The 288,358-nt window shown below is 42.9% G+C and overlaps 1 protein-coding gene and 1 pseudogene across 2 annotated transcripts; one reads left to right on the top strand and one right to left on the bottom strand.

The window, feature by feature from the left end:
* Nucleotides 1–56,182: 56,182 nt before the first annotated feature.
* Nucleotides 56,183–198,632, bottom strand: LOC308512315 (centriole and centriolar satellite protein OFD1-like; annotated as a pseudogene). Its single transcript has 17 exons — nt 198,590–198,632; nt 108,960–109,067; nt 107,582–107,718; nt 106,794–106,956; nt 92,010–92,108; nt 88,419–88,514; nt 86,343–86,416; nt 84,670–84,763; nt 83,577–83,766; nt 82,021–82,151; nt 81,398–81,493; nt 76,358–76,482; nt 74,778–74,890; nt 73,668–73,781; nt 65,984–66,135; nt 65,176–65,328; nt 56,183–56,248 (listed from the first exon to the last, which is right to left on the bottom strand). The product of its transcript is annotated as a centriole and centriolar satellite protein OFD1-like (transcript).
* Nucleotides 198,633–206,604: 7,972 nt separating this feature from the next.
* On the top strand, nt 206,605–286,311 carry LOC308512314 (melanoma antigen preferentially expressed in tumors-like; the record flags this gene model as incomplete). Its single annotated transcript, XM_081082097.1, has 4 exons — nt 206,605–206,690; nt 208,810–209,330; nt 209,720–209,892; nt 286,171–286,311. 4 exons carry the CDS (start codon nt 206,605–206,607, stop codon nt 286,309–286,311), a joined length of 921 nt encoding a protein of 306 aa, XP_080938223.1.
* Nucleotides 286,312–288,358: the final 2,047 nt, after the last annotated feature.

Raw genomic sequence — 288,358 nt, 5'->3', positions numbered from 1 at the left:
TGCTCTCATCCCCCTGTTGTCCGTGTCCATTGGTCTGGCTTATATGCATGCATACAAGTCTTGCCCCCTCCCTTGCCTACTTTCCCTCTGGGGATTAATAGCCTGATCGCTGTTTCTCAGTCTTTGGATCTGTCCCTGTTCATCAGTCTCTGTTGTTCTCTATATTCCACAAATGAGTGAAATCATGAGGTATTTATCTTTCTCTGACTGGCTTATTTCACTTAGCACACGCTCTCCAGTTCCATCCATTCTGTTACAAAAGGCAAGAGTTCCTTCTTTTTTGCCGCAGCATAGTATTCCATTCTGTAAATCGACCACAGTTTTTTGATCCACTCATCTGTTGATGGGCACTTACACTGTTTCCAAATCTTAGCTATAGTAAAATGTGCTGCTATGAAGATAGGAGTGCATATATCCTTTCTGATTGGTGTTTCTGGCTTCTTGGGATATATTCCTAGAAGTGGGATCACGGGGTCAAATGGGAGTTCCATTTTTAGTTTTTTGTGGAAGCTCCATACTGCTCTCCACAGTGGCTCACCAGTCTGCATTCCCACCAGCAGTGCACGAGAGTTCCTTTTTCTCCACATCCTCTCCAGCACTTGTTGTTTGTTGATTTGTTGATGATAGCCATTCTGACAGGTGTGAGATGGTACCACATTGTCGTTTTGATTTGCATCTCTCATATAATTAGCGACTTTGAGCATGTTTTCAAATGTCTTTGGCCTTTTGTATGTCCTCTTTCGAAAAGTGTCTCTTTAGGTCTGTTGTCCATTTTTTGATTGGATTGTTTATCTTCCTATTGTTAAGTTTCATGAGTTCTCTGTAAATGTTGGAGATTAAACACTTATCCGTGATATCATTACCAAATATCTTCTCCCATGCAGTGGGTCTTCTTGTTGTTTCTTTTATTTCTCTGCTTTTCTTTTTTTATTTTTTTAAGTTGTTTTATCGCTTAAAGTATTACAAAGAGTATTACATATGTCTCCTTTTTTCCTGCCCTTAACAATCCCCTGGCCTCCTGTACCCCCCACTGTCTTATGTCCATTGGTTATACTTATATTCAAGTCCTTCGGTTGATCTCTTACTCCAACCCCTTCTGCCCCACAACCCTCCCCGGTCTTCCCACTGTAGTTTGACAATCTGTTCGAGGCTGCTCTGCCTCCATATCTATTTTTGTTCATAAGTTTATAATGGTCTTAATTATCCATAAATGAGTGAGATCATGTGGTATTTTTCCTTCATTGACCGGCTTATTTCACTTAGCATAATATTCTCCAGTTCCATCCATGCTGTTGCAAATGGTAAGAGTTCCTTCTTTTTTACACCAGCATAGTATTCCATCGTGTAGATGTACCACAGTTTTCTAATCCATTTTTCTACTTATGGGCACTTAGGCTGTTTCCAGATCTTAGCTATGGTGAATTGCACTGCTAAGAACATATGGGTGCATATATCCTTTCTGATTGTTGTTTCTGTTTTCTTGGGATATATGCCTAGAAGTGGCATCATGGGGTCAAATGGGAGTTCCACTTTTAGTTTTTTGAGGAAACTCCATACTGTCTTCCATAGTGGCTGCACCAGTCTGCATTCTCACCAGTAGTGCACGAGAGTTCCTTCTTCTCCACATCCTCTACAGCACTTGTCATTTTTTGATTTGTTGATGATAGCCATTCTGACAGGTGTGAGATGGTACATCATTACTGTTTTGATTTGCATTTTTCTAATGATTAGTGACTTAAATAACTTCACAGCTACCTCTTTATCCGCGAATAAAGGCCAATATGTATATAATGGTCTATAAAATATTTGACCCACTTACTTTTAAAATCTCATCTTCTATAAGTATTCCTGTGCTTTTTGTCCACACTAATTCAGTGTGATTCTTGGAACACCCAGTTATCTTCCTCTCACAGGGACCATGCTTTGTATGTTCTTACTAGAGGCCTAGTTCATGGATTGATACACCACTGGGGTCCCTCAGCCTGTCTCTCAGGTATCAGTGGACTTCCATGCTTCTACTGCTTGGTCTTATCTGCCAGCTCATCAGGCCCTAGCCTGCTGTCTGCATCAATCCTGCAAAACATGAAGTAGTGTGTGAAGCAGCAGGTGGCTGGGGAGGAGCCCAAGCCCAGGCTGGGTGCCATGCTATTTCTGCTCATCCCAGCCCCACTTCACCAGCCACCGCCAATTGGGCGCACATGGGGAGTGTCAGCAGGAGAGGCTTGCACTGCTGCAGATGTGCTCATCAGCTGTGAGCTTGGCATCTGGCTGAGCAGTGCTACCCATCTGGAGTGCACTGACGACCAAGGGGAAGCTCCTGTGTTTAGCATCTGCCCCTGGTGGTCAGTGCATGTCATAGTGACCAGATGACCAATCATTCAGTCGTTTGGTCACTTAGGCTTCTACACTAAGAATAGACAAATATGTAAATTGACCATACCTTCATGATGTCCCACAATCAAGCAGGTGTTAGTCTGTAAACCCAACAAAGATGGTGGGCATGTGAGCAGCACTCACATGTGTAGGCACCAATTGGCCAGGGGGTGGGGCAGGACACTTGCGTCATCACCATGGCATTCTGCACCATCTCAGCTGCTCCGGGCCTCTGGGCAGTGTGGGAAGGTAGAAAGGTGGCTCTGGGCTGGAGCAAAGATGGAAAGGTGGTTCCAGGCTGAAGCGAAGGCAGAAAGGTGGTTCGGCTGGAGCGAAGATGGTGCCGGCATCCAGGGGAAGGAAGTCCCATTCTTGTACGAATGTTCATGCATTGGGCTTCTAGTTTATATGCATACTAGAGACCCAGTGCACAGAAGTCTGTGCTCTTTGGGGGGTCCCTCAGCCCTGCCTGTGCCCTTTCACAGTCTGGGAATCCTTGGGGGATGACTACCTGCTGGCTTAGGCCCACTGCCTGGGGGATTGGGCCTAAACTGGCAGTCAGACATCCCTCTGGCAGCCTGGGCGCCCTCAGGGGATGTCCACTTGCCAGCAGGGAGCAGGCCTAAGCTGCAATCAGACATCCTTAGTGCCACTGAGGAGGCAAGAGAGGCTCCCTCCACCACCGCTGTACTGGTAGCCATCAGACTGGCTCGTGGCTGAGCAGAGCTCCTCCTGTGGGAGTGCACTGACCACCCGGGGGCAGCTCCTGCATTGAGCATCTGCCTCCTGGTGGTCAGTGTGTGTCATAGTGACCAGTCATTTCCAGTCATTCTGCAGCTAGGGTCAATTTGCATATTACCCTTTTATTATATAGGAGTGCCTGGCCAGCCTGTGTGAGGGGCTGATGGCTGTTTTCAAACTGGCCACAGCCCATTCAGTGTGGGGGTCCCCACTGGGGTGCCTGGCCAGCCTGAGTAAGGGGCTGAGGTCCATTTTCAAGTTGGTCACACCTCCTTCAGGGTGGGGGGCTCCTGCTGGGTTGCCTGGCCAGTCTGGGTGAGGGGCTGATGGCTGTTTGCAGGCAGGCCAAGACCCACAGCGGGGGCCCTCACCCCATGAGGGTGTGGCCATCCTGGGTGAGGGGCTTATGGCTGTTTGCAGGATGGCCACTACCCCCAGCTACCCAAACTACCAGTGGAGGCTGGCTGGAAGCAGGTGTCTGGGATTTATTTGTCTTCTATAATTGAAGCTTTGTTGCCATGAGCGGAGGCCGCAGCCAGCTCAGGGCCTGTGGGAAGCTTGACTTCCTCCATCACCCGGGCAACCAAGCCTCCTGCTTGCTACAGCTCCATGGCTTCCAGCGACCATCTTGGTTGGGTTAATTTGCATATAGTTGCTCTGATTGGCTGGTGGCCATAGCTTAGGGCATAGTGAAGGTACAGTTAATTAGCATCTTTGTCTTTTATTAGTGTAGATAGATTTTTTTAAGTCAATATTGAGGCAATAGCAATGGTCTCCTAATTAGTGTCTCACTCTTACAATTCTGTTACAGATCTCTTGATTCACCTATGCCAGTGTTATGGTAGATAGTTCTGAGAGTGCACATGAAGTTGTACAGGAAGAATACAATTTTACACATATTCAAGGAGCTTCTTACTTTTTCACAGTGTTCTTATAAAAAGATAGCTCATAAGGTGAAAGTTTACAATTGCAAGAACAAGTTTCAACCAATAGGGACAAAGGCCTGTGAAAAAAGCTTTAGCTATCCTTTCTAAGGGCCAATTCTAAAATGCATTATTTCACTGTGCAAGAACCTGAGTAATTTGAACCCGCATTGACTTTGACAATGACTATGATAATGTACTCTTTTTAAAATTTATTTTCATTGTTTACACTATGTCCTCATTTCCTCCCCTTCACCCCCTTTACACAGCCCCACCTCCCTTTCCTTTGGCTTTCACCATACTGTTTGTTGTATGTGTCTATGGGTATGCATGTATGTTCTTTGTCTAATCCCTTCTTCTTTCATGTGGTATCTTCTCCCCAAAATCCTTCCTCTTTGACAGCTGTCAGTTGTTCTATGTTTTTATGCCTCTGTGTTGTGAGAGTGAACCAGTGATCTTTTCTGTCAAAGAAAGGAGCTTACTGCCATATTAGATCCCACTATTTTGACCTGACCTTCAGGCTATCAGAGTGCCACCATCTTAGCTCCGCCTTACCCCTCCTCTTCCTCTGAATTAGCCAATCATGAAATAATGTGAACCTGAGCTCTGAGCCCTGACCAATCAGGTCAGAGTTCAGAGTGAGGCACAGGGCAGACCCACATCAAGAAACAAAAGCCAAATAGACTTCACATTCATTGTTTTCTGCCCCTGATTTCCAGCTGGCAAAATCACCCTTTGGCACAGGAGGGTGCAATGAAGTTTTGAGTGTCTGTCTCATTCCAGTGACATTGTTGAGAGCATTTCTAACAGTGTCCATTTTATTAATCAGTTCATTTTGATCATTAGATTAACACATACAACTGAGATTATATGGCATTGACTCGGCATAATAACCTCCTCTGATATTGGCTTTTCCCCTTCCCTGTCTTATTTTCTAAGCTCTCTCACTTCTGTTTCCTTAAATTATGTCACAAATAAACTTTCCAGTTTTTTTTTCTTTAATTAGTTCCATGTAAACTAATGGCACTCAAATTCTTATTTTCATATTTTATCTAGAGAACGAGAGGCCTGGTGCATGAATTCATGCATATGTGAGGTCCAGCTGGCTCAGGGGGAGGGGCTGGGACAGCAGGGGCAGAGGTACCAAGAGAGTTAGAAGTGAGTGCTGATCGGGCCCCAATCAGGCTGGTTGGCTGTTGCAGTGTACATCATAGGGACTAGTCATAGTGGTTGTTCCGTCATTCCAGTCACTTGGCTATATATGTGTAGATAATCCATGGCAACAGAAGCTAAAATACATATTTATAGATATTCACATTGAAGTCAAGGATATATTTCTAAAATAGGTATCTCCAGTCATTCCCTAACCAAATAATTTTTTAATTCTCTCTCACCTAGCCTAAAATCTACCATATTAAGGACGTCTATAAGACTCGAATAAGAGGCTTGTGTAGCCTGCACCCATCCAAGGAAGAGCGGCCTCGTGATCAGCACACCCTAAGTCTGAGAAACAGCAGCTGTGTGTGAAGCCTCCCCCCACCAGCCAGAGGAGCCACCACAACTGTGAACAGCACCCACCAGAGGAGCTGCTGCCAACTGAGGAGCAGCTGCTACCACAACTGCCAGAGGAGCAACCTCAGTCTGAGGAGCCACTGCCACCCAAGGAGCAGCCACTGAATGACTCAACATCTAGATATGTTGGTGAGATCAAACATGGGTAGACAAAGAAACCCCCAAAGGAAAGAGAAGGAGGACTCGCCAGAAAAGCAGCTAAGTGAAAAAGGCATTCAGCATGACAGAAAAAGAATTCAGATTAAGGGTCCTAGAATGCATAAACCAGATGGAGGAAAAACTCAACAACTTATGCAAGAAGCAAGAGGAAATGGATGAAAGAATAAACAAATTATGTAAGAACCAAGAAGAAATGAAGACTGATATAGCTGCAATAAAAAACACCATTGAAAGTTTCAACAGTAGACTAGGAGAAGCGGAAGACCGAACTAGCGAATTAGAAGACAGGGAAGCAAAACACACCCAAATTGAACTGAAATTGGAGAAAAAAATTAAGACAGGAGGAGAGACTAAGGGAGCTATGGGATAACATGAAACAATACAACATATGAACAATAGGGGTGCCAGAACAACAGAAAGAGGCACAAGGGTTAGAAAACCTATTTGAAGAAATAATATAAAACTTCGCTGAGGTGGGGAAGAAAAAAATCACACAAGCACAGAGAGTTCCAAACAAGGTGAATCGGAGAAGATTCACACCAAATCACATCATAATTACCATGGCAAATGCTCAGGACAAAGAGAGAATCTTAATGGCCACAAGAGAGAGACAGAAAGTTATATTCAAGGGATCTCCCATAAGATTTTCAAATGATTTCTCATCAGAAACACATCAGGCCAGAAAAGAATGAACAGAAATTTACAAAGTGATGCAAAGCAAAGGACTGAATCCAAGAATACTCTATCCAGTAAGCCTATCAATCAAAATTGAAGGAGAAATAAGAAGCTTCACACACAAAAATAGGCTAAGGGAGTTTATCACCACCAGGCCAGCAATGCAAGAAATGCTAAAGGGACCAGTGTAAAATGAAGAAATAAAAAGCTCAGAAAGAAAACAGACCCCCCCAAAAAGAAATGGCTACAAACAAGTACCTTTCAAGAATAACTTTAAAGGTAAACGGACTAAATGCTCCAATCAAAAGACATCGAGTGGCTGAATGGATAAGAAAACATCATCCATACGGTTGCTGTCTACAAGAAACCCATCTCAGAAGAAGGGACTCACACAGACTGAAAGTGAAGGGATGGAAAAATATCTTTCAGGCATATGGAAATGAAAAGAAACACAAAAAAAACAAAACAAAACAAAAACAAACAAACAACAACAAAAAAACTATGGGTAGCAATACTTATATGGGAAAAAATAGACCTCAAAGTGAAGGCCATAACAAGAGATAAGGAAGGCCACTTCATAATACTAAAGGGATCAATACAACAAGAGGAAATAACCCTGATAAACATATATGCACCCAATACAGGAGCACCCAAGTACATAAAAAAACTCCTAGAAGACATCAAAGGGGAGATTGACAACAATACAATCATAGTAGGGGACTTTAATACACCACTGTCATCACTGGATAAATCCTCTAGACAAACAATCAGCTAAGAAACAGCAATCCAAGATGACTAACTAGATCAGATGGACTTCATTGACATCTTTAGAACACTTCACCCCAAAGCCACGGAATATACATTCTTCTCAAGGGCTCATGGGACATATTCAAAAATAGACCACATATAGGGTCACAAACAAAATCTCCCCAATTTCAAGAAGATTGATATCATACCAAGACTCTTCTCAAAACAGGATGGCATAATGTTAGAAAAAACTACCAAATACTAAAACATTTGGAGGCTGAATAGCATGTTATAAAATATTGATTGGGTTACCAATGAGATCAAAGAAGAAATAAAAACATCCTAGAAACTAATGACAATGAAAACACAACAATCCATAACCTATGGGACGCAATGAAAGCAGTCCTGAGAGGGAAGTTTATAACACTACAGGCCTATTTCAAAAAACAAGAAAAAATGATAGTAAATCATCTAACTCTACAACTCAAATAATTAGAAAGAGAGCAACAAGAAAAGCCCAGAGAGAGCATAAGGAAGGAGATAATAAAGATTAGAGCAGAAATAAATGACATAGAGAGCAAAAAAACAATACAGAAAATCAATGAAACCAAGAGCTGGTTCTTTGAAAGGATAAACAAGATTGATACACCTCCTGCCAGGCTCACCAGGAAGCAAAGAGAGAGGACCCAAATAAACAAAAGCAGAAATGATAGAGGCAAAATAACAAGAGACCCCACAGAAATACAAATGATTGTTAAAAAATACTATACTATCCTCCTCAGATTATTCCAAAAAAATTCAAGAGGAAGGAACACTTCCAAGCTCATTCTATGAAGCCAGCATCACCCTAATACCAAAACCAGATAAAGACAACACAATGAAAGATAATCATAAGCCAATATCCCTCATGAACATTGATGCCACAATACTCAACAAAATTCTAGCAAATTGAATCCAGCAATACATCAGAAAGACCGTACACCATGACCAAGTAGGATTTATCCTGACGATGTAAGGGTGGTACAATATTTGCAAATCAATAAATGTGATACATCACATAAAGAAATTAAGAGATAAAAATCATAAAGTCATATCAATTAACTCAGAAAAAGCATTTGACAAAATCCTACACGCTTTCTTGATAAAAGCTCTAAGCAAGTTAGGAATAAAAGTATCATAACTCAAGATAATAAAAGCCATATATGAGAAACCCACAGCTAACATCATACTCAATGGTCAAAAACTAAAACCATTTCCCCTAAGAACAGGCACAAGACAGGGATGCCCACTCTCACCACTCCTGTTCGACATAGTACTGTGAGTACTAGCCATTGCAATCAGACAAGAAGAAGATACAAAAGACATCCAGATTGGAAAAGAAGAAGTAAAAGTGTCCTTATTTGCAGATGACATGATACTGTACATGAAAAGCCCTAAAGACTCCATCAATAAAATTATTAGACGTAATAAATGAATTCGGTAATGTAGCAGGATACAAAATTAATGCCAAGAAATCTTTGGCATTCCTTTACACCAATAGTGAACTTACAGAAAGAGAAACTAAAAAAGCAATACCATTTACCATCATGCCAAAAATATTAAAATACCTAGGAATAAACTTAACTAAGGAAGTAAAAGGTCCATATGCTAAAAACTACAGAACACTGAAAAAAGAGAAAGAGGAAGACATAAAGAGATGGAAGAACATATCGTGTTCATGGATTTGTAGAATCAACATCATTAAAATGTCCATACTACTCAAAGCAATCTGTAGATTCAATGCAATCCCCATTAAAATACCAATGGCATATTTCACATATCTAGAACGAATGTTCCAAAAATTCATCTGGAATAAAAAATCCTTGAATAGCTACAGCAATCCTGAGAAAGAACAAAGTAGGTGGGATCTCAATACCAGATATCAACCTGTATTACAAAGCCACTGTTCTTAAAATATCTTGGTACTGGCACAAGAACAGACATATAGATCAATGGAATAGGATAGAAAACCCAGAAATCGACCCAAATCAATATGCCCAATATTTGAAAAAGGAGGCAAGAGCATAAAATGGAGTCAAGACAGTCTCTTCAATAAATGGTGTTGGGATAATTGGATTGATACATGCAAAAAGATGAAATTAGACCACCAACTTACACCATACACAGAAAAAGAACTCAAGAAAAACCAAGATGGTGGCATAGGTAAACACCAGAAATTGATGCCTTGCACAACCACTTCAAAAATACAACTAAAAGACAAAACGGACATCATCCAGAACCACAGGAAGGCTGGCTGAGTGGAAATTCTACAACTAGATGGAAAGAGAAAAGCACACTGAGACTCAGAGGAGGTGCAGAAGTAAAGTGCAGAGGTACAGAGGCACCCACTGAAAGGGCTGGCAACTGAGGACGCGGCACTGGTGGAAAGGGCTCGCAGCTGAGGATGCAGCACATGTGGAAAGGGCGCAGCTGAGGACGCAGTTGTCTTTTTCAATTGGGAGGGAGTCTCAAGCTCCCGACTGCTCTGAACTCCAGTTCCAGGTGAGTCTTTGGGGACCCAGACTCATAGGGGGAGATACTGAACTGCCTGGCATCAGGCAGAATTCGAGGGCGACTTTTTTTCAGAGGAGCTTTCAGTGATTGCCACGAAACACTGAGACCTAGGGCCTCTTGGGGTATGACTGGGGACCAGCCATAGCTGCTTGCTCTTCCCTGTTGATCCTTTGAGACCCCGCCCCACCCAAGCTGTGCTCAGAGGCTTTTGCATATGAAAGGCCTAGCCCTTTGCAATTTAAAAATTACCTAACAAATTGCAGCTGGGTCAGAGAGACCCAGAACTTCCAAAAGGCCCAAGGCCCCACTGCAGCTTGCATTGATTCACAGCTGGGCCTCATTTGAACACCTCCAAACCCCAAACAAAGAAGAGGAATCTCTCCATAGCTCCTTCTGTGTAGTCTCAGGCAGAGGCTAAATTCGCACCTCCTTAGAGATCCAAGAGCCAGTGTACCCAGTGGTCAGAGTGGGACCATCCAGATTACAACTCCTCAGATCCATAAGGGACACACTCAGGGGGTAGACTCAGTTGCCAGAAGCCGGTCCATCCTTGCTGCTTGACACAGTCACTGCAGGAAAGAAACATCTGCACAGCATATGTTTCAAGGGATCTGGCGTATATAGCATACTGTTCTTAATATTTTTGCTCCCTTTAGCGCTATGTGTTTTTCCCAAGGTCACCTCTCCGAGAAAGGTTGTTTCCCCAGCTAGGGATTTTTCCCTGAAGTTAGGGAGGGGATAAGACCCCTTAACTACGTGCCAAGTGGGTAGTTAATCACTTTAACTACAAATAATCACACTTAAGCTACATAATCTTTACTCCCTGGAATGGAGATAAGAAACGCCCTAACCTTTGCAATAGAAATTGATAGGATTAAAATCAACTGGTATAAATACAGATGTAACAAGACAATAAACACCAGAACTTGATTGGAGATCCTAACCAGAACTTGGCTAGAGATTCTGGTTAGGCTCCTGATCAACTGAATGCTGTCTCCATGTCATTCCTTCTTTGCCGACTCTTTTCACACTTTCGGGGACCCCTGGACCTGCTGGGGTTGTACCCCAGAACTCAGTGAGCACCAAAGCCCCACTGAAGCAAGTCTTGCACCATAAGGGTGTCTCCGGCACAGTAGTTCTCCTACTGCAGACACAGCTGATTCTCACAACCAATTGGTCTGGAGATCAATTCCTCCCAGTGATACCTACAACAATCAAGGCTTAACTACAAAACTGTGCACAAAGCCCACAGAGGGGTGCACCACGAGTGTCCACCTCAGGTAATTGGGGAAGCTGAGCCACTGGGCCCTGTTGGACACCTAGCACAGAAAGCCACTCTATCAACACAGGGAAGCATAAAAAATGTGGAGACAAAGAAACAGGTCACAAACAACAGAAATGGAGAAAAGCAAACTACTGGATATAGAGTTCAAAACCACACTTTTAAGGTTTTTCAAGAATTTTCTAGAAACTGCCAATAAATTTAGTGAGACCCTCAAGAAATCTAGTGAGTCCCTCAAGGTTATGAAAATGGACCAACTAGAAATTAAACATACACTGACTGAAATAAAGGATATTATACTGAGTTCCAACAGCAGACTAGAGGATCCCAAGAATCAAGACAAAGATTTGAAATACAAAGAAGCAAAAAACAACCAACTGGAAAAACAAAAAGAAAAAAGAATCCAAAAATACAAAGATAGTGTAAGGAGCCTCTGGGACAGCTTCAAACGTACCAACATCCAAATTATGGGGGTGCCAGAAGAAGAGAGAGAGCAAGATTTTGGAAAACTATTTGAAAAATGACAGAAAACTTCCCCTACCTGGTGAAAGAAATAGACTTACAAGTCCAGGAAGCGCAGAGAACCCCAAACAAAAGGAATCCAAAGAGGACCACACCAAGACACATCATAATTAAAATGCCAAGAGCAAAAGACAAAGAGAGAATCTTAAAAGCAGCAAGAGAAAAACAGTCAGTTACTTACAAGGGAGTACCCATAAGATTGTCAGCTGATTTCTCAACAGAAACTATGCAGGCGAGAAGGGAGTGGCAAGAAATATTCAAAATGATGAATAGCAAGAACGTACAATCAAGATTACTTTACCCAGCAAAGCTATCATTCAGAATTGAAGGTCAGATAAAGAGCTTCACAGATAAGAAAAAGCTAAAGGAGTTCATTACCAACAAACCAGTATTATCTGAGAGGCTGAAAGGTATCCTTTGAGTAGAGGAAGAAGAAGAAAAAGGTAAAGATACAATTATGAACAACAAATACACATCTATCAACAGTGAATCTAAAAATCAAGTGAATTAATAACCTGATGAACAGAATAAACTGGTGAATATAATAGAATCAAGGGCATACAAAGGTAGTGGACTGACTATTCTTGGGGAGAAAGGAGTATGGGAGCTGCGGGAAGAGACTGGACAAATTGTACACCTATGGATGAGGACATTGGGGGTGGAAGGGCAGAGGGTGGGGTTGCGAACCAAGTGGAGGGGAGCTATGGGGGGAAAAAAGAGGAACAACTATAATAATCTGAACAATAAAGATTTAATTTTTAAAAAAAGAACTCAAAATTGATAAAGGACTTAAACATAAGATGGGAAACCATAAAAATACTAGGCGAATCCACAGCCAACGAAATTGCAGACATATGCTGAAGTAATTTCTTCACTGATACTGCTCCTAGGGCAATGAAAACTAAAGAGAAAATAAACAAATGGGACTACATCAAAATAAAAAACTTCTGCACAGCAAAGGGAAACCATCAACAAAACAACAAAGAAAGCCCACTGTATGGGAGAACATATTGGCTAATATTATCACTGATAAGGGTTTAATCTCCAGCATTTACAGGGAACTCATATAACTTAACAAAAGGAAGATAAACAATCCAATCAAAAAATGGGCAATGGACCTAAATAGACACTTCTCGAAAGAGGACATACAGAAGGCCAAACGACATATGAAAAAATACTCAAAGTCACTAATTATATGAGAGATGCAAATCAAAACGACAATACAGTATCATTTCACACCTGTCAGAATGGCTATCATCAACAAATCAACAGACAAGTGTTGGAGAGGATGTGGAGAAAAATGAACCCTTTTGCACTGCTGGTGGAAATAAAAACTGGTACAGCCACTGTGGAGGACAGTATGGGGTTTCCTCAAAAAACTAAAAATGGAACTCCCATTTGACCCAGTGATATCACTTCTAGATATATACCAAGAAGCTAGAAACACCAATCAGAAAGGATTTATGCATCCCTATGATCATAGCAGCACAATTCACCATAGCTAAGATTTGGAAACAGCCTAAGTGCCCATCATCAGATGAGTGGATTAAAAAATTGTGGTACATATATACCAATGGAATATTACACTTCAGTAAAAAAGAAGGAGCCCTTACCATTTGCAACAGCATGGATGGAATTGGAGAGCATTATGCTAAGTGAAATAAGCCAATCAGAGAAAGATAAATATCACATGATCTCACTTAGTTGTGGAATATAGTGAACAACATAGGCTGATGAACAGGGTCAGATCCAGAGACAGAGAAGCAGCGATCAGACTGTCAAACCTCAGAGGGAAAGTATGGGAGAGTGGGGGTGAGGGGGGAGATCAACCAAAGGACTTGTATGCATGCATGTAAGCCCATCTAATGGATACAGACAACAGGGGGGTGAGGGCATGAGTGTGTGTGTGTGTGTGGGGGGGTGTTATGGGGCAATGAAGTTACATATGTAATACCTTAATCAATGAAGAAATTAAAGATTGAAAAAAATTAGAATAAAAAAATATATTGAAAATGTTTAAAAAGTCATATAATCATATCAATTAGGCAGAAATGGCATTTGACAAAATCCAGTACCATTTTGTGATGAAAGCTCTCAGGAAAGTGAAAGTAGAGGGATGATACCTCAACATAATAAAAGCCTTGTGTGACAAACCTGCAGTACATCATACTTAATGGTAAAAACTAAAACCATTCCCCCTAAGAACAGGAGGAAGACAGGGATGCCCACTTTCACCACTTCTGTTTTACATAGTACTGGAAGTGCTCGCCATTTCAATCAGACAAGAAAAAGAAATAAGGGCATCCCAATTGTAAAAGAAGAAGTAAAATTGTCATTATTTGCAGACGACATGATATTGTACATAGAAAACACTAAAGACTCCATCAAAAATAACTACTAGAACTAATGAATTTGGCAGTGTAGTAGTATACAAAATTAACACCCAGAAATCTATTGCTTTTTTATATACCAACAATGAACTCACAGAAAGAGAAACTAATAAAAACAATTCCATTTACCATTGCAAACAACACATTATGATACCTAGGAATTTAACCACAGAGATAAAACACCTGTACTCAGAAAATTACAGGACGCTGAAAAAAAAAAGAGAGAGAGAGAGATACAGGGAGACATAAACAAATGGAAGAATACACCATGTTCATAGGTTGGTAGAATCAACATCATTAAAATGTCCATACTACCCAGAGTAATCTATAGATTCAATGCAATCCCCTCTAAAATGCCAACGACATACTTCAAATACCTAGAACAAACTCTCCAAAATTTCATCTGGAATAAAAAAAAAAAAAGACCCCAAATAGCTGCAGCAATTATGAGAACAAACAATGTTGGAGGGATCACAATACCAAAAATACTACAAAGCACGAGAACAGACATATAGACCAATGAACATAACAGAGAACTCAGAGATTGATCCAAGACATTATGCTCAATTAATATTTGACAAAGGAGGCAAGAGCATACAATGGAGTGAAAAACGTCTCTTCAATAAATGGTGTTGAGAAAATTATACAGATTAGAAGCAAAAAAATGAAACTAGACCACTAACTTAGACTATACACAAAAATAAACTCAAAATGGGTAAAGGACTTAAAAGTACAACCAGAAACCATAAAAATACTAGAGGACTCTAAAGGCAACAAAATCTCAGACATAACTCATAGCAATATGTTTACTGATAAAACTCCTAGGACAAGGAAAACTAAGGAGAAAATAAACAAATGAGACTACATCAAAATGAAAAGTTTCTGCAGAGCAAAAGAAACCATCAACAAAACAACGAGAAAGACCACTGCATGGGAGAACCTACGTATTTGCCAATGTTACCTCTGATAAGGGTTTAATCTCCAACATTTACAGGGAATTTATACAATTTATCATAGGAAAGATAAATAATCCAATTTAAAAAATGGGCAAAGAGCCGAAACCGGTTTGGCTCAGTGGATGGAGCGTCGGCCTGCGGACTGAAAGGTCCCAGGTTCGATTCCGGTCAAGGGCATGTACCTGGGTTGCGGGCACGTCCCCAGTGGGGGATGTGCAGGAGGCAGCTGGTCGATGTTTCTCTCTCATCGATATTTCTAACTATCTCTCTCCCTTCCTCTCTGTGGAAAATCAATAAAATATATTTAAAAAAAAATGGGCAAAGGACCAAAATAGACACTTTTCAAAAGAAGACGTACAGAAGGCCAAGAGACATATGAAAACATGCTCAAAGTTACTAATCATCTGAGAGATACAAATCAAAACAATAATGAGGTACAACCTCACACAAGTCAGAATGGCTATCATCAACAAATCAATAAGTGACAAGTGCTGGAGAGGATACGGAGAAAAAGGAACCCACTTGCACTGCTGCTGGGAATGCAGATTGATGCAACCAGTCGAAACCAGTATGGCATTTTCTCAAAAAATTAAAAATGGAACTCCCATTTGACCCAGTAATCCCACTTCTAGGAACATATCCCAATAAATCTGAAACACCAATTAGAAAGGATATATACACCCCTGTGTTCATAGCCACACAATTTACAATAGCTAAGTTTTGGAAACAGACTAAGTGCCCAGATGAGTGTATTAGAAAACTGTAGTACATCTACACAATGGAATACTACACTGCTGTAAAAAAAAAAAAAAAAAAAAAAAAAAAAAAAAAAAAAAAAGAAGGAATTCTTACCATTTGCAGCAGCATGAATGGAACTAGAGAGCATTATGCTAAATGAAATAAGCCAGTCAGAGAAAGATAAATATCACATGACCTCACTCATTTGTGGAATATAATGAACAACATATACTAATGAACAAAAATAGAGCCAGAGTCATAGAAGCATCGAACAGACTGTCCAACCTATAAGGGAATGCAGAAGGTGAGGAGGTAAGAGATCAACCAAAGGACTTGTATACATGTATATGAACATAACCAATGGACACAGATGGGGTGGCGTTGAGGGCAGCTAAGGAGAGGTCAATGGGGGAAAAGGGAGACTTATGTAATAGTTTAAACAATAAAGAATTTAAATGAAAAAAAGAAGAGTTATTGCTGGACATGGACTGGCCCAGAGCAGGTTTGCATCATACCAGCCATGCAGGAAAGATTTCACAAAATAAGTTCAGGTGATTTTGAGATTACATTTATTAAAGCTGTAAATATTGAAATGAAGGAAGGACTCTGGGTAAAAGAAGCAACAGGAGAGAGCCCAGGCAATTCTTTTCTTAGCTCTCTAGAAATGTTATAGGAAAGAAGTGAGCCAAGGCGGGGCTGCTTTTATCCCACTGAGAAGTCAGAAAAGAAGGGGCCTTGGAGACACGATCAGTGGGTAAGCCAAGGATGAGCTGCCACTGCCCACTGATCTCTCCATTGCAGGTCTCATGAGGACACTTAGAGTTTAGGAGGAAGGAAAAAGTTTTTGGCAGACAACAGCATGGGCTTTCTCTAGTCTAGAGCGAACCCACACATATCATTGGATTGATTGTTTAATTTTCCTTTGGGGGTGAGAATCTTAGGGGGGATTTCATCAAAATATTCATTAGCTTTTCAGGTGCTTTACAAATATGCTAGTGCATTAAAATGACCCTATATGGATTATTCTTTCGTCTGCTTTACTATTTTACTTTTATCTTGGGTCTACCTGGATCTAATTGGGATTTTGTTATTGTCCCCATGACTTTATTTGTCCTTAAGTTTAGATAGAACAAAGTCATTAATTGACTTTCTATTCTCTATTTTCCTGACCAGAGTGATTTAAGCTATGTATTACCTATTTGTGGAGGAGAGGTATAAACCATTGGTTCTCAAGTGTCCTTGGTTGGGGAAAATATGGTCTTAGGATTTACTAGCTGGCTTTAAGTTGTTCAAAGTGTTTGGCCCATTTAATCTTCTTATCTCAGTTTTTCTATTCCACCTGCCTGGGGATTTTCCTGCCTCTGTATGAGCAAATATGCGCTGACAAACTGGGTAACTTAGGTAAAATGGACAAATTCCTATAATCAGAAAAATTACCAAGACTATACCACAAAGAAATAGAAGATCTGAATAGACCTATAAATAGTAAGACTTTTCAATCAGTAATAAGAATATATCTCCCAATAAATCAAAGCTCTGAATCTGATGGCTTCACCAGAGAATTCTACAAAGTCTAACACCAATTTCAAAAACTAACACCAGTCCTTCTTAAATGTTTTTAAAACTTGATTAGGAAAATCACTTCCTAACACTTCCTAATTCATTCTATGAATCTTACATCACCCTGACACCAAAGGCAGACAAAACCACAACAAGTAAAATCACAGACCAATAGCCAATATTTACAATGATACAAAATTCTTAACAAAATTCTAGCAAACTGAATTCAGCAACATATTTTAATGTTTTTCACCATGATCAAGTGGGATTGATTCCTTGAATAAAAATAAGGTTCAATGTAAGAAAATCTACCAATGTAGTCTACCACATTGACATAATAAAGAGGAAATAAATATAATCATTAAAAGGACATGATACAAGGAAAGGATTTTTAAAAAGTCAACACTGATGACATAAGAATTATAAAAGTAGGAATAGAAGAGAACTATTTCAACATCATAAAGGCTACGTATGACAAACCTTTATGTAATATCATACTCCATGGTGAAAGTTGAAGTGTAAGACAAGGATTCCCTCTCTCACCACTTATATTCAACATAGTATTTGAGCAATTAGGCAATAAGGGGAAATAAAAGGCATCCAAATTGGAAAGTATGAAGGAAAGTAATCTCTCTTCATATATTATGCAAATAGACCAAATGGCGAAGGACTGGCAGAATGACTGGTTGCTATGACATGTATTGACCACCAGGGTGCAGATACTCAATACAGGAGCTGACACCAGCCCATAGGCCTCAGGCCAGCCAAGGTGGGTGCCATCAGGCCCCGCGACCCCCGATTGCCCTGCTGGTCGCTCCATTGATAGGCCTGATCACCAGTTAGGCATGGATTTCATGCACCAGGCCTCTAGTAAAAATATAAATGACAACAAAAAAGTACCTATCAATAATAACCTTAAATGTAAGTGCTCCAACCAAAAGACATAGGGTAGATTAATGGATAAGAAAACATGACCCATATATATGCTCTCTATAAGGACCCACCTCAGAACAAGGACTCACACAGGATGAAAGTGAAGAGATAGAAAAAATATTTTCCAAACAAATCAAATTGGGGGAAAAAAAGATGGGGAGCAATATCCATATCTGACAAAATAGACTTCAAAATAAAGGCCATAAAAAGAGACAATGAAGGCCACTTCCTAATACTAAAAGGAATGATTCAACAAGAGGATATAACCCTGGAAAACATATAAGCACCCATTATAGTAGCAGCCAATTTATGAAAAAAAAAAAAGAAAAGAAAACTTGTGAAGGATTTAAAAGGAGAGTGTCAACAGCAATACAATCATAGTAGGGGACTTTAATTCTCCACTGACAACACTAGATAGATCTTCTAGACCAGTGGTTCTCAACCTTTGGGTCACGACCACTTTGGGGGTCAAATGACCCTTTTACAGGGGTCGCCTAAGACCATCAGAAAACACATAACATAATTACATATTGTTTTTGTGATTAATCACTATGCTTTAATTATGTTCAATTTGTAACAATGAAAATACATCCTGCATATCAGATATTTACATTAAGATTCATAACAGTAGCAAAATTACAGTTATGAAGTAGCAAAGAAAATAATTTTATGGGGAGAAGAAAATGGCAGAGGTATAGATGGACATGTCCTGTGCCTTGTCCCGGAGCAGATAAGGGTGAGCCGCTGAAACGGGTAACATACAGCCCTAATAAGCAGAAGATATTCAGCTGAGAGACAGTTTGCGGCTGGGAAAGGCGGAGGACTCCCGGAGAAAGGGGAAAGTTGGAGACTGCGGCTGAAATCTCTCCCGGAGCACTGGCTCAGCTGCTGGAGACCATGCCATCTTGAGTGGCTGTTATTGGAAGCATATCCATCAAAAGACCAGGCATCCACAGCATCCAGATATCGGCTACTAACCCAGAAACAACGGATCCCAAGCATCGAGACTACATGAACTTAGAGGATCCCTGCTTCTCTCTATGGAAAGGTCAAATTTCCCCTAAAGGTGTGGTTTGCAATTCAGGTTGGAGAGAGGAACATGCATACGCGCAGGGGAAATCTGAGCCCCACAAAGTCCACGGCCGTTGGGGCTAGCGTGATCTGTGAGTGTGGGAGGGCTCCCGCAGGGCTGCTGGCAGAAGGGAAAGCTAAAAATAAGTCCATAGCTGGACTGGATGCAAAAAAGCAGCCTTGGATTTTGCCAGTGTGCCGGCTACTTTGCACTGGGGAAGAGAGGGTGCACGGAAGGGACTGCGCACAGAGCTGAAAGGTGGGGGGTTGTGAATTCGCGCAACTTCTCAGGCTCTTGTTCTCTCTCTTCCCCTTAAATCTTTGCGTTTGATTATTAAACCCAGTACATGGGATTGCCCAGTCAGGGTCACTCACACAGACTGCAGGGGAAAGTTGTTTTTGTGGAACCTGGGAAACAGAGTGGGAGTAACAATTAAAGAACAGGATCTAGGACAGTCGAGGCTCCCAAACCAGTTTTAAGTGTGATCGGGAAAATAAACCCTAACTGCTGGACAGAGAGGACTTATAGCCTCGGAGGTCTATCCAGAAACACTGCCACCCAGGTGCTGATCCAGAACTGACTCTTCTGTAAATACAAATAAAGGCAATCTGGGAAACAAATACAGCCTGCCTTAAAATCAGGACTGTGGTTTACAACACAGAGGAACAGTGTATCGCAGGGAAATTCAGCACCCTCCTGAAAACCTGGCAGGACTAAAGCATGCCAGAAAGAAGAGTAGAGGACCTGAAGCACCTTCACTACTGTACATTTTTATTTTTAGTTCTTTTTTCACCTTTTAATTAAGAAACTATTTTTTTTCTTTTTTCATCACCTGATTTTACCTCTTTAATTACTACATTTTTATTTTAAACCAGTATTATTACTACTACCACTTTACCATTTTTTAAAGTGTCATTTTATTTTCTCTTTATTTTATTTTCATCGTTCTTTTAGCATCATTTTTCTCTACCTCAACTTTACTGTTATGCCAAAACTCTTTTCCTCACTTTTCCCCTTTGTTGTCCTGTTACTCTTACCCTATTCCTGATTTAGATTTTCCCTATTCCTTTTTCACCCCCTGTCTAAATTTCACCCTACTTATATATCTAATTTCCAATCCCCTGCTCTAAATCCATATATACCTCTCTCTTATCTTTCTTCACTATCCAAATTTTTTTCTTCTCTCTGTTGTTTAGTTTTGTTTGCTTGATTGTTGAGTATATTGGGTTTTTTTTATGCTTGTTTGTGAGATTGTTTTGCTTTTGCTTTTTCTTTTCCTGTTGGTATTTTTTTCTCCGGTTATTTTTTTGCTTATGTTTTTCCTTGCCTCCCTTGATATTAGTGGTTGTTTTTAGTTTGCATTCATCTCCAGGGATCTGTTGCTGGAATTGGTTGGGATGAGTGGTGGTTCTATTGGAGTTTTATCTCTATATAAATACTCTCTTCCCCTCTTCTATTTCATTCTCTGTCTTTTCTCTCTTACTTTTTTTTCTCCCGTTTCCCAATTCCATTTTTGCACTCCTTTTTTTCCCTTTTCTCTTTTATCTTTTCCTCTTCTTTCTTCCTTATCCCTTAATTCTCTTTGCTCAGTGACCACCTTTATTAGGGGTTATTAATATTGTAAATACATTTGTGTTCAGTTCCTTGTATGTTGTGCCTTGTTGTGTTGTATTTTGTGTCTTTAATTCAACACAACAGAGAGAGAACTACATAACCAAACATCTGGAGAAGAGGGATCATGGTGAAACAAAGAAGCAGCCCACATGTGAAAGAAAAACAGGCATCACCAGAAAAGGAAGTAAACGAAATGGAGGCAATGGAGGCAAGCAACCTGCCAGAGAAAGAATTCAGAGAAATGGCCATACGGTGGATGAAAGAATGGAAGACAAATTCAACAATATGTGTAATAATCAAGAGGAAATGAATGAAAACCAAGAAGAATTGAAAAATGACATCACTGCTATAAGGAACTCAATAGAAAGCATCAAAAGTAGACTAGAAGAAGCAGAGTACCGCATTAGTGAGCTAGAAGACAAGGTAGAAAAAAATACCCAAGCAGAGTAGCTTCTAGAAAAAAAAATAAAAAAAAGGAAGAGAGCCTAAGAGAACCCTGGGACAACACAAAACGAAAGAACATCCGAATAATAAGGGTGCCAGAGGGAGGGGAAACTGAGCAAGGAGTAGAAAACCTGTTTGAAAAAATAATGACAGAAAACTTCCCTGACATAGGGAAGAAAAAACTCACAAATCCATGAAGCTCACAGAGTCTGAAACAAAATGAACCCCAAAAGACCGACTCCTAGGCACATTATAATTAAATTGGCAAACACCAATGACAAAGCAAGAATCTTAAAAGCAGCCAGAGACAGAAAGTTAACTACAAAGGACCCTCCATCAGACTAGTGACTGATTTCTCACCAGAAACACATCAGGCAAGAAGGGAATGGAATGAAATATACAAAGTCATGCAAAGGAAGGGTCTGAATCCAAGAATACTGTACCCAGCAAGGCTATCAATAAAAATTGAGAGTCAAATCAGGAGCTTCACAGACATAAAAGGTCTACGGGAGCTTATCACCACCAAACCAGCAATGCAAGAAATGCTAAAGGGTCTGCTGTAAAAAGAAAAAATAGGAAACAAAGAAGGAACACAGGGGTAAAGAACAAAAAGGTGACAAACAAGTGTCTATCAATAATAACTTTAAATGTAAATGGATTAAATGCCCCGATCAAAAGACATAGGGTAACTGAGTGGATAAGAAAACATGACCCATATATCTGCTGTCTACAGGAAACCCACCTCAGAAAAAAAAGATGAACACAGACTGAGGGTAAAGGGATGGAAAAGGTTTCTCAGGTGAATGGAAATGAAAATAAAACCAAAAGCTGGGGTAGCAATACGTATATCTGACAAATTAGATCTCAAAGTGAAGGACATAAAAAGAGATAAGGAAGGCCACTTCATAATACTAAAGGGAGCAATCCAACAAGAAGAAATAGCTCTGGTAAACACATACGCACCCAATATAGGAGCACCCAAAAATGTAAGAAAACTTCTGGAGGAGATCAAGGGAGAGATTGATCATAGTAGGGGACTTTAACACCCCACTATCACCATTGGACAAATCCTCTAAACAAAAAATCAGCAAAGAAATATCAATCCTAAATGACTCACTAGATCAGATGGAATTAATTGACATCTTCAAAACATTTCACCCAAAGCCACAGAATATACATTCTTCTCAAGTGCTCATTAGTCATTTGCAAAGATAGACCATATATTGGGTAACAGGCAAAGTCTCCTCAAATTCAAGAAGATTGAAATAATATCAAGCATCTTCTCAGACCACACTGGCATAAAACTAGAAATCAACTACAACAAAAACAATCCAAAAAAAATCAACACATGGAGAATAAATAGCACGCTATTAAACAAGGACTGGGTTACCTGAGAGATCAAAGAAGAAATAGAAAACATCATGGCAACAAATGACAATGAAAACACAACAATCCAAAATGTATGGGACACAGCGAAAGCAGTCTTCAGAGGGAAGTTCGTAGCTCTACAAGCCTACTGCAAGAAACAAGAAACAATGAGAATAAATTACTTAACCCCACAACTAAAAGATTTAGAAAGAGAGCAAGAAGAATATCCCAGTGTAAGCAGAAGGAAGAAAATAATAAAGATCAGAGCGGAGATAAAAGACAAAAAAAAAAAAAACAATACAAAAGATCAACAAAACCAAGAGCTGGTTCTTTGAAAGAATAAACAAGATTGATACACTTCTATCCAGGCTACCAAGAAACAAAGAGAGAGAACCCAAATAAACAAAATCATAACTGAAAGAGGAGAAATAACTACAGACCTCACAGAAATACAAAGGATTGTTAGAAAATACTATGAACAACTCTACTCCAACAAACTAGACAACCTGGAGAAAATGGACATATTCCTAGAAAAATACAACATTCCAAAACTCAATCAGGAAGAATCTAAAAATCTCAACAGGCCAATTACTATGGAAGAAATTGAAGCAGTCATCAAAAAGCTCCCAGCAAGCAAAAGCCCAGGGCCAGACGGCTTCACAGAGGAGTTTTACCAAATATTCAAGAAAGAAATAAAAGCTATCCTCCTCACACTATTCAAAAAAATTCAAGAGGAAGAAACACTTCCATGCTCGTTCTATGAAGCCAGCATCACCCTAATACCAAAACCAGATAAAGACAACACAATGAAAGAGAATTACAGGCCAATATCCCTCATGAACATAGATGCCAAAATCCTCAACAAAAATCTTAGCAAATCGTGTCCAGCAATACATAAGAAAGATTATACACCATGACCAAGTAGGTTTTATCCCAGGGATGCAAGGAAGGTATAATCTCCGCAAATCAATAAACGTAATACATCACATAAACAAATTGAGAGAAAAAAACCACAGTCATATCAATTGATGCAGAAAAAGCATTTGACAAAATTCAACACCCTTTCTTGATAAAAACTCTCAGCAAGGTAAGAATAGAAAAATCACACCCCAACATAATAAAAGCCATATACGACAAACCGAAAGCCAACATCATAATCAATGGACAAAAACTAAAACCATTCCACCTAAGAACAGGAACGAGACAGGGATGCCCCTCTCACCACTTCTGTTCAACATAGTAATGGAAGTACTAGCATTTGCGATCAGACAAGAAGAAGAAATAAACGGTATCCAAATTGGAAAAGAAGTAAGACTGTCATTTTAGCAGATGACATGATACTGTACATAGAGAACTCTAAAGACTCCATCAAAAATTTATTAGACTTAATAAATGAATTGGCAATGTAGCAGGATACAAAATTAATACCAAGAAATCTATGGCATTTCTATACACCAATAGTGAACTTATAGAAAGTGAGATTAAAAAAGCAATACCATTTACCATCGCACCAAAAAAATTAAGATACCAAGGAATAAACTTAACTAAGGAGGTAAAAAACCTATGTGCGAAAATACGGGGCACTGAAAATAGAGATAGAGAAAAACATAAACAGAAGGAAGAACATACCATCTTCATGGATTGGTAGAATCAAAATCATCAGAATGTCCATACTACCCAAGGCAATCTATACATTCAATGCAATCCCCATTAAATTACCAATGGCATATTTCACAAACTAGAGCAAATGTTCCAAAAATTCATCTGGAATAAAAAAAGACCTCGAATAGCTGCAGCAATCCTGAGAAAGAAGAACAAAGTAGGTGGGATCTCAATACCAGATAATAACTTGTATTACAAAGTCACCATTCTTAAACAGCTTGGTACTGGCACAAGAACAGACATCTAGATCAATGGAATAGATTAGAGAACCCAGAAATCGACCCAAACTACTATGCCCAATTAATATTGGACAAAGGAGGCAAGAGAATACAATGGAGTCAAGACGGTGTTGGGGAAATTGGACAGATACATGCAAAAAGATGAAACTAGACCACCAACTCACATCATAGACAAAATAAACTTAAAATGGATAAAAGACTTAAACGTAAGATGGGAAACCATAAAAATACTAGAGGAATCCACAGGCAGCAAAATCGCAAACATATGCTGAAGGAATTTCATCTCTAATAATGCTCCTAGGGCAATGGAAACTAAAGAGAAAATAAACAAATGGAACTACATCAAAATAAAAAGCTTTTGCATGGCACAGGAAACCATCAACAAAACAACAAGAAGAATCAATGGAATAGAATATAGAGCCCAGAAATTGACCCGAACCAATATGCACAATTAATATTTGATAAAGGAGGCAAGAACATACAATGAAGTCAAGATAGTCTCCTCAATAAATGGTGTTGGGAAAATTGGACAGATACAGGCAAAAAAATGAAACTAGACGACCAACTTACACCATGCACAAAAATAAACTCAAAATAGATAAAGGACTTAAATGTACGAAGGGAAACCATAAAAATACTAGAAGAATCCAAAGGCAACAAAATCTCAGACATATGCTGCAACAATTTCTTCACTGATACAGCTCCTAGGGCATTGGAAACTAAAGAGAAAATAAACTAATGGGACTACATCAAAATAAAAAGCTTTTGCACAGCAAAGAAAACCATCAATAAAACTACAAGAAAGCCCACCATATTGGAGAACATATTTGTCAATGTTATCTCCGATAAGGGTTTAATCTCCAACATTTACAGGGAACTCCTACAAATTAACAAAAGGAAGATAAACAATTCAATCAAAAATGGACAAATGATCAAAATAGACACCTTCCAAAAGAGTACATTCAGAAAGCCAAGAGACATATGAAAACATGCTCAAAGTCACTAATCATCAGAGAAATGCAAATCAAAACAGTAATGATGTACCATCTCACACCTGTCAGAATGGCTATCATCAACAAATCAAAAAATGACAAGTGCTGTAGAGGATGTGGAGAAGAAGGAACTCTCGTGCACTACTGGTGAGAATGCAGACTGGTGCAGCCACTATGGAAGACAGTATGGAGTTTCCTCAAAAAACTAAAAGTGGAACTCCCATTTGACCCCATGATGCCACTTCTAGGCATATATCCCAAGAAAACAGAAACAACAATCAGAAAGGATATATGCACCCATATGTTCTTAGCAGTGCAATTCACCATAGCTAAGATCTGGAAACAGCCTAAGTGCCCATAAGTAGAAAAATGGATTAGAAAACTGTGGTACATCTACACGATGGAATACTATGCTGGTGTAAAAAAGAAGGAACTCTTACCATTTGCAACAGCATGGATGGAACTGGAGAATATTATGCTAAGTGAAATAAGCCGGTCAATGAAGGAAAAATACCACATGATCTCACTCATTTATGGATAATTAAGACCATTATAAACTTATGAACAAAAATAGATATGGAGGCAGAGCAGCCTCGAACAGATTGTCAAACTACAGTGGGAAGACCGGGGAGGGTTGTGGGGCAGAAGGGGTTGGAGTAAGAGATCAACCGAAGGACTTGAATATAAGTATAACCAATGGACATAAGACAGTGGGGGGTACAGGAGGCCAGGGGATTGTTAAGGGCAGGAAAAAAGGAGACATATGTAATACTCTTTGTAATACTTTAAGCGATAAAACAACTTAAAAAAATAAAAAAAGAAAAGCAGAGAAATAAAAGAAACAACAAGAAGACCCACTGCATGGGAGAAGATATTTGGTAATGATATCACGGATAAGTGTTTAATCTCCAACATTTACAGAGAACTCATGAAACTTAACAATAGGAAGATAAACAATCCAATCAAAAAATGGACAACAGACCTAAAGAGACACTTTTCGAAAGAGGACATACAAAAGGCCAAAGACATTTGAAAACATGCTCAAAGTCGCTAATTATATGAGAGATGCAAATCAAAACGACAATGTGGTACCATCTCACACCTGTCAGAATGGCTATCATCAACAAATCAACAAACAACAAGTGCTGGAGAGGATGTGGAGAAAAAGGAACTCTCGTGCACTGCTGGTGGGAATGCAGACTGGTGAGCCACTGTGGAGAGCAGTATGGAGCTTCCACAAAAAACTAAAAATGGAACTCCCATTTGACCCCGTGATCCCACTTCTAGGAATATATCCCAAGAAGCCAGAAACACCAATCAGAAAGGATATATGCACTCCTATCTTCATAGCAGCACATTTTACTATAGCTAAGATTTGGAAACAGTGTAAGTGCCCATCAACAGATGAGTGGATCAAAAAACTGTGGTCGATTTACAGAATGGAATACTATGCTGCGGCAAAAAAGAAGGAACTCTTGCCTTTTGTAACAGAATGGATGGAACTGGAGAGCGTGTGCTAAGTGAAATAAGCCAGTCAGAGAAAGATAAATACCTCATGATTTCACTCATTTGTGGAATATAGAGAACAACAGAGACTGATGAACAGGGACAGATCCAAAGACTGAGAAACAGCGATCAGGCTATTAATCCCCAGAGGGAAAGTAGGCAAGGGAGGGGGCAAGACTTGTATGCATGCATATAAGCCAGACCAATGGACACGGACAACAGGGGGATGAGAGCATGAGTGGGGGGAGGGGGAGGAGAAAAGGGGTTTAATGGGGGGGACGAAGACACATTTGTAATACCTTAAGTAATAAAGAATTTTTTTAAAAATGAAATCAACTACAATAAAAACAATCAAAAAAATTCAAACACTTGGAAGCTGAATAGCATGCTATTAAATAATGATTGGGTTGCCAAAGAGATCAAAGAGAAGTTAAAAACATCCTCGAAACAAATGACAATCCATTGTTGTGAAAACACAACAATCCAAAATCTATGGGACACAGTGAAAGCAGTTCTGAGAGGGAAGTTTATAGCTCTACAGGCCTACCTCAAAATAAACAAGGAAAAATGTTAATAAATTATCCAACTCTACAACATAAAGAATTAGAGAGTAGCAAGGAAAGCCCAGAGTGAACAGAAGGAAAGAGATAATAGAGACCAAAACAAAAATAAATGACTTAGAGACCAAATATATATGGCCAATGAAACCAAGAGCTGGTTCTTTGAAAGAATAAACAAAATTGATGAAAATCTAGGCGGCTCACCAAGGAACAAAGAGATAGGACCTAGATAAACAAAATCAGAAATGAAAGAGGCAAAATAACAACAGACCCCACAGAAATACAAAGGATTGTTAAAAAAAATACTATGAAAAACTAGACAACCTAGAGGAAATGGACACATTTCTAGAAAAATAAGACCTTCCAAAACTCAACCAAGAAGAATCAAAAAATCTCAACAGGCTGATAACTAAGGAGGAAATTGACCTGTACTCAGAAAACTATAGAACATTGAAAAAATAGATAAAGACATAAATAGATAGAAGAACACACTTTGTTCATGGATTGGTAGAATCAACACCATTAAAATGTCCATACTACTCAAAGCAATCTATAGATTCAATGCAATCCCCATTAAAATACCAACAGCATATTTTGCAACCTAGAGAAAACAACAATTCATATAGAATTAAGAAAACTCCAAATAGCCACAGCAATCCTGAGAAAGAAGAGCAAAGTGGGTGGGATCTCAATACCAGATATCAAGCTACATTACAAAGCCACTGTTCTCAGAGCTGCCCAGTACTGGCACAAGAACAGACATATAGAACAATGGAATAGAATAGAGAACCCAGAATTCTACCCAAGCCAGTATGCTCAATTAATATTTGACAAAAGATGCAAGAGCATACAATGGAATCAATACAGTCTCTTCAATAAATGGTGTTGGGAAAATTGAACTGATACATGTAAAAAAATGAAACTAGACCACCAACGTACACCGTACCCAAAAATAAACTGAAAATGGATAAAGGACTGAAATGTAAGATGGGAAACCATAAAAATCTTAGAGGAATCTACAGGCAGCAAGATCTCAGACATATGCCGTGATTTTTGATAAAAACCATCAGCAAAGTGGGAATAGAGGAATCATAGCTCAACATAATAAAAGCAGTGTCTTCACCAATACAGATCCTAGGGCAATGGAAACTAATAAGGGAATAAACAAATGGGACTACATCAATATAAAAACCTTCTGCACATCAAATGAAACCATCAACAAAACAATAAAAATGCCCACTGCATGGGAGAATATAGTTGCCAATGTTATTTCAGATAAGGGTTTAATCTCCAAAGTTTACAGGAAGTCATACAACTTAACAAAAGGAAGATAAACAATCCAATCAAAAAATGGGGAACGGACCTAAATACAGTCAATCCTTGGGTTATGTAGGTCTCGACTTACCGTTTTGTGGTTAGTCTTCATCTCCCATTTATTTATAAAAAAATGTTTCGTCATTTCGATGTATGTACATATGTGCTTTATGTTTTTTATTATTTATTTACCACAAGTAAAGGTCAGGATTTGCCGGGCTGAGGTAACCCTCCCACCCAAATACATGAATTTTTGTGCACTAGGCCTCTAGTCCTATATAATATAAGCCTAATATACAAATTGTTTCCTCGACTAGAGTTTGGCTGGGAGTTTGACAGCTTAACCAGTCTCTATGACATGCACTGACCACCAATGGGCAGACGCTCGGACCAGTAACTTAGCTTGCTGCAGGCGCTGGTGGGTTGGACTGGAAAGTGAGGTGTGAGGAGAGAGCTGTCAGGAAGCTCCCAGGGTTTGGCCGCTGGATGGATGAGGATGGCAGTGGGAGCCAGGAGGGATGGAGTGGGAGGGGAGGCTGCTACACTTGATTCAAGAGCCCTCTGCAGCCTGTGGCATTCTCAGTGCACGATTTATAATATTCAGAGATGCTTATTTTTATTTGTTAAGTTTCACTAACTACTCCAGGAGAGTGGGTAGCACCATTACAGGGGGCAGGCCAGGCATACCTGCCCAAAGCCAAGGTGCAGCTTCGGGCCCCTGGAATGCAACAGAGAGAGGGGTGGGGCTGTCAGAGAAACTGAGTCCAAAACTTGAAGTGGAGGCATCAAGGGGTGGAGGGTGATAGTTGTGCAGGGGTCTAGAAAAGCTCATGGGTGGGGGCAGCTGAGGAGCTCAATGCCTCTCTCATGGGACAAGCACCACATCTCTCCCTCCTCCTCCCGGTAACTTGTCACCCCAGCTCTTCTCCAAAGCTTGGGCTTGCCCCACACAGCTCTCCACCACTGCACACCCCACACTGCTTTGCCTGCCCCACCCCACTCTACACAACCCCCCTCAATTCCCACACAGCCTTTGGAGAGCTCCACTCCCAGAGGAGAAAGTGGGAGGCTGTAGACAGGAGGTCACATGAGGAGGGGTCAGAGCAGGGCCCACCAAGTTAGATGGAGGGGAAGGAGAGAAACCCCACAGGACTGGGGGCAGAGACAGGCGGGGAAGGAGGGCCATGTGGAAGCTTTGCCCTTGGTTGAAGTAGAAATCCTGACCCCATTTTACAGACCCTAGCAGAGTGTGTGTGTGGGGAGGGTCAAAGACAAAAGAGGGTTTGAGGGGACTGGATGGAGAGCAGCAACATTTGATTAATGGCCTATTTATTATTTTTGTTAATATATTTTTTTTTATTTCAGAGAGGAAGGCAGAGAGAGAGAGAGAGAGAGAGAGAGAGAGAGAGAGAGAGAGAGAGAGAGAGAGAGAGAGAAACATCAATGATGAGAGAGAATCGATCTGCCTCCCACACACCACCTCCTGGGGATTAAGCCTGCAACCCAGGAATGTGCTCTTGACTGGAATCAAACCCAGGACCCTTCAGTCCACAGGATGTGGTTCTATTCACTGAGGCAAACCATCTAGGGAAACTCATGGCCTATTTAAAACCACTGAAGTAGGCTGAGGAGGAGTCTTACCATGATGGTGTTACCTGATAATGAGGGTGTCTCTCCTTATGTTGGAGTAATTGGAACTGCAGCTAAGTTAAGACACATTCATGGAGCCTGCAAAGGGTTTACACACACACAATTCAATTTACTTCATGTGGCAGCTGATGATGGTGAGCAGAGCCTTGGAAAGACATGCGGTCTCCAAGACCAGGGGCAGGAGAAAGTGCATGCGGGGCATTCCGCACCTTGAGTTACTATCTATTCCTATATAATAAAGATGTAATATGCAAATTAACCCTCACACCCTCACAAGACCAGGCCAGCAGGGGGGATAGTGAGGGACAACCAAACAACTGAACAAGCAGTCGCATGGTGTGACCAGGTCGGCAGGGGGGTTAGTGAGGGATGACCAAATAAATAAACAGCAGGCTGCGTTGGGCGACAAGGCCAGTGGGGGAGGAGGCATCAGTGGTGACCAGGCTGGCAGGGGGCACAGTTGGGGGCAACCAGGCCAGCATGGGGGCAGTTGGGGGTGGCCAGGCCGGCAGTAGGAGGCATTTAGGGGCAACCAGGCAGGCAGGCATATGAGCGATTAGGAGCCAGAGGTCCAAGATTGTGAAAGGGATCCCAGATTGGAGAGGGTGCAGGCTGGGCTGAGGGGACCCCCCCTCCCTTGCATGAATTTTGTGCACTGGGATTCCAGTCTTATCTAATAATAGAGAAACATGGTAATTAACAGTAACTTCGCTACCCTTCCCATTGGCTAATCAGCAAGATATGCAAATTAACTGCCAACCAATATGGCAGCCGGCAGCCTGACAGCTGAAGCAAACAGGAGGCTTGCTTCAGTGAAGGAGGAAGCCAACGTTCCCCGCCTGCTGCTGCCAGCCTCTGAGCTTGCACTCTAAGAAACAATGTTGCAATTATAGAAGCTAAAAAATCCCCAGAAACCTGATTTCAGGTGTCAGAGCTGGAGCGAGCAGGACCGCAAAAGTGTTACAATTATAGAACCCAAACAAACCCAGATAAATGCTTTCAGCAGCCAAGGTCTCAGAGCTGGAGCCAAGCCTCCGAGCTAAAGCCGGCTCTCAGCTCCAGTGACAGCCATAGCAGGTAAATAAATCCCAGAATTAAAAAGAAAAAGAAAAAAAGGAGAGGTTTGGAGCTTCAGTCACCTGCCAGTCTGAAAATGGCCCTCAGCCCCTCACCCAGACTGGCCAGGCACCCCATTGGGGACCCCCACCCTGAACGGGGTGTGACCAGCTGAAAACAGCCATCATCTGCTCATCCAGGCTGACCAGGCACCCAAGCAGGACCCTCACCCTGATCCAGGACACCCTTCAGGACAAACCAGCTGGCCCCCACCCATGTACCAGGCCTCTATCCTATATAGTAAAAGGGTAATATGCCTCCCAGCACCAGGATCAGCGGAGCCGCGAGGCCTCCTGGCACCGGGATCAGCGTGACAGGGGGCAGCGCCCAAACCCCCTGATTGCTGTGTGGCTCTGTGTGTGACAGGAGGCGGGACCACAACCTCCCTATCCGCCCTGCTCTGTTTGTGACAGGGGAAGGCGCCCCAACCTCCTGATCAACCCTGCTCTGTGCCTGATTGGGGGAGCTCCCCAAACCCCTGATCGCCCTGCAGCTCTGTGTGTGACAGGGTGCGGCACCCCAACCCTCTGATCGGCCCTGCTCTGTGTGTGACAGGGTGTGGCGCCCCAACCTCCTGATCGGTCCTGCCCTGAGTGTAACAGAGTGTGGCGCCCCAACTCCCCTATCAGCCCTACTCTGTGTGTGACAGAAGAGAGCTCTCCAAACCCCTGATCGACCCTGCTCTGTGCGTGACAGGTTACGGAGCCCCAACCCCCTGATGGGCCTGCTCTGTGCGTGACAGGGGGGAGCTCCCCAACCCCCTGACTGGCCCTGCTCTGTGCATGACAGGGGGTGGCGCCGCAACCTCCCCATTGACCCTGCCTTGAGTGTGACAGGGGGCGGTGCCCCAACCCCCCAATCATACCTACCCTGAGCGTGACTGAGGGTGGCATTGCAACCTCCTGATTCGCCCTGCTCTGTGCATGACAGGGGACAGCAACCCAACTCCCTAATCAGCCCTGCTCTGAGCCTGACCAGGGGCTGCACCTAGGGTTTGGGCCTGCCCTCTGCCACCTGGGAGCAGGCCTAAGCCAGCAGGTTGTTATCTCCCGAGGGGTCCCAGATTGCGAGAGGGCACAGGCCGGGCTGAGGGACCCCCCTCCCCCCCAAGTGCACAAATTTTTGTGCTCAGGGCCTCTAGTATATATATAAAGCCTAATATGCTAAGTGTCGGACTGTGCAGTTGGCTGACTAGTCACTATGACATGTGCTGACCACCAGGGGGCAGATGCTTGGACCACTAGGTTAATTTGCAGCTTGAGTCCCGCCAATTAGGACTGGGTGAGATTAGGCCAGACAGGCCCTGGAGCCCTCCCTTGGTCTCTCTCCAGCTACTGGCCCCAATCAGAAGTGGGTGAGAGAGCCCTGATCAGCCCCAATCATTGGACAGGCAGAGGGACCCCAACCATGCATGGATTCATGCAGTGTTGAGTAAGCGTGGTGAAAGTGGACATCCTTTTCTTATTCCTCTTGTTAAGGGAAACACTTTTAGTTTTTGTCCATTCAGTATTATGTTGTGTGTAGTTTTGTTATATATGGCCTATATTATGTTGAGATATGATCTCTCTATTTCCACTCTTTTGAGAGTTTTTATCAAAAAAGAGTGCTTGATTTTATCAAATCCTTTTTCTGCATCTATTGATATGATCATGTGGTATTTATTTTTCAATTTATTTATGTGATGTATCACACTTATTGATTTGCAAATATTGTGCCAGCCTTATAACCTTGGAATAAATCCCACTTTATCATGGTATATGATCTCTAATAATAAAAGCATAATGTGCTAATTGGACTGGACAGCTGAACAACCTTCCTCGCATCCTTCTAGATGGCCTTCTGGACGAAGCCAGGACTGTGAGGCCTAGGCAAGCCAAGGCAGCTGCAAGGGCCAAGCCCCTTGCACAAATTTTGTGCTTGGGTCTCTAGCCTTTTCAAAATATTGTTGGATCTGATATGCTAATATTTTGCTGAGGATTTATTTTTTATTTATTTCATTTATTAATACTTATTGTTGAGATTATTACAGATGCCCATCTTTTTTCCCCCCATAGTTTACCTCCACCCAGTTCCCACCCTACTCCAGGCCCTCGCCATCCTATTGTCTGTGTCCATAGGTAATGCATATAAGATCTTTGTCTAATCTCTTCCCACCATCCCTCCAAATCCCCTTGCCTATAAGAATTGTCAGTCTGTCCCATTTCCATGCCTCTAATTCTATGCCATTCACCAGTTTAATTTGTTCAGTAGATTTTTTATTCATTTGATTTTTAGATTCAATTGTTGATAGATATATCTTTGTTGTCACTTTGATGCTCATATTTTTTATCTTTACCCTTTCCTTCTTCTTCCTCTTCTTTTTTTTTTAAATACATTTTATTGATTTTTTACAGAGAGGAAGGGAGAGAGATAGAGAGTTAGAAACATCGATGAGAGAGAAACATCGATCAGCTGCCTCCTGCCCACAACCCAGGCAATGCCCTTGACCGGAATCGAACCTGGGACCCTCCAGTCCGCAGGCCGACGCTATCCACTGAGCCAAACCGGTTTTGGCTTCTTCCTCTTCTTAAAGAATACCCTTCAGCATTTCATATAATACTAGTTTGGTGGTGATAAACTCTTTTAGCTTATTCTTGACTGAAGCCCTTTATCTGACCTTCAATTCGAAATGATAACTTTGCTGGGTAAACTTGGTCATAGGTTCTTGCTATTCATCACTTTAAATATTTCTTGCTTCTCCCTCTGGCCTGCATAGTTTCTGTTGAGAAATAAGCTGAGTCATATGGGCACCCCTTGTAGGTAATTAACTTGCTGCTTTTAAGATTATCTCTTTATCTATAGCCTTGGCATTTTAATTATCATGTATCTTGATGTGGTCTTCTTTGGATTCCTCTTCTTTTGGGTTCTCTGAGCTTCCTGGACTTGAAAGTCTGCTTCTTTCACCAGGTAGGGGAAGTTTTCTGCCATTATTTCTTCAAATAAGTTTTCAATATCTTGCTCTCCCTTTCATCTTCTGGCACCCCCATAATTTGGATATTGGTGCACTTAAAGTTGTCCCAGAGGCTCCTTACTCTATCTTCATATTTTTTAATTCTTTTTTCTACAGCCACTTGGCCTGGAGGTCAAACCCTCCCTGGTATTAGCTACAACAATCAAGGCTTAACTACAAGACTGCGCACAAAGACCACTAGGGGGTGCACCAAGAAAGCATAACAAAATGCGGAGACAAAGAAACAGGACAAAATTGTCAATGGAAGCTATAGAGTTCAGAACCACACTTTTAAGGTCTCTCAAGAACTGTTTAGAAGCCGCCGATAAACTTAATGAGATCTACAAGAAAACTAATGAGACCCTCGTTGTTATGATGGGGAACCAACTAGAAATTAAGCATACATGGACTGAAATAACGAATATTATACAGACTCCCGACAGCAGACCAGAGGAGCGCAAGAATCAAGTCAATGATTTGAAATGCGAGGAAGCAAAATACACCCAACCGGAGGGGCGGAATGAAAAAAGAATCCAAAAATGCGAGGATAGTGTAAGGAGCCTCTGGGACAGCTTCAAGCGTACCAACATCAGAATTATAGGGGTGCCAGAAGATGAGAGAGACCAAGATATTGAAAACCTATTTGAAGAAATAATGACAGAAAACTACGCCCACCTGGTGAAAGAAATGGACTTACAGGTCCAAGAAGCGTGGAGAACCCCAAACAAAAGGAATCCAAAGAGGACCAAGACACATCATAATTAAAATGCCAAGAGCAAAAGACAAAGAGAGAATCTTAAAAGCAGCAAGAGAAAGAAACTCAGTTACCTACAAGGGAATACCCATACGACTGTCAGCTCATTTCTCAACAGAAACTTTGCAGGCCAGAAGGGAGTGGCAAGAAATACTCAAAGTGATGAATACCAAGAACCTACAACCAAGATTACTTTATCCAGCAAAGCTATCATTCAGAACTGAAGGTCAGATAAAGAGCTTCACAGATAAGGAAAAGCTAAAGGAGTTCATCACCACCAAACCAGGATTATATGAAATGCTGAAAGGTATCCTTTAAGAAGAGGAAGAGGAAGAAAAAGGTAAAGATACAAATTATGAACAACAAATATGCATCTATCAACAAGTGAATCTAAGAATCAAGTGAATAAATATTCTGATGAACAGAATGAACTGGTGATTATAATAGAATCAGGGACATAGAAAGGGAATGGACTGACCATTCTTGGGAGGGAAAGGGGTGTGGGAGATGCGGGAAGAGACTGGACAGAAATCGTGCACCTATGAATGAGGACAGTGGGTGGGGAGTGAGGGAGGAGGGTGGGGCGGGAACTGGGAGGAGGGGAGTTATGGGGGAAAAAAGAGGAACAAATGTAATAATCTGAACAATAAAGATTTAATTAAAATATAAATAAATAATTTTTTTTTTCTCTTCTGGTTGGGTGTTTTTTGTTTCCTCATGTTTCAAATCATTGATTTGATTCTTCGGATTCACTAGTCTACTGTTGAATCCCTGTATATTATTTTTTATTTCAGTGTATGGTCCTTTTCAATTTTCTTGGCATTCTCCCTAAGATCCCTGTAAGTATCACTAAGTTCTGCTGGGATCCAACCCCAGCAGGTCCAGGGGTTCTCAAAGGCGTAGACGAAGTCGGCGAAGAAGGAAGGACACAGAGACAGTGTTCAGTTGATCAGCAGCCTACCCAGGATCTCCAGCCAGGATCTACAGCCAACTTCTGGTCTGGATCTCCAGAGAGGTTCTGCTGTTTATTGTCTTGTTACATCCGTGTTTATACCAGTTGATTTTAATCCTGTCAATTTCTATTACAAAGGTTAGGGTGTTTCTTATCTCCATTCCAGGGAGTAAAGATTATGTAGCTTAAGCATGATTGTTTGTAGTTAAAGTGATTAACTACCCGCCCGGCACTTAGTTAAGGAGTTTCATCCCCTCCCTAACTTCAGGGAAAAATCCCTACCTGGGGAAACAACCTGTCTTGGAGAGGTGACCTTGGTTAAAACACACAGCGCTAAGGGGAGCAAACATATTAAGAACAGTATGCTATATACGCCAGGTCCCTTGAAACATATGCTGTGCAGATGTTTCTATCCTGTAGCGACTGTGTCAAGCAGCAAGGATGGACCGGCTTCCGGCAAATTCCCCCTTTCTTGTTTTTCAAATGATAGCACATGCAAATCACTGGCCACCTCTCAGATTGGGCCATTTAAAACTCGGAAGAAGACTGGCAAGCAATGACAGTGAGCATAACTATAAACATAGTGGATGGAGTGCACAAGGAGCCCCATTCCTGTAGAAGGTTGCCGGCCTCTTCAGTCAAGGGATTACAGCTGTCTTCAAGTTGTTGTTTTGATTGTCTTTGTTGGTCTGGCTAGCGGGCGGCGTCACTGGCGACGGGCTTCCCGAAGCATCAGCGAGTTGAAGGGCTGCATCAAAGCGTCCATCAGGGCCGTGGTTGATGGTGGTGTCGGTGTCCGAGGAGGAGTAAGCTGTGCCCTCTGGGTCAGCTGATATGGAAGATGGAGGGCAATAGAGAGAAAAAGAAGAGAAAGCAAAAGAACTACAAGGCATGGAAGTGTTTAGAAAAAAGAGGGAGAAGACAGGGAAGAAGGCAGCATCCTGACACAGCCCTTTCCTTCAGCTGACCCTTTCCCCATGGTCCAAGGTAGAAATGGGAAACAAGTCCTGTTGCAGTGAGAGGGCAGCTGCTGTCAGCCAGTCTCTGTCTTTACCTGGGTCCCGATCTGAGCTGGGTGTGGGAAGCAGGAAGCAGCCATGGCGACAGGAGACCTTCCTCAGAAGGGGCGAGTGTTCAAGCCCCTGAACCATTGGGGGGGTGAGGATCTGTGCCCCACCTCTGTTGAACCCCAAGTTCTCTCCTACTGGCCCTCCGAACTGTGCCTGTCTTAGGTTGCCCCACCCCTTGGGGTCTTACCCGTCTTTGACTACCAGCCATCTCTGGGCCAAGTAAGGTGATGTGAGGTTCAGTTCTGTCTCCTTGGTAGCCTATGTCCCTCTGGCCTCCATGCCCAGCAACTGCCTTGGGATCCCCTTGCCTGCTGGCGGGGCCCCGACATTGATCACATATCTTGGGGAACCCGGGTTTCTTCTCCAGGGAGGGCCCAGCTCACGCTATTGGGTGAGAGACAGATCCACGGTACCAGCCACCATGAGGCTTCAACCTCAGCATGAACAGAGAGCTCAGGCAATAGCTATGGGCAATTGGATTATAAGAAGAGGGTCCCTCTTGGCACAAGGGTAAGAGAGGCCAATACAGGACAAAGGAGAGTCCAGGAACAGGGCTTTCTCAGCCCAGGATGTCAGGCTCTTGGCACAAGGCAACTCCATGTATGGGACATATACCAAACACCCCTAGTCACGGCGTAAAAGAGAGGTGCCCTTCCTGGAACAGTAGGGTAGGGCGATTCTAGAAAAGGCTGTGTTCAGGAAAGAAGGAGAAAGGCCAAAGAACCATCAAACAAGTAGTTAGATTTTAAAAGAAGGAAAAAAGGAAAGGAGATGTGGGGCAAAGCTGGGACATGTGGAAAGACAAAAAGGAGGCACATGTGATCCTCCCAACAGACAGATTGTTCCAGCTCAGGGCTGCACATCTGCTGCAGACGGGCACTGGTCAGGTGTGCTATGGTGAGGCAGAGATGGAGGGCGGTGAGACATAAGGTTGGACTAGACGGTCTGGAATCCACACAGGTGAGTCTGCGTCCTGTGGAAATATATAAGCATATCCTCTCCCCCAGGTTAAAAGTACATCAGGTCCCTTCCAGGTTCCTGTAAGCAAGTCTCTCCATTTGACTAGGGCTTTAGGTTTAGTTAAATCAGGGTTCCAATGCCTGTACATCGGGGAATTTCCCTCAGAATCTACATTTAGTATATTAATTACAAATAGAGTATGTTGTAGAACATGATGAGGAGAGGAATATTTAAACTCGTTTTCTTGTAATATTTTGTAACAGGAGTAAATCAAACACCGCTGGGGCTATATAATAGAACTCCCATTTGAGATAAGATATCTCTTCCCCACAATGTAAACGGGATAGTCGTAATTACATAGGGACAGAATGTTCCTGAATGTTGATCTTCATCAGCCCAAGTTAAAATCTGAGAACTCTTTTTTACATTAGATGCCTTGCCTAGGCCTACTAGGGAAGTGGAGGTGGTGTGCGTGGGCCATGAAGAGGGCCAATCCTTCCCTGCTATACAGGAAACATCTGCTCCTGTATCCAATAGACCTTCAATTGGTTTTCCCTGAATTTGTAAAATTTTTGTAGATCTAGTAGCATGGATTTCTTGTATCCAAAATGCTGCATCACTAGATCCAAAGCCTCTGGCCCCTCTAGCTTTCTGGGTAACAGCTGTCCCTATTTTATGTATTGGTAACAGGAGTAATTGGGCAATTCTCTGGTTGGGCTGAATCTGTATAGCTGTGGTGGGTGGGGAAAGTAAAATCTGTATTTCTCCTGTGTAGTCTGCATCAACAACTCCTGGGATGACTAAGATCCCCTGTAACGAGGTGGAGTTCCGTCCTAATAATAAACCTACAGTTCCCTCAGGCAGCGGCCCAGACACTCCTGTAGGAATGGCTGCTACTGGTGAGTCTGGGGTTAGTATTGCATGGGTGGTTGAGTGCAGGTCCAATCCTGCACTGCCTGGGGTTGCCCTGAAGAGGTCACTGACTGATCGAAATTTGCAGAGGGGTTGAAGGTTGATGCCCCTTTTATTGCAGGGGCCTGGGGCTGGCCCCTTCTCAAGTTTCCCAATTGAGGTGATGGGATATAACCTCCTTGGGAGCTATTTGTAGAGTTTAAAGGCCGACCATTTTTTTTTTTTTAAATATATTTTATTGATTTTTTTACAGAGAGGAAGGGAGAGAGATAGAGAGTTAGAAACATCGATGAGAGAGAAACATCGATCAGCTGCCTCCTGCACATCTCCCACTGGGGATGTGCTCGCAACCCAGGTATATGCCCTTGACCGGAATCGAACTTGGGACCTTTCAGTCCGCAGGCCGACGCTCTATCCACTGAGCCAAACCGGTTTTGGCTGGCCAACCATTTTTATGGTATTTTGATCTACATTCCTTTGCCCAATGGAATCCTTTCTGACATCGGGGACAAACGGTTTTTGGAGGATTAATATTATTCCCTAATGTATTTCCAGGCTGTCGAGGAGCTTGCCATCTGGCCTGAGTATTATTATTTTTATTTGGGCATTCTCTGCTAAAGTGCCCAGATAAGCCACAAGAGTAGCAGTTCATATTTCTTTTATTACCTGTAGTATTGCTGGCTTGTCCTATACCCTGTACATATTGAGGGTATGTCTCCCCTTTGAGAGCTGCAGCTATAGCTACACCCTGTATAAATGCTGGACTTACATCAGCACACTGTTTTATAAAATCATTTATAGTTCCTGTTCTGCGAATCGGCCTTAATAAAGCCTGACAGGTATTATTAGCATTTTCAAAAGCCAGTTGTTTGATTAGGATATCGGCTGCCTCTTTGTTATTGATTACTCTCTTGACTGCCTGTATGAGGTGAGAAAGGAAATCCTGATATGGTTCCTCGACCTTCTGTTTAACCTCTGTAAGGGTGGTTGTTTTTCCTGCTGTATAAGGTAGGGATTTCCAGGCATTTCCTGCACAACTGGTTACTTTGGTAAGTGCCCCTGTGGGCATATTCATTCGCTCCTGAGCCATGTTAAAATCACCTTCTCCTAATATCATGTCTAGGGTTATTCTTTTTCTTTTTGCTAGTGGCTACAGCTTTCTTAGAAAGATCATCATATTCAGTTTTCCATAATAAGTAATCGCCTCCTGAGAGACAGGCTTTACAAACCTGTGACCAATCATAAGGAGTCATGCATTTACTGGCTAGGGTTTCTACCAAGGTTTGTGTGTAAGGAGCTAGAGGTCCATATTCAGAGCAGGCCAATTTTAATTCTTTAAGTACTATGTAAGGTATAGGCTCCCAGGTGGGGTTTCCGTCCCCACCAGACTCATTCTCATATGCAACTGGGAAGCAGAGTGAGAATTCAAGATCCCCATTAGCTTCAGCTTCTCTTATCGCCCTTTGAAATTTAGACATGGAGCTCCTAGGAGCCACAGGCTTCCTTTCTAATTTGGGGAGCCTGTTTTGAATGGGAGGGCCTCTCTCCTCTCTACTGACTGGAAAGGACCAATGGTCATGTTTATGATATTTATTCTCCTCCCGATCAGTAGGCATAGCTAAATTGCTTTTAGATTGAGCTGAAGACAATGATGATGTGTCCTCTCTGGGTGGAGCCGAGGGACTATTTAAAATTTGAGAAAGTTCAACCGTTTTTGCCTCTGGTGCCAAGGTGTCACAGATTGAATTCCAGAGGGAAAAGACATTTGGCAGGACTTTCTCAGATCCATGGTAGCTGTAATAGTTCTTTCATTGCTTTCCTGCTTTAGTCCAAGTTTCTAAATTAACAGTTCCATCCTCAGGAAGCCATTGACATACGTCTTCTATAAAACTTTCTGTCTGACTGGGAGTAACCTTAACTCCTCTGCTAGCAAGCATATGCGTTAAAAGATTAATACAGAGTCTTTTTTCTTTAGACTCAGTATGACCCATCCTGTCAATCTAAGTTCTGTACTAACTACCCACTTACCCTACTTATCCTCTGGGGGGTGGGGGGTCTGCAGCACCCTAAGGTGCAGTCCTATCCGTCCCAAGTATAGGGGGAATTACCTAAGGGTTCCTGTTCGGGCGCCAGATGCCGGGGTCCAACCCCAGCAGGTCCAGGGGTTCCCAAAGGCATAGACGGAGTCGGCGAAGACGGAGTCGGCGAAGACGGAAGGACACAGCGACGGTGTTCAGTTGATCAGCAGCCTAGCCATGATCTCCAGCCAGGATCTCCAGCCAGGATCTCCAGCCAACTTCTGGTCTGGATCTCCAGAGAGGTTCTGCTGTTTATTGTCTTGTTACATCCGTATTTATACCAGTTGATTTTAATCCTGTCAATTTCTATTACAAAGGTTAGGGTGTTTCTTATCTCCATTCCAGGGAGTAAAGATTATGTAGCTTAAGCATGATTGTTTGTAGTTAAAGTGATTAACTACCCGCCTGGCACTTAGTTAAGGAGTTTCATCCCCTCCCTAACTTCAGGGAAAAATCCCTACCTGGGGAAACAACCTGTCTTGGAGAGGTGACCTTGGTTAAAACACACAGCGCTAAGGGGAGCAAACATATTAAGAACAGTATGCTATGTACGCCAGGTCCCTTGAAACATATGCTGTGCAGATGTTTCTATCCTGTAGCGACTGTGTCAAGCAGCCAGGATGGACCAGCTTCTGGCAAAGTTCCTCAGAGGTTTCTAGAAGATTCTTGAGTCATCTTATAACTGTGGTTTTGAACTCTATATCTAGTAGTTTGTTTTCTTCCATTTCTTTCATGTGTGACATGTTTCCTTGTCTCCACATTTTGGCTGCTTTCCTGTGTTTGTTTCTATGTATTAGGTTGCTGCTAAGTCTCCTTGAGTTAGTAGAGTGGCCTTGTGTAGTAGGTGTCCTATAGGGCCCAGTGGCTCAGCCTACCCAATCACCTGATATGGACATCCTTTGTAGGCTGTGCGCACAGTTTTGTTGCAGTTAAGCCTTAATTGCTGTTGGTGTTATTTAGAGGAATTGACCTCCAGGCCAATTGGCTGTAGGGACCAGCTGTGACTAGAGTGGGAGAGCTGGTGTGCAGGAGACACCCTTATGGAGCAGGACTTGCTTTAGTGGGACTTTGGTGCTCACTGAGTCTGCCCCTTGAGTGTATCTCTTATGGATGTGAAACGTTGTAATCTGGTATGGTCTCACAGTGACTACTGGGTACACTGGTTCTTGGGTCTCCAGGGCGGTGCAAAGACAGCCTCTGCCTGGAGCCATCCAGCAGGAGCTACAGAGACATATGCAGATTCCTCCTCTTTGAATCAGGTTTGGAAGTGTCCAGAGGAGGCCCAGCTGTGAAGCAAGGCAGGCTGGTTCTGATGCCAGTTTTGATGCCTTTTATTTATAAGTTTGGGACTCCCTGACCCAGCTGCAGCTTGTTTGACAGGTTTTAGCCTGAGAAAGAACAGGCCATTCATATGCAAAAGCTGCTGCACAGAGCTTGGGTGGTGTTATAAATTGGGTGGGGTGGGGTCTTAGGTATTCACCTTGGTGGAGCAAAGAGAAATGGCTGCCAGTCAGCTCTGCACCAGGGAGGTCTCAGCTTGGGAACAATGACCACTGAGAGCTCCTCCATCTGGAAGAAAGCCACCTCTGAGTTCCTGCCCTGCTGCTAAACAGTCCCATTTCTCTCCGTATATGTCTGGGACCACGACAGCCTCATCCAGCAGAGGAGCTCAGAGCTTATAAATTCAGTTTGTGGTGTCAGCCTTTTAAGAGGAGCAGCTAGGTCTCCAGCAACCTGTATGTTACTCAGCCCCAATCCACACTGGTTTTTACAGCCCATATTTCTTACTTCCTGTAGGGACCTCTTTCCCCAGCTCTGGAACCCTGAGCTGGGTGTCTGATATGGGGCTGGGACCTCTTGCTCCTTCAGGTGGCCTCTGCAGAGGCAATCTCCCTCCTGATTAACAAAGTGGCACACCTAGGTGCCAGACCAGCCCGTTCCATGCCTCTGAACCTCCTATCAGTCTCAATGCACTTTCTTCTTTACCTCTCTAGTTGTAGTATTTCCACTCAGCCAGTTTTCTCATGGTCTGGAGGATGGTTGTTCTGTATTTTAGCTGTAATTTTGATTTGGTTGTGGGAGGCAGCAAGTACAGGCATTTACCTAACCTGCCATCTTGATTCTCCTCTTGCTGAGGATATTAGCATCCGTGTTCATTAGGGTTATTGTCCTATAATTCTCTTTTTTTGTAGTTTCTGGTTTTGGAATTGATATAATGCTGGCTTTGTAAAAAGAGCTTAGAAGTGTTCCTTCTTCTTGAATTTTTTTGAATAGTTTGAGGAGGATATGTGTTTGTTCTTTGCACATTTGGGAAAATTCTTCTGTAAATCCATCTGGCCTAGGACTTTTGTTTGCTGGAAGTGTTTTTATTATTATTACTGCTTCTATTTCATCAATAGTTATTGGCCTACTCAGCTTTTCTGGCTCTTCTTGATTGAATTTTATAAGACTGTATGTTTCTAGGGATTTGTCCATTTTGTTGGCATATAATTGTTCGTAGTATTTGTTTACCATTCATTGTATATCTGTGGTGTCTGTTATTATACCACCACTTTCATTTCTGATTTTATTTATTTGGATCCTCTCTCTTTGATTCTTGATGAGTTTGACTAAGGATTTTCATCAACTTTGTTTATCTTGTAAAAAAAAAAAAAAACACCAACCACCCAGCTCTTATATTCATTAATCTTTTGTACTGTTTTTTTTTTATTCTCTACATAATTTAGTTCCATTCTGGTCTTTATTATTTCCTTCCTTCTACTTCCACTGGGCTTTTCTTTTTCAAATATATTTTATTGATATTTTACAGAGAGGAAGAGAGAGGGATAGAGAGTTAGAAACATTGTTGAGAGAGAAACATCAGTCAGCTGCCTCCTGCACACCTCAAACTGGGGATGTGCCTGCAACCAAAGTACATGCCCTTGACAGGATTCAAACCTGGAACCCTTCAGTCTGCAGGCCGACACTCTATCCACTGAGCCAAACCGGTCAGGGCACTGGGTTTTCTTGCTGTTCTCTTTCTAATTATGTATTGCGGGTTAAAGAGTTTATTAGTGTTTTTTCTTGTTTCTTGAGGTAGGCCTATAGCATCTATCTTTTTGTGTTTTTTAGTTTTCATGTTGTGATTAATGTCAAGTTTCATAGCATTACGGTCAGAGAAGATGCTTGATATGCTTCAATCTTCTTAAATTTATTGAGGCTTATTTTGTGTCCTAACATGTGTCTGACCTATAAAATATTTCAAGTGCACTTGAAAATAATGTATATTGTACTGCTTTGGGTGAAATTTTCTGAAGATATCAATTAAATCCATCTGATCTGGTGTGTCATTTAAAGCCACCATATCCTTACTGATTTTCTGATTTGAATATCTATCCATTGATATCTATGAGGTGTTTAAATCCCCTACTATGACTGTATTGCTGGTAACCTCCTGCCTTATGTCCATCAAGATTTGCTTTACATATTTTAGTGCTCCTATGTTTGGTACATAAATATTTACAAGGATTATATCCTCTTGTTGGATTGTTATTGTTATCATTTTATAGTGTTTTAGTTGTATTAACTATAACTTTTGCTTTAAAATATATTTTATCAGATATAAGTTTTGCCACCCAGCAATTTTTTCTATTTGTGTGAAATATCTTAATTTTTTTTTTTTTTTTGCTTTTAGTGTATGTATCTTTTGTAGACAACATATGTATACTTTTTCTGTTCTTATCTATTCAGCTGTCTTATGTCTTATGTTTGAAACTTTTAAGCTATTTACATTTAAAGTAAATACTATGTTTCATATATATTGCCATTTTAGTCTTTTAACTATGTTCCTTTGTTTTTCTTCTTTACCTCTTCCTCTTCCCTTTCTCCCCTCCTTCTTAATGCAGCCCCTTTAACATTTCTTGTAATACTTAGTGGTAACAAACTCCTTTTGATTTTCCTTGCCTGGGAAGCTCTTTTTCCTTTAATCCTATCTAATAAAAGAGAAACATGCAAATTAACCATCACTCCATTCCACCCACAAGCCACGCCTAGCAGCCAATCAAGAGCAAGTATGCAAATTAACCCAACCAAGATGGTGGCAGCCATGGAGCTGGAATGAGCAGGAGGCTTAGGTTACCCCTGGTGATGGAGGAAGCCAAACTTCTGGCCTGCCCTGACAGTCCCTGGCCTCCCTCAAGGCTACAAAGTTTCAATTATAGAAGATAAATAAATCCCAGATACCTGCTTCCAGCCTGCAAGAAGGGGCTAGGAGCTTGGGTCACTGGGGCCATGGCCATCCTGCAAACAGCCATCAGGCCCTCACCCAGGCTGGCCAGGCACCCCAGTGAGGACGCCCACCCTGAAGGGGATGTGGCCAGCTTTAAAAAAGCCTTCAGCCCCTCACCCAGGCTGGCCACACTCCCCCAGCAGGGATCCTCACTCCATGAGGGCATGACCGGCCTGCAAACCACCACAGGCCACTTACCTAGGCTGCCCCGTGCACGAAGAAAACCCCTACCCTGATCCAGGGCACCCTTCAGGGCAAACCAGAAGGCCCCCACCCATGCACCAGGGCTCTAGCTAATCTAATAAAAGAGAAACATGCAAATTGACTGTACCTCTGCTACACCCACAAGCCACGCCCATCAGCCAATCAGGAGCAAATATGCAAATTAACCCGACTCAGATGGCAGCGGCCATGGAGCTGGGGCAAGCAGGTGACTTGGGTTGGCCCCGGCAATGGAGGAAGCCAAGCTTCCAGCCTGCCCTGCCGGCCCTGAGCTCTGCTCAAGCCTACAAAGTTTCCATTCTAGAAGATAAATAAATCCCAGATACCTGCTTCCAGCCATGGCCGTGGCCAGCCTGGAAACAGCCATCAGTCCCTCACCCAGGCTGGCCAAACCCCCATGGGGTGAAGGTCCCCACTGGGGGGCTTGACTAGCCTGCAAACAGCCATCAGCCCCTCACCCAGGCTGCCCAGGCATCCCAGTGGGGACCCCCACCCTGAAGGGGGTGTGGCTAGCCTAAAAACGGCTCTCAGCCCCTGACCCAGGCTGGCAGGCATCCCATAGGGACCCCCACCCTGACCTAGGACACCCTTTAGAGCAAACCAGACAACCCCTACCCATGCACCAGGCCTCTATCCTATATAATAAAGGGGTAATATGCAAATTGACCCTAACAGCAGAATGACTGGGAATGACTGGTCACTATGACACACACTGACCACCAGGAGGCAGATGCTCAATGCAGGAGCTGTCCCCTGGTGGTCAGTGCACTCCCACAGGGGGAGCTCTGTTCAGCCACAAGCCAGGCTGATGGCTGCCAGTACAGCGGTGGTGGTGGGAGCCTCTCCCACCTCTTCAACAGCGCTAAGGATGTCCAACTGCAGTTTAGGCCTGCTCCCCACTGGCAAATGGACATCCGCTTAGGGCTCCTGGGTTGCCAGCGGGATGTCTGACTGCCAGCTTAGGCCTGATCCTCTGGGGATTGGGCCTAAGCCAGCAGGTGGACATCCCCCAAGGGGTTCCAGACTACAAGAGGGCACAGGCCAGGCTGAGGGACCTCCTCCCACAAGGTCACAAATTTTTGTCACCGGGCCTCTAGTCTATACTAATAAAAGGGTACTATGCTAATTAGACTGGGAGACCTTCCAGGAGACCTCTGGACATTCTCCCGGACAAAGCCATGGTGGCAAGGCTGAGGTAGAGGTGGTTAGAGGCCAAGAGGGGAGGGCATTTGTGGGTGATCAGGCTGGTGGGGGGCAGGGCTATTGGGAGTAACAGACCAGCAGGGGGACCAGTTGTGGCAAGCAGGCCATCAGTGGGGGTCAGTTGGAGGTGATCAGGACAGTGCGGGGGGAGGGGGAATGCAGTTTGGAGTGAGCAGACCAGCAGGGGCACAGTTGGGGGCAAGCATGCTAGTGGGGAGGGAAGTTGGGGACAAGCAGGCCCGCAGAGGGGGAATTTGAGAGTGAGCAGGCTGGCAGGGCAGGAAGTTGGGGGCAAGCACACTGGCACAGAGGGTAGTTGGGGGTGACTAGGCTGGCAGAGGGGGCAGTTGGGGGCAATCAGGCAGGCAGGCAGGTGAGCAGTTAGGGGTCAGCAGTCCTGGATTGTGAGAAGGATGTCCGACTGCCATTTTAGGCCCAATCCCTTCGAGCGGTCCCAGATTGGAGAGGGTGCAGCCTGGGATGAGGAACACCCCCTACTCATTGCACGAATTTCGTGCACCAGGCCACTAGTTTTAAATAATTGCATTTCTTGATAATGTAGCCTTGTTTGTAGGTCCTTTATCTTCATCTCTTTGACTATTTCATGCCAATCCCATCTGACCTGGTGTTTCAGCTGATAGTCCTACGGGACCCTCCTTTTAGGTAACTATCTTTATCTTGGAGCTTTTAAGATATTCTATTTGTCCTTAACCTTTGCAGTTTTAATTACTATATGTCTTGGTGTGGGCTTCTTTAGTTCCTCTTGTTTGGGACTGTGCTTCATGACTGTGCTGTTTTTCTTCACCAGGCTAGTATAGTTTTTGTTCATTATTTCTGAAAATAGGTTCTCATTCCCTTACTCAATCCCTTCTCTTTCTGGTTCCCCTGTGATGCAGATGTTGGTACATTCTATATTGTCCCTAAGTTCCCTTGAATTATCCTCTTCCTCCTTCTCTCTCTCTCTCTCTCTCTCTCTCTCTCTCTCTCTCTCTCCTTCCCTCCCTCCCTCCCTCCCTCCCTCCCTCCCTCCCTCCCTCCCTCCCTTCCTCTCTGTGTTAATCCTCACCTAATAGTATTCTTCCCATTGCTTTTCAGAGCATGGAAAAGAGAGAGATCAATGTCAGACATATCAACTGATTGCTCCTGCATGCATTCTAAACAGGGGCAGGGACAAACCCTCAACCGAGGCCCATGTCCTCAACCAGGAACATGGTGTGCAGGTTGATGCTCTAACCAATGAGATAACCAGCCAGGGCTAATTATCATTTTTTCTGTTCATCTGATTGTGTTTTTTTATACCCCATCTTCCAAATTGGTGAATCACACCTATGCTTCATTTAACCTACCATTTATTCCTTTCAGTGTATTCCTCATTTCAAATATCATACTAGTATTCTTTTTTTTTAATGAGCAGTTAAAAGTGAGGTATTTTTAAATGTATTTTCAGGAGAGAGAAATGTCAGTGTGAAAGAAAAATAATTGATTTCCTTCAAATGTACCGACTGGAGATTGAACCCACTTTTAGTTTATGAGACAATATTCCAACTAATTTAGCCACTGGCCAGGTTCAGATATTGTATCCTTTATTTCTGACTGGTTATTTCTTATGGTTTCTATATTCTCTTTCATGTGATTGTAGTTTTCATTAAGTACCTTGTAGTTCTAAGTTCTTTGAGCATCCTTATAACCTTTTCCTGATCTGTCAGATAAGTTGTTTGCCTCAATATTACTTAGCTCTTTGATTACATGGATCACTACCAAATAAATGCCCCTTGAATAAATCAGATAAAGATTTGAAGTAAAATTAAAACCACCCATTTATTTTCTGTGATAAAGGACTTTTATGGGCGGGCCTGTTTTTCCCCCAACACAGTCTTTCCTTGCAGAGCCCACAAAATTGGTAACTGTAAATTCTTTTTGAGTAGTAGCTGATTTATCAAAGCCAGTTCTCAAATTACATGTAAGATTTTTATGGGAAGAAAAACTGTTCCTGGATCTGAAAGTGTTAAATATGTTGAAATATAAGGAACTTGAAATGTAGATTTTGTAGGAAAGATGAGGGAAATAAATGTGAAAAAGTGTTGCCACATCAACTGTAAAAATTCCCAATCAGAATTTTTACTTTTTTGGAATGAAATAGTTATAAAATGAAAAATGTATTTTTACTACTAGAAATTAGTTAACACAGACTGCATGCTTTGCTTGTAATTTTTAAGTTTGATTTTGAAATTCACTTAATTATTTCATGTTAATTATGTAGTTATTATTTACCCAAAATAAACATTGTTTACATTTTTTAGGTCTTTCGTGTAATTGATTTTTATTGTGTAAAAGACCTTTCATAGGAAAGATATTTGCTCTACAGTTACTTGAAAATAACCACAATGTTTCTTAATTTCTGCATTAGTTTATGAAATTACTCTATGGTAAAAGCACCCTCTTGTTTTATATTTGCCTTTTAATAACTTTGGCCATTTTTCCAAGTGCATTATATCTGTATAACTTTTCTTCTGCCTTTTAATATTGACTCTACTAGAACATGCTTTCAGTATCTGATGCCTCTGATTGCAGAATGAGTATTGAACTTGGGTGGAGCAGCAGAGCCTAATCCCAGGTCCCCGCCACAGCCCACTTGGGCGGAGCCAAGACTGACAGTCAGAGCTGCTGGGACTCTGGGGCCCATCACAGGAGGAGATATATAGGTCAGAGCCTCCCCACTAGTTCAGTTCCGGCTTTGAATCTGGAATTCCTTGGACTAGCAGATCTGTGAAATAAAGGTTAAACTTTCCTCCCTCAGAGTGTTAACTGATTGTTCTCCCATGATTTCTGCCACATTTTTGCTGTACAGAAGCTTTTTGCTCTTAGGTAGTCTCATTTGTCTCTTTTTCCTTTGTTTCTCTTTCCTTGGAGACAAATAAGAAAATATATTGCTTCAAGAGATGTCTGAAATTTTACTACTTGTAATCTTTTAAGATTTTTATTATTTTACAACTTATATTTGTCTTTAATCCATTTTGAGTTTATTCTTGTGATTGGCTTAAGATGGTGGTCTAGTTTCATTTTTTTTTTTTTGCATGTATCTGTCCAGTTTTCCCAATATTTACTGAAGAGACTGTCTTTACTCCCTTCTATGCTCTTGCCCCCTTTGTCAAATATTTATTGGCTATAAAGGCGTGGATTGAATTCTGGGCTCTCTATTCTATTCCACTGATCTATGCCTGTTTTTGTGCCAATACCAGTTTGTTGAGACACAACAATGGCTATATATGACAAATCCACAACTAACATCATACTCAACAGTGAAAAGCCGGAAGCTTTTCCTCTAAAATCAGAAGGATGTGTACTCTTGTAACTTTTATGCAACACAGGATGAAAGACCCAGCCAAAACAATTAGGAAATAAATAACCCACCTATCCAAATCAGAAAGAAGTAAAAGTGTCTCTATTTGCAAATGACATGGTATCATATATAGAAATCCCTAAGTACCCTACTACTGTTGGAACCAATAAGAAAAATCTGTAAACAATGAAAAACCAATATATAAAATTCAATGCACTAACAATGAAAACTCAGAAAGAAAAATTAAGAAAACTATCATTTACAACAGTATCTACACCAATAAAAGAGAAACATGCAAATTGGTGTCACTAAGCTACACCTACCAGCCAATCAAGGAGAGTATGCAAATTAACCCAACAAAGATGCCAGCAGCCATGGAGCAGGAGGCTTGAGTTGCCCCCGGTGATGGAGGAAGCCAAGCTTCCCCCCTACCCTGGCCACGCTCAAGGGAGGAAACAACACGCAGCCGCGGCCAGGAGCCTGAGAGATCAACACAGAGGGGTGCCTGCTCCAATCCTCAGCAGTGTGGCTGGGGGCAGGCCCCCAGTGTACACGGACACACACACACACACACACACACACACACACACACACAGAGGGCCTGCTCCGAGCCTCTGCTGCCAGACTGTGGCTTAGGCCCACTCCCTGTCAGTAGGACATCCACTAGGGCTCCCGGACTATAAGAAGGGGCAGGCTGGGCTGTGGGACCCCCGACCCTCAGTGCAAGAATTTCGTGCACTGGGCCTCTAGTAAAAATAAGAAAATACTTAGGAGTATATTTAACAAAGATAAAACATCTATACATTGAAAACTGTAAGACACTGATAAAAGAAACTATAGACACAAATACATGGAAAATATTCCATGCTCAACTGGAAGAATGCTGGTAAGATGTTCATATTACCCAAAGAGATCTAAAAAGTCAATGTAACACTTATCAAAATTACAAAGTCATTTTTTTTCATAGCAATAGAAAAAAAATCCTAAAATTTGTATAAAATCACAAAACAACAAAAATCTGAATAGCTAAAATGATGTTAAGAACATAATTGGAAGCATCACACTTCTGATTTCAAAATATGTTACAAAGATATAGTAATCAATAGTATGGTATTGGCATAAAAATATACATAGATCAATGAAACAAAATGGAGATCCTAGAAATAAATCCACGCTTATATGGTCAATTAAGTTATGACAAAGCAGCCAACAATGTACAATAAGGAAAGAAGTCTCTTCAACAAATTTTATCGGGAAAGTTGGGTAGGCACATGCAAAAGAATAAAAATTGGACCGCTATCTTACACCCTATACAGAAATCAACTCCAAATGGAATACAGACTTGAATGTAAGACCTGAAACAGTAAAATTCCTAGAACAAAACATAAGCAAGCTCCTTAACAGATTTGGCAATTATTATTTTTTTTTTGGGGGGGGGGGGGGGTTAAGACCAAAAGCAAAGCTAACAAAGCCAAAACAGATAAGTGGGACTACATCAAAGTAAGCTTCTGCACAGCAAAGAAAATCATCAACAAAATAAAAAGGCAAACTAGATAGGATGGGAGGAAGTATTCACAATTCATCTACTATTATATGATAAGAGGTTAATATCCAAAGTATATATTCTGTCCCTTTCATACAACTCAACAGCAAAACACATTAAAAACAATTAATCCAGGCACTAGGAGCTACAGCTGGCATGGACCCTGCAGGGCTGGATGGCGGTGGCGGTGGCGGCAGCCATGGTGAGGAGGACAGACCCCACTCCCAGTGGCCATTCAGGACCTTTACCTGACGGGCCCATCACTCGGGATCCAGCTGCCATTTTGCTCAAGACAGGAAGGCGTCCCAGGACTGCAGGTACTTCAGCGAGGATTCTGCTTCCATGGAGACTGGTGCAGCTATCAGCACCCGCAGCCCCCGGGCCACGTGCAGTGGGGGCCGCCGCCATTCCTAGCCGCTTGTCACCCAGCCAGGACTCCCGCTGGGGCTGACCCGCAGGGGCTCCGAGCCCACCTACTTGCCCACAGTGGCTGTGGGTTAGGGAGGGGCTGAGGCCGAGGCTGAGGCCATCTGGGACACGGAGCCTGGCCTCGAGGGGCTGGCCAGCCGGAATGAGGAGCTTGGTGGCTGACATCACCTGATGGAGATCACGGCTACTCCCAGAAGTCTCGGCCTAAGTCAGACCCTGCCCAGGGGCTCTGGGCCCCACTTCAGAGCACGGACCTTGCGAGGGAGCAAGACAGCCGCGATGTCGTGTGTGGCATCTGCATGGACAAGGTGTGGGACAAGCCGGAGGGCAAGCGGATCTTCGGCATCCTGCCCAACTGCACACAAGCCCACTGCCTGGGCTGCCTGAGCACCTGGCGGATGAGCCGCCAGCACTTCCCGCTGAATGTCATCAAGGCCTGTCCCCAGTGCCGTGTCTATTCCAGCTACATCATCCCCCACAAATTCTGGGTGAGTGAGGGGGGCAGAGAAGGTGCAAATCATCAGGAACTTCAAGGCTCGGACCAGCCAGATCCGATGCTGGTACTTTGCGCGGGGGAATGACCGCTGCCCCTTCAAGTCTGACTGCATTTACCTGCACCAGCTCCCGGACACGGCCCCATCCTCGGCTTCTCCCTGCCCATCCTCGGCTTCTCCCTGGCCCAGATTGAACATAGCCGGCCTCCGGGAGTGAGATGGTGCTGGGCTCCGCAGTGCTGCTGGAGGACGGATGTTCCTGGATTATAACCTGGCCGCGGCCTTCTTGGGGTTAGAACTCCTGCTGGATGGCACCAGTTCTTAACGACAGGCTCCTGCAGCCAGGACCAACGTGTGAGGGGTGGGGTTGAGGGGCAGGGTGAGTTAGGGGGAAGGTCTTTCCCCTTTTGGGGTTTCTAACACGTCTGTGACAAATGTAAAACTTGTATGTTACCTATGACGTTAACGGAGCCCACTAAGTGGGATGGAATTAGCCCCCTCTCCACCTCCATGAACATGAGAAGGGTGGAGGGCTCTGGGTAAAGGGGAGGGTTCTCACTGCCTTATTAGGGACTTGGATTTTAACTTTGCCCTTTTGTAGAAGGATTCTGACAGAAAACCAATAAAATGCACCTAAGCCAAAACAAACAAAAAACAATTAATCCAAAAAATAGGCAGAATTGAAGACGTTTTTCCAATGAAAACATACAAATCGCTAACAGGTACATGAAAATGTGTTCAAAATCACTAATCAGGGAAATGCAAAATCAAAACCACAATGAGCTATAACCTCACACATTTAGGTTGGCTATCATAAAGAAGACAAATGTTGGTGATAATATGGAGAAAAGGGGAACCCTTGTGCACTCTTGGTAAGAATGTAAATTGGTCCAACCACTATGAAAAACAATATGGAGGTCCCTCAAAATATTTAAAATAGAACTACCATATGATCAGCAATTCCACCTCTGGGTATTATCAAAAGAAAATGAGAACAGAATACTGAAGACTGCACTCCAATGTTAGCAGATATAATGCAGCATTAATCACAATAGCCAAGATATAGAAACAACCTAAGTGCTTAGTGTCTATAAGGGATGAATGGAGAAAAATATGTGTGGGTGTGTGTAAGAGACTACTATGAACAATTATAGGCCAACAATTGAACATCCTGGATAAATTCCTAGAAACACAGCCATGAGAAGACATGGAAATCCTCGCATATGCAACAACATGGATGATTCGTATGCTAAGTGAATAAATTACAGAGACAAATGCTAAATCTCTATATGTGGAATCTTAAAAAGAACTCATATAAACAGAGACTAAAGTAAGGGTTTACCAGAGGCTGAGTAGTGGGCAAAAAGAGATGTTGGCCAAAAAGCATATACTCCCTGTTAGGGAATGAGTAAGATTGGGAAATCTATTATGTGTTATAGTAACTATAGTTATAATGCTATGTTGTATAATTGAATATTGATGAGAGTAGGTCTTAAATGTTCTCACCACAAATATTTGATAATTATATGACATGATGCAGGTGTCACTGAATGCCATGGTGGCAAACATTCTGCAGTAGTGTGCCAAATGAACACATTATATACCTTACCTTAAACTCACAATCTTCTGTCAATTTTATCTCAATAAAGCTGGAAGAAAAATAATGTTATCTAAGAGCTGTTGCAAGAGATGTCAAATTCTTGGTGGCAACATGAGTAAATGTTTTGCTTATGCTAATTGTGACAAAAAAAAATAGTGCTTAAATTCTTTCAATTACTTTCCAAAATATTCTTCAATAGCCCTGGCTGGTGTGGCTCACTTGGTTGGAGTGCACCAAAAGGTCACAGGTTTGATTTCTTGTCAGGGCACATACCCAGGTTGCAGATTTGATCCCTGGTCAGGCACGTAGGGGAGGCAACCAAACTGATGTCTCTCTCTGTCCCCGTCTCTAAAATTAAAAAAACTAAGAAATGAAAAACATATTGTCAAGGATTAAAAATACTTCAAAGATACATTTCTTAAAGCCTAAAGAATAACACTAAAAAGCCTTATCATTTTGTTGTAGAACTCAAGGGCTAGACAAGTATTAATGGCAAAAACAATTCAGCTTAGCTTGTATTTGTAAAGGAAGATGATCCACTCCAGGATTTTCATGGAAGGACTGACCAGATAAATCCTTCCTGTGTTAGGCTGGATTTGGGTGAAGTGCTTTTTCTAAAGGCCATTCTGGAAGAGCTTCTAGGGGCTGAGCCATTCCCAGTCCTGGGATGTATTCCATAGAAGCAGCTCCAGCACAGCCCAGGCTAGAGGCAGCGATGCTGGTCTAGACACCTGGGTCCTGGCTGCACAACTGGATGGTCACAAGACCTTGGTCAAGTCTCTAACCTCTGTGTCCCACGTTCCCTAATCTATAAAATGCAGGCAGTCACACTTCATATGGCTGATATGAGCATTAAGTGAGTTAATACAGGTACAAGTTTAAAGAATACCTGACACACAGTCAGTAAGTGCTCAGTAACTGTTACCTTTTCTTCTCAGGGTTTGGGTTCATTCTCAAGACAAAGATGTCAGAAATAAAGCCCAGTGTACTATGCTGTTTCTGGCACCTAGAATGAAAAACCTTTGTCTTTATTTTGAGGGACAAATCAGAAGGATGGTGCTGGGGAAGATGGCCTCTGGTTTGACAGGCAATAGCCCAACTCTGGAGAGCAAGGAACACAGAAGAAACGACCAAAATGCAGTCCGGAAATTTGACCAATAACATGATTTTCAAAGAAATATCTAACACAAAAATGAGGAAAAAAACACGTAACAGCTCATTCTAGTGTAATGAAAGGTCTAAGTATGAGGAATTCTGATTATTTTTAATTTTATACACTAGAGTACCAAATTAAATGATGAAAAAGAAACCACCCTGTATTAAACAAACATTTTTTATTGAGAATTGTATTTATTACATTGTGTTACATGAGAAAAAAGCTGGGCAACACAGGTGGTTACCAGAAGTCATCTGGTTCTTCATGAGACAGCCCTGTGAAACTAAATTAGAGAAAGACAAAAATTTTAAAAATTTGTTAAATTCTTGTCAGTTCATTAGGGGACCTTTCTAATGTTCTCATTCCTTTCCTAATCAGTAGCCATATCATAACTTCAAAATGTAAAAGATTCTTTTGGCAGTCAGTAATTTTGATTAATTCAATAGTTTCTTAGAGGCAGACCTCAACATATGAACAATGCTCTTGGGCTAACAAAGTCAGCAATGTGATGAATGATTTGCATAAGAACACAATGTCGGGGAAAGCATACCTTTAATCTTTATCACTAGGGAGCAGCTTGTCCACTTGTGAGTCTTCTCTGACACTCTTTATTGAGCTCTGAAAAGAGGAGAAAGAATAATTTTGAAATTAGAGGTGTATTAATGTATTAATTTTATTAAACAACTAGGGGCCCGGTGCACGAAATTCGTGCACCGGGTGTGTGTGTGGGGGTAGTGTCCCTCAGCCCAGCCTGCCCCCTCTCACATACTGGGAGCCCTCAGGCGTTGACCCCCATCACCCTCCAATCGCAGGATCGGCCCCTTGCCCAGGCCTGACGCCTCTGACAGAGGCGTCAGGCCTGGGCAGGGGACCCACATTTCCCCCCATCACTGGTTCTGCCCCCAGCCCAGGCCTGATGCCTCTGGCCCAGGCGTCAGGCCTGGGCAGGGGACCCCCAGACCCCTCCGATTGCTGGCTCTGCCCCTTGCCCAGGCCTGATGCCTCGGCCAGAGATGTAGACTCCCATCACCCTCCGATCGTCTGATCAGCCCCTTGCCCAGGCCTGAAGCCTCCGCCAGAGATGTCAGACTTGGACAAGGGACCCCCATCTCCCCCCGATCACTGGCTCTGACGCCCGCCCAGGCCTGAGGCCTCTGACCCAGGAATCATGGCTGGGCAGGGGACCCCCATCTCACTCTGATCGCTTGCTCCACCCCCCGCCCAAGCCTGACGCCTCTGACCCAGGCTTCAGGCCTGGGCAAGGGGACCATCATATCCCCCCAATCCCCGGCTCCGCCCCCCACCCAGGCCTGATGCCTCTGGCCGAGGCATCCAGCCTGGGCAGCGGGGACCCGCAGTGGCAGCAGCGCCGTGATCCCCCGCTCTGCCCCTGCCCAGGCCTAACACCTCTGGCCGAAGCATTAGGCCTGGGCAGGGGACCCCCAGCTCCCAGTGGTTGCAGGCTCCGCCCCTGCCCAGGCCTAACGCCCCTGGCCTAGCCGTCCGGCCCGGGCAGCGGGGACCCGCAGTGGCAGCGGGGGGCGCCGCCATCGCGCGGGCTCCGCCCCTGCCCCTGCAGGACGCCTCTGGCTGAGGCATCCGGCTCGGGTAGCAGGGACCCGCAGCTGCAGCGGCCCCGCGATCATGGGCTCCGCTTTAGGCACAGGCAAGGGACCCCTAGCTCTCGGGACTGCCAGTTTCGACCGTGCCCAGCTCCCATCGCTGGCTCCACCCCTACTTCCTGCTATCACTGGCCAGGGTGGCAAAGGCGCCTGATTTTCAGATCATGGCTGGGGGGAAGGGCAAAGGTGGCCCCAGGGCCGCCTTTGAACTGCCCCCCACCTCTTAGCTCCCCCCTGGGTTTCCCATCACTGTCAGTGGCAGGGAGCTTCTTCCTGCTTTCCCTTTCGCCTCCCTGCATGTGCCTACATATGCAAATTAGCCGCCATCTTGTTGGCAGTTAACTGCCATCTCAGTTGGCAGTTAATTTGCATATAGCCCTGATTACCCAATGAAAAGGGTAGTGCCGTACGCCAATTACCATTTTTCTCTTTTATTAGTGTAGATTTTGATTTCTCTGAAACTCTTAAAAAAATGATTTTGAAAATATCAGAAGATCACAGACATTCCAGAAAACTGGGATCTTAACCCAGCCAAAGGAATGACATTTCAATTTTTCAATTTTATTTATTATTTTGTTAGCTTTTGTTTTTCTTTTTTGTTCCCCCCCCCCTTTTTTTTGTTTGTTGCTTTTATTCTTTCTTCTTTCTTTGTTCTCCTTTTTTTGTTGTTTGTTCCTTTATTTCCTACTTCTGTACACATTATTTTTTCAACCACGTGAGCAAAAGACATGTGAGCGGTGCACTCTTGTCCAGGGAGCATTAGCCCCGTGAGCAGCCTGCGTCGAGCCAAAGAGAGGCAGCCTCATGTGGCCTGCCCCTATCCAAGGAGCAGCAGCTGTGTGAGCAGCCCGCTTCCCCATCCGAAGAGCAGCAACCACATGAGCAGTCTGACCTGTCCGAGGAGCAGCAGCTGAACAAGCATCTTGCCCTTGTCCAAGCAGCAGCAGCCGCACAAGCAGCCTGCCCAATCCAAGGAACAGCAGCTGTGTGCCCATCCGAGGAGCAGCAGTTCTGCAAGTGGCCTGGCCCCATTCGAGGAGCAGCGGCAGCCGAACCCGGTCCAAGAAACAGCAACCACATGAGCAGACCGGCCACATCTGGTGAGTGGCAGCTCTACACAGCATGCACCGGAGGAGCAGAGCCACAACAGCCTGCACCTGTCTGATGAGCAGCAGCCGATACTAGGAGCAGTAGCCCCACAAGCAGCCCACCACAGAGGAACAACAGCAGCATGCAGCCAGCCCCCAATCAAGGTTCAGCAGCCACGTGAGCAGTCCGCCCCAGGTCAAGGAGTAGCAGCTGCGTGCGTAGCCAGCCCCAACCAAGGAACAGCAGCTTCGTGATCAGCACATCCTCTGTCTCAGGAAGAGATTCTGTGTGAAAAGCCTCCCCCCACCAGCCAGAGGAGCCACCACAACTGTGAACAGCACCCACCAGAGGAGCTGCTGCCAACTGAGGAGCAGCTGCTACAATAACCGCCAGAGGAGCAACCACAGCCCGAGGAGCCACTGCCACCCAAGGAGCAGTCGCTGAATGACTCAACATCTAGATATGTCGGTGAGATCAAACATGGGTACACAAAGAAACCCCCGAAAGAAAGAGAAGGAGGACTCGCCAGAAAAGCAGCTAAGTGAAACCGAGGCATGCATGACAGAAAAAGAATTCAGATTAAGGGTCTTAGAGTGCATAAACCGGATGAAGGAAAAACTCAACAACTTATGCAAGAAGCAAGAAGAAACAGAAAAAAAAATCAATAAATTATGTAAGAACCAAGAAGAAATGAAGAGTGATATAGCTGCAATAAAAAACACCATTGAAAGTTTCAACAGTAGACTAGAAGAAGCGGAGGACCAAATTAGCGAATTAGAAGACAGGGAAGCAAAACTCCCAAACTGAATTGCAATTGGTGAAAAAAAATTAAAAGGCAGGAGGAGAGCCTAAGGGAGCTATGGAACAACATGAAACGAAACAACATGCGAATAATAGGGGTGCCAGAACAACAGAAAGAGGAACAAGACTTAGAAAACCTATTTGAAGAACTAATATCAGAAAACTTCCCTGAGGTGGGGAAGAAAAAAGAGTCACACAAGCACAGAGAGTCCCAAACAAGGTGACCTTAAAAGACCCACATCAACACACATCATAATTACCATGGCAAATGTTCAGGACAAAGAGAGAATCTTAAAGGCTGCAAGAGAGAGACGGAAAATTACATACAAGGGATCTCCCATTAGATTATCATATGATTTCTCAACTAAACACATCAGGCCAGAAAAGAATGGACGGAAATTTACACAGTGATGCAAAGCAAAGCAATGAATCCAAGAATACACTATCCAGCAAGACTATCATTCAAAATTGAAGGGGAAATAAGAAGCTTCACAGACAAAATAAGGCTAAGGGAGTTTATCAATACCAAGCCAGCAATGCAAGAAATGCTAAAGGGATCAGTGTAAAAAGAAGAAATAAAAAGCTCAGAAAGAAAACACACAGAAAAAATAGAAATGGCTACAAACAAGTACCTTTCAATAATAACTTCAAAGGTAAATGGACTAAATGCTCCAACCAAAAGACATCGAGTGGCTGAATGGATAAAAAAAAAACAAAACAAAAACAAAAACAAAACAACAACAACAAAAAAAACCATGACCCATACATTTGCTGTCCACAAGAGACTGACCTCAGAATCAGGGACTCACACAGACTGAAAGTGAAGGGATGGAAAAATATCTTTCAGGCAACTGGAAATGAAAATATAGCTGGGGTAGCAATACTTATATCTGACAAAATAGACCTCAAAGTGAAGGCCATAATAAGAGATAAGGGAGGCCACTTCATAATACTAAAGGATTGAATATACAGAGGATTTAACCCTGATAAACATATATGCACTCAATACAGAAGCACCCAAATACATAAAAAAAAAAAAAACTCCTGGAAGATATCAAGGGAGAGACTGACAACAATACAATCATAGTAGGGGACTTTAATACACCACTGACATCACTGGATAAATCCTCTAGACAATAAATAAATAAATAAATAAATAAATAAATAAATAAAATAAATAAATAAATAAAATGGTAAAGAAACAGCAATCCTAAATGACTCACTAGATCAGATGGACTTAAATGACATCTTCAGAACATTTCACCCCAAAGCCACAGAATATACGTTCTTCTCAAGTGCTCATCGGACATATTCAAAAACAGACCACATACTGGGTCACAAACAAAGTCTCCCCAAATTCAAGAAGATTGAAATCATACCAAGCATTTCCTCAGACCACAAGGGCATAATACTAGAAATAAACTAGAATAAAAACAACTCAACATTTTCAAACACTTAGAAATAAAAACACTTAGGAGATGAATAGCATGTTATTAAATATTGATTGGGTTACCAATGAGATCAAAGAAGAAATTAAAAACATCCTGGAAACTACTGACAATGAAAACACAACAATCCAAAACCTATGGCACACAATGAAAGCAGTCCTGAGAGGGAACTTTATAGCTCTACAGGTCTATCTCAACAAACAAGAAAAAATGGTAGTAAATCATCTAAAACTACCTCTCAAAGAATAAGAAAGAGAGCAACAAGGAAAGCCCAGAAGGAGCAAAAGGAAGGAGATAATAAAGATTAGAGCAGAAATACATGACATAGAGACAAAAAAAAAAAAAACAATACAGAAAATCAATGAAACCAAGAGCTTGTTCTTTGAAAGGATAAACAAGATTGTTGAACCTCTAGTCAGGCTCACCAAGAAATAAAGAGAGAGGACCCAAATAAACAAAATCAGAAATGATAATGGCGAAATAACAACAGACCCCAGAGAAATACAAATGATTGTTAAAAAATACTATGGACAACTCCACTCCAACAAACTAGACAACCTGGAGGAAAAGGACATATTCCTAGAAACATACAACATTCCAAAACTCAATCAGGAAGAATCTAAAAATCTCAACAGGCCAATAACTATGGAAGCAATTGAAGAGTCATCAAAAAGCTTCCAGCAAACAAAAGCCCAGGACCACACGGCTTCACAGGGGAGTTTTACCAAACATTCAAGGAAGAACTAAAACCTATCCTCCTCAGACTACTACAAAAAATTAAAGAGGAAGGAACACTTCCAAGCTCATTTTATGAAGCCAGCATCACCCTAATTCCAAAACCAGGTAAAGACAACACAATGAAAGAGAATTACAGGCCAATATCCCTCATGAACATAGATGCCAAAATCCTCAACAAAATCTTGGCAAATCAGATCCAGCAGTACACAAGAGAGATCATACACCATGAACAAGTAGGATTTATCCCAGGGATGCAAGGATGGTACAATATCCGCAAATCAATAAACATGATATACCACATAAACAAATTGAAAGAAAAAAAACACACAGTCATATCAACTGATACAGAAAAAGCATTTGACAAAATTCAACACCCATTTTTGATAAAACCTCTCAGCAAGGTAGGAATAGAAGGATCATACCTCAACATAATAGAAGCCATATATGACAAACCCACAGCCAACAGCATACTCAATGGGCAAAAACTAAAACCATTTCCCCTAAGAACAGGAACAAGACCGGGATGCCCACTCTCACCACTCCTGTTTGACAGTGTACTGGAAGTATTAGCCACTGCAATTAGACAAGAAGAAGAAGAAATAAAAGGCATCCAAATTGGAAAAGAAGAAGTAAAACTGTCTTTATTTGCAGATGATATGATATTATACATAAAAAAACCTAAATACTCCATCAAAAAACTATTAGACTTAATAAATGAATCTGGCAATGTAGCAGGATACAAAATTACTGCCAAGAAGTCTATGGCATTTCTATGCACCAATAGTGAACTTATCGAAAGAGAGACTTAAAAAGCAGTCCCATTTACCATCGCACCAAAAAATACTAAGCTACCTAGAAATAAACTTAACTAAAGAGGTAAAAGACCTCTATTCAGAAAATATTCATGTTCTTGGATTGGTAGAATCAACATCATTAAAATGTCCATAATACCCAAAGAAATGTATAAATTCAAGGCACTTTCCATTAAAATACCAATGGCATATTTCACAGACCTAGAACGAACTCTCAAAAAATTCATCTGGAATAAAAAAAGACCCCAAATAGCTGCAGCGATCCTGAGAAAGAACAATGTAGGTGGGATCTCAATACCAGGTATCAAGTTGTATTACAAAGCCACTGTTCTCAAAACTGCCTGGTACTGGCACAAGAACAGACATATAGATCAATGGAATAGGCCAGACAGCCCAGAAACGGGCCCGAACCAATATTCTCAATTAATATTTGACAAAGGAGGCAAGAACATACAATGGAGTCCAGATAGTCCCTTCAATAAATGGTGTTGGGACAATTGGGCAGATACATGCAAGAAAATGAAACTAGACCGCCAACTTACACCACACACAAAAATAAACTCAACATGGATAAAGGACTTAAATATACGACCAGAAACCATTAGAATATTAGAAGAATCCAAAGCCAACAAAATCTCAGACATATGCCAAAGCAATTTCTTCACCGATACAGTTCCTATGGCATTGGAAACTAAACAGAAAATAAACAAATGGGACTACATCAAAATAAAAAGCTTCTGCACAGCAAAGAAACTATCAACAAAACAACAAGAAAACCCACTGCATGGGAGAACATATTTGCCAATGTTATCACCGATAAGTTTTTAATCTCCAACTAGGGAACTCATACAACTTAATAAAAGGGAGATAATCCAATCAAAAAATTGGCAAAGGACCTAAATAGACACCTTTCAAAAGAGGATATTCAGAAAGCCAAGAGACATATGAAAACATGCTCAAAGTCACTGAAATCATCCGAGTGATGCCAATCAAAATAACAATGAGGTACCACCTCACACCTGTCAGAATGGCTATCATCAACAAATCCACAAAACACAAGTGCTGGAGTGGATGTGGAGAAAAAGGAACACTCGTGCACTGCTGGTGAGAATGCAGACTGGGGCAGCCACTATGGAAGACAGTATGGAGTTTCTCAAAAAACTACAAATGGAACTCCCATTTGACCCTGTGATCCCACTTCTAGGAATATATCCCAAGAAACCAGAAACACCAATCAGAAAGGATATATGCACTCCTATGTTCATAGCAGCACAATTCACCATAGGTAAGATCTGGAAACAGCCTAAGTGCCCATCAGTAGATGAATGGGTTAAAAAACTGTGGTACATCTACACGATGGAATACTATGCTGCTGTAAAAAAGAAGGAACTCTTACCATTTGCAACAGAATGGATGGAACTGGAGAGCATTATGCTAAGTGAAATAAGCCGGTCAATGAAGGAAAAATACCACATGATCTCACTCATTTATGGATAATAAAGACCATTATAAACGTATGATCAAAAATAGATACAGAGGCAGAGCTGCCTCAAACAAACTGCCAAACTACAGCGGGAAAGCCGGGGAGGGCTGGGTGGCTGGAGAGGGGTGACAAGAGATCAACTGAAGGATTTGTATGCATGCATATAAGCATAACCAATGGACATAAGACACTGGGGGTAAGCGAGGCCAGGGGATTGTCAAGGGCGGGAAAAAAAGGAGACATATGTAATACTCTTTATAATACTTTAAGCAATAAAACAATAAAAAATACTAAAATAAAAAATAAAATAAAATAAAATATCAGAGAGGAATGGAGAGGGAGAGATAGAAACATCAACAATGAGAATCATTGATTGGCTGCCTCCTGTACATCCCTCACTGGGGATCGAGCCAGCAACCTGGGTTATGTGTCCAGACCAGGAATCAAACTGTGACCTTCTGACTCATAGGTCAACACTCAATCACTGAGCCATGCTGGTTGGGCTGAAAACTTTTTGAAATATACAGTAGGTCCTCGGGTTATATCGCGACATAACGCGATTTTCCCCGTTAAGTCGGAACCCACCTATAGAATCACCTACATCACTCACATGGAGCACATACACAGCAGTAATGAAGTGAAAGAGTAAAAAAAAAAAAAAAAAATTAAAGCAAGATAACAATTCCTGACCTTTACTTGTGGCAGATAATAAAAAACAAAGCACATATGTACATATGTCGAAATGACGGAACTTTTTTTTATTAACACTGTAAATGGGAGATAGTGATGTAACCGCAAAACAACATACATCGAGTTCAACGTAACCCGAGGACTGCCTAAATATAATTTGAGTCCAAAACGTTGACTTTTAGATGTGAAATTTAGCAAGCACTCTAACTGTCCTGTGCGCATTCTCAATAGCCATAGTATTCTAGACTTATGTAATATATTAGAGGCCCAGTGCATGAAATTCGTGCACTCAGGGGGTCCCTCAGCCCGGCCAGAACCCTCTCACATTCTGGGAGCCCTCGGGGGATGTCCCACTGATCGCTTCGCGATGCTACAGAGGTGGGAGAGGCTCCCACCACCACCGCTGCGCTCGCCAGCCATGAGCCTTATGGGAGCGCACTGATCACCAGGATGCAGCTTCTGTATTGAGCATCTGTCCCTGGTGGTCAGTGCCCATCATAATGACTGGTCATTCTGCGGTTCAACCATTTGCATATTAGGATTTTATTATATAGAATTCATGTCTCAGATAGTACCAATCCATTTGTTTTTCATTGATAGCACTTTCATTCTTGTTCTGAAAATAATGAGATAGCTCCAATTTTACAAACCTTACCAATCAAGATCTGTTCACTCTTTGGCCCAAGCAAAGGAGATAACATTTTGTCAGAAGTGTAATATACATACGACTTGAGGCTCCATTTGAATTTTGGATTTCCTCTGCTGTTACCTTTTGTCTCCAACTCCTGTCCCAAGGTTTTCTAACAAACCACAGAAGCCCTCACATCCTCACATACAGACCACTGGTCCATAGCATCAGTACCTTATCCACCTTCTTCAGGTCTTGGTCCTTTTGGGTGATATGCATGTATTTCTTTAAAGCATATTCACCACAAACAGATTTGTCTTTCATTTCCTGAGCACTCACTTCTAATTCTTTCTCCATTTCCGTCTTGAAAGACTCTTCAATAATCTGCTGTAAATAGATGACCAGCAAAATAGGAGATACACATATACATTTTAAAAACACATAGTACTATAACTCTGTTTCTTTATGTGACATGTGCATGACAGAAAACTGTTTCATTCGTTGCTACTATCAAAGTGGCACAAATATATCATGTAATGAAGAATAGGAATTACTGTGCCTAAAGTGTCTGTGTTCCAGATCAAATGAGCCAGGAATTCAAGGAACATGATACAGAAGATTAATCTACGTAAGGTCCAGCAGGCATGAGAAGTAGCAGGGTAATCCATCTGCCTGGGACCAGAATCAGGACATAGAAAGTCAAAGACAATGAGGAGGGAGGAGGGCAGGGCAGCCTGAGGAAGCCACCAGATTGGCAGCCACCTCCCCCAGTTTCTTCTGGTCCTAGCCAGCTGACCTTGAAACCCCTTACACAGGGAAGTTCTACAGCAAAGCAGAGTCCATCTCCTTTCCGAGTGTGTTTTCAGGAACATGAGAATGCATGCTCACAGACTTGCAAAGCTCCCTTTTCCTATGAGACTCCTATTATGCCCATGTACAGCCCTTTTCAGTGGGCTTAAGCACAGGAGAGGATTGGGATGCCTGCAGCAAGCTTTTTAAAAGTTACCTACTAGCATGGAGAACTGAGCTATGCTTATTATACCTTTTCTCGATCCAGTTTTTCTAGTTTTCTCCGTTCTCTTTCCAAAGCTTTCTGTTCATTCTGCCTTCTTTCTTCTCTCAGCTTCTGTTCTTTCAGCAGGTTCCATATTCTTGCTTCTTCACTCTCTTCTCTAACTTCTTTCTCATCTGCACCTATAGAGACAGAAAATAAAGAGCAGAGGCCCAGGGAGACAGCTCAACTCTCAGTTGATTGTGTTGGCCTGCTGATCCATCTTCATGGTCTCGCAGCCTCCAGCCCCACACCTGGCACAGCATCTGCCTTTTACTTTACTTAGATGAAAACAAGTCACCCTTGCCATGAACAACTTCAACTGTCCTCCTGCCACAACACATTTCCTTATCTTCCTCACCCCTTCTTCTGTACTCTGCCCTTCGCAAGCCTTGCATTTCTGCCTCTATCCTCAGTTGTAACTCTCTATTTAGGATTCTAACTTAAACATTAGTCTGTATTTATACAGCAGTTGTATAACTCTTCCCCTAATTCCCACAAAAGCAATCGAGCCTCTCCCGCCCAGAACAGTACAAAATTAGTACAAAACCAGCACCCCGCCCCTGAACCCCCCTAGTCATCTTACCAACATTTCCCACTTGCCCTGGGCCGATCCCTTCCTGGAGTTTTAGCTATTACCTCTGCCCTGATCATTCTCACATCTTTTTCTCTAGCACAGATCCCTCCCCGAGTCTCATCCGCATTTCTGGCCAGTTCCCTACCATCAACACTTGGAAATCCCACAGCATCAGCTTCAGACCTGAAGTTATCATTCCTGTCCCTTTTTATCATGCCTTTCTACACTACATTCACTCATCCACCAGGGCTTACAGGCTCTAACTCCCCCAGATACTGCAATAAGACTACCTCTCACCTTTTACCTGGACAGCTGAGCTGAAATAACCTAATCAATGTGCTCACCCTGACATCAGTCTCTCTGCCTTCAAGCAACCACCATCAGCAGCACCCTTCATTTCCTGAAAAGAAGACCTGGATTTCTGTTGCTGTCTCTGCTCTGGTGGTGTCCACACCTTCTTTCCGGACTGACCTGAAATAGTACACTACTTCTGCACTGGGAACACTGCACCTCCAGCAGCAGACTCATGCTACCTGGGTATATTTGTGCCTCCCTTGCTCTGTGCTTTGCTTTCAATCTCTCCCTAACCTAATACTCACTTCCTCCCACCTCTCCCACACAACCCCACCACTGAGCAAGCGCCCAGGACCCTGAAAAAAGAGATAAACGAACAGAAGAATATACCATGTTCATGGACTGGTAGAATTAATATCATTAAAATGTGCCTACTATCCAAAGCAATCCTTAGATTCAATGCAATCACTATTAAAATGCCAAGTGCATATTTCACAGATGTAGAAATATGCAAAAAATTTATATTTGCATATAAATTTGAATGTTCTGAACATTCAAATGAGATACAGAACACTGAAAAAGACCCCAAAATAGCCACAACATTCGTTTTTGTTTTTGTGTTTTTTTTTCTTCGGTATAGCAAAGGCGGAGATTTGTTAAAGAACAAGTACAGACTCCAAAGTAGGGAGGGGGAAAGAGTACCACAGAACAGACTCCCACATAGGGAGGGGGGTAGGGTCCCCTAGCCTCAACATTCTTGAGAAACAGGAACAAATGAGACTACATTGAACTAAAAAAACTTCTGCAAAGCAAAAAAAAATCAGCATCAAAATGAAAAGGGAATCCACTGTATTGGAGCACATATTTGCCAATAATACATATGGTAAGGGGTTAATTTCCAAAACACATGAAGTACTCCGATAACCCACCAAAAGAAAAACAACCCCATTAAATGTGGACAGAAAATCTAAATAGATACTTCTCCAAAGACAACATACAAATGGCAAGAGACATGAAGATAGGCTCAATGTCACTAATTATTAGAGAGATGCAAATTAAAATGACAATGAGGTGCCACTGCAAACCAGCCAGAATAGCAACCATTAATAAGTCATACAATAAGTGCTGGTGAGGTTGTGGATAAGAAGGAACCTTAGCACACTTCTGGCTAAGGAATACAAGATACAGCCACTAAGAAAAACAGTATTCCTAAAGTGACACCTCTCCACCACCACATTTAAACAGTATTTTGTACCTGCCTTCTCACAACCACATGAATCTGTTTGTTCTACATCTATTGTTCCAGGCTTTATTTGTCTATTCCCTGTAGCTCAAAGCAAAAGTCCTCACCTGTCACAGGTTTAACTCAATGTCAATCCCACAGATGGCTATGCTTGCCTTTCTCCTCTGGCTCTGGAAGAGCCTAAACTTTTGTAGGCTACACTTTCCCCCCAGCAATGCTAAGAGACAAATTCATAGGTTCACCAAAGGATTTTGAAGGTTTTTGCTAACAGGACAGAAACAACACAGTCATTTCGGACTCATACTCCTGGTCATGAAATTCAAATACCAGAGGAGGCAGTTGATCATTTTCACAGGCAGAAATGCAATCTTCTTCTTGCTTGCAGACCTAAATGCCATCACTTTATCACATGGAATAGCAATCTCAAAATAGAAATGCTGTTTGGTTGCTGACTTTAAACAATAAAGAAGAAAAAAGGACTATATCTTTGCTGTGCATTGCATAACAACATTTCGTTCAACAGACCACATATATGACAGTGGTCCCATCTTCTCTCTATATAAAAGTCCAAGCAACGGTTAAGACTGGCCGGTAGCTATGATGTGCACTGACCACCAGAGGGCAGATGCTCAAGGCAGAATCTGCTCCCTGGTGGTCAGTGTGCTCCCACAGCCAAGCTCCCATGACCAGACAACTTCCCATGGTTGCTCCCGCGACCCCACCCCTGCCAGTAGGCCCCGATCAGGAGTGGACAAGATGGCCCTGTTCACCAGCCAGGCCAAGGGACCCCCCAAAATCATGCACCAGGCCTCTGGTAAGATTATAATGGAGCTGAAAAATCACTACTGTCTAAGTGGTGTGGCTATCACCACATGGTAATGTAATACAATGCATTACTCCCGTGTCTATGGAGATGCTAATGTAAACCAACCCACTGTGCTGCCAGTCATATAAAAGTACAGCACATACAACTACGTCTAGTACCTAATACTTAATAAATATAATAAAGGACCATGTCACTGGTTTATGTATTTACTACACTACCCTTTTAATCACTGTTTTATAGTGGTTTGTTTTTTTTCTAATGATAAAGAAAAGTGTGCTGTGAAACAGCATCCCATGTTATATGGGCAGCAACTTCATATACCTCATGTTTATTACATCTCTCGATGGCGTCATTTTCTCCTGTGCTTGATTTAATCTTGTTTTGTACAGTAACATGCTGTATGTGCTTGCACCGGAGGGGCAATAGGCTACCTGGATGTACAGGAGGCTGTACCACCTAGATTTACAAAAGTGCACTCTGATGTTCACACAACAATGAATTCCCGAAGGACACATTTCTTAGAATATATACCTGCTATTAAATGGTGCATGACTGTACTTTGTAGCTACCTAATTAGTATTTCCACTGGACATCTCAAAGATATCAAGTTTTGGATTTTTTCACTTCCCTTTGTATCCAAACGAAGAGGGGAAATGATGATTATAAGAGAATTTTTCAATGATCAATGTAAACATTACTTAAGAATAATTTTAAAAGCCATTGTTATAATTTTCATTCTATCTCTGAGATAGAACACCTATGAACTCAGTTGGTTTCCTTTATTGTATTATTTTTATTTCCTACTCACCCAGGTCTCTGCGAAACAACCTATCACAGCCACTCTTGGGTGGCCACTGCCCCTACTCAGTATCTATCCCATCAGAGGTCTTGGTGATGGCTAGCTGACTGCTGACTTTCCCACTAGAAGCTCCATGAAGAAAGGGCTTGGGTTGTCCCACTGCAGTATGCCCAGCACCCAGCACACAGGAGGTGTTTGTTTTTCTTTTTTCACAATTAAATCAATGAGGTGATATTGGGTGATAGAGTTTTCATATATGAAGTGAAGGTTCTCAATGAAGTCTCGCTGAATGAGTGCTTTACAGGATGGTGTACCCTGGAATCAGTGAGAACAATCCTTTCAAAGTCTTGTTTCCTTTGGCAATTCCTCATCTCCCTGAGTATGCTGACTTGAACCAAGAAACTACTTACAAGAGGCGTTGAACATGATAGTCCCATCCAAACACTGGAAAAACAAGAGGTGGTTTTACTTAAGAAATCTCCTTTCAAGCTTGAGGCTTAAACTCTTTAGTTCAAGGAGAAAAAGATCTGGCTGGAGTATGAGACAAAGCTCTAATCTCCCCCTAGAGCTTTCCTCCCTGATTCCACACAGGGGAGGGAAGTGTGTAAATTAGAGACAGTAAGAAGAAAGAGAAAGTGGGCCAGACAAGTTTGATGACGAGTTTTCCTCCAATGTCATCAGCTCTTCTGAAAACTGAAATATAAAGGTTCTTCTGTCCTTATTTTTTTTTTTAAAGACATGAAGGAAACAAAGAATTATTAACATACTACAATCACATTGAAGATGTATATGGGTATTAACCGCCATTTCAATTTTATACTATGATTTCCCAAAATGGAATGGTTTCTGAAGAACTGTCTTAAGCAAAAAGGTAACTGCTTTGTCAGACTATGGACAAATAAGAAAAATACAATCTTCCAAAACTCAATCAGGAAAAATCAGAAAACCTGAATAAGCCAGTAAGTACTGATGGAATTGAAGCAGTAATTAGATAACTTCCAGCAAACAGAAGTCCTGGTCCAGATGGCTTCATAGGGAAGTTTTATCAAACATTCAAAGAAAAACTAATACCTAATCTCCTCAACTATTCCAAATATCCAAGGGAAAGGAACACTTTCTATGAGGACAGCATTACCCTAATCCCAAATCCAGATAAAGCCACTACAAAGAAAGAGAATTATCCCCGATGAATACAGACCCTAAAATCTTCAACATAATTTTAGCAAATGAGATCCAGCAATACATTAAAAAGACCATACATCATGACCAAATGGCATTTATTCTAGGAATGCAAGGCTGGTACAATATCCACAAATCAATAAATGTGATATATCACATTAACAGACTGCAACACTCAAAAATCACATGATCATTTCAATCAATGCAGAAAAAGCATGACAAAATCCAACACCCTTTTTTGATAAAAACTTTCAGTAAAGTAGAAATAGATCATATCTCAACATATTAAAAAGCCATATATTACAAACCTACAGCCAATATCATACTCAATGGCTAAAAACTAAAACCATTTTCCCTAAGAATAGGAAGACAGGGATGCAACATAACAGGATATAAAATTAACACCCAGTAAACTATGGCATTTTTATATACCAATATTGAACGCTCAGAAAGAGAAATAAAAGAACAATCCCAATTAGCACTGCAACAACAACAAAAAATTGAGACTTATGAATCAACTTAACCAAAGTGGTAAAATACCTATACTCAGAAAACCATAGCACATTGAAAAAAGAGGTAGAAGAAGATATAAACTAGAGGAAGAATATACCATGTTCATAGATTGGCAGAAATAAATACCATCAAAATGTCCATACTACCCAAAGCAATCTTTAGGTTCAATGCATACCTATTAAAATACCAATGGCATATTTCACAGACTTAGAAAAATACTCTAAAAATTATACCAATAAAGACCTCAAAAGCTGCAGCAAGCTTGAGAAAGAGAAAAGTTGGAGGAATAACAATACTAGATATCAAGTTATACTAGAAAGCCACTGTAATCAAAATAGCCTGGTACTGGTACAAGTATCGCATACAGAGCAATGGAACAGAACTAAGAACCCAGAAATTGACCCACACCACTATACTAAACTAGTATTTGACAAAGGAGGCAAGAGCATACAATGGAGCAGAGGCAGTCTCTTCAAGAAATGGTGTTGGGATAATTAGACAGATATATGCAAAAACATGAAATAAGACCAACTTATACCATACACAAAATAAACTCAAAATGGATAAAAGACTTAAATTTAAGTTGGGAAACCATAAAAATCCTAGAAGAAATCACGGGCACCAAAATCTCAGCCATCTTACACAGCAACATGTTTATGGATACAATGCCTAGGGCAAAGGAAACTAAGAAGGAAATAGACAAATGGGGCTACATCAAAATAAAAAGCAGTTGCACAGCAAAAGAAACCATCAAGAAAATAACAAGAGCCCTGACTGGTTTGGCTCAGTGGATAGAGCGTTGACATGTGGACTGAAGGGTCCTAGGTTCGATTCTGGTCAAGGGCATGTACCTTGGTTACAGGCACATCCCCAGTGGGGGGTGTGCAGGAGGCAGCTGATTGGTGTTTCTCTCTCATCGATGTTTCTAACTCTCTATCCCTCTCCCTTCCTCTCTGTAAAAAATCAATAAAAGTATTTTTTTTAAAAGAAAATAACAAGAGAGTCTACTGCATGGGAGAACATATTTGCCAATGATACATCCAATAAGGAGTCAGTTTCCAAAATATATAGAGAACTCATACAATTTAACAAAAACAAGGTAAACAGTCCAATTAAAAAATGGGCAAAGGACATAAATAGACACTTCTCCAAAGAGGACATACAGAAAGCCAAGAGACATATGAAAAAATTCTCAAAGTAACTAATCATCTGGGAAATGCAAATCAAAACAACAATAAGGTACCAGCTCACACCTGTCAGAGTGGCTATCATCAAGAAATCAAATGACAGCTGTTGGCGAGGATGTGGAGAAAAGTACACTGCTGGTGGGAATGCAGACTGGTGTAGCTACTGTGGAAAACAGTATAGTTTCCTCAAAAAATTCAAAATGGAACTCCCATTTGACCCAGTGATCCCACTTCTAGAAATATATTCTAAGAAACCCAATGCACTCATTAGAAAGAATAAATGCACCCCTATGTTCATAGCAGCACAATTTACAGTAGCTGAGATTTGGAATGAGCCTTAAGTGCTCATCAGCAGATGAGTAGATAAAAAAAAAACTATAGTACACTTACACAATGGAATACTGTGTGGCAGTAAAAAAGAAAGAACCCTTACCATTTGCAACAGCATGGATGGACCTGGAGAACATTATGCTAAGTGAAGTAAGCCAGTCAAAGAAAGATAAGTATCACATGATCTCCCTCATGTGTAGAATCTAATGAACAAAATAAACTGATGAACAAAAATAGACCCAGAGACATAAAAGCATGGAACAGACTGTGAAACCTCAGAGGGAAGTCAGGGGAGGGGAGGTGGGTAGGAAGAGCTCAATCATTGAACTTGTATGCATATATGCATAATGAGTGAACACAAATAATGGGATGGTGAGGGCCTGTGTGTGTGTGTGGGGGGGGGGGGGGCAGGCGTGTGCCAGGAGCAGGCTGGAAGAGGTCAATGGGGGAAAGAAGGGGACTTCTGTAATAGTTTCAACAATAAAGATTTTTTTTTAAAAAGCCACTGTTGGGGAAGATTAATGAGAAGCAACTCCTTTAATTTTCTCCTCTTTACATGTTCAAATTTATTTCAGAAATGTATTAACAATGGCAATACTCAACTCTAAGACTTTGAATAATTTATGCTTATAAAGGTCCTCCCTCAATAAATGAAATAACTCACTAGGAACAGGCTGGCATTTAGTAGCTATCATACTATCTGTAGTTACAACCAAGGAAAACTTACTTGGGTAATGAGAGGAGATAGGTCTGGCAGGAGGAGCACCCAAGGCAGTTCCCAAGAGAGGCATGTCACCAGCAGGATGGAGGCCATTCACTTCAAACTGTATCGGCATGTCTGCTGCATCTATAATAGGTACAAATGAGTGTCCCAGGAGTCCTTAACAACAGCAAAAGAAGGCAGGGCAGTATGGGGGTAACTTTGGCTGCGCTCAAGTCTCAGCCAAAGCAACCAAGCCAGATCTTTTCCTACAGAATTAATCCTAAGACTTTCAGCATACCACTTGACAATCTATTTGCTTCTCAAAGTGTTATTACACTTAAAAGAATTAGATTTGTTTCCAAAACTAGATTTATAACCCAACAGGAAAGTGACAGAATTCACCTGACTTGCTGATAATTATATGAACTCCATTTAGATAGTAAAGCCTTAACAAAATTGTTAAAAAGTTAGTTGCAAAGAATTTACCAATTTTACTAAGCTCTTTCATTTAACTGTTCAAAGTAGAGTACTTTCAGATTTGACAATGAAGCTCACAATGCAAAACTACAGATTATATACAAATATAAAGATTTCCTAGGCTAGAGAGAACCTTAGAGCTGACTGACTTCTATATCCTAATTTTATACTTAAGCAGTATGCTCCCAGAGAACAATCTAAGGCAGAGCCAGAGCCAGGCCTCCAGTTTTCAGATAAGGAAGCTAATATACTTCCACCTCCATTCATTCACTAAGAATGAGGTTTCTACATCTGATGCAGTCATCAGAATCTGTATAACTTAAATAACTTAGCATCTTCATATTCCATAAAAAGAAAAAAAAATTAAGAATCAGGTATTTTAATCTGAGGCAATCCCAAACTTGGTAAATTAAGTTAAGGGTTCACTTGTGAGCTTAGCTCCAACTTTGAAATTATTGGTTATCTTGAAAATTAAAAAAAAGTAACACTCAAATAGACCCATCAAAATCTGTGATATAAAAAAGGTAATACATCTGTATCCATGTTTTTATCACAAAATACAAATGTTGTAATTTTTAAGGCCTTTGATTTAACAATGGATATATTTCACCAAGACTTCGCTTTCTACATTTTCAACTGTTAAAAACTGGTACTTACATTTAAACTTACGTTCAAAAGATGATCCAAATTCCTCATTATCCTCAAAAGATAGTTCATCCACATTTGAAAATTTATGTCTGTCTTGAACTTCAGTTTGTCTTTGATAAAGACTGGGTTGAAAGAATAAAATTCATGAGTGTGAAGTTGTAATAAGGTAAAACCAAGAGCACAGGGCTATGAAAAGCCTTTGTGACTCTGGAAAAGGCTCTAGAGCAGTGGTTCTCAACCTTCCTAATGCCGCGACCCTTTAATCCAGTTCCTCATGTTGTGGTGACCCCCAACCATAAAATTATTTTCGTTGCTACTTCATAACTGTAATTTTGCTACTGTTGAGAATCGTCATGTAAATATCTGATATGCAGGATGTATTTTCATTGTTACAAATTGAACATAATTAAAGCATAGTGATTAATCACAAAAACAATATGTAATTATATATATGTTTTCCGATGGTCTTAGGCGACCCCTGTGAAAGGGTCATTTGACCCCCAAGGGGTCTCGACCCACAGGTTGAGAACCGCTGCTCTAGAGAATGAACTGTGCTCTGTGAAAATGAAAGCTGTCCTGCACTGGGCACGCTCCATGCAACTGGCATCATTCCAAGTAATCAAGACATTAGCTTGGGCACTCTGCAGAACCACCTTACACTGTGAGGCAGGTATTAATTATATTGCTGACAAGAAATAATGTGGCACTCTCAATGCTTTTATATTTTCAAGAACCACAAAACGTTTTTGAAAAGAACAAATTCTGCACAGCATCAGTATGAGTCAGCTGAAGATGCAAAACTACAAGCCCCATGTGCATCCAAGTGCCCTAACTCCCACATGGGTGTGCTGTTTCTCCTCTTGGCTTTATCATGAGAAAGCAATATAAATAAATGCACATTACACGCATTAGGACCATGATGGACACATGTGGCAGTTTTCAACTCTGTACACTGGGAGTGAATCAAAATATGCAGACAGATGTCCAGCCTGGAGCCCAGAACTAAGGAGTCAGGGTGCCGTCCATATGGATCAAGCACAGACAGGAGTCTCCTATGCGCCTCAATCCCAGCCTGGGTGACCCGCCACCCAACTTCTACATACGCCATTCTACTTCAGCAATCAGACCCTACAACCCACTACCAATTCAGTATTTATCTCAATAGACAAATTAGACTTTTGTTTGGACTAAATGCCCAAATATTTTTTAACTGACTTATTTTTTTTGAAGGACTTTAAAATTAAAATGTGTGAAACTACTTCAAGTTTAAAAATAAACTGAATTTGCTTTTGTAGATTTTGTATGTTGCTTTTTTATTTCTATAAACCAAGTCTATTCATAGAACTATGAAAATGCTTACTGCTACCATAGTGCACTGTGTACACATCAGGTTTAGCAAACAAGGAAAAATTAATTATTTGCTAAAAGGAATTTTCCCCAAATAATTCAGATGATTCTTGAAGATTACACATCATCTTACAATCTGATTCTACACTCCACATGGTCTTGAGCGTCACTTTAAAACAACGCAAAGTCAGGGCCATTCAGCTAACCAGACTTGGCTGGGCCAATCAGAATGTGGAACTTACTTGGCTTTCTGCTCCAGAAGGCTTGAGAGTGAATGGATGGAAAGGCTGTGCCTAGATTCAGTTGCTGAAGGCGGGAGCATTCTTTCAGGACAAGGACTGGGAAAAGCAAAGGACTGGGATTGGTCCAGACCTAAAGGGCAAAAGGTATCAGGACAAGAGTATTACAAATTACACAGTGAAAACAGCAACATGGTTCCCAAGGAGTTTAATTTGAAAAGAAATTCTATTATCCTTGCAAATAGTTGAGTATGATGTATAACTGACCCACATTATTAAGGATTCAGCATTAATAATAAAACTAATCAGCAGTAAGGGAAAAGCCATTGATTACCATTCTCTGAACACGTCTGCATGTCAAGCAAAGTGCTGAACTTGCTCTAACCCGTTGCCTCCCACAATGTTATGTCACAGGGGAGAAGTCTCTGGTAAGCAGGCAACCATAGGTGCAGTGAGGATGAAGTTACTCAGGCTAAAGATTTCCCAGGTACAGCAAGCATAGACTTCTCCTCCTTCTTGCTCTCTACAGCTCACTCACTCGTACTCAGATAAAAGGACCATGAAAGTCCTGAAACCCTTTCTGCAGAAGCTTACCTAAATGAGTGGAGGCAGACTCTTAGATGCTAGTGGGCTTCTAGCAACAGAATACCGAAGAAAGCTTTTTCTAAGCAATCAATCTCTTGCTCTAGCTCTTTCATTCTTGCCTTGGTGTGATTACAAACTAAAGATCAGAAATGTGGGAGCAAACAACTGTGCTTGTATTTGGATGATTTATGATCCTTGGTGTAACTGTCTCTCCCATCAGCTTTTCCTGTTTGAGATGATTTTTTTTTCAAGAAATCCCTGCTTGTTTCACCAGTAGGAGACACCATAAATCTGCTGGCAGAATGATGAAACAGAGATGGCTTTGGCTGGGGGCTAAATGAAAATAATGTGACCAATGAGCAGGAAAAAAAATTCAAATATGCTTGATATTTTTTTTTAAATGAAGAGAGAGGTATTAATAAGAACAAATATGCACACTAAACAATTTCTGAAGCCAATTCTTATTTATTAGCATTTTTTTGAGAGCTTTATGTACCAGTTATAACTTCACAGACCTTGTTTTTAGGCCTTTTTTTTAGTCCTCATTTAAAGATGTATTTTCCATTGAAGAGTGAAAGGGAAGAGTAGAGGAATAGGGAGAGAGAAGAGAAACACTGATGTGAGAGACACCTCAACTTGGCCTCCCACATGCACCCCCAACCAAAGATGGTGAGAAAACCCACAACTGAGGTATATGTGGTTGACAGGAATGGAACCCACCATCTTTTGGTCTGCAAGCCATCGCTCTAACCACTGAACAAAATTAGCCAGAGCTAGGCCTTCCTTCTTAATGCATGATATTATTTCACAACCCAGGATCCACAATCATATTCATAAATTTGGTAACAAAGCCTAAGCAGACCTGAATTCACTGTTGATAAACTTTACCTGAACTGATGCAAATCCATTCATTACCTTTATTTATTCTACCCAGCATGGATAGTCACATATTTGACTGCAAACATGGTTCACTAAAGGATGCTGCCCCAGAACTCCCAGGGCTGTGGCAAAACCACTATAGGGCCCAATCTATCTATGCTAATATAAGTTTATGTGGTTGTTAAGCCCTCACGCCGCAATGCCCTCATGCCCATCACATCCATCATCAGGAGGCTGCGTGCACAGGTGGGCGCAGACTTGATGCTGTGTGCACGGAGGTGGGGCCTGGCAGCTAGCTCCACATGGCGTGGCCTGGGGTGCCGCAGTCTTTTTGCATCAAGGGTTCAGGAATTTGGAGAAGGGGCTGACACATAAATGGATACACTGGACAAGAAGTATAAATTTGGAAGGCATGGGGGAAAGCCAGGCGGAAACCAGCTCTCTAGTGGAGTGGCTTGCCGAATTTCTGGACCCATGGCTTTTTATTTACACATTTTGCCCTTTAGCAAAATAAACACACATATCAAAGGTCAGGTTTGATAAACAGGAAAAAATTATCAGGTTAGAGGAACTGCTTTTGGCCTTTCCTCTAGCAGCAGGTAATAATTTGCAGATTTTCAGCCCTGCTGAATATCGAAGCCCATCAGCCTTCTGGTGAACTTCTCGCATTTATTATGACCTGCTGGTCTTAGCTTCTAGCACTAGGGGTCCCGAGGCTTTACATGCCTGCAGGCAGGGACCCTACTCCAGCCTACCTCTTTGGGGCAATTCATCCAGGAGCCTACATCTTTGGGGCGATCTATCGTGGGGCTCCAGAACTGAGAGGGCACAGGCCAGGCTGGGGGGCCCCTTCCGCCTGACTGCAGGAATTTTGTGCACCAGGCCTCTAGTCGATAATACAAACATAATGTGCTAATTAGACCGGACAGCCGAATGACCTTCCAGACATCCTTCTGGACAACCTTCCAGACAAAGCCACAGCTGCGAGGTCTGAGGCGAGCCACCGAAGGTGAGTGCACAAATTTCATGCATCAGGCCTCTAGTTTTCAGATAAGGGTATGAGGACCTGCAGCCACAACAAGACTAACAACTCTGCTCCTCCCACATTACACCTGGGGAGCTAAGGCTAGGTCATACAGGTAGGGAGGTGTACAGATGCTGGGACTCCCTAAGCAAAACCTGAACATGCATAGCCAGTCTTGTGGCCGCTACTCTCCAGCAATGCCTCCAGGGCAATGCATGTGTTTGAAAAGGTTCCATCCTCAAACTATTCATCTTTCGAGATCACTGTGATTTCAGCTGTGGGCAGTTTAGCAAATAGGCTTGAGAGAAAATAAGGAACAGGGAAGGAGTCAAGAGATAAAAATGAAACTAGTGTGGAAGATGGGAAAAGGAACTGAGGAGGAGTGAGTACAAATAGGAACTGAGGAAGGCTCCAGGCCAGGAAATGTGGAAACCAGTTCAACTGCTAACACACAGAAACTTTCTTTTTGAGCTTTGTATCTCAGCTTCAGTACACCTGTTATGAAGAAGAGGCAGGCAGTATGCATCCTCAGGGCAAACATGCAGTAACATGATAGCAGTAATCCTTCTGAGTATCTGATGTGTTGCAGGCACTCAACTGAGAGCCATCTCATTTTGCCTTCTTCACCATGGCAAAGTAGATATTCATATCCCCATTGCAAATGAGGAAACTGAGGTCCAACTGTAGCTGGAGAAATCACTGGGTCAAATTTTTCCGACTTTAGTGGTAGTGGGTGGCTCTTGCAGTATCTTTAGAAAAAGACTTTTCTAAGACTCCCATGGGAGAATGAATGTATTTTATTGGTGTGTAATTATATTTTCTGGTCTGCAGGGTTCAATGTCCCTTAGCCTAGTCCTGAAAAGAGTGCAGACGGGGCTCCAGCAGAATCAAAGAGTAGGGCCAGTATCCAGAGTGTCCATTCCATGGTGGAGCAGGGCATGATTTAGTGTCAGGCTACATTTAGTACATCAGTACACTGTGTGAAGTCTACATGGCTGTGGGTCACAGGGTGAGTAGAGGGAGGTAAGAACACCATAAGCTGGGAATCTGAGGTGAGCAGCGAGAGAGAGGGGCTTCTTTGTTCAGGAGCTTAAAAATTAAATATTCCTGTACTTGCGGTGGCATGCCTATTTCTGGCTACTGACTTATTCCCTGGTGTGACTGACTAACAGATAAGCAACATCCCACGTCATGCAGACCTCACTGGGCATGGGTCCATTGTCTAGTGCCTTCCCACAGTGATCTTTAGGTAATAAACTTGGAGACTATTAACTGCAATTCCCTGGCAAAGCTGTATAAATGGCATGTCTCTATTACCTAATCTTCCTTTTACTCCTTCCCTGTTAATAACCAGGTTATTATAATGGTTATCACAAAGAAGTTAAATGTGTCCAACCAAGGTTAATCAGTAACTTCAAAACTGAGGTGCAAAAACATAAACATTGTATATAATCAATGTGATATATACTAACCTCTATCTAAAGCAACTGCAAGACAGGTCCACCAGTCACTCTGACATGTACTGATACCAGGGGGCAGACACTCAACGCAGGAGCTGCCCCCTGGTGGTGAGTGCGCTCCCACAGGGGGAGTGCTGCTCTGCTGACTGACCTGTTCCTGGAGGCCCACCAGCCAGCAGCAGTAGCCACTCACTCCCTCAGTAGTCCTGCAGGTCCAATCTCTAGAGAACAGGCCAGGCACCAACAGACCAGTACCACTAGCACAGGGCCACTAGCCTCCTGAAAGTTGGCCTCAGGCACCGCAGCTGCTTCCCCTCCCTAGATACTCTGCAAGGAAGAAATCTTGACAATCCCTGCGAACATCAGGGACAGATCTGGATCCTGGGCAGGCAAGGGCATCCCACCACCTGCCCAAAGGGCAGATTGCGTTCTCCCCCCACCGACCCCTCCATCCCATACCCTTTGGGACAGGCGCCAGATGCAGGCAAGTGCCACTGCAGCAGACGAGCTTCTCCTGATCAGGACTGACTGGGCGTGAGCCTGTGGCAGGTGCAGCAGGATCAGGATGAGCGAGAGTGGTAGGCAGTAGCAGCAGGTGGCGCTGGACTGCCAGTTTCAGCACAATCCCCACAGGCCACACTGAGGGACCCCACCCATGTACAAATTCATGCACCAGGCCTCTAGTGTGACATAAGTCACCCTGCTTCTCACATATTTTACTCATCTCTCAAGGAACACGTAAAAACCCTGAAGGGTCAGATTGATCTTATTATCAAGGTAACAAATATAAAAGAAAAACCAAGGTCCATGAATTTGGGAACCTCTGTGCCATTACACCTTTCTTATTTGGGGTACAAGGCTCTTCCAAGCCAAAGGAACCTATAAAAGCAAGTCACGTTAGCTGATGACTGACTGGTTGGTATTCCTGAAATGGACAGAGTTTTTACTTCTAAGATGACATATTTCTATGGCTTTTCCCCTACTATGAGAATTACTGAAACTTCAGTAGTGATCATTACATTTCCATATATACTGGAAGTTTTACACATACACATTTGTAAGTTAAAAATCTCTCTAACCTGTCTCAATCTGCTTCAGTTGCAATTTTAAATCAGCCACCTGCATAGTTAACCTCCTTACAGAAGCATCATAATTTAATATCCGGGCCTTCAGCTTTGCAGAATGCTCAGTCTGAAAAGATTTAAAGAAGGGAAGAAATCAATGTAAAAGAAATCCCAGTTCACTTCAAAAGGAACAAGTCTTTTATAGGGCTTATTCTCTTTTCCACTTTGCCCATTCTGAGCAGCTTCATGCCTGTGGTCCACAGGTCCCTAGAAAACAATAGAGCACACAAACAAGTTTGCCACCTCCATTTGCACTCATCTCTAAGAACAGTTCTATAAGGTATGAGGCAGACACCAGAGTGTCAACAATTCTAAGTCACAGGGCAAGAATCAAGAGACATTACTAGAGGGCACAACCGAGACTGGGACAATTTCTGTTTATGAGTGCGCTTTCCTTGGGATTTTATTACTGTTATAAATATAGTTATATCATCACCCAAGAATTTCTCAGGTGAGAAGGTTACCTTAGAATAGTGGGGGGATAATTTTTGATGTTAAAACCAATCTGATTTACACTGGTGTGACACACACCAAGCTTACATGTGTACACAGTGGATCAGACTAACACCCGACCAAATAAAGATCAGTACTCACTTCACTTTGCAGCTGTCTCTGCAGAGCCTCCTTGTGAGTTTCAAACTTCTTATGCCCTAACACAAAAGCAGCTCCTGCTTCCTTCAACTGTTTCTGCAAATTTACCAGTTCAGGAGGTGGTTGAGCTATAACTAAGAAGGTAAAAAAGCCTGGTGATTATCAACAGTAAGTTTTCCCATCTCACTTAGCAAAAGCAGCTAAAGATATTTTAAATTGTTCTTTCTTTTCTTTGTACACATGTAGTTAATACCATATTAATTCTATGGAATGGACTAAGAGCACAAATTTCAGAAGAGTTTAATGCATGCAGAGGCAAACTTCACTACTCTTTTCTAATGCAAATGAAAGAAATTCTTTCAAATCCTTTAACTAACCTGAAAGCCCACCTCTTTCCTCTATCACACACAGGAGGCATAAAAGGAGTTCTCCATCAAAACCTGTTAAGTACCCCTAGGTCTAATCTGATCTGTGCACCAGTCAGCAACACTCAGGGTTCAAGCAGACATCAGATGGAGTTCCACCATTTCAGTCACTGAAGAACCACTAAAGGGTGATTCATGTAGGTTAGCCACTAAGGGTGGTATAGTTCTCTGGGCTAGTAATGGGGCCATGCTGTTAACTCCGTGGGCCCAAAGTAGGAGTGGGGAAACTTTCTTCTGCCAAGGGCCATTGGGATATTTATTTTTAGTTAGTTATTTATTTTTAAATATATTTTATTGATTTTTTACAGAGGGGAAGGGAGAGAGATAGAGAGCCAGAAACATCGATGAGAGAGAAACATCGATCAGCTGCCTCCTGCACATCCCCCATTGGGGATGTGCCCGCAACCCAGGCACATGCCCTTGACCGGAATCGAACCTGGGACCCTTCAGTCTGCAGGCCGACGCTCCATCCACTGAGCCAAACCGGTTTTGACATGGATATTTATAACATCATTTGCAGGTCATACAAAATTATCAACTTAATTAGCCTCCTATATTTGGTCAAACATTTAATTAACTCACCCCTAATGCCTTGGCAGGGCCAGATCAAAAGATTTTATGGGTCTTCTATAGCCTGTGGGCAGGACAGTCTCCACACTTGGCCTAAACCATCAGGGAGGGAAGAATTCCCAGAATTGGGAGAGAAAGATCTGGCACAGGCACAGAGCAATGGTGAGAGGTCATCCTGTAAGCACTGGATCTTGCCTTGCTGAGAGGCACAGGGCCAGCCCACAGCCAATATATACAGTGGGGGTGAGGATGCAATGGTGGAGAGGGAATAATAACCTCAACCTCACTCTCATTCCTCCTTCTCAATGGCCAAATCTGAGCAGCAGAAAGTGAGGGGAGATTTGTACAACCCAGAAGGCACATTTGTAGTTTAAAGATACTTCTTAGTGACACTAATAATATACTATAGTAATAGCAAGCAAAAAAGGAAGTAACTTCAAATTGAGAATCTTAATTTTATAAAAATTTTCCTGATTGAAGCCTTCCTTACAGATACAAAGCATAGTGTCATAATATTAAGCTAATATGAATTACAAAGACATGCAAATCAGGAAAAAGACATACGGTTAAAAAGATGCAAGTTTTCATTTCTGCTCTCTTCCAGTTGTTGTTTAAGTAATTTATTTTGAGCCTGAAGCTCTAATTTCTCTTCTTTTAGAAGCAAATAGCCACTCATCTCTTTCATCTCTTCATTCAGCAGGTGGTTTTGCTTGGTTATTGCCAAGAACTGGGCCTTGAGAGATTCGAGTTCAAGCTGGAATTGAAAAAAAAACTTGCATTTGAACAGTTACTGCAGTACTTCTTATGCAAAAACTGGCAGGCTGCTATAAACTGGGTGTCATAGTAAGTAAGGTCACTGGACAGAGGACTCATTCTCTGCAGTAAGAAGAACCTGATTCCAACATGGAAGCTCATCTTTGCCCTAGAAGGGGCGGGGGAAGTTCATCCAACCTTATACTTATGCAGAAGAACCCTGGCCTACAAAGCAAGTGCTTCAGATTAAGTTTGTTGCCCATTTTCCAGATACAACTAAGGTCCCAATAGCAATCACAGACTGCAGCAATGTTTATAAAAATGAAAAGCTGAGCTATCACAAACATGCTGTGGTGCTTTCCTTTTTTTATACATTTCATGTTTACATACAAAAGTCTACAATGTTCTCAAATAAATAGATCATTACAGCTGCAAAAATACATTTTATGTGCAGGATATATCCAGGTACATCAAGTTCCAGCTCTGTCCTTCAGAGAGCACACGTGATGAACAGCAAGAAAATAAATGGCATGTGAAAAACACATCTCATTCTGTTTTATCCTGTAAGATCCCAATGTAATGACAGGAATGTTCACCTTCTGCTGATGGGAAGGAAGGAGAGGCTAAGGCAGAAACTAAAAGCACTGGCCACCTGCTATGGGCTAGGCACATAGGTCAGCTCACCACGGAACCTCAACCACCCCAATGATTAAGGAACTTGTTCCAGGCAACAAGCAGGAAGGACTAAAAGGAAGAACTACTAAATTAACTTAAGTTGGGCCTTCTTAGTCATAAAATAAACAGTCTAAACACATCAAGCTAAATAATGTATGGCTGAAGCTAAAATTTCATCTACTGCCTTGAAGTTTTATCGACTTCAAAAAACAATAGGCTTAGCAATTACCTCAAGTTCTTTCACACGAGTTGCAGAATGATTGCATTCTTCTTCCTGTTTGAATTGGTAGCCATGGACTGCTCTTGCAAAAGAATAGGTTTTACTGAAAGAGAAAGCCAACCAATTAAAGATGTTTTTCTAGTGAATAAAAACTCATTTAAGAATTTATGTACAATGTCAGACCTAATGACGATTATTTCATCATCTAAAATAGCAGGTGTCATAGTCAAAAATCAGTAGGGAAAGTAAGAAATAAGTCCTATTACCCAACAGGTGATGGGAAGTCTTAATGGTCACATATATTGTGAACTTTCTTCCACTACACATACCAACCAGTTGCACCAGCTGCTCAGAGCCCTCATACCCAAAGATCTGAATTTCCTTAAATACAAAGATTTGTCTTATGATTTTAGTGTCTATTTCATCATTTTCACTTCATTCAATATGAGTCTTTGCAGATATATCATTAAAAAAAAATTAGCTGACTACATGATGGTACTAATTCCTAAGAAGTATTAGTCTAGTTTTCACAAGATAGTCACAGAGGAGCAGCCACACACTGGGTGACCTTATGGGTCCTTATCAAGTACCCAGCTCTGGTTCCTTTGAAATTTCTACTTAAGTTCACTTCTTTTCATAGACAAGTTTCTACAAATATACTGAGACATAAAATATCAAGAGATTGAAAAATTATTCAACTTTCCTACTCCTGGGTTAGTTATAAAACAGTTTAGGAAGTTATATGTCAGGTAAAAATATCATGAGGCATAAACATATGTTACAAGTAAAAGAAATAAGGAAACAGGTCACAGGGAATGGAGAAGTTAAAATTTTCCATAAGTAAAAAATGAAGTCTCTCATGCTTAAAACCACAATGAGATATCACCTCCCACCTGTTAGAACAGCTATCATCAATAAATGGATAAATAACAAGTGCTGGCCAAGATGTGGAAAAAAGAGAACCCTCATACACTGTTGGTGGGAATGCAGATTGGTGCAGCCACTATGGAAAAACAGTGTGAAGTCACTCTCCCCACCCCCACCCCCCCAAAAAAAATAATAATAAGAGCGGCCATATGTTCTAATAATTCTACTTCTCAGTATATGTAAAAAACAACAACATGCCAATTTGAAAAGACATACATGTGCACCCACATGTTCACTGCAGCATTACTAGTAACAGACAAGATTTGGAAGCAACCTAGACTACCATCAATAAATGAATGTGTGGATACAGAAGATGTGATATATTACTCAGCCACTGAAATGAATAAAATCTTGCCACCTGTGACAACATGGATGAATCTAAAGGATATTATGATGAAATAAGTTACAGAGAAAAACAAATACCTTATGATTTAACTTACATGTGGAATCTTAAGAAATAAAAATAAACAAAACAAAACAGACAGGCCCATAAATATTGATAACAAGCAAGTGGTGGTCAAAGGGGAGGGAGGAAAGTAGATGGGGGAAGAAAAACCTCCTGAATACCCTACCTCTCTCAGGTTAAGGTCATTTTTGATACGTAAAATTAAAAGAACAAAATAATGATTAATTTTGTAGTAAAAGTAAAATGTAAGCTACACACACACATATAAATTTAGAACAGGCCCAATTTAGGAAGCTAATAACCTATACCAGAAATTTACAAATGCAGCTTTCTTCTCCACAAGAATCACCTTTATTCTTCCTGTCCTCTTCACCCAGTCTGTTAGATCTATCGATGTAGTCATCCTTTAGCTCAAGTTGATACCTGAGAATTAGAATGACCAAAATGATTTTCTTGTCACTTTCCTGAACAGATTCCTATCAATGTATGGGTTTCTGTGGCACCCAGGCACCTAAGGGCATGAACATGGCCATGCATAACTTCAAGGACTATCAGTACCAAAGCCCAGAGATCCAAATTCTGAATATAAAACCTGCTACAATCCTTTAACTTGGTCCCCAAAACTCGTTATTGTGAGGTTATTGAGAACAATTATTCCATGGTGGTCTGGATTGGCACACAAAAGTAAATTAAGTTCAATTTACACTGGTACAACTGACTCTAAATCCCAAGAACAAGAAGTCAGTCACATCCACCTGCCTTGCCTTGCACCCCATCCCCACCCCAAAGAACTTTTGCCCTCAAGGGCTGGGCATAGGGTTCGGGGCCAACTTCGACCACCCTCATATCTGGGTTAGCAATACCAAAAGCACACTTTCAAGTTTTACTTATCTCCACCAACTGCCACTAGCAGACGTTTCAGTTGAGAGAGATGGTGAGTATCCTGTGAATTCCCACCCTTGCTCAAGTCATAGAGGATACCCAAACCAGACAACATCAAACAGTACATGATCTGCGAAGCAGTGGGAAAATTAACATACACATTTACTCATTCATTTAGTCCTAAGGGTTTAACAACTACAGACATGTCAGCATTTGCTATTATACTCGAGAAGCTGACATACTATATGTATGTCATCATTTCAAAATCTATACATGGAAAGGTACTATATTTTAATTAGAATTCTTTTAAAGAATAAGCTCAGTACTATGTAATGTAAGTACTATGTAATGTAATCTCATGACAAATTACGGGCAAGGCAGTAAAAAGAGACCACTTATTAAGACATACCAAAAGTTAGTTGAGTCATCACTTCACCACAAATTCATTTACTCAATGAATATTATATGAACACCTGTGTGCTAGACACTACACTGAGCACTGTAGAGAAAAGTTACCATATGGGCTTGATGTCTGCACTGAGCAGTTAATCACTGCAACACATTAAAACTCAGATTATAGGGAAGTCATAGTAACCATAGTTATCATATTTTCCTTTTCCTGTATAATTTTTTTGCTCCATTGTTAATTTCCATTTATTTCTTTTGATTCTGGCTTTGCAGAATCTTGAAGGAATACAGGGCACATGTTACCTGATAAGCACTAAAACCACTAGGCAGAATAATTTATAAATTGATAGATACCTCCATCGTAGTGGCAAGTATGAGGCGGGAGAGGAAAAGAGAACTAAAAGGGATTATAATTCCAGCCCTGGTCAGCCTGATTCAGATGGTTGAAGCACTGTCCAGTGCATTGGAAGGTCATGGGATCAATTCCTGATCAGGGCACATACAGGAGGCAACAGATCAATATTTCTCTCTCATGCTGATTTTTATCTGTCTCTCTCCTTTCCTCCCTAAAATTATTATTATTTTTTTAAAAAGTGATTTTTTAAAAAGTTGATCAACCTGTGGGTCGCGACCCCTTTGGTGGTTGAACGACCCTTTCACAGGGGTCGCCTAAGACCATCCTGCATAACAGCTATTTACATTACGATTCATAACAGTAGCAACATTACAGTTATGCAGTAGCAACGAACATAATTTTATGGTTGGGTCACAACATGAGAAACCGTATTTAAAAGGTCAGAAGGTTGAGAATAACTGCCTTAGATCAACCACTTTTATAGTTTATCTACCATGTGAGCTGAGCAACTCACAATGTGCCATAAAATGAAAGCAAATCACAGACCCTCAATACATGTTAGAAAAGCTATGAGTAAGAAAGAGCAGAGGATGCTATTCCCTATACTGTAACTCTGTAAAATTATCTTAAATATTCATGGGAAAGGCTTGACTGTCAATAAAAAACACGTATTTTTTTAAACACTATCACCATAAAATGTTAAGTCTTATCTACTTCACTAGTATTGCTGTGTTTCCATCAACTTATTCCAAATCTATTACTTGTTTAAGAACACCAAACAATTTCTTTAGAATTTCATTCTTGAGCTTTTGGTCACAGGTCTCCTCCATGCTCTTTATATTCAGGATCCTGTCTCCTAAGTGCATCAGCCACACTTTTATGATTTTCTTCTGTAGCCTCTGATATTAGCAAAAATATAAAAAGCAAAAAAATAAAACTGTAATTGCTGAAGTAAAGACTTTAGGAGAAAAAAATAACAATTTTAGCTCCACAAGCTAAAACTGTTATGTGACTGTCACTGCTGGGAAGTAACTGGAAAGAGCTGGAGTTCTCCATCTATTTTATGAACTGACCAAGTTATGTGGGATCTGAAGTAGCAGATGGAGCAGCATGGTGCACCAGGCTGCAGGGAGTGTGCAAGTTTCAAGACCAAAGTGCTTTTCATAGAAGATGATGAACACTTAAAAAATGATTGCAGGTAATAAATGGCCATAATAAATTCAGAGAAAAGCTACATACCAAACTTAAGTTAGTGTACTTTTGCTTTAGTACTTATTTCTTCAGTAAGATTATTTCTGTGAGGTTTAACTGATCAGCCCATAGGTATGAAAGACAAAAGATTTGTTTCTGATATTTAATAATCTAGTGATTGAATACTGAAGAGTGCTGAACAATAGAAAAAGATAGATAGGTCAATCAGAACTTCCAAATACTGAAGAATGGAATGGTCTTCCCTTTGATCGAGCCAGGTAAGTGCTAGGGAATGCTGACCATTCCAAGCAAAGGATAAAAGCTCTATGTGTTAGCACCCTCTGCTGACTAACATGTAAAGCAAAGGAGCAGTAAACTATACTTATTAGCTTACTAGATGCCTGGTGCACAAATTCATGAATGGCAGGGGTCCCTCCACCTGGCTGATCACGGTGGTCTCACACAGTCCTGATCTTCTCACCCAGTCCCAATTGGGGCTGGGGTGGGATCACAGGAGGGCTCCAGGGCAAGTCTGGTCCTGTCTTGCCTGGTCCTGATGGGCCCCACCCCAGCAGCAAGCAACTTACTGGTTGGAACATCTGCCCCCGGGTGGTCAGTGCAAGTCGTAGCGACCAGTCAGTTGACCACTCGGTCAGACACTTAGCATATCATGCCTTTATATATATAGGTTGTAACTCACAGCACAGAATGTTCAGCATGAACTTTCCCCTGCCCCTGGTCTTGGAGACCGCATGTTCTTCTAAGGCTCTGCTCACCAAATTCAGCTGCCACATGAAGTAAATTGCATTGTGTGCGTGGAAACCCTTTGTAGGCTCCATTGCTGTGTCTTTACTTCATTGCAGTTCCAATTACTCCAACATAAAGACAGACACCCTCATTATCAGGTAACACCATCATGGTAAGACCCCTGCTCAGCCTACTGCAGTGGTTTTTAAATAGGCCATGGGTCGCCCTAGATGGTTTGGTAGAGTAGGTACAGCCGCAGCCTGCGAACTAAAGGGTCCTAGGTTTGATTCCGGTCAAAGACACATTCCTGGATTGCGGGCTTAATCCCCAGTATGGAGCACATGCAGGAGGCGATGGATTCTCTCTCATCATTGATGTTTCTCTCTCTCTCTCTCTCACTCTGCCTTCCTCTCTGAAATCAATAAAAATAGTAAGTAGGCCATTAATCAAACGTTGCTGCTCTCCATCCAGTCCCCTCAAACCCTCTTTTGCTTTGATCCTCCCCACACACACACTCTGCTGCGGTCTGTAAAATGGGGTCAGGATTTCTACTTCAACCAAGGGCAAAGCTTCCACATGGCCCTCCTTCCCCGACTGTCTTTGCCCCCAGTCCTGTGGGGTTTCTCCCTCCTTCCCCTCCATCTAACTTGGTGGGCCCTGCTCTGCCCCCTCCTCATGTGACCTCCTGTCTGCAGCCTCCCACTTTCTCCTCTGGGGGCAGAGCTCTCCAAAGGCTGTGTGGGAATGGAGCGGGCTGTGCAGAGTGGGGTGGGGCAGACAAGGCAGTACAGGGTGTGCAGTGGTGGAGAGCTCTGTGGGCCAAGTCCAACCTTTGGAGAAGAGCTGGGGTGACAGGTCACCGGGAGGAGGAGGGAGGGATGTAGACCTTGTTCCGTGGGAGAGGCACTGGGTTCCTTGGCTGTCCCCACACAACAGCTTTTCTAGGCCCCTGCACAGCTATCATCCTCCACCTCTTGCTGCCTCCGCCTCAAGTTTTGGACTCAGTTTCTTTGACTCAGCCCCACCCCCCTCTCAGCTGCGTTCCAGGAGCCTGAGGCTGCACCTTGGCTTTGGGCAGCTATGCCTGGCCTGCCCCCTATAATGGTGTTACCCACTCTCCTGGAGTAGTTAGTGAAACTTAAATAAATATAAGCAGCTCTGAAGATTATAAATTGAGCACTGAGAAGGCCACAGGCTGCGGAGGGCTGCATAGTCCAGGCTCTCAGCATAGAAGCCTCCCCAGCCACCCGGTCCCTGCTGGCTCCCGCCCCCACCTGCCTCTGCCCAGGGCTCAAGACAAACCCCAGGAACTTCCTGACAGCTCTCACCTCACATCTCACTTTCCAGTCCAGCCCACCAGTGCCCACAGCAAGCTAACCTACTGGTCCGAGCGTCTGCCCCCTGGTGGTCAGTGCACGTCATAGTGACTGATCGACTGATCCAGTGGTCAAACTCACAGTGGAACTCCAGTAGAGGGAATAATTTGCATATTAGGCTTTTATTACGTAAGATATCAGCGATTTTCAACCTTATTTATCTCTGACACACATAAACTACTAAAATTCTGCAGCATGCCAAAAATATATTTGCCCATTTAAAAAAAACACAACAGGTATATTTTTGAATCGTTCACAATGAACCGCTATTTTGTGTTGACTGTTGTCTTTTTTTTTTATTTGAAAATCTAAGGAAAAAGAGGTTAACGCCCTTGACTACAGTCAGGTATGTCATCTTTTATATATTCTTGCAGCACACCAGTTGAAAATCGATGGCTTATTTGTCACTTTCCTTTTCTGTCATGATCAATTTACCACTTCAGTACTGCTTAGAACAGAGTAATGTAGCAGAGATGAAAAATAAAATGAATTAAAGCCTATATAAATGATCTAACCACATTAATGAAGACCAGGGCAAATCCACTAAGGAAGTAAGAGTCAACTAACAGTAGAACCTAATGGAAATGAAACCTGTTTCATAAACTAGACTGGTGAGCTTGCCATTAATGGCAGGTACAATGTGAAGAATGAAATAGTGGTGAGCACTTAGTACACACACATCCATCACCCAGTACAAATCAAGTCAGAGCCACTGCATTGAGTTACTACATGCACATGGAACCGTTAGATCTCAATGACTAAACATAAGTGTGTGACTGAACATAATTTGTTAACAGTTGTTAGCTTCTTCAAAGTACTGGTCTGGTTTTACTGTAGCCTGATGATGGTGTCTCACTGCTTTTCATCCCAATAACTAATATTTCAAAAGCAAAATCCTAGTCTTTGTTTCTCTCAACTTATGCCTTTTAAAACTAGCCGAATGCACCTTTACAACCAAGAACTCTACTTGGCAATTAGCATTAGAATAATTAGTAGTATTTGTTTTAAACTCACAGACTCTGAATAGTCAAAATGAAAACATTACTTACAAATCAAAAGCTTCAATTCTTTGCTTCAGTTCTGCTTCTCTGCCTTTTAGGAAATCGATATCTTTCAGTAGAAGCTGTATTTGAGCATAACTTTCTTTTGTTTCCATCTGTAGAGGAAAGCATTAATTGTAGCAAGCAAGCTGAGGAAAATAAGACAGATTTGAACTAATGGACTGCTTCCTACATTCCAGAGAACAAAGTACAGACAATTAGAGGAACAATTTCACTTTTAAAACATTCCATCTCAAGGTATGCATTTTGCCTATTCTAGTTACACAAGAATTTACCTCCGAGTCCAGGGGTGGGCAAACTTTTGGACACGAGGGCCACAATGGGTTCTTAAACTGGTCCGGAGGGCCGGAACAAAAGCATGGATGGAGTGTGTGTGTGAACTAATATAAATTCAAAGTAAACATCATTACATAAAAGGGTACGGTCTTTTTTTCTTTTAGTTTTATTCATTTCAAACGGGCCGGATCCGGCCCACGGGCCGTAGTTTGCCCATGGCTTCCCTAGCCCAATGACTGTTACGCTATATTACCCTAATATCCCTTGTGCAGAATATCCTGACACTTCCTTAACATTTTTGTAAGTTCTCCAGAAAAAAAAAAACAAAAAACAAAATGGGGGAACTTAACAAAGTAGAATCCCCATGGTTCAATAGTCGTCTGAAAGTTTCAATTCATGGGCGGTTCTGACTCAGAATGAACAAGCTGGAATGAAACTGTGAAAAATAGATCACACTTACATTTGCGTGTTCACTGAGCAAGGATTTACTGAATATCATGTCAAAAAGCACAGTGAGCTGGATATGAAAAGATGAACAGCTACAGTCCCCATCTTTTAAAAAATTCACAATTTACTGAGGGAGAGAGAAATAATACTACAATGTGATAATTTCACAACCAGAGTCCAGTCTCCACGGCAGGAATGATGCCTAAATGAGTCTATCAATGGGATTCAGGGAAGGCGTCACCAGGAAGCATCATTGAAGCTAAAGTTTGAAGGACAGGACAGTTTTATCAGGGAGAGAAGGGGGTGAACAGTTGGGTGGCAGAGTAAAAGTATGGTGCCTTTTATGAGGATGCCAAGCTTCTCCAGTGCCTTCAGAGAATCTGACTGAATGGAGACAGGCTGTCAACTGGTTGATCTGATCTAGTCACTCACTCATTTTAAGGTTCAAAGTGTTAGTCTGAACACAACCCATCATCTCAAAGACCAGTGCTTCCATTTATTTTTATAGCTAAAATTAACCCAATTCCCAGAAATGCCAGAAAAAATTGGAGAGGGGGTGTGGTCACCATTAATAACTGGGTTTTACTGAGAAGCTCCAAGAAAGGTTGACACTGGGAGGAAGCCTTTTAACTTCAACCATCTCCTGGTATCAGTAGTCCTGGCTGAGGAAACCATGACCCCAACCTAGTTAGGTCTGACAACCCTTGGGAAAGGAACTGTTTTTCCAAAAGAAACAATCCAATCTCTTTTGCGGGCATGCACTCCCCACCATTCCTCAACCTCTTCATGTCCTGTCCAGTCATTTTCTGGGTGACAAGATCAAATGGCCACATGGATGACACTTATAAGCCCCAGACCCTTCTACTGCAGGGACCTTTGCCTTTGCTCAGATGGAAGCACATTGCATTTGGTTTCCAACTTCACCTAGAACCCCAACCTGCAACTCTGTCCTGTTGGTCCACCCTTATTCTTCCATCTGTCTGTATCCCCAGACTTACTCCTTGATGTCTGAGACTGCCACGTAGCTCTCCCTTCTCTCCTGGATTATTAGTCATCCACACTCTGCTCTGGTTCCGCTCACCATCATGTTGAACCCCAATGTCTTCAACTAAACAGGCTGCCTTTCTCAAATGAAATAAATTCAGCTCTATAAAGCTACACTCCTCAACTACGACCATTTTTCTGCCCTCAATGACCTTCCAAATCCTCCCAAGAGCTGCAACAGAACAATCACCTACAACAAGCATGTCAAACTCATGGCCCACAGGCCGCACATGGCCCACAATGAATATGTTTGTGGCTCAGCGAATATAACAGTATGTAGCGTATTAATAAAAATTTCGTAACCTGATTTTTACAATAACCTGATTTACATAATTATTAATTACTAACTACATTTGCTAATGACTGATTATAATTGTGTTGCATTCATTTCCCTTGTGCGCCTTACACGCAGGCGTGCCATTTCTCTCCATTAATACTAGCAGACAATATTTTAGCACCCGATGACCACATCATTAGTCTTGTACTGACTTGTTTGGTATGTGCAACAGGAAATACTTTGCTTTTGGAGAATGAGAAAAGTAGGTTTATTTGCATTGTGCTTATTAATCTGTCCAGTTATTCAGTGTCTGGGAAGTTAATGTTCAATGCAAAATACTAATTTTTATTAAAACGTTCTATTATTTTTTGTTAACGATTACTCATTTATTTTAGCCCTTTGTATCCAGCATGTCTTTATCGAAATAAACCTTTCTATGAAAATTGAAGCTTTTGTTTTGCAGCCCACATAAACTTGGTTCGTGTTAGTGTTTGAAATTCTTGACCTACATGCACTTGGTCTGGTCTACTTCAATTCCAGGTTGCCCACTTCAGCAGTACCCTCAAAACAGCTCGAGAATCCTGTCAGCTTCAGAGAGCTGCTCTGCTCCTTCTGCAACCCCCCGCCACCCAGTGGCCATTCCATACCTCTGGTCCTCTCCTTATCACTTAATTCTCACATCTGCTGCAATTTTAGTGAGGTTGTCTCACGCCCCTGACTCGGACATTCACTTCCACTCTTCCTTCCAGTAATCTCGAAAAAAGAAGTCTTAGTATCCTTTTCAAAGCTGATTCTTCCAGGTGTATTCTTGACCGCAGTCCCTACTAGTCCTCTAGGCCAGTGATGGCGAACCTATGACACGCGTACCATTTTGGGTGACACGCATCGAAAGAGACAAAAAATTGCGTATTCATATATTTGTCTCTCGCAATGGCCAGAGCTGGGCATCACTCGAGTAATATTATTACTCATGTTACTCATGATCAATTACACAATTCTAAAACCAGATGTAAGCATGTACATCAGTGTTGCGTAGCAAAGATACATTGTGAAAACATCCAAGATACACTGTTCCAATATTGGCATTAATATGAAAAGGTTAAGAATTGCACTATAAAGAGATTAATCTTTACTCAAGACACTTTATTTTTACTCGAGTGACAAAATGCCCAATTCTGGAAACGGCCTCATTATTGTCAACATGTGCCTCGGGTAAGCTTCCTGTGCGTTCGGGTGCATTCGGCAAACGGACGCACTTGATCGCCATGTTCATTAGGAGACAGGAGTGGGAGGGTTAGAAGAAAAAGATATAAGGGGAGAAAAATGGCGGAGGTATAAACGGACGTGTCCTGTGCCTTGTCCTGGAGCAGATAAGGGTGAGCAGCTGAAACGGGTAACATACAGCCCGAATAGGCAGAGGATATTCAGCTGAGAGACAGTCTGCAGCTGGGAAAGACAGAGAACTCCCAGAAAAAAAAGGACGGTTGGAGACTGCGGCTGAAACGTCTCCCTGTGTGCCGGCTCAGCAGCGGAGACTGTGCCATCTTGAGTGGCTGTTACAGACAACCAGAGATCAGCTACTAACCTGGAAACAAGGGATCTCAAGCAGCGTGACTGCGTGAACTCAGATGAGCACTGCTTCTTCTCACAGAAAGGTTAGACTTCCCCTAAAGGTGCGGTTTGCAATTCAGGTTGGAGAGAGAACCGCGCGGGGTGAAATCTGCGCCCCACAGAGTCCGTGGCCCTTGGGACCAGCGTGACCCTCAAGTGGGGAAGGGGCCCCACAGGGCTGCTGGCAGAAGGGAACGATAAAAATAAGCACATAGCTGGACTGGATGCAAAAAAGCAGCCTCGGATTCTGCCAGTCTGCCGGGTGCTTGGTGCCAGGGGCGAGTGGGTGCGTGGAGACTGTGCGCAGACCTGGAAGGTGGAGGCTTGCAAATTCGCACAACTTCTCAGGCTCTTGTTGTTACAGTTCCCCTTAGATCCGTGTGTTTGATTATTAAACCCAGTGAATGGGATTCCCCAGGTGGGGTCATTCACATAGCCTGTAGGGGAAAGATCTTTTTGGGGAGCCTGGGAAACAGAGCGGGGAGTAATGATTAAAGAACCAGCTCTGGGCAGTGGACTTTCCCAAACCAGTTTCAAGTAACATAGAGAAAATAAACCCTAACTACTGGATAGAGAGGACTTATAGCCTCGGAGGTCAATCCAGACACACTGCCACCCAGAGGCAGAGCCATGAACTGTCTCTTCTGTAAATGCAAATAAAGGCAGTCTGGTAAACAAATACAACCTGCCTTAAAATCAGGACTGTGGTTTACAGCACGGAGGGACAGTGTATCGCAGGGAAATTCAACAATCTCCTAAATGCCTGGCAGGACTAAGGCGTGCCAAAAAGAAGAGTAGAAGATCTGAAGCACCTTCACTACTGCACATTTTTATCTTTTTTTCTTTTTAATTCTTTTTTCACCATTTCATAAAGAACCTATTATTATTTTTTTTCATCACCTGATTTTACCTTTGTAATTACTACATTTTTTTAGCCAGTATTATTGCTATCATTTTACCACTTTTTCAAGTGTCATTTTATTTTTTTTTTCGTTATTTTATTTTGGAATTAGTGTTCTACACTCTATTTTCATCGTTCCTTTAGCATCAGTTCTCTCTATCTCACCTTTACCCTTAAGCCATAACTCTTCCTCACTTTTCCCCTTCTGTTGTCCTGTTTCTCTTACCCTATTCCTGCTTTAGATTTTCCCTATTCATTCTTTTTACCCACTGTCTAAATTTCACCCTACTTATATACCTAATTTCCAATCCCTTGCTCTAAATCCATATACACCTCTCTCTTCTCGTTCTTCACTACCCAATTTTTTTTCTCTGTCGTTTTGCTAGTGTTTGCTTGATTTTGAGTATATTTTTTTTTTATGCTTGTTTGGGAGATTGTTTTGTTTTTCATTTTTATTTTCCTGTTTTGCTTTTTCTTTCTCTGGTTATTTTTGTGCTTCTGTTTTCCCTTGCCTCGCCTGATATTAGTGGTTGATTGTAGTTTGCATTAATCTCCAGGGATCTGCTGCTGGAATTCATTGGGATTATTTGTGGTTCTATTAGAGTTTTCTCCCCAAATAGCCTCTTCCCCACCTCTAATTCATTCTCTCACTTTTTTTTTTCTTCTTTCTTCTCTCCCTTTTCCCAATCTCATTTTGGCATTCCTTTTTGTTTTTTTCTTTTTCTCTTTAATCTTTTTCTCTTTTTTCTTCTTTATCCCCTAATTCTCTTCGCTCAGTGGTCACCTTTATTTGGGGTTATTAATATCGTAAATACATTTGTTTTCGGTGCCTTGTATGTTGTGCCTTGTTGTGTTGTATTTTGTGCCTTTAAATCAACGCATCAGAAAGAGAACTACATAACCAAACACCTGGAGAAGAGAGATCATGGTGAAAAAAGAACCAACCCACATATGAAAGAAAAACAGGCATCATCAGAAAAGGAAGTAAACGAAATGGGGGCAATGGAGGCAAGCACCCTGTCAAAGAAAGAAATCAGAGAAATGGCCATAAGGTGGATGAAAAGAATGGAAGACAAATTCAACAATATGTGTAGGAACCAAGAGGAAATGAAGAAAAACCAAGAAGAAATGAAAAATGACATCACTGCTATAAAGAACTCAATAGAAAGCATCAACAGTAGACTAGGAGAAGCAGAGGACCACATAAGCGAGCTACAAGACAAGGTAGGAAAAAATACCCAAACAGAGCAGCTTCTAGAAAAAAAAATTAAAAAGCATGAGGACAGCCTAAGAGAACTCTGGGACAACACTAAACGAAACAACATCCAAATAACAGGGGTCCCAGAAGGAGAGGAAACTGAGCAAGGAATAGAAAACCTGTTTGAAAAAATAATAACGGAAAATTTCCCTGAGATAGGGAAGAAAAAACTCACACAAATCCAAGAAGCTCACAGAGTCCCAAACATAATGAACCCAAAACGACCGACACCAAGGCACATAATAATTAAATTGGCAAACACCAACGACAAAGCAAGAATATTAAAAGCAGCCAGAGAGAGACAGAAAGTTACCTACAAAGGATCCTCCATCAGACTAGAGACCGATTTCTCAACAGAAACACATCAGGCAAGAAAGGAATGGAATGAAATATACAAAGTCATGCAAAGGAAGGGTCTGAATCCAAGAATACTGTACCCAGCGAGGCTATCAATCAAAATTGAGGGTCAAATCAGGAGCTTCACAGACAAAAACGGTCTACGGGAGTTTATTACAACCGAACCAGCAATGCAAGAAATGCTAAAGGGTCTGCTGTAAAAAGAAAAAATAGGAAACAAAGAAGGAACGCAACGGTAAAGATCAAAAATGGTGACTAACAAGTTTCTATCAATAATAACTTTAAATGTAAATGGATTAAATGCCCCAGTAAAAACGCATAGGGTAAATGAGTGGATAAGAAAACATGACCCATATATCCGCTGTCTACAGGAAACCCAACTCAGAAAAAAAGACGCACACAGACTGATGGTGAAGTAATGGAAAAAGGTTTTTTAGGCCAATGGAAGTGAAAAAAAAACCGGGGTAGCAATACTTATATCTAACAAATTAGATCTCAAAGTGAAGGACATAAAAAGAGATAAAGAAGGCCACTTCATAATACTAAACGGAGGAGTCCAACAAGAAGAAATAACTCTGGTAAATATATATGCACCCAATATAGGAACACCCAAATACGTAAGAAAACTTCTGGAGGAGATCAAGGGAGAGATTGACAGCAATACAATCATAGTAGGGGACCTTAACACCCCATTATCACCATTGGACAAATCCTCTAAACAAAAACTCAGCAAAGAAACATCAATCCTAAATGACTCACTAGATCAGATGGAATTAATTGACATCTTCAGAACATTTCACCCCAAAGCCACAGAATATACATTCTCCTCAACTGCACATTTGTCATCTTCAAAGATAGAGCATGTACTGGGTCACAGATAAAGTCTCTTCAAATTCAAGAAAATTGAAATCATATCCAGCATCTTCTCAGACCACAAACACATAAAACTGGAAATCAACTACAACAAAAACAATCCAAGAAAATCAAACACATGGAGACTAAATAGCATGCTATTAAGCAACGACTGGGTTACCAGAGAGATCAAAGAAGAAATAAAAAACATCATGGCAACAAACAAAAATGAAAACACAACAATCCAAAACCTATGGGACACAGTGAAAGAACTCTTGAGAGGGAAGTTCACAGCTCTACAAGCCTACTGCAAGAAACAAGAAACAATGAGAATAAATGACCTAACTCTACAACGCAAAGAGTTAGAAAGAGAGCAACAAAAAAAGCCCACTCTAAGCAGAAGGAAGGAAATAACAAAGATCAGAGCGGAGATAAACAACACAGAGACCAAAAAAAACAATACAAAAGATCAACAAAAACAAGATCTGGTTCTTTGAAAGGATAAACAAGATTGATACACCTCTAGCCAGGCTCACCAAGAAACAAAGAGAGAGGACCCAAGTAAACAAAATCAGGAATGAAATAGGAGAAATAACAACAGACCCCATAGAAATACAAAGGATTGTTAGAAAATACTATGAACTCTACTCCAACACACTAGACAACCTGGAGGAAATGGACATATTCCTAGAAAAATACAACATTCCAAAACTTAATCAGGAAGAATCTAAAAATTTCAATAGGCCAATAACTATGGAGGAAATCGAAGCAGTAATCAAAAAGCTTCCAGCAAACAAAAGCCCGGGGCCAGATGGCTTCACAGGGGAGTTTTACCAAACATTGAAGGAAGAACTAAACCTATCCTCCTCAGACTATGTCAAAAGATCCAAGAGGAAGGAACACTTCCCAGCTCATTCTATGAAGCCAGCATCACCCTAACACCAAAACCAGATAAAGACAACACAATGAAAGAGAATTATAGGCCAATATCCCTCAAGAACATAGATGCCAAAATCCTCAACAAAATCCTAGCAAATCGGATCCAGCAGTACATCAAAAAGATCATACACCATGACTAAGTAGGATTTATCCCAGGGATGAAAGGATGGTACAATATCCGCAAATCAATAAATGTGATACATCACGTAAACAAATTGAGAGAAAAAAACCGTATAATCATATCAATTGATGCGGAAAAAGCATTTGACTAAATCCAACACTCTTTCTTGATAAAAACTCTCAGCAAGATAGGAATTGAGGGATCATACCTCAACATAATAAAAGCCATATATGACAAACCAATAGCCAACATCATAATCAATGGGCAAAAACTAAAATCATTCCCCTTAAAATCAGGAACAAGACAGGGATGCCCCCTCTCACCACTCCAGTTCAATACAGTACTGGAAGTACTAGCCATTGCGATCAGACAAGAAGAAATAAGAGGCATCCAGATTGGAAAAAAAAGAAGTAAAACTGTCCTTATTTGCAGATGACATGATACTGTACATACAGAACCCAAAAGACTCCATCAAAAAATTATTAGACTTAATAAATGAATTCAGCAATGTAGCAGGATACAAAATTAATGCTAAGAAATCCATGGCATTTCTTTACACCAAAAGTGAACTTACCGAGAGTGAAACTACAAAAGCAATCCCATTTACCACTGAACCAAAAAAATTAAAATACCTAGGAATAAACTTAACTAAGGAGGTAAAAGACTTATATGCAAAAAACTACAGGACACTGAAAACAGAGGTAGAGGAAGACAGAAACAGATGGAAGAACACACCGTGTTCATGGATTGGTAGAATCAACATCATCAAAATGTCCATACTACCCAAAGGAATCTATAGATTCAATGCAATCCCCATTAAATTACCAATGGCATATTTCACAAATCTAGAACGAACGTTCCAAAAATTCATCTGGAATAAAAAAAAGATCCCGAATAGCTGCAGCAATCCCGATAAAGAAGAACAAAGTAGGTGGGATCTCAATACCAGATATCAAACTGTATTACAAAGCCACTGTTCTTAAAACAGCTTGGTACTGGCACAAGAACAGACATATAGGTCAATGGAATAGAATAGAGACCCCAGAAATCGACACAAACCACTATGCCCAATTAATATTCGACAAAGGAGGCAAGAGCACACAATGGAGTCAAGACAGTCTCTTCAATAAATGCTGTTGGGAAAATTAGACAGATACATGCAAAAAGATGAAACTAGACCACCAACTCACACCATACACAAAATTAAACTCAAAATGGATAAAAACTTCAATGTAAGATGGGAAACCATAAAAATACTAGAGGAATCCACAGGCAGCGAAATTGCAAACATATGCCCAAGGAATTTCCTCTCTGATAATGCTCCTAGGGCAATGGAGACTAAAGAGGAAATAAACAAATTGGACTACATCAAAATAAAAAGCTTTTGCACAGCAACGGAAACCATCAACAAAACAACAAGAAGACCCACTGTATGGGAGAACATATTTGCCAATGATACCACCGACAGGGGTTTAATTTCCAACATTTACAGGGGTCTCATGTAACTTAACAAAAGGAAGATAAACAATCCAATAAAAAAATGGGCAACGGACCTAGATGAACACTTTTCGAAAGAGGACATACAGAAGGCCGAAAGACATATGAAAACATGCTCAAAGTCACTAATTATAGGAGAGATACAAATCAAAACGACAACGCGTTATCATCTCACAACTGTCAGAATGGCTATCATCAAAAAATCAACAAACAACAAGTGTTGGAGAGGATGTGGAGAAAAAGGAACCCTTCTGCACTGCTGGTGGGAATACAGACTGGTGCAGCCACTGTGGAGAACAGTATGTAGCCACCTCAAAAAACTAAAAATGGAACTCCCATTTGACCCAGTGATCTCACTAGTAGGAATATATCCCAAGAAACCAGAAACACCAATCAGAAAGGATATATGCACCCCTATGTTCATAGCAGTACAATTCACCATAGCTAAGATTTGGAAACAGCCTAAGAGCCCATCAGCAGATGAGTGGATTAGAAAACTGTGGTACATATACACAATGGAATACTATGCTGCGGTAAAAAAGAAGGAACTCTTGCCTTTTGCAACAGCATGGGTGGAACTGGAGAGCATTATGCTAAGTGAAATAAGTCAGTCAGAGAAAGATAAATACCACATGATCTCACTCATTTGTGGATTATAGAGAACAACATAGACTGATGAAAAGGGACAGATCCAAAGACTGAGAAACAGCAATCAGGCTATCAATCCCCAGAAGGAAAGTAGGGGAAGGCGGGGGTAAGGTGAAGAGATCAACCGAAGGACTTGTATACATGTATATAAGCCAAACCAATGGACATGGACAACAGGGGGATGGGAGCATGAGTGTGCGGGGAGGTTGGGGAGGCTGGGGATAATGGGGGGGAAGAGGACACATTTGTAATACCTTACCTAATAAAAAAAAAACAAAAAGATATACAGTGCAACAGTGCTCAACGAGACATTCTGCGTGTCAGATAATTGATTACAGCACCATATATTTGTTGGTTATACGTACTGTTTTTGAATTGTTTTGCAACAGGAGTCAGTGCAACAACACTGCAAAAAGTTAATAGGTAAGAAAACTATCAACCTTCTATAAAAAATGCCGTCATTTATGTTTATTTTTGCAGCCTTGTGATGGAGAATCAAAAAAATAAAAAAGCAAGATTGAATGATAAGGGAAGTGGAAGTAGCAGTAGCCGACCCTTAAAAAGACATATGCACCGAGATGTACGGGATTGTCAACAGAAACAACAATTCATTGTGCATAGTGTTTAATGAAACAGTAGTAAGCAGAACGTGGAATGTAAAGAGACATTTTGAAACTAATCATTGTCAGTTCTTGAAAAAAAGTATTGATGAGAGGAAGGAATGCATTTCTAGGCAGCTACACCTCTATAAAAGTCAATCAAATTCCATCATTAAATTTGTAAGATGCTCTACAAATTTAATATCAGCAAGTTACTATATTGCTCTCTCCATAGCTCAGCATGGAAAAAACCCTCAGTGACAGAGAATTTAGTAAGGAAACATTTCTAAGAGGTGCACCAGCTCTATTTCACGATATGAAAAAAAAAGATGATGTTATTAAAAGAATTTCTAAGTTACCACTCAGTAGAAATACTATCAAAGGCAGAATAGCTCTCATAGCCAGTTAGCCTGGAGGCCAAATCACCCCCGGTATTGCCGACAACAATCAAGGCTTAACTACAACAAGACTGCGCACAAAGACCACAAGGGGGTGCACCAAGAAAAGATAAAAAAATGCGGAGACAAAGAAATAGGACGCAAATGTCAGAAATGGAAGATACAGAGCTCAAAACCACACTTTTAAGGTCTCTCAAGAACTGTCTAGAAGCTGCTGATAAACTTAGTAAGGCCCTCGAAAAGACTGGTGAGACCGCCGATAAATGTAGTGAGATCCTCAAGAAATCTAATGAGACCCTCGATGTTGTGATAAAGAACCAACTAGAAATTAAGCATACACTGACTGAAATAAAGAATACTATACAGACACCCAACAGCAGACCAGAGGAGCGCAAGAATCAAGTCAAAGATTCGAAATGCAAAGAAGCAAAGAACACCCAACTGGAAAAGCAAAAAGAAAAAAGAATCCGAAAATACGAAGATAGTGTAAGGAGCCTCTGGGACAGCTTCAAGCGTACCAACATCAGAATTATAGGGGTGCCAGAAGATGAGAGAGAGCAAGATATTGAAAACCTATTTGAAGAAATAATGACAGAAAACTTCCCCCACCTGGTGAAAGAAATAGACTTACAGGTCCAGGAAGCGCAGAGAACCCCAAACAAAAGGAATCCAAAGGGGACCACACCAAGACACATCATAATTAAAATGCCAAGAGCAAAAGACAAAGAGAGAATCTTAAAAGCAGCAAGAGAAAGAAACTCAGTTACCTACAAGGGAATACCCATACGACTGTCAGCTCATTTCTCAACAGAAACTTTGCAGGCCAGAAGGGAGTGGCAAGAAATACTCAAAGTGATGAATACCAAGAACCTACAACCAAGATTACTTTATCCAGCAAAGCTATCATTCAGAACTGAAGGTCAGATAAAGAGTTTCACAGATAAGGAAAAGCTAAAGGAGTTCATCACCACCAAACCAGGATTATATGAAATGCTGAAAGGTATCCTTTAAGAAGAGGAAGAAGAAGAAAAAGGTAAAGATACAAATTATGAACAACAAACATGCATCTATCAACAAGTGAATCTAAGAATCAAGTGAATAAATAATCTGGTGATCATAATAGAATCAGGGACATAGAAAAAAAAATCATACACCTATGGGTGAGGACAGTAGGGGGTTGGGGTAAGGGCAGAGAGTGGGGTGGGAACTGGGTGGCAGGGAGCTATGGGGGGAAAACAGAGGAACAACTGTAATAATCTGAACAATAAAGATTTAATTTTAAAAAAAGGTAGAATAACAGATCTTGGCAAAAACGTACAAAGTCAATAAAAAAAAGACTTAAATAGATGTAAATATTTTTTGATTTCTCTTGATGAAACTACTGATGTCACATCATATGCTCGGTTGGCCATTATTGCTAGATATTCTGATGGTCTCACTATGAGAGAAGAGTTGATGAAGTTAGAATAAGTGCCAATGAGTACATCAGGAAACCAAATATGTAAAGTTGTTATAAAAACATTCAGTGTCCTAAACATTGATATCTCTAAAATTGTGTCAGTCACGACAGACGGGGCACCAAAGATGGTGGGAAAAAAGTGGGATTCCTGAAATTGTTTATGGAAGCTATTAGACATCCACTTGCACCTTTTCATTGCATTATCCATCAGGAGGTGTTGTGTGCCAAATCGGGATTCTCTGAATTGAATGATTTAATGTCAGTTGTAACAAAAATTGTGAATTTTATAGCTTCTCGACCCCTTCACAAGCGAGAATTTTCTGTACTTTTACAGGAAGTTGATTCAACCTACAGTGGACTACTGATGTTCAATCGTGTGAGATGGCTAAGTCGAGGAAAACTACTTGAGCGATTTGTGGAGTGCTTTGAAGAAATTATGGTATTTATTGAGAATAAGGATCTGGCAAACTTTCCTCAGATCAATGATCATAAGTGGGTCAGCAATTTGATGTTTTTTACAGATCTCTCTGTTCATATGAATGAACTGAACTTAAAATTACAAGGTTTTGGCAAAAATATTGACGTTATGTTTGGATACATCAAATCTTTTGAAAGTAAACTTAAAATTTTCAAGCGAGATATTGAAACTAAAACTCGTATTTTCCTCAGATGAAAAAGTATTTCGAGAAGGCTACTACAAGTGTAATGGAGTCTATACTTATGTACCAGAATATAGTAAACACGTTCTTTGAACAGTTCAGCGAAAGATTCAACCAATTTAGAAGCCTAGAACAGACCATTAAAATAATTAAGTATCTGGATGTAGTTTACAGTACTTTGGAATTGAATAATTTCCAATGGATGCAAATTGATGATTTAGAGATGCAACTTGCAGATTTTCAAGGTAGCATTTGGACTCGTGTTTGTCGACTTAAGGTCGAAACTTGAAAATCTGGAACGAAATCGTTTGAAACATGAAGAGTGCAACTATGAAGAAGAAATTTTGAGTGCTTGGAACAGAGTTCCTGACACTTTTAGCAATATAAAAAATCTAGCGATGGCTTTGCTAACAATTTTTTCATCAACATATTTTTGTGAGACTTTGTTCTCAGCATTAAATAATATTAAAATGAACAAAAGGAACCGGCTAACATGATGTTAGTGGCGCTTGCTTGGCTTTGAAGTGCACCAAGTATGAACCTGCAATCGAAGAATTAGCAGACAAACTTCAGCACCAAAAAAGTCACTAATTTCTAGTTTTCGTACCATTTGATTATCATTGTTTGTTTGTTTTTTAATTTTTTATTTATTTATTTATTTATTTATTTATTTTATTTATTTTAATTTATTGCTTAAAGTATTCCAAAGGGTATTACATATGTCTCCATTTTATTCCCCCGCCCTAGACAGTCCCCTAGCCTCCCCTATCCCCCAATGTCTTATGTCCACTGGTTATGCTTATATGCATGCATACAAGTCCTTTAGTTGATCTCTTACCCCCCTACCTCCTGCCCCCCAACCCTCCCCGGCCTTCCCGCTGCAGTTTGACAATCTGTTTGAGGCAGGCCTGCCTCTGTATCTATTATTGTTCAAAAGTTTATAATGGTCTCTATTATCCATGAATGAGTGAGATCATGTGGTATTTTTCCTTCATTGACTGGCTTATTTCACTTAGCATAATGCTCTCCAGTTCCATCCATGACGTTGCAAATGGTAATGATTATCATTGTTTTTATTATTATTTTTTCTTAAATGTACATTGTTTTTCTGTTTTTGTTCATTTTATACATATTTTTGGTTGATTTTTCTTTGTTAAATGGCATTTAAATATATAAAATAAATATCAAAAATATAAATCTTTTTTTATTATGGTTGCAAATATCAAAAAAATATATGAATATTTCTATATGTGACATGGCACCAGAGTTAAGTTAGGGTTTTTCAAAATTTTTGACACGCCAAGCTCAAAACGTTCACCATCACTGCTCTAGGTCCTCAAGTGTTCCAGCAAATGTCTCATCTCACCCCTGGACTTTTAGCAAATCTACAAGCAGCTGCAGGAAGGAGCCATCCAGTAAATGATTTTAAAATATTGCCTTCTGGTGCTTTTGAATTCTCTCAAGGAACATCTTTTCCCAAGAAGGCTTCCGATCTTGCTTGACAAGCTCTCCAACATCATTCCCAAACCACTAACTCCTCAGACTTTCCTTTCTCTTCCATTTTAATTTGTACTACTTCAGTATTTTTAAAATGCTTCAACTGCAAATTGACTACAAATCATTGTAAATAATAATACTAAACAATTAGTAACAAATTCTCCATGTTTAAGTTCAATATTCATTAATTATACAGGGTATCCCCCCCAAAATGTATACACACTCTAACAGCCGATAGCTCAATTGTGAAAATGTTGTTTAATATACACTGCCTTTATAATTATTCAAGGTGTGTTTATATATTTTTGGGACACCCTATATTTATAGTTTAATTCATCTTTGGTCTCATTAACTGTTCCTGTAAAACTCATTCAAAAGGCAAAAAGAAACAACAGCAAGTGGAAAGAAAAATAATAACATGCACAAGAGTACATATCATATTAACTATATAATAAAAGCCATATATTCAAATTGTCCCCTTCACCGGGAGTTCAAGCAGGGGCGGGGCTGGCCAACCACCTGCAGCCCGTCCCCTGAGACCAGCCCCACCTGGCAGCAGGTGGCCAGGGAAAGGGAGGCCCCACCAGCAGGTAGCTACTAGGGAACCTACACATGCCCTGGGCCTCTAGTTTATTAAAGATTCTAGATATTTTCCTATATACCTAAGATTAAGAATGAAAAGATAAGCAAAAATATCACTTTTGTTAACAGCAACAAGATAAACTTACCCTTTCATGCATTTCTGCCTGAAGCTGCTGTTCTAGTTCTCTCTTATATTCATTTAACTTTATTTCTAAAGTTCCTAATGTTGGATGCTGAGGGTAAGCACCTGAAAACTGATCATCAATATGTTGAAGCTTCTCAGCTATTAAAAAAACACAAACAGGGCAGAGGACTCAGGGTAGGTGAGCAAGAAGTCTGTTCAAAAGCAAAGAGTACAGGGATACGGGCAGGGGGCATCTGCAATTTACTCTGAACCAATTCAAAAAATTGAGATAGATTACTGGATGTACAGAAAGTGATCAAGCAAACATAATACAAACTTACTGGTGAACTGTAAAACTTTCAACTTTTTTGAATGCTGGAAAATTTCCATCATAAAAGTCAGGGGAAAAGAAAGCAAAAGGTAGGTCAGAAAACAATGGCATCTTTTTCCAGTCTCCAAGTGCCAAAGAGTTCTTTTATGGTCTTTGGTGAAAGCTGAGTCACATGTTCAAAACACTGATCTTAAAATGAATCAGAGATTCTTAGTTTTAAGTCTTCCATTTTACAGAGGACACAGGTGCCCACACAGTGTAGGTGACTCCCAGAGGGCTTAGCAACTACACAATGGCATAACTGGGACAAAAGCCAGGTCTGCTATTTCTCTCATTCCAGTGCTCTCTGCAGCAGACCCGAAGCCCTCAAACCAAATGTGGATTAGAATCAAACATTAACAGAGTGCAAAACCCACACGAGAGTGCAATCTCAATCATGTAAACACCAGTGCCCACTAAAAAGTATGCACAGGAAAAAAAAGACTGGCAGAATCAGATTAAGATATTTGAATTTATTGTCTAACAAGTTATTGCTTTTAATGAGTAAGGAGGAGCCAGGATTAATCACAGCATTTTAGCCACCTGTTTCCCTTCTGAGCATACGCCTAAAGGCAGGATGGTACTGTATGTAGAAAGGCTGTCCCATGGAAAAGGATCTGGATCATGGACCAGAAAACTTGGACTCCAGTATCACTTTTCCTTCATCTGGTGACCTTGGTTTCCTCAACTATAACATGAAGTGACGGGCCACTGACTTCTCTAGTTTTCCGCAATGCAAATAGTCTAGGATCTTCTCACGTTAATGGCTATACGATAAAGTTAGATGAGTCACAGGGAAGAGCCTGCCAGTTGAGGGGTTGACCCAACAAACAAGAACATGGGCCTTTGCATCCACCTGGTGATCACAGAGGGAGGGGCAGCACTGAAGGTAGGACTGTGCTGACACAATGGGAAATGAGCACTCCACCTGCACACAGTTTAGGAACACACACAACATAGGAAAGCAGATCTTTTTCTTCATTCAAAAAGAAAATAGAAACCTGGAATCAGGAAAAAAGCCTGAAATTACCAAGGGAGTCTTTGCTAGGCAAAATTGCACTTGTCTGAGGGTCCATGTCACAAGTCTCTTTAGCCTGATGATATTCTGCCATTTCTTTTAAAAACTCCACGAGAAAACCTAAAAAACACAATGTACATAGTTTTGTCTCACAACTTTCATTCAACCATTACTCAGTCACTTTATAAATTTTGGACTTATAACATTATCCTGTTGTACGTTATATATCTCTTAAGAATAATTTCTGAAGGAAGTCCTTCCCAAGCATGATACAAAAATCTAGAAGTGATAAAGAGAAATATTTAATAACATAAAAACTAAGAACTTATATATGGCATGAAATAAAGTCAAAAGACAAATGACACACTGGAAGAAAATATTTGCTATAATGAGGAGAAAGCACACTAACTTTCATAATATTAAAGAGATCTAATAAATCAGTAAGACAATTTAATGTCGATAAACAAAATCCTAAGAAAATGCAAGTTAATACTAAAACAAAGGGGTCATATTTTCCCAATAAGACTGCTAAGATTAAAACTCTGATCATACGTGAAGTGCTGGCAAGAAAGCGGGGAAGTCGGCAGGTTCAATCACTCAGGAGGGAAATTTGTTAGTGTTTGTGTATTCAAAAAGACATGTGTTCTTTAACCTAGTCTTTTCACCTCTAGGAATTCACACAGCTACACTTCCACAGGGAAACAAAGAGTGTACACTGCACACCGCTTCTAATGGCAAAACCCAAACAATAAAACAACAAAATCTCAATCAACAGGTGCTTAATTAACTATGCTCTTCATGATTAATTCATTTAAATATATAATACTAGAGGCCCGGTGCACAAAATTCATGCACGGGGTAGGGGGAAAGAGTGGGGTAAGGGAGTGGTGAGGGAGGATCCCTCAGCCTGGCCTGCACCCTCTCCAAATCAGGACCCCTCGGGGAATGTCCAACTGCCAGGAATGGGTCTAAACCGGCAGTCCAATATCCATCTCCCAATCTGGAACCGCTGGCTCCTATCCGCTCACCTGCCTGCCTGATTGCCCCAACTGCTCTCCCCTGCTGGCCTGATTGCCCCTAATTGCCTCTGCCTCGGCCCTCACCAACATGGCTTTGTCCAGAAGGATGTCTGGAAGACATCCAGTCTGATTAGCGTATTACCCTTATATTAGTACTAGAGGCCCGGTGCACAAAAATTTGTGCACTCGGGGGGGTTGGGGGGGAAGAGGGGATGCCTCAGCCCGGCCTGTGCCCTCTCGCAGTCTGGGACCCCTCGGGAAATAACAACCTGCTGGATTAGGCCTGCTCCCGGGTGGCAGAGGGCAGGCCCAATCCCTAGGTGCAGTCCCTGGTCCGGCTCAGAGCAGGGCCGATTGGGGGGTTGGGGCACCACCCCACGTCACACTCAAGGCAGGTCTGATGGGGAAGTTGCGGCGCCACCCCCTGTCACGCACAGAGCCGGGACAATCAGGGGGTTTGGGCGCTGCCCCCTGTCACACACAGAGCAGGGCCCTAATCTGTGTGTGACAGGGTAGAGCCATAACCTCCCCATTGACCCTGCCCTGAGTGTGACAGTGGCAGCGCCCCAACCCCCACATGGGCCCTGCTCTGCGTGTGACGGGGTGGAGCCGCAACCTCTCCATCAGCCCTGCCCTGAGTGTGACAGGGGGCAGCACCCCAACCCCCCAATCGGCCCTACCCTGAGCGTTACTGAGGGTGGCATCACAACCCCCTGATCGGCCCTGCTCTGTGTATGATGGGGGGAGCTCCCCAACCCCCCGATCGGCCCTGCTCTGTGCATGACAGGGGGGAGCTCCCTAACCCCCTGATGGGCCCTGCTCTGTGTGTTGACAGGGTACGGAGCCCCAACCCCCCTGATGGGCCCTGCTCTGAGCGTGACAGGGGGCAGCGCCCCAACCCCCCAATCGGCCCTACCCTGAGCGTGACTGGAGGTGGCATCACAACCTTCTGATCTGCCCTGCTCTGTGCATGACAGGGGGCGGCACCCCAACTCCCCTGTCGGCCCTGCTCTGAGCCCGACCAGGAGCTGCGGTGCAGGCATCTAGGGATTGGGCCTGCCCTCTGCCACCCTGGAGTGGGCCTAAGCCAGCAGGTCGTAATCTCCCGAGGGGTCCCAGACTGTGAGAGGACACAAGTGGGGCTGAGGGGCACCCCCACCCCCGCCAGTGCACAAATTTTTGTGCATCCGGCCTCTAGTAACTATGTAATTGACTATTGCTCAGGGAAACTTAAATACAGCATATTTAAGTTTCAAGTTTTTCAAATACTAACACTGTTCAAGATTTCTTAAAACTTCTGAATAAGAAACTTTTGGACAACTACAGCTAATAGAAAGAGAATTAAAACATAGGGACAACATAAAGAGTGCACCCTAATGTTAATTATGGATTTTAGGTGACAATGATGCCACCATGTAGGCTCATTGACTGTAAAAATGTTGATCATGGGGAAGGCTGTGCATGAAGGAGGAGGAGACATACAGAAACTCTCCGTTTTGTTCAATTTTGCTATGAAGCTGCTCTAAAATATTAAGTCAATTTAAAAAATATATGGAAAGTTTGCTATATCTGCCTTTAAGATAAAATGTAACTAATATGTTCAAAGGCAATGGTGTAGGAATAGTTAAAATAATTAAGAAGTGGTAAACATATGTTTTAATACTTGAGGATTAAAACAGGTTTCAAAAAAAATTAATGTATTCTTTATTTCTCTTATCTAAAGAGCACATTTTAGAGATCTAGATTTACTGCCCTGTGTTGCCATCTTGAAATCCTGTGACCTTAAGCAAATTACCCACTTCTGCAGACTCTGGTTTCTCATGTGGGACACAGGTATACCTGCCTATTAAGAGGGCGCTCCTGCCTTGGCTGGCTTGGCTCAGTGAATAGAGCGTTGGCCTGGGGACTGACGGGTCCGGGTTCGATTCCAGTCAAGGGCACAAGCCCAAGTTGTGGGCTCAATCCACAGTGGGGGGGCATGCGGGAAGCAGCCAAGCAATGATTCTCTCTCATCATTGATATTTCTCTCTCTCTCTCCCTCTCCCTTCCTCTCTGAAATCAATAAAAATATGTTTTAAAAAGAAGAGGGCACTCCCTTCCACTGAAATGGTGGAGGACTTCCACTCAATACAGGGTTCATCAATTCGTGAATGACCTGCTTTCTCAGTTGTGTCTAGCTCAATGACAAAAAAGAAAAAAAAAAAACAACAACAAATGGGAACAAACTTTCAGGTTTGCTGCACTAGGAATACACAGATTTGCCACACAAATTAGAATCGTTTTATTAGAATCGTTTTATTTAGGCCTGCTCCCGGGTGGCAGAGGGCAGGCCCAATCCCTAGGTGCAGTCCCTGGTCCGGCTCAGAGCAGGGCTGATTTGGGAGTTGGGGCGCCGCCCCCTGTCATGCACAAAGCAGGGTGGATTGGGAGGTTGTGATGCCACCCTCAGTCACGCTCAGGGTAGGGCCGATTGGGGGGTTGGGGCACCGTCCCCCGTCACACTCAAGGCAGGTCTGATGGGGGAGTTGTTTTAGATCCATGGCCAAAAGTTAGTACTACTCTGCTGCACACTTTGTCTTACTCTATGAGATAAGCAGCCCATGGATTCTGGCCAGAGAAGCTGTTTTCACCTGCTTCCAAGTGAATTGCTGCTTAGTCAGAACACATGAAGACTCTAACTATCTTCCCTATGAGTCCATTTCAGCAGTCTTTGATTCAGATAGCATGTATAAGAGAAAATTCTGTTGCTTCCTCAACTCTCTGTGGATTGATGAAGAATATGAAAATAATATTGGAAGAAATATTGGGTGCTGGTTTCGATTCTGGTCAAGGGCACATGTCCAGGTTGCAGGACTCCACCTCCAGTTGAGGGTGTGCAGGAGGCAGCTGATCAATGATTCTCTCTCATCATTCATTTTTCTATCTCTCTCTCCCTCTCCCTTCCTCTCTGAAATCAATAAAAATATATTTTTAAAAATGCACTTCCATATATATTATTTACATCTCAAGACACTGTGAAATACAGTAATTTTCCCACATTTTACAAATATGAAAACTTAGGTTCAAAGTGGGTAATTTTCTTCAAGGTTATAATGTCTTAGTTTTCCTTTGAGTTTTAAGAAAACCTCTAAATTAACTGAACTACTGAATATTGTCCTAATCTACTTTGCATATAATCTGGAAACATATTAATTGAGCAGAGCTCAAGACTATGTTGCCTATATCCACGCAACGTATTCATATCAATACTATACAAGCAGGAAACAAACAGAGTTGCTATACCTCTATCTTCTATCCTACACCTGAAAAGAACAAGAGTATATAACTACAAGTTCAGAACAGTACTTATACATCAAAAATCCTATAGTACAAAAGACATTTATACTGAGAAGAATACACATGCTCTGCCAAAGAGCCTTAAAAAAAATGCTTTGCCCTAACCCAGTGGTCAGCAAACTCATTAGTCAACAGAGCCAAATATCAACAGTACAACGATTGAAGTTTCTTTTGAGAGCCAAACTTTTTAAACTTAAACTATATAGGTAGGTACATTGTTAGTAACGTAACTAGGGGCCTGGTGCACGAAATTCGTGCTCTGGGTGTGTGTGTGGGGGGAGAGTGTCCCTCAGCCCAGCCAGCTCCCTCTCACATACTGGGAGCCCTCAGGCGTTGACCCCCATCACCCTCCAATCGCCTGATCGGCCCCTTGCCCAGGCCTGACGCCTCTGCCAGAGGTGTCAGGCTTGGACAGGGGACCCCTATTGCCCCCCGATAACTGGCTCTGGCCCCCGCCCAGGCCTGAGGCCTCTGGCCCAGGAATCATGCCTGGACAGGGGACCCCCACCTCCCTCTGATCGCTTGCTCCAACCCCCGCCCAGGCCTGACGCCTCAGCCAGAGGAGTTGACCCTCATCACCCTCCGATCACAAATCACCGGATCGGCCCCTTGACCAAGCCTGAGGCCTCCGGCAGAGGTGTCAGGCCTGGGAAGGGGAACCCCAGCTCCCCACGGTAGCAGGCTCCGCCCCTGCCCAGGCCTAACGCCTCTGGCCTAGGCGTCAGTCCCGGGCAGCGGGGACCTGCAGTGGCAGCGGGGGGCGCCGTGATCGTGGGCTTCGCATTAGGCCCAGGCAAGGGACCCCTAGCTCCCGGGACTACCAGCTTTGACCGTGCCCTGCTCCCATTGCTGGCTCCACCCCTACTTCCTGCTATCACTGGCCAGGGCGGCAAAGGCGCCTGATTCTCCGATCATGGCTGGGGGGCAGGCCAAAGGCGGCCCCAGGGCCGCCTTTGCCCTGCCCCCCAGTTCTTAGCTCCCCCCTGGGTTTCCGACCACTGTCAGTGGCAGGGGGCTTCTTCCTGCTTTCCCTTTCGCCTCCCTGCATTGTGCCTACATATGCAAGTTAGCCGCCATCTTGTTGGCAGTTAACGGCCAATCTTTGTTGGCAGTTAATTTGCATATGGCCCTGATTAGCCAATAAAAACGGTATCGCCGTATGCCAATTACCATTGTTCTCTTTTATTAGTGTAGATTAGGATACTCCTAAGGCTTAGGAAGAGCCACACTCAAGGGGCCAAAGAGCCGCATGTGGCTCGCGAGCCACAGTTTGGCGACCACGGCCCTAACCGGTTTGGCTCAGTGGATAGAGCATCAGCCTGAGAACTGAAAGGTCCCAGGTTCGATTCTGGTCAAGGGCATGTACCTGGGTAGGGGGTGTGCGGAAGGCAGCTGGTCGATGTTTCTCTCTTATCGATGTTTCTGACTCTCTACCCTTCTTCCTTCCTCTCTTTAAAAAATCAATAAAATGTATTTTTTAAAAAATGCTTATGGCCTTTTATTTTCCAGGACTAAAGGCCTGATGCAAGAAATTAGTGCATAGGTAGGGTCCCTAGGCCTGGCTGGCAATCACGGCTGATCAGGTTCCCTGCTTTCCTGCTCCCTCATGCACCACCACCACGCGGTTCCCCCCTCCCCTGTTCCTGCTTCCCCTTTCCTTGCTCCCTCAGTACCCCGCCAACACCAGCTCGCTGCCTGCAATTTTCTGTGCGACCCCCCGATGGTCAGCGCACATCATAGCGAGCAATCGAATTCCCGGTCTCCTGGGCTAACCTCCAAGGAAACACTTTGCATATTAGCCTTTTCTATATAGATAAAGTCATACAAGAATGTAAGAATGCCACGTAACCTAGGCAAAAATGAGAAATGCAACTGAAGGATGCACAGACCTGGTTATAACCTATTCAGCATTTATATTTCAGATATACTTCTGAAATATATGTAGTAATGAAAACACATTTAAACCAATTCTATTCCTGATGTTACTTTACATGTAAAGTGTATTAGTAAATTATTCTCTGCCAAGATTAAACATTCACCAGGGACTGCTACATAAATTACACATACATCCAATCATGGGACACTTAAATGGAGGGTTTCAAGGAACTTTTCGGGTCACAGGAAAATGCTCACTATACAACAGTGAACTAAGAATACACACACACACCACTGTGCCAATAATAGCTGAATCAGAAAAGACTCTCTTCCTCTATGTTTTTATGGGTTTTTCAGATAGGTATAAAGTGTTCTGTTTTGTTTTTTAAGTTACGAAAACAATGGGGGGAGAAGGAAAAACTCAGTATTTCCCCTGATAAGTGTAAAATACACGTCTAACTGTATATAGTAATGAAAACACATTTGAGGTAACCCTACTCCTTGCTGTTAATTCATACTAATACGTATGTGCTGCCCAAGTGAAACCTTCAGAGCTTTCATTATATTTTAAAGAAAAAAGCTGTCATTCTCCAGACTATTGTACTGTAAGCAGCACACAATGCTTATTATATTGTCTCAATATCCTTCATCCAAACATGACTATTACAAAACCACGTATTAATTCAAGAACCTACAAACCAGTTTCACAAAACTTGCCTTGTTGCTAAAATGTTTTCATTTTATACAGCTACTCGCTCCTACCTGAATGTCAGTCAATAAATCTATTTGAATATGAAGACCGGGCAAACTCTCAACCGTTTGAGAATGCTCTCCAGGATAACGAGTTCTACAAAACATAAAAGCGTCACTCCCCAATACCACCTGCATATCATATTATTTTTAAAACCAAGACCCAGTGGGTTTAAATGCGGACTCCCTGTTACCGCTTCCACTTGTAAAAGTTACAGAACAGATATGCCTCAAGCCGACACCTTGAGGGAGTCCAGGATACCTCGGCGCTTGAAGGTCTGGGACAGCTTTGTGCGTAGTTCGTCTTGACTCAACACGTCATATTTGGGGGGCACGGTGAGCTGGAAGAGAAGATGCCAACGGTTACCAGGCAGGCAGAGGGCACGGGAATTTCTGAAGACGGAACAGTGGCTGACCTGCGGGAAAGCGGGAAAGCACGAAAGCCCAGCGGGGACGGCGCTTGCACGACAACAAGCAAGAAGGTTCGCCTCCTCACCCGCGCACCGGGTTGGTGCTTTAACGGAAACAAACAAGATGCTACATCTCCTCACGTGTGCTCCCGGTACTTTTTCCTCACCTGTCCTCAGAGCCCAACCGCGGGCCGGGAATCAAGAGGAACGGGTATACCTCAAGGCTCTCCCGCCCACTCGAACTAGGAAATGGCGGATAAACACATTTCCTCCCCTCGGCTTGCCACGGGTGAGCGGGTTGTGTACCGGGCGCGACTCTCACCAGCGGCTGGAGAGTAGAGATACGGAGCGAGGCTGTGAAACCCGCGGCCCTGGAAGTGGAGGCACCTCGCGGCGGGTGGGGGCCTCACAGCCGATCCCGCCCTCTCCCCGAGACCCAGCCAGCCCAGCACGGGAATACGGGAATCCAGGAATCCGGGAATCCGGGAACCCAGAGCTTTACAGCCAAGTCAATGCCAACAACCGCCAGAAGCTCCGCCCACTTCTCGCGAGAGCTTGGCCTCCGAGTCCCGCGAGGACCTCTGGGCTAGAGCTGGGATTGGAGGAGAAGCCATGTGCTCTGCACCACATCCGGGGCCTGCGGGATCTGGGTGTTAACCCTGTGTCTTCCTCCTGTTGGGCCTAGGGCGCTGGACCCAACCTGGCTATCCCCTGGCCAGCTGGTCCCATCACAGCCCAGGCATTGCACCCAGCGAGCTCCGCCAGCTCGGGCTTTGCTTATTTTGCCTTTCATTAAGTCACGCAGTAACCGCGGCACTGTTGCCTTTTGGGACCCGAAAACCCTTTGTAGGGAGCTCCGTCTTGTGCACCGCCGGGTGATTAGCAGCATCCCTGGCCTCTCTGCCCACTAAATGCAGCGCCTCTTACCAGTTCTGACGTTATTGAATGTCTCAGACATTGCCTGATGTTCTTGGAGAGGCAAAAGTCACTGGTTGAAAATCAGTGAGCTAAACTTTAAGTATCTACCTTTTTATCGTTTTTTGGTTTTTGGTTTTCTTTGTACCTCTCCCAAGGAGTAAGGACATATTTTCCATTGATTTTAGAGACTGGAAGGAAGGGGGGTGGCAGGGGGGGGGGGGAGTCAGAAAAACACCAATGTAAAAGAGACATCTATAGGTTGCCTCCTGCAGCACCCCCATTCCACCCCACTGTGGGCTTGGGCTTGCAACCCAGGTATGTGCCCTTGGCCAGGAATCCAATAGGTGACTCTGCTGCTCAGGTTGATGCTCTAACCACCGAGCAACACAGGCCATGGCAAGTACCCACTCTTGTGCATACCGAGGAAGATAAAGGTAAGCTGGCTTACCAAGATGCTGTGGGTGAAAGGGGCCACATGGTTTCCTGACAAGCTCAGGGAAGGCCTGTATGATGGTCTTGCAAACTCAAAGACCTGAAGTAACCACAAAGGACGATCTGAAATTAAACTTTAACCAAAAGCAGTAATAGTGGGTAGTTACATTCTAGGACAGTATCTTCACTGAGCCTATCTGTCTTTTTGCATCTATAATAACACTAGAGGCCTGGTGCATGAATTTGTGCACATTGAAAGGAAATTAATTAGAAGAAATATTTTAATATCCCTGTTCACCCTTTCTCAATAATAGAAGTGTCAACCAAATTCATGATCGACAATGACAGATTGAAATGCATGTGATTGCTGCCAATGAGAGCTTTATATGTATCACCCATGTGCGAGTGAACTTACCCTTTTATAGATATAAAACAAACTTGTTAATTAGAGCTGCTTTCTGATTTAGCTAAACTTTTTCCAGCCCAGTGAAGCACTCCAACTTCTTTTTCAGGTAATTGTCAGCAACAGAGCAGTAAATATCAACACGAAGAAGCACATTATTATTGTAGATCACGCAGGGAGAACAAAGGGTAAAATATTTAATTTGCAGCAGTGTTTGACTATATTTTGTGCAGTGAAAAAACCTGAAGTCATTTTTAAGGTCCACCATTTCTTTTCTTTATTTCTTTTTGAGCGGGGGAAGGGGGGGGGTGGAGGGGGGTCGGTGAGGGCCCACCATTTCTCAATTCTTTTCAGTTGGGTCGAGTTTCTAAACTTTCTAAATCTTCATTTTCTGTTTAATGAAAAGAAAATAGGATTCTACCAAGTCTCCGATCTACCTACTCCATGACTTGTGTGAGGATCAAATGAGATGAGGCACAGGAAAATACTTCATAGACATTTGGTTAACTGTGAATGTTTCTACCTGGCTATAAAGCAACTTGTGTTCCTGGGCTGAAGAAACTTCTAGGAGGCTAGTTGCTAGGGAGAGGAAGCTGGGCATTGCGACATAACGTATTACCCTGACGGCAGGACACTTAGCATATTAGTCTTTTATATAGATAGACTAGTAGCCCGGTGCACAAAAATTTGTGCACTCGGGGGTGAGGGTGAGGGGTGGGGTCAGACCCCTCAGCCCGACCTGCGCCTTCTGTCATGTTCCTGGACCCCAGCCACTCCTGGCCTAGGCACAGGCCTACAGGCTTGGGGTGGCCTGGCTCCCGAGGCCCCATTGTATCAAGAGAACAAAGTCGGCATTAGTTACTGCTCTCACTGAACCCAGTACACTGCATCTGTGCGTACAACTGCCTTGTTCATGTGCCTGCTTCGCCCTACTGAATTACTAACATCTTGAGGACATTGCTCTGTCTTATCCTGCTTCAACTTCAGTGCCTGGCCTGGTGCCAGGGACCTGAGAGGGTTTGCTGAGTGAGTGAGTGAGTGAGTGAATAATGGGTGAGTGAATGAGTGAATGAATGAGCGAGTAAGTGAATGAGCAAGCAGCTACGAGGCGGGAACTTCTGCCGCATTGCCATGACAATGCGGCAGAAGTTCCCGCCCCGCTCCCAGCTGCCTGCTGCAAACCCAGGGAAGTTCCCGCCCTGCTCCCAGCCACCTGGTGCCCCTCTCCTGGCTGCATAGTTCTCGCCCCTCTCCCGGCTGCCTGATGCAAACCCTGGGAAGTTCCCGCCCTGCTCCCAGCGGCCGCAAACCCCTGTCCCAGCTGCATAGTTCATGCAGGGCAAAGGCGGCCCAGGTTCTCCACCTTTGCCCTGCCACCCGGCTCTTGCCTGCTGCCTGGGTTTCCGATCACTGTCAGCGTCAGGCAGCTTCCTCTGTCCTTCCCCTTTCGCCTCCCATTATTGTGCCTATGTATGCAAATTAACCGCCATCTTTGTTGGCAGTTAATTTGCATATCGCCCTGATTAGCCAATGGGAAGCATAGCGGAGGTACGGTTAATTACCCTTTTGTCTTTTATTAGCTAGGATACCCTTGAAATATCTGGGTAACTTGTAACTTCCCTTTTTCTGGGCCCCTTGTGGCACAACCTAATGTGCGTGGGCTCCCAGACAGTTACCACTAATTCCTTCATTGTTCTCATGTTAATTGTTGACTGTTGGCTATCCTACACCCTTCTAAGTATGTGTCTATCATTTTATTTTTTATCCAGTCCCACAGGTTCTCTCCCTCACCCCCAAGACCCCTTTGGTTTCTCCCGCCTCTCTAATCTATCACCAATGAATTTCTTGTAACCTACCTATGTCTCCTCCTTTGGTTGTAATGTATAAAAATAGAAGAAAACCCACCACTCTCCAGAGCACTTTCCCAATCCATTGAGGTACTGCTTCCAGGCACTTGTCGACAGTTTGCTCAAATAAACACAAAATTCTTTACAGGTTTGAATGTTTCTTATGTTAACACGGTAATAAAACCATAGCCAGAGAATGGTATAAGAACTAAGATGCACTGAAGCCTTGCGGGTGTTGTTCAGTGGTTAGAGAATTGCAGCATACCCAAGGGTCCTGGGTTCAATTCCCAGTCAGAGGTACCTACTTTGGTTGCAGTTTGCTCCTCTACTCCCCTAATCCCCAGATTGGGATAATGTGGGAGGCAACCAGTTGGTGTCTCTCTCTCTGCCCTCACTCCCTCCTTTCTACTCTCAGAATCTTTCTCAGCACCACGTCCTGGGAGTCACTACCAGTTGATTAGAACTGGCTCAGGAAAGGAAACCCATTTGCCATTCCTAGTCCACTCCCTTTTCCATTATGCAGCATATCCTCTTTACAGATGAGATGAAAAACAAAATAAAACAGTTTAAACATCCCCAGTTCCTTCACTAGCTTTTGTGCAGAATATTCCCTAGGCTAGATCCCACCCTTCTCCCAACACACAGTTCAGTTATTGATTCTTTTAAAATGTGATTCCCAGAACTGAGTATGGTCCCCAGGATGATATTATTTGTGAAGAGGACATTGTCTTCTCTTAATGCAACTTAGAATTGCATTAGCTTTTTGGGACCACTGTTTCAGACTGCTGCCTCTTGTTGAGCTTGCAATAAATGAAAATGTGTTTTTGTAGATGCACTGGTCTTAAACTAGGTTATCCTGTTTTGCAGGTTTTTTTTTTTTTTTTTTAAAGCCCTAGTATGAGACTTTATTTTGCATCCTATTAAATTCTACTTTGTTAATTTCCCACCTAATTCTGCTAGTAGGGGAGATATTTTTGAATCTTGACTTTTGCCATATAATAAATTTGTGGTCTTTAGCATGTTATCTTTGTTTTTTTCTGTTTGTTTATATTTTTACTAGTGGCCCGGTGCATGAAATTCATGCACGGGGGACAGTGTGTTCCTCAGCCTGGCCTGCACCCTCTCCAATTTGGGACCCCTCGAAGGATGTCCTACTGCCAGTTTACAGCAGTCACACATCCCTCTCGCAATCTGGGACTGCTGGCTCCTAACCGCTCACCTGCCTGCCTGCCTGCCTCGTTGCCTCTAATCACTCTGCCTGCCGGCCTGCTCGACCCCAACTGACCTCCCCTCGCCCCCCGCTGCTGGCCTGCTTGCACCCACATGACCCCCATGAACCTGATCACCACAAACTTCCCCCCCTGCTGGCCTGCTTGTCCCTCCTTCCCTTCCCACTGGCCTGCTCATCCCCAACTGTCCCCTGCTGGCCTGCTCACTCCAAACTGCCCCCCACCCCCGCTGTCCTGATCACCTCCAACTGACCCCCACTGACGGCCTGCTTGCCCCCACATGGCCCCCCTGCTGATCTGCTTACCCCCAACAGCCCCTCCCCCCACCAGCCTGATCACCCACAACTGCCCTCCCCTCTTGGCCTCTAACCGCCTCTACCTTGGCCCCACCACCATGGCTTTGTCCAGAAGAACATCTGGAAGGTCTCCTGGAAGGTCTCCCAGTCTAATTAGCATATTGCTCTTTTCTTAGTATAGATATATTTGTCTGTAAATATGATTATGATTGCAGATATGAGTAGGATCAGGTAAGGTTTTATAGAATGGGCCTTTTATTACAGATGGTTTGCCAGGTATGCATTTTTTCTAAAGAAGTAAAAATTACTTTAGAAAATGTTTCAGGAAGACTTTGAGAATTTACAGTATCTGCTTTTCTTCCAAGAAAGTTGTCACTTTTATGCCAGAGTGAGAATTATTTGTATGCTTTGTATGTCAGCATTGGGCCACTGTGAGTGGGGGTTCACTTAGCTTGACTTGAGAGTAATTGTCTTGCTCACTGGCTGGGAGGGAGGGTGTGTGGCAGAGGAGATAAATACTGGGTTCTGGATTACTCATAGATTGCTGATTTCCTGATTGATTGTGCAAGCCCCTCCTTTTATTCATGTCCACCTTCTGTTGACAGACATCTACCCTGGGAGAGAAATTAGATGAAACTCTCTTTCTTGTCATTGTAAAAAGCATTTGATTTCCTAAGGTGTGATAAGGCCACCCAGCCATCCTCAGTCAAGGTACACATTTTCATGGAGGATGTTCCCACTCTTGAATAAAGTAAAACAATTATTTTTTCTTTTAATTTAAACTTTCTTCTATAACTGTTTTCTTGCTACTTAAAAGCTAGTTGTTGTTGTTTTTTTTAAACTGCTTTCAAAGCTTTTCAAGCTGTATATGTCCTTGGAATGAATTTATAAATAAGAATTGAGCCCGGCCAGTGTGACTCAGTGGGTTAACATCAACCTATGAACCAGGAAGTCACAGTTTGTTTCCAGGTCAGGCCACATGTCTAGGTTTTGGCCTGATCCCTTATACGGGGTGTGTAGGAGGCAGCCGACCAACGATTCTCTCTCATCATTGATGTTTTTATCTCCCTCCCTCTCCCTTCCTCTCTGAATCAGTAAGAATATATTTTAAAGAGAAAGAGAGAGAGAGAGAGAGAGAGAGAGAGGAGTATATATGTTTATAAATAAAAAAAATGTATTTGATGCTCTTAGAAAGTCTTATTTTCTTTCATTAAAACTGTGCAGTATAGGGAACTCCATAGATTCTCTTAATTTGAAGAAAGTTAGAGGGAAAGGTACTAATTCAGAGTTCCATGGGAAAATGTGTCACTTATATCCTGGGGAAGGCATCACTGGATGTGGAGGATGGGCCGTATTTCCAAGTGAGGTCCTAGGTCCTGCTTGCAACTCCCAGCCAGGTTAGAATGTGCCTTCTTTAATCAGGACAAAACAATCACAGTGAGCAGAACATGATTAATGTTTTTTATAATTAACTAGAGGTCTGGTGCACGAAATTTGGGCACTCAGGGGTGAGGGGTCCCTCAGCCTGGCCTGCACCCGCTCACAGTCCGGGAGCCCTTGGGGAGTGGACCTAAACCATCAGTCAGACATCCTTAGCACTGCCATGGAGTCAGGAGAGGCTCCCGCCACTGCCACTGCACTTGCCAGCCATGAGCCCGGCTTCTGGCCAAGCAGTGCTCCCTCTGTGGGAGTGCACTGACCCCCAGAGAGCAGCTCCTGCATTGAGTATTTGCTCCCTGGGGTCAGTGCATGTCATAGCAACTTGTTGTTCCACCTTTTCGTTGATTTGCATATTAACCTTTTATTATATAGGATAGCTAGTCTTGAATGTTCTATTTCTGCCCCTAACAAAGTCACCCTAGCTACTCGAGACAGATGCTATCTTCCCCACAGGAGCCAGTCAGGGCTCCCCTACCTTTAGGCAACAGGCCCTGTCCCTTGTAATGAGGATTGCTTTATGTAAGGACCTTAACAACTTCAGCCGGTTCTCAAAAAGGTGGTGATAATTGTTCAAACACAGACTTCAGCTCTCAGGCCTGAGACCACCCCTTTCCTCCATGCCCTCAAAGGTCCTCAACTGAGCTAGTCAATCCCACCCTGCCTTTCATGCCAGCATTACCTCTGCCCTAATCTCAGGGTCATCTTATACTGTCTAAATTACAGTCCCCTCCTTGCAGCTGCATTCTGCAAACATTGAGCACTTATTATATCCTGGTCTCAGTGTTAGGGAATCAGGCTGGAAAAAAACACAACCCTGTTCTTTTCCATACTCTTTCTCCATATTGCTGTAAGTAGCTCCACGTTGATGCAGCATTGTGCTCAGACCAACCTTTCTGACAAAGTTTTACAATCCATGTGCCATAGTAAATGAACTCCCTCTATCCTCACTTTCTTTTACCTTTTTGCTGACACTTCTTTAAATATTTTTTCCTCATGCCTGCAAGGCTTTTTTTAAGCTTTGACATGTGTGTTAGTTATCTACTGCTGCTGTAAAAAATTATCACAAATTTAGTGGCCTGAAACAATGCAAATGTGTTACAGTTATTAGCACAGAAGTCTGATGTGGGGCTCACCAGGCTGCAATCCAGGTATCAGGAGGCTGCATTCTCTTCTGGAGGCTCTTGGGGAGACTTTCTTTCCAGCTTCTGGAGACCACCCATATTCTGTGACTGGTGACCGCTTCCTTCATCATTAAAAGCCAGGAATATTGCATCTTGTGACTCTACTGAAGTCACATCTCCCCCTGATTTCCTCTCATACCTCCCTCTGCAACTTTGAAAGCCCCTTATACTTGAACTGGAGGCCCAGTGCACAAAAATTTGTGCACTGGGGGGTGGGGGGTGTTCCCTCAGCCTGGCTTGTGCCCTCTCACAGTCTGGGACCCCTTGGGAGATAATGACCTGCAGGCTTAGGCCTGCCCCCGGGTGGCAGAGGGCTGGCCCAATCCCTAGGTGCAGCCCCTGGTGGGGCTCAGAGCAAGGCTGATTGGGGAGTTGGGGCACCGCACCCTGTCATGCACAGAGCAGGGTGGATTGTGAGGTTGCGATACCACCCTCAGTCATGCTCAGGGTATGTCCGATTGGGGGGTTGGGGCACCGCCCCCTGTCACACTCAAGGCAGCGTCGATGGGGAGGTTGTGGAGCCACCCCATGTCACACACAGAGCAGGGCCCATCAGGGGGGTTGGGGCTCCATACCCTGTCACGCACAGAGCAGGGCCCATCAGGGGGTTGGAAAGCTTCCCCCTGTAATGCACAGAAAAGGCCCATGAGGGGTTTGAGGAGCTCCCCCCTGTCACTCACAGAGTAGGGCAGATAGGGGAGTTGGGGCACCGCCCTCTGTCACACACAGAGCAGGGCGGATTAGGGGGTTGGGGCACCACATCCTGTCACACTCATGGCAGAGTCAATGGGGAAGTTATTGCTCTACCCCATCACACACAGAGAAGGGGGGTTGGAGTGCTGCATCCCACACAGAGGGGCTCCATATGGGGCTCCATACGCTGTCATGCACAGAGCAGGGCCCATCAGGGGGTTGGGGAGCTCCCCCCTGTCACACACAGAGCAGGGCCAATCAGGGGGTTGGGGAGCTCCCCCCTATCAGGCACAGAGCAGGGTTGATCAGGGGGTTGGGGCGCCTTCCACTGTCATGAACAGAGCAGGGCTGATAGGGAGGTTGTGGCCACGCCTCCTGTCACACAAAGAGCTGCGGGGCGATCAGGGGGTTTGGGCGCTCTGCCCTGTCACACTGATCCCAGTGCTGGGAGGCATATTACCCTTTTGCTATATAGGATAGAGGCCTGGTGCCCGGGTGGGGGCCGGCTGGTTTGCCCTGAAGGCTGTCCTGGATCAGGATGGGGATCCCCACTGGGGTGCCTGGCCAGCCTGGGTGAAGGGATGATGGCTGTTTGCAGCTGGTCACACACCCTTCAGGGTGGGGGTCCCCACTGGGGTTCCTGGCCAGTCTGGGTGAGGGGCTGAGGGTTGTGTTCAGGCTGGCGGGTGACTGAAGCTCCCAACAGCTCCTTTTTTTTTTATACTGGGCCAGCTTTTGCTCTGATATAGCATACTATTCCACTATGTAGATATACCAGAGCTTTTTAACCCACTCATCTGCTGACCAGCACTTAAGCTGTTTCCAAACCTTAGCTATTGGAAATTGTGCTGCAGTGAACATAGAGGAGCATGCATCCTTTCAGATTGGTAATTCTAGGTTCCTGGGATATATTCCTAGAAGTGGGATCAGTGCGTCAAATGGGAGTTCCGTTTTTAGTTTTTTGAGGAAACTCCATACTCTTCTCCATAGTGGCTGCACCAGTCTGCATTCACACCAGCAGTGAAGGAGGGTTCCTTTTTCTCCCCATCCTCACCAGCACTCGCCCTTTGTTGATGATAGCCATTCTGACAGCTGTTAGGTGGTATCTCATTGTCCTTTTGATTTGTATCTGTCAGATGATTAGTGACTCTGAGCATGTTTTCATGTGTCCCTTGGCCTTCCTTTTGTCCTCTCTGGAAAAGTATCTATTTAGGTCCGTTGCCCATTTTTGTGATTGGGTTGTTTATCTTCCTTTTGTTAAGTAGTATGTGTTCCCTATAAATGTTGTAGATGAAACCCTTATCAGAGAGAACATTGGCAAATATGTTCTCCCATGCAGTGGGCTTTGTTGTTGCCTTGTTGATGGTTTCTTTTGCTATGAAGAAGCTTTTTATTTTGATGTCTTCCCATTTGTTCATTTTAACTTTATTTTCCATTGCCCCAGGAGCTGTGTCTATGAAGATATTGCTTCCGCATGTATCTGAGACTCTGCTGCCTATGGATTCCTCTACTATTTTTATGGTTTCCAGCTCTATGTTCAAGTTATTTATCCATTTTGAGCTTATTTTTATGCATGGTGTCAGTTGGTGGCCTAGTTTAATTTTTGCATTTGTCTGACCAAATTTCCCGGCACCATTTATTGAAGAGACTGTCTTATCCCCATTGTATGTTTTTGCTTCCTTTGTCAAATATTAATTGAGCTTGGTTGTTTGAATTGGTTTCTGGGTTCTCTATTCAATTCCATTGGCCTATATGTCTATTCTTGTGCCAGTGTCAGGCAGTTTTGAACACAGTAGCTTTGTAATACAGCTTGATATCTGGTATTGAGATCCCTCCTACTTTGTTCTTCTTACTCAAGATTGCTGCCACTATTCGTGATCTTTTTTGTTATTCCAGATGGATTTTTGGAGAGTTCATTCTAGGTCTGTGAAATATGCTGTTGGTATTTTAATGCGGAGTGCATTGAATGTATAGATTGCTTTGGGTAGTATAGCCATTTTAATGATGTTGTTTCTACCAATCCATGAACAAGGTATGTTCTTCCATCTGTTTATGTCTTCCTCTATCTCTTTTTTTCAACATCTTCTAGTTTTCTCAGTGGAGGTCTTTTACCTCCTTAGGTAAGTTTATTCCCAGTTATCTTAATTTTTTTGGTGGGATGATGAATGGGATTCTTTTTTTAATCTCCTTTTCTGTAAGTTCATTATTGGTGTATAAAAATGCCATATATTTCTTGGCGTTAATTTTGTAGTCTGCTACATTGCCGAATTCATTTATTAAGTTTACTAAATTTTTGAAGGAGTGTTTGTGGTTTTCTATGTACAGTATCATGTCATCTTCAAATAATGACAATTTACTTCTTCTTTTCCAATTTGGGAACCATTTCTTTCCTTTTCTTGTGTGATCACTGTGACCAGGACTTCCAGTACTGTGTTGAACAGGAGTGGTGAAAGTGGGTTTCCCTCTCTTGTTCCTGTTCTAGAGGGAAATGGTTTTAGTTTTTGCCCATTGAGTATGATGTTGGCTGTAGGTTTGTCATATAAGGCTTTTATTATGTGGATGATTCTTCTATTCCTACTTTGCTGAGTGTTTTTATCAGAAAAGGCTGTTGCACTTGGTCAAATGCTTTTTCTGCACCGGATGATATGATTGTGTGGTTTTTCTCTCTCAATTTGTTTATGTGATGTTTCATGTGCATTGATTTGTGGATATTGTACCATCCTTGAATCCCTGGAATAAATCCACTTGGTCATGGTGTATGATCTTTCTAATGTAATGTTGTATCCGGTTTGTAGAATTTAGTTGAGGATTGCAGCATCAATGTTCATCTGGAATATTGGCCTGTAAGTCCCTTTCTTTGTGGTGTCTTTTTCTGGTTTGGGGATTATGGTAATGCTGGCTTCATGAAAAGAGCTTGGAAGTATGCCGTCCTCTTGAATTATTTGAAATAGTGTGAGAAAGATTGGTTTTAGTTCTTCTTTGAATGTTTGGAAAAACTCCCTTGTGAAGCCATCTGGTCCAGGGATTTTGTTTTTTGGAAGCTTTTTGATTACTGTTTCAATTTTATCAGTAGTTATCGGCCTGTTCAGTTTTTTTGCTTCTTTCTGATTGAGTATTGGAAGCTTGTATTTGTCTAGAAATGTGTCCATTTTGTCCATGTTTTCCCATTGTTGGAGTAGAATTCTTATAGTTTTTACAATCCTTTGTATATCTGCCGGGTTATTTGTTACTTCAACTCTTCCATTTCTGATTTTGTTTATTTGGGTCCCCTTTCTTAGTTTCTTGGTGAGCCTCCCTAGAGGTTCATCAATTTTTTTTTCTTTTTTTCAAAGAACCAGCTCTTGCTTTCATGATCTTTTGTATTATTTTTTTGGTCTCTATGGCTTTTATTTCTGCTCTGATCTTTATTATCTCTTTCTTTTTTGGTAATATGGGCTTTTATTGTTGCACTCTTTCTAATTATTTAAGTTGAAGATTACTTAATTTATTACCATTTTTTTTCCTGTTTTCTAAGCTAGGCCTGTAGAGTTGTGACCTTCCCTCGCAGGACTGCTTTCATTGTGTCCCATAGATTTTAGGATTGTGTGTTTTCATTGTCGTTTGTTTCCAGGATGCTTTTCATTTCTTCTTTGATCTCTTTGGTAACCCAACCATAGTTTAATAGCATGCTATTTAGCCTCCAAGTGTTTGATTTTTTTCATTGTTTTTATTGCACTTGATTTCTAGTTTTATGCCATTGTGACCTGAGAAGATGCTTATTACGTTTTCTATCCTCCTGAATTTGAAGAGACTTTACCTGTGTCCTAATATGTGGCCTATCTTTGAAAATGTCCCGTGTGCACTGGAGAAGAATGTATATTTGGTAGCTTTGGGATGAAATGTTCTGGAGATGTCAAGTCCATCTGAACTGGAGAGTCATTTAGGATTGCTGTTTGTTTGGAGGTTTTTTGTGTAGAGGATTTGTCCAGTGGTGTCAGTGAGGTATTGAAGTACCCTACTTTGATACTATTGCTATCTATCTATCCCTTGATACCTTCCAGAAGTTGTTTTTTGTATTTGGGCACTCCTGTACTGGGTGCATATATGTTTACCAGAGTTATATCCTCTTGTTGATTTGCTCCTTTTAGTATTGTGTAGTGGCCTTCCTTATCCCTTGCTATGACCTTCATTAGAGTTCTATTTTGTTCCGATATAAGCATTGCCACCCCAGCTTTTTTCTCATTTCCATTTGTTGAAAATTTATTTTTCCCTCTTTCACTATCTGTGTGAATCCTTTGCTCAGAGGTGAGTCTCTTGCAGACTGCAAAATATGGGTTTTGTTTCCTTATCCATTCAGCTGCCTTATGTCTTGATTGGAGCACTGAATCCATTTACCTTTAATGTTATTATTGTAAGTACTTGTTTGTCATATTTATTCTTAATGTGTGTGCTTCTTCTTGCCTTTCTGTTTCTTCTTTTTACTTCCATCCCTCTAGCATTTCTTGCATTGCTGACTTGGTGGTAATAAACACTCATAGCCCTTTTTTGTCTGTAAATTTCCTTATTAGTTCTTCAATTTTGAATTATAGCCTTGCTGGGTGTGGATTCAGCCCCTTGTTTTACATCACTTTGTATATTTCATTCCATTCCCTTCAGGCCTGGTGTGTTTCTGTTGAGAAATCTGTTGATATTCTAATGGGAGATGCCTTGTAGGTAACTTTCTGTCTCTGTATGTCAACCTTAATGATTCTTACTTTTGCATTGATGTTTAATTATGATGTGGCTTGGTGTTGGTCTTTTTGGGTTCATCTTATTTGTGACTCTGTGTGGTTCTTGAACTTGCATAGTTATTTTCTGGCCTGTAAAAGGGAAGTTTTCTGTCGTTATTTCTTCCAACATGTTTTCCCCTCCCCCATCTGACTGGAAGAACTGGCTTGGTCTATAGACCAAGACTGAGCACAGACCTGCTGAGAACTTGGATTGCGGTTAGTGATTGTCACCTAAATGGACACTCCCGCTGTCTGCCCATGACCCTGATCGTGTCCACCGCTGCCACACATAGAGTGGCATGTTCCCATTCTCCGGTGACTTCTCTAGGCACACTCCCATCAGGCTGGCCCAGGTGATGGACATGGGAGCCTTACACCAGGAACCAGGGCCTTGTTCTTGTGTCACCGTCCCATGACCCACTCAGAGATACGAGTGCAGGCGACTGATTCAGGCCTCAGATACTGAACATGGAGAAGGAAGTCAATTGGTGGCCCCTGCCAAGGTCTCTTGCCTGGAGAGAGAAGTAATGAGACTTGGAAAGTGGAATGCTTCTGTAATTTCCTAAATTCTACCGAACATGAGGAATTACTTTTACTCATCATCATGACTCAGAACCCAGCTTCAGGTTCAATGGCCAGCTCCCAGAGAAGTGTAAATGAGCAACATGGTTGTGACCAAAAAAGGATGGAGAGGTCCCAGGGCAAGCCATGAGGCCAAAGAGCTTCACACTAAAGGAACTCTCCCAGAGACATGTGCCCACGTAGGCAGCAGGAAGGATGGGACCTTGGAAGCTTATCCAAATGTAGAAAGCAATGTGACAGTTGGCCAGGGCATGGAAAAGACTCTCACTCTGTGTGGAAAGTTGTATGAGCAGAAGACCCGCAAGCCATGTTTAAACTACTCAGGAAATAGTTTGCAAAGGCGCATGTCAGTTTTTAATTCTCAAACAGTTAAAATCACAGGGTGCTAAGTAGTGATTTTACTACTTTATTTATTTACATGTATGTTATGTTTATAACAGAGTTTTTTTAATGTTGTGACATAACTCTGTAATAGCCATTGAAAAATAACAACTTTTCCTATGGTTATTAGGATTGCTGGGCAGGGTATTAGCTGGAGGTACCATTCTGTGTGGGTTGCTCTACAGTGCAAAGCAAGACTAGTCTGTGATTTACTCATTTTCCAGTTCAGTTGTTTTGTTTGTTTGTCTCCTCAATCGAGTGAGGTTTCATGCCTCAGAGATACTCCGAGGAAGACCATGAAATTCTCATGAGGTGTCCCAGCTGATCACCCAGAATAGTAGTGTATGTACTCTTAGGGACTCAGTAAATTTTTTGGAGTAAATCAAGGATTGAAGAGTGAGGAGAGGTGTCTGGCTTTGGCAGATGAGGATCAGCTGACCGATGGACATCCCTGAGAAGATGTCCACTCTGCCAGTGTGTCCTGCCAGCCTTCACATAGGGCATAGAGGGATTTTCTGTCAAGTATGGAGACAGACCTTCTGTGACCCTGAGGCTTATGGAACCGTCCCCAGGGGAACAATCAGCAGTGGAACGGGCTGTACAGCCTATAGCATCTGGTTTTCCTCTCAGCCACAATAGTCTTCCTCTGGCTTCGAGTTGGAGATTTAGGGTCAGTGGATGACAGGGATGCAGTAGCAGGAACCATTCTCTCCTTCTCTGGTCAGAAGCATAATTCTTACCATCTGATGAGGCAGAAGTGCAATCTTCACCAGAAGCATCCCTCTGCAGGCCTGAATGCCATGGTTGGGCCCTCCCTTTCCCTCTAGCCCTCTCCTCTTCTTTGTGTCCAGGATCGGTGTGTGCCATTCTCCCCACCTTGCCATGCACTCTCTATTGGAATGACCCAGTGCCTTTGGGGTTGGGATCTGGGAATGTCACTGGCACCTCATCTACACCAGGCCACCCCTGCACCCCAACCCCTCCCGCCACCACCGCGGTCTGCATAATCTGGTAGATTATGTCTCTGATATTTAAGGGATGCAGATCTCAGATTCAGCAAGACTGGCCAATGCTCTGCTGCCATTTCCCTTTTGTCCCCCATTCTGGGTTCCTCATGGGATTCTCTGGGCCATTTTCTGCCCTGTCGCTCTAGCCCAGAGTGAGTGCTCTTCGTCATGCACCTCCCCTGTGCCTCTAGAAGCGCTGCTGTTGGCATTAAACGGCTAGACCCAGGCATGTCTTGGACGTGAGGCATGTTCTCCTTGGGGAGCAAGAAAGAGGGGCAATCCCTTGTTTAGGTGTAGATGTCATTGGCTCTGAAGTGAAACCAGGTCTTGTTGGGCACAGGCAGGGCAGGTAGTGCCAGCAGAGACTTGTGGGTTTGAAAAAGGCACAGAGGACAAAATACGTGAGGGTAGGAAGACGTCTGACTGCAGAGGGAAAGAAGCCAGGTGGAAGGCTGTCTGCTCGAAGGCTGGGTTAAGAGAGCGGACGATGGGAAAGCCCATGCATGGGGAATGGTCCCCAGGGCCTCTGAAGGCCCACAGAGGCAGGGCTTGCTGTGGAACCCAGGAAGGGCATCCGCCTTCCTCTCTGGTGCCTCTTTGGATCCAGAAAGGCAGCTGGGATGTTGATTTTCCTTCTGTACACTGTAGCTTGTCATGTTCTCCAAAACAGCTCAGAAGAATTGGGGAGAACTCCTGATTTCTGTTGTCAGTAGGTGTCCCCAGAATCAGGTTCCTGATTGGCTGACTGACATTCCAGGGATGCATAAAGAGGGTCCCAGACTTGGAGCACATTCTAAGGACTCCCTTCCTTCAAAAAAAAAGGTCACAAGGGCAGATGACCTGGGATCGCACTAGGAATTTTGTGACTGGAGAAGGAGGTTGCACAGGACGGCCCTACTCATGGGCTGAGAGGCTACTGTGTCCTGTACATAAGTGAGGGCCATGATGAGAGCAGGTGGCAGGTGACCAGGATGTGGTGAAAACATCCCCCAAATTCATGTGTGGGTGCTGGGAGTCGGCGGGGCCAGTCCAATACTGGGCATGAAGTTCTCCTGCCCCCAGTGCCACAGCACATGTCCAGGGAATGCAGGATCTGCATTTGGGGGGTGGATAGAGGAGTGTTTGTTGCTCATGAAGAAGGCATGTTCGCTCAGGCTTCGTTTCTAGGTCATTCTAAGTGGTCCCTCCTGCCTCCTTGTATCTCCTGGACACTGGGATCTCATAGTGGCTGCCTGAGTTTGGGCTCCTACAATTTTCCAATTTCTGCCTGGTGCGTGTAATGTTTGTGTTAAAGAGAAAATCTCAGCCCCCAGGTGGCACCACTCAGGCTTTCAGCCCATGATACCAAGTCTAGACTCAACTGCTGACCTCATTACAGTTTGAACCTCTTCCACAAACCTCATCAGCCAGTCTGGAATTTTCTGGTCAACACCACTGTTGTAGTCTGTCACGTGGACCCTCTGCCTGGAATATGAGAGTTGTTTGGGCATCACAGTGCAGGGGGGGCAGAAGGGCCTACAGAAATGCTGTGCCTCTCTGTCTCTCTGTTAGTGGGTCAACGCACACAAGGTGCATCCGCAGGGACTGGAACAAGTGGTTTCCAGTGAGCACCACGGAGGTACAACTTGTCTGGGGCCGTCACGGGTAACTAGTCCAGGCCCTGGACTCAAACACTCCTCCCCACTGGCCTGTGGCCGCTCCATGGTAGGGCTTCCCTGTGCACAAGTCAGGCCCCCAGTATTCAAAGGGACATCAGCCTGCCAGGGAGCCAGAGCCCTGGCCTCACAAGTCTATGCCTGTCATTCCACTGGATCAAGCCCCTTCTCGAATTCAAGTTCCTGTGGCCTATAAACACATTTACATTCTTTTCAGCAAAATACTAAGCTGGCATAAACCTCTGCTTTGTTCTGTGTCCCGTCCTAAGAATAGAACATCCTTTTGTGGAGGATGGTCTAATGTTAGAAGACTTTCCCCTCATGATCCTCCTTCCCATCAATCAAGGAGGTGGTAAAGCAACTCTCAGCCAGTGACAGGCCCCTGGTCTGAAGAGTGGACAACCCCAAGCCAGCTCCCAGAGAGCATTTAAGTGGACACAGGTGAAGGTCACACCGGGGAGATGGGGGTATGGAGGGCCACCCTGAGGGGCAATACAACCAAGTGAAAGGGAGATGTCCTAGTGTGCTGTTGGATCCCACAGTCAATGGACAGTTAGCTGCTCAGCATGGAACAGGCTCCCTGCCCACCTGCCACCTCATTCTGGCCCTAGGCTGTCTCAGTTTGCTCACTGAGTCGCCTGCCAGAGGACCACCTAGGGAGAAGGCCACACATCCAGGCCCAGGGGCAGGGCTCCATTTGCCTGTATGTCTCCCTAAATGTGAGGAAGTCAGTCCTGGTTTTTCTCCTTCTACTGCCTCTCATTCAGTGCCAGCCACTCATGTGCTTGCTGCTCTCTACTGGGTGTCAGCAGCTTCCTAGCTTGTCACATACAGCACCTGGCCCTTGGTTCTCTTTTTATTGCTGTTCCTTTCTTTTTCTTCTACCTTCCACTCTTTTACCTTGGGCCCATCAGTGTAGGAGCTCATTTTCCCATTTCTTAAGTACATTTCTTATTGATTTCAGAGAGGAAGGGAGAGGGAGAGATGGATAAAACATCAATAATGAGACAAAATCATTGGTTGGCTTTCTCCTGAACATCCACCTGGGGATCCAGATGTAAACTCTGGCCCCTGCGCCAACTGAGAATTGAACTATGTCCTCTTGGTTCATAGGCCTACTGAGCCACACTGGCCATCACACTCTGCTTCTTCTAGTGGGAAGAGAAAATGCTGAAGTCTCTGTAACAGTCGGTGAGCTCCCCACTCCCCCCAAAAAGAGGATTAGAGAACATTGGTCAGAAAATGTGTATCTCTTACAGCAAACACTCTCTTTCTCTTCCTCTCTCTCTCCTATTCTGTCTCCCGCTCCCTGTCCCTCTGACATGCACCTTGTCTTGCCATCCCCACCTTCACAGGAAATAGTGTCCATAATGGGAATCAGAACCTCTGGAATTTGAGGAAAGTACACAAATGGGCAGGTTCTGAGGGAGGAAGGGCATAGGCAAAACATCCCATGGTCTGGGTGTTAATTCCTCCACACATAGAGATCGTGCCCATTACCTTGTGGGGAGATTCACCTGTGGGGCCAACTTATGTAAAGCTCTTGTCATCATGTCCTCCTCTGGAATTGCCCACTGTTATTAGCATTGATGGTATTTATTAACCACCAGATGCAAGATAAGGAAGAAAATAAAAGTCAGTGCACCCTGGCCAGTGTGTCTGGGCATTGTCCTGTGCACCAGAAAGTTCACCGATTTGATTTCTGGCCAGGGCACATGTCCAGATTGCAGGTTCAGTCCCCAGGCATCCAACATTGTTTCTCTCTAACATGAATGCATGCTTCTGTGTCTGTCTCTCTCCATTCACCTCTCTCTAAAGAATTAATTTTAAAAACCCACCATATTAAGACACAACAAAAGAAAACTCATTGCTGCATGTTGCCTCTAAAACCAAGTGTCCTGCACTTGACGCTTTATTTGTTCTGGAGACCACAATGATAAATCTAGAAAAATTCTTTATTGGAATCTGGATTTTTCCATCAAAATATTCATAAAAGCATAATATTAAGGCAATGAGGCTTAGAAAGCTTAGATAGAGACCACATCTGTGAAGATGTGCACAGAAGGGGCCTGGATAGGAGGTGACTGCTGGTGCACAGGCATCTTGTACATGAAGGCACTATGGGCAGGGTCTCTAGGCCATCAGAAAGCAAGCGGGGAGAGTAAGGCACACATAGTAGGTTCCTTACTACTAGAATGTACCCTAGAGTCCACCAATCTGCACAGCTGTCAGGCAGGCTGGATACAGGGCAGCTGGAGCACACGAATGTCAAAAGGAAGATTCTGAATAAAGAAGAGCCAAAGCCTGGCCTGCTTGTCTCAGTGGATGAGTTTCGACCTGTGAACCAGGAGGTCAGGGTTCAATTCCCAGGCCGGGACATGCCCATGTTGTGGGCTCTTAGCCCAGTAGATGTCTTGTAGAAGGCAGGCAATCAATGATTCTCTCTCACCATTGATGGTTCTAACTCTTTCTCCCTCTCCCTTCCCCTGTGAAATCAATAAAAATATATATCTAAAAGTATGTACATAGCTTAGGGTTTTGATACCCTGAATATCCATTTAGAAATACAAGAAGGAATCTTTGTCATGGTCAGGATTTTTATGCTGTTCCTTCTTCCCCTTTAATCTTCCTTTGTATTCCACTTCCCCATGGGATTGTATATAAAGTGATCTATTTCATGCTGGGACATTTTGTATTGTTTGTCTTGTTGTATTTCTCTGTACCATAATACGTTATCAGTACAAACCTACATTGGAAAAATTAGGCTGAGTAAATTTGGCATCCAAATGGCTTTATTAAGTATTTCACCAATCCAGGAGCATACCAGCTGGCATTGGAAAATGGGCTCACTGAGCCATACCATCCATGGTTTGTGCCACCCCACAACGCGCAATCTGACAGGCTAGATTTTAAAATCCTTAAAAAGTTGAGGTCCCAGCTTCCTAAATTTTCAATTAATTTCACATACACTATTTTAATAAAAAGAATGTTAAAAACCACACATTATTGGGGTAATTTTTAAAATTGAAGTTGGAAGGCTTGTTGATAACTATACACTCAACAGTCCAAGAGGTGAGTTTCTAAAAACCTTTCCCATTCATGATGTTTGTTTATATTCACTAATAAAAATACTGAGGATTCGAGATAACTCATAGTTTGACTGATCATACCCTTTGTGGTACATTAAATATCAAATAGTTGCAGAGAAAGTGCATTAATAGTTCTCCAATAAAATACATATCACAATCTAGGGGCACTTTTGTTCACTCCGTTTAGAAGTATAGTCAGGAAAGCTAACTGGTTCCGTTTAAGTGGTAATCTCTGTTTCAATCTTAGTATAACCACTTCAGAAAGTGCTGATGTCATTTAAGTAAGCAAAAGGATGCCTACATTTAGACTTCATCAAACTTTTATATCATTCCGTATGCAATTTTTCCCTATTTATATTATTCCTTTCAAGGTTGAGGACATACAAAATGTCACAGGAAGGAGGTCAAGAATTGTTTTGCAGCCTTGGTGGAGTTCCCCAATCCTTTTTTCCATTTAGGTTTTCCAAGGAGAATATGCAAATTGTTTACCCTCCCTAACTGGAAACAGGGCAGCATGCCATGAAGAAGTAACACACTGCTTCATTTATTTTTTTTATCATTATTTTTCAGATTATTACAGTTCCTCTTTTTCCCACATAGCTCCCTTCCACCCAGTTCCCACCTCACCTTCTGCCCTTACCCCCACACTGTCCTCATCCATAGGTGTACGATTTTTGTCCAGTCTCCTCCCACACTCCCCACACCCCCCACATCCCTTTCCCCCTCAAGAATTGTCAGTCCACCCCCTCTCTATGCCCAATTCTATTATATTCACCAGTTTACTCTGATCAGATTTTTTACTCACTTGATTTTTAGATTCACTTGTTGATAGATATGTATTTGTTGTTCATAATTTTTATCTTTACCTTTCCTTCTTCCCCTTCTTAAAGAATACCTTTCAGCATTTCATATAAAAAATATGTAACGCTTCATGAATTTGCATGTCATCCTTGCGCGGGGCCAGGCTAATCTGCTCAGTATCATTCCAGTTTTAGTACATGTGCTGCCGAAGCAAGCACAGTTCTCTTTCTTTTTTGGTAACTATATGTATTATTTGGAAACAGTAAGATCTCAGTATGTATTTAAAAGAATGAATGAATGCACTCTTTCATAATCCTATAGTCTTCTTCTTCTTTTTTTTTTTAAGTTTATAATAGTCTTTATTATCCATGAGTGAGTGAGATCATGTGGTATTTTTCCTTCATTGACTGGCTTATTTCACTTAGCATAGTGCTCTCCAGTTCCATCCATGCCACTGAAAATGGTAAGAGTTCCTTCTTTTTTACAGCAGCATAGTATTCCATCATGGAGATGTACCACAGTTCTCTAATCCATTCATCTAGTGATGGACACCTAGGCTGTATCCAGATCTTAGCTATGGTGAATTGTGCTGCTATGAACATATGGGTGCATATATCCTTTCTGATTGGTGTTTCTGGTTTCTTGGGATATATTCCTAGAGTGAGACCATAGCGTCAAATGGGAGTTCCATTTTTAATTTTTTGAGGAAGCTCCATACTGTCTTCCATAGTGGCTGCACCAGTCTGCATTCCCACCAGCAGTGCATGAGTGTTCCTTTTTCTCCACCTCCTCTCCAGCACTTGTCGTTTGTGGATTTGTTCATGATAGCCATTTTGACAGGTGTGAGATGGTACCTCATTGTTGTTTTGATTTGCATCTCTTGGATGATTAGTGACTTTGAGCATGTTTTCATATGTCTCTTGGTTTTCTGAATGTCCTCTTTTGAAAGGTGTGTAGGCCCTTGGCCCATTTTTTGATCGGATCGTTTATCTTCCTTTTGTTAAGTTGTATGAGTTCTCTATAAATTTTGGAGATTAGTCCCTTGTCAGATATAACATTGGCAAATATGTTTTCCCATGCAGTGTGCTTTCTTGTTGTTTTGTTGATGGTTTCTTTTGCTGTGCAGAAGCTTTTTATTTTGATCTAGTCCCAATTGTTTATTTTCCCTTTAGTTTCCAATGCCCTAGGAGCTGTATCAGTGAAGAAATTGCTTCCGCATATGTCTGAGATTTTGTTGCCTTTGGATTTTTCTAGTATTTTTAGGGTTTCCTGTCTTACATTTAAGTCCTTTATCCATTTTGAGTTTATTTTTGTGTATGGTGTAAATTGGTGGTCTAGTTTAATTTTCTTGCATGTATCTGTCCAATTTTCCAAAAACCATTTATCTTGACTCCATTGTATGTTCTTGCCTCCTTTGTCAAATATTAATTGAGCATATTGGTTTGGGCCAATTTCTCGGCTCTCTATTCCATTCCATTGATCTATATGTCTGTTCTTGTGGGAATACCAGGCAGGTTTGAGAACAGTGGCTTTGTAATACATCTTGATATCTGGTATTGAGATTCCACCTACTTTGTTCTTTCTCAGGGTCGCTACAGCTATTCAGGGTCCTTTTTTATTCAAGATGAATTTTTGGAGAGGTCTGTGAAATATGCCGTTGGTATTTGAATGGGAAGTGCATTGAATTTATAGATTGCTTTGGGTAGTATGGACATTTTAATGATCTTGATTCTATCAATCCAAGAACATGGTATGTTCTTCCATCTGTTTATGGCTTCCTCTATCTCTTTTTTCAACGTCCTATAGTTTCCTGAGTAGACATCTTTTACGTCCTTAGTTAAGTTTATTCCAAGGTAGCTTAATTTTTTTGGTGTGATGGTAAATGGGAGTGTTTTTTTAGTCTCTCTTTCTGTAAGTTCACTATTGGTGTATAGAAATCCCATTGATTTCTTGATGTTAATTTTGTATCCTGCTACATTGCCGAATTCATTTATTAAGTCTAATAGTTTTTTGATGGAGTCTTTAGGGTTTTGTATGTCTAATACCATGTCATCTGCAAATAAGGAGAATTTTACTTCTTCTTTTCCAATTTGGGTGCCTTATATTTCTTGTTCTTGTCTAATTTCAATGGTTAATACTTCCAGTACTATATCAAACAGAAGTGGTGAGAGTGGGCATCCCTGTCTTGTTCGTGTTCTTAGGGCGAATGGTGTTAGTTTTTCTCCATTGAGTATGATGCTGGCTGTGGGTTTTTCATATATGGCTTTTATTATGTTAAGGTATGATCCTTCTAATCCACCTCGCTGAGAGTTTTTATCAAAAATGGGTATTGGATTATGTCTAATGTTTTTTTTTTCTGCATCAATTGATAAGACTATGTGGTTTTTTTCTTTCAATTTGTTTATATGATATATCACATTTACTAATTTTCAGATATTGTACCATCCTTGCATCCCTGGGAATAATCCAACTTGGTCATGGTGTATGATCTTTCTCATATACTGCTGGATCTGGTTTGCTAAGATTTTGTTGAGGATTTTGGCATCTATGTTCATGAGGAATATTGGCCTGAAATTCTCTTTCATTGTGTTGTCTTTACCTGGTTTTGGTATTAGGGTGATGCTGGCTTCATAGAATGATCTTGTAAGTGTTCCTTCCTCTTGGATTTTTTGTAGTAGTCTGAGCAGGATAGGTTTTAGGTCTTCCTTGAATGTTTGGTAAAACTCCCCTGTGAAGCCGTCTGGTCCTGGGCTTTTGTTTGCTGGAAGCTTTTTGATGACTGCTTCAATTTCTTCCATAGTTATTGGCCTCTTGAGATGTTTTGATTCCTCCTGATTGAGTTTTGGAATGTTGTATTTTTCTAGGAATATGTCCATTTCATCCGGGTTGTCTAGTTTGTTGGAGTAGAGCTGTCCATAGTATTTTTTAACAATCATTTATATTTCTGTGGGGAGTGTTGTTATTTTGCCTCTATCATTTCTGATTTTGTTTATTTGGGTCCTCTGTCTTTGCTTCTTGGTGAGCCTGGCTAGAGGTTCATCAATCTTGTTTATCCTTTCAAAAAACCAGCTCTTGGTTTCATTGATTTTATATATTGTTTTTTGATCTCTATATCATTAATTTCTGCTCTAATCTTTATTATCTCCTTCCTTCTGCTCGTTCTGGGCTTTTCTTGTGCTGTCTTTCTAGTTCTTTGAGTTGTAGGGTTAGATGGTTTACTACCATTTTTTCTTGTTTCTTGACATAGGCCTGTAGAGCTATAAACTTCCCTCTCAAGATTGCTTTCATTGTGTCCCATAGGTTTTGGACTGTTGTGTTTTCATTGTCATTAGTTTCCAGGATGATTTTCATTTCTTCTTTGATCTCATTGGTAAACCAATCAATATTTAATAGCATGCTATTCAGCTTACAAGTGTTTGAGTATTTTGGGTTGTTTTTATTGTAGTTTATTTCTAATATTATGCCATCGTGATCTGAGAAGATGCTTGGTATGATCTCAATCTTTTCAAATTTGGGGAGACTTTGTTTGTGACCCGATATGTGGTCTATTTTTGAATATGTCCCATGAGCCCTTGAGATGAATATATTTTCCTTGGCTTTGTGGTGAAGTGTTCTGAAGATGTCAATTCAGTCCATCGGGTTCAGTGAGTCATGTAATATTGCTGTGTCTTTGCTGATTGTTTGTATAGAGAATTTATCCAGTGATGCCAGTGGTGTATTAAAGTCCCCTACTATGATTGTATTGTTGTCGATCTCTCCTTTGATATCTTCCAGGATTTTTTTTTTATGTATTTGTGTGCTCCTGCATTGGGTACATATATGTTTATCAGGGTTATATATTTTTGTTGTATTGATCCCTTTAGTATTATGAAGTGGCCTTCCTTATCTCTTGTTATGGCCTCAGTTTGAGGTCTATTTTGTCTGATATAAGTATTGCTACCTCAGCTTTTTTTTTCATTTCCATTTGCCTTAAAGATATATTTTCATCCCTTCACTTTCAGACTGTGAGTCCCTTCTTCTGAGGTGGGTCTCTTGTAGACAGCAAATGTATGTGTCATGTTTTGTTTATCCATTCAGCCACTCGATGTCTTTTGGTTGGAGAATTTAGTCCATTTACGTTTAAAGTTATTATTGAAAGATACTTGTTGTAGCCATTTCTTTTTTGTGTGTGGCTATTTTCTTTCTGAGCTTTTTATTTCTTCTTTTTACACCAGTTCCTTTAGCATTTCTTGCATTGCTGGCTTGGTGGTGATAAACTCCCTTAGCATTTTTTTTTGTCTGTGAAGCTTCTTATTTCCCCTTAAATTTGAATGATAGCCTTGCTGGATAGAGTATTCTTGGATTCAGTCCTTTACTTTGCATGACCTTGCAAATATCTGTCCATTCTTTTCTTGCCTGATGTGTTTCTCTTGAGAAATCATTTGATGATCTAATGGGAGATCCCTTGAATGTAACTTTCCGTCTCTCTCTCTTGCAGCCTTTAAGATTTTCTCTTTGTCCTGAACATTTGCCATGGTAATTATGATTTGTCTTGATGTGGTTCTTTTTGGGTTCACCTTGTTTGGGACACTCTGTGTTTGAGTGATTTTTTTCTTCCCCACCTCTCGGAAGTTTTCTGATATTATTTCTTTCAATAGGTTTCCTAACCCTTGTTCCTCTGCTGTAGTTCTGGCACCCCTATTATTCATATGTTGTTTCATTTCATGTTGTCCAATAGTTCCCTTAGGCTCTCCTCCTCTCTTTTATTTTTTTCTCCAATTGCTGTTCAGTTTGGGTGTGTTTTGTTTCCCTGTCTTCTAATTTGCTAATTCGGTCCTCCACTTCTCCTAGTCTACTGTTGAAACTTTCAATGCTGTTTTCTCTTGCAGCTATATCACTCTTCATTTCTTCATGTTTATTACATAATTTACTGATTTTTGTCATCTGTTTCTTCTTGCTTCTTGCATAAGTTGTTGATTTTTTCCTCCATCTGATTTATGCACTCTAGGACAATTATTCTGACTTCTTTTTCTGTCATGTTTCATGCCTTTGTATCACTTAGCTGCTTTTCTGGTGAGTCCTCCTTTTCTTTTCTTTGGGGTTTTCTTTGTCTACCAATGTTTATCATACCACCATATCTAGATGTTGAGTCTTTCAGTGGCTGCTCCTTGGGTGGCAGTGGCTCCTTGGGCTGCGGTTGCTCCTTGGGCAGTTGTGGTAGCAGTTGCTCCTCAGTTGGTAGCAGCTCCACTGGTGGGTGCTGTTCACAGTTGCGCTGGCTCCTCTGGGCTTGTTCGGGGAGACTTCACACACAGCTGCTGTTCCTCAGACAGAGGGTGTGGAGATCAGGATTGCTGCTGTTCCTTGGATGGGGGCGGGCTACACAAGCAGCTGCTACTTCTTCGAATTGTTACTTTTAATCCCACACTGCTTCATTTTGTATGCAGTTCACTTCAAAGAATTATGCACTTATGGTCAAAGGCACATTGGGAAATTTAGGGGCAAGACTTCAACTCACAATCCAAATACATTGGTTTTATGTGTTTGTAGTAAAATAAGACAAGGATTCCCTTTTTGTGGAAAACTTTATTCTGAAGTTGTTGTTTTTTAATTTTATTGTTTAAGGTATTACAGATAGTAGTACATATGTCACTCTTTTTATTCTTTGTCCCCAATGACCTCCCCTAGGTCTCCCCAACCCTCGCCCTAGTGTATTGCCTCTGTTGGTTGTGCTTATATTCTGAAAATTTTAACAATACAATATGTTCAGTTTAAACATTTAAGTATACTGTAATTTAAATCAGCACTTATGAAACAACCTTGAGTAATTCAAACTTTGCATCCTATCCACAAATTTCATAAAGGGACCTACTATTCTTGCTTCTTCCCCAAACCCACCATTTGCTTTTACCCATTCTTAACTAACAGAAGACCTATTTTTTAAAAATTAAATATCACCCGTACCTTAGCATTATTTTTAATTTAACTGTCTTTCCCCCTGACTCCCCCAGAAAGAGCCCAATAAGTTGAGAAATTGTACTGAATAATTCACGAATTCTGTTATCTCTGACAACAGTATGCTCGGGACCTCTTACAGAGGTGTCCCATCTGCTGTTGTAATAATTGCCTTGCCCCTCATCATAACCACCTAGTGTGCGGCTATAATAATCATCACAGCAACTGGTTCACTGTAAGTCAGAGGGGGCATTTGTGTTGGTGGTGCTCCACATGAGCCTCCTAAAAAGTCAGTGACCAAACAATGATACTTGAGCCTCTTTATGAATAATTTTATGTCAGTATGACATGACCCTAGTAAAGTCTTAAATATTTAGAAAAGCTATCCTTTATCTGCCTGTGCTGAAAAGGTGTCAGTGATGCTGAGATATTTATTTATTTAAAATACAGCTGAAGAATAATGTTTTAACTTAAATAATTAATTATGAATGAATATGAAGGCACATTCTCTGGAAATGGGCTGAAATTCAGACCTTCGTATTATTTCTATGCTTCTCGCTGTCAGATGCTCCTTCTGATGAAAAAATGTTAAAATATGCCCCCTGGCTGCTGTGTCTAAGTGGGTTGAGAATCTGGCTTGGCATGGCAGGATCCCGGATTTGATTCCAGGTCAAGGACATGTCCCTGGGTTCTAGTTAACCATGATGTTTCTCTCTCTCTCTCTCTCTCTCTCTCTCTCTCTCTCTCTCTCTCTCATCTTTCTCACTCCCACCTCCCCTTCCATGCTTTCTGTTGAAAAAGGACAACACTAGAAAAAGGTCCTCTACTTGGATTAGCAACAACAAAACACACAGATACATTATGCTGCCTACATATAATAAAACCCACACTGAAAAAATTCTCCATCCACCTAAAAGTGACTGAAAATCCCAGTGCACCAATGTCTAAGGGAAAAAGGGATTGAGAGGCTTCAGGGCCATAGCACAGGTTTAGAGATGGTAGAAGGCTTGAAAGAGGCTGCTTACCCAGCTTCTAGCCTGAGTGGGTCCTTATGGTACCAAGCCCCAGTTTTAGTTTTCAGAGTGGTGTTGTTTCTCTTATAAAAGGGAGATCTGCTTCTGCAATAACATGGAGGCCCCCAGCTTCCCCTACTCTTCTCCTGTTCCTATGCTCCTTGCTCATCCCTCCCGCAGGCATGATGGTCATCTTTCATATTCACTGTGCCAGGCCCTTCCCTGCCCCAGACTGAGGGTCAAAGTATGTAGCAACAGGAACTGACATTGACCAACTAGAAGCACACCCTGCCGAGAGCTTCAGAGCTACAGCCCCACTGGGACTGAGAAAACACCATGCCCTGGGATGTCTTGGAGGCTTGGGCCCAGTGGTCTTCTCTCACCACCACAGGCAAGTGGCTGTGATGTTTGTTCTCTGGGCCCTCTGCTTGTGCTTAAGCTCGGCAGGTATTGGGAAGTGGAGCAGCAGTGGCAGGAATCACTCCCACCTCCGCCGCAGTGCTAGTAATGTTTGGCAAGCAGGATTAGGCCGAAGCCGTCAGTCGGACATCCCCTGAAGGCTCCTGGACTGCAAGAGGGTACAGGACTGGGTGAGGGACTCCTAGTGTACAAAGTTCATGCACTTGGCCTCTAGTATTAGAAATAAACTACAATAAAATGTAACAACATCAAATACTTGGAGGCTAAATAGTCTGTTATTAAATAACTAGAGGCCCAGTGTATGAATTGCTGCATGGAAGCAGTCCGGTCGGCCTCCCCAGATGGGGGCCCATCAGGGCCAGGCTGGCAGGGATTAGTGGCCACTGGCATTTAGCCAGAAGGCCATGCCTCCAATCTGTGTGTTAGGGGAATATAGGGGTGGTGTTAACCAGGTGGAGGAGCCATGGGTGGTTTTCTTTTCAGTCCCGCCCTGAAATGGTTATTGGGGACAGATGGGAGGTCAGGCTGGCCAAGGCTATGGCCAATCAGGGCCTAGATAAGCCTGGTTGGCTGCTGCAATGCAAGTCTTAGCCACTGTTCATTCTGGTCATTCTTCCACTCCAGTCACAGGGATTTTGTGTATAAAGATAGATGACTGGGTTACCAAAGAGATCAAAGAAGAAATCAAAATCATCCTGGAAACAAATGACAGTGAAAACATAAAAATCCAAAATGTATGGGACATACTGAAAACAGACTTAGAGGGAACTTCATAGCATTACAGGCCTAACTCAAAGAACAAGAAAAACAGTTAATAAATTATCTAACTCTACAACTTAAAGAGTTGGAGAGAGAGAGCAACAAGAAAATCCCAAAGTGAGCAGCAGGAAAGAAAATGAAGATCATAGCAGAAATAAGTGTCATAGAGACCAAAAAAGCTACAAAAGATCAATAAGACCATGAACTGGTTCTTTGAAAGGATAAACCAGATTGATGTACCTCTAGGTCGGTGCACCAAGAAGCAAAGAGAGAGGACCGAAATTTAAAAAATCAGAAATGAAAGAGGAAAAATAGAAAAAGACCCCACAGATATAAAAAGGATTGTAAATAAATACTATGAACAATTCTACTCCAATAAACTGATCAACCTTGAAAAAGTAGACATATTTCTAGAAAAATACAACTTTCCTAAACTCAATCAGGAAGAATAAAACATCTGACTATGCCAATAACTACTAAGGATATTGAAGTAGTCAAAAAACAACAACAACAACAAAACCAATAACAACCTTGCAGCAGACAGAAGCCTGGGCCAGATGGCTTCACAGGGGATTTTTACCAAGTGTTTCAACAATAAAATAAAACTAAGACCTTCTTCCTCAGACTATTCTATAAAATTCAAAGGAATGAGCATTTCCAAATACTTTCTATGAAGCCAGCATTACTCTAATTCTCAAAACCAGATAAAGACAATACAAAGAAAGAAAAATGCAGGCCAATATATCTCTGATGAACATAGGTGTTAAAATTCTCAACAAAACTCTAGCAAATTGGATACAACATTACTTCAGAATGAGCATACACCATGACAAAGTGGATATATTCTGGGGAAGTAGGGATGATACAACATCCAGAAATCAATAAACATGATGTATCACATAAATAAATTGAGAAATATTCATAGGAATTGATGCAGAAAAAGCATTTGATAGAATTCAACACCCAATCCTATATAATAAGACAGAAACATGCAAATTAACCATCCCTCTGCTATGCTCAAGCCACACCTACACGCCACGCCCACAAGCCAATCAGGAGTGAGTTTACAAATTAACCCAACTAAGATGATGGTGGCCACGGAGCTAGAGTAAGCAGGAGGCTTGGGTTGCTCCCGGCAATGGAGGAAGCCAAGCTTCCCGCCTGCTCTGGCAAGCGCTTGGCTCCACTCAAGACTAGAAAGTTTCAATTATAGAAGATAAATAAATTCTGATACTTGCTTCCAGCCAGCCTCTGCTCAAGGCAGGGCTGGGAGCCTGGGTTGCCAGAGGCAACACAGGTTTCCAGCCAGACCTGGGCTGTGCTCAAGGCTACAAAGTTTTAATTATAGAAGATAAATAAATGCCAGAAAAACAGAAAAAGCAAAAAGAGAAAGGCTGGGAGCGTAGGTTGCCCAGGGACCTGGCAGGCCTGAAAATGGCCATCAGCCCCTCACCCAGGCTGGCCAGGCACCCCAGCGGGACTCTCCCACCCTGAAGGGGCTGTGAGCAGCCTGAAAATGGCCCTGAGCCCCTCACCCAGGCTGGCCACACAACCATGTGGTGAGGGTCCCTACTGCGGGGCTTGGTCAGCCTGCAAATAGCCATCAGCACCTCACCCATGGTGGCCAGGCACCTCAGTAGGGACCCCCCCAACTCTGGAGAGGATGTGGCCAGCATGAAAAAAGCCCTCAGCCCCTCACCCAGGTGGGCCAGGCACCCCCACGGGTTGAGGATCCCCACTGGAGGGCTTGGACAGACTGCAAAATGCCATCAGCCCTTTACCCAGGCTGGCCAGGCACCCCAGCGGGACCCCCACCCTGATCCAGACACACTTCAGGGCAAAACGACCGGCCCCCACCCGTGCACCAGGCCTCTGTCCTCCTATATAATAAAAGGGTAATATGAAAATTGACCCTAACAGCAAAACGACTGGGAATTTCTGGTCAATATGACGCACACTAACCACCAGTGGATAGAAACTTAATGCAGGAGCTGCCCGCTGGTGGTCAGTACCCTCCCACAGGTGGAGCTCTGCTCAGCCACAAGCCAGGCTGATGACTGCCAGCACAGCAGTGGTGGTGGGAGCCTCTCCCGCCTCCTCAGCACCGCTAAGGATATCCCACTGCAGCTTTTGCCTGCACCCTCTGGCAAGTGGATATCCCCAAGGGCTCCCGGGCTGCCAGAGGGAGATCTGACTGCCAGCTTAGGCCTGATCCCTCAGGCATTAGGCCTAAGCCAGCAGGTGGACATCGTCCAAGGGTCCCAGACTGCAAGAAGGCACAGGCCAGGCTGAGTGACTACCCCCCCCCCCTGCCCCACCGAGTGCACAAATTTTTCTACACTGGGACTGTACTTTTGATAAAAACTCTCAGCAAAGTAGGAATAGAGGGATCATACCCACTATATGACAAACCTACAGACAACATTATACTCAATGGGCAAAAAATATTAAGAAGAGGAACAAGACGGGGATGCCCACTCTCACCATTTCTGTTTGACAGAGTACTAGTAGTGCTAGCCAATGCAATCAGACAAGAAGAAGTCAAACAAGGCATGCCCACTGGAAAAGAAGAAGTAAAACTGTCATTATTCACAGATGGCATGGTACTGTCCATAGAAATACCTAAAGGATCCATCAAAAAATTAGGAGATTTAATAAATGAATTTGGCAATGCAGCAGGATACAAAATTAGCACCCAGAATTCTATGGCTTTTTGATATACCAATAATGAACTTACAGAAAGAAAAACTAAAACAACAACAACAACAACAAAAAATCCCATTTGCATTTGCAACAAAAAGTTAACATACCTAGGAATAAACTTAACTAAGGAGGTAAAAGACCTGTTCTTAGAAAACTACAGGAAATTTAAAAGAGATAGATGAAGACAAAAGCATATAGAAGAACACACCACATTCATGGATTGGTAGAATCAACATCATTAAACGTTCATACTACCCAGAGCAATCTATAGTTTTAATGTATTCCCCATTAAAATACCAATGGCATATCTCACAGACCTAGAACACAGTCTCCAAAAATTCCTATGAAATTAAAAATGACCCCAAATAGTCACAGCAATCTTGACAAAGAAGAACAAAGTTGGATGGATCACAATACCAGATATCAAGCTATATTACAAAGCCACCATTCTGAAAACTGCCTGTTACTGGCACTAAAACAGACATATAGACCAATGGAACAGAACAGAGAACCCAGAACTCAATCCAAGCAGTTATGCTCAATTAATATTTGACAAAGGAGGCAAAATCATACAATGGAGTCATACTGTCTCTTCAGTAATTAATGTTGGACAAATAGCATAGATACATGCAAACAAAAAATGAATCTAGACCACCAACTTACACCATACACAAAAATAAACTGAAAGTGGATAAAGGACTTAAAGGTAAGTGGGTAATCATGAAAATCTTAGAAGAATCCATAGGCAGCAAAATAGCAGGCATCTGTCTCAGCAATATCTTTACTGATACAGCTCCTAGGGCAATGGAAACTGAGGAGCAAAGAAATAAATGGGACGACGTTAAATTAAAATGCTTCTGCAGAGAAGAAGCAGTCAAAAAATACAACAACAACAACAACAACAACAACAAAACAAGGAAGTCCACTGCCTGGGAGAAGATATTTGCCAATGTTATATCCGATAAGGACCTATTCTCCAAAATTCATACTGAACTCATTCATTTAAACAAAAGGGAAGATTAATATTCCAATCAAAAAATGGGCATAGGACTTAGACACTTTTCGAAAGTGGACATACAGAAAGCCAAGAGACATATGAAAACATGCTCCAAATCACTAATCATTCAAGAGATGCAAATCAAAAGGACAATGAGATACCATCTCACACTGTTTAGAATGGCTATCATCAACAATTCAACAAACAACAAGTGCTGGCGAGGATGGGGTGTAAAAGGAATCCTCTTGCATTACTGGTGGGAATGCAGACTGGTGTAGCAACTATGCAGAATACTATGGAGTTTCCTCAAAAAATTGAAAAAACGGAGCTCCCATTTGATCAGGAATCCCACTACTAGGAACATATCTCAAGAAATGACAAACACCACTCAGAAAGGGCATATGCACCCACATATTCAGAAGAAAAGACAGTGAGAATGAAAGAAATGAGATGTAGATAGCAAAGCAATCACCTGCAGGCCCAGAGAATGAGCCCTTTTCTTGGCTTTGTTCTCCTAAGCCTTGGATCTGCAAGAATAGAGGCTACAGTCCCCTATAGCCATAGGCCTTGCCCTTGGCTCCAGCTTGGACCTCAGAGACCTTCCAGGTTGGGGTGCCCTCTCTTGTTGAGTGTTTCCTTCCACGCCCTGCGTGGAGTAGGGTTCGGTATCTGAAAGAGGAGCCGCACCGCAAATGAGAGAAAAAGACACGAGATAATTTTGCAAAATTGGGGGACCAGGCGGCAAGTCCCAAAGGACTTCTTCTTTGCTCAGGCCTCACCAAGCTTTTATTGATCTGGGATGCACCCATAGCATAGCCCTTAGGCAGGTGACCCCCTAGTAACAGGCAGACTAGCCCATCAGCAAGGATTTACATAATAATAAATGGGGGAGTAGTTTCAGCTACCACTGTCTGGACAAACAGAGGTGGCGCCTAGCTCCCACCTTTGGGAGGGCTTCAAAGGCACCCAGCCTTCGGGGGTTTCCGGGAGTTCTCTGTCTATGCTTATCAGATAGTGAAGGCAATAAACAGTTTCCCACACTCTCTTGCCCAGGTCCTATGAACCTGTTTATTATTACATTTTTATTTCTCACCCCAGGATATGTTTACTGCTGAGAGAGAGAGAGAGAGAGAGAGAGAGAGAGAGAGAGAGAGAGAGAGAGAGAGAGAAAGAAAGAAAGAAAGAAAGAAAGAAAGAAAGAAAGAAAGAAAGAAAGAAGAAGAAGAAGAAGAGAAGAGATCCCTTTCTTCCCTTAATCACTCTGACCAGGAATCCAACACAAAACCGAGGTGAATTCCCTGACCTGCCAGACTAGCAACCTCTGGTGTTTGGGATCAGGCTCCAGCTCATGGAGACACCAGCCAGGACTGTGACTGTCCATTCTACCAGGGGCAAATGTGTACCAGTCTGTAAGTGACACAGAAAGCAAATTCTCCATGTGCAAACTCTGGCGCTTGCATCAATGCGAAAAGCAGGTGGTGACAGCCAGGAAAAGGCCAGAGGATTATATATACTTCAGAAGGGGGGGCAAGGAGGAGTTTGCATGGAGATTGGTGGCCAGCAGTGGTGCTGGAGAAGGGAGGGGCGGAGCAGAATGGGGTCAAGTGCAGTCTCCCTCACTGATTGAAGTTCATGTGCAAAGAGCATCTTGTGCATGGCCAGCGCACCCAGCATAGCTAGTGCATCCTCCTTTCCATGAGATGGCCCCAAACCCCCTCGGTAGGAGAATTACCCTGTGAAACCAAGACTATGCCTGAAGGATCCAGATAAGGGACCTGGGCACATGCAGTGAGCTCCAAACACTGCCACCTGCTTGTTGGCAGCTGCACAGTTCAGGACCAGTGCCATCTGGAGGTGGGGGGTTCGGGGGAGGGGGGCGGGTCCTGCTGGGTCAGTACACTGCAGATCTCGCCAGCACTTTGTGTCAGAAGTGTACCCGCAAGGGCCCTTCGGGTGAACACAGGAGCTTGTGTGTACAGGTGCAGGGTGGGGCGTGGGAGGGACCACGCAGGCCAGGGCAGGATGGGTGGCGAGGTAACCTCCATGTTAAGCGTGAGGCTGTGCAGAAACCAAGGCCCTAGGAGGCGAGGGCCCAGGTGCTGCTGGGGCGGGGCAGCTACTGGATGTGGACCTTCTCTCCCAGGTGGTGGAAGCTGAGGCTGGGGACAAAATGAGTGCAGCAGAGGAGGCGGTGTCCCAGGTAGAAGCAGAGGCGAAGCCTGAGGAGCAGTGAGCAGAGCCAGGGCCCAGTGGGACAAGCACCTGGCCCACACTGGAGGTGCTGGCGGCCCTTCAGGTCCAGCTGAGCACTGAGAGCGCCCGAGCCAGCAGGGCCTACGTTCAGGTGAAGCGCAAGACCTCTTGGCATAGAAAGCCCATTCTTGAGTGCAGAAGGGCCATCATCCAGTGCATCCCCAACTTCTGGGCCCAAGCTGTATCCTTGCCTGAGCCCTTCCAGCTTCACTGCTGACAAAGACCACAGGAAGTAAGTGGAGGAGGAGCCAGGAGAAGGTGAAAGGGAGGAGGACAGAGGAAAGGGCCTCCCCTCCCCAGTGGCACAGCACTGGGCAAAGCGATGGCCGGCTTCTAGGTGTCAGGTCAGGAAGTATGGGCACAACGTACCACACCACAATCAGATAGTGGAAGGGCACCTTTTCTGGGCAGTGGAAAGATCTTTGGAGGTAGTGTTTTGTGTTTCTTCCTTTTTGACCAAAAAGCTCAGTGTAAACACTCAGCTCGTTTTAGCCAGGTTTAAGGCGAATGCTTCCAGTGTCCACTCTCAACACATCAGATGCCCATAGGAATTCCAGGCAGGCTTCCTCCCTCTTCCACAGACACACACACAGGTATACACAAAGGACCAGAGGTATACACACACACAAACACACACACCCGTTTATTGCAACTCGTGTGCAATAAAAGGCTTATTTCCAACCCGGAATGAAGCCTTTGTGACCCACATGGACCTCTAGAAGTTGTGTGCTGCCACTGTTTCTGGAGACCATACATTTCGTGTAGGCGATCCCAAGGGACAAGGCCAGAGTCCATGCAGACACCCTAAGCCAGTGGTTCTCAACCTTCCTAATGCCACGACCCTTTAATGCAGTTCCTCATGTTGTGGTGACCCCCAACCATAAATTTATTTTCGTTGCTACTTCATCACTGTAATGTTGCTACTGTTATGAATCATAATGTAAATATCTGATAGACAGGATGTATTTTCATTGTTCGCGACCCACAGGTTGAGAACCGCTGCCCTAAGCACTGCGTCATCTGCACAGGCACACAGAGGACAGGGAGGTCTCAGAACATGTCTGGAAATGAACCCTTCGATTGTTAGGGCAGGTTCATGCTCAGGTGAACATGAACCCACAGGTACCATTGTTGTGAGCATGTGTGAAGAAAGGTAGGCGGTGAGGAGGTTGGAACAGGGGCAATGTCTGCCATCCACGGCCAACTCTCGTATGCCCCCAGGATGGCTCCGTGGCTTTTAGCTGCCCATTTCGTTTCACAGCCTCTGAGAGCTCCTTGACCAAAAGCAGATCCGGAACCACCCGCAGATATCAGCCATCATCACTGAGGAAGATGAAGACCTGCTGAACTACTTGATCAATGTGGAGGTCAGACTGGGAGGCAGAGTGGAGCCTGGGATGACAGCTTTGGCACCCAGTGGGACGTGTCCGAGCAGAAAGAAAGGGAGGGGAGGTGGGTGATTCCTGCAGGCAGGCTCACTCCAGAAGCTGGCAGACAAGACACTTTACTATTTGCATCTCTTGGCAGGTGAAGGAAGTGAGCCTTCCCAAATACCGCTGCAGGTTGATGTTTTTCTTCTGGAGCAACCCCTACTTCCTGAATGACCTGATCATTAAGCAATATGATGTCAGCCTTGCAGGTGAGTGACAGTTCCCAGGATGGGCCTTTGGAAGAGCAGGAAAATGGTGGGTGGGTGTGGACATTGGACCGATGGGAATCCAGTCTTCTGGCAGGGTACAGGGCCTCTAGTTCCACTCCAATCCTCTGGTTCTGGGATTATGAATGTGGAGCCCCCAGCCGCTGGCAAGATACAAGGAGCGTCAGCTTCTTCAACTGGTTGTCTGAACATACCCTGCCCGGGTCAGGCAAGATTGCTGAGGTGATTGATATTGCTCTGGCCACTGTCAGAAAATGTGATGGTGGAAGCCCCACGTGCATGAAAAGCAGACTAGCAGACTGGTCTGGTCCCCCTCTGCCCTGTGTTCCTTCCCAGATCATCAGCGAGGACCTCTGGCCCAATCCTCTGCAGTACTACCCCGCAGACGCAGGACCCAGAGGAGGGAGCTGCCGAGGGGACCTGTTGGAGAGGAGAAGCCCTCCTGCTGGGCATTAAAAGGTGAGTAGTTGCCCCTGTGAATCTCCTTAGAAAAGTGAATATGGAAAACCGGGCCTGGGTAAATTGGAGGTACCCTAGTGCGCCAGGAATGTGTGTGAGAGCAGCAAAGGGAAACTGGGAGTCCTGGTGCCCACAGAATGTAAGCAGATGGGGGTGCTGTAAGCACCATGGCTTTCAGGATGACTGGCCTAGGGCCCTGGGCAACAAACATGGTTCTTCATCATGTTTCTGCAATCCTGTTGTCGGTGCTTTCGTCACTCACTTAGGCCTCTTGCCACTCCAGCGGAGTCCTACCCTCCCATGCCTTACCCGTTTTCAGTGCCTCTAATTCACATTTCTTTTAGTTTTTATACCCACCGCTCAGTTCCGCTGAGCTGAGCCCACAATGTTGGCAATGGCAGGAGGATCTGGACGAGACTTTTGAAGTCCTGGGGTAGGAAAGTTAAACAGGCCCGGAAAAGGCATGGTGTACTGACTGTGGACATGTGCTTCAGAGGGGCCCCACACACCTTCAGGCGCATGCCAGTGTCTGTGAGTGTGGGTTGTGTGTTTAGAAGGGGACACTCCAGATTCAGAGGAGAGGGAGCAGAACATCAAATATGGCCCCGAAGGACAGAAACGATGCAGTGTGTGGGCACACACCAAGGTTGGCTGAGGGATTCTGTCCATTCCCTTTACACAGGAGGAAAAGAGGAGAAAAGGATCGCCTGCGGAAGAGTCAGAGAGCATATGCCACCTAACATGAGTGTCACTGAAAGAACCATAAAGAAGCTTGCAAGGTGTTGCTGACTCTGCGTTGTTGGTAGCAGGGAAATGTAAAAGTATTGGGCAAAGACCTCACAAGGGGCTGTGGGAGCAGCATCTCCAGCATTTCAGCCTGCCTGGAAAGAGGCAGGGCTACAGAAGAGGAGACAGCCGGCCTCTTCTTTCAGGGTGTTGTCTGGGAGGAGGGAGGAAGAATGGCTGACTTCTGATGACAAGTATTATAATTTGGCCAGGGGACAGGGACCTTGTACACTACAGGAGTGCAGGGGGCAGACTTTAGATCCTGACCCTTAGGTTCTCAACTCCCTTGGCTTGGGCGGTCACTCACATAGACATGCCATGGTCAGACAGAAGACAGCTGGCCTTTTCAAGATGGAGGCACTGCTCAACAGAAGCCATTGGCCTGTCCTGTGAACGTGAAAGTTTACAGGTAGAGCCACCCTCCCTGTGTGGGGCAGGCTTGTGAGGAAGTGAGCAGGGGTGTGGGGCAGAGGAGAGGAATTACACGCCAGGGAGGGTGCTAAGGCCTGGGGTGTATGGAGGCAGGTGCGCACTGCAGCACCCTGCATGGGTTGCACTTGGGAAAGGGAAAAGGTCAAAAATCTGCCAGTAGACCAAAGCCTTCCTTGTACACAGACAACCGCATAAGCCAATCAGAACATTCTAGAGGGGGGAACCTCAACACAACAAAGTTTATTTTCCTGTCAAGCAAGAATGAAATGGGAAACCCATTCCCAAAGGAGGCAATCACATGAACAAAACTTACCTTTTGTTAAAGTGGGGGACTGGCATGCCTTTCTCCATTCCAGCTTTCACACTCAGCTTTTTTGGGGGAGGATTTTCATGTGTGAAAGTGGGTGGGCTTCCTCAGGAACCTTGGGCTGCAGGGGCCAGGTTCATACACCAGTGCTGAGACTGGGGGGTGGAGTTGCGCAGGGTGACGCCCACTGCCCTGCCCTTGATTGGAGGGGACTTTTCAGGAGCCCATCCAGAGACTGCAGGCTGGGCCTGGCCAGGTGCCTTCTGTACCACATGCTCACATTACCAGCGCCTGTGCATGGGCCCAGTGTGCACCCACTCAGCACACCAGGGCCTGGATGCATGCACCAGTGAGCGAGCGCTTTACCTGGAATCAGCAGGCTCTGCACCACCTGCTCCTTCACAGCACCAGTCTCAGAGCCAGGGGGCATCCAGAGTCAGGCTGTGTTGGGAGACTGAGGGGCTCCTGGGGGCAGCGCGCTTCTCTCAGTTCCACTTGGGGGCCTACAGCTGCAGGGCGCCTGAGGACTCACAGTGCACCCCAGGGCCTTTGCACCAGGAAGGACAGGGCAAGCAGGATGGCCCAGAAGGCTTTTAGCTTCATCTCGGTGCAGGAAAGTGGTGATACCCAGGACACAAGGACACAGGAGGTTTGGAGGAAAGCTATAGGGCTGGAGAGGGAGGATTTCATGCAGGTGAGGGAGGCTGTGATCCTGGAGCTGAGGTTGGATGCAGGCAAGAAGTTTGGCTAGATCTTGAGTGGGGGGCAGGGGAGGACTGGGTGGCTGCAGAGCACTGTGTGCAGAGAGAGGAGAGTGAGGTGCAGCAGGGAACCCAGAGTGAGGAGCAAAGGGAAGACAAGAAGGGCCTGGGGGAGGAGTTGCAGGCACAGGCTCAGTTTGTCCCATGGTCAGAGGGCCTTCTGCAGGTGGTGCCATGGCAGGCAATGTGGGCAGGGGAGGAGGTTTTCCCACATCTGCAGGTGGGGAGGCAGGAGGAGGTGGTGAGTAAAGAGCTGAGGCTGGAGGCACAGGCTCCAGGTGACCTGCAAGGGACTGACCACCAGGAGGAGGGGCGGATGGAGGAGCAATTTATTGCAGGGCAGCAGTTTGTCCTGCAGGGGGAGGGGAAGTGCACCATGAAGGCAGTGGAACAGGTGGGAGAGGTGGAGCCTCAGTCCAAGGCCAAAGCAAAGCCAGAAGAAGAGGAGCCAGTGCATCAGGAGCAGGCCCAGTCAGGGCCCGGGGCCAAGTCACCTGGTCCCCTCTGGAGGTGCTCCTGGCCGTCCAATTGGAGATGGAGCCCGTGAATGAGCAAGCCAGCAGGGCCTTCTCTTGGCTCAGGTGCAGGACTCGGCAGAGGCTCAAGCCCTATTTCAAACAGAGAAGCCTCAATATCCGGCGCATCCCTGGGTTCTGGCTCACAGCTGTATCCTTGAGGGTAGAGGAGCAGGATCACAAGGAGCATGGGACAGTGCAGGAGAACCGTGTAAGCGGGGATGGTTCCCATAGAAAAGAACATTGAGGACAAGCTAGGGGCAGTGCGCCCCGGTCTGGCCCAGGATCCTGGAGACACCCTCTGTCTTGTACAGGAACCATAGAAGCATTACCAGGGTGTCCAGGGGCAGAGCTCCAAGGCAGAGGCACGCATACACCAGGGGCTGATGCCCACAAACAGGGCTATGTTGCACGGGCTGTTCTGGGACTAACTAATACTGCCTTACAGGCCATCTCTATGTCCAGTTCCTCAGTCAGAAGCAGGAATGTGTGATGTGTAGACTGTCAAGCCCTCAGCACAACACAGTCTGGTGGGCATCAGGGTCTGTCAGGAAACAGAGTGGTGCTGTGCCCCTTTCTGCCGTTAAAGTGGAAGGAGTGGCCTTAAGGGAAGGAGAGGCCAGGCCAGGCTGCTCTTTCTATCTGGTCCATGCCCAGCTCCCAGGGTGCAGGTTGCTTGACCCAAAGCTGTTTGTCCACCACCCAGACTTATTGGCAATGATCAGGGAGGAAGCCCCTATGACAGAAGAATTAGACACTGAAATTAAAAATGATAAGGTACAGACAACATTTTATTGTAAAGGATTTGGCTTCTGTTATTTAAGAATGACTAAAAGCAAATGGTAGGTTTGGGGGAAGCATCAAGAATTGTAGGTACCATTATGAAGTTTCAGGATTGGAGGCAAGGTTTGAATTATTCAAAGTTGTTTCATAAGTGCTGATTTAAATTACAATATACTTAAATGTTTAACTTTTACATATTGTATTGTTAAAATATTCAGAATGTATTATTTTGTTTACTGGGGTCCTGTTGGTGAGCCTAGCTAGAGGTTAATCAATGTGGCTTATTCTTTCAAAGAAATAGCTCATGTCTTTATTAATCTTTTGTGCGGTTTTTGGACTCTATGCCATTTATTTCTGCTGTTATCTTCATTATTTTCTTCCTGCTGCTCAGTTTGGGCTTTGCTTGTTGCTCTCTCTAACTTTTTAAGTTGTGCGGGTTAGATAATTTGTTAACTGTTTTTCTTGTTCTTTGAGTTAGGCCTGTAATGCTATGAAGTTCCCTCTAAGGACTATTTTCAGTGTGTCCAATAGGTTTTGGATTTTTATTTTTAATGGTCATTTATTTCCAGGATGATTTTAATTTCTTCTTTAATCTCTTCGGTAGTCCAATAATCTATCTTTGTACATAAAAGCCCAGTGACCGGAATGGCAGAATGACCAGAATGGGGGGTGGCTAAGACTTGCATTGCAGCAGCCAACCAACCTTATCTGGGCCCTAATCGGCCATATCCCTGACCAGCCTTGCCTCCCATCTGCCCCCAATGACCCATTCAGGGCATGACTGATAAGCAAACCACTCACAGCCTTTCCCCTGGTCAGCCACACCCCCTATATGCGCCTACGCCCAGATTGGAGGCATGGCCTTCTGGTTAACCACCAATGGCCACTACCCGCTGCAGGCCTGGCCCCATGTGCCCCCATCTCGGGATGCCGACCAGACTGCTTCCTTGCAGGAATTCATATCCTGGGCCTCCATTTATTTAATAAAAGACTATTTAGCCTCCAAGTATTTGAATTCTGTTATATCTTATTGTAGCTTATTAGTAATATTAGAGGCCCAGTGAACGAACTTTGTACACTTGGCAGAGTCCCTCACCCTCTGGAAGTCTGGGAGACCTCAGGGGATGTCAGAATGATGGCTTAGGCTTAATCCCAGTTGCCAAACATTCTTAGCACCTCTGTGGAGGTGGGAAAGATTCCTGCCACTGCTGCTCCACTTGCCAGTTGTCAGCAGAGGATCCAGCTGAGTGGTGCTGCCCTTGTGGGAGTTCACTGACCATCAAGGGCAGCTCTTGCATTGAGAGTTTACCCCCTGGTTGTCAGAGCACATCATAGCAATTGGTCTTATCTCTTTTTTATGACCTTTACTTTGAGATTTCTTTTTTCTTTCTTTTCTAAATTGCTTTATTCCTTAAAGTATTACAAAGGGTATTACATATGTCTCCTTTTTCTTCCCCGCCCTGACAATCCCCTGGCCTCCCCTACCCCCCAGTGTCTTATGTCAATTGGTTATGCTTATATGCATGCATACAAGTCTTTCGGGTGATCTCTTACCCTCCCCGACTGCCCCCAAACCCTCCCCGGCCTTCCTGCTGTAGTTTGACAGTCTGTTCAAAGCTGCTATGCCTCTATCTATTTTTATTCATAAGTTTATAATGGTCTTTATTATCCATAAATGAGTGAGACCATGTGATATTTTTCCTTCATTGACTGGCTTATTTCACTTAGCATAATGCCCTCCAGTTCCATCCATGCTGCTGCAAATGGCAAGAATTCCATCTTTTTTACAACAGCATAGCATTCCATCGTGTAGATGTACCACCGTTTTCTAATCCATTCATCTGCTGATGGGCACTTAGGCTGTTTCCAGATCTTAGCTATGGTGAATTGTGATGCTATGAACATAGGGGTGCTTATATCCTTTCTGGGCTCAGAGGTGTGGCAAAGTTTCCTGCCCCGATCCATGGTTTTTACCTTACCAGAGGAACTCTGCCCTTCCTGGCTGCAAACTGTCTGACCACCTGAGTGTACATTGCCACTTCCGGGTGGGTGTTATTAGTTTCAGCTGCTCACTCCAATTGCTCCCGGACAAGCCCTGGGACGCGTCTGCCTATTCCATCGCCATCTTGGCTTCTTGAGATTTATTTTTTCAAATATAATTATGGCTCCCCTAGATTTTTCCCCTCCTTGCCTGAAAAGTATTTTCTCTCCTTCCACTTTCAGTCCATGTGAGGCCCTTATTCTGAGGTGGGTCTCTCATAGACAGCATACATATGGGTCTTTTTTTATTATAATTTTGGCCATTATATATCTTTTGAATGGAGTGTTTAGTCTGTTTAGGTTTAAGGTTATTTTGATAGGTACTGATATTTTGCAACTTTTTTCTTTATGCCTGTGTTTCTTCTGTCTCTTCTATTCCTTCTTTTTACAACAGTCCCTTTAGCATTTCTTGCATTGATGGTTTAGTAGTGAAACACTCCCTTAGATTTTTTTTTTTCTGTGAGGACACTGAATTCCCCTATAGTTTTGAATGATTGCCTTGCTGGATAAGTATTCTTGGATTTGGTCCCTTGTTTTGCATCACTTTGTGTATTTCCTTTCATTCCCTCTGGTCTGATGTGTTTCTGTTAAAAATCATTTGATAACCTAACAGGAGAGCCTTTGTAGGTGACTCTCTGTCTCTCTCTTACAGCCTTTAAGATTCTGTTTGTGTTGTTACTGTTTGCCATTATAATTACAATGTGTCTTGGTATAGGTCTTATTGGGTTCATCTTGTTTGGGACTGTCTGTGCTTGTGTGACTTTTTCTTCCCAAGATCAGAAAGTTTTTGTGATTATTTCTTCTAATAGGTTCCCTAATCCTTGTTCCTTATTGTCCTTCTGACACCCTTATTATACACATGTTACTTTGTTTCATGTTGTCCCCAATCTCCGTTAGGATATCCACCTGCTTTCTATTTTTTCTCTCCAATTGCTGTTCAGATTGTGTTGTTCCAGGTGTGTTACTCTGCCGTGTCTCCTAAATCACTGGTTCAATCCTTTGCTACTTCTAGTCTACTATTGAAACCTTCCATCATATTTTTTTATTGCAGCTATTATCAATGTTTTTCATTTTTCCTTGATTCTTATGTAAGTTGTGGATTTCCCATGCATCTGGTGTATGAACTTTATGACCCTTATTCTGAATTCCTTTTCGAACATATTGTATGTCTCCATTTAATTGAGTTCCTCTTCTGGCAATTCCTCCTTTTCTGTCCTTTGGGGGTTGTTTGTTTGTCTCCCCATTTTAGCTATCATTGCAGAATCCAGGTGCTTGAGTGCGATGGGCCAATGGCCACAGAGTGCATCGGCAATTCAATTGTACACTCTAAGACTCACAGGAGGCAGTGGCAGTGGTGGGGGGTTGGAGTCCCGGTGCCCGTGGATCTGCTGCTGCCTTAAAAAGGTCTTTGGCCAGTGTGGCTCTCAGGTGATATGTGAGGCCCATCTGGGTGGAGGTGAGGCTGAGTTCCTAGTCATAGCAACTCTCCCCTTCAAGATGGCTTGTTTTCTTAGAACCATATTTAACATCAAACAGTGTACTAACCAAAAAATACTAAAGATTGTGCAAGGAGCCGATTAAAAATAGAATGGAGAAACAAATCAGAACTATGTATACAGAGTTGCATTCATACTCGACATTGTTTTCTGTCATTTTAACTGAAGAAATATTAAAAGTAAGAAATCTGAGAAGTGGTAGAGGAGCAATAAAGTACCTAATCATTTTTAATGAATGATTGTTTCTTTTAAAATATAGGTTATTTAAGCCGGGTGCACTGGAAAAAATGAAATAGATGTGTCAAAACATAAATGAAGTAACAGATACATCCTAAAAAGTAATCCACAGTGCACAGTCAGTATTACTCAATGGTAGAGGATAGAATCGTGAACCAACATGTCTCATCATCTATACATGGTCAGGACCCATGCCCAGGTTGCAGGCTGTTTTGCCAGTATGAGACATTTAAGGAAGCCGCTGATCAAAATATTTCTCTTTCATCTATGTTTCCATCTCTCTATCCCTCTCTCCAGATAACCAAGAATAAGCCTATTAAAAAACAAGAATGAAATGTATGTGTTTTCCCCTGGAATGTGAGACATTTTAGTTCTTATTACTAGAGGTCTTTGGAGGACTTTTAATAACCAACACATATGGTTCTGTGTTGAATACTACAATGGAATATTGTTAATAATGAAGTGTTTCATAAACTTACCATGAGAAAGACTCTATCATTTTTGAAAGAAATTCTTGGTCTGGGAGAAGAATTTGAGGTAGGTCTTGATTTTGGTTGCAATAATAATTAGTTTCAAACAGTTGCTCATTTGTTCAGGTTAAATGTTATGTAGTGTTGATATTATGTGTACTCATTTTATTCTGTGGGTGGAAAAACAACTAAAGTAGACTACACCAAGAAACGATCTTTTCAAAGTGGGGGTGGGCAGAGGGCACCAGTTCCATCAAGAAATAGAGGTGATGTGAGAAGTCTGGAAGTGGAAGAGGAGGAAGTAAGAGAAGCAAAAGGACCCTCAGGTGGAAAACAGGTAATGTTTCAAAATCTAGGGATGGTAGGAGATCTGACTTAGGTAAAAACATAATGCAATATGCAAATGAGGTATCATAGACTTGTGTACCTGAAGCCTATGTGATATATTAACTCCTATAAATTCAATAAAGAGTGCATAAACTGTCGGTAACTCAAATGTTTTTAAAAAATTAAAAATAGGTATGAGCATGAAACCATTATTTATGTGAAAACAGTAACATTGAATGAAGAGATACACCTCAATTTCATTCATATCATTCAAAGCAAAAGAAATGATACCATTCATTAGATTGAGAATGTATACTGATGATCAATATGATTTGTAATTGCTAAAGAGGTATAGCACTTATAATAATGAATGCAATATATAATGTGTGAAACACTCCTAATGACCTTACACGGATAGAATTTAAACCTCAAGCTAAATTCAGTCTATTTTAGCATTACTGTTTGCCTCTAGTCACTTCAACTGTTCTCTGAAGAACTCAGTTCTATTGATCTCATGTTAGAATGTTACACTTTGGGAACAGGAAGCATGTAGGTTTAAAGTGAAGATTCATACTTATTGAACTACTAAGAATTTGTTCTGAAAGTACCCTTCTTTCGTCTGAATAAAGGACATCAGTTCACCTTGGAAAATTCCCACTGAAATAAAAGTTAGTCTAACTACATAAACTTCAAGGACACACACTTCATTATTTAGAATTGGATTTGAAATACTAGTTTTGAGTATAGGAATGTGCAACCCTGTACTGTGTAAAATAATAATCTCTATTATTAATTTGATAAGACGATCTTGTACCTACGTTTGATGTAGAAAAATTTCCATTTGGAAATTACATAAGAGAAATGTCTATGGTATTAAATAGATTCACCAAGAGGTCTCTGACCCAGAAAAAGGCTACAAACCAATGATTCAGCAAGTTTATTGGTGTTTCTTTCTTTCTTTCTTTTATATGAGGTATGTGAAACATGAATAAAAATGTTGATGAGCTATTTTCAGGGAGTTGTCTTTTAATTTAACTATTTACTTATTTGACTGACTATGAAAGGAAAATATATTCATTTCAATATATCTGTAGCAGGAAAAGTTGGTTTCATATTAACCAGTTTTCCCAGTTTCAAAGACTTAGTGTCCATTTGTGATAATTAGGTGTGTGACATTTCACGGGAAATTTTCTAAAGTGTTATTGCAGAGTTTGTGCAAGATGAAGGTGAATGTTCCCATTTTTCCCATGTGGGTGAGAAGAGTTTGCCAGTTCATATTTGGCCACATATGAGGATGCTCATAGTTCTTCTTTCCCATGACAAATTACAGAATTGGAAGATAAGCTTCTTTTCAATTTGAAAATGAAAATAGTGATTGTTAATTATGTATTATTCAACATGTTTTCTTTAAATACTATTAAAATAGAGTGTAGTATTCTGATCAAAGAATTATTTTATAAATGAACTGTAGGAATTATATGATAACATTCGTTAAATAACACTTTTTTGTAATGCATCATGTTTTGACTTTTTATATTTTAATTTTTAACTATGACGTTACACGTTTAAAAAGCTTTTATTGAGATGAAATTAATTTGAAGACTAGTTGAGACTGTTTTCTTGTATCTTTTAAATAACTTCTTTCACTTAGTGTATCTGGATTCTCTGCATTCAAATTCCGGTGTGTGTGTGTATGTGTGTTTTGTTTTCTTTTATTGGCACATATATATAATGCTGCTTCAGTTCTTTCTCAGTTATCCAAACTGATTTTCAATAACTCTGAGCACTGTGCTGAAGACATGTAAAGATAGAATTTTATCATTTTGGGCTAACCAGCATGCTTATGACCATCATCCTGTTTAGTAAAGATTTATACACAATAACCAGACTTGACCATTTAACAAATGTTGACCCTACTCAAGTAGAATGATGTTATTTATAACACAGAGGATGGCAGACATACAATTAATCTTCACAGCAGTGGCTCCGGCGTGGATTCCCTTCCACTGCAAAGAACTCCATCTTCAAGAAGTTGGGATCCTCCACCTACAAGACCTGCCCATTCTGTTCCAAAGCAAAGCACTACTGGGATGGGAAGTCAAGGTAAATGGTACAGCCTTTCATGGATTAGAGTAATGAGCTGTTTTAAAAGGAATGCTGTACTTTAATTTCAGGAAGCCATGTGGAAAGTGAGTAGGGGATGGGCATCTGTACTGAACACTATCTTATTGTTTCATTGTTAGGAAATAATTCTTCATCTTCTGATTAGTGAGGTAAGAAGTAGATAACACCAGAGTGAGGAATGCATTCCTTTTAATCCATGTTGATACAGTGTCCCTCTTTTTTATATTTACTTTTTTAATATTTTAAGACAAATGGTTTTAGTGTCATGTTACATTCAATAAATGTTAATATTTCCAGAAAAACTATTTCAAATGTAATAATTTTACATGCAATAAGCATTAATATCCCAAGAAAAACTATTTTAAATATAATAATACTGGAGACCCAGTGTACAAATTCGTGCATGCGTGGTGTCTGGCCTGCACACCCCAATTGCCGGGTTGGTCAGGGGGAGGGGACGCAAGTGTTTGGCTGGCTGGCCCCACCCCAATTGAGTGCGGGATCAGATGGGGGAAGATGAAGGCAAGTGGAAAGGGCTGTGGGAAGCTTACTAGCTGGTGGGTCCTCGATCATTGCAGGGGGTGGGGGGGGGGGGGCAGACAGAACAGTGTGGGGCTGGTTGGAGGGTGCAGCTGGGGACAACAGCTACACAGTCCCACCCCATGGTTGATCTCCTGGTCAAACTCCTGTTTGAAGGGACAATTTGTATATTAGCCTTTTATAATACAGTGTTACATGCAATAAAATTAATATGTTAAGAAAAATAATTTAAATATTATATTACCAAAACAGTGCAAACCTATTTTATCACAAAAGTTGTAGGAATTATTAAATATCTGAAAATAATAGGATTCCTTCTATGGTATTCTAAAACGTATTTTTTTTTTTACTCTGTCTCTATTTCATTCATCTGTTTCTTTTTTTATTTTTTGAAATATTTGTTATTGATTTCAGTGAGAAAGGGAGAGGGAGAGAGAGATAGCAACATCAATGATGAGTGAGAACCATTGATCCTCTGCCATCTGCAAGCCTCACACTGGGGACCAAGCCCACAACCCAGGCATGTGTCTTTGGCCGGAATCAAACTTGGGACCCTTCAGTCTGAAGACCAATAATCTATCCACCGTGCCTAACCAGCTAGGGCTATTTTTTTCTTTATTGATTAAGGTATTACATATGTGTCATTATCCCCCATTTGTCCCCCCTACCTCCTACTCATCTCATCACCCCCACTGGTGTCTGTGTCCATTAGGCTTATATGCATGCCTATAAGTCCTTTGGTTGATCTCTCCCCCTAACCCCATCTTCCCCTATCTTCCCTGCAGCAACCTTTTGCAGAAAAGATTCAGAATCAGGAAAAGTGGATGAACTCAAATGAATACACTAGACAACAATTACAAATTTAGAAGGCATGGGGAGCCAGGTGAAGATATTTCTCTCTAGTAAAGAGGCACTCTGAAACCCAGGACCCATCAGCTTTTATTTACTTGAATACACATTTGCCCTTTAGCAAAACACACAGGCATATCGATGGTAAAGTTTGGTAAACAATAAAAGTATTATCATGGTAGGAGGTTGCTTTCAGCCATTCTGCGAACAGCAGGGTAACAAAATGCTGATTTTCAGCCATGCTGAATATCAAAGTCCATTCTCCTTCTGTGGGACTTCTCGCATTGATATGTTCACTACTGTTGGTCTTTGCTCCAACATTTCCCCCTTTTTTGCTTTCTTAATTAATTTAGAAAGGTGTATGCCATTAGCTGGGCTCAGATCTTTTAGGACTTCATTCTGCATCTTCATACTGGAAGCAAACATAGAAGAACAAGAAAGAAAAACACTAGTGGTTATTCTAAAAAGGAAATATAGGGAGGTTCGACGACAAGGATTGAGTTCTTTCATGTCCTTCTAAATATTATTGTCAGGTATTTAAGGATTCGTTCATAGTAGGTTTCGTTTGGGGCCATTAGATTTTTATGGATCCCTTTCCCAGTCACAGTTAGCTTGTGACATGACAGCAATGATGTTCGAGTTCTGGATGGTGGACAAATGGTGAGAAATGACAATGCAGGTCTGACCTTTCTTGGCTTTGTCATGGGCAACCTGTACCAATGCACAGCTGATGAGTGCTAGCATGGCAAGCCGTCTTCACCATCCCCCATCTCTGGATGTTTCTCCTCTGACTCCTCAGCATTTTGCTTGGGGCGACTGCTATCTGTGGTTGCAGTAGTCTGGTCAGTTCCTCTCTCAGATTCATGTTGCAGGAATTGGAGGATTTTTCTGGAAATACTCAAGTATATCCTCAACCAAAGGTTAATAAAGGGACCCTTCTATAAACCAGACTCGGTATCTTTCCATTTAAGCAGAACATTTTCCTTTAGCTTACTCTTTCACTAGTGTCTTTCCATGGATGTCTTGCCATCAGCATTACAAGGGAAAAATTTAAAGTAATTAAGGCTTTGTGTAGTCTACTTATAGGAGATTTCACTATTCCCCTAATTTCGTTTTTCAAGTTGGGATTTAGAGGCCCTTGTAGCAGATATAGCATGCAAGGGGGACATTTCTTGATAATCTGTTTTGTCTGCTGCACAATATTTTGGCAGACTAATGTAAAAGTTGATGAGATTCCCCTGACCTGTTTCCTTAAAATAACTAATTGATATGCGTATTCATTTCCTTTTGTTAAAGGACCAGGACTTGTTCAAATAGTATAGATAGGCATCGGTCACAGCCATTTAAATTGAGTAGTTGCAGTTCTGTTTACCAGGCTGGCAGCATAGGCAGATCAGAGATAATATGAAGAGGCTTTTGGAAATCCTGCAAGTCAGCCTTGATCGTTTCTAATTTGATTCTTTGCACAGAAGTATGACTGGTCTGAATGACTTGGTCTGATTCACTGCATTATAAGCAGCTTTACCATGAGATGGACTATCAGTAAAAACAGTGACTGCTCCAGGAATATATTTTGGCCTATTACAACTAAGTTCCCCTGAATATTCTTTTATTTTCATTTGCTAATTTAAATCAGTCTAAAATAAGGCTTATTTCCTAACTTCCTGTGTCATTGGGTGGGGACAGTAAATGACACTAATAGGGTTTCTGCTAGCAGTCTTTGAGTATATTGAAATAAGCTTTCTTTAAGGAGGCAAAATGCAAATTGTTTACTTTTCTTTTTGAGGCCTAATACATTTATTTTTAATTACAGTTTTCTAGATATTTGAAGGGAATCTCCTTCTGTTTTTTCTTCCAGAGTAATTTCTAGGCCACAATTAGGGAGTTTCTTTTAAAAGCTTTTTTTCTTTCTGTTAAATAGAGCTACAAACTTGGTTCCTTTTCAGAAATACCTATCAGAGAGAGGTATGCTGGCCAATAGCGCAATGCATACAGACTAAGTAAAAGTAACTCTTTTTTTTATGTTTTCTTATTAATGGTGCGATTTAATGTTTGAATACTAACTTTTGGTTTCCCTTGTAAATAGTCGCAGAAGAGATTTTTAAATTTCTCCTTTTTATTAAGCTTAAAATTTACTTTTGAACAGCGTTCTTTTGGCTATTGCTCATTTGCATAGGTACAGAAATTTTACTCTGGACTGTGTTAGAACCAATTGCTAATAAAATATCTGCTTCTCATATAACTGAGTTTATATAAGACCTTGATTATATTGTAAAAAGCTAATTTATTAAGTGACTAAAGCATGCATCTTTATTGAGGAAGCAAAGTAAGTAAACTTATACATTTGACCTATGAAGTCCAGATGTTGCACTACCCACTGGCCTATCTAAAGATCAGGCTGTCAGGGCACCCATCTTAAAATTCTGCTGCTGAATAATCCGATGTTGCTAAAGAAGTATTCAGCAACTTTGTCCTGCCCTCCCTTAGAGGGTGACACTTTTATAACATTTAAAATACGTGTATTTAAAGAGAACACAATTATTAATTTTTATTTGATGAAGCTTCAAGTGATTTCAAGTATATTAGATCGGCATAATTTGGTTTGAAAATATTTCTTTTCCTAAAATATTTCTTTTAAGAAGAGTAAACCCTTGAATTATTCCAGGGCACTTGAAAAGTTTCAAAGCTATCTCTTGGTTAAGGTCTTGAAATTTAACATGGAAAAACTATCACAAATATGTGTAACCCAAATATTACATTATACATTTGTTGTAATTATTCTAAAATAGATCAATTAAATTTAAACTCGTTTTTATATTAAAAATTTGGTTCAGACCAGAGAATTATTCCTCTTTTTTAATCAATCCAATTACATTTTATACCCTAGGATGAAATTTTACCACACATAGTACACATAATTACTACAATATATGTTGTGCTACTAAATTTTTCCAGATAAATCACAAGAATTATTTTTCTTGATAATGAATTTCTAAAGTTTATGCATTGTATCATTACAAGCATTTAATTTCTCCCAATTTAATTTGAACTTTTATCTCTTGGAAGCCTTAAATTTTAGGTGGTAAGTTAAATACTTAGCATTTCTTAGATTAGTAATACCTTCACATTTTTAAGGATATGTTTCCAATAAAATTAACAAAGACTTATTTAATTAATAGATTCAAATCTGTCCTTTATTTTTTCATTCGAGTCAAACTCAAATTAATATTTCAGTATTTTGTTCTTTCAAAACAGAGATTTAATAAGTTTTATTCCTTAATGTAAATAACACAGATTTTTAAGTTACCAAAACTTTACAAATGTATGTTTAGACATATGAGGTTGCTAAAGAAGTAGGGGGAGAAGGGAAGAAGGCCTGTAGGCATTTGAATTTTAAAACCACCACATTTTTCCTTCAGAGATAAGATATAAGGTTGCTCTGCCAGGTTCTCTGCTTTTACAGGGGGAATATCCACTGGCCCTTTCCTCCAACAGAGAGTGCAGTCAGCCTCTCCTCAGTGACTGCACCGTCACCATCAATATATTTATTTATAATTATTACTGAAAAGCTTTGCCACAAAGCCTTCATTTTAGGTATATCTATCTATTTAACTTTTAACAATTTTGAGATTCCAAAGCCAGTTATCACCATCTAAGGTGCTTTACTTGGGCAAATTTTGCAGCAGAGAAAACTTACTGGCTTTCATTGGCTTTAATGTTAACCTTGGAATATGGTCCATTATTATTTCAGAACTGCCCCTTATTATGGAAACACTAATCTTATTGCCTAAAAGCAGCCTGTCTATTTTCCTTGTGTCATTTCACCATCTTAATAAGAAAAACAGTCTTGGGTTTGTACTATAGCATCTGTGAAGAGATGGGGGTCAGTCCAAGAGGCCACACAAAATCGGGTGGGGTGCGACTTCTCTTAAGCTAGCGTTTTTCTCTTCACTGGTACAGAAATCCTAGAGATATCCCTTAAATTGTGAGGAATGTCTCATCTATCCAAATTTCAAATAACGATCTGGGAAATAAAATGAGACTTTTAATAACACTCTCGAGAGTGGGCATACATTTTACAGGATCACCAAAAGACTAGTAATTAATGGGTTGGGAGGTGTTTTAGATATTAATAATGGCCTGTCCATCTACTCTTTCTTTTCTTATTAAATTAAATTGAAGGCATGCTTAATAGACTAACAATAAACAACCAAGACAGATTGATAATAATCAACAGACAAGTGCCCGTAACATAGAGACAAGGCTTAATAAATCAGAGTAGTTTTCATAAATCTTATCCTATTCTGCTCTTCATGGCACTGGCTGTCCTCTAAAGTTATTTTAGCTAAAATCTGCCTGTCCCAAGGTGTCATATGGTAATTTTCAGACAAAGCATTAAAGGGTCCTTTTGTAAAATGACTGTTAGCCCCGTTTTCTCTAGCTGCTGAGCCTTTCCACACTAGAGGTGGAGGACCCAGGGCTTAGGTATTACAGACTTTTGATCCCCAATACGAATTAGGCATAATGCAGTGCAGACAAGAGCCCACATAGTTCAAGATGACAATGTTATTTTTTTTTCCTTGAGCCTGATTTAAGAGAGTACCTTTTGATATTTTAATTTCCTTAACCTTGAGCGTACAAGCTATATGTTTACAATTTTTTTTTTTGCCATATACTCAAACTTTCCTCATTGTAGCCTGGCAGAAATGAAAGATTTTCCACCCACTTTATGTCACAATTTCCAAAGCTGGCATGGGCTTTGTGCACAGAGAATTTTCCCCACCTTTTCAGTGCACTTCCCAGCTTTCTGGTGAAATGTCTTTATTTTTCACTCTGGTGCAATTTCTTCTCCAGATGCCCCCCATTGGGTGCCAGAATGTTGTAACCTTTTGCAGCAAGGATTCAGGATCAGGTAAAGGAGCTGCACACAAATGAATACACTATACAACAAATATAAATTTAGAAGAAATGGGGGAGCCAGGCAGAGACCTTTCTTTCTAGTGGAGAAGCTCTCTGAAACCCAGCACCCATCAGCTTTTATTGACTTGGCTTTAGGTTTCTCATATATGCCCTTAAGCAAAGCAAACAGGCATATCAGCAGTCAAGTTTGCTAAACATTAAAAGGGTTATCAGGTTAGGAGATTACCTTCAGCCATTTTGCCAACAGCAGGGTAATATAATGCTGATGTTCAGCCCTGCTGAATATCAAAGTTCATTAGCCCTCTATGGGAGATATATATACATATACGTATACGTATACGTATGCATATGCATATGTATATACACAGAGATATATGTATGTAGGTATATGTGTGTGTGTGTGTGTATATATACATATATATATATATATATACTAGAGGCTCAGTGCACAAAAATTTGTTCACTGGTGGGGGGGTGTCCCTCAGCCCCACTTGTGCCCTCTCACAATCTGGGACCCCTCGGGAGATAATGACCTTCTGGCTTAGGCCTGCTCCGGTGTGGCAGAGGGCAGGCCCAATCTCTAGGTGCAACCCCTGGTCGGGCTAAGAGCAGGGCCGATTGGGAGTTGGGGCGCCGCCCACTGTCATGCACAGAGCAGGGCGGATCGGGAGGTTGCGATGCCACCCCCAGTCATGCTCAGGGTAAGGCCGATTGGGGGGTTGGGGTGCCACCCCCTGTTACACTCAAGGCAGGGACGATGGGGAGGTTGCAGCACCACCTGCTGTCATGAACAGGGCAGGGCCCATCAAGGGGGTTGGGGTTCTGTACCCTGTCACACACAGAGCAGGGCCAATCAGGGTGTTTGGGAGCTCCCCCCTGTCACGCACAGAGTAGGGCCTATAGAGGAGTTGGGGCACTGCCCCCTGTCACACACAGAGCAGGGCAGATCAGGGGGTTGGGGTGCCTACCCCTGTCACACTTAGGGCAGGGCCGAGGAGGTGGTTGTGGCTCCACCCTGTCACACACAGAGCAGGGCCCATGGCGGGGTTGGGGTGCCTCACCCTGTCACACACAGAGCCACAGGGTGATCAGGGGGTTTGGGCACTGCCCCCTGTCATGCTGCTCCAGGGGCCAGGAGGCCTCGCGGCTCCGCTGATCAGAGTGCTGGGAGGCGTCGCAGCTCCGCTTGACACAGGAGCAGTGAGACCTCGCTGCTCCTCTGATCCCATTGCTGGGAGGCCTCACGGCTCCCCTTGACAAGGGGCAGTTAGGCCTCACTGCTCCACTGATCCCGGTGCTGGCAGGCTCCACTGATTCCGGTGCCAGGAGGCCTCCTGGCTCCACTGATCCCGGCTTCAGGAGGCCCCACGGCTCTGCTCTTCCCGGTGTTGGGAGGCATATTACCCTCTTACTATGCAGGATAGAGGCCTGGGGCACAGGTGGGGGCCGGCTGGATTGCCCTGAATGGTGTCCTGGATCAGGGTGGGGTTCCCGCTTGGGTGCCTGGCAGGCCTGGATGAGGGGATGATAGCTGTTTGCAGCTGGTCACACCCCCTTCAGGGTCAGGTTCCCCACTGGGGTTCCTGCCCAGTCTGGATGAGGGGCTGAGGGCCGTTTTCAGGATGGCGGGTGACTGAAGCTCCCAACCTCTCCTTTTTTTCTTTTTTTATTTTGGGATTTGTTTACCTTCTATGGCTGTCACTGGAACTGAGAGCCAACTTCAGTTCTGAGGCTTGGCTACAGTGCTGAGGCCTCGGCTGCTGAAAGCAGGTATCTGGATTTGTTTGGGTTCTATTATAGAAACTCTGTTGCAACTCCAGCTCTGCCGGCTGGCTGAAAGCATGGGGTTTGTTTAGTGTCTATAATTGCAACATAGCTGCTTAGAGTGCAAGCTCACAGCCCAGCAGTGACAGGTGGGGAAACTTGGCTTCTTCCTTCACTGGAGCAAGCTAGCCTCCTGTTCCCTTCAGCTGCCTGGCTACCGGCCACCATCTTGGTTGACAGTTAATTTGAATATTGCCCTGATGAGCCAATGGGAAGCATGCCAGAGGTACCGTTAATTACCATGTTTGTCTGTTATTGGAAAGGATATATATATATATATATATATATATATATATATATATATATATATATTAACTACTGTTGGTCTTTGCCTTACTCTGAGGTTTGACAGTCTGATCGATGATTCTTTGTGTCTGGATGTCTTGTTGCTCATCAGTTAATGTTCATTATATTCCACAAGTGAGTGAGAAAATGTGATATTTATCTTTCTGTGACTGGCTTATTTTGCTTAGCATAATGTTCTCCAAGGCCATCTGTGCTGTTGCAAATTATAAGAGTACAATCTTTGTTACAGCAGTAGAGTTTTCCATTGCATAGGTGTTCCACAGTTTTTTAATCCGTTCATCTGCTAATGGGCACTGAGGCTGTTTCCAAATCTTAGCTATTGTAAATTGGGCTGGTATGAACATACAGTTGCATATATCTGTCCTGATTAATGTTACTCATTTCTTGGGATATATATATACCTAGAAGAGAGGGTACTTATTCAAATGGGAGCTCCATTTTCAATTTTTTGAGAAAAATCTATACTGTTTTCCACAATGGTTGCAGCAGTCGGCATTCCCACCAGCAGTGCACAAAGTTTGCTTTTTCTCTGCATCCTCTTCAGCACTTGTAGTTTTTTATTTTTTATTTTTTTTCTGACAGCTATTCTGACAGGTGTAGATTGGTACTTCTCTCGTTTTGATTTGCATCTCTTGGACTGTTAGTGCCTTTGAGCATTTTTTCCTATGTCTCTTGGCCTTATGTAGGTCCCCTTTCAAAAAGTGTCCATTTAAGTCCTTTGCCCATGTTTTCATTGGATTGTTTATCTTCCTATTGTTAATTTGTGTGAGTTCCCTGTAAACTTTGAAATTCCACACTTATCTGAGGTACCATTGGCAAATATGTTCTCCTATGCAGTGGGCTTTCTTGTTGTTTTGTTCAGGATTTAGATTGCTGTGCAGAAGATTTTTATTTTGATGTAGTCCATTTGATTATTTTCCCCTTTGTGTGCATTGCCATCGGAACTGTGTCAGTAAAGATATGCTAAGACATATGTCTGATATTTTGCTGCCTATGCAGTCTGCTAAGTTTTTTTTTTTTTTTTTATTGATTCCCAACTAACGTTCAAGTCCTTTATCCACTTTGAGTTTATTTTTGTGTATGGTGTAAGTTGGTGGTCTAGTTTCATTTTCTTGCATGTTTCTGTCTGATTTTCATCATTTATTGAAGACTCTGTCTTGAATCCATTGTATGCTCTTGCCTCCTTTGTAAATTAATAATAGAGCATAATGACTTCGGTCCACTTCTTGGTTCTCTGTTCTGTTTCAGTGGTGTATATGTCTTTACTAGTGCGTGTAGCAGGCAGTTTTGAGAATGGTGGCTTTATAATGTAGCTTAATATCTGGTATTGTGAGCCTTCCATATTTTTTTTTGTTCCCTGGATTGCTGAGGCTATTTATACTCCATAGGAATTCTTGGAGAGTTTGTTCTTTGTGAATTATTCTGTTGGTATATTAATGGAGATTACATTGAATCTCTAAATAGCTTTGGGTAGTATGGACATGTTAATGATGTTAGTTCTCCCAACGGATCAACACAGTTTATTAGTCCATTGGTTGATATCTTTATCTCCTTTTCAATGTTCCTTTGTTTTCCAAGTGCTGTTCTTTTACTTCCTTCATTGAGATTTTTCCTTAATTCTTTTACTGCAATGGTAAGTGGGATTCTTTTCTTAGTTTCCCTTTTTGTGAGTTCATTCTTGGTGTATAAAAAGACATATATTTTTGGGTGTTAATTTTGTATCCTGATACATGACCAAATTCATTTATCCTGTGCTTTTCCGGTTGGGATGATTTTTATTTCTTCATGAACACTATGGTAGCACTTCCTGTCCTATGTCAAACAGGAATGGTCAAAATTGGCATCACTGTCTTGTTCCTGTTCTTTTACAGGAAATGGTTTTAGTTTTTGCCCATTCAGTATGATGATGGCTGTGGGTTTCTCATATGTGGCCTTTATCATGTTGAGGTATGCTACCTCTATTACCACGTTGCTGAGAGTTTTTATCACAATTGGGTGTTGGGTTTTTTCCAATTCTTTTTCTGCGTCTATCGATATGATCATGTGATCTTTATCTCTCAGTTTGTTTATGAGTTGTATCATGTTTATTGATTTGCGAATATCATACCAGCCTTGCATCCCTGGAATATATCCCACTTGATCATGGCATTTGGTCCTTTTAATATAATTCTGGATGCGATTTGCTAATACTTGGTTGAGGATTTTAGTATCTGTCATCATCAGCTATATCGGCATGTAATTCTCTTTCTTTGTAGTGTCTTTACCTTGTTTTGGAATTAGAATAATGCTGGCCTCATATAAAGAATTTGGAAGTATTCTTTCCTCTTTGATTTTCTGAAATAATTTTAGGAGTATAGATTGTAGTTTTCTGAATGGTTGGTAGAACTCCCCTGTGAAGCTGTCTGGACCTGAGCTTTTGTTGATTGGAAGTTCTTTGATTACTGCTTCTATTTCAGCAGTTTTTATGAGCCTATTCAGGTTTCTTAATTCTTTCTGAATCACTTTTGGTAGATGTCATTTTTTACTGACTTCATCTATTTCATCCACATTGTCCAGCATTTTGGCAAGTAGCTGTTTATAGTATTTTCTTACAATCCTTTGAATTTCTGTGGTGCCAGTGCTTACTCCTCCACTATGGTTTCTGATTTTACTTATTGGAATCATGTCTGTTTGTTTCTTAATGAGTCTGGCAAATGGTTTATCAATTTTGTTTATCCGTTCATGGAACGAGCTTTTGGTTTCATTGAATTTTTTGTCTATGTTATTTTTTCTGCTGTAATCTTTATTTTTTCCATCCTTCTACTTACTCTGGGCTCTGGTTGTTGGTCTCTTTCTAATTCTTAAGTTATAGGGATAAATAGTTTATTGCTGATTTTTGTTATTTTCTGAGATATGTCTATAGTGCTATGAACTTCCCTCTCAGGACTGCTTTTGCTATTTCCCAGAGATTCTGTGTTGTTATTTGTTCATTTTCCTTTTTTTCCAAAAAGTCTTTGATATTTTCTTGATCTCATTGTAACAAATTCATTGTTTAATAACATGCTATTTAGCCTCTAAGTGCTTTAATGTTTTTGGGTGTTTTTACTCTAGTTGATTTCTCATTTCATTCCACTGTGATCCAAGAAGATGCTTGATAGGATTTAAATCTCCTTGAACGTGTAGGGACTTGTTATGTGTCCTATCATGAGGTCTATCTTTGGGAATTATCCATGTGCACTTGAGAAGAATGTATATTCTGCTCTGTTGGGGTGAAATGTTCCAAAATGTCTATTAAATCCATCTGATGCAGTGTGTTCTTTAGAGTCTCTGTATCATTATTTTGTCACATGGAAGACCTCTCCAGTGAAGTCAGAGGAGTGATAAAAGTCTACTACTATGACTGTCCTGTTTTCAGGCTCTCCATAAAAGATCTCTAGAAGTTTTATTGTTTATTTTTTGTTTGCTCATTTGATTTTGTATATATATATATATATATATATATATATATATATATATATATACCTGACTGACACCAGTCTGAACCCTCTTAGCCAATAGTTAAGAAATAAAGGCAACCAAGATTCTTCCACCCTAAGCTGCCTTTTGGGATATTGATTTTCAGCTGTTTATTTAGAAGCCAAGAATCAGAGAGAACCTTTGGGCAACCCCTACCTGCTCCTGCCCAAAAGATTCAGAGAGAGAGACCCTCTTCAGAAGGTTGTTGCCTTTGCCTGATTGGAGTGAAACATGGTAAACAAGAGGGCTTCAGCAGATGTCTATTAGCAAGGTACCCCTCCTCCCCTGTGATACCATCAATCAGGAGTGTGGGAGCGGTTCACAGACATTGTTGGTCCCAGGAGGCAGGGTTATAAATCCCAGTGGCTGTTGTGTCCAGTGCTGGAATTGGTGGCAGTTCAGCTTGCCCAGCACACCTCATGAGCCCACAGCTGGACAGGGCAGAGGCTGGGTCCAGCCTGGCTGGGCCCAGGGCCTGGAGAAGAGGGGGAAATGCAGAGGGGGATGATTCAGGTGAACCTGGAGGGGAGGGAGAGGCGTCAGTGCTGGTACCCAAGAACTGTCCTTGGGAAAGTTCACGTGTGTCCTGAGTAGAGAGAGGGGAGTAGAGCCCAGCCATGGGGAAGCCCCTCAGGCCTCTGCCCTCTGACACTCTGACACTTGAAAGGACACTGACCACTGACTCTTTCATCCCCTCCCCAACCAGGTTCGCAGGTGAGGAGGGATATCCATGCAAATTGTTCCTGCAGTCTGAGGATTCTAAGTATTTTGTTCCAAGCTTGAGGTTTAGCAACCAGGGGAGCAAACAGTGGACAACCTGTACAAGTAGGATTGGACCAGGACCGGTAGGGCAGCCTACATCGCCATCCCAAGAAGTTGCTTTGAGGCTGGGCCAAGGCCCTGGAGCTGTGAGAGCCCTGTATCTCAGTGAGCAGCTGGCCTTCAGCTGAGTGTTCCTCTCCACACACCCAACCTCTCCCCCAACAGTTACTCACATGGGGAGGGTTCTATCCTCTTCAAGTCCAGTCTCTGGGAGGCCCGAATCTGGGAGAAGGGATGCCGCCCAGGGATGAAGGTTCCTACCTTTCCCACTGGGCTCCTCGAGAGCTACGCCAAAAGAATTTTCAAAAGGTGTGGTTCACACAAATCGGGCCACACACTGTGGCGAATGCACTCTGGTCACCCTGAATTCTCTCCAAGAACTTTCACAACATCTATTCCTGCAGAGAACTGGACGTCCAGAGGCCATTGCAGGTGCCTCTAAGGACATCAGGAGCCTGTTGTACAGTGGGTGTCATGGAAGCACAAATCAGCCACAAATTCCTTCTTGATTTTCCCTCCCTGCTTTGGACCCATGTTTAATCTTCCTCATCTTAGTATCTTCACCTGAAAACAACTGACAGCATTAAAGTTCAAAATGTCCTGGCAGGAGTCTGGCTACAAAATCAAAAGGCTAAATATTCCTTAGTCAAAAAGGGCTGTATGTTTTATCCACATCCACATCAAGCATGCTTAGTTTGAGAATGCAGCTTCTTTCCCCCTTAGGCTTACTGTAGGTGATTGTAGACAAAAGTATGTACCCCTTTCACCTCATCTCTATTTCATCCCCTCACAGGACAGGCTAGACTCAGCCTTTCTCAGCTGTGCAGGAGTGTGTGTGCGCGCACACACACACACACACACACACACACACACAGACAGCAGCTCCTTCAGAAGCATCCGGCTTCCCTCTCTTCCATCACTGAAGGGTTTTTAAGTCACAATGGTGATCATTATAATGCAGTGCTGGTTGACTGACACTTTTAATCTTTCTAAAATGAAAATAGCTCTTCACCACTAGTCCAGGAGAGGCAATTGTGATAGAGAAACTTGTAAAAACTACAGGAAGATATTTTACGATAACTAGCATTATCTCTTTTAGTGGCCATGTGGACTGCTTTACGAGGTTCATAAATAGGAATTGCTGATTTCCCAGGAGAGTGGGGCCCGGGAACTTTCAGTCTCTCTTCCTTATGCAGGCTTACTGTCACCTAGGAACATGGTGAACATTGTGAGGCAATGGGTGAGGCAATGAAATAAATGAATGTTACATTCACATTTAATTTTACAAGAATAGGGTTGCATTATGTAATCAGTCAGGTGGCCTGCATTTTGCTTTTCATATAACAGACCTCTTCTTTTTAGTGCATCAAGCTCTGCAATGCTGACAAGCAACCGGATCATCATGAACATAAGGGTGGACAAACTTCAAATAGATTCCCTTTGAATTTCGCCTTCCACGATGCATCCATTGCCCTCTGTGTCACTCTATCAACCTCCCCTGTGCCCCAGTGTCTCTTGCATTCTCAAATTGGCCAAGCACTTTACTCTCTCAGAAATTGTGCAGTCTGTCCTCAAGCCCTGAACAGGATCCTTCCAAGCCCCTGATGGCCCCTCCTTGTACAACCCTCAGGCAGGAGTCTCCTGCCTCTGTAACTTTCCATACCAGCACCTTCGTTTTCAGGGCAGAATTAGTTACAAAGAGCCATTTGTAGACAATGGTCTTGTTGGGTTTAGCTGTGTGTGTGTGTGTGTGTGTGTGTGTGTGTCTGTGTGTGTGTGTTTTATTTTCATCCTAAACTCTGTGAGGAGAGACTGTGTGTAGCTCAGAGCATGATATTAGCAGCCACCCCAGGACTAATAAATGCATCTAGGAGAGAGGTGCGAGTGCTAGGCTGAATCTCTAGTTCCCAGGTGAAATAGTGGAGTTGTTTCTGTTTCTGTTTTTTATCTGCTCTGCTCTAGGTGACAATCCCAGATCCACTGGGGCTGCGAGCAGTCGCCTCATTTGTCCTCATTCCTCCATCTATGTAGCTGGAAACCTTAACCTCTGCTAGTTCATAGGCATGGGGAATGTCTGGAGGAATGGCAGGGTAGGGATACACAAGAAGCAAGCCTCAAGACCCTGCTGTTACGCTCCGCCCCCACAACCTCCCCACAGCCTATGGTGAAGAGATACAGGGTCACCTGCATGACAGGGACACAGTGTCCTCTGCCCATGCTCTCTCTCAGAAAAGGTCTCAGAGTTTGCAGAGTCTGAATATTCCCCAAGTCTGAGTGAGGAAAAGCAAGGCAGCACAATGTGTCTGAAACTGCCTGTCACTACTAGAGCCAATTTAAGCAGAGACAGGGTTGAACCATACACGGAGTGTTTATCCAAGGATGCGGTCAGTATGGGGAGAGCAGTTGCTCACCCTGGAAATTCAGCTCTCAGCCTCTTGGTAGAGAAGATAGCTATCTGTGGCTGCCAGCTGCAAGTGTCACATGCAAAGGGGAGGGGAGGGCCTGCTGTCTGCCCTTCAGGAGCTCAAAGGCTGACCACAAGATGGCTAATCTTCTAGGACTTTAGGAACAGCTCAGCCCCTTCCTGGGATGAGATTGGAATGGTTAGCCTTCCTGAGAAAGACCCCAGGGGGGGTTCAGGATGTGGGCACAGCTGCCAAATCAAAGCCTGTCCTGTGCCTTGTCTCTTCGCAAAATGCAGTTCTTTTCTGAGTAATGGGCCATGGAGGCAGCCTATGTTTTCAGTAGAGCCTGTTTCATCCTCCAGTGTCCCAGGGCCTCGTATTTATAGTTTGTAAGTAATGATTAAACAACTGCGGCTCTATTCTTATTACAAGCCCTTCCTCACTAAGAGAAGCTGATTTCCAAGGACGCCCAGGAGATGCCTCAGGCCAGCTTGGATGACAGGGCTGGGCCTCAGCTTTGCTCATCCCCTCTCCCTCTCTCCTCACAAGCCTGACTTTTGTCTCCTAAAGAGACTATGGAAAAGCAGGCAGCAAACCCTGTCAGACTGAGCATGCCAGGCCCCCTGTGTGCCCTGGAGGCGCCACCTGAGAGGAGAGCCCTGGGTTAAGGTTCAGCTAAGGGGCAGCTCTGCCAGAGCCTGAGCACCAGGCTGTGGCTGGTGCCTCCCCACCTCCCCTCAGCTTTGTTGGCCTGCTCCTCCTCAGGAGCCTCCTGCCCACTCTTCTGCTTTCAGGCCCAGGTGTGACTTTGCCAAAGGGATTTGTTGGTGAGAGGAGAACCCTTTCCTGAGGGGGCAGGAAGGCAGGGAGGCTGCCATCACCTGAAGGCTTAGGGGAGGTGAGCAGAGCAAAGGCTGGATTCCAGGCTTGTCAAAGAGCTCTGGTGACCCATACCCCAGGGGTAGACTGAGGAGGGCACCTGTGGAGAGAGACAATGTAATTGCATCTGGCCAGCTCTCCTCTGCCCCGGGGGTTACTAAAATGTCCCCATCCAGACAGTAGGGACAGTGGGCTAGCCCAGGGCAGGGCGCTCTTTTCTAGACAGAGGGCTGCGGTGGGGTGGGAGTGGGGCGGCAAGCCTGGCCCAGGGAAAGAGGTAGGTAAGTGGCAGCCACAACCACAGAGGGAAAGGGGTCCCCAGAAACATAGACCAGGGGTGGCGAGTGGGAGGTAAGCTGGGGGTCGCGGCCTCCTGTTTCTCCCTCCACATCCACAGCCGCCCCCACCATCATGCCTGGAAGCACAGGGTTCCCCCTGACAGTCCCCCACCCTCTGCCACCCCTTGCAGCCTGGTGGGAGTGGCACAGGCGCCCCTGTCCCCACCTTCTCCGGGCCTGTTAAAACACGCCCCCCCTGCCTCCTGCTCCAGATCTTGGTTCGCTCTGGATCTCATGATCTCGCGAGATTCGTCCCCAATGGAAACAGGGCGCAGCCCCAGGAAGCTAGCCAGGTGCTGGCCCCCACCTCTTCCTTCCCGCCAGCCTCCCTGCTGAGCAGGAGTCCAGGTGGTGAGGAGCTTGGCCTGTGGTAAAGGTAAGAGCACACTCTGGGTTCTTGCTGTCTGCGGGGGTGAACTTGCTGTCTCTTGGGGTGAACTTGCTCTAGTCACTGGCAACCCGCAACCCCTCCCCCGCAGGCTCTTTCTATCTGAAAATGAGTTCCCACCTGGTTGGAGTGAAGGCCTGAGGTCCAAACCCCGCCCGCTGCGCCAGAGTGGGAGCTCGCTGAGGGGACTTACATGCAACAATTCATGGAACTCTGGCGTCGGCCTTTATTGTGTGACCTCAGCTGGCCGAGTTTGCAGTTGACCAAGGGCGTCCCCACAGCCCTCGGCGCCAACTCCCCCGGGATCTGGCTCCTCAAGTCTGTGGGCTCTCAGGCCAGCCCAGCCCTGCTCAGGGCGTGGGGGACAGAGAGGGGGCAGAAAAGTGGCTGCTGGACAGTGGGCAGTGTCCAGGAGGGAAAGGTTGCTTTCCACAGAGCACCAGGCCTGTCACTCATCATTGTCCTCTGGTTCAGCTGGTGAGAAAGCAGTGGTCAGGCTGGGAGATAAGAGGTGATTCCCACTGAGAGCAGCAGAGCCCTCTCCTGGTGTGAGTGTGCATGTGCCTGAGTGTGCATGAGTGTGAGTGTGTGAATTCTCACCTGATTCTATGTTCCTGGGTTCCTTTTCTTTCTTTCATATTACTGACTAAGGTATTACATATGTGTTCTTATCCCCCACTGCCCCCACACCCCAACCCCCACCCCGGAAGCATGCCCTCACGCTCACCCCCTGGTGTCTGCGTCCATTGGCTAGGCTTATAGGCATGCATACAAGTCCTTTGGTTGATCTCTCCCCCTTAAGCCCACCCTCCCCTACCTTCCCTCTGAGGGTGATGGTCTGATCTATGCTTCTCTCTCTCTGGATCTGTTTTTTTTTTTTTAATTAAATTTTTATTAGAATATCTAAATTGAGGGCTGAGGCTTTTTAAATTGTTTTGTTAGCTATATTTCTTTTTTTTATTGCTTAAAGTAATACATAAGTTATTACATATGTGTCCATTTTTCCCCGCCCCGCCCTAGACAGTCCCCTAGCCTCCCCTATCCCCCAGTGTCTTCTGTCCATTGGTTATGCTTATACGCATGCATACAAGTCCTTTGGTTGACCTCTCACCCCCCTACCTACTGTCCCCCACCCCTCCCCGGCCTTCCCGCTGCAGTTTGACAATCTGTCTGAGGCAGCACTGCCTCTGTATCCATTATTGTTCAAAAGTTTATAATGGTCTCTATCATCCATGAATGAGTGAGATCATGTGGTATTTTTCCTTCATTGACTGGCTTATTTCACTTAGCATAATGCTCTCCAGTTCCATCCATGCCTTTGCAAATGGTAGGAGTTCCTTCCTTTTTAGAGCAGCATAGTTTTCCATTGTGTAGATGTACCACAGTTTTCTAATCCATTCATCTGCTGATGGGCACCTAGGCTGCTTCCAGATCTTAGCTATGGTGAATTGTGCTGCTATGAACATAGTGGTGCATATATCCTTTCTGATTGGTGTTTCTGGTTTCTTGGGATATATTCCTAAAAGAGGGATCACAGGGTCAAATGGGAGTTCCATTTTCAGATTTTTGAGGAAACTCCATACTGTCTTCCATAGTGGCTGCACCAGTCTGCATTCCCACCAGCAGTGCACAAGTGATCCTTTCTCTCCACATCCTCTCCAGCACCTGTTGTTTGTTGATTTGTTGATGACAGCCAGTCTGACAGGTGTGAGATGGTACCTCATTGTTATTTTGATTTCCATCTCTCAGATGATTAGTGACTTTGAGCATGTTTTCATATGTCTCTTGGCTTTCTGAATATCCTCTTGTGAAAGGTGTCTATTTAGATCCTTTGCCCATTTTTTGATTGGGTTGTTTATCTTCCTTTTGTTAAGTTGTATGAGTTCCCTATAAATTTTTGAGATTAGTCCCTTATCAGATATGATGTTGGTAAATATGTTTTTCCATGCAGTGTGCTTTCTTGTTGTTTTGTTGATGGTCTCTTTTGCTGTGCAGAAGCTTTTTATTTTGATCTAGTCCCATTTGTTCATTTTCTCTTTAGTTTCAAGTGCCCAATGAGCTGTATCAGTGAAGAAATTGCTTCGACATATGTCTGAGATTTTGTTGCCTTTGGATTCCTCTAGAATTTTTATGGTTTCCTGTCGTACATTTAAGTCCTGTATCCATTTTGAGTTTATTTTTGGTATGGTGTAAGTTGGTGGTCTAGTTTCATTTTCTTGTATATATCTGTCCAATTTTCCCAACACCATTTATTGAAGAGACTATCTTGGCTCCATTGTATGTTCTTGCCTCCTTTGTCAAATATTAATTGAGCATATTGGTTCAGGCCGATTTCTGGGCTCTCTATTCTATTCCATTGATCTATATGCCTGTTCTTGTGCCAGTACCAGGCAGTTTTGGGAACAGTGGCTTTGTAATACATCTCGATATCTGGTATTGAGATCCCACCTACTTTGTTCTTTTTCAGGATTGCTGTAGCTATTTGGGGTCCTTTTTTTATTCCAGGTGAATTTTTGGAGAGTTCGTTCTAGATCTGTGAAGTATGCCGTTGGTATTTTAATGGGAAGTGCGTTGAATTTATAGATTGCTTAGGGTAGTATGGACATTTTAATGATGTTGATTCTACCAATCCATGAACACGGTAGGTTCTTCCATCTGTTTATATCTTCCTCTATATCTTTTTTCAACGTCCTGTAGTTTTCTGAGAAGAGGTCTTTTACCTCTTTAGTTAAGTTTATTCCTAGGTAGCTTAATTTTTTTGATCTCTCTTTCTGAAAGTTCACTATTGGTGTATAGAAATGCGTTAGATTTCTTGGGGTTAATTTTGTATCCTGCTACATTGCCAAATTCATGTATTAAGTCTAGCAGTTTTTTGATGGAGTCTCTAGGGTTTTGTATGTATAATATCATGTCGTCTGCAAATAAGGAGAGTTTTACTTCCTCTTTTCCAATTTGGATGCCTTTTATTTCTTCTTCTTGCCTAATTGCAATGGCTAACAATTCCAGTACTATGTTGAACAGCAGTGGTGAGAGTGGGCAATGGTGTTAGTTTTTATCCATTGCGTATGATGTTGGCTGTGGGTTTTTCATAAATGGCTTTTATTAGGTTGAGGTATGATCCTTCTACTCCGCCTTACTGAGAGTTTTTATCAAAAATGTGTGTTGAATTTTGTCAAATGCTTTTTCTGCATCACTTCATATGACCATGTGGTTTTTTTCTTCAATTTGTTTATGTGATGTATCACGTTTATTGATTTGCGGATATTGTACCATCCTTGCATCCCTGGGATAAATCCTACTTGGTCATGGTGTATGATCTTTCTCATATACTGCTGGATCTGGTTTGCTAAGATTTTGTTGAGGATTTTCGCATCTATGTTCATGAGGGATATTGGCCTGTAATTCTCTTTCATTGTGTTGTCTTTACCTGGTTTTGGTATTAGGGTTATGCTGGCTTCATAGAATGAGCTTGGAAGTGTTCCTTCCTCTTGAATTTTTTGTAGTAGTCTGAGGAGGATAGGTTTTAGGTCTTCCTTGAATGTTTGGTAAAACTCCCCTGTGAAGCCTTCTGGTCCTGGGCTTTTGTTTGATGGAAGCTTTTTGATGACTGCTTCAATTTCTTCCATAGTTATTGGCCTCTTGAGATGTTTTGATTCTTCCTGATTGAGTTTTGGAATGTTGTATTTTTCTAGGAATTTGTCCATTTCCTCCAGGTAGTCTAGTTTGTTGGAGTAGAGCTGTCCTTAGTATTTTTTAACAATCATTTGTATATCTGTGGGGTCTGTTGTTTTTTCGCCTCTATCGTTTCTGATTTTGTTTATTTGGGTACTCTCCCTTTGCTTCTTGGTGAGTGTGACTAGAGGTTTGTCAATCTTGTTCACCCTTTCAAAGAACCAGTTCTTGGTTTCATTGATTTTCTGTATTGTTTTTTTGGTCTCTATGTCATTTATTTCTGCTCTAATCTTTATTATCTCCTTCCTTTTGCTCACTCTGGGCTTTTCTTGTTGCTCTCTTTCTAATTCTTTGAGTTGTAGAGTTAGATGATTTACTACCATTTTTTCTTGTGTTTTGAGATAGGCCTGTAGAGCTATAGACTTCCCTCTCAGGACTGCTTTCATTGTGTCCCATAGGTTTTGCATTGTTGTGTTTTCATTGTCATTAGTTTCCAGGATGTTTTTAATTTCTTCTTTGATATCATTGGTAACCCAATCAATATTAATTAGCATGCTATTCAGCTTCCAGGTGTTTGAGTATTTTGGGTTGTTTTTATAGTAGTTTATTTCTAATATTATGCCATCGTGGTCTGCGAAGATGCTTTTTTATGATTTCAGTCATCTTGAATTTGGGGATACTTCGCTTGTGACCCAATATATGGTCTATTTTTGAATATGACTTATGAGCACATGAGTAGAATGTATATTCCCTGGCCTTGGGGTGAAGTGTTCTGAAGATGTCAATTAAGTCCATCTGATATAGTAAGTCATTTAGGATTGCTGTATCTTTGCTGATTGTTTGTCTAGAGGACTTATCCAGTGCTGTCAGTGGTGTATTAAAGTCCCCTACTATGATTGTATTGTTTGTGATCTCTCCTTTGATATCGTCCAGGAGTTTTTTTATGAATTCTGTGTTCCTGCATTGGGTGCATATATGTTTACCAGGGTTATATCCTCTTGTTGTATTGATCCCTTTAGTATTATGAAGTGGCCTTCCTTATCTCGTTATGGCCTTCAGTTTGAGGTCTATTTTGTCCAATATAAGTATTGGTACCCCAGCTTTCTTTTCCTTTGCATTTGCCTGAAAGATATTTTTCCATCCTTTCACTTTCAGTCTGTGTGAGTCCCTTCTAATGAGGTGGGTTTCTTGTAGACAGCAGATGTATGGGTCATGTTTTTTTTACCCATTCAGCCACTTGATGTCTTTTGGTTGGAGCATTTAGTCCATTTACGTTTAAAGTTATTATTAAAAGGTACTTGTTTGTAGCCATTCCTTTTTTTGTGTGGCTGTTTTCTTTCTCAGCTTTTTATTTCTTCTTTTTATATCAGTCCCTTTAGCATTCCTTGCAATGCTGGCTTGGTGGTGATAAACTCCCTTAGCCTTTATTTGTCTGTGAAGCTTCTTATTTCCCCTTCAAGTTTGAATGATAGCCTTGCTGGATAGAGTATTCTTGGATTCAGACCTTTGCTTTGCATCACTTTGTAAATTTCCGTCCATTCTTTTCTGGCCTGATGTGTTTCTGTTGAGAAATCATTTGATAATCTAATGGGAGATCCCTTGTATGTAACTTTCCGTCTCTCTCTTGCAGTCTGTAAGATTCTCTCTTTGTCCTGAACATTTGCCATGGTAATTATGATGTGTCTTGGTGTGGGTCTTTTCGGGTTCACCTTGTTTGGGACTCTCTGGGCTTGTGTGACTTTTTTCCTCCCCACCTCAGGGAAGTTTTCTGATATTATTTCTTCAAATAGGTTTTCTGATCCTTGTTCTTCTTCCTGTTGTTCTGGCACCCCTGTTATTCGTATGGATGCCCCAGTCCTGTGCTCAGGGGTGTCTCAGCGCTCAATTCACTGCCACCTCTCCCGGCCCCCCTTCTCTCCTCCGTCTCTCCGCAGATTCCACTCCTCCGCACCCTCTCCCTCTCTTCAGCACAGGTGTGTGTCTGTATCCAAAATATCTTATGAACAGGATTCAGTGTAAACAAACAAACGCCGGCCACGGAAACGGGAAATGCTTGGTTTCTGTAAGCTCTTCTCTTACCAGCACTGCATGGTCTGGTCAGCTCTTCAGGCTGCCCCCTTAGGCTCAGTCCTCTGTGATCACAGAACCCAGCTCTCAAATCCCCCGATGGCACCAGGAATCCCGCGGATCTCCTTTCCCCAGTCAGGGGCTATGCCTGTCCCAAGGGACACGGCTGTCTGCCACGCAGTCTCGATCCGACCCTCTGGGCTCAGAGGTCTGGCAAACTTTCCTGCCCAAATCCCTGGTTTTTTTACCTTTCCAGGGGAGTTCTGCCCTTCCCAGCTGCAAACGGTCTCACCAGCTGAGCAATTTCGCCAATTAGGGTGGGTGTTATTAGTTTCAGCTGCTCACTCCATTTGCTCCGGGACACGACCTGGGACGCGTCTGCCTATATCGCCGCCATCTTCAGAATCCTGGATCTGTTTTTGTTCATCAGTTTATGTTGTTCATTATAATTCACAGATGAGTGCGGTCATGTGATATTTATCTTTCTCAGACTGACTGACTGGCTTTGCTTAGCATAATGCTCTCCAGCTCCATCTATGCTGTTGCACATTGTCAGTGTTTCTTCCTTTTTGCGGCAGCATACTATGCCAGTGTGTAGATGTACCACGGCTTTTTAACCCACTCATCTGCTGACCAGCACTTAGGCTGTTTCCAAATCTTAGCTATTGTAAATTGTGCTGCAGTGAAATAGAGGTGCATGTATCCTTTCTGATTGGTAATTCTAGGTTCCTGGGATATATTCCTAGAAGTGGGATCACTGGGTCAAATGGGAGTCCGTTTTTAGTTTTTTGAGGAAACTCCATACTGTTTTCCATAGTGGCTGCACCAGTCTGCATTCACACCAGCAGTGAAGGAGGGTTCCTTTTTCTCCCCATCCTCACCAGCACTAGCCCTTTGTTGATTTGTTGATGATAGCCATTCTGACAGCTGTGGGGTGGTATCTCATTGTCCTTTTCATTTGCATCTCTCAGATGATTAGTGACTCTGAGCATGTGTCTCTTGGCCTTCCTTTAGTCCTCTCTGGAAAAGTATCTTTTTAGTTCCATTGCCCATTTCTGTGATTGCGTTGTTTATCTTCCTTTTGTTAAATTGTATGTGTTCCCTGTAAATGTTGGAGATGAAACCCTTATCAGAGAGAACATTGGCAAATATGTTCTCCCATGCAGTGGGCTTTGTTGTCTTGTTGATGATTTATTTTGCCATGAAGATGCTTTTTATTTTGATGCCATCCCATTTGTTTATTTTAACTTTATTTTCCATTGTCCCAGGAGCTGGTTCGGTGAAGATATTGCTTCAGCATATGTCTGAGACTCTGCTGCCTGTGGTTTCTTCTAATATTTTTAGTTTCCTGTCTTATCTTTAAGTCCTTTATCCATTTTGAGTTTGTTTTTTGTGTATGGTGCCAGTTGGTGGCCTAGTTTCATTTTCTGCACGTATCTGACCAAATTTCCCAGCACCATTTATTGAAGAGACTGTTTTGTCTCCATTGTATGTTTTTGCTTCCTTTATCAATATTAATTGAGCTAGTGGTTTCGATTGATTTCTTCATTCTCTATTCTATTCCATTGGTCTATACGTCTATTCTTGTGCCAGTGTCAGGCAGTTTTGAGAACAGTGGCTTTGTAAAACAGCTTGATATCTGGTTCTGAGATCCCTCCTACTTTGTTCTTCTTTCTCAGGATCCTTGCAGCTATTTGAGGTTTGTTTGTTTCTTAAATATATTTTATTGGTTTTTAATAGAGAGTAAAGGAGAGGGATAGAGAGTTAGAAACATTGATGAGACAGAAACATGGATCAGCTGCCCACTGCACACCCTCTACTGGGGATGTCCCCCCAACCAAGGTATATGCCCTTGATCAGAATTGAACCTGGCACCTTTCAGTCTGGAGGCCGACGCTCTATCCACTGAGCCAAACCTGTTCGGGTTCAGGGTCATTTTATTTTTATTACAGATGGATTTTTGGAGAGTTCATTCTAGGTCTGTGAAATATGCTGTTGGTATTTTAACGTGGAGTGTATTGAATCGATAGTTCGTTTTGGGTAGTACAGCAATTTTCATGATGTTGATTCTACCAAGCATTAACATGGCATGTTCTTTAATCAGTTCTGTCTTCCTCTATCTCTTTTTCAACGTCTTGCAGTTTCTGAGTAGAGGTCTTTTACCTTTGTAACGAAGTTTATTCATAGGTATCTTAATTATTTTGGTGGGATGATAAATGGGATTGTTTTTCAAACTCTCTTTGTGTAAGTTCACTATTGGTGTATAAAATACCATACATTTCTTGGTGTTAACTTTTTACTCTGTTACGTTGCCGAATTCATTTATTAAGTTTACTAATTTTTTGAAGGAGTTTTTGGGGTTTTCTATGTGCAGTATCATGTCATCTGCAAATCATGACAATTTATTTGTTATTTTCCAATTTGGGAGCCATTTATTTCCTTTTCTTGTGTGATCACTGTGGCTAGCATTTCCAGTACCATTTTGTAGAGAAGTGGTGTAAGCGAGCATCCCTGTCTTGTTCCTGTTCTTGAGGGAAATGGATTTAGTTTTTGCCCATTGAGTATGATGTTGGCTGTAGGCTTTTAATATAAGGCTTTTATATGGGGAGGGATGATCCTTCTATTCCCACTTTGCTGAGTGTTTTTATCAGAAAAGGCTGTTGCACTTGGTCAAATGCCTTTTCTGCACCAAATGATATGATTGTGTTTTTTTTTGTCTCTCATTTTTTTTTATGTGATGTATCATGCTTATTGATTTGAGGATATTGTACCAGCCTTGCATCCCTGGGATAAATCCCACTTGTTCTTGGTGTATGATCTTTCTAATGTAATGCTGGATCCAGTTTGCTAGAATTTAGTTGAGGATTGCATCATCACTGTTCAACTGGAATATTGGCTTGTAAGTCTCTTTCTTTTTCTGGTTTTCGAATTAGGGTAATGCTGGCTTCATAAAAAGAGCTTGGAAGCGTGCCTTCCTCCTGAATTTTTCGAAAGAGTGTGAGAAGAATTGGTTTTATTTCTTCTTTGAAAGTTTGGTAAAACTCCCCTGTGAAGCCATCTGGTCCAGGGCTTTTGTTTTCTGAAAGCTTTTTGATTACTGTTTCAATTTTCTCACTAGTTTTCGGCTTGTTCACGTTGTTTGCTTTTTCCTGATTTTGTATTGGAAACTTGTATTTTTCTAGGAATATGTCTATTTTGTCCAGATTGATGAGGGATGTTTAATGAACCAAAGACTCAGAGGTAAGACGGCCATAGAGGATGATTGATGCCAGACAGAGGGCTACAGCTCGCTTAGGCATGTAGCAAACTTTGCACTCTCACCATTGCTTTTATTGAGGTTTGGTACAAGGTTAGTGAATCAGCAGTTAATCAATTAAATCTTGTTTTGTTCTATATTATTACAATAGCTTATTGAGGACTACTTGCAGCTGTGCCCTCCCTTTCTGTTCTACACCCATGACTATTTAATCCTAGCCTTTCTCATGGAGGAAAATGTTCCTGGAACTCAAGATTGTGTGCAGTGTTGACCCAGCGTGACTCGCTTGAAAGTCACGCTGTGCTCCTGATAGAACATTCACTTCTTCTTGGCAGGACTTCAGATCCTTGTATACAAATGTCCTGCTACAAACCCCCCTTTTTTTTTCTTGCTTCATTTGATGGAGCATCAGTGAAAACACAGCTGTTTTTCTCCTAATTAGTTGCTTGGTTTTCCCGAGTCCTTGGAAGACTAAATATAAAATGATACAGAGATAGAGTATTAATAATAGTATTCCAGCAGGAGCTCCTAAAGTAGCTTGTAAATGGGGTATAGGATTTAATTGTTGCAATTCCTTAACCATATTTTTAACACTTTTTTCCCAGTTAATTTATGCAATTTCTTTTGAAATATTTTTTGTATATGAGATTGTAAATTTAGAATTTCTTTTGTTAGATTTTTATGATTGAACATATGTTTTTTAACCTTTTCCCATGGAAACAGACTTTCATTCTAAGGTACAGGAGTAATGCAAAGTGATGAATAATTCTAGTTATATTTCATATGCATTTGTCTCTGCAGACTTACAATTTGATCATCTATCATTAATAAAAATGGTAATCGAACACAGGCTTGTGCAAAGGCAGTTTTGTTAGCATAAAATTGTAAGGTGTATATCCCAGAGTTATTTTTATAGATTTGCTTATTTTATGCAAATATATGCTTTCAAAGAGTGTAAGGCAGACCCCAGTTTCCATAAGTCAGATTCAGCAGGATGTCCTTCTTGATGAGGTGTTGGGGGAGCAAATCCTCCATCATGCCATACGATGCTTACATTCGCTTGCGTGGATATGGACTTGTTCTCTCCTCTATGCCATCGTAGATCAGCTCCATTGGCTTTGGAAGGGGCAGAACCTGAAGGGCTCCAATCAGTAATGCTTCCATAGGAAGTATTAGATAAAACCCAAACTGTCTCTCCTCTACAGGATTCCCAATGGACTCAATCAGACAAGTGTGTAAACATAGGAACATGACATGGTGGAAGTAATGGAGGTGTACTGTTGTTATCCCAACTAACATTTTTAAACCCATGGGCACTCAGAAGAATCAAATGTCTGTTTTTTGTTGCGGTAATAGTGTTTTCAAAATGTTCAGCAGGGCTTGTGCCTGTATTGTTGAACAATGGTCTCCTTGACCTAAGCATATTGGCACTCGCTGAGTTCCAGTGGTATGATTTTCTATGACTCTACCTTCCTCTTCTGGTTTTAATGGACCTCGATCATCATAAGGTCCGGGTAAGCAATTTGAGTCATTAACATAAATTCGAACCTTTGAATCCAACCAAGAAACACCTCTATTCGGTGGGGGATTAGGACTGTAAGCCCAGTATATATGATTCTTAGCATTTACCTGAGTGGTTATTAGTGCAAGTATAGCAAGGAACAAAGTCGATGGCGTCACTTCTTTACCATGATGCCAAACCAGTTGTTCTCCCTCTTTCGTAAGATTCTTCACCTGACCCCAGGTTGGTACAGATGAATGTTGCGTTGAACTTAGAGCTTTGCGGGTAGGAGACCCCATCAAGGTCATCTCTGAGAAATCCTTAGTCAGGGCACTTAAGTAGAACTTCCTTTTGGTTCCCATGTCTCCGCTGAAGACGCCTCTCAGGAACCCAGAACTTTTCTTTACCTGTGGAAATATAAGCATATCCTTGCCCCCATCGTAGGACCCATGCAGGATCCCATGACTGAGAGGACTCATTATTATAAAACACAGGTTGATTGAATTCTTGTGAAATATCCTTTACCCAGTGTCGCTGAGCAGCAGTACTGTCAGTCTCATCTTGATTTAAAAAAATTAAAGTAAATAGAGCTATTAATAGTCTTCATTTAGGGGATTCTCCCTGTTTTTGTTTTTTGATCATTTCCTTTAAGGTGTGATTTTGTCTTTCAATAATAGCTGGTCCTGTATTGTTACAAGGGATGCCAGTGATGTGAGTGATATGATGAAATTGAAAAAAAATGTTTGACATTTTGTAGATAGATATGCAGAACCATTATCAGTGTTAATATTTTGAAGTATTTCCATTACTGCAAAAGCTTTTAGTAAGTGAGTAATTACTGCATATTGAGAATCAGTGACAATATTTACAGCTTGAGGAAAATGTTGTAGTAATAAAACAATGGCAAATAGTTCTGCGCATTGTACTGAAGTGTATGGAGACTGAATTACCTTTGTTAGCTGTTGAAAATGAAAACCAGCTATTCCTAGCTTGTTTGCATTGGTATAAACAGTGGGGCCTTGAATTGGTTCATTAGCTATAATATGATGAGGCCATATTCATTCAGTTTTCTTAAGAAATTGTCACCTTTTATTTGTAGGATAATGTTTATGTATTTTCTCTAAAAAATGAGCACAAGCAGTTTGCTAGTTATCACATATTCGAAACAATTTTTGAATTTTTTTGACAGTAAAAGGTACTATAATTTCTTCTGGATCTAAACCACATAATGGTCTTAATCTTAATCTCCCCTTGTAAATAATTTGGCAAATTGTTTGAATATAAGTCTGTTTTATTTTGCTGTGATTTATGAGGCAAGAAAATCTATTCAATAACATTACTATCTTGAACAAGTAACCCTGTATGAGAATGCTCAGTGTGGAAACTAATAATTTAAAATTGTCTATGGAGAGAAGTCTATTTAATTGTGTTTGTTGTATATGCTGTTCTATCCAAGTTAATTATTTTTCTGCAGCAGGGATTAAAACATGTGGGCTATTTAATTCAGGTGGCCCCTTTAGGATTTGAAATAAATTAGTCAATTGATAAGTAGGTATATCAAGACTGGGTCTCAACTAATTAATGTCTCCTAATAACTTTTGAAAATCGTTTAGAGTCTCTAAACTGTCTCTTCTAATTTGAACCTTCTGTGGAATAATGGAGACATCTGTTAATTTTTGCCCAAGATATTTCCATGGCTCCTGCCATTGTTTCTTTTCTGGGGCTACTTCTAATCTATAGTCTTAGAATTTTTCAAGGAGGTATTGGTAAATCTCCTGTAATTGTGATTGAATTTCAGAAGCTATTAAAATATCATGTATATAATGATAAATTAGAGTATTAGGAAATCTTTTTTTGACTATTTCTAAAGGCTGATGCACATATGCCTTACATATAGTAGGACTGTTGAACATTTCTTGTGGTAAGACTTTCTATTGATACCGTTGAGTGGGTTGAGCTTGATTTAAAGCCGGGACAGTAAATGCAAATTTCTCATAGTCTTGAGGTTGTAAAGAAATAGTGAAGAAATAATCTTCATGACTCTTCCTGAGAGAGAGCCTTTCTAATTGCAATTGTTAATCTTTTTTAAAAAAATATATTTTATTGATTTTTTACAGAGAGGGAGGGAGAGGGATAGAGTGCTAGAAACATTGATGAGAGAGAAACATCGATCAGCTGCCTCCTGCACATCTACTGGGGATGTGCCCGCAACCCTGGTACATGCCCTTGACCGGAATCGAACTTGGGACCTTTCAGTCCACAGGCCGACGCTCTATCCACTGAGCCAAACCGGTTTCAGCTGCTATTGTTAATCTTGACAGAAAGTCAGTGTAAGGCTCCCCTGATTGTTGAGTAATTTTAGTAAAAGCAGAAGATGCCTTTCCAGGTGTATCCACTCTCTGCCAAGCTCTTAAACAACATAATTTATCTGAGTGATATGCAAATCTGAAAAAGGTGCCTGTGCTTGCAATCGCCCATCCTGTCCAGACCCAGTTAATTCCTGAAATGTTTGTCCTGGAGGCTGTTTTGCTGCATTTTCTCTAGCCATAACGTCAGCTTCCTCTCTCCACCATGTTTTAAATTGTAAATATATTCCTGGATCCAGTACAGTTTAGGTCAAAGCTTCCAAATCGAGGGGAATTAGCAAAAATTCCGAGGCATAACTAGTAAGTAATCCCATCACAAACGGGGAATGCATGCCATAAGAATTAATTGCCTCTTTTAAACTTTTGAGAGGTTTAAACTCATGAGGACTGAGGACTATGAGCCACATTAGCATAACCATTTGGATATTGGGGATATTATTGCAGATCCTGTGGCATTGGCTGCCGCTGTATCAGAAATGCAAGGAAATCATTATCTCTTCTCTCCATGTGGGAGGAACAATCTCATCTCCAGGTTCTGAATCAAATAATATTTTGTTTATTTCAGTAGGCAAGGGCAGCTGGAATTGCCTATGTGCCCCTGTGGAATAATGTGGTGGGTCTGGCAGAGGAGCCGAGGGAGTTACTCCGGGCTCCTCTGACAGTGGCTGTTGAACTGGAAAAGCATTTTTGATTAATTCCTGTAACTTATTAGTGGGTTTAACATGAGGCGGTGGGATACCACATATTAAAGCCTTCGTATGAGTCAGCAAATCTTTTAAGAACTCTTGTTTGTCATCCCTTGTTTTGATTTTCTTTTTTAATCTCGTTTGTTCGCTACCACTTGAATCAGTGCTACTAGTTTCACTTTCTGACAAATCCTGGATGTCCTCTTTATCAGTCTCTTCTATATCTTCATATCCCTTCAACTTCCGTTCAAAATCTTTCCTTTTTTGGTCCGTATTATTTCCAGGAGGCAAAGAAGGCATGTCTTTATCAGTTTCACAAGCAGAGTAAGAACGAGAGCTAGTAACTTTAATTGGAGTAGCCTTATAATCTGCTTTTGACTGCAAAGATTTAAGAGCCATAGTAATCAAAGTACATAAGGACCAAACTTCCTGTCCTATAGGATCTCCATTCTGATGAGCGTGAGGTAGCGCATGAACCTTTAGATTTAACTGATTTCTGCCTGTCAGCTCAAACCAATAACAATGCCTTTTTATTTCTCTAGCTAATTTCCTAAAAGTGTCTTGAGACACACTAACCCCAGTGCTTTTAAGCACTGAACGCAGCAGAGTCATATATTGACTCTCTGCCGTTGGGGAGTTCCCCAATGCGCTGCCTGGCTTGCCGAAAGTTTTGCATATACCATTGCAGACTTTTTGCCTTTCAGTCCTGTGCGTTCCCAGTACTTACCTTAAGGTCCCTATTTGGGTGCCAAGAGTTGAGGGATGTTTACTGAACCAAAGACGCAGAGGTAAGATGAGCACTCAGGATGATTGATGCCAGACAGAGGGCTACAGCTCGCTCAGGCATGCAGCAAACCTTGCACTCTCACCATCGCTTTTATTGGGGTTTGGTACAAGGTCATGTGTCAGCAGTGAATCAATTAAATCTTGTTTTGTGCCCTGACTGGTTTGGCTCAGTGGATAGAGCTTCAGCCTGCGGACCCAAGAGTCCCAGGTTAGATTCCAGTCAAGGGCATGTGCCCTGGTTGCGGGCACATCCCCAATAGGGAATGTGCAGGAGGCAGCTAATCGATGTTTCTCTCTCATCGATCTATCTCTCTCCCTTCCTCTCTGTAAAAAATCAATAAAAAATAAAATAAAAAAATAAATCTTGTTTTGTTCTATATTACTAGAGGCACGGTGCACGAAATTCGTGCACTTAGCGGGGGAAGTCCTCAGCCTGGCCTGTGCCCTCTCGCAGTCCAGGAGCCCTGAGTGGATGTCCAACTGATGGGTTAGGCCCACTCCCCATGTGAGAGGCTCCTGCCACCACCGCTGCACTTGGCAGCAATGAGCCGGGCTCAGGGCTTCTGGCTGAGTGGCATTCCCCCTGTGGAAGCGCACTGACCACCAGGGGAAGCTCCTGCATTGGGTTTCTGCCCCCTGTTGGTCAGTGTATAGCATAGCAATCGGTCGTTCTGCTTCTTGTCTATTTGCATATTAGCCTTTTATTATATAGGATTACTATAGCATATTGAAGACAACTTGCAGCTGTGCCCTCCCTTTCTGTTTTACACCTACAACTATTTAATCTGAGCCTTTCTCAGGGACGTAAATGTTCTTGGAACTCAAGATTGTGTGCAATGTTGACCCAGCGTGACTCGCTTGCAGTTCTCGCTGTGCTCCTGATAGAACATTCGCTTCTTCTTGGCAGGACATCAGATCCTTGTTTACAAATGTCCAGCTACACAGGTTGTCCAGTTTGTTGGAGTAGAGTTGTTTGTTGTAATTTTTTACAATCCTTTGTATATCTGTGGGGTCATTTGTTACTTCACCTCTTTCATTTATAATTTTGTTTATTTGGGTCATCTCTTTTTGTTTTTGTTGAGCCTGGCTAGCAGTTCATGATTGTTGGTATCCTTTCAAAGAACCAGCTCCTGGTTTCATTGATCTTTTATATTTTTTTGGTCTCTTTGTTGTTCCTTTCTGCTCTGATCTTTATTATCTACTACCTTCTGAGTACTTTGGGCATTTCTTGTTGCTTTCTTTCTAATTGATTAAGTTGCAAGGTTAGATACTTCATTACCATTTTTTTTTTGTTTTTGGAGGTAGGCCTGTAGAGCTATGAACTTGCCTCTCAGGGCTGCTTTCATTGTATCCCATAGATTTTAGGATTGTGTGTTTTAATTGTCACTTGTTTCCAGGATGCTTTTCATTTCTTCTTTGATCTCTTTGATAACCCAACCATTGTTTAATAGCATGCTATTTAGCCTCCAAGTGTTTGATTTTTTCATTGTTTTTATTGCAGTGGATTTCTAGTTTTATGCCATTGTGACCTGAGAAGATGCTTATTATGATTTCTATGCTCTTGAATTTGAAGAGATGTTGCGTGTCCTAATCTGTAGTCTGTGTTTGAAAAGATCCCATGTGCACTGGAGAAGAATGTATATCCAGTATCTTTGGGATGAAATGTTCTGAAGATGTCAAGTCCATCTGAACTGGAGAGTCATTTAGGATTGCTGTTTCTTTGGAGTTTTTTTTGTTTAGAGGATTTATCCAGTGGTGTCAATGGGGTATTAAAATCCCCAACTATGACTATATTGCTATCTGTCCCTTAATACCTTCCAGAAGTGTGTATTTTATGTATTTGGGTGCTTCTGTATTGGGTGCATATATGTTTACCAGAGTTATATCTTCTTGTTGAATTTCCCCCTTTAGTATTATGTAGTGGCCTTCCTTGTCTCTTGTTATGGCCTTCACTTTGAGTTCTATTTTGTCAGATATAAGTATTGCCATCCCAGCTTCTTTCTCATTTCCATTTACCTGAAACACTTTTATTTTCCATCCCTTCACTATCAGTCTGTGTGAATCCTTAGCTCCGAGGTGGGTCTCTTACAGACTCCAAATATATGGATCATGTTTTCTTATCCATTCACCTACCTTATGTCTTTTGATTGAAGCATTTAATCCCTTTGCATTTAATGTTGTTATTGATATGTACTTGTTTGTCATCATTTTTATTCTTATATATTTGTTTCATCTTGCCTTTCTGTTTCTTCTTTTTACAGCAGTCCTTTTAGCATTTCTTGCATTGCTGGCTTGGTGTTAATAAACTCTCTTAGCCCTTTTTTGTCTGTGAATGTCCAGATTCCATCTTCAATTTTGAATGGTAGACTTGCTGGGTATGTATTCAGTCCCTTGTTTCACATCACTTTGTATATTTTATTCCATCCCCTTCTGGCCTGGTGTGTTTCTGTTGAGAAATCAGTTGATATTCTAATGGGAGATCCCTTGTAGGTAACTTTCTCTGTCTCTCTCTAATGGCCTTTATGATTCTTAGTTTGGCATTGATGTTTAATTATGATGGGTCTTAGTGTTGGTCTTTTTGGGTTCATCTTGTTTGGGACCCTGTGTGGTTCTTGCACTTGCATAGTTATTTTCTGGCCAATATCCGTGAAGTTTTTGTCATTATCTCTTCCAACATGTTTTCTATTCCTTGCTTCACTTCTTCTCCTTCTGATATGCCTATGATGCAGATGTTGTTTTGTTGGGTGTTGTCACAAAGCTCCCATAGGCACTCCTCTTGCATTTTAAACTTTCTTCATCTGACACGTTAGTTGCCTCCATTTCATTTAACTCCTTTTCCGTAGTTTTCACTTTATTCATTCCTTTGGGGATTCCTTTTCTGTCTCCCTATGTTTTGTTGTAATATTGGTATTGTATCTGTGAGCTAGATTCAACTGCTTTGCTACTCAGGTTCTTTTGGGGGTGTTTCTAATGGTGTGATCTCTCAGGTCTTCTGGGATAGGTCATCTAGTGGAGCTCCCTACTTGAGCTATTTGGGTTCTCTTGAGGTAGTTGGGTCTTGACTGTTAGTGTCTTATTTGTGGATGAAGTGTTATCACGGGTTAGCAATGTGACTGACCCCCAGCATTGTTTTGCAAGGTGTTTTGGATGTGATTATTGTTCCGGCTCTGGTGGAAAAGGTTTTCTGAGGTCTCACTGGTATGTGCTCACTGTTTGTTCCCAAAGACCATTGCCTGGGATTAAGGAGTCTTGGGGCCTGCGGCTCAGGAACTGTGACTTTAGCTGGTGTGGTGTGACCGTCGCTGGATTAGCATTACTCTGAAACTCACTATGAGGTCCCAGGCCTATGAGTGTGCGGAGGCGGGTATCTCGTAGTTTGTGGTTGAGGCAGTGGGATTCTGGCCAGTGTGATTTCCCTCTGAATCACAAAGGGGTTTAGGATCCAGCAGCAGACTGTCCAGAGGTAGGTAACCCGGGGTGTGTGGGGGGGAGGGGTGGTGCCCTGCATCCTACTGAGGGAGCCATGCACCCTCAGTTGGAAAGGCATATGCCCAGTGATAGCACCAGGAGCTGTCTGCAAGTGGTGTGTGCTTGTGGGGCCTACACACTGGATCAGAGTGATTGTGCTGTGCCTCTGGCCCGTGTAGGGAGAAGTCCCATTTTCTGCTTTGGGGGATGAGCATCCATAATTGGAATTGGATGCCCAGTGCCTGCTTACAAAGGTACCCAAGTATCGTCTACTGGGGCAGTGGGCTCAGGGGGCCCTTGTGCTGGAGCAGCGCTACTGTGGGGACTGGATGCCAGCATGTTGTGCCTTGCAGCAGGCTCAGGGGACTTGCGTGCTGGATCAGTGCAATGCAGTGACCAGAGGTCTGCAGATGGAAAGGAGGAAGTCCGACTATCTTCTGCTGGGCCATTCAGCACTTGGTTGGATACTAGTGTGCTCAGTGGCAGGTCACAGAGGCCCTGAGAGTTACCTGCTGGTGCAGTGGCCTCAGGGGGCCTGCGTGCTAAAACCATGCGACCATGGTGTATGGTGTTTGGCAGTCGGGATGGGGGAAGTCCACATTTCTACTGCTGGGGCTGTGCAGCCTTGTTTGGATATGAGCACGCCCAGCTGGGGCTCAAAGTGGCATCAGGAGCTGCCGTTAGGGGCAGCAGTCTCAGTAGCCCTGTGTGCTGAAAAGACGCAACTGCGGTGTCCAGAAGTCAGCTATAGGAAGGGGTATATCCCAGTTTTTGCTGCCTTGTGGTCTTGGTTGAAATTGTGCGTGCCCAGCAGGGGCTCACAGAGTCACCCAGGAAATGTCTGTTGGGGTGGTTGGGCTCAGGAGGCCTGGACACTGGAAAGGTGCAACTGTGGTGTCCAGAGTTCTCCAGCTGTTGGGTGGGAAGACTCAGTTTTTGCTGCGGTGTCCGTGGTTGGATATGCACGTCCAGTGGCGGCTAACAGGGGCAACTGAGGTACATTTGTCAGTGCGGCGCACTGACGCAAACTGAAAGGCCCTGGCTCTGAAGCCGCATGACTGAGGTGTCTGTGGGCAGGTATCCAGGGAGAGGGAATTTAGAATTTCTACTGCTGGAGCAGTGCGCCCTTGTTTGGCTAAGAGTGTGCCCAGCAGGTGCTCTCAGCAGCACCCAGAAGAGGCCTGTGGAGGGTGGGCTCAGAAGGCCTGCGCTCAGGCAAAGCGCAACTCTGGTGTCCAGATATCTGCTGCTGGGGTGGGGCGATGTCTCACATACTGTTATGGGAGGCCAGTACCTTTGGAGGTGGAGGTCCTAGGGTCTACTGGTCTTTGGGTGGGTCAGCAGGATTTGGGCTGGCATGGCTGCCAGGTTGCGGGCAGTGTTTAAGGCCTGTGTTGGCAGTGGTGTTTATGAGTTCCTACAAGAGGCTGCTCCTCACTTCCAGATGGTGTGGAATGTCCACGGAGGTGGTAGGTGCTCCCTGTCCAGGAGAACTGGTTCTGCCAGGCTCTGATACTCCTGCCATATTTAACTGTCCCTGACTCACACACAGACACACAAACACACACACGCACACGCACACACACACACACACATCCACACACTCTCCTTTCCCCTTTCACTCACATCACCTTTTCCCCTCTGTCCTGCCAGCCGCCACCTTCTCAAGTAATCTGGGTTTCTTTTCTTTTCATCCATTTGACAGAGAGAGAGGAGTGGGGGAGAGACAGGAGAGAAATACTGTTGACTCCTGTACGTGCCCCGACCCTGTGCCCTTCCACTAGTAGGATGATGCCCAACCAGCCAGGGCACATCTCCAGTTTTCAGATTCCTCCACGGTGTTCTAAAAGATTTTCCCAGGAGCCCATGGCTTCCTACGTACATGCGTTAACATGGTGTTTCCTTATTTGGGGACCATTTGGTTCTTACTCTGACCTGGGTTGACACAGGTGACTGAGACCATGGACCACCAGGGCAACCAAGTACTGGAGGGCGTGAGGCCATTCTGAGCTGAACTAGCATGGAAGGAAGACATCTTCAGGTGTGCTGGTTACGGGAGCCTCCTTGAGTGTCTAGAGAAGCCCTGCACCTCTTCCATTCTCATCATTAGGGAAAGAGGTGGGATCTGCATCCTCAGGCTCCTCCTGGGGGAGCAGAAACAGGAGCAGCCATTGTATTATCAGGTCATGTCCCCCAAAACTCATTTGTTCTCCTGTGTTTTCATGGGGTAAAAGAGAGCGAGCGTGAGACAAGAAGTTGTAGTGTGTTAGGGACCCCTTGTTCAGCAACTCTGCTCGGAGCAGGGCTGGCATGAGAGCCCACAGACTGACTTAACTGGTGTTTGGTGACAGGTAAGTTTTGGTCTCTTCCCCTGAGCTTGCACCACTGAGGGTAAGGGATGGTTCTTGAAACAAAGTAACAGTAGTGCACCACCTGTCCCCTGGCTACAGCCCAAGGAGGTCAGGGAGGCCTGGGAGCTACAGAATGGGGATGGAGAGACCTCGCCCTCATGCATTGGGACTATCAGGCCTCACACAGATGCTGCTGGTACTAAGATCACCTGGTGGTAACCCCTCGTGTTACTAGTGTCTCAGCCACATTGAGAGTGGCTATTTAAGGACATACTGGTCGCAGGACCCTGAGAGGAGAGATCAAGGCCATGACTCCAGAGTAGTTTGGGCTCGGAGAATTGTGAGCCCTGGGCTGACGGAAGGTGCCCTCCTTAGTATGATCCACCTGTGCAGAGGATGGGGCGGCGGGGCATAGCGGAGCTCAGGCCAAGAGGGAGACACCCTGGAGCTATGCCTCCTGTGTCCCCAGCACTGAGCTGGGTTCCCCACCCTTTTCTTTCCCTCTACCTCAGCTGTTGGAGGGGCCTCCATGCACAACTGCTACCCAGATCTTGTGGGTGGCACCTCATCAGTAAATTTACATACTCTCAGGTCATTCCTAGTTCTCCCTGAGAATATCAAACCATCACCTACCCTATCCTCCTGAAGACCTGACTGGGTCCCTACACCATGGCTGAGCACAGACCTGCCGAGCACCTGGATTGTGTCAGGTGATTGTCACCTAAATAGGTACTCCTGCTCTCTGCCCATGACCCTGATTGTGTCCACCGCTGCCACACAGAGAGTGGCATGTTCCCATTCACTGGTGACTTCTCTAGGCATACTCCCATCAGGCTGGCCCAGGTGATGGCCATGGGAGCCGTACATCAGGAACCAGGGCCTTGTTCTTTTGTCACCGTCCCATGACTCACTCAGAGATACGAGTGCAGGCGACTGATTCAGGCCTCAGTTACTGCACATGGAGAAGGTAGTCAGTTGATGGCCCCGGCCAAGGTCCCTTGTCTGGAGAGAGAAGTAATGAGACTTGGAAAGTGAAATGCTTCTGTAATTTCTGAAATTCTGCCAAACATGAGGAATTACTTTTACTCATCATCGTGACTCAGAACCCAGCTTCTGGTTCACAACGGCCAGCTCCCAGAGAAGTGTAAATGAGCAACATGGTTGTGACCAAAAAAAAGGATGGAGAGGTCCCAGGGTAGGCCATGAGGCCAAAGAGCTTCACACTAAAGGAACTCTCCCAGAGACATGTGCCCACGTAGGCAGCAGGAAGGAATGGGACCTTGGAAGCTTATCCAAACCTAGAAAGAATGTGACAGTTGACCAGGGCATGGAAAAGACTCTCACTCTGTGTGGAAAGTTGTATGAGCAGAAGACCCGCAAGCCATGTTTAAACTACTCAGGAAATAGTTTGCAAAGCGCATGTCAGTTTTTAATTCTCAAATATTTAAAATCACAGGGTGCTAAGTAGTGATTTTAAAACTTTATTTATTTGCATGTATGGTATGTTTCTAACAGAGTTTTTTATGTTGTGATAAAAATTTGTAATGGCCATTGAAAAATGACAACTTTTCCTATGGTTATTAGGATTGCTGGGCAGGTTATACCTGGAGGTACCATTCTGTGAGGCATGCTCTACAGGGCAAAGCAAGACCAGCCTGTGATTTACACATTTTCCCGCCCAGTTGTTTTGTTTTTTCATTTCTATACTCAGACAAGTGAGGGTTCGTGCCTCAGAGATACTCTGAGGAAGACCGTGACATTCTCATGAAGTGTCCCTGCAGGTCACCCGGAATAGCAGTGAATGCACCTTAGGTACTCAGTGACTGTTCTTGAGTAAATCATGTATTGAAGAGAGAGAGGAGAGGAGTCTGTCTTTGGCGGGCGAGGATCGGCCAACCCGTGGACATCCCTGAGAACATGTCCACTCTGTGCCATTGCGTCCTGCCAGCCCTCCTACAGCGTCCTTGGCATTCAATGGCTAGACCCAGGCATGTCCTGGATGTGAGGCATGTTCTCCTTGGGGAGCAACAAAGAGGGGCAATCCGTTGTTTAGGTCTAGATGTCATTGGGTCTGAAGTGAAACCAGGTATTGTTGGGCACAGGCAGGTCAGGTAGTGCCAGCAGAGACTTGTGAGTTTGAAAAAGGCACAGAGGACAAAATAGGTCAGTGTAGGAAGAGGTCTGACTGCAGAGGTAAAGAAGCCGCTGGAAGGGTATCTGCTCAAAGGCTGGGTTAAGAGATTGGACGATGGGAAGGCCCATGCATGAGGACTGGTCCCCAGGGCCTCTGAAGGCCCACAGAGGCAGGGCTTGCTGTGGAACCCAGGAAGGGCATCGTCCTGCCTCTTTGGTGCCTCTTTGGTTCCAGAAAGGCAGCTGGGATGTTGATTTTTCTTCTGTACACTGTAGCTTGTCACGTTCTCCAAAACAGCTCAGAAGAATTGGGGAGAACTCCTGATTTCTGTTGTCAGTAGGTGTCCCCAGCATCAGGTTCCTGATGGGCTGACTGACATTCCAGGGATGCATAAAGAGGGTCCCAGATTTGGAGCACATTCTAAGGACCCCCTTTCTTAAAAGAGGTCACAAAGGCAGATGACCTGGGATCACAGTAGCTATTTTGTGACTAGGGAAGGCGGTTGCACAGGAGGGCCCTTCCCATGGGCTCAGAGGCTACTGTGTCCTGTACATAAGTGAGGGCCATGATGACCCTGCAGGTGGCAAGAGACCAGGATGTGGTGAAAACATCCCCCAAATTCATGTGTGGGTGCTGGGAGTCGGCGGAGCCTGTCCAATACTGGGCATGAAGTTCTCCTGCCCTCAGTGGCACAGCACATGCCCTGGGAAAGCAGGCTCCGTATGGGGGGTGGGGGGGTGGATAGAGGAGTATTTCTGGCTCATGAAGAAGGCATGTTCGCTCACACTTTGTTTCTAGGTCATTCTAAGTGGTCCCTCCTGCCTCCTTGTATCTCCTGGACACTGGGATCTCATAGAAGCTGCTTGAGCTTGGGCTCCTCCAATTTTCCAGTTTCTGCCTGGTGCATGTAATGTTTGTGTTAAAGAGAAAATCTCACCCCAGGTGGCACCTCTCCGGCTTTAAGCCCATGATACCAAGTCTAGACTCAATTGCTGACCTCATTTCAGTTTGAACCACTTCCAGAAACCTCATCAGCCAGTCTGGAATTTTCAGGTCAACACCACTGTGGTAATCTGTTACGTGGTCCCTCTGCCTGAAATATGAAAGTTGTTTGGGCATCACAATGCAGGGGGTACAGAAGAGCCTACAGAAAAGTTGCTCCTCTCTGCGTCTCTCTCTCTCTCTCTCTCTCTCTCTCTCTCTCTCTCTCTCTCTCTCTCTCTCCCTCCCCCCCCCCTGCTCTCTGGCTCTCTCTCTGTGTCTCCCTGGATTTCAAAAGATCCAATGTGTGACTCAGTACAGCATGGGGATATCCCAAACTATGGCAGATCCTTACATGCCAAGTACAGCTTCAAATCTTCTGAAGGGGAATGTGTATCAGTGCACTGTGCTTAATCCTGAGAGAGGACATCTTCCCTCACAATCTGAGTGAGAGTTTTAGGCCTGGGCCCAGAAGGAGCTTTCTGAAGCCAAATTTGCATGGATTGTTCCCTGGGGTTGAGCAAACATTAGTTATTTATACAGACTTTGGCAGTCATGTTTAGGGCCCCGGCCCCTGGAACTTGGCTGGGAATAACCTGTTGCCTGTGAAAGGTTGGGATGTGTAATAGGATGCTTGAGCTAAAATGAATGCCCTCTGTAGCAGGTCCTTGGTAAGGATACACAGGTATTTTGGCCCACATTTATTTTTCACTGTGCCTCCAAGATTCCAAAGAGCCACGACTCTCAGCCCTCAGTGGCTTTCAGAATTGTATAAGTCACATCCCATGTTCAGCTGCCACACCCCTCCTCTGGCCTCACCACAACCCACATTTTCACATTTAATTTTCTCAAGCCAGGTTGCTGAGCTGATCTGGTTCTTCTGAGAGGAAATGCCCTTTACCTCCACAGAGGAAGGGTTACAGAATCTCCTGCCTATACTCCCCGTCAGCTTGGGTTTAAGGGATCCACCCAGTTTCCTTCTTCACCACTAGCCTTATAAGTTCTCAAGTTGATGCAGTCAGTGTCTTTGAGTTTCCCCAATGTTCACCTTGTCCTGGTTAATTTCCTTTGTCCCATTCCAAACGTGCAGCCCCTCCCTTCTCCTGATCAATCCCTAGATGTGATTTTGGCCTGACCTCCTCTGGGGAAGACTTGCTCCTCAAAATCTGGAAGACCAACTGTCCCTCTGTTCCTCTTTGAATGGGTACGGGATTTGCAATTGTAGGTAACATCAAGTCTCAGGGGCTGTTTGGTACTCAATACAGTTGCATTGAAATTTTTTCGCTCTTCAGACGATACACTGTCTCCCTAAAGGTGTGTTAACGGGAACATTAGGGAATTTTGATGTGGCACCAACACCCACATCAAGTCTACTTCCAGGCTGGTTTCCTTTTCTTTTCCTTTCATGAATGGACCTAGGGTTCAGTTGGAGGTGGGGAGAGTTCAAAACCCCATCAGGATTAAATGCCTGGAGATCCAGGGCTAAGGTTTTGCTCTCAGGTGGAAGTAGCCATTTCAGCTAGACTTCAAAAGGAACGTGTGGTCAGACGGGGCATAATGCCTTCTGAGGAGGCCAAGGAGGGAACAGAATCTAGAGCGTGAGAGTCAATGTCCAGCTCTGAGCACAGGGCTCCCTGCACCATGCTGCTCTGGTGAGTCAGGAGCCTAAGGCGGTCCCCAACGACCTGCAGGCCAAGAACCCAGAGATTTGTCCTTTCTTCCATACAAATGAGCGGACTTTGCCTTTGCCTCTGGATGCAGGTTTGCCTTAATCTAAAATGTTTTGATTTCTGTTTTGGCGTTTGCCATTCATAGAGGTTCAAAGGGTAAGTTTTCGCTGTGTCTGAAAGTCAAGTATTGCTAAGGAACCTATTGTAGGCCAAAGTGGCAAAATCCTTTTTGTAGTTTTTAGCGGCTGGGCTGTCTGTGTGAAAACAGGTCTTAATGAAAGTCTTTCATAACAGCCAATTGATGTTTAGAAAGAGAGGAAGGGAGTGGGCGGAGAGAGAGAGAGAAACATTGATGTGAGAAACATCCATCAGCTGGCTCCTGCCCACCCCCTACGGGGGTTAGGAATGGAGCCCTCAAGTGACCTTTGGCGGGCAGGGGAGGATGCTCAACACACTGAGCAACACTGACCAGGGCTTGCAGCCTCTTATTGTGAGGAGCCTTAGTTGTGACATGTGAGCCATCTGTTGTCATGTATAAAGTGGGCATTCTAATATTCATAGAAGGGACACACAGTAAAATGTACATGTTGGAATTAATCGTTATTTTTCTCACCTCCAGCTCCCCCTTGCTTCAGAAAACGTTTGTGCTGCTTTTATATTCCTCATTTAAAATGTGTCAAAGGCCTCAATGGTATCCATTGTGTGGGTGTTCCTTAATCTTCCCCATCTATTTTATTTCCTGGAAATTAGCAAGAGGCAGTCCTGTGCCACAGGCTGCTCCCTACTCGAGGTGTTTTCAGTCCTTCAGTGATCCTCAGAAACTTTTTTTCTGGAAAGGGTGGAATCATCTCTCTGGTTCCCAGTACTCACTGCACAGCAGAATTCCAGCTAGCCAGTGGGTAGAAGTGGGAGGTGTCCAGTTGTCATCTCACCCCTCCTTGGTGCCTGGTTCTTGTCCTGCCAGTGGCAGAGGAGAGGCAGGGCTGAGTGGCTTTGAGACCCTAAGCAGAAAACGGGGTTGGGGTAATTAGGGGGGTGCTCCAGTTGTTGCTGGAGGAGTGCCTTTGGCCCTCAGCTGGTCCCTCTGAAGGGAGAAGGTCCGGGATTGCTCATGCTCAGCCTGATAAGATGCCTTGCTCCCGACTTACTCCCATGATCTCTTTCATAGCAGCTTCATGGGGATGAGCCTCCCAGCTCCACGCAGACTCCTGGAACTGGCATGTCAGAGCCTGCTGCGGGATGAAGCCTCAGCCATCGCTGCTCTGGAGTGGCTTCCTATGGAGCTCTTCCCACCTCTGTTCATGGCAGCCTTCGCTGGGAAGCACAGCAGAGTCCTGCAGGCCATGGTGCAGGCTTGGCCCTTCCCCTGCCTCCCTCTGGGGGCCCTGATGAACCATCGGCAGCCTTACCAGGATATCTTGCAGGCTGTGATGGAGGGACTCGATGCCCTGCTTGCCCAGGACACTCGACACAGGTATGGGGGATTCAGTAGCCTGGTAGCACCCTGGGGATCTGAGCAGTTACAGCTGGGATCCAGGAGTGTGCAGGGCCAAAGGGAGAACTGAGGCAGTCCTTGGAGCCACTGCTGGGGTCATTCTGGGAACAGGCTTCAGATACATAAGGCTGATGAAAATGCCGAGGTTGACCGAAGGGACACGAGCCCACTCCTTCCTGGTGGCACCTAAATGTACTAGGAATGGGGACCATGAAGGATCCCAGTCGCACCAGGAGCAGGTGATTCTGGGACATTGAGTCAAAAGTCCAGTCAGGTGTCTGGCCCAGCTGCCCAGATTCCTAGACTCATGGTCTTATTCCTTGTTATCATAATGCACCCCAGCATAACTCCTATTTTCTCCACAGGAGATGGAAACTGCAGGTGCTTAATTTACAGAAGAGAGTTCATCAGGGATTCTGGATCGTGTGGGCCGGAACCAGAGCCCATCTGTGCTCACTGCTGGAGCCTGAGGCCCTGCAGGCCATGAGGAAGAGGGGGAAAGTGCACAGATTAACGGCCAGGCCAAATCCACCCTTGGCCCCCCTGGAGCTGTTAGTAGACCTTTGCCTCAAGAAAGGTGTCCTTGATGAGTTCCTCAGCTACCTGATTAAGAAAATCAGCGAGAGGAGAGGTTTGCTGCACCTTTGCTGTAAGAAGCTGAAGGTTTTTGCGATGTCGAAGCAAAACACTAACATCCTGGATATGGTGCAGCTGGACTCTGTCCAGGATTTGGAGATAAACTGTACCTGGAAGCTGTCCACCCTGAGGAAGTTCGCTCCTTACCTGGGCCAGATGGGCAATCTGCGCCGGTTCCGTCTCTCCCATGTCTTCACGTCTTCTCACACCACCTTGGAGGAGGAGGAGCAGTGTGTTAGCCTGGTCACCTCTCAGTTCCTCAGCCTGCCCCACCTCCAGGAGCTCAATTTGGATGATGTCTCCATCCTCAGAGGCCGCCTGGACGAGATCCTCAGGTGAGCGGTGGCGAGCTTTCCCTGCCGACCAGAGCGAGTCCCTTTCCATTTCAGTGCACAGTGAATGGGCTCTCCTGTGTGCCGTCCCTCAGCAGTGCTAGAGTGCCTGAGCCAATAGACGGGCCACACAGTCAGTGTCTTGTTCACCGCTCTGTCACCTTGCATGTTGTGACATAACCTCCCAGACAAAGGTAGGACATATGCACTAGGACAGAGGCTACTAAAGGGACTCCTTGCTAGGAATTGGCGTAATGGAGGCTTTGGGCCAGGGGATGGTAGCTTTGGGCATCCTTGTAAGTGGTGTGGAAGGGAAGATGATGCAATAGAACCAAGTGAGGATTGCCATGACAAGGGGAAAGCCAATCAGAGGTGAGATTTCAGGGGTTAAGTTCCGCACTTAGAGATTTGGCCATGGCAGCCTTTCACTCCAAACCTGCCTCACTCACCTGTCTGCCAAGGGTTGCCATAGGCTCTCGCAAACAGAATGCGTGGTAAATGCAGGGTTCCAGAGGGAGTCATTACAAAATTGGATAGGTGGTTTGTAAACAGTGCAGTGATCAAAGTTCCTGGAGGGTGTCAGCTCTCGTTTGATGTTGCCTGACTGTGCCCAGGTTAGCCCTTTCTGCACAACTGCCAGAGGTCTCATTGGGCTAAGAGATGATGGTGACAGGGGTCTAGGCTGTGGCTGGAAGGAAGCCCGAGTTGCAGGCATTTCAAGAAATGTCTCCAATACTAAAATGCACTGGTTGCCTCCTGCTTCAGACCCTGGGTCAGGCTCCTTTCTGAGCTCCTCCCATCTTTACCTCCCACCTTTATGTTCACAACACTTGTATGTTTGGGCTGGGCTGTATGATGTACTCCACTTGACGGATGAGTAAATGGAGTGTGTGAGGTTTCATCCAGTTGAATCCATCACGGAGCAGTTAACAGATGAGGAAAGATTCCACTCAAATTTGCTCTGACTTGAATGTCACTTTTCACTGTGCAACATCCTGGGTTTGATCATCATCCGGAACACTCTAGGCTTTGGTGACATGGGCCTCTTTACCCTGAAGGCTTGCATCATCCTCACCTGCCTCTGCCCACGAGGTCCATCCCCCACATGTAACTGCTCTATGTCTCCCCAGGTGCCTGAGGACCCCCTTGGCGACCCTGTCCATCACTAACTGCCTGCTTTTCGAAAGAGACTTGAGACATCTCTCCCAGCAACTGAACGTCAGCCAGCTGAAAGGCCTGAGTTTCAGTGGGCTCAACCTGACCAATATCAGTTCTGGGTCACTCCGATTTCTGTTAGAGAGAGCCTCCCCCACTCTCCAGGACCTGGACTTGTATAAGTGTGGGATCATGGATGCCCACTTCCTGGACATCCTGCCAGCCCTGAGCCACTGCTCCCAGCTCACAACCCTAAGTTTCTGTGAAAACCCTATCTCCATGATCGTCCTGGAGGACCTGCTTCACCACATTGTTGGGCTGAGCAAGCTGAATTGCGTGATTTATGCGGCCCCCCTGGAGAGTTACGAGGAAAGGAGCGGCACCATCAACCTGGGCCGACTTGCCCAGATGCATGCCATGCTGAATCATATGTTGCAGGAGTTGGGGCGGCCCAGAATGATCTGGCTCTGCGCTTACACCTGTCCTCACTGTGGCTGTAGAACTTTCCTTGACCCAACTCCCATTCTGTGTTCCTGTTGCTTGAGTGTCCAGCTGGGTGCACATCTCATAGGCTTTACTCTGGGCACTTGAGCACTGAAACCCGGACATAAGTGTACCGTACAGGAACACAGCAGCCAGTTTCAGACAACTACTCAGGGTGGGGGGAAATGCTAACAGGGGACTCGATGGTTTCTTTGGGGAGATTTGTCCTAAGGAGTTAGAAATATGCACCTGAGTCTCTCGGGGAGCGACTGAGGTTTGGGTGGTAGATGCGGGGATTACCTTTGCTTGAATGGTTGTGAATAAATGTCAGTAATAAAGAGAACTGGATGTTAACCATCTGGTGTCCTCCATGACATGTTAACCCAACTCTCCCACCTGCAGTTACTGGCCAAGTAAGAAGGCATGAGCATCGTGATGCGCAGACACTAGACTGGTTGATGTTGGTTCTAGGAGATCACATCCCCATTTATCCTTCCTGGTTTGGTGGTACTTTCTGGTGCACCGGTACCTACTCACTCACCTCTGTGACTGTTCAGTGGGTCAGCGCACACAAGGTGCGTCCACAGGGACTGGAACAAGTGGCTTCCAGTGAGCACCACCGAGGTACAACTTCTCTGGGGCCATCACAGGTAACTAGTCCAGTCCCTGGACTAAAACTCCTCCCCACTGGGAGCCTCCATTGCTGGCCTGTGGCCGCTCCATGGTAGGGCTTCCCTGTGCACAAGTCAGGCCCCCAGTACTGAAAGGCACATCAGCCTGCCACAAGTCCAGGCCTGTCATTCCCCTGGATCCAGCCCCTTCTTGAATTCAAGTTCCTGTGGCCTGTAAACACATTTACATTCTTTTCAGAAAAATACTAAGCTGGCATAAACCTCTGCTTCGTTCTGTGTCCTGTCCTAAGAATATGACATCCTTTTGTAGAGGATGGTCTAATGTTTGAAGACTTTCCCCTCATGATCCTCCTTCCCATCAATCAAGGAGGTGGTAAAGCATCTCTGAGCCAGTGACAGACCCCGGTTCTGAAGAGTGGACAACCTCAAGCCAGTTCCTGGAGAGCACTTAAGTGGACACAGGTGAAGGTCACCCCGAGGAGATGGGGGTATCGAAGGTCACCCTGAGGGGCAATACTACCAAGTGAAATGGAGATGTCCTAGTGTGCTGTTGGATCCCACAGTCAATGGACAGTTAGCTGCTCAGCATGGAACAGGCTCCCTGCCCACCTGCCACCTCATTCTGGCCCTAGGCTGCCTCAGTTTGCTCACTGAGTGGCCTGCCAGAGGACCACCTAGGGAGAAGGCCACACATCCAGGCCCGGGGCAGGGCTCCATTTGCCTATATGTCTCCCAAAATGTGAGGAAGTCAGTCCTGGTTTTTCTCCTTCTAATACCTCTCATTCAGTGCCAGCCACTCATGTGCTTGCTGCTCTCTACTGGGTGTCAGCAGCTTCCTAGCTTGTCACATACAGCACCTAACCCTTCGTTCTCTTTTTATTGCCATTCCTTTCTTTTTCTTCTACCTTCCACTCTTCTAGCTTGGGCCCATCAGCATATGAGCACATTTTTCCATTTCTTAGTACATTTCTTATTGATTTCAGAGAGGAAGGGAGAGGGAGAGATGGATAAAATATCAATAATGAGACAAAATCATTGGTTGGCTTTCTCCTGCACATCCACCTAGAGATCCAGGCGTAAACTCCAGCCCTTGCTCCAACTGAGAATTGAATTATGTCCTCTTGGTTCATAGGCCTACTGAGCCACACCTGCCAGGCACAATCTGCTTCTTCTAGTGGGAAGAGAAAATGCCAAAGTCTCTGTAACCGTAGGTGAGCTCCCCACCCCCCATAAAAGGGGATAAGAGAACAAGGGTCAGAAAATGTATATCTCTTACAGCAAACGCTCTCTTTCTCTTCCTCTCTATTATTCTCTCTCCCTCTCCCTCCCCCTGTCCCTCTGTCTGACATGCATCTTTTCTCCCCATCCCCACCTTGACAGGGAGTAGTGTCCATGATGGGAATCAGAACCTCTGGCATTTGAGGAAAAGCATAAAAATTGGCAGGTTCTGAGGGAGGAAGGGCAAAGGCAAAACATCCTGTGGTCAGGGTGTTAATTCCTCCACACATAGAGATCGTGCCCATTACCTTGTGGGGAGATTCACCTGTGGGGCCAACTTATGTAAAGCTCTTGTCAGCATGTCCTCCACTGGAATTGCCCACTGTTATTAGCATTGATGGTATTTATTAACCACCAGATGCAAGATAAGGAAGAAAATAAAAGCCAGTGCACCCTGGCCAGTGTGTCTGGGCATTGTCCTGTGCACCAGAAAGTTCACTGATTTGATTTCTGGCCAGGGCACATGTCCAGGTTGCAGGTTAAGTCCCCAGGCATCCAACATTGTTTCCCTCTCACATGAATGCATGCTTCTGTGCCTGTCTCTCTCCATTCACCTCTCTCTAAAGAATCAATTTTAAAAACCCACCATATTAAGACAAAACAGAACTCATTGCTGCATATTGCCTCTAAAACCAAGTGTCCTGCACTTGACGCTTTTTTTGTTCTCGAACCACAACTGAGAAATACAGAAAAATTCTATATTGGAATCTGGACTTTTCCATGAAAATATTCAGAAAAGCATAGTATCAACGCAATGATGCTTAGAAACCTTAGATAAAGACTGCATCTATGAAGATGGGCAGAGAAGAGACCTGGATAGGAGGTGACTGCTGGTGCACAGAGATCATGTACATGAAGGCCCTGTGGGCAGAGTCTCTAGGGCATTAGAAAACAAGCACAAAGAGTAAGGCACACATAGTAGGTTCCTTACTACTAGAATGTACCCCAGAGTCCACCAATCTGCACAGCAGTCAGGTAGGCTGGATACAGGGCAGCTAGAGCACACGAATGTCAAAGGGAAGACTCTGAATAAAGAAGAGCCAAAGCCTGGCCTGCTTTGCTCAGTGGATGAGTTTTGACACTTGAACCAGGAGGTCAGTATTCAATTCCCAGACTGGGACATGTCCCCGTTTTGGGCTCTTAGCCCAGTAGGTGTCTTATAGGAAGCAGCCAATCAAGGATTCTCTCTCACCATTGATGGTTCTAACTCTTTCTCCCTTTCCCTTCCTCTGTGAAATCAATGGCAATAAATATGTCTAAAAGTATGTACATAGCTTAAGGTTTTGATACCCAGAACATCCATTTAGAAATACAAGAAGTAGCCTTTTGTCATGGTCAGGATTTTTATGCTGTTCCTTCTTCCCCTTTAATCTTCCTTTCTAGTCGACTTCCTCATGGGATTGTATATAAAGTGATCTATTTCATGATGCGAAGTTTTGTATTGTTTGTCTAGTATTTCTCTACACCATAGTACGTTATCAGTACAAACCTACAGTGGTAAAATTAAGCTGAGTAAATTTGGCATCCAAATGGCTTTATTAGGTATTTCACAAATCCAGCAGCATTCCAGCTGGCAATGTAAAAGGGGCTCACTGAGCAATACCGACCAGGGTTTGTCCCACTACCATCCCCAAGTCTAAAAGGCTAGACATTAAAGTCCTTCAACAGTTGAGGTTCCAGCTTCCAAAATTAATTTCCCATACAGTATTCCAGTAAAAATAACTTTAAGAAACCAAACATTTTGGGGGAGATTTTTAAAATTGAAGTTGGAAGGCTTGTTGATAACTATATACTCAACAGTCCAACAGGTGAGTTTTTAAAATTTTTCCCAGTTGGGACGTTTGTTGACATTCACTCATAAAAATACTGAGGCTTCAAGATAACTCGATGTGTGGAGAGCATATATTAAATGTCAAAAAGTTGAAGAGGAAGTGCATGAGCAGTTCTATAGAAAAATACATATCTCAATCGACGGGCACTTTTGTTTATTTAATTCAGAGGTATATTCAGGAAAGCTTGTTAAGTGGCAAATTCTGTTTCAGTCTTGTTACTCCCACTTCAGAAAGGTGCTGATGGCATTTCAATAAGCCAAAGGATGCTTACATTTAGATTTGTTCAAACATTTATATAATTCCATATGTAATTTTTCCTCCATACTTATACTATTCCTTTAAAGATTGAGGACCTACAAAACGCCACAGGAAGGAGGTGAACAATTCCTTTACAGCCTTGTTGGAGGTGCCTCAATTCTTTTTTCCAGTTAGGTTTTCCAAGAATATGTCATTTGATTACCTCCCCCCGACAACTGGAAACAGGGCAGCATGCCATGAAGAAGTAACACAATGCTTCATTTTGTATGCAGTTCACTTCAAAGACTTCATGCACTTGTGGCCAAAGACACCTTGGGAAATTTAGGGCCAAGAATTCACCTCACCATCCAAACACATTGCTTTTATGTGTTTGTAGTAAAATGAGACAAGAAATCCCATTTAGTGGAAAACTTTATTCTGAATATTTTAACAATACAGATATTCAATTCAAACATTAAATTATATAGTTATTAAAATCAACACTTATAAAACAACCTTGAAGAATTCAAACTTTGCATTCTATGCAGAAGTTTCACAAAGGGATCTAAAATTCTTGTTTCTTCCCCAAACCCACCATTTGCTTCTATTCATTCTTAAATAACAGAAGGCAATTTCTTTTCAAATAAATGCCTTCCATAACATAGCATTATTTTTAAGTTCAGTTTCTATTTCATCTGTCACAGGGACTTCCCTCCTGGCAGCCCTTTAGAATCTCAATAAGCTGAGCTACTGCACTGCATGATTCACACTCTCTTGCATAGATGGTGAATCCTATGATCACCACCAGCATCACACTCACGGCCTCTTAAAGAGGTGTCCCATCGGCTGTTGCAGTAATTGTTATGCACCCCCCCCCATCATACCCATCTCCTGTGAGGCTGTAATAATCATCCCAGAGACTCCTTCCACCATAAGTCAGAGGGGGCCCTCGGGTTGACGGTGCACCAACTGTGCATCCTGTAAAGTCAGTGACCAAATAACAATACTTTAACATCTTAACGAATAATTTTATGTCAGTATGACATGACCCTAGTAAAGTCTAAAATAGTTGGCAAACCTATGCTTTTATACACCTGCGATAAAAATATGTCAGTAAAGCTGAGGTAGACAAGGGAGCTTACAATTATTTAAAATACAGCTGAAGAATAATGTTTTGACTGAAATAATTGACTATGAATATATATGAAGGCACATTTTCTGAAAACAGGCTGGAATTCTGACCTTCGTATTATGCTTCATGCTGTCAAATGCTCTTTCTGAGTAAAAAAATTATACAAAACCCCCCTGGCTGTTGTGCCTAAGTGGGTCGCGCACCGGTCTCGGCATTGCAGGATCCCTGGTTTGATTCCAGGTTAAGGGCATGAGCCTGGTTTGCAGGGTCCATCCCTGGCCTGGTTGGGGATTATGCATGGGGAAACCAATCAAAGTATCTCTCTCACATTGATGTAGCTCTCTCTCAGCCCCACTCCCTCCGTCCACTCTCCCAAGTTTAGCAGAGATATATCGTCTGGTGAGAAACAACAAAAAAGGAAATGTTGCACTTCATTTCTTTCATAAGGAAAATAAATGAGTATGATCCTTCACTCCTGAAAGATTTGGACTGTTCCAAATGAGCTACTAAGAAAAGAATACAAGACTTCCAAGATAATACAAAACACATACTGCATATAGTACTCCCTGGGGCAAATAAATGTAAAATTCGAGTTAAACACAAGATGGCCTGTTAATTCCAATCCTGTCACTTACACGCAGTATATCTGGACACATACCACAGCTGTCATATGAACCTCTGTAAAAATAGGAAAATGCAAATGGACAGAAGGCTTCAAGAGTCATTTCTCCAAACACGATGCACAAACAGCTAACAAGCTCATGGAAAGAGGATCAAAATAATGGATAGTTAGGGAAACGCCAACCAAAACCTAAGTGAGATACCACTTTATTCCTAAGTAGGTCCCAGTGTTTGAAGAGGAAAATACCAGGGCTTGTTGGGAATTTAGAGCGACTGGAATCCTGTGCACAAGGAACAGAAAGGGGACAAGGCGTGGCTGCTGTGGAAAATAATGGAAACTCCTACAACAAACATTTAACACTGAATTGCACTATGACTCCGAAATTCCACTCTAAATTTTGCACCCACAATAACTGGAGACTTCTATGAAATACTAGTCCAAAATGCTCACATCAGTCCTCTGGTGGAAAGGACCCCAACGGTTGAAGTGGTAAACGAGCTGTGTGCACTCACTAGAGCAGCAAGGGAATATTTAACCAGCCATGAAAGTGGCGGTGAACTGAATACTGCCATATGGATGACCCTTGGACACATTTATGGTAATGGACACAAGCCAGGCACAAAATGTCCTATTCTGTATCATTCTGATACTATGATCTGTGGAAAACAGGTGAATCAATACAGACAGAACACTGGTTGGTTTTCATAGAAGCTGGACAGAGGAAGAGAATGGTAGCGACTGCTTTACCTGGAGAGCTTTTATGTATGAGTGATAAAGATGTTTTGGACCTACTCAGATACAGTTGTGACATAAGACTCTGAATATACTACATGCTACTTAGTTGGTCAATGCTAAATATTTAGTGTTATGATAGATGAACTTCACCTCAACAACAGACAGTGTATAGTATAGTTTAGGTGTCTTACGCTTTATTGCCCATTACCTATAACTAGTAGTGCAATCATCATCTCTTGGAGATATATGGTAATTTCTCCTGGAAGGGATTGTCTCTTTGCAAGGAACGCCTGCATAACTCCCTCTCCCACGTGACAGCATTCCTGTAAATGACAAATACTTACGTGAGGATATCACATTGGAGAGCAATGTTTTATGGGAAAACAATAATTCAAAACAACACTTTATTTCCTCTTTCCACAACAATGTTTAAATTTACTCTTAGACTCTATTTAGGCTCATGCTTGTTTGTGCTGTGATATGTTACTCTGGAATGTATTATCTTCTGACATCTTGTCCTCCCTGTACATCTTCCTTAATTTCTTAAATGACCATTGGTGGGAAAAACCTTTCCAATTCTGAACAAAGTGCAAGGAATTCCATGATGTCCACATACATATTTATCAGTGCCTACCTATAGCTTGACAAGCCTCTATCAACTTTTCTCCTTCTCTACTTTGCTCTCTTGCTCACAATCTCTTGTCGACATTACTAAAAACTTCCTAATTTTCCCGTTACACTCACTTCTTCATGCACGTTCCCCTAAGAACTAATAGTTATTTCGGTATACAAGTATTGAATTATTAGCATTTAGGTTAAAACACTTTCATTGCTCCTGGATGCCCACAATATAGAGGCAAGTTATGTCCATTTAATTTCAAAATTGACTGTCTCATTTACCTTAGAACTTTTATGCTACGCTTTCAACTACATTTTGGACTCAGGAAAAGCCACATGTGCTAGTTGTGCACTTACATCTATTCTAATACTGGCAAGATATCACCTGTGCATAGTAATATTTTATTGGGCCACTACATGCCAAATTCATTACACATACAATTTTCTAATTTATCACCAATTTAGCATGGCTCTCTCCTACTGCTGACTAGTTTAAATGTATAAAATTAGTTTTGGTAATGATGGCAATATAAATTTTACTGCCTTTAGCTGTATTACGAGCAGTTAACAGCTCATGTGAAGAGCCCCAGATCTCCTTCAAAATATGAGAAATATTACATTTCCCATAAATATTACCATGTTTCAGTACTAATTCTTATCCAAAATGTCCACAAATGAGCCTTTAATTTATGCGCTCACTAGCACACCCAAAATTTAAATGGATAGGCTGTTTGTGTATATTCAACTGCAGAGGCATATTGTTTTTAACTACACTGATTCCCTCAATGGTTTCAACTTTCCAACATAATTAATAGTGAGAGACTCTATGTTACACTTTAAGACATCTTTGTACTGATATGAATGAGTCACGTTTGCCTTATTTTTTCACAACTATGTGCACTCTGTGATTTAGCAACTGGCAATGCCTGACTCTTTCAAGTGTGCCTTTCCACCCTCATTTTTATTAAAAACAGACCTTATAAACCCACACATATCACTTTTCAGCCTGTTGACAAAATACTTATATTGTATTTATTAAGATGCGTTAATTTGGTTGTCATATTTCCTCAACAAGCATATGATTCTTGGAATCACAAAATATATCTTTATGGATATACCAGTGGCCCGGTGCATGAAATTTGTTCACAGGAGGGTGTGTCCCTCAACCTGGCCTGCACTGTCTCTAATCTGGGACCCCTTGTGGGATGTCTGACTGCCAGTTTATGAATTGAGCCAATCCAGAAGTCACATATCCCTCTTGAATCCAGCACCACTGCCTCCTAACAGCTCGCCTGCCTGCCTGCCTGCCTGCCTGCCTTCCTGATCTCCACTAACCACTCTGCCTACTGGCCTGCTCACCCCCAACTGTCCTCCCACCTCCCAACCACGCTGCCCTTCTCGCCCCCAGCTATCGAACAGGGAGAGACGGATGAATACTAAGGCATCCTCCTAAAGGGCCAACACACAAATTCCCTGTGCTCTGCCAAAGGGAGGGTGAAGTGCACTGGAGCTGTGAGGGAAGAAGCCAGGACTAGGGACTCAGCGGATACAGCTCAGAAGATAGACACCCATGACTCCTGGGAGGAGTCATTCCCTCATGCAGAGGAGGACATCTTTCCCACACAGACATTTGCCTGTCTGGGAATAGGACAGTTGACACACCCGATTGTAAAAATCTTTGCTCTGAGGCAACTTAAGAGATTAAGAATGACAATTGGTCTCCAGTAGAAGCCACTGCCCCACCATGTTGAAAAGAATCTATTGCCTGAGGATGACTGCGTACAGGGGCAATTCAAGTCAGAAGCCTACAAGTGTGTAGCCAGAGGTGGTCTCCTGAGGCTTTGAGTCTTTGCCTGACCTAATTAGTCAGAAACAGCATTTAACACTGTCCTGCATGACAGGCTGAGAGGTGTAGAGCAGCGGTTCTCAACCTGTGGGTCGAGACCCCTTTGGCGGTCGGACAACACTTTCACAGGGGTTGCCTAAGACCAATCTGCATATCAGATATTTACATTATGATTCATACCATTAGCAACATTACAGTTATGAAGTAGCAACGAAAATAATTTTATGATTGGGTCACAACATGAGGAAGTGTATTTAAAGGGCCAGAAGATTAAGAACCACTGATAGAGGATCTACATAACTCATCATCACAAACTCAAACAGAAAGCCAAAGTAGCAAACAAACAAAAAACACCAAAATGAAAGAACTAGAGAATTCTCAGAAGAGAAAAATGAAGTAGAGATAAGAAATTTATCTGAATCAGAGTTCAGAGCATTCATGGTAAAAATGCTCAATAGCATGAAAAAAAATATGGTAGCTATGAAAAAAGAAAAGTTCTAGATAAAAAATATGACATAACACTAGTAAAGAACACATTGGAAGAAATACACAGCATATTTGGGAAGCTGAGGATCAAATCAGTGAATTGTTAGTCAGAGAGAAAATATCACTCAATTAGGAAAACCAGACAAAAAAAAACCAATTAATAAACAAGAGGACAGGTTAAAGGAACTGTGAGACTACCGGAAATGTAACAATATTAGAGTAATGGGTGTGCCCAAAGAGGCAGAAAGGGAGAAAGGTATAGAGAAGGTGTTTGAAGAAACAATGGCAGAACACTTCCCTAACTTCTTAAAGGAAAATGTCACACAAGTGCAGGAACCACAGAGAACCACAAACAAGAAGAACTCAAACGGGCCCATTCCAGACGCATAATAATTAAAGTGCCAAAAATTAAAGAAAAAGAGATAATTGTCAAGTCAGCAAGAGAAAAGAAATGTGTTTCCTACAATAAAGTTCCAATGAGGGCTGACACCTGGTTTCTCATCAGAAACTCTACAGGCCAGAAGGGAATGACATGAAGTACTTAAGGTAATGGAATCAAGGATCTGAGACTAAGATTACTATATCCAATAAGGCCATCATTTAAAATAGATGTTTAAAGAAAGAGCTTCCCAGACAAAGAATGGCTCAAGAATACAACACCACAAAGCCAGAATTACAAGAAATCCTAAAGGGACTGCTGTAATGAGAAGAAGAAATGAGAGGGAAACCTAGGCATACAGAATTAAAATGGCAATAATTCAGTATCTATCAATAATAACCCTTAAAGTAAATGGACTATGCTCCAATCAAAAGGTGTAGGGTTGCAGAATGGATTCAAAAATATGACTGAACGATATGCTGTCAACAAGAGACCCACCTCAAAACAAAAGACTCACACAGAATGAGAGTGAATTTTGCATGCAAATGGAAAAGAAAAGAAAAGCTAGACTAGAAATAAACATATTGACAAAACAGACTGTAACATGAAGGCCATCACAGGGGACAACAATCCTAAACAACTCACTAGATCAGACAGACTTAATCGACATCTTCAGAACAGTTCACCCCAAAGATACAGAATATACATTCTACTTAAGTGTTCATGGGAGATTTTCAAAGATAGGCCACTTGAGACACAAGCAAAGTCTCTTCAAATTAAACAAGATGGAAGTCATATCAGGCATCTTCTCTGATTACAAAGGCATACTACTATATAATAAAGAGGTAATATGCAAATTATTCCTCACGCCCTGACAAGATGGCTGCCTATGACCTGGCTGTCAGGGGGTTTAGTGAGGGACAACCAAATGACTGAACAAGCAGGCTACATGGGGAGACCAGACTGGTGGGGGGGTTAATGAGCCATGACCAAACGATTGGACAGCAGGCTACATGGGGCGACCAGGCCAGTTGTGTCTTGGTGAGGGAAAACCAAACAACTGAACAGCAAGTTGTGTGGGGCAATCAGGCCTGCGGGTATATGAGGGGCAACCAGGCAGACAAGTGGGACGGTAGAATGAAACAAGCCCAGTAGGGGAGCAGTTGAAAGTGCCAAGGCCAGCGGGTGATGGGGCAGTAAGAGGTGACCAAACTGGCAAGGGGGAGAGTTAGGGGTGTCCAGTCTGGCAGGCATTTAGTTGGGGGCGATTAGGCCAGCAGTGTGTGTGTGTGTGTGGGGGGGCACTGAAAGGTGACTAGGCTGGTGAAGGAGCAGTTTTCAGCGACCAGGCTAGTAGGTAGGGGGGAGTTGGAGGTGACCTGGTTGACTTCAGGGCAGTTAGGGGAGACCAGGCCAGCTGGTGAGGCAGATAGGGGTGATTAGAGCAGCAAATAGAGGCAGTGAGGGTCAATCAGGCTGTAGGTGCGGGGCGGGGGGGGGGCAGTTAGAGGTGACCAGGCAGGCAGACAGGCACTTCAGCAGTTAGGAGCCAGCAGTCCCGGATTGGAGAGGGTATAAGCTGGTCTGAAGAAACACCACCACCCCTCATGGAAGAATTTTGTGCACCGGAACTCTAATATTAGATATAACCTACAATAAAAATTAACAAAAATTCAAATAATTGCAGGCTAAATAATACGTTATTAAACAATGTTTGTGTTATCAAAAACATCAAAAAAGAAATGAAAAACATCCTGGAAAGAAATGACAATGAAAACACAACAATTCAAATTGAATGGTATATACTAAAGCAGTTCTGAGAGAGAAGTTCATAGCATTACAGACACACACAAAAAAAAAAAAAACAAAAAACAAAAAAACAAAAAATAACTGGTAATAAATTATCTAACTCTACAACTTAAAGAATTAGAAAGAGAGCAACAAGAAAAGCCCAGACTGAGCAGAAGGAAGGAAATGGTAAAAATCACAGCAGAATTAAATAACATAGAAACCAAAAACAAAAACAAACAAGCAAACAAAAATCACTACAAAATATCAATAAAATCAAGAGCTGGTTCTTTGAAAGGATAAATGTGATTGATGAACTTCTTCCAGGCTCACCAGGAAGCACAGAGGACCCAAATCAACAATCATAAATGAAAGAGGCAAAATAACAACTGACCCCAAAGAAATAAAAAGGGTTGTAAAAATACTATTCCAACAAACTGGTCACCTAGAACAAGTGGATGTATTCCTAGAAAAGTACAACCTTCTGAAACTCAATGAAGAAGAATAAAAAAGTCTGAGTAGATGGATAAACAGAAGGTAATTGAAGCAGTCATTGAAAAACTTCCAGCAACCAAAGCCTTGGGCCAGACAGCTTCACAGGAGGTTTGACAAAACATTCAAACTAAAACCTTTCCTCCTCACATTATTCCAAAAAATTCAAGAGGAAGGAACAATTCCGAGCAATTTCTAGAAGCCAGCATTACCCTAATCCCAAAGCAGATGTAGATACTACAAAGAAAGAGAATTACAACCCAATGTATCTCTGATGAACATAGACTCTAAAATCCTCAACAAAATCCTAGCAAATCAGAACCAGCATTGCATCAGAAAGATCATACACCATGAGCACATGGATTTATTCTGGGCATGAAATGATGGTGCACCATGCTCAAATCAATACACATGATACATCAAATTGAGAGAGAAAAATAAAAAAAATTGAGAGATAAAATTCAGATAATCATATAAATTGATGAAGAAAAAGAATTTGACAAAACCCAACACACTTTTTGGTAAAAACTCTCAGCAAACTGGGACTCGAGGGATCATACCTCAACATAATACAAGCCTTATATGACAAACATACACCCAACACCATACTCAAAAGGCAAAAAAAAAAAAAACAAGTCACCCAAGAACAGGAACAAAACAGGGATGCCCACTGTCACCACTCCTGTTTGAGTGAGTACTAGAAATGCTACCATATCAATCAGGCTGCTTGTGGCATGACCAAATTGAGGGATGACCAAAGGACTGGTTTGGGGCCGGGCCGGCCAGACTGCACCTATGCACAAATTTGAGCACTAGGCCTCTGGTAGAAAATAACTGCCCAATAAATGGGGATTTTGTCTTATTCATAATCATTATGCAGCATAGTGTGTAGGCTACTAAATATCACTTGAAAGAAGACACTTAGGAATATTGTGTACACAAACTACATTTTCTACTGCTTAGCACTTGAGAAACAACATCAACTATTTTTCATAAATCAAATAAATGGACTTCTGAACTCAAGAAAAATCATGAGATGGAACTGGAGAGCATTATGCTAAGTGAAATAAGCCCATCAATAAAGGAAAAATACCACATGATCTCACTCATTCATGGATAATAGAGACCATTATAAACTTTTGAACAGTAATAGATACAGAGCAGAGCTGCCTCAAACAGGTTGTCAAACTGCAGCTCGAAAGCCGGGGAGGGTTGGGGGCAGGAGGGAGGGAGGTAAGAGATCAACTGAAGGACTTGTATGCATGCATATAAGCATAACGAATAGACATAAGACACTGGAGGTTAGGGGAGGTCAGGGGATTGTCAAAGGCAGGTGGGGGCGGGGGGGAAGGACACATATGTAGTACCCTTTGTAATACTTTAAGCAATAAAAAAATTAAAAAAAGAATCATTGGGAAAAAGAAAGAATGATCAAGTAATTTGCTCTATCAAAAAAAAAAAGACAGAAAAATCATGATACAAATCCAAATCTTGGCTGTCGACAAATCCTAAAAGATAAATGCAAAGTAAAAGGATCAATAGGTATTGAACTCCTTCAGTGTTCCATAAAACAAGTTCTTCATTTAATAAATGAATTAGGTAATGTAGCAGAATACAAAATTAACACCCAGAAATCTATGGCTTTTTGATACACCAATAAAGAATTCACAGAAAAAGAAACAAACAAAAACAACAATCCCACTTACAATTGCAACAAAAAAAAATGAAGATACCTAGGAATAAACTTAACTTAATAAGTAAAAGATCTGTACACTGAAAACTACAGGACATTGAAAAAAGAGGTAGAGGAAGACATAAACAAATGAAGAATATACCAAGTTCATGTAATAGTAGATTAAATCTCATTAAAATGGCCATGCTACCCAAAGCATTCTACAGATTTACTGTAATCCCAATTAAAATACCAATGACATATTTCTCAGACCTAGAAGAAAGTCTCCAGAAATTCATATTCAATAAAAAATAAAAAGACCCGCAATAGTCCCCATAATCTTAAGATGAAGAACAATGTTGGCCGTTCACAATTGCGGATGTCAAATTATATTTCAAAGCCAGTGTTCTCAAGCTCGCTGGAACTGGCACAAGAACAGACGTGTACTAGTAGACCAATGGAACACACCTGAGAACATAGAAATAGACCTGAGCCTTTATGCCCAATTAATATTTGACAAAGGAGGCAAGAGCATACAATGGAGTCAAGACTGTCTTTTCAATACAGGAGGTTGGAGAAATTGGATAGATACATGCAAAATAATGAAACGAGACCACCGCCTCACACCATAGAGGAAAATAAACACAAAATGGACAAAGGACTTAATTGTAAGAGGGAAAACATAAAAAACTTGGAAGGATCCACAGGCAGAAAAATATGAGACATATTTCAAGAAGCTCTTTACCAATATAACTCCTAGGGTAATAGAAAATATGAAGAAAAGAAACAAATGGGACGACATCAAAATAAAAATCTTCTGCAGAGAAAAAGAAACCATTAGCAACACACAAACACAAAAAAAAAAAACACGCACAAAAAAACCAAAAAAAAAAAAAACCAAACAAACCAAAACAAGAAAGCCCATGGCTTGGGAGAACATATTTTCCTATGTTATATCCAATAAGGGCCTAATCTCCAAAATTTATAGGGAACTCAGCCATCTAAAAAAAAAAGGAAGATAAACAATGCAATCAAATAATGGACTTAAATAGATACTTTTGAAAAGTGCACATACAGAAGGCCAAGAGACATAAGAAAACATGCTAAAAATCCTTATTCTTCCTAGAGATGCAAATCAAAATAACAATGAGATACCATCTCACACTGGTAAGAATGGCTATCATCAACAAATCAACAAACAACAAAAGCTGAGGAGGATGTGGAGTAAAAGGAACCCACTTGCACTGCTCATGGGAATGCAGTCTGGTAAAGCCATGTGGAGAACAGTATGGAGTTTCCTCAAAAAATTAAAAAGCAACTGCCATTTGATCCAGTACTCCCACTACTAGGGGTCTTTCCCAAGAAATTAGAAACACCAATCATAAAGCATATATGCACCCATATGTTCATAGCAGCACAATTTACAATAGCTAAGATTCGGAAACAGACTATGTGCCCATCAGCAGATAAATGGATTAAAAATGGTGGGGTACATCTACACAACAGAATACTACACTGCTGTAAAAAGGAAAGAACTCTTCCCTTTCCAAAAAGCATGGAAGGACATGGACAGCATTATGGTAAGTGGAATAATCTAGGCAGAGAAAGAAAAAATATTGCATTACCTCACTCATTTGTGGAATATAATGAACAACAGAAACTGACCAACACAAATAGATCCAGAGACACAGAAGTATGGGACTGACTGTCAAAATTCAGAGGGAAGGCAGGAGGCTAGGGGAGGTAAGAAATCAACCAAAGGACTTGTATGCAGGCAAATAAGCATAACCAAGGAACACAGACACTAGGGAGGTGAGGGCATGTGACGAGGGTGGGAGTGGCCAGGGAGAGCATAATGTGGGGAGAAGGAGACATATATAATACTATATGTAATACTTGAAACAATAAAGAATATAAAAAGATGAGTTCCTAGAAATATACCTTTAACTATAGTACTTGGCTAACATACTGAAATTCCTCAATCTCCCAATAACTTCATGATAGTTGATCTTTTAGCCAAATCAATGTAACTTGAGTAAACATAGCTCAGGTCATTGTAATTGCTCCACATAAACTGTTTGGATGTCTGGACCTATTTTTGGAAACAAATCTGAAGTCACATATTCCACCAAGATGCCTGGCACTGATGGGCAGCGAACAAACTAAACAGCCACTGGACACAGTTCCCACCTTAAGGAATCACTTGATTTTTCTGGTTCCAAAAAGTTTTCCACATATTAATACACCATGGCCTACTTTCTGACATTTGAGATTCAACAAACATCCCTTGATCCCGTTAATTTTATGAATAGAAACACTATCTCCTACCAATACCACTTCTAAAAATAATTACCCCCTATATTTTTCCTCTTATCTTTTTTGTGCATGATTGTACTTATTTACATTTCCTTGCATGTTTGTTATTTTTACCATAGAAAATGAGTGTCCAATAAGTAGGGATTTTGTCTTATTCAGAATCATTGTGTAGGCTACAAAACATCACTTGAAAGAAGACACTTAGAAATAATATCTACACAAACTACATTTCTTCTGCTTAGAAACTAGGGAAACAACATCAACCATTCTTCATAAATCAAATAAATGGACTTCTGAACTCAAGAAAAATCATGAGACAAATCCCACTCTTGGCTGTTGACAAACCCTAAAAGATAAAGGTAAAGTAAAAGGGTCAATATGTACCGACCCCCTTCAATGTATCATAAAACAGGCTCTCCAAATAAAGGACAGGACATAAGTGAGTTATGTACTAAAAGTCATTGAAGATCAACAACTTAATATATGGTATAACGAGTATACACACAAATTAACTTAAATATAAGATCAAAAGTGTAGCCAAAGCACAAACTTGGTTATTGACATAGAAATCTGCATATGTTACCTTGTCCAGGGAAGAGTGATTCTTAATAAATCCAAAAGAACGTAGCTTAAAGTAATGGTATAATATGTTGGAAATATCTCAAAATATAACAGAACCAAAGAAAATATGTACCCCAAACTATCGTAAGTGTTTCCCTCCACGTCCTGCATGGTTCAGGGTTCGGGTCTGGAAGAGGAGCCGCACAACAAATGAAAAAGAAAAGACACGAGATAATTTGGGAATATTGGGGGACCAGGCGAGCGAGTCCAACTCAAGAGGAAGGACTTCCACTGTGCTCAGGCCTCACCAAACGTTTTATAGTGAGAGGTAAACAAGGTAGTGGTTACCAAAATTACACTTTTCATGTGAGTTTCACTTGTTTACACTGTGGTTATACTTCTTTCACTTCCTCAGCCCATTAGATTCCCAGATAAGATCTAGGGAGTGTTATAAGGTCAAGCCTAATTATGCTAAGAGGACTGTGCCCTCTAAGCTAGGACTTGCTTGTGACTTTGCCAGCAGGTCAGTCCAAGGCTTAACCCTATATGAGTTTCCCACACCAAACGATGCCCAAATGGTGTGACTTTCAGGGTAATATTAAGGAATACTTGTGCAATGAGCACCGACAACTTTGAAGGATATGGGACATACTTACATTGGCTAGACTTTAAGATTAAAGAGAAATAAGACTATTTCCCTCACTAGTACATTAAAGACTCATTGAAAGGAACTCTTATCCACTACTTTAAAATAAATCAGGATATATGTATTTTACAAAAATCAGTCTTGTTGCATGATTCAAAAATAATTAACCAGAGAAAAGTTAGTTAGGGGCGGGAAGGTCAATTAGTTATGGCACACCCAATGTCCTAACTCACATCAGTTCCTGACTTGAAGAACTAAATACCTGGCCCACCTGCTGTGACTCTGTGATGGTTGACCATCCAATTGTGAGCCTGGAGGTCACTGTCCTATTCCTGGTCAAAGAACAAGCCCAAGCCCCTTGCTCAATCCCCAGTGGGGGACAAGGAGATGGCAGCCGTTCAGTGATTCTCTCTCATCATTCATGTTTTTTTTTTCTCTCTCCCTCTCCCTTGCTCTATGAAATCAATACAAATACTTTTTAAAAAAGGTATACCAACTTGAGGGTAAAGGGACTACACATACCATATTTTCAAGACCCTTTTTTAATGCTATGGAAATGTTAGTATCAATTGTATTAGCTTCTTACCAACAGTGACCTGATTTCTGCTGATATTATATGTCTGGGATGCGCAGGCTGTTCTAAATTACAAAGTGCTTTGAAGGCTTAAAGCACGATTCCATTTGTATTCATATCCTAAGTAACTAAGCTTAATGTACTATTTTGCTACACAAAACGGACATTTCAACATCCTTCCAACCCCACAGTCCAGCACTTTTGTGAAAAAAAAAAAAAAAAGAAAAGGATAGTGATGGCTAAATAATCATGGCTCATATGGCATTATCAAACTTTAAAAACAAGAAGACGGAAACCTGGAAATACTATTACTTGAACCACAGTGCTAGAATTTTATTAAAAGACTAAACATATGTCTGTGTGTATATCATCTCTTAGCACCCATCCATTCACTGTCTTGCATACATCATCTCTTCACCCATTATCTGTCCTGGGTGCCAACCACCATGCATCACCCACCTGCCATCCTCTGTCATGCCTCGTCTACCTCTCCCTCGTCAGTTGTTAAGATTAGTAATCCTGAGCCACTTTGTGGGTGCTGTGAGTTTCCCTTTTCACCCGGGCATCACAGTCCTCCATTTTAGACCGTCTACTTTTCCCCTCCCAGGGGCTGTAGAAAGGGTTAAAGAGAATAAAACAGGGGAGAGAAAACCTTATTTTGCTTAGCAGATATCTTGCAGCAAGCTTGCAGCCTTGTGCACAGCATAGCCCAGATAACCAGAAGACACCTGGCATGGGAGGAACCAAGGACAGACCAGACCCTCATGTCAGCAGAGCGGCTTGCAGCCAGCAAAATAAATAAAAACTCTCTCTCTGCTCTCATGACTGATGACTTTCTCTGTCTCAACCCACCAGCACCCAGGTGTCCAGAATAAAATCTCTTTTCATACATCTTCTACCCCCAGACGTTCCACCTCACACAGGAACAGCACTCATGGACAAGATGAGGGTGTGCCTTTCAGCAGAGGACCCCCTACCAACAGCCATATCCTGGCAGAATCCCTGTCTGGCACAGAGGACATCCGTTTCCCAGTACCTTCGGAGCTTAAGCACAAGCAGAGGGCCCACAGGAGGAATATCACAGCCACCTGCATGTGGTGGTGAGAGGAGGCCACTGGGCCCAAGCCTCCAAGACATCCCAGGGCATGGTGTTTTCCCAGTCTCAGGGGGGCTGTTGCTCTGAAGCTCCTGGCAGGGTGGTGCTGCAATGTCAGTTCCTGTTGCTACATACTTTGACCCTCAGTCTGGGGCAGGGAAGGGCCTGGCATGGTGAATATGAAAGATGACCATCATGCCTGCAGGAGGGATAAGCAAGGAGCAGAGGAACAGTAGAAAGCTGGGGGCCTCCTTGTTATTGCAGAAGCAGTGAGCAGATCTCCCTTTATTAAAGTCAACACCACCACTCTGAAAACTAAAACTGGGGCTCTGTACCATAAGGACCTCCTCAGGCAGGAAGCTGGGTCTCCAGCCCCTTTCAAGCCACTTCTCAGCTCTACACCTGTGTTGTGGCCCTGCAGCCTCTCAATCTCTTTTCCCCTGAGACATTGGTGCATTGGGATTTTCTGTCACTTTTAGGCGCCTGGAGAATTTTTCAATGGTGGTTTTATTATATTTAAGCGGCATGATGTATATGTGTGTTTTGTTTTTGCTAATCCACATTACAGGAACTTTTCCACTGTTGGCCTATTTCAACATGAGGGGGGAAGGGGAGGGGTAGTGGGAGGGGAAGGAGAGGGGGAGAGGGAGAGGGAAAATGGGAGGAGGAGGGAGGAGAGGGAGAGGGAGAGGGCAAGGGAGAAGGAGAGGGAGAGGGAGAAGGAGAAGGAGAGGAAGGGGGGAGGAAATGAGAGGGAGAGGGAAGGAACCATCCATTGGTTAACTACAAGCCAGGAACATTCCCTTGACCTGGAATGAAATCTGGGATCCCGCAGTGCCAAGGCTGGTGCTCAACCGACTTAGGCACAGCAGCCAAGAGATAATTTAACACTTTTAATCAGAAGGAGCATTGGACAGCGTGAACCATAGAAATAATATGAAGGTCAGAATTTCAGCCCATTTCCAGAGAATGTGCCTTCATATTCATTCATAATCTATTATTTAAGTTAAAACATTATTCTTCAGCTGTATTTTAAATAAATGTAAGCTCCCTTGTCTACCTCAGCCTCATTGATACCTTTTTAGCTCAGGCAGATAAAAGCATAGGTGTTCAAAATAGTTAAGACTTTACTAGTGTCATGTCATACTGACATAAAATTATACATAAAGAGGTTCAAGTATTGTTATTTGGTCACTTACTTTACAGGAGGCTCAGTTGGAGCACCACCTGCACGAGGGCCCCCTCTGACTTATGGTGGTCCAGTCCCTGTGATGATTATTACAGCCACACAGGAGATGGGTATGATGGGGGCACAGCAATTACTGCAACAGCCGATGGGACACCCCTGTGAGAGGTCCTGAGTGTGGTGCTGGCGGCGATCACAGGATACACCATGTACGCAAGAGAGAGTGAATCATGCAGTACAGTAGCTCACCTGATTGGGCACTCGGGGAGTCAGGGGGGAAGCCCCTGTGACAGAAGAATTAGACACTGAAATTAAAAATGATAAGGTACAGACAACATTTTATTGTAAAGAATTTGGCTTCTGTTATTTAAGAATGACAAAAAGCAAATGGTAGATTTGGGGGAAGCATCAAGAATTGTAGGTACCCTTATGAAATTTCAGGATTGGAGGCAAGGTTTGAATTATTCAAGGTTATTTCATAAGTGCTGATTTAAATTACAATATACTTAAATATTTAACTTTTACATATTGTATTGTTAAAATATTCAGAATATAAGCACAAGCAAAAGACCAACAGAGGGAAGACACTGGGAGTGGGCGACAAGAACAAGAGACTAGAGATAGAGGAAGCCCGGGGGAGGTCAGTAGAAAAAAGAAAGACACATATATTACCTTTGTAAAACCTTAAACACTAACATTACCAAAAATTTTCAGAAGAAAGTGTTCTGCAACATGGTACTTCTTGTCTGATTTTACTACAAACACATAAAAGCAATCTGTTTGGATGGTGAGTTATATTCACGGCCCTAAATTTCCCAGGGTGTCTATGACCATATGTGCATAAAGTCTATGAAGTGAACTGCATACAAAATGAAGCAGTGTGTTATTTCGTCATGGCATGCTGCCCTGTTTTCCAGTTAGGGAGGGTAAACAAATGAGGTATTCCCCTTGGAAAACCTAAATGGATAAAAGGATTGAAGAACCTCTGACAAGGCTGCAAAACAAGGATTCCTCCAGCTCTGTGGCCCACACTTTGAACCCTAAGATACTGATAAGGAGCAGGCCTATCCCACAGGCCCCAGGAGGAAGAGGAGACCTTGGGGAAATAGGAGATGGTGGTGAGCAGCAACAGAGCAATGTGGCGTGGCAGCACAGCAGCCTAGGCCTCAGCATGAGGAAGATCCGCAGACACCTGTGGAAAGGAGTATAGGAAGAACATGTCATGCCAGCCCCTGTTGAGAGGTAGGTGGCAAGGCCTGAAGGTGCTGTGAGCAGCCTAGAGGGAGAGTTCAGAGGAGTGGCTCAAGGAATCTGCTTTGACTCTGAGTTACAGTGGACATGCATACTCCCTCCTCCTGCCTAAGCGCCCCTGCCTGAGCTGGAATTGCACTGGCTTTGTTGTACTGGTAGTTAGTGTCTCAGGCACATACCCTAGGGCCCTGTTGTTACAGGCTGTTTCCCTCCCAGCATCCAGGTGTCCCCGTGAGAGAGAAGTAATGGCCCAGGAACCTGGCAGCACACCAGGGGAGAGCCCAGGCGGCCCCTCCTCACCCGTCCTGTCCGCTCACTGGGGGCCATCGTCCTCTCATAATACTTCAGGGGATTGAGCCACAGGTCCTGATGACCTGGTAGAGCAAACAGAGCTTGGTCAGGAGAGCAAAGGGACCCAAACAGAAACCCAAGCAGCAGGCGGACACAGGAAGCTGTATGCTGGCATGGCCAGTGACATCCCACCTCAGCAATCCTGCCAGATGCTGGCACACTGTGGTCAGAGAACCAGTAGAAGAAGCTGGTGCTGCTGTCCTGGAGCCTGTGGCTGTAGACTTCTCGTTCACAATGCTGGTACCACTGAATGGGAGTGGCACAGGACACCCTGTATCCTGCAGGAGATGGGTATGTGAAGCTGGGCACATCGCCTTCCATCCCTGCCCACCACCAGCTGCAGCCCATGCAGGAAGCCTCCTCTTACCTGTGAGGGTGATGAGATACTCCTTCACAATCACATGGTTGTGGAAGTAGGGGTTGCTGCAGAAGTACAGGCTAATGGTGCAGCAACCCCAGGGATGCCTGACTTCCCTCACCTGCAGAAAGAAAGTGGATCCAGGGAGTGAAATCGCAGCCTAGTCCTCCCGCCTGTAGCTGTTTTCAGGGACAGGCTATTTCCCCACCTGCTCTCCACCATTCCGTGGAGCCGGTGCACTTACCTTCAAATCGATCATACGGCCGAGCATATTTTCATCTTGGACGCTGATCATGGCCAAAAACTCTGGGTGGTTAACAAACTGCTTTGGGTCAAGGACTCTGCACACTGGTAGCTGGGCATGGACCAGCTAGAAAGAGCATCCTGGCCTGGCCTCTCCTTCCCTTGAGGCCACTCCTTCTCCATAAACGTCAGCAAGGGGCACAGCACCACTCTGTTTCCTGACAACCCTGATGCCCACCGGATTGTTTTGTGCTGAGGGCTTGACAGGTTACACATCACCCATTCCTGCTTCTGACTGAGGAATTGGACATAGAGACGGCCTGTAAGGCAGCATTAGTTAGTCCCAGAAGAGCCCGTGCAACACAGCCCTGTCTGTGGGCATCAGCCCCTGGTGTATGCGTGCCTCTGCCTTGGAGCTCTGCCCCTGGACAGCCTGGTAATGCTTCTATGGTGCCTGTACAAGACAGAGGGTGTCTCCAGGATCCTGGGCCAGACCGCGGCGCACTGCCCCTAGATTGTCCTCAATGTTCTTTTCTAGGGGAACCATCCCTGCTTACACCGTTCTCCTGCACTGTCCCATGCTCCTTGTGATCCTGCTCCTCTACCCTCAAGGATACAGCTGTGAGCCAGAACCCAGGGATGCGCCGGATATTGAGGCTTCTCCGTTTGAAATAGGGCTTGAGCCTCTGCCGAGTCCTGCACCTGAGCCGAGAGAAGGCCCGGCTGTCTTGCTGGTTCACGGGCTCCATCTCTAATTGAAGGAACTGGAGCACCTCCAGAGGGGACCAGGTGACTTGGCCCGGGGTCCTGACTGGGCCTGCTCCTGATGCACTGGCTCCTCTCTTCTGGCTTTGCTTTGGCCTTGGACTGAGGCTCCACCTCTCCCACCTGTTCCACTGCCTCCATGGTGCACTTCCCCTCCCCCTGCAGCACAAACTGCTCCCCTGCAATTAATTGCTCCTCCATCCACCCCTCCTCCTGGTGGTCACTCCCTTGCGGGTCACCTGGATCCTGTGCCTCCAGCTCAGCTCTTCACTCACCACCTCCTCCTGCCTCCCCACCTGCAGATCTGGGAAAACCTCCACCCCTGCTGACATTGCCTCCCATGGCACCACCTGCAGAAGGCCCTCTGTCCACAGGACAAACTGAGCCTGTGCCTGCAACTCCTCTCCCAGGCCCTCCTTGTCTTCCCCTTGCTCCTCACTCTGGGTTCCCTGCTGCACCTCACACTCCTCTCCCTGAACACACTGCTCTGCAGCCACCCAGTCCTCCCCTCTCTTGCACGCAAGATCAAGCCCAACATCCTGGCCTGTGTCCAACCTCAGCTCCAGGGTCTCAGCCTCCCCGACTTGCAGGAAGTTCTCCCACTCCAGCCCCAAAGCTGCCCTCTGAACCTCCTGTGCCCTTGTGTCCTGTGTATCAACACTTTCCTGCACCGAGGTGAAGCTAAAAGCCTTCTGGGCCATCCTGCTTGCCCTGTCCTTCCTGGTGCAAAGGCCCTGGGGTGCACTGTGAATCCTCAAGCGCCCTGCAGCTGAAGGCCCCCTAGTGGAACTGAGGGGAAGCGCGCTGCCCCCAGGAGCCCCTCTGTCTCCCAACACAGCCTGACTCTGGATGCCTCCTGGCTCTGAGAGTGGTGCTGTGAAGGAGCAGGTGGTGCAGAGCCTGCTGAGTCCAGGCAAGGTGCTTGCTCACTTGTGCATGCAACCAGGCCCTGGTGTGCTGAGAAGGTGCACACTGGGCTCATGCACAGGCGCTGGTCATGTGAGCATATGGTACAGAAGGCACCTGGCCAGGCCCAGCCTGCTGTTTCTGGGTGGGCTCCTCAAAAGCCTCCTCCAATCACGGACAGGGCTGTGGGTGTCACCCTGCACAGCCCCGTCCCTCACTCAAAGCTCTGGTGTAAGTAGATGGTAGACTCAGAGGTATCCTATTTTCTCTTCATTAGCCAGAAAACGGAAATTTTGAAAGCTTAGAATCTTGACCTGACTGAAAAGAAGGAAGAAATGGTGGAAGTTGAAAATGACTTCAGGTTATCTCACTGTGCAGAATAAAGTCAAACACTGCTGCAGTTAAATATTTTACCCGTTGGTCTCCCCACTTGAACTACAATAATAATGTGCTTTCCGTTGATATTTACTGCTGTGTTGCTGACAATTACCTGGAAGAGAAGTTAAGGTGATTCAATGGGTTGGAAAAAGTAAGCTAAATCAGAAAGCAGGTCTAGTTAAGCAAGTTTATGCTCTATCTATCTATCTATCTAAATACACACACACACACACACACACACACACACACACACACACATATATTTATATGGCTAAGGTGACTCGTGCATGTGCCATACATATGAAGCTCTTGCTGGCGCCAATTGCACGCATGTGTTTCAAACTGTCATTGTCAATCTGAATTTGTTTGACAATGCTATTATAGAGAAAGGGAAAATAGCAGTATTAAAATATTTCTTCTAATTAATTTCCTTTCAATGTGCACAAATCCATGTACCTGGCCACTGGAATTCTAATAGTGGCAAGATAGCATCCGTGAATACTAATATACTATTGGGCCAGGACATGCCAAATTGGTCACACATATCTATATATATATAAAAGCGTTAGCGACATTATGAGTGGTTGGTATGATGCACACTGACCACCAGGACGCAGACGCTCAACACAGGAGCTTCCCCCTGGTGGTCAAAGCTCTCCCACAGCGACAGCATCACTCAGCCAGAAGGCGGGCTAAAGGCTGAAAAGTGCAGCTGTGACAGCAAGAGCCTCTGCTGCCTATGTGACAAGGCTACGAAGCAGTGGTGGCAGGTGGAGTGGGGCTTGGATGAGCGGGAACACAGCACCTGGCTCCAGCTTGGGCTCCTGCCCGGCTGCCTGCCGTTTTGTGCACTGCTACATCCCTCAGGAGGTGTCAGACCTAAACTGGCAGTCCCACATCTCCCAAGGGGTCCCAGATTGCGTAAGGGCGCAGGCCAGGCTGTGGGACACCACCGGTGCTTAAATTTCATTCACTGGGCCTCTAGTCATTTTATTATTTATCACCGATTTAGCATGGTTCTCTTCTAATGCTGAATAATTTAAAGTTATAACCTGAATTTTGGTAATAATGGCCATATAGATTTTACTGCTCTTTAGCGGTATTATTTAATGCCTTATATGAAGGGCACTAATCTCCTTCAAAATATAAGAACTATTACATCTCCCACAAAAAGTACTATGTTTCAGTGCTAATTCTTTCCACTAATGCTCCTAAATGAGACTTTCACTAATTTTCTTTGCTCACTAGCCTATCCAAAATTGAAATGGGCAGGCTGCTTGTCTATATTCAAGTGCAGAGACATATTCTTCTTAACTACACTGATGCTATCAATACTTTCAATTTTACAACATAATTTATAGTGAGGGTCTCTATGTTAGACTTTAAAACATCTCTTTACTAATATGAATAAGTCACTTTTACCTTATTTCTTCACAGCTATGTGCACGCTCTGATTTAGCAATTTTCAATTCCTGACTCTTTCAAGTGTCCCTTTCCACCCTTCTTTTCATTAAAAACAGACCATCTGAATCCACACTGATCACTTTTCAGCCTGTTGTGATAATGCAGACATTCCTTGGGTTACGTTGGACTCGAAGTACATAAGTTTTGTGGTTATGTAGCCATTCCCCATTTATTTATTAAAAAAAAGTTTGATCATTTCTATGTATGTACATATGTGCTTTATGTTTTCTTATTATTCATTTACCACAAGTAAAGGTCAGGAATTGTTATCTTACTTTTAATTTTTATTTTTTTTTTTTTTACTGTTTCACGCCATTACTGCTATGTATGTGTGCTCCATGTGAATGACATACGTGCTTATGTAGGTGGGTTCTGACTTACGCGAATATCGCATTACATCCCACTGAAGGAACGTGTCAACAATGTAATGCGAGGAACTACTGTACTTCTATCCTATTGATTAAGATGTAGTTATTTAGTCTCCATATTTCTTCAATACGTATATGATTGTTGGAAGTACAAATTATATCTTTATATATTTATGTGTTTCTTAGAATTTTCATTCAATAAAAATAAATGCCTTGTTCTTATAAAAAGATCTGGCCTTATAATTGAATGGCCTAATACTTTTTAGAATAGGGCACCATTTCCAAAGTATTCTCAGAAGAACATGGCTTGAAATCCAGGGTGTATCCTTTAACACTCTATGGGAAACAAGAGCCTTAGTTGAGCTCCATCATGATCCAAACAGAAACAGAAACAGTAAGAGACATGGCAGGTTTCTGTTACTATATGCCTACTGAGCATGCCTCAATGCACATTTCCTTATGGTGCTATTGATCAGAATGTGCACTCACAGGACATTAGGGCCTTCATGCACAACTCCATCCTGAAACCACATGAAAGAGAAGCCAATTGGACAAGAATGTTAGCAGGGACTTTACAATGCAGAGGGATTCTGAAGAAGATTGAAAAAGGTGGCAGAACCCTAGCCAGTTTGGAACAGTGGACAGATCACTGGCCTTCAGACTGAAGGGCCTAGATTTGATTCAGGTCAAGGGCACTTGCCTGGGTGTGGGCTCAATCTCCAGTCTGGGGCATACAGGAGGAACTGATCAATGATTCTCTCTGATCATTGTTGTTTCTAACTCTCACTAGCTCTCCTTTTCTCTGAGATAAATAAAAATATATTTAAAAGAATGGTGGCAGAATAAGTGGATGATGCGGGGACATGCTCCCAGGAACAAACTGATATTCCAACTAAAATACAGAACAACTTCCTGAATAATCAATGGAAAACTCACAGGAGAGAACCCTGACACCCGAGGACCGAAGGTGGAGGCCACTTAGACACTGGTAGGAGGAGAGGAGGCTTGAAGGCCTGGTATCCACAGACAACAACTGAAGTCCCGGAGAGATATCTCAGCTGTGGAGGACTGCCACTGAGAACTCTGGGTCTAATCCCCAAGCTGAGCCTCCTAGAAGAGAGCACCAGAACTGAGGAGGGTACCCATATAACCTGTGGATGTGAATAGCAGCAGGGCACTGTCTGTCAGGGAGAGACAACTGGAAATTCAGGCATCCTCTTAAAGAGCCACCACACAAATTTCCCTGTGGAGCCACACACCTTGTGCCCTGGCAAAGGGAGGGTGAAGTGGACTGGAGGTGTGAGGGTAAAAGCCAGAACTGGGGAGTCAAGGGTTCCAGCACAGAAGACAGACACTTCAGGTTTCCTGGGAGGAGTCATTTCCTCATGCAGCAGAGAAAATCTTTCCTACTCAGACATTTGCCTTTCCTGCAGGGGACACAATTAACACACACTACTGGGAAACACCTTGCCCTGAGGACACTTAAGAGATTATAAATAACAATTAAACTCCAGGCAGAGGCAACTGCCCCACCCTGATGGAACAAACTCTTGCTATAACATGAGGACCATTGCCTTGGAGGCAAGTTAAGTTGGAATCCTATCAGTCTATAGACAGAGGAGGTCTCTGGAGGCTTTGAGTCTTTGCCTGACCTACTTAGTCAGAAACATCCTTTAACAATGTTCTGCACTAGAGACTGAGAGGTACAGAGTATCTACCTAACTTGTCACCACAAACCCACACAGAAAGCCAGAAAGAGGAAATAAAGAAACAACCCCCAAATGAGAGAACTAGAGAATTCTCCAGATATAGAGATGAAGCACAGAGAAGACATTTATCTGAATCTGACTTCATAGTTATGAAGGTAAAAGAGCTCAACAGCATGAAAAAAGATATAGAGACTAGGAAAAGAAGAACAGTCCTAGATATAAAATGACATAATACAAATAAAGAACACATTAGAAGGAATAGGCAGATACTAGAAAAGCTGAGAATTGAGTCACTGATTTAGAACAGAGTTAAAAATATCACCCAATTAAAAAAAAGACAGAAAAATTAAGATTTAACAAACAAACAAACAAACAGGAGGACCACTTACATCACAGTATTAGAATAGCCAGTGTGCCACAAGAGGCAGGAGGGGAGAAAGGCATAGAGAAGGTCTTTGAAGAAATAATGGCAGAACACTTACCTAACCTGGTAAAGGAAAAATCCCACACAAGATCAAGAGCCAAAGAGAACCCCAAAGAAGAAGTACCCAAACAAACCCATGCCCAGACACATCATAATTAAAATGCCAAAAATTAAAGACAAAGAGAGAATCTTCAAGGCAGCAAGACAAAAGAAAAGTGTTAGCTACGAAGGAGTACCCATAAGGCTGACTCCTGATCTCTCATCAGAAACTCTACAGGCCAGAAGAAGATGGCATGAAGTACTCAAGTTAATGGAAAGCAAGGATCTGAGACCAAGATTACTATATCTGGCAATTCTTTCATTCAAAATAGACGGTCAAATACAGAGCTTCCTAGACAGAAAAAGGCTGAAGGAGTACATCATCTCCAAGACAGCTTTACAAGAAATGCTACAGAGATTGCTGTAATGAGAAGGAGAAACAGAGACAGAAATTTAGCCACACAGAAACGAAATGGAAAGAAATAAATATCTATCAATAATAACCCTAAATGTAAATGGGTCAATGCTCCAATCTAAAGGTGTAGTGGAGCAAAATGGATACAAAAACATGATGCAAGTATATGCTATCTACAGCAGCATCACCTCAAAACAAAAGACACACACAGGATGAAAGTGAAGGAATGGGAAAAATTTCCATGCAAATGGAAAAAAAAAAAGGCCGAAGTAACAATACACATATCAGACAAAATAGACTTTAAAATAAAGGCCATCACAAGAGACATAAAGGTCACTGCATGATACTAAAAGGACCAACCAACAAGACGATATAACCCTAGTAAACATATATTCAGCCAACATAGGAGCACCTCTGACTTCACTGGATAGATCTTCCATATGAAAAAATAACAAGGATGCAGAGCCTCTAAAGGACACACTGAATCCATTTGATTTAATTGACATTTTAGAATAGCGGTTCTCAACCTGTGGGTTGTGACCTCTTTGTGGGTCAAATGGCCCTTTCACAGGAGTTGCCTAAGTAAAGGGTTTCCCAAAATTCACACAAGAAGTAATTTTGATAGAAAACACAGGTTTATAATTAAAAACTGTACATTTTTATTGATTCATAAAGAAAGTAAAAGAACTGCACTTGGAAAACTACAGGACATTGAAATGGAGATAAAGATATCAACCAATGGATTCATATACCATGTTGATGGGTTGGTAGACTTAACTTCATTAACATGTCCATACCACCCAAAGCAATCTATAGATTCATTGTAATCTCCATTAATATACCAACAGACTATTTCACAAACACAGAAAAAAATCCTCGAAAAAATTCAAATGGAGTAAAAATAGCCTGAGCAATCCTGAGCAAGAAGAAAAAAGTTGGCGGGCTCACAATACCAGATATTAAGCTATATTATAAAGCCACCATTCTCATAACTGTCTGCTACTGGCATTAGAAAAGAATATACTCCACTGAAACAGAACAGAGAACCCAGAAGAGGACCCAAGTCATTATGCTCTATTATTAATTTACAAAGGAGGCAAGAGCATACAATGGAGTCAAGACAGTGTCTTCAATAAATGTTAGGAAAATTAGAAAGATGCATGCAAAATAATGAAACTAGGCCACCAACTTACACCATTCACAAAAATAAACTCAAAATGGATGAAGGACTTAAACATCAGATGAGAACCTATAAAAAAAAATTATAAGATTGCCTATGTAGCAATATATCAGATATGTCTTCGCAGTATCTTTATTTATACAGCTCCAAAGGCAGTGCACACAGCAGAGGAAAAAAAACAAATGGACTACATCAAAATAAAAATCTTGCCGAAACCGGTTTGGCTCAGTGGATAGAGCGTCGGCCTGCGGACTGAAGGGTCCCAGGTTCGATTCCGGTCAAGGGCATGTACCTGGGTTGCGGGCATATCCCCAGTGGGAGATGTGCAGGAGGCGGCTGATCGATGTTTCTCTCTCATCGATGTTTCTAACTCTCTATCTCTCTCCCTTCCTCTCTGTAAAAAATCAATAAAATATATATATATATAAAAAAAATCTTCTGCACAGCAAACAAAATCCTGAAGAACACAACCAGAAAGCCCAATGCATAGGGAGAACATATTTGCCAATGGTATCTCAGATAAGTGTTGAATCTCCAAAGTTTTCAGGGAACTCACACAAATTAACAATAGGAAGATAAACAATCCAATCACAAAAATGGGCAAAGGACCTAAATTAACACTTTTTAAAAGGAGACCTATAACACGCCAAGAGACATACGAAAAAATGCTCAAAGGCACTAACAGTCCAAGAGATGCAAATCAAAATGTCAATGAGGTACCATCCACACCTGTCAGAATAGCTGTCAGAAAAAAATCAACAAACCACAAGTGCTGGTGAGGATGCAGAGAAAAAACAACCCTTGTGCACTGCTGGTGGGAATGCAGACTGCTGCAACCACTGTGGAAAACCATATAGAGTTTGCTTAAAAAATTAAAAATGGAGCTCCCCTTTGACCCAGTGTTCTCTCTTCTAGGTATATATCCCAAGAAATGAGAAAGGCCAATCAGGAAAGATATATGCAACTGTATGTTCATACCAGCCCAATTTACAATAGCTAAGATTAGGAAACTGTCTAAATGCCCATTAGGAGATGCACGGATGAATAAACTGTGGAACATCTATACAATGGAATACTCTACTGCTATAACAAAGAATGAACTCTTATAATTTGAAACAGCATGGATGGACTTGGAGCGCATTACACTAAGCAAATTAAGCCAGTCAGAGAACAATAAATATCACATTATCTAGCTCATTTGTGGAATATAATGAACAACATTAACTGATGAACAACAAGACATCCAGACACAAAGAAGCATTGATCACACTGCTAAACCTCATAGTAAAGTGCTGGAGGCAAACACCAACAGTAGTATGTGTGTGTGTGTGTGTGTGTGTGTGTGTGTGTGTGTGTGTGTGTATATAGGGCTAATGAACTTTGATATGAACTTTGATATTCAGCAGGGTTGAAAATCAGCAGTATATTACACGGCTGTTGGCAAAATGGCTGAAGGCAATCTTGCTAACCTGATAATTAAGCTTTACTACTGATATGCCTGTTTGCTTTGATAAAGGGCATATATGAGAAACCTACAGCCAAGGAAATGAAAGCTGATGGGTGCTGGGTTTCAGAGAGCCTCTCAGCTAGAGATAAAGGTCTCCGCCTGGCTCCCCAAATCCTTCTAAATTTATATTTGTTGTCTAGTGTATTCATTTGTGTGCAGCTCCTTTCCCAGATCCTGAATCATTGTTGCAAAAGGTTGCAACATTCTGGCGCCCAATGTGGGACATCTGGAGAAGAAGTCTCACCAGAACAAAAAATGAAGACTGTCAAGGGCATGTACCTTGTTGTGGAGACATACCCATTGGGGACTGTGCAGGAGGCAGCTGATTGATGTTTCTCTCTCATTGATGTTTCTAACTCTCTATCCCTCTCCCTTCCTCTCTGTTAAAAATCAATAAAAATATCTTTAAAAAAAACCACAAAAAACTCATTCAATCATTAAATCTCACCATTAATAAGACACGATAAGTAAAAAGATAGTTTTACCTAATCTGTATCCATTACAGTATTGGCCAGCATATCTCTCTCCTATTGGCATTTCTGAAAAACAACCAAGTTTGTAGCACTATTTAAAAGAAAGAAAAAGACTCTTAAGAGAAACTCCATAACTGTGGCCTAGAAATTTCTCTGGAAGAAGAAACAGAAGGAGATTCCCTTCAGATATCTAGAAAACTGAAACTAAAAATAAATGTATTAGGCCTCAAAAAGAAATCAATTTGCATTATGCTTTCCTAAAAAAAATTTATGTCAATATACTCAAAGACTGATAGCAGAAATCCAATTAGTGTCATTTACTGTCCCCACCCAATGAGAAAGGAAGATAGGAAATAAGCCTTGTTTTAGACTGATTTAAATTAGCAAATGAAAATAAAAGAATGTTCAGGGGAACATAGTTGGAATAGGCAGAAACCTATTCCTGGAGAAGTCACTGTTTTTACTGATAGTTCATCTCATGGTAAAGCTGCTTATACTGCAATGAATTCAGACAAAGTCATTCAAACCAGTCATACTTCTGTGCAAAGAATCGAATTAGAAACGATCAAGGCTGACTTGCAGGATTTCCAAAAGCCTCTTGATATTCTCTCTTTATCTGCTTATGATGCTGGCTTGGTAAACAGAATTGCAACTACTCAATTTAAATGGCTCAGTGACCGAAGCCTTTCTATACTATTTGAACAAGTCCTGGTTCTTTAACAAAAGGAAATGAATATGCCTGTCAGTTATTTTATTAAACAAGTCACAGAATTTCACAAGCTTTTACATCAGCCTGCCAAAATATTGTACAGCCGGCAAAACAGATTATGAAGAAATGCCCTCCTTGCATGTTACATCTACTACAAGGGCTCTAAAATCCCAACTTGGAAAACAAAAGTGGGGGAATAGTGAAGAAATCTCTTGTAAGGAGACCACACCAAGCCTTAATTACTTTAAATTTTTCCCTTGTAATGCTGATGACAAGACACCCATAGAATTACACTGGTGTCAGAATAAGCCAAAGCAAAATGGTCTGGTTAAATGGAGAGATACCGAGTCTGGTTTAAGGAAGGGTCCCTTTATTAATCTTTGGTCAAGGATATGCTTGTGTATTTCCAGAAAACTCCTCCAAGCATGTGTGGACTCCTGCAACATGACTCTGAGAGAGGAACTAACCAGACTACTACAACTACAGATAGCAGTGCACCAATCAACATGCTGAGGAGACAGAAGAGAAACATTTAGAGATGGGGAATGGTGAACACGCCTTGCCACGCCAGCAGTCATCAGCTGTGCCTAGGTGCCGGTGGCTCTTGACAAAGCCAAAAGAGGTCAGACCTGCATTGTCATTTCTCACCGTTTGTCCACCATCCAGAACTCGAACATCATTGCTGCCATGTCACAAGGGAACAGTGACTGGAAAGGAACCCATAAAGAACTGATAGCCCAAAAAGAAGCCTACTATGGACAAATTCCTTAAATACCTGAAAACGATATTTAAAAGGGCATGAAAGAACTCAATCCTTTTCATTGAATCTCCTTACAGTTGCTTTTTAGAATAACCAATATTGTCTCTCTTTCTTGTTCTTCTATGTTTTCTTCCAGTCTGAAGAAGCAGAATCAAAAGTCTTAAAAGGATCTGAGCCCAGAGATGGCATACACCTTTCTAAATTAATTAAGAAAACAAAAAGGGGGAAATTGTGGGGCAAAGACCAAAAGTAGTTAACATAACAATGTGAGAAGTCCCACAGAAGGCAAATGGACTTTGATATTCAGTATGGCAGAAAATCAGCATTTTTTTTACCGTGCTCTGGGAAAAATGGCTGAAGGCAACGTCCTACCATGAAAATTCTTCTATTGTTTACCAAACTTTACCATTGATATGCCTGTTTGCTTTGCTAAAGGACAAATGTGTATTCAAGTAAATAAAAGCTGTTTTGTCCTGGGCTTCAGAGTGCCTCTCCATTAGAGAAAAAAGCCCACAGTACACAAAAAGAAAGAGATAATAAAGGTCAGAACAGAAATAAATGACGTAGGGACAAAAAAAAATAATACAAAAGATCAATGAAACCAAAAGCTGTTCTTTGAAAGAATAAACAACATTGATGAACCTCTAGTCAGGCTCAGCAAGAAACTAAGAGAGAGGACCAAAATAAACAAAAAAAGAAATGAGAGAGGTGAAGTAACAAACTACACTACAGATATACAAAGGATTGTAAAAAATTACAATGAACAACTCTACTACAACAAACTGGACAAGCTCAACAAAATGGACACATTCCTACAAAAAGACAAGCTTTCAAAACTCAATCAGGAAGAAGCAAAAATCCTGAACAGACCGATAAATACTGATAAAATTGAAACAGTAATCAAAAACCTTCCAAAAAACAAAAGCTCTGGACCAGATGGCTTCACAGTGAGTTTTAACAAACATTCAAAGAAGGAGTGAAACCAACCTTTCTCACACTATTTCAAATAATTCAAGAGGACGGCATACTTCCAAGCTCTTTTCATGAAGCCAGCGTTACCATAATCCCAAAACCAGAAAAAGACACCACAAAGAAAGTGACTTACAGGCCAATATTCCAGATGAACATTAATGCTGCAATCCTCAACTAAATTCTAGCAAACTGGATTCAGCATTGCATTAGAAAGATCATACACCATGACCAAGTGGGATTTATTCCAGGGATGCAAGGATGGTACAATATCTGCAAATCAATGAACGTGAAACATCACATAAACTATTTCAGAGAGAAAAACCACACAATCATAACAATTGGTGCAGAAAAGGCATTTGACAAGTGCAACAGCCTTTTCTGATAAAGACACTCAGCAAATTAGGAATAGAAGAATCATCCTACCACATAATAAAAGCCTTATATGACAAACATACAGCCAACAACATACTCTAAATGCAAAAACAAATACCATTTCCCTCTAGAAAAGGAACAAGACAGGGACGCCCACTTTCATCACTCCTGTTCAACACAGCACTGGAAGTCCTAGTCAGAGTGATCACACAAGAAAAAGAAAGAAATGGTTCCCAAATTGGAAAAGAAGAAGTAAATTGTCATTGTTTGCAGATGACATGATACTGTACATAGAAAACCACAAACACTCCTTCAAAAATTTAGTAAACTTAGTAAATGAATTTGGCAATGTAGCAGACTACAAAATTAACGCCAAGTAATATATGGCATTTTTATACAACAATAGTGAACTTACAGAAAAGGAGACTGAAAAAAGAATCCCATGTATCATCCCACCAAAAAAATTAAGACACCTAGGAATAAATTTATCTAAGGAGGTAAAAGACCTCAACTCAGAAAACTAGAAGATGTTGAAAAAAGAGATAGAGGAAGACATAAACATATAGAAGAACATACCTTGTTCATGGATTGGTAGAAACAACATCATTAAAATGGCTATACTACCCAAAGCAATCTATACATTCATTGCACTCCGCATTAAAATACCAACAGCATATTTCAGAGACCTAGAATGAACGCTCCAAAAATCCATCTGTAATAAAAAAAAGACCCTGAGCCCAAACAGGTTTGGCTCAGTGGATAGAGCGCCGACCTCCGGACTGAAAGTGCCAGGTTTGATTCCGATCAAGGGCATATACCTTGTTTAGGGGCACATAACAAGTAGGGGGTGTGCAGGAGGAGGCTGATCTCTGTTTCTCTCTCATTGATGTTTCTAACTCTCTATCCCTCTCCTTTACTCTCTGTAAAAAATCAATAAAATATATTTAAAAAACAAACAAACCCCAAATAGCTGCAGCGATCCTGAGAAAGAAGAACAAAGTAGGAGATATCTCAGTACCAGATATCAAGCTGTTTAACAAAGCCGCTGTTCTCAAAACTGCCTGACACTGGCACAAGAATAGACATATAGGCCAATGGAATAGAATAGAGAACCCAGAAACCAATCCAAACCATTAACCTCAATTAATATTTGACAAAGGAGGCCAAAACATACAATGGAGTTAAGACAGTCTCTTCAATAAATGGTGCTGGGAAATTTGGTCAGACACATGCAGAAAATGAAACTAGGTCACCAACTTACACCATGCACAAAAATAAGCTCAAAATGAATAATGACTTAAACAGAAAGCTGGAAACCAGAAAAATATATAGAGGAATCCATAGGCAGCAGAGTCTCAGATATATGCTGCAGCAATCTCTTCACCAACACAGCTCCTGGGGCAATGGAAAATAAAGTTAAAATAAACAAATGGGAAGACATCAAAATAAAAAGCTTCTTCATAGCAAAATAAACCATCAACAAGACATCAACAAAGCCCACTGCATGGGAGAACATATTTGCCAATGTTCTCTCTGATAAGGGTTTCATCTCCAACATTTACAGGGAACTCATACAACTTAACAAAAGGAAGATAAACAACCCAATCACAAAAATGGGCAACAGACCTAAATAGATACTTTTCCAGAGAGGACAAAAGGAAGGCCAAGAGACACATGAAAACATGCTCTGAGTCACTAATCATCCAAGAGATGCAATCAAAAGGACAAGGAGGTACTACCTCACAGCTGTCAGAATGGCTATCACCAACAAATCAACAAAGGGCGAGTGCTGGTGAGGATGGGGAGAAAAAGGAACCCTCCTTCACTGCTGGTGTGAATGCAGACTGGTGCAGCCACTATGGAGAAGAGTATGGAGTTTCCTCAAAAAACTAAAAACGGAACTCCCATTTGACCCAGTGATCCCACTTCTAGGAATATATCCCAGGAACCTAGAATTACCAATCTGAAAGGATACATGTACCTCTATGTTCACTGCAGCACAATTTCCAATAGCTAAGATTTGGAAACAGCCTAAGTGCTCGTCAGCAGATGAGTGGGTTAAAAAGCCGTGGTACATCTACACACTGCATAGTACGCTGCCACAAAAAAGGAAGGGGCACTGACCATGTGCAACAGCATGGATGGAGCTGGACAGCATTATGCTAAGCAAAGCTAGTCAGTCAGTCTGAGAAAGAAAAATATCACATGACCTCACTCATCTGTGGAATATAATGAACAACCTAAACCAATGAACAAAAACAGATCCAGAGACAGAGAAGCATGGAGCAGACCATCACGCTCAGAGGGAAGGTGGGGGAGGGTGGGGCTAAGGGGGAGAGATCAACCAAAGGACTTGTATGCATGCCTATAAGCCTAGCCAATGGACGCAGACACCAGGGGGTGAGCGTGAGGGCATGCTTGTGGGGTCGGGATGGCGGTGTGGGGGCAGTGGGGGATAAGAACACATATGTAATACCTTAATCAGTAATAGGAATGAAAAGGAACCCAGGAACATATCATCAGGTGAGAATTCACACACTCACACTCACGCACATTCAGGCACACGCACACGCACACTCACACCAGGAGATTGCTCTGCTGCTCTAAGTGGGAATCACCTCTTATCTCCCAGCCTGACCACCGCTTTCTCACCAGCTGAACTAGAGGACAATGATGAGTGACGGGCCTGGTGCTCTGCGGAAAGCGACCTCTCCCTCCTGGACACTGTCCACCGTCCAGCAGCCTCTTTTCTGCCCCCTCTCTGTCCCCCACACCCTGAGCATGGCTGTGCTGGGGTCCAGGCCCAGTAGGTCCAGGGGTCCCCAAAGGTGTGGACGGAGTCGGCGAAGAAGGAATGACACCGAGGCAGAGTTCAGGTGATCATCATAGCAGGGTTCTCTTGTCAGGGTTTCCAGCCAAGTTCTGATCTGGATCTCCAGAGAGGTTCTGCTTAGGATCTCCAGCCAGGTTCTGTGTCCATGGTCTCTTGCTAGGTTCTCCAGCCAGGTTTTGTGTCCATGTTCTCTTGCTAGGTTCTCCAGGTTCTCCAGCCAGGTTCTGTAGCCATGTTCCCCCGCTAGGTTCTCCAGTCAGGTTCTGTCCAGGTTCTCCAGGCAGGTTCAGTCACCAGGTTATAGTCCGGTTCTCTTGCCAATTTCTGTAGTCAGGTTCAGTCCAGGATCTTTTGCCATGTTCTCTCCAGCGAAGTTCTTCTGTCCCTAGAGAACGTTCTGTGTAGGTTCTGTGCCTAGGTTCTGTCTCTCTCTCTGTCTCTTGCTGTCTTGTTATATCTGTATTTATACCAGTTGATTCAATCCTATCAATCACTATTACAAAGGTTAGGGCGTTTCTTATCTCCATTCCAGGGAGTAAAGATTATGTAGTTTAAGCATGATTGTTCATAGTTAAAGTGATTAATTACCCACCTGGCACTTACTTAAGAGGTTTTATTCCCTCCCTAACTTCAGGGGAAAATCCCTACCTGGGGAAACAACCTTTCTCAGAGACCTTGGTTAAAACACATAGTGCCAAGAAGGTAGCAAACATATTAAGAACAGTATGCCATATATGCCAGGTCCCTTGAAACAGCAAGCATGGACCGGCTCCCGGGACCTAGACCCCCAGCTAACCTCCCACTCGCCACCCCTGGTCTGTGTTTCTGGGGACCTCTTTCCCTCTGTGGTTGTGGCTGCCACTTACCTACCTAGTTCCCTGGGCCAGGCTTGGCGCCCCACTCCCACCCCACCGCAGCCCTCTGTCTAGAAAAGAGCTCCCTGTACTGGGCTAGTCCACTGTCCCTACTGTCTGGATGGGGACATTTTAGTAACCCCCGGGGCAGAGGAGAGCTGGCCAGATGCAATTACATTGTCTCTCTCCACAGGTGCCCTCCTCAGTCTACCCCTGGGGTATGGGTCATCAGAGCTCTTTGACAAGCCTGGAATCCAGCCTTTGCTCTGCTCACCTCCCCTAAGCCTTCAGGTGATGGCAGCCTCCCTGCCTTCCTGCCCCCTCAGGAAGGGGTTCTCCTCTCACCAACAAATCCCTTTGGCAAAGTCACACCTGGGCCTGAAAGCAGAACGACTGGGCAGGAGGCTCCTGAGGAGAAGCAGGCCAACAAAGCTGAGGAGAGGTGGGGAGGCACCAGCCACAGCCTGGTGCTCAGGCTCTGGCAGAGCTGCCCCTTAGCTGAACCTTAACCCAGGGCTCTCCTCTCAGGTGGCGCCTCCAGGGCACACAGGGGACCTGGCATGCTCAGTCTTACAGGGTTTGCTGCCTGCTTTTCCATAGTCTCTTTAGGAGACAAAAGCCAGGCTTGTGAGGAGAGAGGGAGAGGGGAAGAGCAAAGCTGAGGCCCAGCCCTGTCATCCAAGCTGGCCTGAGGCATCTCCTGGGCATCCTTGGAAATCAGCTTCTCTTAGTGAGGAAGGGCTTGTAATAAGAATAGAGCCGCAGTTGTTTAATCATTACTTACAAACTATAAATACGAGGCCCTGGGACACTGGAAGATGAAACAGGCTGTACTGAAAACATAGGCTGCCTCCATGGCCCATTACTCAGAGAAGAATTGCATTTTGGGAAGAGACAAGGCACAGGGCAGGCTTTGATTTGGCAGTTATGCTCGCACCCTGACCCCTTCTGGGGTCTTTCTCAGGAAGGCTGACCAATCCAATCCCATCCGAGGAAGGGGCTGAGCTTTGCCTAAAGTCCTAGCAGATTAGCCACCTTGTGGTCAGCCTTTGAGCTCCTGAAGGGCAGACAGCAGGCCCTCCCCTCCCCTTTGCATGTGACACTTGCAGCTGGCAGCTACAGGTAGCTATCTTCTCCCCAAGAGGCTGAGAGCCGAATTTCCAGGGTGAGCGACTGCTCTCCTCATACTGACCGCATCCTTGGATAAACACTCATTGTGTGGTTCAACCCTCTCTCTGCTTAACTTGGCTCAAGTAGTGACAGGCAGCCTCAGACACATTGTGCTGCCTTTCTCTTCCTCACTCAGACTTGGGGAATATTCAGACTCTGCAAACTGTGAGACCTTATCTGAGAGGGAGATTGGGCAGAGGACACTGTGTCCCTGTCATGCAGGTGACCCTGCTTCTCTTCACCATAGGCTGTGGGGAGGTCGTCGGGGCGGGGCGTAACAGCAGGGTGGTGAGGCTGGCTCCTTGTGTGTCCCTACCCTGCCATTCCTCCAGACGTTCCCCATGCCTATGAACTAGCAGAGTTTAAAGTTTCCAGCTACATAGATGGAGGAATGAGGACAAATGAGGCGACTGCTCTCAGCCCCAGTGGATCTGGGATTGTCACCTAGAGCAGAGCAGATAAAAAACAGTAACAGAAACAACTCCACTATTTCACCTGGGAACTAGAGATTCAGCCTAGCACTCGCACCTCTCTCCTAGATGCAGTTGGCAACTATTTGTCCTGCGGTGGCTGCTAATATCATGCTCTGAGCTACACACAGTCTCTCCTCACAGAGTTTAGGATGAAAATAAAACACACACACACAGACACACACACACACTAACACACACACACACACAGCAAAACCCAACAAGACCATTGTCTACAAATGGCTGTTTGTAACTAATTCTGCCATGAAAACGAAGGTGCTGGTATGGAAAGTTACAGAGGCAGGAGACTCCTGCCTGAGGGTTGTACAAGGAGGGGCCACCAGGGGCTTGGAAGGATCCTGTTCAGGGCTTGAGGACAGACTGCACAATTTCTGACAGAGTAAAGTGCTTGGCCAATTTGAGAATGCAAGAGACACTGGGGCACAGGGGAGGTTAATAGAGTGACACAGAAGGCAATGGATGCATCCTGGAAGGCGAAATTCAAAGGGAGTCTATTTGAAGTTTGTCCACCCTTATGTTCATGATGATCCGGTTGCTTGTCAGCATTGCAGAGCTTGATGCACTAAAAAGAAGAGGTCTGTTATATGAAAAGCAAAATGCAGGCCACCTGACTGATTACATAATGCAACCCTATTCTTGTAAAATTAAATGTGAATGTAACATTCATTTATTTCATTGCCTCACCCATTGCCTCACAATGTTCACCATGTTCCTAGGTGACAGTAAGCCTGCATAAGGAAGAGAGACTGAAAGTTCCCGGGCCCCACTCTCCTGGGAAATCAGCAATTCCTATTTATGAACCTCGTAAAGCAGTCCACATGGCCACTAAAAGTGATAATGCTAGTTATCGTAAAATATCTTCCTGTAGTTTTTACAAGTTTCTCTATCACAATTGCCTCTCCTGGACTAGTGGTGAAGAGCTATTTTCATTTTAGAAAGATTAAAAGTGTCAGTCAACCAGCACTGCATTATAATGATCACCATTGTGACTTAAAAACCCTTCAGTGATGGAAGAGAGGGAAGCCCGATGCTTTTGAAGGAGCTGCTGTCTGTGTGTGTGTGTGTGTGTGTGTGTGTGTGTGCGCACACACACTCCTGCACAGCTGAGAAAGGCTGAGTCTAGCCTGTCCTGTGAGGGGATGAAATAGAGATGAGGTGAAAGGGGTACATACTTATGTCTACAATCACCTACAGTAAGCCTATGGAGGAAAGAAGCTGCATTCTCAAACTAAGCATGCTTGATGTGGATGTGGATAAAACATACAGCCCTTTTTGACTAAGGAATACTTAGCCTTTTGATGTTGTAGCCAGACTCCTGCCAGGACATTTTGAACTTTAATGCTGTTAGTTGTTTTCAGGTGAAGATACTAAGATGAGGAAGATTAAACAGGGGTCCAAAGCAGGGAGGGAAAATCAAGAAGGAATTTGGGGCTGATTTGTGCTTCCATGACACCCACTGTTCAACAGGCTCCTGATGTCCTTAGAGGCACCTGAAATGGCCTCTGGACGCTCCGTTCTCTGCAGGAATAGCCGTTGTGAAAGTTCTTGGAGAGAATTCAGGGTGACCAGAGTGCATTCGCCACAGTGTGTGTCCCGATTTCTGTGAACCACACCTTTTGAAAATTCTTTTGGCGTAGCTCTCGAGGAGCCCAGTGGGAAAGGTAGGAACCTTCATCCCTGGGCGGCATCCCTTCTCCCAGATTCGGGCCTCCCAGAGACTGGACTTGAAGAGGATAGAGCCCTCCCCATGTGAGTAACTGTTGGGGGAGAGGTTAGGTGTGTGGAGAGGAACACTCAGCTGAAGGCAGCTGCTCACTGAGATACAGGGCTCTCCCAGCTCCAGGGCCTTGGCCCAGCCTCAAAGCAACTTCTTGGGATGGCAATGTAGGCTGCCCTACCGGTCCTGGTCCAATCCTACTTGTACAGGTTGTCCACTGTTTGCTCCCCTGGTTGCTAAGCCTCAAGCTTGGAACAAAATACTTAGAATCCTCAGACTGCAGGAACAATTTGCATGGATATCCCTCCTCACCTGCGAAATTGGTTGGGGAAGGGATGAAAGAGTCAGTGGTGAGTGTCCTTTCAAGTGTAAGAGTGTCAGAGGGCAGAGAGCTGAGGGGCTCCCCCATGGCTGGGCTCTACTCCCCTCTCTCTCCTCAGGACACACGTGAACTTTCTCAAGGACAGTTCTTGGGTACCAGCACTGACGCCTCTCCCTCCCCTCCAGGTTCACCTGAATCATCCCTCTCTGCATTTCCCCCTCTTCTCCAGGCCCTGGGCCCAGCCAGGCTGGACCCAGCCTCTGCCCTGTCCAGCTGTGGGCTCATGAGGTGTGCTGGGCAAGCTGAACTGCCACCAATTCCAGCACTGGACACAGCAGCCACTGGAATTTATAACCCTGCCTCCTGGGACCAACAATGTCTGTGAACCTCTCCCACACTCCTGATTGATGGTATCACAGGGGAGGAGGGTTACCTTGCTAATAGACATCTGCTAAAGCCCTCTTGTTTACCATGTTTCACTCCAATCAGGCAAAGGCAACAACCTTCAGAAGAGGGTCTCTCTCTCTGAATCTTTTGGGCAGGAGCAGGTAGGGGTTGCCCAAAGGTTCCCTCTGATTCTTGGCTTCTAAATAAACAGCTGAAAATCAATATCCCAAAAGGCAGCTTAGGGTGGAAGAATCTTGGTTGCCTTTATTTCTTAACTATTGGCTAAGAGGGTTCAGACTGGTGTCAGTCAGGTATATATATATATATATAAACAATCAAATGAGCAAACAAAAAACAAACAATAAAACTTCTAGAGATCTTTTATGGAGAGCCTGAAAACAGGACAGTCATAGTAGTAGACTTTTATCACTCCTCTGACTTCACTGGATAGGTCTTCCATGTGAAAAAATAATGATACAGAGACTCTAAAGAACACACTGCATCAGATGGATTTAATAGACATTTTGGAACGTTTCACCCCAACAGATCAGAGTATACATTCTTCTCAAGTGCACCTGGATAATTTCCAAAGATAGACCTCATGGTAGGACACATAACAAGTCCCTACACGTTCAAGAAGATTTAAATCATATCAAGCATCTTCTTGGATCACAGTGGAATGAAATGAGAAATCAACTAGAGTAAAAACATCCAAAAACATTTAAACATTTAGAGGCTAAATAGCATGTTATTAAACAATGAATTTGTTACAATGAGATCAAGAAAATATCAAAGACTTTTTGGAAAAAAAGGAAAATGAACAAATAACAACACAGAATCTCTGGGAAATAGCAAAAGCAGTCCTGAGAGGGAAGTTCATAGCACTATAGACATATCTCAGAAAATAACAAAAATCAGCAATAAACTATTTATCCGTACAACTTAAGAATTAGAAAGAGACCAACAAGAAAAGCCCAGAGTAAGTAGAAGGAAGGAAAAAATAAAGATTACAGCAGAAAAAATAACATAGACAAAAAGTTCAATGAAACCAAAAGCTGGTTCCATGAACGGATAAACAAAATTGATAAACCATTTGCCAGACTCATTAAGAAACAAACAGACATGATTCCAATAAGTAAAATCAGAAACAAGAGTGGAGGAGTAAGCACTGGCACCACAGAAATTCAAAGGATTGTAAGAAAATACTATAAACAGCTACTTGCCAAAATGCTGGACAATGTGGATGAAATACATGAAGTCAGTAAAAAATGACATCTACCAAAAGTGATTCAGAAAGAATTAAGAAACCTGAATAGGCTCATAACAACTGCTGAAATAGAAGCAGTAATCAAAACACTTCCAACCAACAAAAGCTCAGGTCCGGACAGCTTCACAGGGGAGTTCTACCAACCATTCAGAAAACTACAATCTATACTCCTCAAATTATTTCAGAAAATCAAAGAGGAAAGAATACTTCCAAATTCTTTATATGAGGCCAGCATTATTCTAATTCCAAAACAAGGTAAAGACACTACAAAGAAAGAGAATTACATGCTGATATAGCTGATGATGACAGATACTAAAATCCTCAACCAAGTATTAGCAAATCGCATCCAGAATTATATTAAAAGGACCAAATGCCATGATCAAGTGGGATATATTCCAGGGATGCAAGGCTGGTATGATATTCGCAAATCAATAAACATGATACACCTCATAAACAAACTGAGAGACAAAGATCATGTGATCATATCGATAGACGCAGAAAAATAATTGGAATAAACCCAACACCCAATTGTGATAAAAACTCTCAGCAACGTGGTAATAGAGGTAGCATACCTCAACATGATAAAGGCCACATATGAGAAACCCACAGCCATCATCATACTGAACGGCAAAAACTAAAACCATTTCCTGTAAAAGAACAGGAACAAGACAGTGATGCCAATTTTGACCATTCCTGTTCGACATAGGACAGGAAGTGCTACCATAGTGTTCATGAAGAAATAAAAATCATCCCAACCGGAAAAGCACAGGATAAATGAATTTGGTCATGTATCAGGATACAAAATTAACACCCAAAAATATATGTCTTTTTATACACCAAGAATGAACTCACAAAAAGGGAAACTAAGAAAAGAATCCCACTTACCATTGCAGTAAAAGAATTAAGGAAAAATCTCAATGAAGGAAGTAAAAGAACAGCACTTGGAAAACAAAGGAACATTGAAAAGGAGATAAAGATATCAACCAATGGACTAATAAACTGTGTTGATCCGTTGGGAGAACTAACATCATTAACATGTCCATACTACCCAAAGCAATTTATAGATTCAATGTAATCTCCATTAATATACCAACAGAATATTTCACAAAGAACAAACTCTCCAAGAATTCCTATGGAGTATAAATAGCCTCAGCAATCCAGGGAACAAAAAAAAAAATATGGACGACTCACAATACCAGATATTAAGCTACATTATAAAGCCACCATTCTCAAAACTGCCTGCTACAGGCACTAGTAAAGACATATACACCAATGAAACAGAACAGAGAACCAAGAAGTGGTCTGAAGTTATTATGCTCTATTATTAATTTACAAAGGAGGCAAGAACATACAATGGATTCAAGACAGAGTCTTCAATAAATGATGAAAATCAGACAGAAACATGCAAGAAAATGAAACTAGACCACCAACTTACACCATACACAAAAATAAACTCAAAGTGGATAAAGGACTTGAACGTTAGTTGGGAATCAATAAAAAAAAAAACTTAGCAGACTGCAAAGGCAGCAAAATATCAGACATGTGTTTTAGTATATCTTTACTGACACAGTTCCAATGGCAATGTACACAAAGGGGAAAATAATCAAATGGACTACATCAAAATAAAAATCTTCTGAACAGCAAACTAAATCCCGAACAAAACAACAAGAAAGCCCACTGCATAGGAGAACATATTTGCCAATGGTACCTCAGATAAGTGTGGAATTTCAATGTTTACAGGGAACTCACACAAATTAACAATAGGAAGATAAACAATCCAATGAAAACAGGGCAAAGGACTTAAATGGACACTTTTTGAAAGGGGACCTACATAAGGCCAAGAGACATAGGAAAAAATGCTCAAAGGCACTAACAGTCCAAGAGATGCAAATCAAAATGGGAGAAGTACCAATCTACACCTGTCAGAATAGCTGTTAGAAAAAAATAAAAAATAAAAAACCACAAGTGCTGAAGAGGATGCAGAGAAAAAGCAAACTTTGTGCACTGCTGGTGGGAATGCCGATTGCTGCAACCATTGTGGAAAACAGTATAGATTTTTCTGAAAAAATTGAAAATTGAGCTCCCATTTGAATAAGTACCCTCTCTTCTAGGTATATATATATATATCCCAAGAAATGAGTAACATTAATCAGGACAGATATATGCAACTGTATGTTCATACCAGCCCAATTTACAATAGCTAAGATTTGGAAACAGCCTCAGTGCCCATTAGCAGATGCACGGATTAAAAAACTGTGGAACTCCTATGCAATGGAAAACTCTACTGCTGTAACAAAGATTGTACTCTTATAATTTGCAACAGCACGGATGGACTTGGAGAACATTATGCTACGCAAAATAAGCCAGTCACAGAAAGATAAATATCACATTTTCTCACTCACTTGTGGAATATAATGAACATTAACTGATGAGCAACAAGACATCCAGACAGAAAGAATCATTGATCAGACTGTCAAACCTCAGAGTAAGGCAAAGACCAACAGTAGTAAATATATATATATATATATATATATATATATATATATATATATATATATCCTTTCCAATAACAGACAAACATGGTAATTAACGGTACCTCAGGCATGCTTCCCATTGGCTCATCAGGGCAATATTCAAATTAACTGTCAACCAAGATGGTGGCCGGCAGCCAGGCAGCTGAAGGGAATAAGAGGCTAGCTTGCTCCAGTGAAGGAAGAAGCCAAGTTTCCCCACCTGCCACTGCTGGGCTGTGAGCTTGCACTCTAAGCAACTATGTTGCAATTATAGACACTAAACAAACCCCATGCTTTCAGCCAGACAGCAGAGCTGGAGTTGCAACAGAGTTTCTATAATAGAACCCAAACAAATCCAGATACCTGCTTTCAGCAGCCGAGGCCTCAGCGCTGGAGCCAAGCCTCTGAACTGAAGTTGGCTCTCAGTTCCAGTGACAGCCATAGAAGGTAAACAAATCCCAAAATAAAAAAAGAAAAAAAGGAGAGGTTGGGAGCTTCAGTCTCCCGCCAGCCTGAAACGGCCCTCAGCCCCTCACCCAGACTGGGTAGGCACCCCGGTGGGGAACCTGACCCTGAAGGGGGTGTGACCAGCTGCAAACAGCTATCATCCCCTCATCCAGGCCTGCCAGGCACCCAAGCGGGAACCCCACCCTGATCCAGGACACCATTCAGGGCAATTCAGCCGGCCCCCACCTGTGCCCCAGGCCTCTATCCTGCATAGTAAGAGGGTAATATGCCTCCCAACACCGGGAAGAGCAGAGCCGTGGGGCCTCCTGAACCCGGGATCAGTGGAGCCGGGAGGCCTCCTGGCACCGGAATCAGTGGAGCCTGCCAGCACCGGGATCAGTGGAGTAGTGAGGCCTAACTGCCCCTTGTCAAGGGGAGCCGTGAGGCCTCCCAGCAATGGGATCAGAGGAGCAGCGAGGTCTCACTGCTCCTGTGCCAAGCGGAGCTGCGACGCCTCCCAGCACTCTGATCAGCGGAGCCGCGAGGCCTCCTAGCCCCTGGAGCAGCATGACAGGGGGCAGTGCCCAAACCCCCTGATCACCCTGTGGCTCTGTGTGTGACAGGGTGAAGCGCCACAACCCTGCCATGGGCCCTGCTCTGTGTGTGACAGGGTGGAGCCACAACCACCTCCTCGGCCCTGCCCTAAGTGTGACAGGGGGTGGCACCCCAACCCCTGATCCGCCCTGCTCTGTGTGTGACAGGGGGCAGTGCCCCAACTCCTCTATAGGCCCTACTCTGTGCGTGACAGGGGGGAGCTCCCAAACACCCTGATTGGCCCTGCTCTGTGTGTGACAGGGTACAGAACCCCAACCCCCTTGATGGGCCTTGCCCTGTTCATGACAGCAGGTGGTGCTGCAACCTCTCCATCAACCCTGCCTTGAGTGCAACAGGGGGTGGCACCTGAACCCCAAATCGGCCTTACCCTGAGCATGACTGGGGGTGGCATCGCAACCTCCCGATGCGCCCTGCTCTGTGCATGACAGTGGGCGGCGCCCCAACTCCCAATGGGCCCTGCTCTAAGCCCGACCAGGGGTTGCACCTAGAGATTGGTCCTGCCCTCTGCCACACCGGAGTAGGCCTAAGCCAGCAGGTCATTATCTCCCGAGGGGTCCCAGATTGTGAGAGGGCACAAGTGGGGCTGAGGGACACCCCCCCACCAGTGAACAAATTTTTGTGCACTGAGCCTCTAGTATATATATATATATATATATATATATACACACACACACATATACCTACATACATATATCTCTGTGTATATACATATGCATATGCATACGTATACGTATACGTATTTGTATATATATCTCCCATAGAGGGGTAATGAACTTTGATATTCAGCAGGGCTGAACATCAGCATTATATTACCCTGCTGTTGGCAAAATGGCTGAAGGTAATCTCCTAACCTGGGAACCCTTTTAATGTTTAGCAAACTTGACTGCTGATATGCCTGTTTGCTTTGCTTAAGGGCATATATGAGAAACCTCAAGCCAAGTCAATAAAAACTGATGGGTGCTGGGTTTCAGAGAGCTTCTCCACTAGAAAGAAAGGTCTCTGCCTGGCTCCCCCATTTCTTCTAAATTTATATTTGTTGTCTAGTGTATTCATTTGTGTGCAGCTCTTTTTCCTGATCCTGAATCCTTGCTGCAAAAGGTTACAACATCCTGGCACCCAATGTGGGGCATCTGGAGAAGAAATTTCACCTGAGTGAAAAATGAAGACATTTCACCAGAAAGCTGGGAAGTGCACTGAAAAGGTGGGGAAAATACTCTGTGCACAAAGCCCATGCCAGCTTCGGAAATTGTGACATGAAGTGGGTTCAAAATCTTTCATTTCTGCCAGGCTACAATGAGGAAAGTTTGAGTATATGGCAAAAAAAAAAAAAAAAAAAAAAAAATTGTAAACATATAGCTTGTACGCTCAAGGATAAGGAAATTAAAATATCAAAAGGTACTCTCTTAAATCAGGCTCAAGGAAAAAAAAGTAACATTGTCATCTTGAACTATGTGGGCTCTTGTCCGCACTGCATTATGCCTAATTCGTATTGGGGATCAAAAGCCTGTAATACCTAAGCCCTGGGTCCTCCACCTCTAGTGTGGAAAGGCTCAGCAGCTAGAGAACACGGGGCTAACAGTCATTTTACAAAAGGACCCTTTAATGCTTTGTCTGAAAATTACCCTATGACACCTTGGGACAGGCAGATTTTAGCTAAAATAACTTTAGAGGACAGCCAGTGTCATGAAGAGCAGAATAGGATAATATTTATGAAAACTACTCTGATTTATTAAGCCTTGTCTCTATGTTATGGGCACTTGTCTGTTGATTATTATCAATCTGTCTTGGTTGTTTATTGTTATTCTATTAAGCATGCCTTCAATTTAATTTAATAAGAAAAGAAAGAGTAGATGGACAGGCCATTATTAATATCTAAAACACCTCCCAACCCATTAATTACTAGTCTTTTGGTGATCCTGTAAAATGTATGCCCACTCTCGAGAGTGTTATTAAAAGTCTCATTTTATTTCCCAGACCGTCATTTGAAATTTGGATAGATGAGACATTCCTCACAATTTAAGGGATATCTCTGGGATTTCTGTACCAGTGAAGAGAAAAACGCTAGCTTAAGAGAAGTCGCACCCCACCCGATTTTGGGTGACCTCTTGGACTGACCCCTATCTCTTCACAGATGCTATAGTACAAACCCAAGACTGTTTTTCTTATTAAGATGGTGAAATGACACAAGGAAAATAGGCTGTTTTTAGGCAATAAGATTAGTGTTTCCATAATAAGGGGCAGTTCTTAAATAATAATGGACCATATTCCAAGGTTAACATTAAAGCTAATGAAAGCCAGTAAGTTTTCTCTGCTGCAAAATTTGCCAAAGTAAAGCGCCTTAGATGGTGATAACTGGCTTTGGAATCTCAAAATTGTTAAAAGTTAAATAGATAGATATACCTAAAATGAAGGCTTTGTGGCAAAGCTTTTCAGTCATAATTATAAATAAATACATTGATGGTGAGGGTGCTGTCACTGAGGAGAGGCTGACTGCACTCTCTGTTGGAGGAAAGGGCCAGTGGATATTCCCCCCGTAAAAGCAGAGAACCTGGCAGAGCAACCTTATATCTTATCTCTGAAGGAAAAATGTGGTGGTTTTAAAATTCAAATGCCTACAGGACTTCTTCCCTTCTCCCCCTACTTCTTTAGCAACCTCATATGTCTAAACATACATTTGTAAAGTTTTGGTAACTTAAAAATCTGTGTTATTTACATTAAGGAATAAAACTTATTAAATCTCTAAATGTTTTGAAAGAACAAAATACTAAACTATTAATTTGAGTTTGACTCGAATGAAAAAATAAAGGACAGATTTGAATCTATTAATTAAATAAGTCTTTGTTAATTTTATTGGAAACATATCCTTAAAAATGTGAAGGTATTACTAATCTAAGAAATGCTAAGTATTTAACTTACCACCTAAAATTTAAGACTTCGAAGAGATAAAAGTTCAAATTAAATTGGGAGTAATTAAATGCTTGTAATGATACAATGCATAAAGTTTAGAAATTCATTATCAAGAAAAATAATTCTTGTGATTTCTCTGGAAAAATTTAGTAGTACAACATATATTGTAGTAATTATGTGTACTATGTGTGGTAAAATTTCATCCTAGGATATAAAATGTAATTGGATTGATTAAAAAAGAGGAAAAATTCTCTGGTCTGAACCAAATTTATAATATAAAAATGAGTTTAAATTTAATTGATCTATTTTAGAATAATTACAACAAATGTATAATGTAATATTTGGGTTACACATATTTGTGATAGTCTTTCCATGTTAAATTTCAAGACTTTAACCAAGAGATAGCTTTGAAACTTTTCAAGTGCCCTGGAATAATTCAAGGGTTTACTCTTCTTAAAAGAAATATTTTAGGAAAAGAAATATTTTCAAACCAAATTACGCCGATCTAATATACTTGAAATCACTTGAAGCTTCATCAAATAAAAATTAATAATTGTGTTCTCTTAAAATACACGTATTTTAAATGTTATAAAAGTTTCACCCTCTAAGGGAGGGCAGGACAAAGTTGCTGAATACTTCTTAAGCAACATCAGATTATTCAGCAGCAGAATTTTAAGATGGGTGCCCTGACAGCCTGATCTTTAGATAGGCCAGTGGGTAGTGCAACATCTGGACTTCATAGGTCAAATGTATAAGTTTACTTACTTTGCTTTCTCAATAAAGATGCATGCTTTAGTCACTTAATAAATTAGCTTTTTACAATATAATCAAGGTCTCATATAAACTCAGTTATATGAGAAGCAGATATTTTATTAGCAATTGGTTCTAACACAGTCCAGAGTAAAATTTCTGTACCTATGCAAATGAGCAATAGCCAAAAGAATTCTGTTCAAAAGTAAATTTTAAGCTTAATACAAAGGAGAAATTTTAAAATCTCTTCTGCGACTATTTACAAGGGAAACCAAAAGTTAGTATTCAAACATTAAATCGCACCATTAATAAGAAACCATAAAAAAAAGAGATTTACTTTTACTTAGTCTGTATGCATTGCGCTATTGGCCAGCATACCTCTCTCTTATAGGTATTTCTGAAAAGGAACCAAGTTTGTAGCTCTATTTAACAGAAAGAAAAAAAGCTTTTAAAAGAAACTCCCTAATTGTGGCCTAGAAATTACTCTGGAAGAAAAAAACAGAAGGAGATACCCTTCAAATATCTAGAAAACTGTAATTAAAAATAAATGTATTAGGCCTCAAAAAGAAAAGTAAACAATTTGCATTTTGCCTCCTTAAAGAAAGCTTATTTCAATATACTCAAAGACTGCTAGCAGAAACCCTATTAGTGTCATTTACTGTCCCCACCCAATGACACAGGAAGTTAGGAAATAAGCCTTATTTTAGACTGATTTAAATTAGCAAATGAAAATAAAAGAATATTCAGGGGAACTTAGTTGTAATAGGCCAAAATCTATTCCTGGAGCAGTCACTGATTTTACTGATAGTTCATCTCATGGTAAAGCTGCTTATAATGCAATGAATTCAGACCAAGTCATTCAGACCAGTCATACTTCTGTGCAAAGAATCGAATTAGAAACGATCAAGGCTGACTTGCAGGATTTCCAAAAGCCTCTTCATATTATCTCTGATCTGCCTATGCTGCCAGCCTGGTAAACAGAACTGCACCTACTCAATTTAAATGGCTGTGACTGACACCTATCTATACTATTTGAACAAGTCCTGGTCCTTTAACAAAAGGAAATGAATCCGCATATCAATTAGTGATTTTAAAGAAACAGGTCAGGGGAATCTCATCAACGTTTACATTAGTCTGCCAAAATATTGTACAGCAGACAAAACCGATTATCAAGATATGTCCCCCTTGCATGTTATATCTGCTACAAGGGCCTCTCAATCCCAACTTGAAAAACGAAATTGGGGGAATAGTGAAATCTCCTATAAGTAGACTACACAAAGCCTTAATTACTTTAAATTTTTCCCTTGTAATGCTGATGGCAAGACATCCATGGAAAGACACTAGTGAAAGAGTAAGCTAAAGGAAAATGTTCTGCTTAAATGGAAAGATACCGAGTCTGGTTTATAGAAGGATCCCTTTATTAACCTTTGGTTGAGGATATACTTGTGTGTTTTCAGAAAACTCCTCCAATTCCTGCAACATGAATCTGAGAGAGGAACTGACCAGACTACTGCAACCACAGATAGCAGTGGCCCCAAGCAAAATGCTGAGGAGTCAGAGGAGAAACATCCAGAGATGGGGGATGGTGAAGACGCCTTGCCATGCTAGCACTCATCAGCTGTGCATTGGTGCAGGTTGCCCATGACAAAGCCAAGAAAGGTCAGACCTGCATTGTCATTTCTCACCATTTGTCCACCATCCAGAACTCGAACATCATTGCTGTCATGTCACAAGCTAACAGTGACTGGGAAAGGGATCCATAAAAAACTAATGGCCCCAAAATAAGCCTGCTATGAATGAATTCCTTAAATACCTGACAATAATATTTAGAAGGACATGAAAGAACTCAATCCTTGTCATCGAACCTCCCTATATTTCCTTTTTAGAATAACCACTAGTGTTTTTCTTTCTTGTTCTTCTATGTTTGCTTCCAGTATGAAGATGCAGAATGAAGTCCTAAAAAGATCTGAGCCCAGCTAATGGCATACACCTTTCTAAATTAATAAAGAAAGCAAAAATGGGGGAAATGTTGGAGCAAAGACCAACAGTAGTGAACATATCAATGCGAGAAGTCCCACAGAAGGCGAATGGACTTTGATATTTAGCATGGCTGAAAATCAGCATTTTGTTACCCTGCTGTTCGCAGAATGGCTGAAAGCAACCTCCTACCATGATAATACTTTTATTGTTTACCAAACTTTACCATCGATATGCCTGTGTGTTTTGCTAAAGGGCAAATGTGTATTCAAGTAAATAAAAGCTGATGGGTCCTGGGTTTCAGAGTGCCTCTTTACTAGAGAGAAATATCTTCACCTGGCTCCCCATGCCTTCTAAATTTGTAATTGTTGTCTAGTGTATTCATTTGAGTTCATCCACTTTTCCAGATCCTGAACCTTTGCTGCAAAAGGTTGCTGCAGGGAAGATAGGGGAAGATGGAGTTACTGGGAGAGATCACCCAAAGGACTTATAGGCATGCATATAAGCCTAATGGACACAGACACCAGTGGAGGTGATGAGATGAGTAGGAGGTAGGGGGGACAAATGGGGGATAATGACACATATGTAATACCTTAATCAATAAAGAAAAAAATAGCCCTAGCTGGTTAGGCACTGTGGATAGATTATTGGTCTCCAGACTGAAGGGTCCCAAGTTTGATTCTGGCCAAAGACACATGCCTGGGTTGTGGGCTTGGTCCCCAGTGTGAGGCTTGCAGATGGCAGAGGATCAATGGTTCTCACTCATCATTGATGTTGCTATCTCTCTCTCCCTCTCCCTTTCTCACTGAAATCAATAAAAAATATTTCAAAAAATAAAAAAAGAAACAGATGAATGAAATAGAGACAGAGTAAAAAAAATACAATTTAGAATACCATAGAAGGAATCCTATTATTTTCAGATATTTAATAATTCCTACAACTTTTGTGATAAAATAGGTTTGCACTGTTTTGGTAATATAATATTTAAATTATTTTTCTTAACATATTAATTTTTATTGCATGTAACACTATATTATAAAAGGCTAATATGCAAATTGTCCCTTCAAACAGGAGTTTGACCAGGAGATCAACCATGGGGTGGGACTGTGTAGCTGTTGTCCCCAGCTGCACCCTCCGGCCAGCCCCACACTGTTCTGTCTGCCCCCCCACCCCCTGCAATGATCGAGAACCCTCCAGCTAGTAAGCTTCCCACAGCCCTTTCCACTTGCCTTCATCTTCCCCCATCTGATCCCACACTCAATCGGGGTGGGGCCAGCCAGCCAAACACTTGCATCCCCTCCCCCTGACCAACCCGGCGATTGGGGTGTGCAGGCCAGACACCACGCATGCACGAATTTGTACACTGGGTCTCCAGTATTATTATATTTAAAATAGTTTTTCTTGGGATATTAATGCTTATTGCATGTAAAATTATTACATTTAAAATAGTTTTTCTGGAAATATTAACATTTATTGAATGTAACATGACACTAAAACCATTTGTCTTAAAATATTAAAAAAGTAAATATAAAAAAGAGGGACACTGTATCAACATGGATTAAAAGGAATGCATTCCTCACTCTGGTGTTATCTACTTCTTACCTCACTAATCAGAAGATGAAGAATTATTTCCTAACAATGAAACAATAAGATAGTGTTCAGTACAGATGCCCATCCCCTACTCACTTTCCACATGGCTTCCTGAAATTAAAGTACAGCATTCCTTTTAAAACAGCTCATTACTCTAATCCATGAAAGGCTGTACCATTTACCTTGACTTCCCATCCCAGTAGTGCTGTGCTTTGGAACAGAATGGGCAGGTCTTGTAGGTGGAGGACCCCCACTTCTGGAAGATGGAGTTCTTTGCAGTGGAAGGGAATCCACCCTAGAGCCACTGCTGTGAAGATTAATTGTATGTCTGCCATCCTCTGTGTTATAAATAACATCATTCTAATTGAGTAGGGTCAACATTAGTTAAATGGTCAAGTGTGGTTATTGTGTATAAATCTTTACTAAACAGGATGATGGTCATAAGCATGCTGGTTAGCCCAAAATGATAAAATTCTATTTACATGTCTTCAGCACAGTGCTCAGAGATATTGAAAATCAGTTTGGATAACTGAAGAAAGAACTGAAGCAGCATTATATATAGGTGCCAATAAAAGAAAACAAAACACACACACACACACACACACACACACACACACACACACCAGAATTTTAATGCAGAGAATCCAGAAACACTAAGTGAAAGAAGTTATTTAAAAGATACAAGAAAACAGTCTCAACTAGTCTTCAAACTAATTTCATCTCAATAAAAGCTTTTAAAACGTGTAACGTCATAGTTAAAAATTAAAATATAAAAATTCAAAACATGATGCATTACAAAAAAGTGTTATTTCACGAATGTTATCATATAATTCCTACAGTTCATTTATAAAATAATTCTTTGATCAGAATATTACACTCTATTTTAATAGTATTTAAAGAAAACATGTTGAATAATACATAATTAACAATCACTGTTTTCGTTTTCAAATAGAAAAGAGGCTTATCTTCCAATTCTGTAATTTGTCATGGGAAAGATGAACTATGAGCAGCCTCATATGTGGCCAAATATGAACTGGCAAACTCTTCTCAGTATCACCCAGATGGTAAAAACGGGAACTTTCACCTTCATCTTGCACAAACCCTGCAATAACACTTTAGGAAATTTCCCGTGAAATGTCACACACCTAATTATCACAAATGGACACTAAATCTTTGAAATTAGGAAAACTGGTTAATATGAAACCAACTTTTCCTGCTACAGATATATTGAAATGAATATACTTTCCTTTCATAGTCAGTCATATAAGTAAATAGATAAATTAATTAAAAGACAATTCCCTGAAAATAGCTCCTCAACATTTTTATTCATGTTTCATATTCCTCATATACAAGAAATAAAGAAGGAAAGAAAGACCAATAAACTTGGTGAATCATTGGTTTTTAGCCTTTTCCTGAGTCAGAGACCCCTTTGTGAATCTATTTAATACCATAGACATTTCTCTTATGTAGTTTCCAAATGGAAAGTTTTCTACATCAAACGTAAGTACAAGATCATCTTATCAAATTAATAATAGAGATTATTATTTTACACAGTACAGGGTTGCACATTCCTATACTCAAAACTAGTATTTCAAATCCAATTCTAAATAATGAAGTGTGTGTCCTTGACGTTGATATAGTTAGACTAACTTTTATTTCAGTGGGAATTTTCCAAGGTGAACTGATGTCCTTTATTCAGACGAAAGAAGGGTACTTTCAGAACAAATTCTTAGTAGTTCAATAAGTATGAATCTTCACTTTAAACCTACATAACTTCCTGTTCCCAAAGTGTAACATTCTAACATAAGATCAATAGAATTGAGTCTTCAGAGAACAGTTGAAGTGACTAGAGGCAAACAGTAATGCTAAAATAGACTGAATTTAGCTTGAGGTTTAAATCCTATCCCTGTAAGGTCATTAGGAGTGTTTCACACATTACATATTGCATTCATTATTGTAAGTGCTATATCTCTTTAGCAGTTACAAATCATACTGATCATCAGTATACATTCTCAATCTATTGAATGGTATCATTTCTTTTGCTTTGAATGATATGAATGAAATTGAGGTGTATCTCTTCATTCAATGTTACTGTTTTCACATAAATAATGGTTTCATGCTCATATCTTTTTTTAAATTTTTTAAAAATGTTTGAGTTACTGACAGTTTATGCACTCTTTATTGAATTTATAGGAGTTAATATATCACATAGGCTTCAGGTACACAAGTCTATGATACCTCATTTGCATATTGCATTATGTGTTTACCTAAGTCAGATCTCCTACCATCCCTAGATTTTGAAACATTACCTAAGTGTTTTCCACCTGAGGGTCCTTTTGCTTCTCTTACTTCCTCCACTTCCACTTCCAGACTTCTCACATCACCTCTATTTCTTGATGGAACTGGTGCGCTCTGCCCACCCCCACTTTGAAAAGATCGTTTCTTGGTGTAGTCTACTTTAATTGTTTTTCCACCCACAGAATAAAATGAGTACACATAATATCAACACTACATAACATTTAACCTGAACAAATGAGCAACTGTTTGAAACTAATTATTATTGCAACCAAAATCAAGATCTACCTCAAATTCTTCACCCAGACCAAGAATTTCCTTCAAAAATGATAGAGTCCTTTTTCATGGTAAGTTTATGAAACACTTCATTATTAAAAATATTCCATTGTAGTGTTCAACACAGAACCATATATGTTGGTTAATAAAAGTCCTCCAAAGACCTCTAGTAATAAGAACTAAAATGTCTCACATTCCAGGGGAAAACACATACATTTCATTCTTGTTTTTTAATAGGCTTATTCTTGGTTATCTGGAGAGAGGGATAGAGAGATGGAAACATAGGTGAAAGAGAAATATTTTGATCAGCGGGTTCCTTAAATGTCTCATACTGGCAAACCAGCTTGCATCCTGGGCATGTGTCCTGACCATGTATAGATGATGAGACATGTTGGTTCAAGATTCTATCCTCTACCATTGAGCAATACTGACTGTGCAATGTGGATTACTTTTTAGGATGTATCTGTTACTTCATTTATGTTTTGACACAACTATTTCATTTTTTCCAGTGCACCCGGCTTAAATAAACTATATTTTAAAACAAACAATCATTTATTAAAAATGATTAGGTACATTTTTGCTCCTCTACCACTTCTCAGATTTCTTACATTTACTATTTTTTCAGTTAAAATGACAGAAAACAATGTCCAGTATGAATGCAACTCTGTATACATAGTTCTGATTTGTTTCTCCATTCTATTTTTAATCGGCTCCTTGCACAAACTTTAGTATTTTTTGGTTAGTACACTGTTTGATGTTAAATATGGTTCTAAGAAAACAAGCCATCTTGAAGGGGAGAGTTTCTATGACTAGGAACCCAGCCTCACCTCCACCCAGATGGGCCTCACACATCACCTGAGAGCAACTCTGGCCAAAGACCTTTTTAAGGCAGCAGCAGATCCACAGACACCGGGACTCAAACCCCCCACCACTGCCACTGCCTCCTGTAGTCTTAGAGTGCACAATTGAATTGCCGATCCACTCTGTGGCCATTGGCCCATCGAACTCAGGCACCTGGATTCTGCAATGGTAGCTAAAATGGGGAGAAAAACAAACAACCACCAAAGGACAGAAAAGGAGGAATTGCCAGAAGAGGAACTCAATTAAATTGAGGCATACAATATGTTCAAAAAGAAATTCAGAATAAGGGTCATACAGTTCATACACCAGATGCATGGGAAATCCACAACTTACATAAGAGTCAAGGAAAAATGAAAAAAAAAATTGATAATAGCTGCAATAAAAAATATGATGGAAGGTTTCAATAGTAGACTAGAAGTAGCAAAGGATTGAACCAGTGATTTAGGAGACAGGGCAGAGTAACACACCTGGAACAACACAATCTGAATAGCAATTTGAGAGAAAAAATAGAAAGCAGGTGGATATCCTAACGGAGATTGGGGACAATATGAAACAAAGTAACATGTGTATAATAAGGGTGTCAGAAGGACAAGATGAGGAACAAGGATTAGGAAACCTATTAGAAGAAATAATCACAAAACCTTCCTGACCTTGGGAAGAAAAAGTCACACAAGCACAGACAGTCACAAACAAGATGAAACCAATAAGACCTATACCAAGACACATTGTAATTATAATGGCAAACAATAACAACACAAACAGAACCTTAAAGGCTGTAAGAGAGAGACAGAGAGCCACCTACATAGGCTCTCCTGTTAGATTATCAAATGATTTTTAACAGAAACACATCAGGCCAGAAGGGAATGAAAGTGATGCAAAACAAGGGACCAATTCCAAGAATACTTATCCAGCCAGGCAATTGTTCAAAACTATAGGGGAATTCAGTGTCCTCACAGAAAAAAATAATATCTAAGGGAGTGTTTCACTACTAAACCATCAATGCAAGAAATGCTAAAGGGGCTGTTGTAAAAAGAAGGAATAGAAGAGACAGAAGAAACACAGGCATAAAGAAAAAAGTTGCAACATATCAGTACCTATCAAAATAACCTTAAACTTAAACAGACTAAACACTCCATTCAAAAGATATATAATGGCCAAAATTATAATAAAAAAAGACCCATATGTATGCTGTCTATAAGAGAACCACCTCAGAATAAGGGCCTCACATGGACTGAAAGTGGAAGGAGAGAAAATACTTTTCAGGCAAGGAGGGAAAAAAACTAGGGGAGCAATAATTATATTTGAAAAAATAAATCTCAAGAAGCCAAGATGGCGATGGAATAGGCAGACTCGTCCCAGGGCTTATCCGGGAGCAAATGGAGTGAGCAGCTGAAACTAATAACAACCACCCGGAAGTGGCAAAGTACACTCAGGTGGTCAGACAGTTTGCAGCCAGGAAGGGCAGAGTTCCTCTGGTAAGGTAAAAACCATGGATCGGGGCAGGAAACTTTGCCACACCTCTGAGCCCAGAAAGGATATAAGCACCCCTATGTTCATAGCAGCACAATTCACCATAGCTAAGATCTGGAAACAGCCTAAGTGCCCATCAGCAGATGAATGGATTAGAAAACGGTGGTACAGCTACACGATGGAATACTATGCTGTTGTAAAAAAGATGGAATTCTTGCCATTCGCAGCAGTATGGATGGAACTGGAGGGCATTATGCTAAGTGAAAAAAGCCAGTCAATGAAGGAAAAATACAACATGATCTGACTCATTTATGGATAATAAAGACCATTATAAACTTATGAACAAAAATAGATACAGAGGCAGACCAGCTTCAAAAAGACTGTCAAACTACAGCGGGAAGGCCGGGGAGGGTTGGGGGGCAGGCGGGGAGTGTAAGAGATCACCCAAAAAACTTTATGCATGTATATAAGCGTAACCAATGGACATAAGACACTGGGGGTTAGGGGAGGCCAGGGGATTGTCGGGGGGGGGGGGGGAGGGGAGAAAAAGGAGACATATGTAATACCCTTTGTAATACTTTAAGCAATAAAACAATTTAGAAAAGAGAGAAAAAAGAAATCTCAAAGTAACGGTCATAAAAAAGAGATAAGACCGATTGCTATGATGTGCTCTGACAAGCAGGGGGTAGACTCTCAATGAAAGAGCTGCCCTTGGTGGTCATTGAGCTCCCACAAGGGCAGCGCCACTCAGCTGGATCCTGTGCTGACAACTGGCAAGTGGTGCAGCAGTGGCAGGAATCTCTCCCACCTCCACAGAGGTGCTAAGCATGTTTGGCAACTGGGATTAAGCCTAAGCCATCATTCTGACATCCCCTGAGGTCTCCCAGACTGCCAGAGGGTGAGGGACTCCTCCAAGTGTACAAAGTTTGTTCACTGGGCCTCTAATGTTATTAATAAGCTACAATAAGGTATAACAAAATTCAAATACTTGGAGGCTAAATAGTCTTTTATTAAATAAATGGAGGCCCAGGGTATGAATTCCTGCAAGGAAGCAGTCTGGTCGGCCTCTCGAGATGGGGGCACATGGGGCCAGGCTGGCAGCCGTTAGAGGCCATTGGTGGTTAACCAGAAGGCCATGCCTCCAATCTGGGCGTTAGCACATATAGGGGGTGTGGCTGACCAGGGGGAAAAGCTGTGGGTGGTTTGCTTATCAGTCATGCCCCGAATGGGGCATTGCGGACAGATGGGAGGCAAGGCTGGTCAGGGATATGGCCAATTGGGGTCCAGATAAGGCTGGTTGGCTGCCGCAATGCAAGTCATAGCCACCAGCCATTCTGGTCATTGTGCCATTCCGGGCACAGGGCTTTTATGTACAAAGATAGATTATTGGACTACCGAAGAGATTAAAGAAGAAATTAAAATCATCCTGGAAATAAATGACAATTAAAAATAAAAATCCAAAACCTACTGGAAACACTGAAAATAGTCCTTAGAGGGAACTTCATAGCATTACAGGCCTAACTCAAAGAACAAGAAAAACAATTAACAAATTATATAACCCGCACAACTTAAAAAGTTGAGAGAGCAACAAGCAAAGCCCAAACTGAGCAGCAGGAAGAAAATAATGAAGATCACAGCAGAAATAAATGACATAGAGACCAAAAGCCTCCACAAAAGATTAATAAAGACATGAGCTATTTCTTTGAAAGGATAAGCCACATTGATTAACCTCTAGCTAGGCTCACCAACAGGACCCCAGTAAACAAAATAATACATTCTGAATATTTTAACAATACAATATGTAAACGTTAAACATTTAAGTATATTGTAATTTAAATCAGCACTTACGAAACAACCTTGTATAATTCAAACCTTCCCTCCAATCCTGAAACTTCATAATGGTACCTACAATTCTTGATGCTTCCCCCAAACCTACCATTTGCTTTTAGTCATTCTTAAATAACAGAAGCCAAATCCTTTACAATAAAATGTTGTCTGTACCTTATCATTTTTAATTTCAGTGTCTAATTTTTCTGTCATAGGGGCTTCCTCCCTGATCATTGCCAATAAGTCTGGGTGGTTGACAAACAGCTTTGGGTCAAGCAAACTGCACCCTGGGAGCTGGGCATGGACCAGATAGAAAGAGCAGACTGGCCTGGCCTCTCCTTCCCTAAGGCCACTCCTTCTCCATAAACAGCAGAAAGGGGCACAGCACCACTCTGTTTCCTGACAGACCCTGATGCCCACCAGACTGTGTTGTGCTGAGGGCTTGACAGCTCCAGGGTCTCAGCCTCCCCCACCTGCCTGAAGTCCTCCCACTCCAGCCCCAAAGCTGCCCTCTGAACTTCCTGTGCCCTTGTGTCCTGGGTATCACCACTTCCCTGCACCGAGGTGAAGCTAAAAGCCTCATGGATCATCCTGCTTGCCCTGTCCTTCCTGGTGCAATGGCCCTGGGGAGCCCTGTGAATCCTCAGGCGCCCTGCAGCTGAAGGCCCCCTAGTGGAACTGAGAGGAAGCGCGCTGCCCCCAGGAGCCCCTCAGTCTCCCAACACAGCCTGACTCTGGATGCCCCCTGGCTCTGAGACTGGTGCTGTGAAGGAGCAGGTGGTGCAGAGCCTGCTGAGTCCAGGCAAGGCACTCGCTCACTGGTGCAGGCATCCAGGCCCTGGTGTGCTGAGTGGGTGCACACTGGGCTCATGCACAGGCGCTGGTCATGTGAGCGTGTGGTACAGAAGGCACCTAGCCAGGCCCAGCCTGCAGTCTCTGTTTGGGCTCCTGAGAAGTCTCCTCCAATCAAGGGCAGGGCAGTGGGCGTCACCCTGCGCAACTCCACCCCTCAGTCTCAGCACTGGTGTATGAACCTGGCCCCTGCAGCCCAAGGTTCCTGAGGAAACCCACCCACTTTCACACACCAAAATCCTCCCCCAAAAAAGCTGAGTGTGAAAACTGGAATGGAGAAAGGCATGCCAGTCCCCCACTTTAACAAAAGGCAAGTTTTGTTCATGTGATTGCCTCCTTTGGGAATGGGTTTCCCGTTTCATTCTTGCTTGACAGGAAAATAATCTTTGTTGTGTTGAGGTTCCCCCCTCTAGAATGTTCGGATTGGATTATGCAGTTGTCTGTGTACAAGGAAGGCTTTGGTCTACTGACAGAGTTTTGACCTTTTCCCTTTCCCAAGTGCAACCCATGCAGGGTGCTGCAGTGTGCACCTGCCTCCATACACCGCAGGCCTTAGCACCCTCCCTGGTGTGTAACTCCTCTCCTCTGCCCCACACCCCTGCTCACTTCATTGCAAGCCTGCCCCACACAGGGAGGGTGGCTCTACCTGTAAACTTTCACGTTCACAGGACAGGCCAATGGCTTCTGTTGAGCAGTTCCTCCATCTTGAAAAGGCCAGCTGTCTTCTGTCTGACCATGGCATGTCTATGTGAGTGACCGCCCAAGCCAAGGGAGTTGAGAACCTAAGGGTCAGGATCTAAAGTCTGCCCCCTGCACTCCTGTAGTGTACAAGGTCCCTGTCCCCAGGCCAAATTATAATACTTGTCATCAGAAGTCAGCCATTCTTCCTTCCTCCTCCCAGGCAACACCCTAAAAGAAGAGGCCGGCTGTCTCCTCTTCTGTAGTCCTGCCTCTTTCCAGGCAGGCTGAAATGCTGGAGATGCTGCTCCCACAGCCCCTTGTGAGGTCTTTGCCCAATACTATTACATTTCCCTGCTACCAACAACGCAGAGTCAGCAACACCTTGCAAGCTTCTTTATGGTTCTTTCAGTGACACTCATGTTAGGTGGCATATGCTCTCTGACTCTTCCGCAGGCGATCCTTTTCTCCTCTTTTCCTCCTGTGTAAAGGGAATGGACAGAATCCCTCAGCCAACCTTGGTGTGTGCCCACACACTGCATCGTTTCTGTCCTTTGGGGCCATATTTGCTGTTCTGCTCCCTCTCCTCTGAATCTGGAGTGTCCCCTTCTATACACACACACCCACACTCACAGACACTGGCATGCGCCTGAAGGTGTGTGGGGCCCCTCTGAAGCACATGTCCACAGTCAGTACACCGTGCCTTTTCCTGGCCTGTTTAACTTTCCTACCCCAGGACTTCAATAGTCTCGTCCAGATCCTGCTGCCATTGCCAACATTGTGGGCTCAGCTCAGCGGAACTGAGTGGTGGTTATAAAAACAAAGAAACGTGAATTAGAGGCACTGAAAACTGGTAAGGCATGGGCAGGTAGGACTCCACTGGAGTGGCAAGAGGCCTAAGTGGGTGGTGAAAGCACCGACAACAGGATTGCAGAAACATGATGAAGAACCATGTTTGTTGCCCAGGGCCCGAGGCCAGTCATCCTGAAAGCCATGGTGCTTACAGCACCCCCATCTGCTTACATTCTGTGGGCACCAGGACTCCCAGTTTCCCTTTGCTGCTCTCACACACATTCCTGGTGCACTAGGGTACCTCCAATTTACCCAGGCCCGGTTTTCCACATTCACTTTTCTAAGGAGATTCACAGGGGCAACTACTCACCTTTTAATGCCCAGCAGGGGGGCTCCTCCTCTCCAACAGGTCCCCTCTGCAGCTCCCTCCTCTGGGTCCTGAGTCTGCGGAGTAGTACTGCAGAGGATTGGGCCACAGGTCCTCGCTGATGATCTGGGAAAGAACACAGGGAAGAGGGGGAACAGACCAGTCTGCTACTCTGCTTTTCATGCACGTGGGGCTTCCACCATTACATTTTCTGACAGTAGCCAGAGCAGTATCAATCACCTCAGCAATCTTGCCTGACCCGAGCAGGGTATGTTCAGACAACCAGTCGAAGAAGCTGACGCTGCTTGTATCTTGCCGGCAGCTGGGGGCTCCACGTTCATAATCCCAGAACCAGAGGATTGGAGTGGAACTAGAGGCCCTGTACCCTGCCGGAAGGAAGTTGGAAGGCTGGATTCCCATCGGTCCAATGTCCACACCCACCCACCATTTTCCTGCTCTTCCAAAGGCCCATCCTGGGAACTGTCACTCACCTGCAAGGCTGACATCATATTGCTTAATGATCAGGTCATTCAAGAAGTAGGGGTTGCTCCGGAAGGAAAACATCAACCTGCAGCGGTATTTGGGAAGGCTCACTTCCTTCACCTGCCAAGAGATGCAACTAGTAAAGTGTCTTGTCTGCCAGCTTCTGGAGTGAGCCTGCCTGCAGGAATCACCCACCTCCCCTCCCTTTCTTTCTGCTCGGACACGTCCCACTGGGTGCCAAAGTTGTCATTCCAGGCTCCACTCTGCCTCCCAGTCTGACCTCCACATTGATCAAGTAGTTCAGCAGGTCTTCATCTTCGTCACTGATGAAGGCTGATATCTGTGGTGGTTCTGGATCTGCTTTTGGTCAAGGAGCTCTCAGAGGCTGTGAAACGAAATGGGCAGCTAAAAGCCACGGAGCCATCCTGGGGGCATACGAGAGTTGGCCGTGGATGGCAGACATTGCCCCTGTTCCAACCTCCTCACCACCTACCTTTCTTCACACATGCTCACAACAATGGTACCTGTGGGTTCATGTTCACCTGAGCATGAACCTGCCCTAACAATCGGAGGGTTCATTTCCAGACATGTTCTGAGACCTCCCTGTCCTCTGTGTGCCTGTGCAGATGACGCAGCGCTTAGGGCAGCGGCTCTCAACCTGTGGGTCGCGAACAATGAAAATACATCCTGTCTATCAGATATTTACATTATGATTCATAACAGTAGCAACATTACAGTGATGAAGTAGCAACGAAAATAATTTTATGGTTGGGGGTCACCACAACATGAGGAACTGCATTAAAGGGTCGTGGCATTAGGAAGGTTGAGAACCACTGGCTTAGGGTGTCCGCATGGACTCTTGCCTTGTCCCTTAGGATCGCCTACACGAAATGTATGGTCTCCAGAAACAGTGGCAGCACACATCTTCTAGAGGTCCATGTGGGTCACAAAGGCTTCATTCCGGGTTGGAAATAAGCCTTTTATTGCACACGAGTTGCAATAAACCGGTGTGTGTGTTTGTGTGTGTGTATACCTCTGGTCCTTTGTGTATACCTGTGTGTGTGTCTGTGGAAGAGGGAAGAAGCCTGCCTGGAATTCCTATGGGCATCTGATGTGTTGAGAGTGGACACTGGAAGCATTCACCTTAAACCTGGCTAAAACGAGCTGAGTGTTTACACTGAGCTTTTTGGTCAAAAAGGGAGAAACACAAAACACTACCTCCAAGGATCTTTCCACTGCCCAGAAAAGGTGCCCTTCCACTATCTGATTGTGGTGTGGTACGTTGTGCCCATACTTCCTGACCTGACACCTAGAAGCCGGCCATCGCTTTGCCCAGTGCTGTGCCACTGGGGAGGGGAGGCCCTTTCCTCTGTCCTCCTCCCCTTCACCTTCTCCTGGCTCCTCCTCCACTTACTCCCTGTGTTCTTTGTCAGCAGTGAAGCCAGAAGGGCTCAGGCAAGGATACAGCTTGGGCCCAGAAGTTGGGGATGCACTGGATGATGGCCCTTTTGCACTCAAGAATGGGCTTTCTAAGCCGAGAGGTCTTGCGCTTCACCTGCAGGTAGGCCCTGCTGGCTCGGGCGCTCTCAGTGCTCAGCTGGACGTGAAGGGCCGCCAGCACCTCCAGTGTGGGCCAGGTGCTTGTCCCACTGGGCCCTGGCTCTGCTCGCTGCTCCTCAGGTTTCGCCTCTGCTTCTACCTGGGACTCCGCCTCCTCTACTGCACTCATTTTGTCCCCAGCCTCAGCTTCCACCACCTGGGAGAGAAGGTCCACGTCCAGTAGCTGCCCCGCCCCAGCAGCACCTGGGCCCTCGCCTCCTAGGGCCTTGGTTTCTGCACAGCCTCACGCTTAACATGGAGGTTACCTCGCCACCCCTCCTGCCCTGGCCTGCGTGGTCCCTCCCATGCCCCTCCCTGCACCTGTACACACAAGCTCCTGTGTTCACCCAAAGGGCCCTTGCGGGTACACTTCTGACACAAAGTGCTGGCGAGATCCGCAGTGTACTGACCCAGCAGGACCCACCCCCCTCCCCCGAACCCCCAACCTCCAGATGGCACTGGTCCTGAACTGTGCAGCTGCCAACAAGCAGGTGGCAGTGTTTGGAGTTCACTGCATGTCCCCAGGTCCCTTATCTGGATCCTTCAGGCATAGTCTTGGTTTCACAGGGTAATTCTCCTACACAGGGGGTTTGGGGCCACCTCATGGAAAGGAGGATGCACTAGCTATGCTGGGTGCGCTGGCCATGCACAAGATGCTCTTTGCACATGAACTTCAATCAGTGAGCGAGACTGCACTTGACCCCATTCTGCTCCGCCCCTCCCTTCTCCAGCAGCACTGCTGGCCACCAACCTCCATGCAAACTCCTCCTTGCCCCCCATTCTGAAGTATATATAATCCTCTGGCCTTTTCCTGGCTGTCACCACCTACCTGCTCTTCGCATTGATGCAAGCGCCAGAGTTTGCACATGGCGAATTTGCTTTCTGTGTCACTTTCAGACTGGTACACATTGGCCCCTGGTAGAATGGACAGTCACAGTCCTGGCTGGTGTCTCATTGAGCTGGAGCCTGATCCCAAACACCAGAGGTTGCTAGTCTGGCAGCTAAGGGAATTCACCTTGGTTTTGTGTTGGATTCCTGGTCAGGGTGATTAAGGGAAGAAAGGGATCTCTTCTCTCTCTCTCTCTCTCTCTCTCTCTCTCTCAGCAGTAAACATATCCTGGGATGAGAAATAAAAATGTAATAATAAACAGGTTCATAGGACCTGGGCAAGAGAATGTGGGAAACTGTTTATTGCCTTCACTATCTGATAAGCATAGACAGAGAACTCCCCAAAACCCCCCGAAGGCTGGGTGCCTTTGAAGCCCTAGCGAAGCTCAGAGCTAGGTGCCACCTCTGTTTGTCCAGACAGTGGTAGCTGAAACTACTCCCCCATTTATTATTATGTAAATCCTTGCTGATGGGCTAGTCTGCTTGTTACTAGGGGATCACCTGCTTAAGGGCTATGCTATGGGTGCATCCCAGATCAATAAAAGCTTGGTGAGGCCTGAGCAAAGAAGAAGTCCTTTGGGACTTGCCGCCTGGTCCCCCAATATTGCAAAATTATCTCGTGTCTTTTTCTCTCATTTGCTGTGCGGCTCCTCTTTCAGATACCGAACCCTACTCCACGCAGGGCGTGGAAGGAAACACTCAACAAGAGAGGGCACCCCAACCTGGAAAGTCTCTGAGGTCCAAGCTGTAGCCAAGGGGAAGGCCTATGGCTATAGGGGACTGTAGCCTCTATTCTTGCAGATCCAAGGCTTAGGAGAACAAAGCCAAGAAAAGGGCTCATTCTCTGGGCCTGCAGGTCATTGCTTTGCTATCTGCATCTCATTTCTTTCATTCTCGCTGTCTTTTCTTCTGAATATGTGGGTGCATATGCCCTTTCTGAGTGGTGTTTGTCATTTCTTGAGATATGTTCCTAGTAGTGGGATTCCTGTTCAAATGGGAGCTCCGTTTTTTCAATTTTTTGAGGAAACTCCATAGTATTCTGCATAGTTGCTTCACCAGTCTGCATTCCCACCAGTAATGCAAGAGGATTCCTTTTACACCCCATCCTCGCCAGCACTTGTTGTTTGTTGAATTGTTGATGATAGCCATTCTGACCAGTGTGAGATGCTATCTCATTGTCCTTTTGATTTGCATCTCTTGAATGATTAGTGATTTGGAGCATGTTTTCATATGTCTCTTGGCTTTCTGTATGTCCACTTTCGAAAAGTGTCTAAGTCCTATGCCCATTTTTTGATTGGAATATTAATCTTCCCTTTTGTTTAAATGAATGAGTTCATCCTCGGCTGCACCCTCCAGCCAGCCCCACACTGTTCTGTCCGCCGTCCCCCTCCCCCTACAATGATCGAGGACCCGCCAGCCAGTAAGCTGCCCACAGCCTCTTCCCCTGGCTTTCATTTTCTCCCATCTGATCCCCCACTCGATCGGGGTGGGGCCAGCCAGCCAAACACCTGCATCTCCTCCCCCTGGCCAACCCAGCAATTGGGGTGTGCGGGCCGGACACCACCCATGCACGAATTTGTACACTGGGTCTCCAGTATTATTATATTTAAAACTAGAGGCATGGTGCACAAAAATTTGTGCACTGGTGGGGGTGGGGGGTGTGTCCCTCAGCCCCACTTGTGCCCTCTCATAGTCTGGGACCCCTTGGGAGATAACGACCTGCTGGCTTAGGCACACTCCCAGGTGGCAGAGGGCAGGCCCAATGCCTAGGTGCGTGACCCGCAGCTCCTGGTCAGGTTCAGAGCAGGGCCCATTGGGGGGTTGGGGTGCCGCACCCTGTCACACTCAAGGCACGGTCGATGGGGAGGTTGCGGTGCCACCCCCTGTCACGCACAGAGCAGGGCGGATCAGGGGGTTGTGGTGCCACCCCTGTCACATACCAAGCTGGCTGATCAGGGGGTAGGGGTGCTTCCCCCTGTCACACACAGAGCAGGGCCCATCAGGGGAGTTGGGGCTCCATACCCTATCACACACACAGCATGGCTGACCAGGGGGTTGGGGATCTCCCCCCTGTCATGCACAGAGCAGGGCCCATCAGGGGGTTATGATGCCACCCTCAGTCATGCTCAGATAGGGCCGACTAGGGGGTTGGGGCGCTGCCCCTTGTCACACTCAAGGCAGGTTCAATGGGGAGGTTGGGGCGCCACCCCCTGTCACCCACAGAGCAGGACCAATCAGAAGGTTGGGGCACTCCCCCCTGTCACACTCAGGGCAGGGCCGATGGGAAGGTTGTGGCTCTACCCCGTCACACACAGAGCAAGACCAATCAGGGGGTTGGGGAGCTCCCCCTCTCAGGCACAGAGCAGAGCCATTCAGGGAGTTGGGGTGCCTTCCCCTTTCACGAACAGAGCAGAGAGGATAGGGAGGTTGTGGCCCCGACCCCTGTCACACATAGAGCCACAGGACAATCAGGGGGTTTTGGTGCTGCCCCCTGTCACACTGCTCCAGGGGCCAGGAGGCCTCGTGGCTCCGCTGATCCCAGTGCTAAGAGGCCTCATGGCTCCACTGATCCCGGATTTCGGAGACCTTGTGGCTCCCCTGATCCCAGGCCAGGAGGCCTCGCGGCTCCGCTGATTCCAGTGATGAGAGGCCTCATATCTCCACTGATTCTGGTGCTGGGAGGCCTCGCTGCTCTGCTGATCACGGTGCTGGGAGGCATATTACCATTTTACTATATAGGATAGAGGCATGGTGCATGGGTGGGGGCCAGCTGGTTTCCCCTAAAGGGTGTCCTGGATCAAGATGGCGTCCCGCTCGGGTGCCTGGCCAGTCTGGGTGAGGGGATGATGGCTGTTTGCAGCTGGTCACACCCCCTTCAGGGTGGGGGTCCCCAATGGGGTGCCTGGCTAGTCTGGGTGAGGGGCTGAGGGCCATTTTCAGGCTGGTGGGTGACTGAAGCTCCCAGCCTCTCCTTTTTTCCTTTTTCTTTTATTCTGGGATTTATTTACCTTCTATGGCTGTCACTGGAGCTGAGAGCTAGCTTTAGCTCAGACCTCGACTGCTGAAAGCAGGTTTCTGGACTTTGTTTACCTTCTGTATTTGAAACTTTGTTGCGACTGCAGCTCTGAGATCCCGGCTGACTGAAAGCAGGTATCTGGGGTTTTGTTTAGCTTCTATATTTGTAACAATGTTTCTTAGAGAACAGCTCAGAGCCCAGCAGTGGCAGGTGAGGAACGTTGGATTCCTCTGTCACTGGAGCAAGCAAGCCTCCTGTTCGCGTCAGTTGCCTAGCTGCCGGCGGCCATCTTGGTTGGCAGTTAATTTGCATATCGACGTGATTAGCCATGGGAAGGGTAGCGAAGTTACGGCTAATTACCATGTTTCTCATTTATTAGATAGGATTGTTTTTCTTGGAATATTAATGCTTATTGCATATAAAATTATTACATTTAAAATAGTTTTTCTGGAAACATTAACATTTATTGAATGTAACATTATGATACTAAAATCATTTATCTTAAAATATTAAAAATGTAAATATAAAAAAGAGGAACACTGTATCAACATAGATGAAAAGGAATGCATTTCTCACTCGGGTGTTATCTACTTCTTGCCTCACGAATTAGATGATGAAGAATTATTTCCTAACAATGAAACAATAAGATAGTGTTCAGTATAGACGCCCATCCACTACTCACTTTCCACTTGGCTTCCTGAAATTAAAGTGCAGCATTCCTTTTAAAACAGCTCATTACTCTAATCCATGAAAGGCTGTACCATTTACCTTGACTTCCCGTCCCATAAGTCCTTTGTCTTGGAATAGAATGGGCAGGTCTTGTAGGTGGAGGATCCCAACTTCTGGAAGATGGAGCCCTTTTCAGTGGATGGGAACCCACCCATGGAGCCACTGCTGTGAAGATTAATTGTATGTCTGCCATCCTCTGTGTTATAAAGAACATCATTCTACTTGAGTAGGATCAACATTTGTTAAATGGTCAAGTGTGGTTATTGTGTATAAATCTTTACCAAACAGGATGATGGTCATAAGCATGCTGGTTAGCCCAAAATGATAAAATCCTATCTTCACATGTCTTCAGTACAGTGCTCAGAGTTATTGAAAATCAGTTTGGATAACCGAGAAAGAACTGAAGCAGCATTATATATACGTGCCAAAAAGCAAAACAAAACACACACACACACACACACACACACACACACACACACACACATACACACACCAGAATTTGAATGCAGAGAATGCAGGACAGTAAGTCAATGAAGTTATTTTAAAGATACAAGAAAACAGTCTCAACTAGTCTTCAAATTAGTTTCATCTCAATAAAAGCTTTTAAAACATGTAACGTCATAGTTAAAAATTAAAATATAAAAAGTCAAAACATGATGCATCACAAAAAAGTGTTATTTAATGAGTGTTATCATATAATGCCTACAGTTCCTTTATCAAATAATTCTTTGATCAGAATACTATACTCTATTTTGATAGTATTTAAAGAAATCATGTTGAATAATACATAATTAACAATCACTCTTTTCATTTTTAAATAGAAAAGAGGCTTATCTTCCAATTCTGTAATTTGTCATGGGAAAGAAGAACTATGAGCATCTTCATATGTGGCCAAATATGAACTGGCAAACTCTTCTCAGTAGCACCTTGGTGGGAAAAACAGGAACATCCACCTTCATCTTGCACAAACTCTGCAATAAAACTTTAGGAAATTTCCCGTGAAATGTCACACACCTAATTATCACAAATGGACACTAAATCTTTGAAATTGGGAAAGCTGGTTAATATGAAACCAACTTTTCCTGCTACAGATATATTGAAATGAATATACCTCCCTTTCAGTCAGTAAAATAAGCAAATACATAAATTAATTACAAGACAACTTCCCTGAAAATAGTTCATCAACATTTTTATTCATGTTTCGTATTCTTCATATACAAGAAAGAAAGATAAATAAACTTGGTGAATCATTGGTTTTTAGCCTTTTCCTGAGTCAGAGACCCCTTTGTGAATCTATTTAATACCATAGACATTTCTCTTATGTAGTTTCCAAATGGAAAGTTTTCTACATCAAACGTAAGTACAAGATCATCTTATCAAATTAATAATAGAGATTATTATTTTACACAGTACAGGGTTGCACATTCCTATACTCAAAACTAGTATTTCAAATCCAATTCTAAATAATGAAGTGTGTGTCCTTGACGTTTATATAGTTAGACTAACTTTTATTTCAGTGGGAATTTTCCAAGGTGAACTGATGTCCTTTATTCAGACGAAAGAAGGGTACTTTCAGAACAAATTCTTAGTAGTTCAATAAGTATGAGTCTTCACTTTAAACCTACATAACTTCCTGTTCCCAAAGTGTAACATTCTAACATAAGATCAATAGAATTGAGTTCTTCAGAGAACTGTTGAAGTGACTAGAGGCAAACAGTAATGCTAAAATAGACTGAATTTAGCTTGAGGTTTAAATCCTATCCCTGTAAGGTCATTAGGAGTGTTTCACACATTACATATTGCATTCATTATTATAACTGCTATACCTCTTTAGCAATTACAAATCATATTGATCATCAGTATACATTCTCAATCTAATGAACAGTATCATTTCTTTTGCTTTGAATGATATGAATGAAATTGAGGTGTATCTCTTCATTCAATGTTACAGTTTTCACATAAATAATGGTTTCATTATATCATCTTTTTTTAATTTTTTAAAAACATTTGAGTTACTGACAGTTTATGCACTCTTTATTGAATTTATAGGAGTTAATATCACATAGGCTTCAGGTACACAAGTCTATGATACCTCATTTGCATATTGTATTATGTGTTTACCTAAGTCAGATCTCCTACCATCCCTAGATTTTGAAACATTACCTAAGTGTTTTCCACCTGAGGGTCCTTTTGCTTCTCTTACTTCCTCCACTTCCACTTCCAGACTTCTCACATCACCTCTATTTCTTGATGGAACTGGTGCCGTCTGCCCACCCCCACTTTGAAAAGATGGTTTTTTGGTGTAATCTACTTTAATTGTTTTTCCATCCACAGACTAAAATGATTACACATAATATCAACACTACATAACATTTACCCTGTACAAATGAACAACTGTTTGAAACCTACTAATTATTGCAACTAAAATCAAGATCAACCTCAAATTCTTCTCCCAAACCAAGCAATTCCTTCAAAAATGATAGAGTCCTTTTTCATGGTAAGTTTATGAAACATTTCATTATTAACAACATTCCATTGAGATATTCAACACAGAACCATATATGTTGGTTAATAAAAGTCCTCCAAAGACCTCTAGTAATAAGGTCTAAAATGTCTCACATTCCAGGAGAAAACACACACATTCCATTCTTGCCTTATAATAGGCTTATTCTTGGTTTTCTGGCGAGAGAGAAAGGGAGAGGGATAGAGAGATAGGAACATAGATGAAAGAGAAATATTTTGATCAGCTGTTTTCTTAACTGTCTCATACTGGCAATCCAGCCAGAACCCTGGGCATGCGTCTTGACAAGGAATAGATGATGAGACATCTTGGTTCACAATTCTATCCTCAACCATTGAGCAATACTGACTGGGTAATGTGGATTCTAAAAAGTATGTGTCTGTTACTTCATTTAAGTTTTGACAACATCTATTTCATTTTTTTCAGTGCACCAGGCTTAGATAAACTATTTATTTTTAAAACAAAGAAGCATTCATTCAAAATGATTAGGAACTTTATTCCTCCTCTACCACCTCTCAGATTTCTTACTTTTACTATTTCTTCAGTTAAAATGACAGAAAAAAATGTCCAGTATGACTGCAACTCTGTTTTTAGATAGTACTGATTTGTTTCTCAATTCTAGTTTTAATAGGACCCTTGCACAATCTTTAGTATTTTTATGTTACTACACTGTTTGATGTTAAATATGGTTCTAAGAAAAGAAGCCATCTTGAAGGGGAGAGCTGTTGTGACTAGGAACCCAGCCTCACCTCCACCAGATGGGCCTCACACATCACCTGAGATCCTAGAGCCACTCTGGCCAAAGACATTTTTACGGTAGCGGCAGACCCACGGACAGGGGGAATCCAGCCCCCCACAACCGCCACTGCCTCCTGTGAGTCTTGAAGTGCACAATTGACTTGCCGATCCACTCTGTGGCCATTGGCCCCTTGCAATCTGGCACCTGGGTTCTGCAATGATAGCTAAAATGGGGAGACAAACCAACAACCCCCAAAGGAGAGAAAAAGAGGAATTGCCAGAAGAGGAACTCAATTAAATTGAGGCATAAAATATGTTCAAAAAGAAATTCAGAATAAGGGTCATACAGTTCATACACCAGATGCATGGGAAATCCACAACTTATGTAAGAATCAAGGAAAAATGAAAAAATTGGTAATAGCTACAATAAAAAAAATATGATGGAAGGTTTCAATAGTAGACTAGAAGTAGCAAAGGATTGAATCAGTGATTTAGAGGACAGGGCAGACTTACACACCTGGAACAACACAATCTGAAAAGCAATTGGAGAGAAAAAATAGAAAGCAGGTGTATATCCTAAGGGAGATTGGGGACAACATGAAACAATATAACAAATGTATAATAAGGGTGTCAGAAGGACAAGATGAGGAACAAGAATTAGGAAACCTATTAGAAGAAATAATCACAAAATCTTCCTGATCTTGGGAAGAAAAAGTCACACAAGCACAGACAGTCACAAACAAGATGAACCCAATAAGACCTATACCAAGACACATTGTACTTACAATGGCAAAGAATAACGACACAAAGAGAACCTTAAAGGCTGAAAGAGAGAGACAGAGAGTCACCTACAAAGGCTCTCCTGTTAGATTATCAAATGATTTTTACCAGAAATACATCAGGCCAGAAGGGAATGAAAGGAAATATACAAAGGGATGCAAAACAAAGGACCAAATCCAAGAAAACTTATCCAGCAAGGCAATCATTCAAAACTATATTGGAATTAAGTGTCTTCACAGAAAAAAAGAAATCTAAGGGAGTGTTTCACTACTAAACCATCAATGCAAGAAATGCTAAAGGGACTGTTGTAAAAAGAAGGAATAGAAAAGAAAGAAGAAACACAGGCATAAAGAAAAAAAGTGGCAACAAATCAGTACCTATCAAAATAGCCTTAAGCCCAAATGGACTCGATACTCCATTCAAAAGATATAGAATGGCTAAAATTATAATAAAAGCAGACCCATATGTATGCTGTCTATGAGAGACCCACCTCAGAATAAGGGACGCACACAGACTGAAAGTGAAAGGAGAGAACATACTTTTCAGGCAAAGGAAGTGAAATAACTTGGGGAGCAATAATTGTATTTGAAAAAATAAATCTCGAGAAGCCAAGATGGTGGCAGAATAGGCAAGAATGTCCCAGGGCTTGTCCTGGAGGAAATGGAGTGAGCAGCTGAAACTAATAACACCCACCCTGAACTGGCAAAGTACACTCAGCTGGTGAGACAGTTTCCAGCCAGGAAAGGCAGAGTTCCTCTGATAAGGTAAAAACCAGGGATCTGGGCAGGAAAGTTTGACACACCTCTGAGCCCAGAGGGTCAAAGGGAGAACATGTGGCACACAGCCATGACTGTTTGGACAGGCACAGCCCCTACTGTGGAAAGGAGATCCGCGGGACTGTTGGTGCGGGGGGATTTGAGATCTGGCTTCCATTATTACGGAGGACTGAGCGTAAAAGGGGCAGCCTGAAGCGCTGACTAGACCATGCTGTGCCGGTAAGAGAGGAGCTTACAGAGACTCAGCCTTCCCCGTGTCTGTGGCTGGCGGTTGTTTGATTGTTTTCACTGAACCCTGTTCATAGGACATTTCGGATACAGACACTCACCTGTGCTGAAGAGTGGGAGAAGGTGCGGATGAGTGGAATCTGGGGAGAGGCTGGGGAGAGAAGGGGGGCCAGGAGAAGTGGCAGTAAATTGAGTGCTGAGTCACCCATGAGCCCAGGACTTGGGCAGCCATTTTCTCCTGAGGCTAAAATTCCTCCCTCCAGGCCCCAGGCAAGGAATAGAGCCACAACCTGATTCAACCCTGAATGAGATGAAGGATTAACATAATCTGACTAGTCCCTGGGAGTAAACAGGGTCTGGCCTATAGAGGGGCTTTCAGTCCCAGCAATGACAACAACAACAACAACAACAACAAAGAGCACAAACATTCCTGAAAACTGGGATCTTAAACCAGCCAAATTAATGACATTTCAACTTTTCATTTTTATTTTTTTATTATTTTTTTAGCTTTTTTTTTTGCATTTTTCATTGTTCTCCTTTTTTGTTTGTTTGTTTGTTCTTTTATTTAATACTTCTTTTCACATAATTTTTTCAACCATGTGAGCAGCAGACACTTGAGCGGCACGCTCTTGTCCAAGGAACATCAGCCCTCTGAGCAGCCTGTCTCGAGCCTAAGAGTAGCAGCCTCATGTGGCCTGCCCTTGTCCATGGAGCTGCAGCTAAGTGAGCAGCCCGCTTCCCCATCTGAGGAGTAGCATCCATGGGAGCAGTCTGACCTGTCCGAGGAGGAGCAGCAAACGAGCAATCTTCCTACTTCTGAGGAACGGCGGCCCTGCGCAACCTGCCCCCATCTGAGGAGCAGCAGCTGCGCACACCCTGCACTAGTCAGAGGAGCAGCAGCTGAACAAGCATCTGCCCTCAGCCAAGTAACAGCAGCTGCACGAGCACCCTGCCCAATCCGAGGAACAGCAGTTGTGTGAGCAGCCCAACGTCATCTGAGAAAAAGCAGTTCTGCGAGCAGCCAGGCCTCATTTAAGGAGCTGCAGCAGCCCACCCTGTTCCAAGGAGCAGCAGCCACACGAGCAGACCGCCCACGTCCGAGGAGCACCAGCCCTGCGCAGCATGCACTGGTCCGAGGAGCAGAGCCACAACAGCATGCACCTGTCCGATGAGCAGCAGATGGATGAGTGGCACATTCCCGTCTGAGGAGGAGCAGCCACGCGTGCAGCTCACTGCCATCCAAAGAGCAGAATCCTCGAAAGCAGCCCACCCCCATCTGAGGAGCAGTAGACTTGAAATAAATGTGTTCAAGTCCTAGGACCAGTAGCCCCACAAGCAGCCCATCAAATCAGAGGAACAACAGCAGCATGCAGCCAGCCTCCATCCAAGTATCAGCAGGATGTGAGTAGTTGGCCTCAGTTCAAGGAGTAGCAGCTACGTGTGTAGCCTGCCCCCATACAAGGAACAGCTGCTTCGTGATCAGCACACTCTCTCTGAGGAATGGCAGCTGTGTGTGAAGCCACCCCCACCAGACAGAGGAGCCACCACAGCTGTGAAGAGCACCCACCAGAGGAGCGGCTGCCAACTGAGGAGCAGCTGCTAACACAACCGCCCAAGGAGGAACCACAGACCGAGGAGCCACTGACACCCAAGGAGCAGCCACTGAATGACTCAACATGTAGATATGTCGGTGAGATCAAACATGGGTAGACAAAGAAACCCCCAAAGGAAAGAAAAGGAGGACTTGCCAGAAAAGCAGCTAATTGAAACAGAGGCATGCAGCATGACAGAAAAAGAATTCAGCTTAAGGTACTAGTATGAATAAACCAGATGGAGGAGAAAATCAACAACTTGTGCAAGAATAAAGAATAAATGGATAAAAAAATCAATTAATTATGTAAGAACCAAGAAGAAATGAAGAGCGATACAGCTGCAATAAAAAACACCATTGAAAGTAGATTAGGAGAAGCGGAGGACTGAATTAGCGAATTAGAAGACAGGGAAGCAAAACCACTCCCAAACTGAATTCAATTAAAGAAAAAAATTAAAAGACAGGAGGACAGCCTAAGGGAGCTAAGGGACAACATGAAATGAAACAACATGAGAATAATAGGGGTTCCAGAGAATCAGAGAGAGGAACAAGACTTAGAAAACGTATTTGAAGAAATAATATCAGAAAACTTCCCTGAGGTGGGGAAGATAAAAGTCAGACAAGCACAGATTCCCAAACAAGGTGAACTTGAAAAGACCCACACCAAGACTCATCATAATCACCATGTCAAATGCTCAGAACAAAGAGAGAAACTTAAAGGCTGCAAGAGAGAGACTGGAAGTTACATACAAGGGATTTCCTATTATATTATCAAATAATTTCTCAATAGAAACACATCAGCCAGAAAAGAATGGACAGAAATTTACAAAGTGATGCAAAGCAAAGGACTGAATCCAAGATTACTGTATCCAGCAAGGCTCTCATTCAAAATTGAAGGGGAAATAAGAAGCTTCACAGACAAAAAAAGGCTAAGGGTGTTTATCACCACCAAGCCAGCAATGCAAGAAATGCTAAAGGGACTGGTGTAAAAAAAAAATAAAATAAAAAGCTAAGAAAGGAAACAGGCACAAAAAATAGAAATAGCTACAAAAACAAGTACCTTTCAATAATAACTTTAAAAGTAAATGGACTAAATGTTCCAATCAAAAGACATTGAGTGGCTGAATGGATAAAAAACCATGACCCATATATTTGCTGTCTACAAGAGACCCACCTCAGAAGAAGGGACTCACACAGACTGAAAGTGAAGGGTTGGAAAACAATCTTTCAGGCAAATGGAAATGAAAAAAAAGCTGGAGTAGCAATACTTATATTGGACAACTAGACCTCAAAGTGAAGGCCATAACAAGAGATAAGGAAGGCCATTTCATAATACTAAAGGGATCAATACAACAAGAGGATATAACCCTGATAAACATATATACACTCAATGCAGGAGTGCCCAAATACATAAAAAACTCCTGTAAGATATCAAAGGAGAGATTGACAACAATACAATCATAGTAGAGGACTTTAATACACCACTGACATCACTGGATAAATGCTCTAGACAAGAAATCAGCAAAGAAAACAGCAATCCTAAATGACTCACTAGATCAGATGGACTTAACTGACAACTGAGAACAATTCACCCCAAAGCCATGGAATATACATTCTACTCAAGGGTTCTTGGGACATCTTCAAAAATAGACTACATATTGG

This window comes from Myotis nattereri (assembly GCF_964212035.1).
Source record: "Myotis nattereri genome assembly, chromosome: Y".
Lineage (NCBI taxonomy): Eukaryota > Metazoa > Chordata > Mammalia > Chiroptera > Vespertilionidae > Myotis > Myotis nattereri.
Note: the sequence above shows the minus strand (reverse complement) of the source record. Positions and strands in the feature narration are given on the sequence as shown.